General features: G+C 37.6%; 2 protein-coding genes and 1 pseudogene across 2 annotated transcripts in view; 1 reads left to right on the forward strand and 2 right to left on the reverse strand.

The window, feature by feature from the left end:
• Positions 1–21343: 21343 nt before the first annotated feature.
• On the reverse strand, positions 21344–200817 carry LOC138078042 (disintegrin and metalloproteinase domain-containing protein 32-like). The gene is made up of 20 exons (XM_068970509.1): positions 200784–200817; positions 199338–199417; positions 175202–175263; positions 169375–169450; positions 163575–163651; positions 162066–162243; positions 143231–143302; positions 130322–130393; positions 129945–130111; positions 119858–119939; positions 110108–110244; positions 100597–100774; positions 84841–84933; positions 83098–83296; positions 72118–72223; positions 70682–70862; positions 64059–64142; positions 31457–31547; positions 30197–30356; positions 21344–21386 (listed from the first exon to the last, which is right to left on the reverse strand). The coding sequence occupies exons 1-20, from the start codon at positions 200815–200817 to the stop codon at positions 21344–21346; spliced, it is 2172 nt and encodes a 723-aa protein (XP_068826610.1).
• On the forward strand, positions 105210–105844 carry LOC138079192 (pleckstrin homology domain-containing family B member 2-like; annotated as a pseudogene).
• A 14345-nt stretch (positions 200818–215162) lies between the features above and the next one.
• Positions 215163–288358, reverse strand: part of ADAM9 (ADAM metallopeptidase domain 9) — a 98659-nt gene continuing 25463 nt past the window's right edge. Inside the window, exons 5-22 of the mRNA XM_068970690.1 lie at positions 284504–284580; positions 283332–283527; positions 281760–281825; positions 280736–280807; positions 273494–273663; positions 270621–270702; positions 269985–270118; positions 261388–261559; positions 254460–254552; positions 253040–253235; positions 249742–249847; positions 242686–242869; positions 234019–234099; positions 233660–233765; positions 228063–228204; positions 226336–226423; positions 218061–218128; positions 215163–216494 (exon numbers count right to left, since the gene is read on the reverse strand). Of these exons, the coding sequence (XP_068826791.1) occupies positions 216395–216494; positions 218061–218128; positions 226336–226423; positions 228063–228204; positions 233660–233765; positions 234019–234099; positions 242686–242869; positions 249742–249847; positions 253040–253235; positions 254460–254552; positions 261388–261559; positions 269985–270118; positions 270621–270702; positions 273494–273663; positions 280736–280807; positions 281760–281825; positions 283332–283527; positions 284504–284580 (2133 nt within the window). The 3' untranslated portion in view covers positions 215163–216394. The remainder of the gene's footprint in view (positions 216495–218060; positions 218129–226335; positions 226424–228062; positions 228205–233659; positions 233766–234018; positions 234100–242685; positions 242870–249741; positions 249848–253039; positions 253236–254459; positions 254553–261387; positions 261560–269984; positions 270119–270620; positions 270703–273493; positions 273664–280735; positions 280808–281759; positions 281826–283331; positions 283528–284503; positions 284581–288358) is intronic.

A 288358-nucleotide genomic window follows, 5' to 3' on the forward strand; every position in this document is an offset into this window, starting at 1 on the left:
TCGATGGACGTGTGTCTGAGTGAACTCTGGGAGTTGGTGATGGACAGGGAGGCCTGGCGGTCTGCAATTCATGGTGTCACAAAGAGTCGGACACGACTGAGCAACTGAACTGAACTGAACTAATCCAATGTAAGTGGTATGCTTAAAAAAAAGGGAAATTTAGACACACCTACACAATGGGAGAATCTCTGGTCTCTAGAAGCTAATGGCAGAGGCTGGGAACAGATCTGTCCCTCATAGTACTCAAAAAGAACCAATGCTGCCAACGTCTTGATCTTGGACTTTTAGCCTCCAAAACTATGAGACAATAAGTTTCTGTCACTTAAGACACATTGTTTGTGTTTCTTTGTTATAGGGGCCTTATCAAACAAATGCACCAACTTTCCCCTAAAAAAAATAAAAAGATAACAAATGACACACTATCAAATAAACTTGAGAGATTCTTACAGAAAATTCCATCCAAAAGAAGAATACATTCTTTTCAAGGGCACTGAATAGACCACATACTATGCCAAAAACAAGTCTCAGTAAAATTGAGAAAACTGAAATCAAACCACTCATTTTTTCAGACCACAGAGGTCTGAGACTGGAAATCAGAACAACAACAATGAAAAAAAAACTGCAAAAAAACACTAGCATGTGGAATCTGAACAATATGCTACTAAACAACTGATGTATCACTGCAGAAATCAAATAGCAAATCAAAAAGTACCTGGAGACAAATGAAAATGAAAACAAACTGATCCAAAATATATGGGATGTGGCAAAAGCAGTTCTAAGAGGGACATTTTTAGTAATACGTCTTATCTCAGGAAACAAGAAAAATCTCAAATAGATAATCTAACCTTACACCAAACGAACTATATAAAAAGAAGAACAAACAACACCCAAATTTAGTAGAAGGCAAGATATCAAAAAGATCAGAACAGAAATAAATGACATAGAAATTTTAAAATAAATCAATGAAACTAACAGCTAGTTCTTTGAAAAGATAAATAAAAATCACAAAATTTTTAGTAAGACTCATCAAGAAAAACAAGAGCCAAAATAAAATCAGAAATAAAAAAGAAGTTCTAACAAAAGTCCCAGAGCTACAAAAAATCATGAGAGTACTGAGAACAATTATACACCAGTAAAACGGACAGTTCAGAAGAAATGGATAAATTACTAGAAATGTACAATCTCTCAAGACTAAATCTAACAAACACCCCAGAGCTACAAAAAAAATCATGAAAGTACTGAGAACAATTATACACCAGTAAAATGGACAATTCAGAAGAAATGGATAAATTACTAGAAATGTACAATCTCTTAAGACTAAATCAATAAGAAATACAAAATATGAATAGATTGTAATGAACTGAATCAGTAATTTAAATAAACTCCAAACAAACAAAAGTCCAGGGACCAGATGGCTTTATAGGTGAAGCCTACAAAACATTAAAAGAAGAGTTAACACCTATCCTTCCCAAAGCACTCGCAAATATTAAAGAGAAAGGAACACTCTCTTATTCAATGAGATATCAGCCTGATACCAAAACCAGACAAAGACACCACAAAAAAGGAAACTATAGAACAATATCACTGATGAACATAGATGCAAAAATCCTCAACAAAATATTATCAAAACAAATTAAACAATATATTTTTTAAAATCCATACACCAAGATAAAGTAGGATTTATTCCAAAGGTGCAAGGATATTTCAATATCTGTAAGTCAAATATTGTGATATATCATAATAACAAATTCAAGAGTTTAAAAATTGTGAAATACAAAAAAAAACTTTTGACGTCACTATGACACCTTAACATAATAAAGTCCATGTCTGACAAGCCCATAGCTAATATACTCAATCATGAAAATCTGAAAGCTTTTCCTCTAAGATCAGGAACAAAACAAGGATCCTCACTGTCATCACTTTTATTTGACATAGTATTGGAAGTCCTAGTGAAATTGATCAGACAAAAAATAAGTAAAAGGAAATAAAAATGGCAAAAGTTACAACTGTCACTGTTGCATGTAACAGAATATTATAGACTATCCTAAAGAGGTGACTTAGCAGCAGCAGCAGCAAAGAGGCTACCAAAAAACTATTAGAAGTAATAAATGAACTCAGCAAAGTTGCAAGAAAAAAAACTAATATACAGAAATCTGTTGCATTTCTATACACTGACAAACTATCAGAAATAAAAACTAAGAAAACAATCCAATCTACAACTGCATCAAAAAGAATAAAATACCAAGAAATAAATCTAACCAACCTGGTAATAAAACCTCTACTCAGAAAACTATAAGACACTGATGAGAGAAACTAAAGATGATATAAACAGATGGAAAGATGATATAAACAGATGGAAAGAAACTGTGTACATAGATTATAGGAATTAATAGTTAAAATGACCATATTACCCAAAGCAATCTACAGATTTAATGCAATCCCTTATCAAAATACCAATGGCATTTTCCACAGAACTAAAATAAATAATTCTAAAATGTTTATGGAACCACAAAAGAACTGAATAGCCAACAATCTTGAGAAAGAAAAACAAGACAGGTGATATCACACTCCCTGATTTCAAACTATACCACACAACTACAGTAACCAAAACAGTTTGTTACTAGCACAGATACAGACACAGAGATCAAAGAAACAGAACAGCGAGCCTAGTAATAAACCCACACGTACATGGTCAAGTAATGTATGACAAAGAAGGCAGGAATATACAAAAGGAAAAAGACAGCCTCTTCAATAAATTGTGGGAAAAATGGACAACCACATGGAAAAGAATCAAACTGGACCTCTTTCTCACACCATATACAAAAATAAATTGAAAAATCAATTAAAGACTTAAATGTAAGACCTAAAGCTATAAAACTCCCAGAAGAAAACAGAGGCAGTATGCTCATTGACAGTGGTCTTAGCAATATTTTTTAAAATATCTCCTCAGGAAACCAGGGGGGGGGAACAAAATGAACAAACAGGACTATATCAAACTAAAAAGCTTTTCACGGTGCAGGAAACTACAACTAACAAAATGAAAAAGCCTACTGAACAGGAGAAAATATTCACAAAAAATATATATGATAAAGGACCAAGATTCAAAGTAAACAAAGAACTTCTACAATTCAATATCTGAAAAGCAAGCAACACATTTAAAAAATGGGCAGAATATATGAATAGATGTTTCTTCAAAGAAGACATACAGATGGCCAACAGGCACATGAAAAAAACCTCAACATTAATAATCATCAGGAAATGCTAATCAAAACCATGAGCTATCACCTCACACTTATGATAAAAAAAAGACAAGAGATAACAGTGTGAGAGGATGTGGAGAGAAGAGAACCCTCATACAATGTTAGTTGGAATGTAAACTGGTGCAGCCACTATGTAAAATACTACAGAGGGTCCTCAAAAAATTAAAGACAGAACTACCATAGGGTCTAGAAATTTCACTTCTGAGTTTTTTCCTGAAGAAAACAAAAACTCTAATTCAAAAAGATACATGCACCCCATGTTCACTGTAATTATTTACAATTGCCATGATATGGAAGCAATCTAAGTGCCTATCAGTAGATGCATAGATGAAGATATGGTTTTGTACACAAAATAGTATTACTCAAAAAGTGAAAACTTGCCATTTACAACACGGATGGACCTACAGCACAGTACTAAGTTCTTATACGTGGAATATAAAAAACAAAACAAATGAACCAACTGATGCTAAAGCTGAAACTCCAGTACTTTGGCCACCTCATGTGAAGAGCTGACTCATTGGAAAAGACTCTGATACTGGGAGGGATTGAGGGCAGGAGGAGAAGGGGACGACAGAGGATGAGATGGCCAAATGGCATCACCGACTCGATGGACATGAGTTTGAGTGAACTCCGGGTGTTGGTGATGGACAGGGAGGCCTGGCGTGCTGCGATTCATGGGGTCGCAAAGAGTCAGACATGACTGAGAGACTGAACTGAACTGAACTGAAGCTGAGAGACCCACAGATACAGAGAACAGGTAGCTGCCATAGGGAAGAGGGTTTAAGGGGATGAATGAAATAGTTGAGGGAGATAAACAGATACGAACTTTCAGTTAAAAATAAGTGAGTTATAAGGATGAAAGAAGGATTATCATTTGGCCAAAATCTCAAGTTGTGTAACTACCATTAGAGATAATTTTTATCACCATGTACAATCAGAAAAATCAGCCAATTAAAAACAGCCACACTCCAATAACTAGCTTCTGAAAGTTTGCAAATCAATGACAACCCCAAGTTTCTAAAAGTCAGTGAATTAGTGACAGCCACAGCTTCTAGACAGGAGTCAGTAAGTGCTTCAATCCACTGATGAGGATTCTAAAAGTGAGAAGATCAACAAGTAGTCTACCTCAACTAACTACACCAACACAACTGAAAGCCTGTCTACACCTAAACACTCTCCTTTCTGAAAGCGCATGGGTCCCTGAACACTAGGCTTCCTAAAACCTTATATAAGATTAGCTGGCTTTCTTCAGAAAGACTGGGTTTACAACTGGCCCTTACAAGCAAATTGTAAGGTCATCATTTGTTTTGAGTGACATATCAAGTTCAGTTTATAGTTTGTTCACAAGTTCACAATCTTTTCAACAGTTCAGCTCTTTTATGATTAGTTATGAGTTTAGACTTCTGACAGTTTCACTGACACAGCTGCAAGATTTTCAATTCAATATTTTCAATTCTTTAAATGTTTTTAAATGATTATCTACATTTTTATTTGCATATATTTAAATCCCAAACTGCCAAAACACAAGTGTAAATCTTGTAATGAATATTTTGAACAGTAGAAATTTCTCAACTGAGGAAAAGTTCCTTTCTGAAGTTCTTCATGTGGTTTTCAACTGTTCACTAAACATGGTGAAACGTTCACTAAACTTGGTGGAAAGTCAAATATAAACCTGCATATACTAACGGCTAAGCAAAAGAAATAAATGATTTCTTCATACAATACCAAAGAAGGTGATATAACAAATTTGGGGGATTAAGAAAAATTCAGAGGAAGAAGATATAAGAAATTGTAGCAGGCACCATAATAGTTTTTCACACTGTGTATCATCAGTCTTTCTGCCCAAATGACTAAATGCACAACTACCATAAGTATTTATTTCAAAATTGTAAGCAAATTTTCAAGTGCCAGGTTAAAATCCACTGCAACAATTATAGAATGAAACATTTCCCTTTGCAATTACAGAAACATGAAGGATGGGCTTGTGTCACCCTGTTGGAGCACAGCCATAGGTGCAAATAATCACTATGCGGAAAAGAAAAAGTTCCCTTTGTTTTTGCATAGTATTTTTCCAGTGAAACAAAAAAGAGCCTTGCTCACAAGGTTTTGCAAGTAAAATCCCTTCCAGGTGAGACTTAGACAACAGGAAACTTTTGCAGAGATTCTCTTACTGAGTTGAATTAATAAGTAAAATACGTGGCTTTGGGTGGAGAGAATAGTGATGACATGTTTAAGATCATTTAACAATCAAAGTGCAATAACTATGGTTCAGGCATCCCAAATGGAGTCAGGTGTCCACCAGTGGATGGGGTTTCAGACAAATTCTTGCATCACTGAGAATTGGAATTTTCTGAACTGTATCAAACTCAAGGACACCACCAAACATTTTCAAAACTGTATCTGCTAGCAGCTGCTGGATGAAACCCTGTAGTTTCATAGGCCCCCTCTCTTTTTCCCAGCTATGTAATCATTTCAAACTCTAACCCCAATTCTTGTTTAATGGACACCCTTACTTCTTGCCAGCTCCAATCCTAATTGTTAACAATTTATGGAACCTAGTAGCTTTCTTCCACCATTTTGTAGTCTGGTGGAACATATTTCAAGTGCTTCTTGGATCTGTGTCTCCCAGGCTGCAATCCTAACAAACCCCAAATAAATACTTTTTTTTTTTTTTTTTTGCCTCAACACTTCTCATCAAAATGTTCCTCCTTGTGAACCTGGTCTGAGCACTCAGCTCCACCTCCAAGAACTGAATTACTGCCCAACATCAGCAGCTATGGTCTTGATATTAAAAGCAATTTCACACAATTTAAGAAATACAAATATTATTTCCCAATTACATTATTTTCTGGATCTTTGATTGCCTCAGACGTTGAAATCTTTTCAGGAATTGTAGTCTGCACAAACTTTTTATGAAGATCTAAAAGAAAAACAAGCAAAGTTATTCTGATACTTGTAACCTTACATTTTCATTTCTAAATCCAATTCTTCATGTGTTTTTCTACATTACCAACTTTTTGGTGTGTAATATATGCATCTGCTTTCCCTTTCTGCTGTCTTTTGGTCCTTCTTACACATACGTTTCTTAACCCTTTATAATAGGCAGTTTGACTAAGTAACAGTAACAAACTACACTGAGGTAAGAGATAAGGAAATTTAAAAAGTGGAATGCATCAAGAAACTGGGAGTATCTGCAAGGGAAAAAAAGATACAGAATACTGAAGACAAAGGTGATCTGCAACTTTCCAAGGAGAAGGTGGAAGACTGCAGTTACCAAGGAGGAACTCATTGATAAATGCCTTCTTCCTGGCAGTGCAATTATTTCTAGAAGAGCAGAATTCTGAATGTCAAAAAGACCACATCTTTCATTTTTGTCCATTTTACAGACAAGGAAATAAATCACCCAGAGAAATGAAAAGATTTTCTGCGCTGACACTGTCTCTGCCTCCTTGGCTGCAGACCTCGAGGCCGAGGGTCAGACGGGGGTGGGAGGGAGGTCTGGGGCCCGACTCTGGACAGAAAAGGGCAGCCCTTCAACCGGAAGAGACAAGGTTCTGGACTTACTGGGGCCTCCGTGCAGTCCCCTGAGAACGGTGAGAAAGACCAGAAGAAGGAACATGGCTCCGCTGACCTGGAGCCACACTGGCCCAACAGTGACAGTTGAGGCGTTGCGGTGAACAGCGCGGGTGGGAGACGCCGGCAGCGCGCGAGGAGAAGGCTGGGGGTGGCTGCCTCCGGGAGGGCCAGTGGGCGCGCCTAGCCTGCAGCTGGTGGGCAGCTGCAGCTGAAGAGAGAGCATTCGGTTTCTTGTGAAGGAAGGAAAAGCTGCGCAAGTTACAGTTCTCAGATGAGGCTGGTTGGCTTGGTTTTGGTTGTATCTTCAACGTGGATTGACAGTTTTTGAAGTAGTTTCCAATTACAGTGAGGAGAAGGTGCAAAGGTAATCTATCATAAAGCCATTTGCTAAAAATGGCTTTTCCTTACATTACCTGCCGCTGCTGCTGCTAAGTCCCTTCAGTCATGTCCGACTCTGAGCGACCCCATAGATGGCAGCCCACCAGGCTCCGCCCTCCCTGGGATTCTCCAGGCAAGAACACTGGAGTGGGTTGCCAGTTCCTTCTCCAATGCATGAAAGTGAAAAGTGAAAGTGAAGTCGCTCAGTCCTGTCGGACTCTTCGCGACCCCATGGACTGCAGCCTATCAGGCTCCTCCATCCATGGGATTTTTCACACAAGAGTACTGGAGGGGGTTGCCATTGCCTTCTCTGTTACATTACCTGGTGACTAATAAATATCGGATAACCTCAGATATGCAGGTATCACCTTATGGAAGAAAGTGAAAAAGAACTAAAGAGCCTCTTGATGTAAGTGAAAGCCTCTTGATGAGAGTGAAAAAGTTGGCTTACAGCTTAACATTCAGAAAACTAAGATCCTGGCATCCGATCCCATCACTTCATGGCAAATAGGTGGGGAAATAGTGGAAACAGTGTCAGAATTTATTTTGGGGGGCTCCAAAATCACTGCAGATGGTGACTGCAGCCATGAAATTAAAAGACACTTACTTCTTGGAAGGAAAGTTATGACCAACCTAGACAGCATATTAAAAAGCAGAGACATTAGTTTGTCAACAAAGATCCATCTAGTCAAGGCTAAGATTTTTCCAGTGGTCATGTATGGATGTGAGAGTTGTACTATAAAGAAAGCTGAGCACTGAAGCACTGATGCTTTTGAACTGTGGTGTTGGAGAAGACTCTTGAGAGTCCCTTGGACTGCAAGGAGTTCCAACCAGTCCATCCTAAAGGAAATCAGTCCTGGGTGTTCATTGGAGAGACTGATGTTGAAGCTGAAACTCCAATACTTTGGCCACCTAATGCAAAGAGCCAACTCATTTGAAAAGACCCTGATGTTGGGAAAGATTGAAGGCAGGAAGAGAAGGGGATGACAGAGGATGAGATGGTTAGACAGCATCACTGACTCGATGGACATGAGTTTGGGTAAACTCCGGGAGTTGGTGATGGTCAGGGAGGCCTGGTGTGCTGCGGTTCATGGGATCGCAGTGAAACACAACTCACTGACTGAACTGAACTGAATAAATAACAGCACGCTTTTTAAATGCTCAGTTCAGTCCCGCAGGCATGTCAGACACTTTGCGACCCCATGGACTGCAGCACACCAGGCCTCCCTGTCCATCGCCAACTCCTGGAGTTTACTCAAACTGATGTCCATCAAGTCGGTGATGCCATCTAACCATCTCATCATCTGTCGTCCCCTTCTCCTCCTGCTTTCAACCTTTCCCAGCATCAGGGTCTTTTCTAATGAGTCGGCTCTTCACATCAAGTGGCCAAAGTACCAGAGCATCAGCTTCAGCATCAGTTCTTCCAATGAATTTTCAGGACTGATCTCCTTCATTTTCTTTTTGTTTTGTTTTATATTTTTTAAATTTTTTAATATAAATTTAATAGGTTAATTACTTTACAATATTGTTGATGGACTGGTTGGATCTCCTTGCAGCCCAAGGGACTCTCAAGAGTCTTCTCCAACACCACAGTTCAAAAGCATCAATACTTCAACGCTCAGCTTTCTTCACAGTCCAACTCTCACATCCATACATGACCGCTGGAAAAATCGTAGCCTTGACTAGACGGACCTTTGTTGGCAAAGTAATGTCTCTGCTTTTTTAATATGCTGTCTAGGTTGGTCATAGCCCTTCTTCCAAGGAGCAAGCATCTTTTAATTTCATGGCTGCAGTCACCATCTGCAGTGATTTGGGAGTCCCCCCAAAATTAAGTCTGTCACTGTTTCCATTGTTTCCCCATCTCTTTGCCATGAAGTGATTGGACCGGATGCCATGATCTTAGTTTTCTGAATGTTGAATTTTAAGCCAGCTTTTTCACTCTTCTCTTCCACTTTAACCAAGAGGCTTTTCAAATGCTCAAGTTGAGAGCAAGCAAAAGTTTCCTCCTAGTAACAACACTTACCCATCAGCAGGCAAATGTATTTGCAAACACTGGTGCAAACACTGTGACTCTGGTAAATCTCGTGGTTGGATAGCCATTGTGGGTACGTGTGTGTGCTCAGTCTCAGTCCTACAGGACTCTTTGCAACCCCGTGGACTGTAGCCAGCCAGGCTCCTCTGTCCATGGAAATTTTCCAGGCAAGAATACTGCAGTGGGTTGCCTTCTACTAGACAGCTATCAAAGGCAGAAGTCTCCTCCCCTCCACCCATACAATCTTTGTTTGAATACTTTTCAAAAAATCTTCTTTAATATCAAGTTATTATTGCCACACTGTGTAATCCTGTAGCCCCTAGTTTTTACTTTGTTAGCCCCTTTTACAGTTCATTCTGCCTCTATTAGGGACAAGAAGTTTGATCTCTTGAGGTCTATAGGCATCCTTCCTTTCGCAGATCCTTACCCACATCATACTAAATACACTGAAATACAGGCATACTCAATATTGACTATACATTTCCTTTAACAAATGTCAAAATCATGTTTATAAATTCACGTTGAAATTGCTTGGTTGTCCTGAAAAACAAAGAGAAGTTATTAGCAGAATATAACACTTTTGAGGTCCTTTAATGGACCGGAACCTGGTAGTCCAGAGTAGACCAATAAGAAAGTAAAGGAGAGAGAAAGAGGCTGATATTCCTTGGTTTATGCAGAAAGCCAATAAAGCCCCTGACACAGGGCTTGCTCTGTTCACAGAGGCCTCAGGCAACCTCTCGATGGGGTGAAGGTGCAGAGTGCCTTCTCGAGAGGGTCTTAGAAGCCTGGGCAAGAAAGTGAACTCAGAGAGCCTCTGCGCTCCAGGGGATCAGCCTGAAAAAGAGAGAGAGAGAGAGAAAGAAAGACACAGGGACCAAAGCTCTGATGGAGCAAAGGTGTTTTAATCAACATGGTATAGGCATATATACTGTAGTTATTCTCAGCAAAGATAAAGATTAAAATTCCAGACTTACAAAACATAGGTGATCCATATTAAAGGGAGAGAGAGTTGTAATCACTTTTACCATATGGTTCACAAGAAGGAAGTGGGTACTTATCACCATATAGAAAAACTAACGAAGGAAATGCCTGGATTCCCCAGTCCCCGAGAGAGGCTTGCCTCTCCTCTTAATTCCTGAATTAATAAAAAACAGAATTCCTGACAGATCCAAAACAGCACACAGGAAGCCTCCTGTTAAATGCTTCCTGACATAACACTAACAAATAATTCTCTAAAATAACCAAGTGACAAGAAATAAAATCACAAGTGTTAGTATAAATAGTAGCATAGACACTTATTGCTCCAATTGACAAACTCTCCCAGGAAAGAACAAGAAAGGATAAAAAAAAAAATAGAAAAGACAAAACTAAAATTAAGAGATAAGGAGTAGAGAAGTGTTAATAATAGTATTTTCCAGAAGGAGAAAAATTAAAATAATTAGAAGGAAATACTTAAAAGGGATAATGGGAAAACTCTTTCTCTTAATTTGAAAAATAAGAGAGTGGCTTTAGAAAGGACACAAGTATTAAAAAGTTAAGAGAAAACTGAAAGACAAGGAGAGGACATTTGCAAAGTTTAATACCAACCAGGAATTACTATCTAGGATATCCAACATACCTGAGCACCCACCCCTACACACACACACACACACACACACACAAAGGTATGGGAGGAGACAGAAGGAGACAAAAAAAAAATCCAGTAGCAATATAGGAAAACGTTATACTTTTTTTTCATAAAGATGATAAGTAAATGCCTAAAAGGATATAAAGAGATCTTTAGTTTAAATAGTAATCACAAATGAGCAAATTAAAACAACAATGATATATCACTTTCTATCCAATAAATTAATAAAAATTAGGGTGGTGAATTGAAGAAGGCAATGGCACCCTGCTCCAGTACTCTTGCCTGGAAAATCCCCTGGATGGAGGAGCCTGGTAGGCTGCAGTCCATGAGATTGCTTAGAGTAGGACACAACTGAGCGACTTCACTTTCACTTTTCACTTCCAGGCATTGGAGAAGGCAATGGCAACCCACTCCAGTGTTCTTGCCTGGAGAATCCCAGGGATGGGGAGCCTGGTAGGCTGCTGTCTATGGGGTCGCACAGAGTCGGACATGACTGAAGTGACTTAGCAGCTTAGCAGTACAGTGGTGAATAGCATCAAGTGCAGGTAAGAATGAAGAGAAACATAAGACTTGGTTTGTAGGCATGTAAGCAGTAATAACCATTCCAGAGAACAATCTGGCAGTTTTCCAAGAAATATTTTTTTTTATATATTCTGTGATTTACCAAGTGCACCCCTGGGGATGACTTCTGGTAAAGATTACACTAATATGTAGTCTGATTCTTCACACAGAAAACAATTATAAATGCCTGGCAAAATACCTTTAAAAACCCAAAGGACCTGGAAAATGACCAAAGGCAGACACAAACTTGAATAGAGTTTACTCTTGGAAGATTACCTTTACATCTAGCAAGAACTAAGAGTTTGTGTGGCTTTCTTGCCTGGTCATGTTCCACAAGCACAACAGCTCAGGCAGGGAAAAACTGCATGCAGCCTCAACGGGAGCAGATCACACAGCATACGAGAAAATACTAATCTAAAGCAGAAGATGCTGGTTATGGATTCCTTCTTCTTAAATTTAAGACTTGTTTTCTGGCCTGTTTGGGGAATGTTCTATATGTAATCAGAATGTGCATTCTTCTGCTTTGGGTGAAAAGTTCTGTACAGGCCTGTTGGGTCCACATGTCTGTAGTGCTGTTCAGGTCTGCTGTTTATTGATTTTCTGTGTTTTACCTATTATTTAAAATGGAGTTTCACTGAAATCTCCTACTATTATTGCATTGCTGTCAATTTCTTCTTTCAGATTTGTCAATCCTTGTTTTATACACTAAGGTGCTCTGATTTGGGGTGCATGTATACTTACAATTATTATATCTTTCTGTTGAATTTACCCTTTTATCATTGTGTCATGATCTTTTTTTTTTTTTTTTTTTTTGGCTCTAGAGGCAGTTTTTGATGTGAAGTCTGTTTCATCTGATTTAAATATAACCACTCCTTTGTTTTGGTTATCATTTGTGAGAAATATCTTTTTCTTCCTCTTGCTTTCAGCCTATGTATACCTTCAATCTAAAGTGAGTTTCCTATAGATAGCATACAGTGGGAGTTTGCTTTCATTTTTAATCATTCAGACACTGTATCTTTTTATTGAGAAGTTTAACCCACTTTCATTTAAAGTAATTATTGATGGGGAAGGATTTATTATTGCCATTTTATTAACAGTTTTGCATTTGTCTTGTAGTTCTTTTGTCACTCTCTTCTCTCGTTATAGCAAACTAAAAAGCTCTTCACAGCAAAGGATACAGTTAACAAATGAAAAAGCAACCTACGGAATGGGAAAAATACTTGCAAATCATATATTTGAGAAGGGGTTAATAACCAAAGTATATTTGGAATTCATGTAACTCAATAGCAAAAAAAATCACAAATATTCTACTTACAAAATGGGCAAAATGACCTGAATAGACATTTTTCTGAAGAAGACATATAATTACCAACAGATACATGAAAAAGTGTTGAACATCACTAATTATCAGGGAAATACGAATAAAAACCACAACAAGATGAAGTCTTACAACTTTTAAAATGGATATTACCCAAAAGATGAAACGGACAAGTATTATCAAATGTGTGTGTGGAGAAATTGGAACTGCAGTATGCTATGGAAGAGAGAATATAAACTGGTACAGCCATTAGGGAAAGCAGTATGGCAGTTCCTCAAAAATTAAAAATAGAATACCATATGATCCAGCAGTCTTACCTCTGGGCATATATCAGGAGTAAATGAAGTCAGTATCTCAAAGAAATATATGCATACCTATGTTCTTTGCAGCATAATTCACAATAGCCAAGATATGGAAATAATCTGTGTCCATAACAGACAAATGGATAAAGGAAACAGGATACATTTATTCAGCTGTGAAAAAGAAGGAAATCTCACCCTACTCACTCCTGCCCTTTCTCAATCCTGCCATTGTGACAACATGGATAAACACAAAGGACATTTGCTAAGTTAGTTAAGACACAGAAAGATAAATACTGTATAATCTCATTTATATATGAGATTTCAAAAAGAATGTTATTAAGCTTTACTTGACATTTACATATTTGACAACTACAAAACGTACATTTTTAGTGCACATGGAACATTCACCAAAATAGACCAGAGTGGATCATAGCAAAACAATAGTTTCAGAGTATGAGAATTATGCAACTATGTTCTCTGACCATGACTAAATTAAGAAAGATGAAACTGAAAATATCCAAATATTTAGAAATGAAACAACATACTTCTAAGAAATCCATAATTCTGAGATCAAACTAACACATCAGAACTTGTGAGATGTAGCTAAAGAGATTCATAGAGCAAATATATATCTTTAAATGAATTAGAAAAGATTTAAAAACAATGAGCTAAACTTTCATCTCAAAAATCTAGGAAATGAGCAAATTTTAAGACATAAATCAATGAAACAGAAAACAAAGATGCATATAGTATCACTATAGTTAGGAATGAAAGAAGGGACATAACTTTAGCTCCTATAGACACTGTAAGGGATATTATGAACAACTTTATGTCAAAAGATTGACCATTAAATGAAATGAATAAGCTGCTTTAAAATTACCACTTCTGAAAAAAAATCACAATAAATGGAAAGTCTAAACAGTTCTCTGTTAAAGATATTGAATCCATAATTTAAAATCTTCCCACAAAGAAAGTTCTGGTTTCATTGATGAATTTTGCCAAATATTTATTGAAAAACTGAACAATACATAGTTTCAGAAAAAGGAAAATAAAAGATATTTTTCCTAACTCAACTTATTAATCTTCGTATCAAACTCTGATAAGGTATTAATCTTTGCTCCTGAGACCAAAGCCCAAGCTCTCTGGGTCCTTCTGTCTTCTGGGATTCATCCTGTGGGTGACTCAACCAAGGGGCACAGAAAGGTGGCAAGCCGAATGTGAGGCCTGAGCAAGCACAGTTTCCCTTAGCCCTGATTCTGCAGTTGTGGGGAGGGAGAGGGGGCAAATAGCTGTATTAACTGAGGTCTGCATGCAGTCAGCCAAGTCCAGTGAGAAGGACCAGGAGGAGGAACACAGTCCACACGCAGATCCTTCCCTGAGTAACAGCAGTTGAGGCAGATCCCCAGCCGCGAGGGGCCTAGGCAACAAACCCAAGTGGGTGGTGGGGAGAGCTGTGGAGAAGAGCTCAGGGAGTCAATGGGAGTTCAGGTTGACTGTCTTCACTCAAGGGCCCTGACACGGCAAAAGTGTGCCTCGGAGTGGGAGAGGAAATAAAAACAGACGCTCCTGCAAATTGGTCCATCTTGGTTTATTGTTTTTCATCAGCTGTGACCAGGGGAGAAAAGGTCGAATTTTCATTTCTCAGCGAGACCCCAAGTGATATCCATTGCCTTCTGAAGGAATTGTTAGTTACTGTGGAAGAGAACAAAGACACATGTGCTTCAGTTCAGTCAGTCAGTTCAGTCGCTCAGTTGTGTCCGACTCTTTATGACCCCATGAACCGCAACACATCAGCCCTCCCTGTCCATCACCAACTTCCGGAGTTCACCCAAACTCATGTGCATCGAGTCAGTGATGCCATCCAGCCATCTCATCCTCTGTCATCCCTTTCTCCTCCTGCCCCCAATCCCTCCCAGCATCAGGGTCTTTTCCAGTGAATCAACTCTTCGCATGAGTTGGCCAAAGTATTGGAATTTCAGCCTCAGCATCAGTCCTTCCAATGAACACCCAGGACTGGTCTCCTTTAGGATGGACTGGTTGGATCTCCTCGCAGTTCAAGGGACTCGCAAGAGTCTTCTCTGCTTAGGTATTGATAAACAAGTTAATTACCTTCCACTGAAAAACATGCAGTTGGTATACTGCCAAGTGAAAAATTCATATGGCAAAAAAAAAAGAATTCTAGGAAGAAATTTTATAATTTTGCATATGAAATTACTTAACTGTGAGTAGAGAAGGAAATGGCAACCCACTCCAGTGTTCTTACCTGGATAATCCCAGGGATGGGGAAGGCTGGTGGCTACCGTCCATGGGGTCGCACAGAGTCGGACATGACTGAAGCGACTTAGCAGCAGCAGCAGCAGTAGCTTATTAACTAGCAATTGTGATTTCTGGAGAACCATTGTATTTAATGAGAAGTACTTGCAAATGAGAAAATCTAACATTTTTTCCACATGCAATGAAATGTTCTTGAATATAACAAGTTAAATCTTTGCATTGTTTTTAGAAATTTAAATACATATCAATTTTACTTTTTCCATATCTTGGAGACAGTCATTTTTTATTTTTTCATATTGTAAACAGTGTTTTGGTTTTGGCACTTGTAAACTCACAGGCCTTAGCATTTTGCCTATAGTACCTAATGGATAAAGTGAGTGGCTTAATCATGAATTCATTTTATAAACTAATTTACATATCATGTATCTTATTAGCTGCTAAGCTGCTAAGTCACTTCAGTCGTGTTCGACTCTGTGTGACCCCATAGACGGCAGCTCACCAGGCTCCCCTGTCCCTGGGATTCTCCAGGCAAGATCCACAAGAGCAAGTTCCCAACAAACTTATAAGAACTTTAATAAACTGAAGAAAAAAGACTAAAAGTCTTTAAAAAATGATTTAAATACTCAGTAATCAAGGTTAGTAAAAATTAATGCATTATTTTTGGTGAAGTACTTTACCAATTCACCAATAAATATTAAGGAATTAGTTGTGGATTATTAGCTTCATTTTAATTTAAAGCATATTTATTTTAAGAGATAGTTCCTAATATATTTGCCTACTATTAAGTGTTTCACTGCTTTTCTGTGATTTGGATCTAAATAAATTTAAGCTTGAGACAATACACTCTGAAAAAAATAGATTTTTACAGCAGTTTCTTCTTGTTTCCCTTCAAAATTGTAGTAGAATATCTGCTACATTTTTTATACTCATTATTATCAAAAGTCAAAACCAAACTCTTGAGCCTCTTTTCTACTTTTATATCCACAGATTTCTTATTTCTGATCCCCCAACCAAAACAATGAAAGAGTAAAAAAATAAGTTGAAAATAAATTAACTGAGTTGAATTAACAGAGAACATAAAATAGGTAGTAAGATTAGGGAGGGATTTCAGTGATAAGAGTGGCATAAGTTTACCCTTCCTATCCTTTCCTACATCTGCCACTTTACATCTTCAAAACTTAAACGAGGTATTTCTTACTACTCTGACCGCGAAACTGCCCTATTTAACAAAGTAGAAAGTGAAGTGTTAGTCATTCATTCGTGTCTGACTATGCGACCCCGTGGACTGCAGTCCTCCAGGCTCCTCTGTCCATGGGATTCTCCAGGCAAAAAGACTGGAGTAGGTTAATACAGTTAGTTCTCCCTCAAATCAATAAAGGAATTTGTATATCTGGATTTGTCAGACTACTTTATATATAACCCATCTGATTTCTGGCTTAAATTTTTTTTTGTCCTGGTAGTGTTTACCTGAGAAGTTGGTTCTATCAACATCTCCCACTGGTTTTCAAATTTTTTTTAATAGTGAAGAAAGGAAAACATAATGGGTGCTATAACAGTGAGGCAGAGCAAATGTGTCTGCTAGCTTATTAAATTTAACAGAAAGAACAACCCAAGAATGCTTTTTGGTTTATGCTAAACACAGGACTGGATGAAGCACAAGCTGGAATCAAGATTGCTGGGAGAAATATCAATAACCTCAGATATACAGATGATACCACACTTATGGCAGAAAGAGAAGAACTAAAGAGTCTCTTGAAAGAGGAAAGTGAAAAAGTTGGCTTAAAACTCAACATTCAGAAAACCAAGATCATGGCATCTAGTCCTATCACTTCATGTCTAATAGATGGGCAAACAATGAAAACAGTGAAACTTTATTTTGGGGGGCTCCAGAATCACTGCAGATGGTGACTGCAGCCATGAAATTAAAAGATGCTTACTCCTTGGAAGAAAAGTCATGACCAACCTAGACAGCATATTGAAAAGCAGAGACATTACTTCGCCAACAAAGGTCCGTCTAGTCAAAGCTATGGTTTTTCCAGTGGTCATGTATGGATGTGAGAGTTGGACTACAGAGAAAGCTGAGCGCCGAAGAATTGATTAAAAAAAATCAGTCCTGAATATTCATTGGAAGGACTGATGCTGAAGCTGAAACTCCAATACTTTGGCCACCTGATGCAAAGAACTGACTCTCCTGAAAAGACCCTGATGCTGGGAAAGATTGAAGGTGGGAGAAGAAGGGAACGACAGAGGATGAGATGGCTGGATGACCAACTCAATGAACATGAGTTTGAGTAAGCTCTGGGATTTGGTGACAGACAGGGAGGCCTGGCATGCTGCAGTCCATGGGATCACAAAGAGTCAGACATGACTGAGCAACTGAACTGAAACACAAGCTAGACTAATGGGTTAACACTCCAGACCACACACTTCAAATGTGATATATATTGTCCTAGGATGGTGATTATCCCTCAGTCTTGAATACTACTTCCAGTAGAAGATGACTATGCAAATGACATATTCTATCATGAGAGATAATGTGAGGGGACAGTTGGAGTAGTTACAATGTCAATCATGTGTGTATGTAAAGTTCAAGATGTATGTGATATTCATCCACTATGCAAGTATTTTAGTGAGTATTTACTCTGCTAGGTTGGTTAACAAAGTACACACGGTCATTATATTCAAGCAATTTCAGAGCTTAATGGCAAAGTAATGCACTAGAGGAGCATCAGTTTGGAAGTATTAGTGTTTGAGCTGCTGCTGCTGCTACTGCTGCTAAGTCATTTCAGTCGTGTCCGACTCTGTGTGACCCCATAGATGGCAGCCCACCAGGATCCCCCGTCCCTGGGATTCTCCAGGCAACAACACTGGAGTGGATTGCCATTTCCTTCTCTAATGCATGAAAGTGAAAAGTGAAAGTGAAGTCGCTGAGTCATGTCCAACTCTTTGCAACCCCATGGACTGCAGCCTACCAGCCTCCTCCATTCATGGGATTTTCCAGGCAAGAGTACTGGAGTGGGTTGCCATTGCCTTCTCCAAGAAAGTGAAAGTGAAGTCACTCCATCATGTCCGACTCTTTGCGATGCCGTGGGCTGTAGCCCACCAGGCTCCTCTGTCCATGGGATTCTCTAGGCAAGAATACTGGAGTGGGTTGCCAGTTCCTTCTCAGGGAGTGTTTGAGCACTATATCACAAATCCGTTGGTAATGGTGAGAGGAGAGGCAATAAAGAACATCTGCCTTTTTCTTCACACTTAGTTTGTACGAAGCAATGTCTATAAAAGAGTAACTATGTTAGGAGACATTATAAAAAAAAAAAAAGAACAAAATAAAGGAAATAGAAATGTCAACAGCTTCCTGAATGGAGGGAGTGATGTCATCAGGGAGGATAGAAACTATCTAATGTAGTGGTGCAGCCTGAAAACCACCTGTGGGTATAAAGTAGATTTTGGAATATCAGTGGATTGAATGTAACTAAAAGAAGACACTTTAAGGGAAATGCCAAGCAGTACAAGTAAATAAAAACTCTATAAGGGAGAAAAGAAGATTAGCAGATCAGTAAATATTTGATGACTTTGGAAGGATCACAAGGCCACGCAGGAAACTGAAAACTCATGAGAACTCTGTATTAACACAATTGTGGGCTGTTGGATTGGGGTGGGGAGTGTGAAACATGTAGAATTTCAGTTTGTTTATAATAACTGTCTCTTAGATAAACTCCTCTTAAGAGTGGTAATAATTTACTCAGTTGTTCATATTGAGTTTGTGTGTATAAATGTGATCTAAAAAAAAAGAAATATTTCTCTTTGTGTATTTCATCACAAAACATGTACAAAAAAATGCTCTGATTATGTTAATTTCACAAAATAATTATAAATATCTTGCCTCTCATTAGACTTAACTAGTTTTTCCCTATGTATTAAGAGTAGGCAACCAATAAAAATTTAGTAAACTGAAGTAAAGACTAAGTTCATTAATACTCATTCCCAGAGTGGAAAATATTAATAAGTTGTTTTTACTGCAGTACTTCATCGATTGTAGCTGCTCAAAAATATTAAGCAATTATTTGTTTATGTTCAACTTTGACTTACTTATAAGAAACATTTCCTAAGTCACTTACCTGCTGTGATTTGTTTGGGCACTACTTTCTGACCTCGATCTAAATAAAAATAAAAATGTCTAAAAGTTAATACGAAGAAACATGCCTACCTTAAGAATGACAATCAAGCCGTTTTATACCCGAACTACTCTAGTTGAAATGTATATATTCCAGTGGGTTATGCTATCATCCCTCACTCAGTGTAGATGAATTAATATCCTAGAAGAGATGAATTATGTTGACAAGGTTCCAGGATGAGAGATGCTATGAGAGGGAGAAATGGAGGCAGTTAAAGCGTTATATATACATAAGTGTGTGTGTGTGTCTGCGTATTTGTCTTTATACTTTTGTGTTTGTGGATTTTTTTTTTTTGGTCTGGCTGCCTATGTGCATGTCTGTGGAAAATATTAATTAATTAATTTCTTTATTCAACAAACGTTTATTGAGCACTTACCGTAAACCAAGAACTCTGCTACATGCTGGCTATGCAGTGTGGAGCAAGATATATATGGCCTTTATCCTTTATGGTAACAGTGTAATAAGACATACATCCAATGTGAGGAAAAGGTAACTATGTTTAAGGATCATATGATGACTCCCTGACACTGAGAGGATATACTAATGAAAATCAGTTTTTATTTTTAGCTTAGTGAGAGTAACTCATGACTCCATAAGTGTCACTGAAAGGAAAAGATCATAATAATGAAAGAGAGATAAAGGATAAGAAAAGAAGGCATTATAATGGAAGAGGAAGACCTATTCGGAATAAATGAAATGAAACAGCCCTGTTGTACAGCCTAGACATCCTACTCTGTACATTTGGGTGTGTCTGGGACAGCAGTATACTTTGGAGGAAGCTAGGTGGAATCACGAGGGCACAGGAGTGCACTCCACCATTGTGGCCGGGAGAGTCCCATGGACAGAGGAGCCTGGCAGGCTACAGTCCGTAGGGTTGTAACGAGTTGGACACCACTGAAGCAACTGAGCGTGCACACACGCACACACACAGGTGGAATAACACCATCCCAAACTGTTGGATGTGGAAAACTAAACAATTATTGTATTATTACTCAGACATATCCACCTTTCAGGAAATGGAGGGAGACTTAATTAAAACTACTTTGTAACTGTATGTATGGCTGAGTCCCTTTGCTGTTCACTTGAAACTGTCACAACTAATTTTTGGTTAATTAGTTTTACCCCAATACAAAATAAAAAAGTTTTTAAAAAACTACCTTGTAATTCTGAAAGGCTATGTAACACACAGAATTATTATTCCCTTTAAACCTTTTTCTTCAGCAAATTTTTCTCAAGTGACCAGGGTAAGCACTCATTCAGTTGTTAAAGAGCATACATATTGGGTTTCTAGAGTCTCCAAATAAAGAAGTGAACTTCTCCATTTATGAGTTAGGACCATAAACATTTCACCAATCATTTACTCCTTTGCGTCCCCAGAATAAACTCCCAAAATACATTAACAAACTGAAGAAAGCATTTATTTATTTAGACACTCACTCACTGTTATTGGTTAGAAAATACTAAAAGGAATTTGTGTGTGTGTGTGCTGTGCTAAGTCGCTTCAGTTGTGTCCAACTCCACAACCCTATGGACTGTAGCCTCCCAGGCTCCTCTGTCCAAGGAATTCTCCAGGCAAGAATACTGTAGTGGATTGCCATGCTCTCCTCCAGGGGGTCTTCCTGACCCAGGGATCAAATCTGTGTCTTTTATGTCTCTTGCACTGGCAGGCAGGTTCTTTGCTCACTACTAAAAATATTAAGGGGAAAGAGAACCAACCATCTCTTTTAGAAGCTATATGTGTAGTATACCTTATCAATTGTTGCTGTGCAATTAATACTTACCAATTACTTGTTGAATATCAATTTGTTCATCTTACTTTAAGAAATCCTTTCTAATTCACTTACCTTACAGTATCTGATTGGCTGCTACTTTCTGATGTGGACCTAAATGCAAGTGAAAAATAATGCTTCAAAGTTAATACTTTAAAAAAAGTGTGCCTCTGTAACCAATGAATGTCAGGTCATTTTGTAACCTACATTAATTCTTTTATGCTACAAATCACCGCTAATGAATCATTTCAAAAGATTACTAAGTTACAGTCTGCAAATTATAGCATTGCTTTTTATCCATATACCATGTCCATAGAGAACATAAATTTCAAATTCCCAAATAGAGGAGCAAGAAAACTGATTTGTTACTTCTCAGTAAAGAATATACGCTTGATTCTGAATACCTGATTCTGGCCTCTAGGTTCTACCCTGATGTGTTACCCACTAGTAAACAAATTCCTGCAGGTGGTGATTTAACACCCTCACTGACTTCTAAACAATTAGGCAGACTGTATTGAGAGGGTAATCGCCACCTCCTATTTGACGCATAGAGAAATGGTGTAAAAATAACACAAAATCCTAATGAAAATTTAAGGAAAGGAAGTGATATTTCTAATGATAGTTTGAAAAAGTGGAAATAGAAAGCATAAAACGTAAATTTGAAAATACTGGGTCAAGTTCCTGATTTTTTACAAAAAATCTCTACCAGAATACATTATAACAAAATAACAACTCTAAGGCCAATGTATATATGTAGAGGTTATGATAGGCAGAATTCTAACATGGCCCTCTAAGGTTCCCATTCCTTGGTTATTTAAATACTCTTCAAAGTACTGCTCTGAAAAAATTTTGCAAATGTAATTAAAGCTCCAAATCTGTTGGCCTTAAAATACAGAAATCATTTTGGTGGGGCTGACCCAGTCAGGTCAGCCCTTTACAAGGAGAGTTTTCTCTTGCTGGTAGAAGGGAGAAGTTAAGAGACAGTCAAAGCCTTAGGAAGCCTTCTATGCCCTTATTTTTTTAAAGGTGAAGGGAGGTACCTGAGTAGCAATGCAGGTGGCCTCTGAAAGAGAGAGAAGGGCCCCAAGCAGACAGGCAACACAGAAAGATATACCTCAGACTTTGTAAAGCTGCAAGAAATTGGATTTTTCTTACAACTTTTTCCCAGCCTGGCCTTCAGGTCAGCCTTGTGACAACCCAGTCAAATCCACCTGGATTTCCTACTTACAGAACTTCCACACAGGAAATGAATGTGGTTTAAGTTACTAAGTGTGTGGTAATTTGTTACACAGCAACAGAAATACAAAAACTAGGTAAAATTCATATTAGTCTTAAAGGAATAAATGAGTCAACACACTAACAACAGATTTATCATCATCAGTAATAAATGCCACACTATACTTACATACCTTTAAATAGTGGAAACAAAATAACTCTCAACATAGAAGTTCATACTAAGAAACCAACACAACAAGCAATTATCCTCCAATTAAAAATTTTAAAAAATAAAAATAAAACCCAGATGTCAGCACACACACACAAGAAGTCCATACTACCTAAACTCACATTTGAGAATGAAATAAGCACAATTTTAGGTGGATAAGATAAACAGTTTGCTACACAAAGACTCACTGATGGAAATGTTCAGCGATGTACTTCACCAAAAGGGAGACTGAACATCAAAATATGGAATTAAATTCAAAAAAGACGGTACAAGGCACTGAACTGTAAAATTAAAAAATTTTCTTTCCTTTTTATAAAAAAAATAATGAGTAAATAAAGTGACAAAATATAGTGAAATCTTAGTATGTTTTGATTAAATATAATAATGATTAAACATAATAATAATGATAACACTGACTTATTTGTATCAGGTTAAAATTCAGAAGTAACTGAAAACCAAATGACAATACTATGAAAGAGTGAATAAAAGAGTGTAAGGTTTACTGGGCTAATATCCATAAATTGTTAGAAGAAGATTATAAGTACTTTTATATCTATAATTATCACTTTATATTTAAATAATTTAATAAAACAATATAATAACATAATAATTAAAGAAGATCACTAAAAGAATACAATTAGAACACATAATGACCAAATTGACCGAAGGAAAGAAAAAAACATTGAAAGCACAATCAGTGTAATGGAACACGAGAAAGAAAAGAAAATGTTGAAAACGCATGAGAAGTAGAAAAAAACAAAACAAAATGGCAGAATTTACTCTAAACATATCAGCAAACATTATAAGTACATAGGCATACTAAATTCAACTATTGAGACACTTGAGGTTACAGATTTTAAAATATCTTTGGCAGGCTATTTTCAAGAGAACAAATTAAATAAAAGGTTGAAAGTAATGTGACTGAAAAGTTATATCAGATAAACTGAAATGTTGGTATGCTGCTTCTGCTCAGTCGTCTCAGTCATGTCTGACTCTGTACAACCCTATGGATTGCAGCCTGCCAGGCTCCTCTGTCTGTGGGATTCTCTAGGCAAGAGCACTAGAGCGGGTTGCCATGCCCTCTGCCAGGGGTCTTCCTGACCCAAGGATCGAACCTGCATTGCAGACAGATTCTTTACCGCTGAGCCACCAGGGAAACCCTGAATGTTGGGTTGGTTCAGTTCAGTTGAGTTCAGTCACTCAGTCGTGTCCGACTCTTTGCATCCCCACGAAGAGCAGCACGCCAGGCCTCCCTGTCCATCACCAACTCCCAGAGTTCACTCAAACTCACGTCCATCGAGTTGGTGATGCCATCCAGCCATCTCATCCTCTGTCGTCCCCTTCTCCTCCTGCCCCCAATCCCTCCCAGCATCACAGTCTTTTCCAATGAGTCAACTCTTCGCATGAGGTGGCCAAAGTTTTGGAGTTTCAGCTTTAGCATCATTTCTTCCAAAGAACACCCAGGGCTGATTTCCTTTAGAATGGACTGGTTGGATCTCCTTGCAGTCCAAGGGACTCTCAAGAGTCTTCTCCAACACCACAGTTCAAAAGCATCAATTCTTCAGCACTCAACTTTCTTCACAGTCCAACTCTCACATCCATACCTGACTGCTGGAAAAACCATAGCCTTGACAAGACGGACCTTTGTCGGCAAAGTAATGTCTCTGCTTTTCAATATACTATCTAGGTTGGTCATAACTTTCCTTTCCAAGGAGTAAGCATCTTTTAATTTCATGGCTGCAGTCACCATCTGCAGTGATTTTGGAGCCCCCCAAAATAAATTCTGACACTGTTTCCCCATCTAATTCCCATGTTGGTGGACCAGTTATAAATCAGTAAGGACTGAATTTGTTATCTAAGAAATATTAATGGGGACAATACACTATCCATTACTGATTTTAAAAAAACAACACAGGAAGTAGATATAATTAGTTCTTACCAATCCATAACTACCATAGAAATTTATACATAAGTTCAGTCATGTACGGTCTATCAAATATCAAGCATTTGCTTGCTTGTTTACCCAAGCTGTACATGAATATAACCCAAGCTGTGATTTCTTTGGTAGCTCAGTCAGTAAAGAATCTGCCTGCAACGCAGGAGACCTGGGTTCAATCCCTGGGACAGGAAGATGCCCTGGAGAAGGAAAGGGCAACCCACTCCAGTGTTCTTGCCTGGAAAATTTCATGGACAGAGGCACCTGGAGGGCTACAGTCAATGATGTTGCAAGGGTCAGACACAACTGACTAAACCCCATGTACATCCTTTTTTCTTTACTAATTATATATATTCTAAATTTTATTAGAGTCAGCCATTTTATTCCTTGTTTCCTCAGAAAAAAATAGTATTTATTTAAATGAATAGAAGACTAATTTACTAGAAACCAAATTACTATATATTAGTAGCCTGGTTTTCAGAGGATTACTTTACCAACTGTAGCTAGACATTGTGAATTACTAATTCATTCTTAATTTTCAACATGTGTCTTAAGATGCCTAACAGCTTACCTACCTGGTGACATTTCTGTGAGTGTCACCTTCTGACCTGGACATAAAACAAATGGAAAATAGTGTCCAAAATTAGTCATAAGAGAGCTTGTCAACTGCATAAATAAAAATCAGGCCATTTTATAAGCTGTATTCTCTCTTTTACAAGATTAGTTGCCAAAAAAGAAAACAATGTGCAAGGTCACTAAACAGAGATGCAAATATGTAAACATTCTTATCTACCTGCGTACCTCATCCATAAAAAGTATATTTCAAACCTGCAATGAGGAAATTATCAAGAAGGCACAGATTTGATTTTCCTTTATCACTTCTGAACACAGAATAGTTTGGTCCTGAATGCCTGATTCTGACCTTTATACCCCAACTTTTAACTTTTTATTCATTGATAAAGAAACGCTACATTTTATAAGGTAAAATCCATACAGACTTCTAGACAATCTGACATACTGAACTGGTGGGAAAATTTCCCTTTCCATTCCTCATAGAGGAGGTCTGAAAAAAACAGAAGGAACAGTTAACATATAACTGAGGTTAACAAGAAAAGAATTATCTTTAGTATAAATGAAGAAACAGAGAGTTCAAAGGGTAAACACGAGCTAAAAGTGAATGACTGCAGGGGTGTCTAAACCAATGATACAACTTTGGGACTAGAGATTCAATAGTCATTCCTTAGAAGGATATAAGTTATGAGGACTTTGCATGTAGGGAAACTAAGTGAGCTCCTTAACTGGAGCCACTTAACTTGGGAGCCATGAATGGTCATACCACCCATTCAATAGGGCTAGTAAAAATCCTGACCAGGGGCTTTTGGAATGCAGCAGGGAAAATGGGGATATGCAACATGTATGGATAGATGGGGGAAAGTGCATCACTGAGGAGTCCCAAGCCTCCAAAAAAATGCACTTTCAGGATGCCAGTTCACACTCCTACAAAGGCTTGAACACCATGCAGAGCATTTGCTTTAAATATTTTTGCTTTAAAAGAAGCAAAAAGGAAACCACCCACATGTGTGAGTCTTCAACACAAGGCATGCTGAATTTTCATGGGAAAATCATAGATACTGAAGAGAAAAGAGTCTCTGATTACAAAGCCCTAGTAGTTAACATCAGCAGCCATAGCCAAACAGTGAGCTCACACACCAAGAAATACAAATGATTAAAAAAAAAAAAAACCTCTGAGAATACTTAGAATCTCCATAGAGATTTTTGCAAGAATAGAATCCATAAGTCTAGAACAGGACTGAGAAGGAAGAAATGGTGATATGAGAGAATGATCTGAGAAAATCAAACAGAATATGAGATGGAGAGATACCTATGAAAGTGCAGTTACAAACCACAAAGATACAGTTCCAATACTGATCAAAATGGAGTAACAGACAGGCTTTACTCTTCTGCCTGAAACAACTGAAAATCTGGACAAAACATGTTCAACACTGGTTTTCAGATACTGAATATTAGTTAGGCAAGATAGTGATCTATGAGAGAAGGAAATAAAGACCCATGATTGCCCCTTCTTACTGCAGGGAAGATTTTCCATGCTGTAACACAGCAATGTGAAGCCAGGCAGAGAAAGAAGTCTCCCCAAATTGAGGTGATACCATCTGGGAAGACCAAGGCAGGTACAATTCTCTGTTAGCCTTTGCCCTGCTTCATTTTGTACTGCAAGACCAAACTTGCCTACTACTGCTGGTATCTCTTGACTTCCTATTTTTGTATTCCAGTCCTCTGTGATGAAAAGGACACCTTTTTTGGTGTTAGTTCCAGAAGGTCTTGTAGGTCTTCATAAAATCAGTCAATTTCAGCTTCTTCAGCATTAGTGGTTGGGGCATAGACTTGTATTACTGTGAAGGTGAATGGTTTGCCTTGGAAACGAACCAAGATCATACTGTCATTTTTGAGATGGCACCCAAGTACTGCATTTCAGACTCATTCATTGACTACATGAGGACTACTCCAATTCTTCTAAGGGATTCTGGCCCACAATAGTAGATACAATGGTCATCTGAATTAAATTTGCCCATTAACACCCATTTTGGTTCACTGATTCCTAAGATGTCAATGTTCAACCTTGCCATCTTCTGCTCGACCATGTCCAATTTACCTTGATTCAGCGACCTAACAGTCTAGGTTTCTAGGCAATATTGTTCTTTACAGCACTGGACTTTACTTTTACCACCAGACACATCCACACTGAGCAACATTTCCATTTTGACCCAGCCTCTCCATTCTTTCTGGAGCTATTAATAATTGCCCTCCGCTGTTCCCCAGTAGCATATTGGATACCTTCTGACCAGGGGGACTCATCTTCCAGTGTCATATATTTTTGCTTTTTCATATTGTTCACAGGGTTCTCGCACTGAGAACACTGAAGTGGGTTGCATTTCCTCCCCCAGGTGGACCATAATTTAACAGAACTCTACACTATGACCTATCTGTCTTGTGTGGGCTTGAACAGCATTTCATTGAGTTATGCAAGCCCCTTCACCTCAAGGCTGTGATCCATGGGGGAAAAAAATGTATATATACACACACACACATACTCAACAAATAAGTGAGTCTCTCAGTTACGTCTGACTCTTTGTGACCACCCCATCGACTATATAGACGTCTGTAAACACTGGTGAATATGAATAAGGTCTATCAGTTCAGTTCAGTTCAGTCGCTCAGTCATGTCTGACTCTTTGCAACCCCATGAACTGCAGCATGCCAGGCCTCCCTGTCCATCACCAAATCCCAGAGCTTACTCAAACTCATGCCCATCGAGTCAGTGATGCCATCCAACCATATCATCCTCTGTTGTCCCCTTCTTCTCCCGCCTTCAATCTTTCCCAGCATCAGGGTCTTTTCCAATGAGTCAGTTCTTCACATCAGGTGGCCAAAGTACTGGAGTTTCAGCTTCAGCATCAGTCCTTCCAATGAATATTCAGGACTGTTTTCCTTTAGGATGGACTGGTTGGATCTCCTTGCAGTCCAAGAGACTCTCAAGAGTCTTCCCCAACACCACAATTCAAAAGCATCAATTCTTTGGCACTCAGCTTTTTTATAGTCCAACTCTCACATCCATACATGACCACAAGAAAACCATAGCCTTGACTAGACAGACCTTTGTTGGCTAAGTAATGTCTCTGCTTTTGAATATGCTATCTAGGTTGGTCATAACTTTCCTTCCAAGGAGTAAGCATCTTTAAATTTCATGGCTGCAATCACCATCTGCAGTGATTTTGGAGCCCAGAAAAAATAAAGCCAGCCACTGTTTCCACTGTTTCCCCATCTATTTGCCATGAAGTGATGGGACCAGATGCCATGATCTTAGTTTTCTGAATGCTGAGCTTTCAGGTCTATAGTTTAACTGATAAAACTATACCAATGCCAGTCCCCTGGCTGTGAAAATTCGCTGTTAATGTAAGGTGCCATCATTGATAAAACCTAAGTGATAGAGCCAAGAAACTCTATGCCATTTTTGCAACTTTTTATATTTCTTGGTGGTGGTTTAGTTACTAAGTTGTGTCCAACTCTTGAGACCCCATGAACTGTAGCCTGCCAAGCTCCTCTGACAATGGGATTCTCCAGGCAAGAATGTTAGAGTGAGTTGCCATTTCCTTCTCCAGGGGATCTTCCCAACCCAGGGATAGAAGCAGGGTCTCCTGCATTGCAGGCAGATTCTTTACCAACTGAGCTACAAAGGAAGCCTTTTACATTTCTTAAATTATCTCAGAACTAAATTTAAAAGAAAGGAATGGTAAAGCAAAGAATCTGGAAAATGTAACAGGAAATTCTAATAAATGTTAACTAAATATAATAATGATAATTTTTAAAAAACACAAAATTTACTTGGAGGAAACTGAAAAACCAAATGATAAACAGATTGAAAAAGATAGATTAGTGTTACAAGGCTAAGATCCTTGTCTTATTCAGAAGACATATAGTGAGCAAATTAAGACATTGTATATATAGCATTTGCTACAAATACAAGTTAACAAAAACCATTAAAACAATCAAAACAGAATTTAAAATGTACAAAATAGTCAAAGAAAACAGAAAAATCATAATAAAAAAATGGAATTGGGGAAAAGGAAATAATGCCAAAAAAGAGGCCAGTAAGTAGGAAGAAAATAAGATGGTAAACTTCAACATGAATATCTGCGATCATACATTAAGCATATAAATACGAAAACTCTACTACTATATTTTTCATATAAAGGCTGATTATAGGATATCAACTAAAATCTAAGAAAGATTGAAAATAAGGGATGAAAAATATGTAATAGGTAAATCTAACTTGCAGAAAGCAAGCTGGGATACAACAATATATAAGAGTAAAAATAGAATTTAAGATACAATTGTTAATGATGAAAAGAAAATACACCAAGAATATATAACTACACTGAATGTTATATATTTAGTCACTGTCTGGTGGCTCAAATAGTAAAGACTCTGCCTGCAATGTGCAGCAAGACCCAGGTTCGATCCCTGGGTCAAGACTCCCTGGAGAAGGGAATAGCAACCCACTCCAGTATTCCTGCCTGGAGAATCCCATGGACAGAGGAACCTGGCAGGCTACAGTCCACAGGATTGCAAAGAGTAGGACATGACTAAACGACCAACACTTTTCACTTTCGGAGTATATAAAGCAGAAATTTCAACAAAGAGAAAGCCATGATATATCGGAAAAGTTTAGCTTGTATATAGTGGAAATGAGAACCACTGGGCATGCGAAAGCAACAGATGTGGGTGCATTTCCATTCTTCCTGTCTCAATTACTGAGGCAATAACATTGGCAAGTGATTAAACCAGATTCTGAAATTTGTGAAACTTTAAAATAAGGATATCCAAGATGATCTCAAACAATTAAGTGATATATTGATGTAGCATTCGAAATTCCTATAAAATGTGAAGTATTGTTGCTGTTCATAATATTGCCTTACCTCTGACTAGATTTAAATGGTTTAACTTGAGAACACAAATTTAATTTACCCACTACTTCGGGATTCCTCTTTCTTGCTAAACCTCTTTTTCGAAAGCTTCCGTGAAGCAGCTATTATGGTTGCTACAACAAGAACAGGTGAAGCGATGTAGAGAGCCAAAAGCCACTGCTTCTTCCCACCCTTCTCAGAAGTTCTTTCCGTGGGTAAATCTAAAAATAAAAATACATAAAAAATCAGAGGAAAAAATTAAGCTGTGTACTTTTAAGTTACAGCAAACTTATCACAATGTTCTTAATTTTCATCATAATTCAAGTATCAATGAAAATAATAATAGAATCATAATACTTAAGGCTATCTCTATAAACTCTCTCATTCTAAAAGAACAGACACTAAGTTCCAGGAAGTTCTAATGTATTCTACCTTATACAGCAGCTACAGCAAAATCTTACAGGATAACTAGAACCCCATAACTTCAGAGACATATAACCAACAAACGTGCGTTATTACAAGGTGCATTATCTCAGAATTCTACCGTATCTGTGCATATCTTGTTTATCTTTATTAGAGTGATGGCTCTCCAACATTAGGGATCTGTTTTTACCTATGCAGTCACCGCAGTTTTACTAAAATGGCACAAGCATAAAAAAATAGGAGACATGATCCCTAACTCTAATTCTGCAACTAATTAGCACTGGGTGTTCTTTAAGTTCCATGAGGAGTGAGGCTTTGTTTTACTAAGTGTCATATGATAAGCATCTGGCGTATATATTAGGAATTCAAGAAATATTTGCTGAATCAGTGGATAAATGATAAAAATTAAAGTCATGATAAACAGCATACTGTTTTAGCATCCTTCTGTCATCTCTTTAACAGCAATTAATAGATTTTTATCATTTAAACTGAAAACTCCTTTAGACTAAAGGTTTATCTTCTACTTCCCTTATTTCTTCTATAACAGACACATATTAGTGCTAGACACAGGGTGTGTTGCTGATATAGAGCTCAGATCACAGGATCAACCATAAAAGTGGGAAAGGGTTGAAGGATAATTTAAAGGACAAAGTCAGACACAAGTAAATAAAAATTTTAAAAGATACTCAGCTTCAGTCATATTGAAAAGCTAATATTAGGGGGGGAAAAGCAAGATTAAGAAAGCATATTGGTTTCTATTTCTTTTGGAAGCCTAGTTGTTTACCTTTTAATTACAAATATTGGTTTCTTTCTAAGTGGAAAAAACCTAACTATGTCTTTGTGAAAGCAAGCAATTTGACAATTCTATTAACTGGATATATAAGAGAAAGATACTTGCCCTGTTCCTCAGGCGATATTCTGGATTTCACCCTGCAATCTGGAGGGCTGTAGCCACCAGTACAATTGCATATCATCGAGGAGGTGCACACCTAGAATCATTTTTTTTTTTAATTCAGATAGTCATTTAAAAATATTTTCTCATAGAAAGCAAAATTATCTGATGGATCATCAGGCTTACCCTGGTATTTTCATCTAGTGTAATTTTGTTTCTTTGATTTATTTACAGAGATAATTCTACAAATCAAATACTTGGTTTCTTGGCCTAAAGTATGCACAGATGCACACACATGCTAAAAAGGAGCTACAAAGTGAGGCTCACAATATTTGAAATATCTGGAAAACTTAACACCTTCAAATGTTCACCTGAAAACTCAGTGTGCAATTCCAGAACCATCTACTTAAATTCTATTGAAAATGACACCATTCCAGCAGTGTGTTAGAGCCAGCCAGTATCGGCTCGCAAGGAGGACTGTGTACACTTCTTGCCATCTCCATTTTCAGTAACATCATGTGGTGGTCTGAAGTATCTGTATACATAGATGAGGACTTTACACTTCCTCAAGCTACTTGGTAAACATTTAACAGCATAGCACTGCCCTTGACCAGGATCGTTTATTTACTTCATTAGTTTTTGTTTGTTTGATTTTTAAGCAAAAGTTTTTTGTATTCCACGAGGGTATCAGATAATTTTTGTAATTAACTAATTAATGATAGAAACAGCTTTATGGTGCTTGCAATGTGTGAGTCTCCATTCTGAGCACTTTACATTGATTTACTCATTAAATCCTCACAACAGTCCTGTAAGGTTGGGACAATTATCATTCCCACTCTAAAGATGAATAACCTGGAGGCATAGATATTTAACTTGCCAAAAGTCACATGGCTAGTAAGTGGTGGAGACAGAATTTAAACCAAAGAAATCTGGCTTCAGTCTCTGCCCTTGGCTATGCTACTCCTCAAAATGATATAAAACACCTCTCAATTTCTAATATCTCAATTTAAGAATGTGATTCTAATTCCTGTATTCCATGGCTCAGATGTACATGGAAAAAAGTGTTCTGTTTGTGGTTTCCACTGCCCTAGCTTCTGTCATATCACTTTCATGTTGTAATGTGTGTGTGTGTGTGGCTGTGTGTGTTTACTCTGAAATATTGGGTTGGCCAAAAAGTCCATTCATGCTTTTCTAGAACATCTTACAGAAAAACTAGAATGAACTTTTGGGCCAACCCAATATCTCATTGAAATAATACTGCCTTTCTCAGGAGACACATGTTGTCAGTTCAGTTCAGTCACTCAGTCATGTCCGACTCTGTGTGACCCCGTAGACTGCAGCACGCCAAGCTTCCCTGTCCATTACCAACTCTCAGAGCTTACTCAAACTCATGCCCATCGAGTCGGTGATGCCATCCAATCACCTCATCCTCTGTCATCCCCTTCTCCTCGCACTTTCAATCTTTCCCAGCATCAGGGTCTTTTCCAATGAGTCAGTTCTTCACATCAGGTGGCCAAAGTATTGGAGTTTCAGCTTTAGCATCAGTCCTTCCAATGAATATTCAGGACTGGTTTCCTTCAGGATGGACTGGTTGGATCTCCTTGCAGTCCAAGAGATTCTCAAGAGTCTTCCCCAACACAATTCAAAAGCATCAATTTTTCAGCGCTCAGCTTTCTCTATAGTTCAACTCTCACATCCATACATGACTACTGGAAAAACCATAGCTTTGACTAGGCAGACCTTTGTTGGCAAAGTAACGTCTCTGCTTTTGAATATGCTATCTAGGTTGGTCATAATTTTTGTTCCAAGGAGCAAGCATCTTTTAATTTCATGGCTGCAGTCACCATCTGCAGTGATTTTGGAACCCTCCCCCTCAAAAATGAAGTCTCTCACTGTTTCCATGGCTTCACCATCTATTTGCCAAAAGTGATGGGACTGGATGCCATGATCTTAGTTTCCTGAATGCTAAGTTTTAAGCCAGCTTTTTCCCTCTCCTCTTTCACTTTCATCGAGGCTCTTTAGTTCTTCTCTTTCTGCCATAAAGGTGGTGTCATCTGCATATCTGACGTTATTGATATTTCTCCTGGCAATCTTGATTCCAATTTGTGTTTCATCCAGCCTGGTATTTCACATGATGTATTCTGCATATAAGTTAAATAAGCAGGGTGACAATATACAGCCTGGACATACTCCTTTCCTGATTTGGAACTAGTCTGTTGTTCCATGTCCAGTTCTAACTGTTGCTTCCTGACCTGCATATAGATTTCTCAGGAGGCAGGTCAGGTGGTCTGGTATTCCCATCTCTTTAAGAATTTTCAACAGTTTGTTGTGATCCACACAGTCATAGGCTTGGGCGTAGTCAATAACGCAGAAGTACATGTTTTTCTGGAACTCTCTTGCTTTTTCTAGGATCCAACAAATGTTGGCAATTTGATCTCTGGTTCCTCTGCCTTTTCTAAATCCACTTTGAACATGTGGAAGTTCACTGTTCACAAACTGTTGAAGCCTGGCTTGGAGGATTTTGAGCATTACTTTGCTAGCTAAACATGTTGTCAGTTTGTCCTAATATTGTGTTGTTACATTTGGATCACTTTGTTTACATGATGTCTTCCAAGTTTTTTCCACTGTAAGTTACTATGCTTCCATTGGAGGAGGTAACTTGTGTATGTAATATGGACATAAGTAAGTATCTGGGTCCTCATAAGAGTTTCACCCACTAGTTTTAGCATCTGTTGATAATGATTTAACTCCATTATTTCTTCTATATTGTTTATACTATTAAAGAGTTTTCCCATATCCACCTTTTTAGAGCACTATATTTCCTGGTACCCTAGCCGCCAACTCTCCTGAGTACCTGGTGCTGCCAGAACCCCTGCAACCCAAGCAGCTGCACCACTTCCACACCTGGCCCTTACTGGGGCAGACCCAAGTCCTCCAGGGCAGCCTCAGGAGCAAAGCCCAGTGGACGACCCACATGCAGAGGTGGAAATAAAACCACAGTTGAAACCCAGGGGCAGTGTGGCTAAGGAAGAGGACCCAAAACCCTCCCACCAGCTGTACAAGCTGCAGATTAAATCTGCATGATCAATTAGGCAGACTCTGTGTCTAGGGAACATATATAAAAGGACATTGAGAGCTCCCACAAAAGAAAACACACTAGTTCTGAGAGCTGTGGACATCGGAGGCAAGAACACACAGGAGTAGGAGCAGATTAGAGTCTGAGCTGCCCCCACAGCAGGTCCAGGGACCAGCACAGTGTTGGAGGGCATCCTAGGGAGGTGAGGTGGACTGTGACTCCCAGTGAGGGAAAGGATTCTGACAGCAGTGATGCAAGAAAAACATTTATTATTTTTATGTTTTGACTTGTTCTGTAGATTGTTTTGGATTTTTCCTCTTTTTTTCCCTCCCCCTGCCTTGTAGTTGTTGATTTTATTGGCACTTGAAATCTAACTGAGCTTTTGAGCTTTTTTTTTTTTTTCCTCTCATTCACATTTTTTATTGTTGTTATAAACCTCTGCCTCCTTGTTGGGCTTTTGCAGTACTGGGCAGCTTTTTTCTTTCTTTTCTCTTTTTAATTTTAATTTTTTAAACCTATTATTATTTTTTCTAAATTTATTCCTTTGTTTGCTTTTCCTACTGTTCTTTTCCCCTTGCAGTTAATTTCAATATCTATAAATCTTCTTTATCTACCTCTATTTAACTCTGCATATCTATTATTTCTTTCTTTTCTTTCTTTCCTTTAGTCTCAACATATTTTCTAGTTTTATTTTCATTGCTCTATACCCCAGTTGGCACCTTGATTTAGTTTTGTTTTCCAGTTTGTGCTTTAGTTACTTTTGTTCTGGTAGAAATAATTTTTGGTTCCCTTTGTTTGCCAGGTCAAACTCTTGCCCTCTGTTTTTGTTGGACTGTTTTTATCTTGCTTATGGGTGTATATGTATATTGTATATTCAGCCGCACTTTTTATTGTTGTTATTAACCTCTCCCTCTACATTGGGCCTTTGCAGTTCTATGGAGTTTTCCTTTTATTCCATTTTTCTTTCTTCTCCCTTTTTTCCCCTCTTTGTTTTTTAATAATTTTAACTTTTAATTTTTCAATCTATTATATTCTTTCTGCATCTATTCCTCTGTTTGCCTTTTGTACTGCTCTTTTCCCCTTGCAGTTAATCTTTTATACAAATCTTCTTCATCTACCTCTATTTAACTTTGCATTCTATTCTTTCTCTCTTTTCTTTCTTTCCTTTCCTCTCAACACATTTGTTGGTTTTTCTTTTAATTCCTATATTCCCCGCTTGGCACTTTGCTTTAGTTTTGTTTTCCAGTTTGTCCTTTAGTTAGTTTTGTTCTTAATTAGTAAATATAATTTTTTATTTCTGTTATTCACCAAGTCAATCTATTGTACTTTACTGTTGTTGGAATGTTTTGACTTTGCTCATGGGTGTATATGTATATGTGAATATTCCATTATTTCAATTATTATTTGTCTGATTTTGTAACTGCCATTTGTCTGAGGTCCATCTTTGGTTTCTCATTTTTGGATATTTGTTTTAATCTCACTTAATGCCATAACAAACCACTTGTGGAAACTTTGTTCCTGAGATCAAGACCTGAGCCTTTTGAGTGGGAGCACTGACTCCAAGATGCTAGACTACCAGAGAACTAACCCTAAGGGCTATCAAATAGTGAGAATTCACACAAAGGAAACCACTGGAGTACAAGACCCAGCATCACCAAACCACCAATAGCACCCTGTGCAGGACTCCTCATCTAAACAACAAACAAAACAAAAATACTAACAAAATCATCAGAAGACAGGATTACAACCTCTCTCAGCCTTGCCCATCAGAGGAAAAACAACAAACAAAAATTCAGCACAAATCTCACCCTATAAGAAGTTTACACAAACCACTGGATCAATCTTACAGGGCAGACACCAAAAGGAAGAAAGAATTCAACCTTGAAGCCTAGAAGAGGAGACCTCAAACACAACACGTTAAAAAATGAAAAGGCAGAGAACTACTACACAAATGAAGAAACAAACTGAAAACACAGAAGTCCAAATAAATGAAGAGGAAAGAGGCAAGCTACCTGAAAAAGAATTCAGATAACTGATAGTAAACCTTGAAAGCAAAATGGAGAAAATTCAAGAATCAATTAACAAAGACCTAGAAGAATTAAAGAATGAGCATGCAGAGACACACAATGACTGAAATTAAAAATGATCTAGAAGGAATCAACAGCAGAATATCTGAAGCAGAAGAATGAATCAGTGAGCTGGAAGATAAAATGCTGGAAGTAACTTCTGAAGAGAAGAATAAAGTAAAAAGAAAGAAAAGAACTGAAGATAGTCTCAGAGACCTCTGGGGCAACATCAAATGCACCAACATTAGAATTATAGGGGTCCCAAAAGAAGAAGAGAAAAAGAAAGTGTATGAGAAAATTTTTGAAGAGATGAAATTTTCCCAAACATGGAAAGGGAAACAGTCAAGTCCAAGAGGCACAAAGAGTCCTATACAGGATAAACCCAAAGAGAAACATGCCAAGGCACATACTAATCAAACTTACAAAGACTAAACACAAAGAAAGAATATTAAAAGCAGCAATGGAAAAGCAACAAGTAGCATACAAGGGAAACCCCACCCGCTTAACAGCTGATCTTTCAGCAGAAACTCTGCAGGCCAGAAGGGAATGGCAGGATATATTAAAAGTACTGAATGGGAAAAATCTACAACCAAGATTACTGTACCCAGCAAGGATCCCTCATTCAAAACTGATGGAGAAATAAAAAGCTTTTCAGACAAGCGAAAGTTAAGAGAATTCAGTGCAACCACACCAGCCTTACAACAAACACTAAGCAGACTTCTATAGTCAAGAAATACAAGAGAAGAAAAAAGATCTATAAAATCAACCCCAAGCAATTAAGAAAAGGGCAATAGGAATATATATATCAATAATTACTTTAAATGTAAATGGATTAAATGCTCCAACCAAAAGACACAGACTGGTTGAATGGATACAAAAACAAGACCCATATATATGCTGTGTACAAGAAAACCACTTCAGACCTCAAGACACATATAGACTGAAAGTGAGAGGATGGAAAAATATATTCCATGCAAATGTGAAGCAAAAGAAAACAAGAGTAGCAATCCTCACATCAGACAAAACAAACTTTAAAATAAAGATTACAAGAGATAAGGAAGGACGCTACATAGTGATCAAGGAATCAATCCAAGAGGAAGACATAACAATTATAAATATCAATGCACCCAACACAGGAGCACGTCAATACATAAGACAAACACTGACAGACATAAAAGGAGAAACTGACAGTAACACAATAACAGTAGGAGACTTTAACACCCCATTCACACCAATGGACAGATCATCAAAACAGAAAATTAATAAGGAAACACAAGTCTTAAATGATATATTAGATGAGATGGATCTCGTTGACATCTTTAGGACACAGCATCCAAATACAGAAGAATACACGTTCTTCTCAAGTGCACATGGAACATTCTCCAAGATAGACATCTTGGGTCACAAATCAAACCTCAGTAAATTTAAGAAAATTGAAATCATATCAAGCATCTTCTCCAACCACAACACTCTGAGACTAGATATCAATTACAAGAAAAAAACTTTAAGAAACACAAACACATGGAGATGAAACAACACATTTCTAAATAACCAACAGGTTACTGAAGAAATCAAAAGGGAAATTAAAAAAATTCTAGAAACAAATGACAATGAAAAAATGACAACTCAAAACCTATAGGATGCAACAAAAGCAGTCCTCAGAGGGAAGTTTATAGCAACACAATCCTACCTCAAGAAACAAGAAAAACATTGAATAGACAGCCTAACTTTACATCTGAAACAACTGGAAAAAGAAAAACAAAAAGACCCCAAAATTAGTAAAAGAAAAGAAATCACAAAGACCCAAGCACAAATAAATGAAAAAGAAATGCAAGAAACAATATTAAAGACAATAAAACTAAAAGCTGCTTCTTTGAGAAGATAAAATTGACAAACCTTTAGCCAGACTCATCAAGGAAAAAAGAGAAGAATCAAATCAACAAAATGAAAAATGAAAAAGGAGAGGTTACAACAGACAATGCAGAAATACAAAGGTTTATAAGAGACTATTATGAACAACTATATGGCAATAAAGTGGATAACCTGGAAGAAATTGACACGTTCTTAGAAAAGTTCGATCTTCCAAGACTGAGCCAGGAAGAAATAAAAATTATGAACAACCCAATGACAAGCGCTGAAATTGAAGCTGTGATCAAAAGTCTCCCAAAAAACAAAATCCCAGGACCAGATGGCTTCACAGGAGCACTCTATCAAACATTTAGAGAAGAGCTAATGCCTATGCTTCTAAAACTCTTTCCAAAAATTGCAGAGGAAGGAACACTTCCAAACTCATTCTACGAGGCCACCATCTCCCTTATACCAAAACCAGACAAAGACAACACAGAAAAAGAAACTACAGGCCAATATCACTGATGAACATAGATGCAAAAATCCTTAACAAAATTTTAACAAACAGAATTCAGCAACACATCAGAAAGCTCATACACCATGATCAAGTTGGGTTTATTCCAGGAATGTAAGGATTCTTCAATATATGCAAATCAATCAATCTGATACACCATGGTAACAAACTGAAAGATAAAACCATATGATTATCTCAATAGATGTAGAAAAAGCCTTTGACAAAATTCAGGACCTGTTTATGATCAAAACTCTTCAAAAAATGGGCATAGAAGGAACCTACCTCAACATAGTAAAGGCCATATATGATAAGCCTACAGCAAACATTATTCTCAGTGGTGAAAAATGGAAAGCATTCCCACTAAGATCAGGAATAAGACAAGGATGTCCACTTTTGCCACTATCATTCAACATAGTTCTGGAAGTCCTAGCTACAGCAATCAGAGAAGTAAAATAAATGAAAGGAATCCAGATGGGAAAAGAAGTAAAGCTATCACTGTTTGCAGATGACATGATACTGTACATAGAAAACCCTAAAGATAGTATCAGAAAATTACTAGGGCTAATCAGTGAATTTAGCAAACTTAACAAAATCAATACACAGAAATCACTTGCATTTCTATATATCAATGAAAAATCAGAAAGAGAAATTAAGGAATCAACCCCATTCACCATTCCAACAAAAAGAGTTAAATATCTAGGAATAAACTCACCTAAGGAGACAAAAGAACTGTACACAGAAAAGCACTAAGTTTCAAAGCACTAAGTAAAAATATCCTTAATCCTAAATTAACTGAAGTATAGGACTATTTCCTCACCCAAAATAAACCTTTCAGGGACCTTCAGTTTTCTCAAATTCCCTTAATATTTTTGTTCTAGATCATGGTCATTTGTTCAACTACTAGGACAGTCACTCCAGAAGGAATGATAGGAATAAAATGCTTTTCACAGGTAACAGATGAGAAGTTCCATGTGATAAAAAGTCAATCATTCAGTGCATTTATATGCGTTTCCTGAGATTCTATAAACATTTCAAAATAAAAGATTTTTTAAGTAAATCATTACAGGCAGGGATATAAATGTTAGTAGGCTCAGGCAACTGTTATGCTAAGAGCTAAACCATATGCAACTCAACTGAAATTTCTCTGTTACAACTCAGAAACAAAGATCACAGAGAAAAAGAAGTACTTCAGAAAAGATAACTACAAATGAGCAGGCACATATCTAAAGAGCTCTCATGCTGAAACCTGTTAAGGTCAGGACTAATTTCCAGCCAAGACTGAAGCTATGGATTTTTTTTTTACCAAGATTGTTAGCCAAGAATGCAAATCCAAAAAAGGAATATAAGACACATCCTTTCCTCCATACATTTTCAACTACAACTCTTGTTTTGGAAAAAAAAAAAAAAGCAAAATTATTCATTTATCTTTTAAAGGCTTTCACAACTACAACACACCAAAAATAACTTCTGCACATAAGAGCTATCATTCTGTTACTGACTTCTTGGTTTTAAAATCCAAAGATCCACTTTCTGAGTGCCTTAGGAGTTCAAAACATCATGAGAAATGCACATATTGTTGTTATGTCATTCAAAAATAAATATACACTAGTTGTATGAAAACCCTCCTTCCCATATTTTTTCAACACTCCTTTATCACTAGTCTTGGCTTATTTGTATTCTTTTTCCCGTTCATACCTTGCATAGATTTTCCCCAAATTCCTTTTATTCTTTAGTCTTTAATTAGTAGCCCTTTCTCATGGGAATCAAAAGACCAAGTTTCCCATGTCACTGTAAAGGATGTGCATCCACATTATTTGTACTACAAAGCTTCAGTCTCAGCACTTTTGACATTTGGGGCCAGAAAATTCTTTGCTGTGGGTGTTTTTCTGGCCAAACCAGGGTGGTGAGGACCTCTACCCACTCTATCCAGAAGCTCCACTGGTGTGACAACTAGAAAATATCCTCCAGATGCCTTCTAGGGAGCAAAATCAACCTCCCCCCACAAAAAAAAAAAAAAAAAAAAAAGAACCCACTGGTAGAATGGCAACCCACTCCAGCATTCTTGCCTGGAGAATCCCAGGGACAGAGGACCCTGGTGGGTTGCTGTCGATGGGGTCACACAGAGTCAGACACTACTGAAGCGACTTAGCAGCAGCAGCAGCAGCAAAGCATGATTTTTCTGGGATCTCTAGTGAATATCCCAGGTTTTCAAAGAAATAGCTTCACTCTGATTGACTATAACTCAAATAACTCCAGCCTTCTGTAAACACTGATAATTGTTCAGCTTATAGTTTTGTCATTCTTTGCCTGGTCTTGTATGGTTTGATATTCATCAATAAGCCCATAAGGACCTCTATGCAAACTTCTGAAGCTGTTTCTGCATACCAGTGCCTCTTCCCTGGAACTCTGCCTCCAAAATTCTAACCACTTTAATCTCTTAACTCCAATCTCTGTCTCTTCAACCTACTGAGCCCGTGTCTACCCAAGGCACAGCAGTCCAAAATCTGACAACAGGAAGAGAACCAGGGAAATCCCATCTCATTTGTTTCCCGTTTCTCATGGAACAAAGCCCTATCCTGCCTACTACCTAGTATCTGAAAACTGCTGTTTCATACATTTCTTCCCAGCTTTCTAGTTGTTTATGGCAAAAGTGTGATTAAAGATCCATGTATTCTTTCATACCATCCAAAATCCATGAGCCTCTGAGAAAAGGATAATCCTGCTTTTAAAAAACAGGAGATTATAGCCTCAGTGTATCTCTAGTATGTCTTAAGTCCTTACATGAAAAAATAAAGTGTGTACTCTTAGGGATCTAATTATGGTCTTGAATATCATTCCCTTTTCAAAAGTACCAAAGCTTTTCAAAACCTCCAATTAAAATAGATAAATTTATACATATATTTTTTAAAGTGACTGATTACATAAGTGGTACTGAATAACCCAAGGTGTATCTGAGACACACTGTGTCAGAGAGCAAGGATGACTTCCAAGGTACATAGAAAATAACCACTATGATTTTAATTTTTCCTTTAAGATCCCATCAATGTAATAAAGCAATATATATAACTAAAAGTACAGCTACTAGAAATAAAAGGGTAATTTTATCGCTATTTTCAAGAGATAGTTGTCTACCAGAAACTTCAATAATGTTCTGTAGTTTAGTAAGTTGACTGAATAAAAACGAATAGGCAAATATTCTTAACTTTCCTACATAGTAACTGTAATGAAAAAGACCTCTGATCACACCAGTAACAAAACTATGTGATACAAGTAAATAATTAAAACAAGGAGTGTGTAACATCATGTAAAGAAGACATAAAACTATCCTGAAAATAACAAAGGATTTTGAATAAATAATGGAATTTTTGAATAATGGATTTTGAATTTAAAATGGAATAATTAGAAAATTTGACACATATCAATATAAATCTTTGATTTTTACCAACAGCTATAAAATGTAAAACAATATTATAATGGGATGAGAATAGCTGGATCAATAAAATAAAATAGCCATTATATATATTTTTTAAAAATGAATAATATACATGACACCACAGCTTATATACCACATGGAATTAGAAACCCAATGGGTAAAAGACAGAAACAGATAATTCTATGATCAACACACAATATTAAACACATGAATATATGTTCAATCTCAGCAACAGACAAAGGAGACTTAATTAAAAACCATAATGAAGGGGGATGGAAAAAGATAGTTCATGCAAAAGGAAATCAACAGAAAGATGGAGTAGCAATCCTCATATCAGACACAATATATTTTAAAATAAAGGCTACTATAAGAGACAAAGAACAGTACATAATGATCAAGGGATCAAAACAAGAAGACATAACAATTATAAATATTTATGTACCCAACACAGGAGTAACTCAATACAGAAGGCAAATGCTAAGAGATGTAAAAGAGGAAGTTGACATTAACAAAATAATAGTGGGGGAGTTTAACATCCCACTTATACCAGATCATCCAGACAGAACATTAATAAGGAAACACAAACCTTAAATGACACATTAGACCAGATGGACCTAATTGATATTTAGAGAACGTGCATAAGTCATGTTCTACTCTTTGTGACCCTATGGACTGTAGCCCACCAGGCTCCTCTGTCCATGGGATTCTCCATGTAAGAATACTGGAGTGGCTTGCCCTGCCTTCCTCCAGGGGATCTTCCTGACCCAGGGATCAAACCTGTGTCTTACATCCTCTGCACTGGCAGAAGGGTTCTTAAACACTAGTGCCACCTGGGAAGGATATTCTACCCAAAAACATCAGAATGCACTATTTTCTCAAGTGCACATGGAACTTTCTCCAGGATAGATCACATGCATCACATCAAGCATCAGTAAATTTAAGAAAACTGAAATTGTATCAAGTATCTTTTTTGACCAAAATGCTAGGAGATTAGATAACAATTATAGGAAATAAACTGTAAAAAACACAAACACTGAGATTAAACAATACAATTCTAAACAACAAAGTGATCATTGATATCAATGAGGAAATCAAAAAATACCCAGAAATGACAACAAAAACACAATTATCCAAAACCTATGGGATACAACAAAAGCAGTTCTAAGAAAGTTTTATAGCAATACAATCCTACCTCAAGAAATGAGATAAACATCAAATAAACAACCTAACCATATACCTAAAAAAAAAACTAGAAAAAGAACAAAGAACTCCCAAAATTAGTAGAAGAAAATAAATCATAAAGATCAGAGCAGAAATGAAGGGAAAAAATAGCAAAGATCAGTACAACTGAAAGCTGGTTCTTTGAGAAGATAAACAAAATTGACAAACTATTAGCCAGACTCATCAAGAAAAAAGGGAAGACTCAAAACAATAAAATTAGAAATGAAAAAGAAGTTACAATAGAAATGCAGAAATAAAACAAAACAAAACAAAAACATCATATGTGACTTCGATGAGCAACTATATGCCAATAAAATAGATAACCCCAAAGAAATGGACAAATTTTTAGAACAGTACAACCTCCCAAGACTGAACAAGGGGAAAATAGAATATATGAGCAGACCAATCACAAACTGTGAAATTGTGATCAAAATCTTCCAACAAACAAAAGCCCAGGGCCAGATGGTCTCACAGGTGAATTGTACCAAGCATTTAGAAATGCTCAAACTACCCAAAAAATTGCAGAGGGAAGAACACTTCCAACCTCATTCTATGAGGCCACAATCATCCTTACACCAAAAGCAGAAAAAGATATTGCAAAAAAAGAAAATTGTGGGCAGACCAATATCACAGATAAACATTCTCAACAAAATACTAGAAAACTGAATCCAACAATACACTGTTCTATGCACTATGGATCATACACTATGGATCATACACTATGGATCATACACTATGGATCATACACTATGGATCATTCACTATGGATCATATACTATGGATCATTCACTATGGATCATACACTATGGATCATACACTATGATAAAGGGAGGTTTATCCCAAGGATTCAAGAAATCCTCAATATATGCAAATTGATCAATGATACATCACATTAACAGATTGAAAGATAAAAACCATATAACAATCTCAATACATGCAGTGAAAGCTTTTGACAAAATTCAACACCCATTTATGATAAAAACTCCAGAAAGTGGGCAAAGAAGGAACCTATCTCAACATAATAGAAGCAATGTAAAACAAACCCACAGCAAACATTATTCTCAATGGTAAAACCCTGAAAGCACTTCTTCTAAGATCAGGAATAAGAGAAGGGTGCCCATTCTCACCACTATTATGTAATATAGTTCTGGGAATCCTAGCAACTGCAATTAGAAAAGAAAAATATATAAAAGGAATCAAGACTGGAAAACAAGAAGGAAAATTCTCACTGTTTGCAGATAACATGATACTATACATAGAAAACCCTAAAGACACCATCAGAAAATTACTAGAGCTAATCAATGAATTTAGTAAAATATCAGAATATAAAATCAATATTGAAATTTTTTGCATTCCTATACACTAACAATGAAAAATCAGAAAGAAAAATTAAGAAAACAATCCCACTTACCATTTCAATGAAAAGAATAAAATACCTAGGAATAAACCTACCTAAGGAGACAAACACTAGTAAAGTAATGCTCAAAATTCTCCAAGCCGGGCTTCAGCAATACGTGAACTGTGAAGTTCCAGATGTTCAAGCTGATTTTAGAAAAGGCAGAGGAACCAGAGATCAAATTGCCAACATCTGCTGGATCATAAAAAAAAAACAAGAGAATTCCAGAAAAACATCTATTTCTGCATGACTATGCCAAAGTCTTTGACTGTGTGGATCACAATTAACTGTGGAAAATTCTGAAAGAGGTGGGAATACCAGACCACCTGACCTGCCTCTTGAGAAACCTGTATGCAGGTCAGGAAGCAACAGTTAGAACTGGACATGGAAAAACAGACTGGTTCCAAATAGGAAAAGGAATACGTCAAGGCTGTATATTGTCACCCTGCTTATTTAACTTATATGCAGAGTACATCATGAGAAATGCTGGGCTGGAAGCACAAGCTGGAATCAAGATTGCCGGGAGAAATATCAATAACCTCAGATATGCAGATGACACCACCCTTATGGCAGAAAGTGAAGAGAAACTAAAAAGCCCCTTGATGAAAGTGAAAGAGGAGAGTAAAAAAGTTGGCTTGAAGCTCAACATTCAGAAAAGGAAGATCATGGCATCTGGTCCCATCACTTCATGGGAAATAGATGGGGAAACAGTGTCAGACTTTATTTTGGGGGGCTCCAAAATCACTGCAGATGGTGACTGCAGCCATGAAATTAAAAGACACTTACTCCTTGGAAGGAACATTATGACCAACCTAGATAGCATATTCAAAAGCAGAGACATTACTTTGCCGCCTAAGGTCCATCTAGTCAAGGCTATGGTTTTTCCGGTAGTCATGTATGGATGTGAGAGTTGGACTGTGAAGAAGGCTGAGCGCCGAAGAATTGATGCTTTTGAACTGTGGTGTTGGAGAAGGCTCTTGAGAGTCCCTTGGACTGCAAGCAGATCCAACCAGTCCATTCTGAAGGAGATCAGCCCTGGGATTTCTTTGGAAGGAATGATGCTAAAGCTGAAACTCCAGTACTCTGGCCACTTCATGCGAAGAGCTGACTCATTGGAAAAGATCCTGATGCTGGGAGGCTTGGGGGCAGGAGGAAAAGGGGATGACAGGGGATGAGATGGCTGGATGGCACCACTGACTCAATGGATGTGAGTCTGAGTGAACTCCAGGAGTTGGTGATGGACAGGGAGGCCTGGGGTGCTACAATTCATGGGATCACAAAGAGTCGGACATGACTGAGCAATTGAAGTGAACTGAAGGAGTCAAAAGACCTATATGCAGAAACATATAAGATACTGATGAAAGAATCAAAGAACACAAAGAGATGGAGAGATATACTATGTTTTTGCATTAGAAAAATCAATATTGTGACAATGACTATACTACCAAAGAAATCAACAAATTCAATGTGATTCCTATCAAATTACCAAAGTAATTTTTCAGAGAACTAGAACAAAAAATATTTACAATTTGTATAGAAACACAAAAGACCCTGAATAGTCAAAGCAATCCTGAGAAAGAAAAATGGAGTTGGGGGAATCAATCTTCCTGACTTCAAAGACTATATTACAAAGCTACAGTAATCAAGACAGTATGGCACTGGCATAAAAACAGAAATATAAATCAATGGAATAAGATAGAAAGCCCAGCAATAAACCCTCATACCTATGGGCACCTTATCTTTGAAAAAGGAGGCAATAATATACAATGGGGAAAGGATGATGGCCTCTTCAAAAGGTGGTGCTGGGAAAACTGGACAGCATGTAAAAGAAAGGAATTCAAATGCTTCCAAACACCATACACAAAAATAAACTCAAAATGGATTAAAGACCTAATTGTAAGACCAGACACTATAAAACTCGTAGAGGAAAACATAGAGAACTCTTTGATAAAAATCTCAGCAAGATCCTCTTTGACCCACCTCCTAGAGTAATGGAAATAAAAACAAAATAAACCAATGAGATCTAATAAACTTAGAAGCTTTTGTACAGCAAAAGAAACATTAAACAAGATGAAAAGACAATACTCAGAATGGAAGTCATTGCGAATGAAGCAACTGACAAAGGATTAATCTCCAAAATATACAAGCAGCTCATGCAGCTAAATACCAGAAAAACAAACAACCCAATTTAAAAAGTGGGCAGAAGACCTAAACAGACATTTCTCCAAAGAAGACACACAGATGGTCAAAAAACACATGAAAAGATGCTCAACATGCTCATTATTGTTGTTGTTCAGTCGCTTGGTCACGTCCAACTCTCTGTGACCCCATCAACTACAACATACCAGGCTTCCCTGTCCTTCACCACCTCCCTGTGTTTGCTCAAATCCGTATTCATTGAGTTGGTGATGCCATCCAACCATCTCATCCTCTGTCGTCCCCTTCTCCTTCCACCTTCAATCTTTCCCAGCATCAGGGTCTTTTCCAATGAGCTGGCTCTTTGCATCAGGCGGCCAAAGTACTGGAGCTTCAGCTTCAGCATCAGTCCTTCCAATGAATATTCAGAACTGATTTCCTTTAGCATTGACTAGTTTGATCTCCTTGCTTTCCAAGAGACTCTCAAGAGTCTTCTCCAATACTACAGTCCAAAACCATAAATTCTTCAACATTCACCCTTCTTCCTGATCCAATTCTCACATCCATACATGACTATGGTAAAAACCACAGCTTTGATTAAATGGACCTTTGCCAGCAAAGTAATCTCTCTGCTTTTCGATTGCTATCTAGGTTTGTCATAGCTTTTCTTCCAAGGAGTAAGCTCTTTATTAGGGAAATGCAGATCAAAACTGCAATGAGGCATCACTGTACACAAGTCTGAATAGCCATCACCAAATAATCTACAAACATAAATGCTGGAGAGGATGTGGGTAAAAGAGAACCCTCTTGCACTGTTATTGGGAATGTAAATTGATACAGCTACTATGGAAAACAGTATGGAGACGCCTTAAAAATCTAGGGAAAAAAAACCACCATATGACCTAGCAACTCCACTACTGGGCATATACCCTGAAAACACCATAACTCAAAAAGACACATGTACCCCAAAGTTCACTGCACACTATTTACAGTAGCTAAGATGTGGAACCAACCTAGATAGCCATCAATGGATGAATGGATAAAGAAGTTGTAGTACATATATATAAAGGAATATTACTCAGCCATAACGAGAAACAAATTTGAATCCATAGTACTGAGGTGGATGAACCCAGAGCCTGTTATACAGAGTGAAGTAAGTCAAAAGAAAAAAATGAATATTGTATATTAATGCATATATATGGAATCTTGAAAATTGGCACTAATGAACCTGTTTGCAAGGCAGGATAGACACACAGACCGAGAATGAACTTGTAGACACAGTGGGGAAAGAGGAAGGAAGAATTGAGAGAGTAGAATTGACGTACATATACTACCATGTGTAAAACAGATTGCTAGTAGGAAGCAGCTGTATAGCACATGGAACTCAACTTAATGCTTTGTGAAGACCTAGAGGAGTGGGATGGAGGAGCGGAGGGAGGCTCAAGAGGTAAGGGACATATGTATAGTTATAGTTGATTCTTATTGTTGTATAGCAGAAATCAACACAACATTATAAAGCAAGTATCTTTCAATTTAAAAAATAATTCTTACAAATGGTAAAAAATATGTATAGTGAAGAACCTTCCCTTATGTATTAAGTTAGCAAATATTAAAAATAGTGCTTATACTTGAGAAGAAATGAAAGAAGCATTTTTATATGCCTGTTCCTATAGAGGAAATTTATGAAACTTATTGGAAAGCACTTAAAAATTTTAGGTTAATATCATAAAAGGAATTACCCCCTTTCAGTCTATAATTCTACTTTTGGGGATCTATCCTACAGAAAAAGCAAGAATATTTACAAATATTTATATACAAGTTTGTACATCAAAGCAAATTTTGATAATAATGAAGAATCAGATATCACATGACATTTAACATAAGAGAATGATTTAAAAAATTATAGACCTCCTTCAAAATCCAAGGGGAATTGGTTCTATGACCCCTGCAGATATCAAATTCCTTTGCCTAAAGTGCATAGGAGAGCTGATCCGCCATATCTGCAGGTTCCACGGTCAATTGTACATACATTATACATAATTGTACAAATATTGTTTTTATAATGATTTTCAGTTTAGTTCAGTTCAGTCACTCAGTAGTGTCTGACTCTTTGCGACTCCATGAATTGCAGCATGCCAGGCCTCCCTGTCCATCACCACTCTCAGAGTTCACTCAAACTCATGTCCATCGAGTCGGTGATGCCATCCAGCCATCTCATCCTCTGTCGTCCCCTTCTCCTCCTCCCCCCAATCCCTCCCAGCATCAGAGTCTTTTCCAATGAGTCAACTCTTCACATGAGATGGCCAAAGTATTAGAGTTTCAGCCTCAGCATCAGTCCTTCCAATGAACACCCAGGACTGGTCTCCTTTAGGATGGACTGGTTGGATCTCCTTGCAGTCCAAGGGACTCTCAAGACTCTTCTCCAACACCATAGCTCAAAAGCATCAATTCTTCGGCACTCAGCTTTCTTCACAGTCCAACTCTCACATCCATACATGACCACTGGAAAAACCATAGCCTTTGATTTGGTTGGACCTTTGTTGGCAAAGTAATATCTCTGCTTCTTAATATGCTATCTAGGTTGGTCATAATGTTCCTTCCAAGGAGTAAGTATCTTTTAATTTCATGGCTGCAATCACCATCTGCAGTGATTTTGGAGCCCCAAAAAATAAAGTCTGACACTGTTTCCACTGTTTCCCCATCTATTTCCCATGAAGTGATGGGACCAGATGCCATGATCTTAGTTTTCTGAATGTTGAGATTTAAGCCAACTTTTTCACTCTCCTCCTTCACTTTCATCAAGAGGCACTATTTAAAGCATAGAAAAATTTTTAAGAGTGAAAGTATGTGGGATTTAAAAAGCTTGCTAGTTCCCTTTATAGATAGCACCAAGTCTTCTTTGTTGAATCAGTGACTCAATGAATAAATCTGCACATTTACATACATAAACATATTTGAAGAATGAATGAATAAATGAATTTATAAAAAGTTGGCTTGAAGCTGAACATTAAAAAAACTAAGATCGTGACATCCAGTCCAATTATTTCATGGAAACTGGTGCTGCTGCTGCTGCTGCTGCTAAGTCGCTTCGGTTGTGTCCGACTCTGTGCGACCCCATAGACGGCAGCCCACCAGGCTGCCCCGTCCCTGGGATTCTCCAGACAAGAACACTGGATTGGATTGCCATTTCCTTCTCCAATATATGAAAGTGAAAAGTGAAAGTGAAGTCGCTCAATCGTGTCCTGGAGTGGGGTGCGATTGCCTGAAGTACTGGAATGGGGTGCCATTGCCTTCTCCTCATGGAAACTAGAAGGGGAAAAAGTGGAAGCAGTGATAGATTTTATTTTCTTGGGCTCCAAAATCACTGTGGACAGTGACTGCAACCATGAAATAAAAGACACTTGCTCCTTGAAAGAAAAGCTATGACAAACCTGTAAAGTGAATGTATTAGTCGCTTAGTCGTGTCTGACTCTTTGCAACCACATGAACTGTAGCCCTCCAGGCTCCTCTGTCCAAGGGACTCTCCAGACAAGAATACTAGAGTGGGTTGCCATTTCCCTTCTCCAGAGGATGTTCTCAACCCAGGGATTGAACCTGGATCACCTGCATTGCAGGCAGACTCTTTACCATCTGAGCCACCAGGGAAGACAGTGTATTAAAAAGCAGACACATCACTTTGCTGACAGAGGTCCAGTAAGTCAAAACTATGGTTTTTCCAGTAGTCATGTACAGATATGAGAGCTGGACCATAAAACAAGTCTGAGCACTGAAGAACTGATGCTTTTGAACTGTGGTTCTGGAAAAGACTCTTGTGACTCCCCTGGACTGAAAGAAGATGAAATCAGTCAATCCTAAAGGAATTCAACCCTGAATATTCATTGGAAGGACTGATAGTGAAGCTCTGATTCTTTGGTCACTTAAGGCAAAGAGCCTATTCATTGAAAAGGAAAAGACCCTGATGCTGGAAAAGATTGAAGGCAAGAGGAGAAGGGGATGGCAGAGAATGAGAGGGTTAGAAAGCAACACCAACTCAATGGACAAATTTGCACAAACTCCAGGAGATAGTGAAGGACAGAGGAGCCTAGTGTGCTACAGCCCATGGGGCTACAAAGAGTCAGATACGACTTAGCTTAGCTACTGAACAACAACACATGTACATACGTGAACAAAGAAACAAAGCTTGCAGGAGAAGAGATAAGTCTGTATTGTAAAAAATACGGTTAATTTTTTGCTTTCTACTTTAGATTTCTAAATTTAGAAGTACTGCTTATTTAAGCAACATCCATGAATTTGGAGGAGTAAGATTAGATTGTTAGCAGATCAATAATTGTTCTGTTGGACAAATGTAGGCTCCAGATAAGCTTTATCTGACATGGCCAAAGTGTTCAAAGAAATATTCATAGCATTCATTGTTTAAGAAGATTTGGGGTGAAGGAGAAAAATGAAGCAGAGTAGGTTTGCTGCTGCTGCTGCTAAGTCGCTTCAGTCATGTCTGACTCTGTGCTACCCCATAGATGGCAGCCCACCAGGCTCACCCGACCCTGGGATTCTCCAGGCAAGAACACTGGAGTGGGTTGCCATTTCCTTCTCCAATGTATGAAAGTGAAAAGTAAAAGTGAAGTCGCTCAGTCGTGTCCGACTCTTTGCGACCCCATGGACTGCAGCCTTCCAGGCTCCTCCGTCCATGGGATTTTCCAGGCAAGAGTACTGGAGTGGGGTGCCATTGCCTTCTCCGAGAGTAGGTTTTCATATATATTTTCTCGCACCTCGAGAAAATCCAGCAGGTTCTCCCCTCCAGGCGAGGTGAGGCCGATTTCCGCTGAGGCGTCTCGAGGCTAATCACACCTAACCTCTGGAACTTCGAAAGGGGCTTTCACACCCTTGCTGCAACTCAAGAAGTTCCCCGCCATACCAGTCTCCACTCCAGAGGAAGCATGAGGGTCCCGCCAACATCCAGAGGAGCCCCGTTTCCTCCTTGTAGCTCGAGATGAGGTATCCTTTCCCTGCTTCGTCAGGAAAGAATTCCTAGCGTTCCCGTCGTATCTCAAGAGGAGGCACTCTCAATAAGAAAGGGGAGAGGCACTCCAGGGTCGTTCCACCATTCCAAGAGTCCCCCAGATGACTTGCTATATATATATAGCAAGTAAAAATAAAAATGAGAGTTTGAAGTAAGAAACATGATTAAATGAATCCAGAATAAACAATGAAACACTATAAATTGGTAACAACAGAACAGTCAAAACTAATGTGGTAACACTAGTATAATTTATAATTATAAAGTTAACCCTATCAGTGAATTTATGTATATATATATATATATATATATATATATATATACACATATATATATATATATATTCACAAGCACACATATGCATGTATACAAACACACATATGCATGTATACAAACATATATGTGAGTGTGAGAGTCAATTCCTAGGCAGGTTTATAAGAAGTCTGGGATCCCTGAGGAGGAGAAAGAGGGAGTCTGGGGCTCTTGAGGAGAAGATAGGGGTCTGGAATTCTCAAGGAGGAGGAAAGGACAAACATTTTTTTCTACATTCCTTAGTAAGAATTATATAACAATAATGTATCCTGCTTGAGGACAGTTTCTCCTTCCTGAAAACCTTCTGACTAATCCTGTTATCTTAAAATGTAAATTATGGGAGTGGGTCTAGTAAAATTTTTACAACCTTGAGACATTCTTCTGATCTACTGCAATAACTAATTTAAAAAGTATATAACTAAAAAAAATAAATAAATAAAAAGTATATAACTCCCTTGCTTAGACTAAGCAAGGGGGGCACTCTCCATCATCTTTCTGATGTCTGTGTCAGAAGCTTTCTCTGTCCCTTTTTCACTTTAATAAAACTCTGCTAGGCAAAAGCTCTTGAGTGATCAAGCCTGGTCCCTGGTTCTGAAGCTAAATCTTCCTTGGAGATCAAGAATCCAACACTGTTCACCATAAGCTATCACATGCACAGAGATGTTTCAAAAAATAAAGAAAATGGCAACCTACTCCAGAATTCTTGCCTGGGAAATCCCTTGGACAGAGGAGCCTGTCTGTAGCTTAAGACCCCAAGCTACAGTCCATGCGGTTCTAAGAGAATCAGATGAAAGACCTTGCAACTAAATAACAAAGCAATACAACTAGGTATGTGTATCAATGGTAACACAACTAGTTTAATGTCTTTCTTTGAATATCAAATTAACCTCATTCATTGATCCTGTCTGTTGGCATATTTAAATCTGTGACCCCTTAAAGTTATTAATAGAAAGAATATATTTTAATTTGGATAGTGTTTTACATTTGTATTCAAATGTGAGTTTTTTTAACTTACTGTCTTCATACTGCAACCTGCTTTTTATTATTCTAATATTTATTATTTTAATGTTGTGTGATTTTGGGCTTTAAGCTAATTTTCTGAAAGTCAACCCATAGAAAGCTAATTTGCCTTGCCAATTCACTTAATGTCAAACTACTTAACAGTTAATTCATGAAATAGTTATCTAGTATTTGTGAAATGAAATTATCAATCTTATTATTTACTGTTATTTTTTAAGCTCTTAAATTATACAAGATTGAGTGGAGTAGCTATCACTGAATTGAAAGATTTCTGTGAAGTTTTAGTAAAGTACTCTTTATTTCGTCTTCAGAAATGTATCTTACTACAATTCCCATTTATATAAGCCCAATTTATATCTCTCTAGGTATACAAGCTGGAGAAGGCGATGGCACCCCACTCCAGTACTCTTGCCTGGAAAATCCCATGGACAGAGGAGCCTGGTAGGCCGCAGTCCATGGGGTCGCGAAGAGTCGGACATGACTAAGCGACTTCACTTTCACTTTTCATTTTCATGCGTTGGAGAGGGAAATGGCAACCCACTCCAGTGTTCTTGCCTGGAGAATCCCAGGGATGGGGGAGCCTGGTGGGCTGCCGTCTATGGGGTCGCACAGAGTCGGACACAACTGAAGCCACTTAGCAGCAGCAGCAGCAGCAGTTATACTAGCAGAGACAGTTTTTTTAATTTTTGTGAGAACAAAAACAGAACACTGTTTTATGATCTGGCATGTAAGAAGCTTGGAAGTCACCACTCCGTCTTAACAAGTAAAAAAAGAGAACAAACTGAAAATCAACAATTTTTATGTCAGAGAACTAAAGGTCATGGGACAAACTGCTGCCTCCAAAATGGTTGAGGCAGACAGGCAAACACAGAGAACCACAAATCATCAGAGTGGAAACCCAGGAGCAGAAATCCCCATGAGATTCAGTACCAGAATAGGAAACAGATATACTACCAGAGGCTCAGTTTGGTCAAGTCTGAGAGTTAAAAACTCTAAGAGTGTCCAGCACCACCAAACCAGCTCTCCAACAAATGCTAAAGGATACTCTCTAGACAGGAAACACAAAAGGGGGTATAAATCCAAACCCAAAACAATAAAGTAAATGGCAATGGGATCATACTTATCAATAATTACCTTAAATGTAAATGGGTTGAATGCCCCAACCAAAAGGCAAAGACTGGCTGAATGGATACAAAAACAAGACCCCTACATATGCTGCCTACAAGAGACCCACCTCAAAGCAACGGACACATACAGACTGAAAGTGAAGGGCTGGAAAAAGATATTCCATGCAAATAGAGACCGAAAGAAAGCAGGAGTAGCAATACTTATATCCGATAAAATTGACTTTAAAACAAAGGCTGTGAAAAGAGACAAAGAAGGCCACTACATAATGACTAAAGGATCAATCCAAGAAGAAGCTATAACAATTATAAATATATATGCACCCAACATAGGAGCACCACAATATGTAAGACAAATGCTAACAAGCATGAAAGGGAAAATTAACAATAACACAATAATAGTGGGAGACTTTAATACCCCACTCACACCTATGGATAGATCAACTAAACAGAAAATTAACAAAGAAACACAAACTTTAAATGATACAATAGACCAGCTAGACCTAATTGATATCTATAGGACATTTCACCCCAAAACAATGAATTTCACCTTTTTCTCACGTGCTCACGGAACCTTCTCCAGGATAGATCACATCCAGGGCCATAAATCTAACCTTGATAAATTCAAAAAAATCGAAATCATTCCAAGCATCTTTTCTGACCATAATGCATTATAAGATTAGATCTCAATTACAGGAGAAAAACTATTAAAAATTCCAACATATGGAGGCTGAACAACATGCTTCTGAATAATCAACAAATCACAGAAGAAATCAAAAAAGAAATCAAAATATGCCTAGAAATGAATGAAAATGAAAACACAACAACCCAAAACCTGTGGGACACTATAAAAGCAGTGCTAAGAGGAAAGTTCATAGCAATACAGGCATACCTCAAGAAACAAGAAAGAAGTCAAATAACCTAACTCTACACCTAAAGCAACTAGAAAAGGAAGAAATGGAGAACCCCAGAGTTAGTAGAAGGAAAGAAATCTTAAAAATTAGGGCAGAAATAAATGCTAAAGAAACAAAAGAGATCATAGCAAAAATCAACAAAGCCAAAAGCTGGTTCTTTGAAAGGATAAATAAAATTGACAAACCACTAGCCAGACTCATCAAGAAGCAAAGAGAGAAAAATCAAATCGATAAAATTAGAAATGAAAATGGAGAGATCACAACAGACAACACAGAAATACAAAGGATCATAAGAGACTACTATCAGCAGTTGTATGCCAATAAAATGGACAACGTGAAAGAAATGGACAAATTCTTAGAAAAGTACAACTTTCCAAAACTGAACCAGGAAGAAATAGAAAATCTTAACAGACCCATCACAAGCACGGAAGCTGAAACTGTAATCAGAAATCTTCCAGCAAACAAAAGCCCAGGTCCAGACGGCTTCACAGCTGAATTCTACCAAAAATTTAGAGAAGAGCTAACACCTATCCTACTCAAACCCTTCCAGCAAATTGCAGAGGAAGGTAAACTTCCAAACTCATTCTATGAGGCCACCATCACCTAATACCAAAACCTGACAAAGATGCCACAAAAGAAGAAAACTACAGACCAATGTCACTGATGAACATAGATGCAAAAATCCTTAACAAAATTCTAGCAATCAGAATCCAACAACACATTAAAAAGATCATACACCATGACCAAGTGGGCTTTATCCTAGGGATGCAAGGATTCTTCAATATCTGCAAATCAATCAATGTAATTCACCACATTAACAAATTGAAACATAAAAGCCATATGATTATCTCAATAGATGCAGAGAAGGCCTTTGACAAAATTCAACATCCATTTATGATTAAAACTCTCCAGAAAGCAGGAATAGAAGATAACCCTGTATGCGAGACAGCAAAAGAGACACAGATGTTTAGAACAGACTTTTGGACTCTGTGGGAGAGGGAGAGGGTGGGATGATTTGGGAGAATGGCATTGAAACATGTATACTATCATGTAAGAAACAAATCGCCAGTCTATGTTCGATACAGGATACAGGATGCTTGGGGCTGGTGCACAGGGATGATCCAAAGAGATGATATGGGGTGGGAGGTGGGAGGGGGGTTCAGGATTGGGAACTCATGTACACCCGTGGCTGATTCATGCCAATGTATGGCAAAACCAATACAGTATTGTAAAGCAAAAAAAAAAAAAAAAAAAAATCTAAGAGTGTCCAATGGGCCCTATGCTTTTGTGAATTTTACCTCTAGGAGCTGGACCAGATTCTTACAGTAAATATCAGAGAAAAATTCCCTTGCATTTTCAGCAGGGGGAGGGAAAGGAAGAAGTTTTGAAACATACCAGAATACTCTGTTCTTTTTGACAAAGTTTAACCTTAAGAGAAATTACTATATCAGAGCCTAAATTTATTGAGTTTTCTTTTTTTTTCCATGCCTATCTAACATAGGTGAAGGGAAAATTGTAACTTTAGCCTACTTACCAATCATATGCCATCTAAGAAGCGGGGGAAAACTGAGAAACACTCGTGAAGTTCACAGACCAAAAGTATATTAGGTCTAAAAGACAGATCTAATGACAGGACTATAGAATGCTTCCACTCTTCTTCCACAGAGCTTACCACATACTATTAAAGGCTTTCACTAAGGCAGTTCCTTTTACCCAGTCGTCATGTACAGCTATCAGGAAAAAAATTACAGGGTTTAAAAAACAGCAAAACACACAGTTTGAACAGAGCAAGCATCAGAGCATCCTATAATAAGGATGTTGGAATTATCAGACTAGGAATTTACATTAACTATAATTAATATTTTAAGGACTTTAACAAATAAAATAGACTGCAAACAAGTATAGATAGGTAATAGCAGCAGACAGATGGAAATTCTAAGACAGAATCAAAAAGAAATGCTAGAGATAAAAAAACTATAACAGAAATGAAGATGGGATAAGGAGTAGACTTGTCAGAGCTAAGAATCTCTGAGTTTAAGGATTTCTCAATAGAACTTCCAAAATTAAAAGACAAAGAGGAAAAAATACTCGAAAAAAATGCCAGAAGTTCCAAAGACTATGAGACAACAACAAAAGGGATAACTCTTGTGAAATGGCAGTGAAAGTGAAAGCCACTCAGTCATGTCTGACTCTTTGTGATCCCATGGACTATACAATCCATGGAATTCTCCAAGCCAGAAGGCCAGAAGGCCTTTCCCTTCTCCAGGGGATACTAGAAGGCAAAAAAAAAGAAAGATATGAAAGACACTGGAAGTGATAATGATTGAAAATTTTACAAAATTAAGGTTAGATACCAAACTAAAGACCCAAGAAACTCAGAATCCAACAAGCAGGATGAATGCCAAAAGTTTACATGTAGGTATCATATTCAAAGTGTAGAAAATCAAAGATAAAGGAAAACCTTGAAAGATGCCAAAGGACACCAAAAAACCCTTATCTAGAGAGAGACAATGACAAAAATTACATTGGACTACTATTCACAAATAATGCAAGCAAGAAGAGCATGGAGTGAAATATTTATAGTGTTTATAAGAAAAGAATCATCAAGCTAGAATTTTGTATCCTGTAAAATTAACCTTTCAAAAATGAAAAATAGACTTTCTCAGACAAACTAAAATTAAGAAATTTGTCACCAGTAAACCTATTGTGGTAGAAATGATAAAAGAAGATCAAAGATAAGAAAAATCATAAAGGTCAGAAAAATCAGATTTACATAAAGAAAAGAGTATTAGAGATGGAATAAGTAAACAAAAAAAAATTTCTGTTGTTCTTCTTAACTGATCTAATAGAAATCAGATTGTTCAAAAAAATAATAGCAGCTTGGTAATCAATTATGTATGTTTCTGTGTAAGTGAAATGAGTGACAGCATGCTACAAAAGATAGGAGGGAGGATATGGGTTATTTTCTTATTGTAAGATTACTTATACTACAAGCAGTATGGTGTTACTTGAAAGTGGACTTAGGTGAGTTGTAAAATGTATACTGCAAACACTAGGGCAACCCACTAAAGAAGTAAACCAAAAAATATAAATGATGTGTTAAGAAAGAAAATGGCATCATATATTACAAAAGGCTCAACTGGAATGACAAAAAGAAGAGTGGAAGCCAAAAGTAAGAACAAGGCAATAAATAAAAAACAGTAACAAATATGATAGCTCTTATTCCAACTATATCAATCATCACTTTGGATGTTAGTGTTCTAATATGCCAATTAAAAGAAGCTGGAAAAGTATGGCTGAAGATGGTGACATAGGAGGACCTTGAACTCACCTTGTCCCATGGACTCACTGAATCTACAACTACTAGTTTCCTCTAAAAGAAAAAAAGTCCAACACAAGCTAATTGATTCCAACATACCAAGCGAATGAGGAAAAACCCACATGGAAGCAACTAGGAGACACTGAGATACCATCTTGCCGTAAACCCCACACCCAGAGACCCACGACCAGGAGGGCATTCAAAACCCCTAGCTTCTGGCAGAGCAGCAAACAACTTAAACCTCACCTCTGGCATCCCAACTTTTCAGACATGCACCTGAGAAATGAGCCCCACAGAATCCAGCTTTGAAAGCCAACAGGGCTTGCATCTATGAGACCCCCAAGGTTAAAGCAAGGGATAATGCCAGCAATAAGGTGAAGTGAAAAGCAACTTTGTTGTTCCCCTTCAATCTACAACCTGTAAAACATCCACACTGCAACAAAGTTGTCTCTGCGTGACACACCAGCACACTAGAGAATTCTACATATCTTTAAAGCTAAGAGTGGGTAAACTGGAATAGACAGAGAAGGCAGAAAGGAGAGAAAGCAGAGGCTGTACCTACACACTTGGACCTCCAGCCCTGACAGCTAAGTCTGCAACCACAGAGAACCCGGGAGTAGCAGAGCAGGTGGCACGGATGACCCTGGCCTCCTGGCTACAGCCACACCTGCAGCCACAGGTAACTGAGGAGTAGCAGCAGTGGGACGTGGGACACTGTTCCTCCTGCTGCTGAGCCACGACTCCAGCCCCCTGTCCCCTAACCCACAGCAATGGAGCCCACAAACTTTAAAACATCAGACCTGTTACAAGTGGCGGCATGATCCTGGCTCCTGTATCACTCTTCCCCTCCCAACAGTGGTGGTGGAGCCTGAGAATCAGGTGATCCTGGACAGGAGGGAAGAGGCCACCTTCCCAGTGCTCTAGGCAGCAAGGACAGTGATGCTGACAGAATCCCTAAGGCACAAGAAAAGGGATGATGAGGGCACAGGCAACAACTCTTGACAGAGTGCTGGAGGGTGGAATGTGCCGGCTTTAAAGTACAAAATAACCAGAAACAGCGCCTGTAAGAAAACTCCAATACTTATGCTATTCCACCACCTACTGGAAAATAAAAGAAAGCTCTCTAATTTCTAACTCATCGAATCATTAGAATCAAGCAGAAAGGTATTCCCTACTTACAATGCACCAGAAGAGGAAAGACTCATCAAGAGCCATGAAGAACCAATTAACACAATCTCACAAAAAGAAAATGAATTATCCAGAAATTGAACTTTAAGTCAAAAAATACTGCAGCCTAACTGATAGAGAATTCAAAATAGCTATCATGAACAAACTTAAGAAGTTACATGAAAACTCAGAAAGGCAGTTAAATGAGCTCAGGAATAAAATTAATGAACAAAAGGTATACTCTACCCATAAGACTCAGATTCTAAAAAAAGAACCAAATAAAAATTCTGGAGCTGAAAAACTCAATAAATGAGATGAAGAATGCATTAGAAATCTCTAAAAATAGAGGAGACCATATGGAAGAGAGAGCTAACATGGGCATGAAGATAGAAATCTAGAAATGATACAAGTAGAATAGGAAATAGAAATAAGATATTAAAATGACAAAATTCTGTGAGAGCTATCCAACTCTTTTAGGCAAGGCAATCTGGGTAAAGGGTATCCCAGAGAAGAAAGGGAGAAAAGAACAGAGAGCATTTTTAAATAAATAATAGTTGAGAACTTCACAAACATGGGGAAGGAACTTGATACACTAGGACATGAAAATAAAAATCTCCTAATAATCTTAATGCAAAAAGACCTTCAAGACACACTAAAATTATCACAGGTCACTGATAAAAGAATTTTAAAGGTAGCCTTAAAAAAAGGGATGGTAACCTACAAAGGAACCCCCATTAGTCTATCAGCAGAAAAATTCTACAGAGATGGCAGGGGGCAGAGGGGTGACATTCCCAAAATACTCAGGGACAAAAACTGTCACCCAAGAATATTCTATGTGGCAAAAATATCATTCAGATATGAAAGAGAAATAAAGACTTTCCAAAGACAAAAGCTGAGAGTTCATCACCCCTAGACCTGCCTTACAGAAATCTTGAAAGGAGCTCTTCTACCTTAAATGCACATTAAACTTTCAGTAAGGTGATATATCTGGAGGAGGAAATGGTAACCCACTTCAGTATTCTTGCCTGAAAACTCCCATGGATGGAAAAGCGTGACGGGCCACAATGTAAAGGGTTGCAAAGAGTCGGACATTACTGAGCAACTAAGCAAGGAGATATATAGACAGACAAAACTAAAAAAAAAAAAAACCTGCAACTCTGAATCAGAATAGATTTTGTAAAATTTTGTTGTAGCATAAAGATTAAAGGGAAAGAAGTAGAAAAAATAACTAGAGCTATTTCAATTTGGTAACAAATTCACAACATAAAATAATTTGAGAAAACAAAAACACAAAAATGGAAGAGGAAATTGATGGAACTCATATAGGCAAATGACAAGAAGCTATCAGCAGAAAAACAACTATATTATCTATAAGAAAGTTTATTTCACTTTTTATTAATTTTTATTAGAGTATAGTTGCTTTACAAGCTTGTGTTAGTTTCTACTGTACAGCAAAGTGAATTAGCTATACTCATACATACCCCTCTGTTTTGGATTTCCTTCCCATTTAGGTCATCACAGAGCATTGAGTAGAGTTCCCTGGGCTATACAGTACATTCTCATTGTTTATCTATTTCATACATATTACCAATGGTGTGTATACATCAATCCCAATCTCCCAATTCACGCCACCACCACCCCTTCCTCCCTGGGTATCCATATGTTTGATCTCTATCTGTGTCTTTATGCTCTGCAAATAAGTTCATCTGTATCATTTTTCTGGATTCCACATATAAGAGACATCTTTCTCTGACTTACTTCAGTCTGTATGACAGTCTCTAAGCCCCTCCACATCTCTGCAAATGACACGGTTTTGCTTCTTTTTACGGCTGGGTCAAACTCCATTGTACACATGTACTGCGTCTCCTTCATCCATTCCTCTCTGGATGGACATTTACTTTGTTCCCATGTTCTGCTGTCAATAGTGCTGTGATGAACACTGAAATGAAGGATGCTGCTGAATTTTGGTTTTCTCCAGATATATGCCTGGGAGTGGGATTTCTGGGTCATATGGTAGTTCTGTTTTTAGTTTTTCGGGGAACCTTGACACTATTCTCCCTGTGGCGGTACCAGTGTGCATTCGTGTAGGAGGCTTCCCCATAGCAGTTCTGACCAGTGTGAGGTGATCTCATTTTAGCTTTGATTTTCATTTCTCTAACAATTAGTAACACTGAGCCTTTTCTTCATGTGCTTGTTGGCCATCTGTATGTCTTCTTTGGAGAAATGTCTAACTAGGTCTGCCCACTTTTTCATTTTGTCTTTTTCTTTTTTATATTGAGTTGTATGAGCTATTTGTATATTTTGGAGAGTAATCCTTTATCAGTTACATCATTTGCAAATATGCATTAAGTAGGTTGTCTTTTCCAGTTGTTTATGGTTTCCTGTGCTATGCAAAAGCGTTTAAGTATAATTAAGTCCTATTTGTTTATTTTGTTTTTATTTCCATTACTCTAGGAAGTAGGTCCAAAAAGATATCACTGCTACTTTCATATCATAGAGTGTTCTGCCTATGTCTTTCTCTAAGAGTTTTATAGTATCTGGTGTTGTATTTAGGTCCTTAATCCATTTTGAGTTTATTTTTCTGTGTGATATTAGAGACTATTCTAATCTTATTCTTTTACATGTAGCTGTCCAGTTTTTCAGTAAGCATCATTTATTGAAGAGATTGTCTTTTTTCCATGTATTCTTGCCTCCTTTGTTATAGATTAATTGATCATAGGTTGTGGGTTTATTTCTGGGTTTGCTATCCCATTCCATTGATCTATATTTTTATTTCTGTGCCAGTACCATACTGTTTTGATTACTGTAGCTTCGTAGTATAGTCTGAAGTCAAGGAGCCTGATTCTTCCAGTTTTATTTTTCTTTCAAGATTTCAATTTTTCAAGATTGCTTTGGCTATCTGGGGTCTTTTGTGTTTCCTGTGTTCCATGCAAATTTTAAGATCTTTTTTTGTTCTAGATCTGCGAAAAAAGGCATTGGTCCAAAAGTACACATGAACCTCCATGTTCATAGCAGCACTGTTTACAATAGCCAAGACATGGAAGCAAGCTAAATGTCCATTGGCAAAGGAATGGATAAAGAAGGTGTGCTACATATGTACAATGGAAAAAGAACAAAATAATTCCATTTGAAGCAACATGGATGGACCTAGAGATTGTCATACTGAATTAAGTAAGTCAGACAGAGAATGACAAATGTTATATGATATCACTTACATGTGGAATCTGAAAAAAAAGGCTACAAATGAACTTAGCTACAAACCTGAAATAGAGTTACAGATGTAAAAACAAACTTATAGTTACCAAAGGTGAAAGTTGGTGAGGGAAGGATAAATTAGGATCTTGGGATTAACAGGTAAACAATACCATATATAAAACAGAAAACTAATAAGGATTTACTGTATGCACAAGTAACACTACTCAATATTCAGTAATAACCTATATGGGGAAAATCTTAAAAGGAATGGCTATGTATATGTATAACTGATTCATTTTGTTGTACACCTGAAGCTAACACAACACTGTGAATCAACTATATGCCAATAAAAATTTTTAAAGAAGAAATAAAATAAAATAGGTGTGTTCCACTATCACTTGAGATTGACAATCTAACCTTCTATCCACTGCACTCTTACTTTTTTGGTATGGGAAATAAATTGATCTCAATGGGGAGAAAACTCTATTATTAAAAGAGGGATAAAACAGATAGTTTTCCCTCACACTATGTATTCACAGACACACAAATTTTTGCCATAATTACCTTCCTGCAATGAATAGGTTAATGCATTTGTTGGAATATTTAACACCTCTGAAAAGTACGCAACTATAATAATAAATTTGCTACAGGCATCAGCAATTTAATGCTGTAAAATGTTCCCTAATGCAAATGGCAACAAATTTAGTAATCGGATTCAGCCCCATATAGCTAGATACAACAGGTCCTAGCACATGGTAGAAACCCAATAAATGTTAAATAAATTAATGACTGATGCTGAAAAGTATCTAAGAGAGATATAATTTGGGAAAATATGAATCATGTGCTTACTTACTCCATTTCCATTGCACTTTGCTGAACACTGATTTAATTTGTCTATAAACGGCCTTACTTCTAAACATTGACGATTTACACAAATCTAAAGACAAACAAACAAATTTTTTTCCAAGTTAGAGGAGTCCAGTTATCTTAACATTACCATCAGTAATTTTATAACACAGGACAACAGGTATTCAGTGCAGTAAATTTCCATTAAGGTACCGTTTCTGCTGTATCCCACAGACTTTTATGTTACATTCTCACTTTCATTTAATTCAAAGTATTTTTCCTTTTCTTTTGAGATTTCTCCTTTGGCATAAGTGTTATTTAGAAATGTATAGTTTAAGCTACAAATATCTGGGGATTTTTCAGATAAATTTAATGTAAATTATGGACTTTTGGTGTAGCATTGTGGATAGTGGAGTCTGCATTTATGTAGGGGTAACTGGTACATGGAAATTCTCTGCATTTTCTGCAACTTTTGATGTAAAATTAAAACTTTTCTAAAAAATAAAGTATTTTTAAAAATAAATTTTTAAGAAATGATTCAGGTTTATGTTATTACTTCCCCACATAATAAGAAGCTTGGAAGTTGTCACTCCATCCTAAAAACAACGAAAAAGTTGAACAAACTGAAAAAGCAAAAACTCTTTTAGGATTCATAAAAGTGATTTGGTGACAAATACCTGCTCTCAAATTGGAGAGATAGACAAGCAAATACAGGGAGTCACAGCTTACCAGAGCAAAGATTAACAAGCAGAAAGCTCAGATACCAGTGCCAGGGAAGGAAAGTGATGAATTGTGGACAAGGAAATGGCAACCCACTCCAGTGTTCTTGCCTGGAGAATCCTAGGGATGGCGGAGCCTGGTGGGCTGCCATCTATGGGTCGCACAGAGTCGGACACGACTGAAGCCACTTAGCAGCAGCAGCAGCAGCAGCAGCAATAAGACAACGCCAAGACTTAAAAACCCCAGAGGCACCCAGTCATGAGGAACCACCATTGTTTCATGTGATGTATATCCAGGAGCTCAACCAGGTTCTCACAGTAAATATTAGAGAAATTTTTTTCTTGTAATCTTGCAGAAGGAGGGGGAAAGAAACCATTTTGAAATAGCCAGAGCAGTCTGTTCTTAACAAAGCTGGCCCTCAGGAGAAACGAGTTAGTAATAATTATAGCCTAATCTGCATGTGTTCTATCAAAGCCTAATTGATCTGGGAGAAGGGAAATATCCAATATCAGTCTGCTCTTAACCTTCCATATGTGAAAAGAGAAATATCCAACTCCAGTCTGCTCCAGACATACTGTCCCATATAAGGGAAGGAAAAAAAAAAAAAAAAACCTGAAAAACACTTGTGAAGTTCACAATCCAAAGGCACAGGTTCACTGAAAGACACAGCTAATCATAGGACTGAAGAATATTTCCCTGCCACAACACCTCACCACCACATTACTAAAGGTCCATTTACAGCAGGTCCATTTAGTGGGTTGCCATTTACAGCAGTTCTTTTGCCTGGCACATTATGCTCAGCTCTCAAGAAAACAGATAAGGTTATATTAAAAGCCAAAACACACAATTATCAGAACCAGATATTGTCAGGATACTGAAATTATCAGCCTTGGAGTTTAAAACAATTATGAGAAGAAAATGGCAACCCACTCCAGTATTCTTGCCTGAAGAATCCCATGGACAGAGGAGCCTGGTGGGTACAGTCCATGGGGTTGCAAAGAGTTGGACACAACTTAGCGAAGACTCACTCACTCATGATTAACATCTTCAGGGCTCTAACAGACAAAGTAGATAGCACGCAGGAACAGATAGGCAATGGAAGCAGAGAGACAGTAATCCCAAGGGGAAAGAAATAAATGCTGGAATGAAAAAAAGCACTAACAGAAATGAATAATGCCTTTAATGGGCTTATTAGTATACTTCACATATCTGAGGAAGGAATCTCTGAACTAGAGGATATATCAAAAGAATCCTTTAAAACAAAAAAGCAAAAAGAACAAGACAAAAAAAAAAAAGAATATTCAAGGGACAACTACAAAAAAGCATAATGTATATGTAATGGAAATGCCAGAAGAAAAAGAAAAAGAAACAGAAGAAATATTTGAAACAATGTGCATGCTCAGTCGTTTCAGTAGTATCCTACTCTTTGCGATCCCATGGACTGTAGCCTGCCAACTCCTCTGTCCTTGGGGATTCTCCAGGCAAGAATACTGGAATGGTTTGCCATGCCCTCCCACAGCGGATCTTCCCAACCCAGGGATAAAACCCGAGTCTCTTATATCTCCTGCATTGGCAAGTGGGTTCTTACTAATGCCCCCTGGAGAGCCCATTTGAAACAGTAATGACTGTGAATTTTCCCCAAATTAATATCAGATGTGAAACCACAGTTTTAGGAAATTCAGAAAACAATAAGCAGGATAAATACCAAAAAACAAACAAACAAACAAACAAACCACTACACCTAGGCATATCATGTCCAAACAGAAAATCAAAGAATAAATCTTTTAAAAAGCAAGATTGAAAAAAAAAACTTACCTATAGAGAAACAATGATAAGAATTATATCTCACTTCTCCTCAGAAGCCAGGCAGTCAGAAGGGAGTGGAGTAAAATACTGACGGAAAAAAAAAATCCCCAATCTAGAATTCTATATACTGTGAAATTTTCCTTCAAAAGTTGTGGAGAAATAAAGCCTTTCTCAGACATACAGAAATTGAGAGAATTTTTTAAAAGAAGTTCTTTAGAAAGAGGAAAAAGAAGATAGGCCATAAACTAATAGTATGTACAACACCAAGAGTGAAGGCTTATATAAACTATTTCCTTTGTGTAATAAACATGTGTCAATGTAGGCTGATCAGTTGTAACAAATATACCATACTGAATGGAAGAAGTTAATAAAATGGTAACATACGCTTATGTGGGGCCAGAGTATATAAGGGAAAGCTTTATATAATTTCCTCTCAGTTTTGTTGTGAATCTAAAATTATTAATTGTTAAAAAGACAGTCCAAAATATGATTCAGGGCAGGGAGATGGAAGTAACAAATGAAACAAGACTGAAATAAAAAATCAGAACCAAAAGAAAAACCACTTTTTATTACAATAGGCTGAAATCTAACAAAATCATCCTTAAGAGCACAGTTTAAATAATATCATGTATTCCTTGCCTATATAAAAAGTTTACATAGAAAGAAATCAATAAACGGGAGTTTTCATTAAATATGAGCTATTATTCAGTTCAGTTCAGTCGCTCAGTCGTGTTCAACTCTTTGCGACCCCATGAATCGCAGCACGCCAGGCCTCCCTGTCCATTGCCAACTCCTGGAGTTAACCCAAACTCATGTGCATCGAGTTGGTGATGCAATCCAACCATCTCATCCTCTGTCCTCACCTTCTCCTCCTGCCCCCAATCCCTCCCAGCATCCGAGTCTTTTCCAAAGAGTCAACTCTTCGCATGAGGTGACCAAAGTACTGGAGTTTCAGCTTTAGCATCATTCCTTCCAAAGAAATCCCAGGGCTGATCTCCTTAAGAATGGACTGGGTGGATCTCCTTGCAGTCCAAGGGACTCTCAAGAGTCTTCTCCAACACCACAGTTCAAAAGCATCAATTCTTTGGCACTCAGCTTTCTTCACAGTCCAACTCTCACATCCATACATGACTACTGGAAAATCCATAGCCTTGACTAGACAGAGCTTTGTTGGCAAAGTAACGTCTCTGCTTTTGAATATACTATCTAGGTTGGTCATAACTTATCTTCCAAGGAGTAAGCATCTTTTAATTTCATGGCTGCAGTCACCATCTGCAGTGATTTTGGAGACCCAAAAAATAAAGTCTGACACTGTTTCCACTGTCTCCCCATCTATTTCCCATGAAGTGATGGGACCAGATGCCATGATCTTCATTTTCTGAATGTTGAGCTTTAAGCCAACTTTTTCACTCTCCTCTTTCACTTTCATCAATAGGCTTTTTAATTCCTCTTCACTTTCTGCCATAAGGGTGGTGTCATCTGCCTATCTAAGGTTATTGATATTTCTCCTATCTTTTAATTTCATGGCTGCAGTCACCATCTACAGTGATTCTGGAGCCCAAAAAAATAAAGTCTGACACTGTTTCCACTGTTTCCCCATCTGTTTCCCATGAAGTGATGGGACCATATGCCATGATCTTCGTTTTCTGAATGTTGAGCTTTAAGCCAACTTTTTCACTCTCCACTTTCACTTTCATCAAGAGGCTTTTTAGTTACTCTTCACTTTCTACCATAAGGGTGGTGTCATTTGCATATCTGAGGTTATTGATATTTCTCCCGGCAATCTTGATTCCAGCTTGTGCTTCTTTCAGCCCAGCATTTCTTATGATGTACTCTGCATAGAAGTTAAATAAGCAGGGTGACAATATACAGCCTTGATGTACTCCTTTTCCTATTTGGAACCAGTCTGTTGTTCCATGTCCAGTTCTAACTGTTGCTTCCTGACCTGCATATAGGTTTCTCAAGAGGCAAGTCAAGTGGTCTGGTATTCCCATCTCTTTCAGAATTTTCCACAGTTTATTGTGATCCACGCAGTCAAAGGCTTTGGCATAGTCAATAAAGCAGAAATAGATGTTTTTCTGGAACTCTCTTGTTTTTTTGATGATCCAGCGAATGTTGACAATTTGATCTCTGGTTCCTCTGCCTTTTCTAAAACCAGCTTGAACATCAGGAAGTTCACAGTTCATGTCTTGCTGAAGCCTGGCTTGGAGAATTTTGAGCATTACTTTACTAGCGTGTGAGATGAGTGCAATTGTGCAGTAGTTTGAGCATTCTTTGGCATTATTAGAGTCCCCTGAAAAAGATATTTGAAGTTTTCATCTAAATTTACTACAGATATATAACCTTCTATTGCAGAATATTTTAATATGCAGATATTAATTCTTTTAACTATAAAGTATAATAATCAGAGGATTAAGGATATATTCCTAACTTCATTTCTAGCAATATCAACTTCCTAATTTGCAGTTTTCTTAAACAAGTACAATAATACTTTTTCTAAGGCATTCAAGATTTGTTTCAAGGTTAAAATGAAATACTGTGAAAATGATTTCCTTTTAAACATGAAAGTACAACACTCTTCAAAGAAATGACCTCACAAATACTCTCTAAATCCTGACAACCTAACCCTGTAAGCTTTTAATGTGTTCAGTCTTCTCATTAGTTCTTGGCCCCCACGGTGCATCTAACAACTCTTTTTAGAATGTACTATATTTTTTTGTCTGCCTAGTTGAAATTGAGACGAAGTCCTGCTACTTAATGACATTACTGACAGAAACAAAGTTCCCAAGAGTGTTTCACCATATATGATTTATAGTATCATTAAAAGCTACCTGGTAAAATTTGTTTTCATAAGGCATCACTGAGAACTGCCCATGTTATAGAAAAGATTATGTTCTTACTAAATGACACATAATTTCAAAGCATCCATTGACTGTGTCTCATTTTTTAATTGCTTTGACTCCCTGGCATAAATACATCTACTGAGCTTCCTGGCATATCTGTCCTTCAAGGAGATATTCATGACTTCTAGGCATGAAGACGAAATCATTATGAAGACTATATACTTTCTCTGTGGTAAACTTCATTTAAACTATCAGATCACCAAAAATCACCAAAATACATACATTCATTTTACATATTTAATATTTTATTCAAAATCATCTGTAGGGTAAGAAGGAAGAGTCAAAATTCAGATCTCTGTGCTTCTGTCTTTAAAGGCTACACTTTACACTACATGATAGTTCCTCACGAGCAAATTTCTGGCCAGGAACTAAATGAGATTCTGAAGTAAATTTATTCCATGCTTTCTCCATATTTGGCTGTTTGCTCTCACAGATAACCAATTATAACAACAACCAAGAATAATAGCCAACCTATATTTAGTTCTTACTATGTGTTGAGCATTGTACTACACACTTTATAGTATCATTTCATTTGATCTTTGCAATAACTCCATAGAGTAAATATCATTATTATCCCCATTTTACACACAGCTGTGATATCTCAAACTGGTTGGGTAACCTGCAAAATGTCAAAACCCAAGAGGTAAAGATTTATTCCTGTGGCACCATCTAAGTTGTACTCTTATCTACTGGGTCACAAAGAGACATATATAAGTAAGTGGGATTTCTTCTTTCTTCTCCAAGAATAAAAAAGTGAATTCCCAAGTTATGGAATATTTAACTACAAGTATTCCCAAGACCTCTCTCCTCCACACTACTGTCCCCAAACTCTTAGAGCTTCCTTGCTTACAACACTGAAATTCTAAAAAGGGACAAACACCGCCATTTCCCTCAGAGACCAACTGAAGCTTACTCATTTTCTCCTTATCCAAATATTTGAGGTTATTTGGTCACGTGTATGCTTAGTCACTCAGTCATGTCCAACTCTTTGCAACCCCATGGACTGTAGCCCTCCAGGCTTCTCTGTCCATGGAATTCTCCAGGCAAGAATACTGGAGTGGGTTGCCATGTCCTCCTCCAGGGGATCTTCCCAATCCAGGGATCTAACCCAGGTCTCCTGCATTGCAGGCAGATTCTTCACCAACTGAACCACAAGGGAAATTAATAGAATAGATTTTTAAATTGATTTTAAGCTATTTACCCTCTCTTTATCACAAATAGAGCCATTATTGACCACGAGTGGATCTTTTGTACCCGTTGTTTCATAGTGCATTGTTATACATACAGTACTTCGCACAAAAGCATAAATCACAGAAGCATTGTCTCGAAGGAAAGGAGTTTCAAATGGGTAGGTACAGATTAATCTTCCACATATAAGATTCCTACAAACATAATAAAAATATATGATTATTATACATTAGGCATTTATTATGAATGCTTCATATTTTCTTTCTTTGACCAAAAAAATAAAGAATGGTTCTCCACTTATGGCAATATGTCTAAGGAAATGTAACACTTTCCTACTAACAGTTAAAGTAAAATGTAATGCCACTAATATATGCTTATCTTTCAATGATACTAATGATCTTTTTATTCACTGTACAGATTGGTGTCAAATAAACAATTCACTCAAGCATTTTATATCTCTCTGTAGAGGGGCAGAAACTAAGTTGTGACCTCTACCCTCAAAGACCTTACAGTCTAATACTAAATATGACATAAACCTTATTAAATGTGCTGTGAATGAAATAAGCAGATTCTTACAGATATTTAAGATGAAGATATACTCTAACTTAGTAGTCAGGGAAACCTCATACAGAAGATGCCATCTGAGTCCAAGCTTACAAATTAGTAGAATTTCAACAGGCAGAGTAAGGTATTTCAAAACAATCATAGCATAAGCATTACTTATGAAGGAAGTAACATTACAAGAAGCATAAAGTTAGATGATATGTTTGCTGCTGCTGCTGCTGCTAAGTCGCTTCAGTCATGTCCAACTCTGTGAGACCTCATAGACGGCAGCCCACCAGGCTCCTCTGTCCCTGGGATTCTCCAAGCAAGAATACTAGAGCGGGTTGCCATTTCCTTCTTCAGATGATATGTTTACCAGCCTGTAAATTCCATGAGTACAAGGATCATGTATGTTTTGCTAACTTGTATCTAACTAGCTAGTGGCCAGCATATAGTAGGTTCTTTAAAAATATTTGTTAAAAGAAATTCATGACCAAAATATCAAAGAACAGGCTTTTCAGACACAGGAGAAGTTGAACTTCATTTTAGAGACACTGGGCAGTCTTCAGCTTGGGCAAGCATTCAAATGAATGGGGATAGTATTTTCATTTTTAAAATAATGAGTATGTTCAGACAGGAAAGGTGCAATGGTTATCATTAATTTCAATCTTGGATAAGATCTTGGAGCCTAGTAATCATCTACATATAAATATTTAAAAATCAGATTGAAATTTAATAAGCCTGTAGTACAAGAATGATGTCAAGACTAGAGATTTTGATTTCAGATTAACTCCTGAACACACGTGATACCTGAAACCATTGGAATTAATGACATACATAGTGAAAAACTAAAAACAGAATTTTATAGCATATAAGATAGGAATTTTCACTATGTGCATAGCATACCTCCATGGGCAAAATGTATATCTGAGTCCCTCTTGACCACAATTCCCAAATCTATCACTTTGAGACTGTATTTCTTCATAGCAGGCAAACGGAGCATTTTTTGAACCTGTCAAAGTTAGAAATATATTTGGATTAAAACTTCCTTTAAATTAAAACTTAAATATATTTTTTATTTTTATACACAATGGAGTATTACTCAACCATTAAAACTTAAATATATTTAAATTATAACTTCTTCAATTTCCTCATATGTTTCTTTGCTTTTTTTCTCTATCATTGTCATCTATTGAAAAGTTCCCTAGTGAAGTTTTAAGAAGAGAGAAATGAAGTGAAAACTATTGCTCATAATTATTTCTCCTTTTAATTCATTTTGGCCATTTGTAGCTCAAAAGATACTATGAGGGTAGAGGAGAATTGAAAGTGAAAGTGTTAGTTGCTCAACCACGTCCGACTGTTTGCAGCTCCATGAATTGTATCTCACTGGGTTTCTCTTTCAAAGAATTCTCCAGGCAAGAAAACTGGAGTGGGTTACCATTCCCTTCTCCATGGGATCTCTCTGATCCAGGGATCAAACCTGGGTTTCCTGCATTGTAGGTGGATTCTTTACCATCCGAGGAGCCATACTTTTTTATTTTTTTTTTTTAACAACCAGAGTTGTAAAAGTATAAATCTTAAGAGAGCTCTGTGAAAGAAGGCAATAGAGAAAGAATACAAGAAAACTATTCTTGTTCTCCTAGATTCTGAGTAGGAATTTATAAAAAGCCAAGTGTATTAAAAAAAAAAAAACCTCATTAAAGAAAATTCATACCTTCAGAAAGTCTGAAGTGAAGGGACCAAAATTGTCAATCCATACATATTTACCTATTTTTCCTTTGTTATTGTATTAGCTTTCTATCACTGTGTAAAAAATTACCAAAATCTTGACACCTTAAAACAACACCCATGTCACAGTTTCTTAAAAGTCTGGCAAAGCACATTTAGGTTCTCTGTTCAGGGTCTCAAGGCTGAAATAAAGTTCCTGGCCAGAGTTACAGCCTTATTTAAGTCTAGAGTCCTCTTCCAACCTCATTGGCTGTGAAGAATTCATTTTTTTGTAGCCGTTGCTTCATTTTGTCACTATCTGCCAGGGGTTGCTCTTGGCCCTAGGAACTCCTGTTCAGGTCCTAGTGACGTGGCCCTCTCACAAAAATGACTGCTTATTTCTCCCAATAAAGTAGAAGTAAATATTTTTCTAGAACACTCTTGCTTTTTCTATTATCCAACAGATGTTGGAAATCTGGTCTCTGGTTCCTCTGCCTTTTCTAAATCCAGCTTGAACACCTGGAAGTTCACAGTTCACGTACTGTTGAAGCCTGGTGTGGAGAATTTTGAGCATAACTTTTGTGTGTGAGATGAGTGCAATTGTGTGGTCGTCGAACATTCTTTGGCATTGTCTTTCTTTGGGATTGGAATGAAAACTGACCTTTTCCAGTCCTGTGGCCACTGCTGAATTTTCAAATTTCCTGGCATACTGAGTGCAGCACTTTCCAAGCATCATCTGTTAGGATTTGAAATAGCTCAACTGGAATTCCATCACCTCCACTAGCTTTGTTCATAGTGAAGCTTCCTAAGGTCCACTTGACCTTGCATTCCAGGATGTCTGGCTCTAGGTGAGTGATCACACCATGGTGGTTATCTGGGTCATGAAGATCTTTTTTGTACAGTTCTTCTGTGCATTCTTGCCACCTCTTCTTAATATCTTCTGCTTTTGTTAGGTCTTCTGCATGAAATATTCCCTAGGAATATAACTCTAATCTTCTTGAAGAGATCTCTAGTCTTTCCCATTCTATTGTTTTTCTCTATTTCTTTGCCAAAGCCTTTGACTGTGTGTATCACAACAAACTGTGGAAAATTCTTAAAGAGATGCCTCTAGAGAAATCTGTATGCAGGTCAAGAAGCAACAGTTAGAACTGGATATGGAACAGACTGGTTCCAAATTGGGAAAGGAGTACATCAAGGCTGTATACTGTCACCCTGCTTACTTAACTTATATGCAGAGTACATCCTGAGAAATGCTGGGCTGGATGAAGTACAAGCTGGAATCAAGATTGCCAGGAGAAATATCAATAACCTCAGAAATGCAGATGACATCACCCTTAAAGCAGAAAGCAAAGAAGAACTAAAGAGCCTCTTGATGAAAGTGAAAGAGGAGAGGGAAAAAGTTGGCTTAAAACTTAACACTCAGAAAACTAAGGTCATGGCATCTGGTCCCATCACTTCATGGCAAATAGGTGGGGAAACAATGGAAACAGTAAGAGACTTTACTTTCTTGGGCTCCAAAATCACTGCAGATAGTGACTGCAGCCATGAAATTTAAAGATGCTTGTTCCTTGGAAGAAAAGTTATGACCAACCTAGGTAGCATATTAAAAAGCAGAAACATTACTTTGCCAACAAAGGTCCATTTAGTCAAAACTATGGTTTTTCTAGTAGCCATGTGTGGATGTGAGAGTTGGACTATAAAGAAAGCTGAGTGCCAAAGAATTGATGCTTTTGAACTGTGGTGTTGGAGAAGACTCTTGAGTACCTTGGACTGCAAGAAGATCCAACCAGTCCATCCTAAAGGAAATCAGTCCTGAATATTTATTGGAATGACTGATACTGAAGCTGAAATTCCAGTACTTTGGTCACCTGATACAAAGAACTGACTGTTTGGAAAAGACCCTGATGCTGAGGAAGATTGAAGGCGGGAGGAGAAGGGGATGACAGAGGATGAGATGGTTAGATGGTATCACTGACTTGATGGACATGAGTTTGAGTAAGCTCTGGGAGTTGATGATGCACAGGGAAGCCTGGCATGCTGCAGTCCATGGGATTGCAGAGAGTTAGACACGACTTAGCAACTGAACTGAACTGATTTCTCCCAAGCCAGCCAAAGAATCTTCTGACATTTCTCATCTTTTAAGGGCTCATATTATTAGGTGAGGCTCCACTTAGAATGATCTCCTTTGGATTGATTCAAAGTTGACTAATTATGGACCTTAATTAGGTCTTTAAAATCCCTTCATATTTTCTGTATAAACTAATCATAGGGACGATAGTCCACCATATAGTCACTGGTTCTCACCCAACTCAGAGGAGGAATCTCCAAGAAAATACCACAGTAATGATGGGGAAGATCTTAAGAGTTCCACCTAGCAGAGTTACTTTCTCCAGAATGAACCATGCTAAGTCTAACTGACCATCTATAAAATATAAAAGTAGGTAATAATATCTACCTTAGTGGATTATTATTAAAATTAATATGATATTATTTAGTCACTCAATTTTTTGCCTTCTCCTAATTCTATCTCTTTCTACAATTTTTAAACATTAGCCCCTCAAAGGTGATTGTGCACATACTGTGAGGGCAGGTAACATTATTCTGAGTATTGACAGTGTTTAATCAGTTCAGTTGTGAATCTGAGACTACCAGGTTAGGAATATTCTTCATCCAACCCTATCTTTACTAATCCAAATATTAGTAAAATATCCCTTCTAAAGGTGCCAATGTGCCCTATTATTAATTTCTCCCTTGAATACCCTCTCTCATGTTAGGGACTTTCTCTCAGCTCAGTCTGGGTTTTGCACAGCAATATGGAAACACCAAAAGGGCAATATGTTGAAAATGTGAAATCACATGTTAAATATTTCCTTAAGTCCAGTATACTGACCAAGTCTACAAAGTAAGAGAATTTGCCCTTCCATAGTCCAAATGGTGTATTTAGATTCCCTCTACCTTATTATCAAATGCTATGAGGCACAATCCCCTTCATAGGTCACAGCCTTGTTGTGGCAAAGGGGCTTGCTTCACCTTCAATGAAGCTATGAACCATGCTGTGTAGAGCCACCCACGATCGACAGGTTACAGTGAAGAGTTCTGACAAAACATGGTCCACTGGTGGAGGTAATAGCAACCCATTCCAGTATTCTTCCCTGGAAAAAGCCATGAACAGTACAAAAAGGCAAAAAGATATGACACCGGAAGATGAGCCCCCAGGTGAGAAGAGGGGTAGAGCTATTGGGGTAGAGCAGAGGACAGTTATTGATCGCTCCAGTTAGAATAAAGTGGCTGGGCCAAAGCAGAAACAATGCTTAGCTGTGGATAAGCTGGTGGTGAAAATAAAATCTGATCCTGTAAAGAACAATATTGCATCAGTTCAGTTCAGTTCAGCTGCTCAGTCGTGTCCGACTCTTTGCGACCCCATGAATCGCAGCACGCCAGGCCTCCCTGTCCATCACCAACTCCTGGAGTTCACCCAGACTCACGTCCATCGAGTCTGTGATGCCATCCAGCCATCTCATCCTCTGTCGTCCCCTTCTCCTCCTGCCCTCAATCCCTCCCAGCATCCGAGTCTTTTCCAATGAGTCAACTCTTCGCATGAGGTGACCAAAGTACTGGAGTTTCAGCTTTAGCATCATTCCTTCCAAAGAAATCCCAGGGCTGACCTCCTTCAGAATGAACTGGTTGGATCTCTTTGCAGTCCAAGGGACTCTCAAGAGTCTTCTCCAACACCACAGTTCAAAAGCATCAATTCTTCGGCGCTCAGCCTTCTTCACAGTCCAACTCTCACATCCATACATGACCACAGGAAAAACCATAGCCTTCACTAGATGGACCTTAGTCGGCAAAGTAATGTCTCTGCTTTTGAATATGCTATCTAGGTTAGTCATAACTTTTCTTCCAAGGAGTAAGCATCTTTTAATTTCATGGCTGCAGTCACCATCTGCAGTGATTTTGGAGCCCCAAAAAATAAAGTCAGCCACTGTTTCCACTGTTTCCCCATCTATTTCCCATGAAGTGATGGGATGCCATGATCTTCGTTTTCTGAATGTTGAGCTTTAAGCCAACTTTTTCGCTCTCCTCTTTCACTTTCATCAAGAGGCTTTTTAGTTCCTCTTCACTTTCTGCCATAAGGGTGGTGTCATCTGCATATCTGAGGTTATTGATATTTCTCCTGGCAATCTTGATTCCAGCTTGAGTTTCTTCCAGTCCAGCGTTCCTCAATAATGCATAGGAACCTGGAATGTTAGGTCCATGAATCAAGGTAAATTGAACATGGTCAAGCAGGAGACTGCAAGATTGAACATCAACATCTTAGGAATCAGTGAACCAAAATAGATAGGAATAGGCAAATTTAATTAGGATGACCATTATATCTACTACTATTGTCAAGAATCCTTTAGAAGAAATGGAGCAGACCTCACAGTCAACAAAAGTCTGAAATGCAGTACTTGGGTGAAACCTCAAAAAATGACAGAATGACCTCAATTTGTTTCCAAGGCAAACCACTTAACGTCACAGTAAACCAAGTCTATGCCCCAGTGACTGTGCGTAAGAAGTTAAAGTTGACCAGTTCTTTGAAGACATACAACACCTTCTAGAACTAAAACAAAAAAAGATGTGTTTTTCATCATAGGAGATTTGAATGCAAAAGTAGGAATTCAAGAGATACTCGGAATAACAGGCAAGTTTGTCTTGGAATACAAAATGAATCAGGACAAAGGCTAACAGAGTTTTATTCAAAAAAACATGCTGGTCATAAAAAATATCCTTTTCCAACAACCCAAGAGAGGACACTATGCATGAACATCACCAGATGGTCAATACCATAATCAAATTGATTTTATTCTTTTCAGATGAAGATGGAGAAGCTCTACACAATCAGCAAAACAAGACCTGGGTTGATTGTGGCTCAGACCAATAGCTCCTTATTGCAAAATTCAGGTTTAAATTGAAGAAAGTAAGGAAAACCACTAGACCATTCAGGTATGACCCTAATCACATTCCTAATACAGTGTAAGTGATTAATAGATTCAAGGGATTATATCTGGTAGAGTTCCTAAGAAATGTGGGCAGAGATTTGTAACAAACCATCCCAAAGAAAAAGAAATGCAAGAAGGCAAAGAGGTTGTCTGAGGGGGCTTTACAAATAGATGAGAAAAGAAGAGAAGTGAAAAGCAAGGGAGAAAGGGGAAAATATACCCAATTGAATTCAGAGTTCCAGAGAAGAGCAAGGAGAGATAAGAAGGCCTTCTTAAGTGAACAACACAGAGAAGTGGAGGGAAACAATAGAATGGTATAGACTAGAAATCTCTTCAAGAAAACTGGAGATATCAAAGGAATATTTCATGCAAGGGTGGGCACAATAAAAGACAGAAACAGTAAGGACCTAACAGAAGCAAAAGAGATTAAGAAGATGTGGCAAGGATACACAGAATAATTATACAAAAACGTCTTAATGACCCAGATAACTACAATGGTGTGGTCACTTATCTAAAGCCAGACATCCTCGAGTGTGAAGTCAAGTGCGACTTAGGAAGCATTACTACTAACAAAGCTAATGGTGAAAGAAATCCGGCTGAGCTCCTATTTAAAATCATGTATGTGGGGTTCTTATATGTATGAGCTAAAATCTTATTTCTCCAGTTAATCTGTCTTCTGTCATTTTAATTATCTGACCAGGCAAAAGAACCAGAGAAGTTAATGGGGATGGGAAAAAATAAATAAAATAAAGTAGAATCACCTTGGACTTCATCCAAAGCTACGATCAAGCATTTAAAAATAAAAAGAAAGTCAGCATACAGAAATCAATTGAATTTATGCACATTAACAACAACTGAAAAAAAAATTTTTTTTATTTCATTGCAATAGCATCAAAATCAATTTGATATTTTGGAATAAATTTAACCAAGTAAGAGATGTATAGCCTGAAAATTACAAGATCTTCATGAAGGAACTCTAAGAAGACACAAAAAGAAAGATATTCTATTATTACGGGTCAAAAGAATTTACATCATTAAAATATCCATGTAGGGTCTTCCCTGATGGACTAGTGGTTAAGAATCTGTCTTGCAGTGTAGGGTACATGGGTTTGATCCCTGGTCAGGAAGCTAAGATCTCACATGCCACAGAGCAATTAAGTCTGCACATTGCAAGGACTTAGTCTGTGTGCCACAACTAGAGAGTCTCTGTATTGTAACAAAGATCCTGTGTGCCACAGCTAAGACCTGAGAGAGTCAAATAAATATTAAAGAAAAAAAGAACTCCATATCACCCAATGCCATCTACAGATTCAATGTAATCCCTAACAAAATTCCAAAGGTATTTTTGATAGAAATATAAAAAACAATTTGAAAATTTGTATGGAACCATAAGAGATCCTGAATAGCCAAAGCAATCTTGAGAAAGAACAAAACTAGAGGTACACTTTCCTTATTACAATTATATAACAAAGCTATAGAAATTAAAACACTATATTACTAAGAATAGACAAAAAACCAACAGAACATGATAGTATACATGTTTCAATGCCATTCTCCCAAATCATCCCACCCTCTCCCTCTGAGTCCAAAAGTCCGCTATACACATCTGTGTCTTTTTTGCTGTCTTGCATACAGGGTCATCATTGCCATCTTTCTAAATTCCATATATATGTGTTAGTATACTGTATTGGTGTTTTTCTTTCTGGCTTACTTCACTCTGTATAATCGGCTCCAGTTTCATCCATCTCAACAGAACTGATTCAAATGTATTCTTTTTAATGGCTGAGTAATACTCCGTTGTGTATATGTAGCACAGCTTTCTTATCCATTCATCTGCTGATGGACATCTAGGTTGTTTCCATGTCCTGGCTATTATAAACAGTGCTGCGATGAACATTGGGGTACATGTGTCTCTTTCAATTCTGGTTTCCTCGGTGTGTATGCCCAGCAGTGGGATTGCTGGGTCATATGGCAGTTCTATTTGCAATTTTTTAAGGAATCTCCACACTGTTCTCCATAGTGGCTGTACTAGTTTGCATTCCCACCAACAGTGTAGGAGGGTTCCCTTTTCTCCACATCCTCTCCAGCATTCATTGCTTGCAGATTTTTGGATCGCAGACATTCTGACTGGTGTGAAGTGGAATCGAATCGCCAGTCTATGTCCGATGCAGGATACAGCATGCTTGGGGCTGGTGCACAGGGATGACCCAGAGGGATGCTGTGGGGAGGGAGGTAGGAGGGGGGTTCATGTTTGGGATCGCATGTACACCTGTGGTGGATTCATGTCAATGTATGGCAAAACCAATACAGTATTGTAAAGTAAAATAAAGTAAAAACTAAAATTAAAAAAAAAACTATAAAACACTAATGAAAAAATGAAGATACCAAAAAAAAAAAATGATTGAGAGCCCAGAAACAAACCCTGACAATATGCTAAACTAAGATTTGACAAGGGAGTCAAGAATACTCAATGAGGAAAGGAGAATCTCTTCAACAAGTTTTGAGAAAGCTGGACAGCCACATGCAAAAGAATGCAATTGATCCCCAACCTCACACAGCTCAAAAAATAATAATAATAATAATTTATAAAGACTTAAATGCAAAAACAGAAACCTTAAAACACCTAGAAGAAAACACAGTTCAGTTCAGTTCAGTAGCTCAGTCGTGTCCGACTCTTTGGGACCCCATGAATCACAGCACACCAGGCCTCCCTGTCCATCACCAACTCCCGGAGTTCACTCAGACTCACGTCCATTGAGTCAGTGATGCTATCCAGCCATCTCATCCTCTGTCATCCCCTTCTCCTCCTGCCCCTAATCCCTCCCAGCATCACAGTCTTTTCCAATGAGTCAACTCTTCGCATGAGGTGGCCAAAGTACTGGAGTTTCAGCTTCAGCATCATTCCTTCCAAAGAAATCCCAGGGCTGATCTCCTTCAGAATGGACTGGTTTGATCTCCTTCACAAGGGGAAACCTATTTAACAGGGGTCTTGGTAGTGACTTTTTCAATATGACACCAAAAGCATTAGCAACAAAGGCAAAAATAAAAAGTGGGACTTCATCAAGCTGAAAAGTTTTTGCACAGAAAAAGAAACAATTAAAAAATGTACCACTTTGGCATGTGGATTATTTTGAGCTAAAGGCTATCAAAAAGTATATATATATACTACCCTTCCCTTAACTACCCAGAAGAATTTAAATTAGGGACTTTTCCCCCCAGAAAAAGATTTATTATCAAAGATAAATTCTATCTCATTGGCCTGATCTGGATGACAGGGCAAATATATAATTACCAAACGTCTGCTCTTCTTATCATCCTGTGAATGACCTCTGTCCTTAAAAGCCCCAGGACCCTGTCTCATTCCTTAGTGCAGGCCAGCACATACAACTCATTTTATCTTTCTGTCTCTGAACCTCTTCTATGATCTCTGATTCTCTCATGTATGTGGGATTCTCATATGTATGAACTAAAATTTTATTTCTCCAGTTAATCTGTCTTATGTCATTTTAATTATTTGACCAGGCAAAAGAACCAGAGAAGGCAATGAGGATGGGAAATTTCCCCCTTCCTGATAGTGTGAATCAGCAAAGAAAACATGAGATATAAATATTCAGTCCTGAGAAAGAAGGAAATCCTGCCATTTGCAGCAACATGGACTCCGAGGGCATTATGCTAAGTGAAATAAGTCAGAGAAAGACAATACTCTATGATAACACTTATATGTGGAATCTAACTGAATTCAGAGAAACAAAGAGTAGAGCAATAGTTACCACAAGCTGCAAGGTAGGGAAAATGGGGAGGTGTTCAAAGGTTACAAATTTCCAGTTATAACATGAAAAAACTTCTTGGAATCTAACACACAGCATGATGTTTATACTTAGTAATATCAAATTATATACCTGAAAGTTGCTAAGAAAGTAGATCTTAAATGTCCTCACCATGAAAAAGAAATGGTAATTATGTGATATAATGGAAGTTTAGCTAACACTATGGTGGTAATCATTCTGAAATATATAAAAGTACCAAATCAATAGTTGTACAACTTAAACTTACTGTTATATGTCAGTTGTGCATCAATAAAGTTGGTGGTTGAAGAGACTTAAACTTACCTAAAACTATAGATATACTAGAAAAAAAGAGAGAGAAAAAGCTCTTGGATACTAATCTGGGCAATACTTTTTTGGATGACACAAAAGCGCAGGCAACAATAGATAAGTAGGACTGCATCAAAATAAAAAACTTCTCAGCAAAGAAAATAAGCAACAAAGCAAAATTGAAACCTACAGAATGGGAGAAAAAAATAGCAAACCATAGAGCTGATAAGGGATTAATTTCTAAAACATGCTACTCATAATTAAATAAGAAAGATAAAGAGATTTAAAAATAGCAAAGGACCTAAATGGATATTCCTCCAAATAAAAGCCAAACAACCATCAGATACATGAAAAGGGACTCAACATCACTAATCATCAGGGAAATGCAACTCAAAACCACAACTCACGCCTTTTAGGATAGTGTGTTATCAAAGAGAAAAAGATAAAAAGTATTAGCAAGAATGTGGAGAAAGTGAAACTTTTATATACTGTTGATGGGAGTGGAAATTGGCACAGTCATTATGGAAAACAGTAGACAGGCTTCTCAAAAATTTAAGTGCACCACCTTAGGATCTAGCAAGCATATTACTGGGTATATACATGCAATATGTTAAGCAGATGACTGTGGCAATTATTTCATATTGTATATGCATATCAAAATATTAAGTCATACACCTTAAACAAATACTTAAGAAGTTCAAAAACTAAAAAGAGATCGTGTGTGTGTGTTAGTTGCTTAGTCATGTCCGACTCTTTGCAGCCCCACAGACCGCAGCCCCACCAGGCCCCTCCGTCCATGGGATTCTCCAGGCAAGAACACTGGAGTGGGTTGCCATTTCCTTCTCCAAAAGGAACTATAGAAAGAAAGAAAGTGAAGTCACTCAGTCGTGTCCGACTCTTTGCGATTCCATGGACTGTAGCCTACTAGGCTCCCCCATCCATGGAATTTTCCAGGCAAGAGTACTGGAGTGGGTTGCCATTTCCTTCTCTAAAAAAAGAGACTTTAAACAGAATAAATAATTTAAATATATCTAATTGACCACTGCCTTGTAATGTTAATGAAAATATTGAGGACCAACTATATAGATGTTACAAAACAGTACCTTTTCCAAATATACTCTCACAATGTGCATCAATATCTTGGCAGCCTCCATCATAACAAAAAGCTTTTCCTCCTTCACATTGCCGTCCATTGAGTATAGTTATATCAGCCGGACACCTTCCTGAGCTTCCATTACAAACCTCAGGAATATCACATTCAGGATGTGCAATGGGCCTACATGTAGCACCTGCTGCCATAAACTAGTAGAAATTAAAATATAAAAAGTAAAGCATTATATATGATTATTGTGTTTACCAATATTTAATCTTGCTCTGCTTCCATTTATAGCTTGAAGCAGTACTTATTCATTAGTGTCTCTCAGGATATTCCTGTTATAAAAATTATAATAATCATATTGGAAAAAACAATGTTATCAACCAAAACAGGAGGTAAGGAATATGCACAAGGAAAAGTGTATTACAAATATGATACAATGAGAGCCCAAGTTTTGGCTAGAAGGCAGGAAAAGTAGCTTTTAGTTTGGGATAATTATTGCTTTAGGGAAAATTGTGAAATTTAGCCTGGAAAATCCCATGGACAGAGCAGCCTGGTGGGCTGCAGTCCATGGGGTCGCAGAGTCGGACACGATTGAGCGACTTCCCTTTCACTTTTCACTTTCACGCATTGGAGAAGGAAATGGCAACCCACTCCAGTGTTCTTGCCTGGAGAATCCTAGGGACGGCAGAGCCTGGTGGGCTGCCGTCTATGGGGTCACACAGAGTCGGTCACGACTAAAGCGACTTAGCAGCAGCAGGTACTTCCTAAATAAAATATACTTTTTCAAACCATAGTTTTAAAGTATGGAATATCAGTAATTCTATGAAAATGTGAAACCTAAATAACTGAGAATAGAATGCAAAGAATGATTAAAAAGGCAGTTCAACTACTAAACTATTTGGGAAATAAGGAACCCAATAGTAAACTTTCTCCTGACTTATCCTATGGGTCAATAACATTTTCATGTATAGCATTTCTAAAATTTATATAAGGAACATTAATTGGGCATTTATCTCATACTTCTTAGCTGATGGCTTTATAGTTTTTTACTATAAAGATCACAGAGGAAAGTATTAACCATGGTAAGATTCCAGAGGTGGGGGGGGGTACCATATCAGCTAACTAAAGTGAAGAACACAGAACCAGTGGCAGGTCATTCAATAGAGGGGTTCTCATGTGATGAATCTGTCACATATATGTCACACATATATATGAAAAGTAAAACAGGGGACAGGAATGAACATCTTCATCATATAAGCTAAAATATAACCTTTAAGTCAAATGGTCTTTGTATAACAAATCCATAGTTTAAATTTGTGCTGACATGCAGCATTCGAAAAGTGTTATATCTAGTGAGTTCCATTATTTATGCATTTATGGGAAATTGCTTTATCTTTCAATTACATACTCACAAATACCCATCACAACCTAAAAGATCATTTTTATAAAGATATAAATATTGGATAAAATAAATGAAAATAGTCCCTTTCAATGAAGATGTTCTACATCTGTCATAGCTGTCAATCAAGGCTTAAAACCAATAGCATCATTAGGGAAAATAATGGCATTATAAGGAGGGCTCAACATCCAACTATAATTCGTAAAATTAGACACATCACTCTGAACTTATTTTTGTCTTTATACAAAAAGTCATGTATTTTGAGTTACAGCTAAGTGTCTGTATCCAAAAGTAACCAAGACACATTTCATTTTATACTTAGAAGATGGTAATAAACTAAAATCGTACCTTACAGTTGTTGCAGCATAATCCTTTATCGCATTCTGAACCTGGTTTCAGCACACAAGTCTGAGGATTACAACAGTTATCAGGTCCACATTGCTATAAATGAGTGGAATACACAATAAAACTATGTCATAGAAATAATATAAACTTTGGCAAGAGCTATGTTACATAGTTTTTTTAATTTGGGGAGGGAATATGCATGCTGTCGACACTTAAAGATTTTTGCATCTTTAAACAATTAAAATACTATGGTGGAACTTACTCTTAATCAACTAGAAAACTGGGAAGAATATATAAAATAACCTTTTTTTTTTTTCAGAAACTAAATATTATATCAGAGTGGCACCTCCAGTGCCTAAATGGTAAGAGGAAAGGGGAGATACAGATCAAAGGGTACAGACTTTCATTGATAAAATGAGTCTGTTGTCAGCATCTATAGTTAACAATAATCCATTATACAGGTGAAATTTGCTAAGATAGAAATGTTTTTAATGATAACTGTGTGAGATGATGGACATTTCAACTGGTTTGACCATGGGAACCATTTCACAATGTATACATATATGAAAACATCACATTGTATATCTGTAAACCTTAAACCATATACAATTTTTATTTGCTAATGATACCTCAATAAATCAGGGCGGGTTAAGAGGTAGGTATGGGACTTCCCTGGAGGAAGTGGTTAAGACTCCATGCTTCCAATACAAGGCATGCAGGTTAGATCCCCCATGGAAATAAGATCCCACATTCTTTGGGACACAGTCAGAAAATAAATAAAGTTTAAAAAAGTTTAAAAGGGGTGAGTAGAGTTTAGACCCACTGCAAAGTTAGAAAGAACAGTCCCCAAGAGTGTCCTCATTTTCACCAATCACAAGCTCAGTGGATTCCCAAAACCACACTCAGGTTTTATAATTTACTGAAAGAACTCATAGAACACACTGAAAGCTGTTAATACTCACAGTTATGGTTTAGTATATGGAAAGGATACAAATTAAAATCAGTCAAGAGAAAAAGCACTGAGGACAGAATTTAGGAAAAGCACTAAACATGGAGCTTCTACTGCCTTTACCCCATGGAATCACCGACATATTATTCTCCCAGCACTGATATGTGATGCTTCCTAACTAGTTCTATGAGGCCAGTGTTAGCCTAATATCAATAACAAAGACATTTCAAGACATATCAATAAATCCATAGATCTCATAAATAAATCTAATTCAATCAATAAATAGATCTAATAAACATAGATGCAAAAATCCTCAACAAAAAAAATTAGGAAATTGAATCCAACAATGTACAAAAATAACCAAGCAGGATTCATCACAAGCATGAAAGGATGGCTTATTATGCAAATATCCATTAATACAATCAATAATATTGATAGCCTAAAGAAGAGAAATCAATGACCCTCACAATTCCTGTAGAGAAAGCATTTGACAAAATCTAAAATCACTTATAAAAATGTTAGCAAACTAGGAATAGAGGAAACTTCTTCAATTTGGTAACACCATCTAGAAAAAAATCTTATAGGATCTATATGATGAAAACTATAAAACTTGATGAAGAAAATCAAAGAAAGTATAAATAAGTGAAGAGAATGTTCATGTTCATGAATTGTTAAAATGTCAGTTCTTCACAACTTGATGTTCAATGCAATTACAATAAAAATCCAGCAATTGTTTTTTGACATTATCAAACTGATTCTAAGGTTTATACGGAAAGGCAAAAGACAGAGTGGACAACATAATGCTGAGGAAGAGAAAGAAGAAGGAGGAGGAGCAATAGAAGGAAGAAAACGGCAGGACTTAAAATACCCAGTTTCAAAACTCAATAAAAACTTTAATTATGGCACTGTACTTCACTTTCACTTTTCACTTTCATGCATTAGAGAAGGCAATGGCAACCCACTCCAGTATTCTTGCCTGGAGAATCCCAGGGACGGGGGAGCCTGGTGGGCTGCCATCTGTGGGGTCGCACAGAGTCGGACACGACTGAAGCGACTTAGTAGCAGCAGCAGCAGCAGCAGTATATACAAAGGAAATCAGTCCCGAATATTCATTGGAAGGACTGATGCTGAAGCTGAAACTCCAATATTTTGGCCAGCTGATATGAAGTGTTAACTCATTTGAAAAGACCCTGATGCTAGGAAAGATTGAGGGCAGCAGGAGAAGGGGACGACGGAGGAAGAGATGGCTGGATGGCATCACCGACTCAATGGACATAAGTGTGGGTAAACTCCGGGAGTTGGTAATGGACAGGGAGGCCTGGCGTGCTGTGGTTCATGGGGTCGCAGAGAGTCAGACACAACTGAGCAACTGAACTGAACTGAAGACGTACAAAAAAATAGATAAAGAATTTATCAGAACAAAATGGAGACCTTAGAAATTATAAAATCTTTGATAGTGGAACAAATACAAATCAGTGGAGAAAAGCGTTTTCAATAAACGGTGTTGGAACAACTGGGCATTCACATGAAAAACTCTAGATATTGACTCTACACATTTCACACACACACACAATAATTCAAAGGGATCATAAATCTAAAATTAAATTGCAAAACTATAAAACTTCTAGGGGGTTAGATTTAAGAGGGTAAATCTACTGCCGAGTGTTCTTTCACAATAAATAAATAGGAATAATACAAATCTTAAACAAATTATTTCAAAAGGTAGGAGTAGGGAGCATATTCCAACTCTTTTTATGAGCCCATAATTACCCTGATACAAAAACCAAAAGAAAAGATTGTAAAAAAACTACAGACCACAATCCCCTTCTAAAAATAAGTTCCATAATCCTGAACAAAATGGTAAATTAAAATGTTATATATATATAATAACCCAAGTGGGGCTAATCTCAATATTGCATGATAGCTGGGTTAGTACTGAAAAAGCAATGAAGGAAATGCATCATATTAATAGAAGAAAAAAAAACAGAAAAATCATATGATCAGCTCAATAGAAACAGAAATATTTAACAATATTCAACACTAATTTTCAACTGAAAATTCTTAGCTAACTAAGATTACACTTAAATGTAGAGAAATTGAAAGCATTTCCCCTAAGATCAAGAACATGGCAATAATACCCACTCTCAATATGCCTATTCAGTTTTTGGAATTTTATTTCTGAGGTCTCCATTTTGTTCTAATAAACTCTTTGTCTATTTTTTGTGTGTACTATATTGCCATTATTATAGTTTTTATTAAGTTTTGAAACTGGGTATTTTCAGTCCTTCAGTTTTCCTGAAGATCTAGCTAGAGTAATTGGGCAAGACAAAAAAAAAGGAAAGTTAACCAAATAAAAAGAGAAGTAAAACTGTGGTTATTTGCTGATAATATGACCCTATATACAGAAAATCTGAAAGAACCATCAAAAAACTAGAATTACTCAATGATTTCAGTTAAGCGGCAAGATACAAAGTCAGCATACAGAAATCAATCACATTCCTTTACATTAATAATATCAATCACATTCCTTTACATTAATAATGAAGCTTCTAAAACAGAAATTTTAAAAATCCATCCCATTCACAACAGTATTAAAAACAAAATACTTAGGAATAATTTTAACCAAGAAAGTGAAAGATCTGCCTAATGAAAATCACAAAACTTTGCTGAAGAAAATTTTAAAAAAAGACATGAAGACAAGAAGAAATGGAAAGATATCCTATGTTCATAGACTGGAAAAATTAATATTATTCAAATGGCTATATGACACACAAACATCTACAGAGTCAACATAATCCCCATAAAAATATCAAAGGCATTCTTCACAATAATAGAGAAAACAATCCTAAACTTTGCATGGAAGCTCAAAAGACTCCAAATAGGCAAAATGATGCTGAGGAAAAAAAAAAAAAAACCTGGAGGTATCATGCTTCTGAAATTCTAACTAAATTACAAAGCCATAGTAATAAAAACCACAGGTATGTGGAAACACAAAAGATCCCCAACAGCCAAAACAATCTTGAAAAAGAAAAACAAAGCTGGAAGTATCACACTCTGATTTCAAATTATAGCTGCTCCTCCATATGTGTGAGTTATGCACCATGGATTCAACCAATCTTAGATCGAAAATATTCAGAAAAAAGTCCAGAAAGTTCCAAAAAGCAAAACTTAAATTTGCTGCATTCTGGCGATTATTTACATAGCATTTACATTTTATTTACCAATATTTACACAGCATCTACATTGTATTAGGTATTAGAAGTAATCTAGAAATTATTTAAAATAGTAGGCATATATTGGTAGGTTATGTGTCATTTATACTGCCGTCTATGGGGTCGCACAGAGTCGGACACGACTGAAGCGACTTAGCAACAGCAGCAGCAGCAGCAGTGTCATTTATAAAAAAATTTTAACATGCATAGATTTTAGCATCCTTCAAGGGTCCTAGAACCAATCTCCTGTAGATATCAAGGGACAACCATTTCCTATAAAGCTACAGTAAGTGAAACAGTATGTTTTGCTTCCTACAAAGTTACCATAGTCAAAACAAAATGGTACTGGCACAAATACAGACTCACAGATTAATGGAACACAACTGAGAGCACAAAAATAAACCCACACATGCACACACAATAAATTTACAACAAAGAATACACTACAGAGAAAGGAGAGTCTCTTCAATAAATGGTGTCAAGAAAACTGTATGGCCACATGCAAAAGAAAGAAACCAGACTACTACCTCACATCATAAAGAAAAATGAACTCAAAATGGATTGATTTGAATATAAGACACGAATCCGTAAAATTCCTAGAAGAAAACGTAGGCAATAATCTCACTGATACCGATCTCATAAGGGTAAGGTTTTTGTCACTCTGAATTGAAAGGCAAGAGAAACAAAAGCAGAATAAACAAATGGGACTACATCAAACTAAAATGTTTCCTCACAGCAAAGAAAACCATCTCAAAATGAAAAAGCAACTTACTGAATGAAAATATATTTGCAAATCATATATCTGATATGGAGTTAATATCCAAAATACACAAAACACATATACAACTCAATAACAAACAACTTGACTAAAATAATGGACACAGAACCTGAACAGACATTTCCAAAGAAGACACAGAGATGGCCAATAGGCACATGAAAAGATGATCAACATAATTATTAGGAAAATGCAAACCAAACTACAATAAGATATCACCTCACACCTTTTAGAATAACTATTATCAAAAACAAAAAATAACAAATGTTGGAGAGAACACACAGAAAAGGGAACCCTAGTCCACTATTGGTAGGACTAAAAATCGGTGCAGCCACAATGGAAAACATTATGGTGATTACTCAAAAAACTAAGCATCATATTATCATACAATCCGCTATTCCACTTCTGGATATTTATCCAAATAATACAAACACACTAACTAGAAAAATATATATGCACTCTGTTTATTGCAACATTATTTATAACCAAGATGTGGGAACAACTTAAGGGGCTTCCCTGGTGGCTCAGATGGTAAAGAATTCACCTGTAATGCAGGAGATGCAGATTCGATTCCTGGTCAGGAAGATCCCCTGGAGACGGAATTGGCTACCCACTCCAACATTCTTGCAACATTCTTACATGGGAGGATCCCATGTAAGAAGCCTGGCAGGCTTGGGGTCCTTGGGGTCATAAAGAGTCGGACAAGACTGAACGACTAGACATGCACAAGCACGGAAACAAGCTAAGTGTCCACTGATGGAAGAATGGATAAAGAAGCCCCAGTATACCTAAACAATGGAATACTTCATGCTCCATCCCTCGGTAATGTCCGACTCTTTGCAACTCTGCAGACTGTAGCCTGTCAGACACCTCCTCCTCCTTGCTGGGACTTTCCCAGCAAGAATAATGGAGTGAGTTGCCATTTCCTTCTCCAGGGGATCTTCCCAACACAGGGATCAACCAGGGTCTCCTGCATTGCAGGCAGATTCTTTACCACTGAGCCACAGGGGAAGTCAATAGAATACTTATTCATCCATAAAAAGAATGAAACCTTGCTGTTTGCAACAACACGGGTGAACCTTGAAAGTATTACACTAAGAGAAATAACTCAAATGGAGAAAGACACCATATAATTTCATTCATATGTAAAATCTAAAAAACAACAAAGCACTCAAAAAAGCCAACTAAACAAAAGCAAAAAACCTCATAGATACAGAGATCAGATTAGTGGTTAGCAGAAGGAAGTGGTTTAGGAAGTAAGAGAAATGGGTGGAGGGAGTCAACCCTTTGGCATTAGATGGTAAGCAGACTTGCATTGCTGATCACTTTGTAATGCATACAGACGTTTAACTAGAATGCTGTACATCTGAAACTCCTATAATAGAACACACACCAATATGATACTGGGACAAAAATAGACATGTCAATCAGCCAAAGGGAACAGAGAACTCAAAACTAAACTCTGGCATATATGGTATACTAATATTCAACAAGGAAGTCAAGAATCTCCAATGAGGAAAGTACACTCTTTTCAACAACCAGGAAAACTGGAGAAATGTATGCAAAACAATGACACTGACTCCTATCCCACAATACCCAGAGAATGGATCAAAGACTTAAACATAAGGTCTGATACCATGAAACCCCTAGGAGAAAATGTAGGGAAGAACCTCAGATACTGATCTTGGGTATAAATTCTGGAGCATGAGGCCAAACTACAGCATGGACAAACTACAAAAGAAAAAAATCAACAAATGGGACATCAAACTCAAAAACTTTCGCACCTCAAAAGAAACACCAAAATGGAAAAAAAAAAAAACCTACATGATGGGAGAAAAACTCTGCAAAGCATGTATCAGATAAGGGGTCAATATTAAACATATATAAAAAACTTATTCAATCTGATAACAAAAAAAAAACAGTCCAATTTTAAAATGAACAGAAGAACTAGATGTTTTTCTGAAAAGACATACAGATGGCCAATAGGCACATGAAAAAACACTCAGCATCACCAATCATCAAGAAATACAAATCAAAACCACAATGAGACATCCCACTTCCCACCTATTAGAATGGTTATCATTAAGAATACAAGAGACAACGCATACTGGAAAGGATGCGGAGAAAAGGGAAGCTTTATATATTGTTGGTGCAAATGTAAATTGGTCCAACCAATTGGTCCACTATGCAAAATAATATGGAGGTTGCTCAGAAAAATAAAAATAGACCTAACGTATGGTCCAGCAATTCTACTTCTGAGTATATACCCAAAGAAAATGAAAACTTAATTTCAAAGAGATATATGCACTCTATATTTATCACAGTATTATTTATAATACCAAAGATATAGAAACACTCAAAACACCCATCAATGGATTAACAGATAAAAAAAGATGTCCTACACACACACAATGGAATGTTTTTCAGCCAAAAAAATGGACGTGATCCTCCCATTTTCAACAACATGTACAAACCTTGAGCACATTATGCTAATGAGATAAGTCAAACAGAGAAAAGAATTGTGTGATATCACACATATGGGGCATCTAAAAAATTTAAATCTGTGAAAAACAGAGTAAAATACTCATTACCAGAGGTTGTGGAAACAAAGGAATAAGAGTGATGGTATTTAAGGGTACAAACTTCTAACAAATAATAAATAAGCCATAGAAATCTACTGCACAATATAATGAATATAGGCAATATTACTTTACTATAGTGAAATGCAAAGGAGAAAAGAAAAGATATATCCATCTGGATGCAGAGTTCCAGAGAATAGCAAGGAGAGATAAGAAAGCCTTCCTAAGTGATCAATGCAAAGAAACAGAAAAAAATATAATGGGAAAGACTAGCGAGCTCTTCAAGGAAATTAGAGATACCAAGGGAACATTTCAAGCAAAGATGAGTACAATAAGAGACAGAAATGTTATCAATCTAACAGAAGCAGAAAATATTAAGAAGAGGTGGCAACAATACACAGAAGAACTATACAAAAAAATATCTTAGTGAGCCAGATAACCACGATGGTGTGATCATTCATGTAGAGCCAGACATCCTGGAGTGTGAAAACAAGTGGGCCTTAGGAAGCATCATTACAAACAAAGCTAGTGGAGGTGATAGAATTCCAGCTAAGTTTTTTCAAATCCTAAAAGATGATGGTGTGAAAGTGCTGCACTCAATATGCCAGAAAATTTGGAAAACAGCAGTGGCCACAGGACTAGAAAGGTCAGTTTTATTTCCAATCCCAAAGAAAGGTATGGAGAAGGGAATGGCAACCCGCTCCAGTATTCTCACCTGGAAAATCCCATGTACAGAGGAGCCTGGCAGGCTACAGCCTATGGGGTCGCAGAGCTGGACACCATTGAGTGACTAAGCACACAAGAAAGGCAATGCCAAAGAATGTTCAAACTACCAAACAACTGCACTCATTTCACAAGCTAGCAAAGTAATGCTCAAAATTCTCCAGGATAGGCTTCAACAGTATGTGCACTGAGAACTTTCAGATGTTCAAGCTGGATTTTAAAAAGGCAGCAGAACCAGCGATCAAATTGCCAACATCCATTGGGTCATAGAAAAAGCAAGAGAGTTCCAGAAAAACATCTACTTCTGCTTCACTGACAGCACTAAAGATGCTTCAGCTTCATTGACTACACTTTGACTGTGTGGATCACAACTGGAAAATTCTTCAAGAGATGGGAATACCAGACCACCTTACCTACCTTCTGAGAAACCTGTATGCAGATCAAGAAGCAACAGTTAGAACTGGACATGGAACAACAGACTGGTCGCAAATTGGGAAAGGAGTACGTCGAGGTTGTATATTGTCACCTTGCTTATTTAACTTATATGCAGAGTACATCATGTGAAATGCCAGGCTGGATGAAGCACAAGCTGGAATCAAGATTGCCGGGACAAATATCAATAACCTCAGATATGCAGATGACACCACCTTTATGGCAGAAAGCAAAGAGAAACTAAAAGTGCCCCTTGATGAATGTGAAAGAGGAGAGTGAAAAAGCTGACTTAAAAGTCAACATTCAAAAAACTAAGATCATGGCATCTGGTCCCATTACTTCATGGCAAATAGATGCAGAAACAATGGAAACAGTGATAGACTATATTATCTTGGGCTCCAAAATCACTGCAGCCATGAAATTAAAAAACGCTTGCTCTTTGGAAGAAAAGCTCTGACCAACCTAGATACATGTTGAAAAGCAAAGACATTACTTTGTTGATAAAGGTCCATATAGTCAAAGCTATGGTTTTTCCAGTAGTCAAGTATGGGTGTGAGAATTGGACCATAAAGAAAGCTGAACACCAAAGAACCTATGCTTTTGTTTTTGTTTTGTTTTGTTTTTTTTGTAACGTAATTAACCTTCAATTAAAATAAATAAATTTATATTTTAAAAAAAGAACTTATGCTTTTGAACTGTAGTGTTGGAGAAGACTCTTGAGAGTCCCCTGGACTGCAAAGAGATCAAACCAGTCAATCCTAACGGAAACCGTCCTGAATATTCGTTGGAAGGACTGATGCTGAAGCTGAAGCTCCTGTACTTTGGCCACCTGATTCGAAGAGCTGACTCATTAGAAAAGACCCTGATGCTGGGAAAGACTGAAGGCAGGAGGAGAAGGGGACGACAGAGGATGAGATGGTTGGATGGCAACACCAACTCGATGGACATGAGTTCAAGCAATCTCCGAGAGATGGTGAAGCACAGGGAAGCCTGGTGTGCTTCAGTCCATGGGGTCACAAATAGTCGGACATGACAGAGCAATTGAACAACAACAAATGTACTATAATAATGTGTGTGAGTGTATGTGTGTGTGTGTGTATGTGTACATGCTCAGTCACATCCAACTCTTTGAGACCCCATGAACTGTAGCCTGCAAGGCTCCTCTGTCCGTGGGATTCTCCAAGCAAGGATACTGGAGTGGGTTGCCATTTCTTCTCCAAGGGATCTTCCTGACCCAGGGATTGAACTTGCATCTCTTTTGTCTCTTGCATTGGCAGGCAAACCCCAACTGGGAATCCCTATAATTATGTAATGTAGTAAACATCACCACATCAGCAATCAGATAGCAATATATAAACATATATAAATATATCACAGTAACACACTATACAACTTGCTGCTGCTGCTGCTAAGTCGCTTCAGTCGTGTCCGACTCTGTGTGACCCCATAGACAGCAGCCCACCAGGTGCCCCCATCCCTAGGATTCTCCAGGCAAGAACACTGGAGTGGGTTGCCATTTCCTTCTCCAATGCATGAAAGTAAAAAGTGAAAGTGAAAGTGAAGTCGTGTCCGACTCTTTGTGACCCCATGGACTGCAGCCTGCCAGGCTCCTCCATCCATGGGATTTTCCAGGCAAGGGTACTATACAACTTAAACTTACAATATTTTACTTCAATTTTATTCAATTAAAAAAAACGCTCGGAAAGAAATTTACTCAATATGGTAAAGCACATCTGTTTAAAGAAAAGCTTATATCTAATATCATATTTAATGTTAAAGGTCAGAAAACTTTCTCCCTAAAAATAAGAACAAAGGAAAGAAAGCCACTCTCATAACTTCCAATAAAAACTATAATTCAGAAAAGTCCACTGCAATTTTTATACTAGTGATATAATTGCTAAATAAAATTTTTAAATTATCAAAATAAGCAATCTATAGAAGAAATAAATAAAGAAGATCTGAATAAGTTAAGAGATACACAATGTGCACAGATTGGCATAACTAATATTGGTAAGAAGGTAATTCCCCTCAAATTGATATATGAATACAACACAGTTCAAATCAAAGTCCCTACAATTATATGCCAATTCTTCAACTTACATGGAAACAAAGTGGTCCTAGAATAGTAAAAGTATCTTGGAAAAGAAGACCAAAGTTTATTGATTTACACAAAATGTTTTTAAGACTTACTGTAAAAGTACGCTAGTTAAGACTGTGGAATTGGCATAAGGACAGACAAATACACGGAAAAGAATTAAGGGAAAGATACATATGGTTGTTTATTATCATAGGAACAGGTGTTAAGTGTTCTCTAAATGTTTGGTGAATTCACCTGTGAAGGAAGCCATTGATCCTGGATTTTTGTTGTTAATTTTATTACTATTATTACTGATTCAAAGTCATTACTGGCAATTTGTTCATCTTTTCTATTTCTCCCTGATTCAGTATTAGCAGAGTACAAATTTATAAGAATTTGTACATTTCTTCCATTTTGCCCATTTTACTGGCATATAATTATTTGAAATAATCTCTTATGACCCTTTGAATTTATGTGGTGGTGGCTGTAGCTTCTCCTTTTACATTTCTGATTTTATTGATTTGGGCTCTCTCTTTTTCTTGATGAGTCTAGCTAAAGGTTTATCAGTTTCCTTCATCGTTCTCAAAGAATCACCTCTTAGTTTCATTAATCTTTTTAATTTTTTAGCCTCTGTTTCAATTACTTATACTCTGATCTTTATCATTTCTCTTCTTCTACTAACTTTGGTGTTTATTTCTTCTGTTTTTAGTTCCTTTAGGTATAAAATCAGGTTGCTTGATATTTTTCTTATTTCATAAGGTAAGTTTGTATCATTAAAAAATTCCTCCAGAAATGCTTTTTCTTTGCCCCATGGATTTTGGATTATTGTGTTTTGTTTTCATTTGTCTACAGGTATTTTTAAATTTTCTATTTTATTTCTTCCATGATCCATTAGTTGTTTAGCAGTATATTGTTTAGCCTCAACATGTTTCCATTTTTCTTGTAGTTTATTTCTAGTCTCATAGCATTCTAGTCAGAAAAGATGCTGGATATGATTTCAATTTTCTTAAATTTACTGAGACTTGTTTTGTGGCCTACCCTGGAGAATGTTACAAGGCAGCTGAAACAGTGTATTCTGTTGCTTTGATGTGGAATACTCTGTATTTATATCTATAAATTCCATCTGGTCTGATGTGTCACTTAAGACCAGTCTTTCCTTAATGATCTTATGTCTGAATGATCTAAAGATGTCAGTGAGGTGTTAAAGCCCCTTACTAACATCCTGTTTACTGCCAATGTCTCCTCTTATATCTGATGTTTGCTTTATGTAATTAGGTGCACCTGTGTTAGTTCTTGTTGTTTAGTAGCCCAGTCATGGCCGATTCTTTTGTGACCTGCATCTCTTGCATTGGCAGGCAGATTCTTTACCACTGAACCACTTGTCCTATGTTGGATGCATATACATTTACAAACATTACATCTTCTTGAATTGATCCCTTAATCATTATATAATGTCCTTTGTCTAACAGTCTTTGTTTTGAAGTCTGTTTTATCTTATATAATTAAGTATTGCCACCTCAGCTTTCTTTTGATTTCCATTTGCATGGAATACCTTTTCTGATTCCCTCACTTCCAGTCTATGTGTGTCTTTGCAACTGACCATGGGAAGATCTGAAGTGAGTCTCTTGGAAGCAGTATATGTACATATACAGGTCCTATTTTTTATCCATTCAGTCATTCTGTTTCTTTTGATTGCAGCATTTAGTACAATTACATTTACAAGAAGTATTGATAGATATGTACTTACTGCCAGTTTGTTAAATGCAGGATACTAAAGCAATACGAATCTGTTGCATTTCTATACACTAATTATGAATTAACAAAAAAGAAATATAAAAACAATCCCATTTAGAATCACATCAAAAAGAATAAAATATCTAAGAACAAATCTAAGGAGGTAAAACACCCATACTTGGAAAACTGTAAGATATAGATGGAAGAAATTGAAGATGATAAAAGCAAATGGAAAGTCATACAGTGTTCATGGACTGGCAGAATTAATATTCTTAAAAAGGCCATAGTACTCAAAGCAATCTACAGATTCAATGCAATTCTATCAAAATATTAATGGCATTGTTCGCAGAACTAAAACAAATAATTCTAAAATTTGTATGGAAACATAAGACTCCAAACAGCCAAAGCAATCTGAAGAAAGAAGAACAGAGCTGGAAGTATCATACTCCTTGATTTCAAACTAGAGTACAAAGAGACAACATCAAAAAGTATGATATTGGCACAAAAACAGATATACAAATCAATGGAACAGAACAGAGAGCCTAAAAATAAACCCATGCACTTATGATCAATTAATTTTCAACAAAGGAGGCACGAATATAGAATAGAGAAAAGACAATCTCTTTAATAAGCAGTGCTGGGAAATCTGGACAGCTACATTTAAGGAATAAAACTGAAACATTTTTTCACACCATACATTAAAATAAACTCAAAATAGATTAAAAACATAAATGTAAGACCAGAAACCATAAAACTCCAAGAAGAAAACTTAGGCAGAATACTCTGACATTAACTGCAACAACCTTTTTTGGATCTGTCTCTTAAGGCAAAGAAAACAAAAATAAACAAATGAGCTCTAATTAAACTTAAAAGCACAGGAAACTACTGGTTAAAGAAAAAAACAACCTACTGAATGTGAGAAAATGTTTGCAAATAATATGGTTGATAAGGGGTTAATATTGAAAATACATAAACAGGTCATACAACTCAGTATCAAAAACCCAACCTCAGTATCAAAAAAGTGAAAATGAAACTCATGTCCGACTTTTTGCAACCCCATGGACTCTACAGTACATGAAATTCTCCAGGCCAGAATACTGGAGTGGGCAGCCTTTCCCTTCTCCAGGGATCTTCCTAACCCAAGGATCAAACCAAGGTCTCCCACATTGCAGGCGGATTCTTTACCAGCTGAACCATCAGGGAAACTCAAGAATACTGGAGTGGGTAGCCTATCCCTTTCTCCAGTGGATTTTCCCAACTCAGGAATTGAACCGGGGTCTCCTGCATTGCAGGCAGATCCTTTACCAACTGAGCTATCCAGCAAGCCCTAGTATCAAAAAAAAACCAATCTGATTTAAAAATAAGCAAGAGATTTGAATACACATTTTTCTAAAGACATGCCAATAGGTACATGAAAAGATGGCAACATCACTAAACATTAGGGAAATGCAAATCAAAATCATGATTGAGAGATCATCTCACATGTGTCAGAATTACTATCATCAAAAAGACCATAAATAACAAATGCTGGTGAGCATGTGGAGAAAAGAACCACTGTGCACTATGTTTTCCACTACAGAAAACAGTATGGAGATTCCTCAGAAAAACAGAATTAAACTACCATCAGTCAGTCAGTCAGTCAGTTCAGTTGCTCAGTCGTGTCCAACTCTCTGCGACCACATGAATCGCAGCACGCCAGGCCTCCCTGTCCGTCACCAACTCCCAGAGTTCACTCAAACTCATGTCCATCAGGTCGGTGATGCCATCCAGCCATCTCATCCTCTGTCGTCCCCTTCTCCTCCTGCCCCCAATCCCTCCCAGCATCAGAGTCTTTTCCAATGAGTCAACTCCTCGCATGAGGTGGCCAAAGTACTGGAGTTTCAGCTTTAGCATCAGTCCTTCCAGTGAACAGCCAGGATTGGTCTCCTTTAGGATAGACTGGTTGAATCTCCTTGCAGTCCAAGGGACTCTCAAGAGTCTTCTCCAGCACCACAGTTCAAAAGCATCAATTCTTCTGCGCTCAGCTTTCTTCACAGTCCAACTCTCACATCCATACATGACTAGTGGAAAAACCATAGCCTATGATCCAGCAATTCCATTCCTGAATATATATCCAAAGAAAACAGCACTAATTTAAAATTACACATACACTCCAGTGTTCATAGAAGCATTATTTATAATTGCCAAGACGCGGAAGCAACATAAGTGTCTGTCAACAGGCAAATGCATAAAGAAGATGTGGTGTGTGTGTGCATATATATATATATACACATATATGTATATATGTATACACACTATATGTATATACACACATATGTATATAATATATTTATTATTCAGGCATAAAAAAGGAATGAAATTTTGCCATTTATACTACATGAATGGAACCAGAGAGTATTATGTTTAGTGAAGTAAGTCAAACAAAGACAAACACTCTATGTTATCACTTATATGTGGAATATAAATTTTAAAATGCATGAATATGACGAAACAGAAATAGACCCTCAGATATAAAGGCCAAACTAGTGGTTATCAATGGGAAGAGGGAAGAGGATGATATGGGGGAATCAGAATCACCCACTGTTCAGATTATAACATTAACAGTTTTCCCTCCATTGTGATTCCATTGTGAGGCAATACCCCAAAGGATACTTTATGGTCTGCTGCTGCTGCTGCTGCTGCTAAGTCGCTTCAGTAATGTCCAACTCTATGCGACCCCAGAGACGGCAGCCTACCAGGCTCCCCCGTCCCTGGGATTCTTCAGGCAAGAACACTGCAGTGGGTTGCCATTTCCTTCTCCAGTGCATGAAAGTGAAAAGTCAAAGTGAAGTCGCTCAGTCCTGTCTGACTCCTAGCGACCCCATGGACTACAGCCTACCAGGCTCCTCCATCCATGGGATTTTCCAGGCAAGAGTACTGGAGTGGGGTGCCATTGCCTTAATATGGTCTACTCCCATATTAATCTTCAATAAAACACTTATCAAATGTCCAGAGATTAAGCACAGATTTGAAAATACTGTACCTATTTAGTCTGGAACCAAAAACTCATTCTAGACTTCCTTTTCTTATCAGCAATAATTTTAGGGGAATAGTCTTAACATTTGTCCAAAACTCTTCACCCTATTAAATCTAGACAGCATATTCTTGTACGCATTTTAACTTTATTTTATTATTGCCAATATTTTGCATGGCACCCAGTCATATTTGAGATATATAGCATTTATTACAAAGGATGAACAGATACAATAAATTTATCAATTTTCCAATTAATAACTTACTTCCTCAGTACCACAGTCACAGACTTCATTTCCCTCCACTCTGCCATTGCCACAGATTGGTCCCGGATTTCTCTGCATTTGTGGCTTATTCTGAAGACACTGGGCCCTCATGTTTGAAATGAAATTTTCAAAGTCTCTCAAACTGCAATTGCTAAAAGTCTTCATACCACTGGATTGCCTAAACATGGATCCATATAATGTCATTGGCATTATTCTTCTGAAAACACAATTCTATATTATACAAATCAATTTCAAAATGTTAAATTCAAGAGGTAATGATAAATGTTCATAACAAATGCTTAGAGGCCAGTCATTCCTCAAGAGGACATGTGATTTCATTCACTGAACACATATTCTCTTAAAACAAAATCAAGTTCAACAGGAAAAACTAAACAACCCAATTAGAAAATGGGCATAGGATTTGGATACACATTTCTGCAAAGAAGACACATATAAACAAACAATGGGTATATGAAAAGGTCATCAACATCACTAATCGTCAAGGAAGTGCAAATCAAAAGAAAAAACAATGAGCTATCACCTCATACCTGTTAAGATAGCTATGATTCTTTTTTTAATTTATTTCTTTAACTGGAGGAAAATTTCTTTACAATGTTGTGCTGGTTTCTGCCATACAACAACATGAATCAGCTATAATTATATGTATGTACTCTCCCTCTTGATTCCTTTAAAAATAGGTGAACATTGTTGGAAGGACATGGAGAAACTGGAAACTTAGTACATTGTTCATGGAAATGTAAATCCAGTCTCTGCTGAAGACAGTAAAGAGGTTCCTCAAAAAATTAAAAATAGAATACCATATGATCCAGAAATCCTGCTTCTAGGTATATATCCAAAACTATTGAGATTAGAATATGTAAGTGATATCTGTACTCCTATGTTTATTGCAGCAATATTCACAATAGTAAAGATATGGCAGCAACCTAAATGTCATTGAATGATGAATGGATAAGCAAAATGTGGTACACACTTGCAATGGAATATAACTTGCAATGAAATATTATTCAATCTTTAAAAAAAGAAGCAAGTTCTGCCATATGCAACAACAGTACAAAATCTCAAGGACATTATGCTAAGTGAAATAAGCTAGTCACAGAGTATGAAATACTTCATGATTTCATTTATATGAGATATTTAGAAGATTCACACCCACAGATGCAGAGTTGCCAAGAGGCTAGGAGGAGGGGGTAATGGGGAGCTGTAAAATTGGTATAAAGTTTCAGTTATACAAGATGGATAAATGTTAGTGATCTGCTGTTCAACATAGTACCTATATCTAAGTAATAACTTTAAAACTGGTTAAGAGAACTCCTGTTGAGTATTTCCACTATATATATATATATATATATATATATATATATATATATATATATATAAAGAATACAATGAGGTACCATTTCATGCCAATCAGAATGGCTGCTATCCAAAAGTCTACAAGCAATAAATGCTGGAGTGGGTGTGGAGAAAAGAGAACCCTGTTGGTGTGGAGATGGTGTGGAGAAAAGAGAACCAACAAACACTGTTGGTGGGAATGCAAACTAGTACAACCACTATGGAGAACAGTGTGGAGATTCCTTAAAAAATTGCAAATAGAACTGCCATATTACCCAGCAATCCCACTGCTGGGCATACACACCGAGGAAACCAGAATTGAAAGAGACACGTGTACCCCAGTGTTCATCGCAGCACTGTTTATAATAGCCAGGACATGGAAACAACCTAGATGTCCATCAGCAGATGAATGGATAAGAAAGCTGTGGTACATATACACAATGGAGTACTACTCAGCCATTAAAAAGAATATATTTGAATCAATTCTAATGAGGTGGATGAAACTGGAGCCGATTATACAGAGTGAAGTAAGCCAAAAAGAAAAACACCAACACAGTATACTAACGCATATATATGAAATTTAGAAAGATGGTAACAACAACCCTGTATGCAAGACAGCATAAGAGACACAGATGTATAGAACAGTCTTTTGGACTCTGTGGGAGAGGGAGAGGGAGAGGGTGGGATGATTTGGGAGAATGGCATTGAAATGTGGATAATATCATATAAGAAACGAATCGCCAGTCTAGGTTCTATGTAGGATACAGGATGTTTGGGGCTGGTGCCCTGGGATGACCCAAAGGGATGATATCGGGAGGGCGGTGGCAAGGGGGTTCAGGATTGGGAACACGTGTACACCCGTGGTGGATTCATGCTGAAGTATGGCAAAACCAATACAATATTGTAAAGTAAAAATTATAATAATAATAAATAAATAATTTTTAAAAAATTTTAATGTAAAAAAAAAATACACTAGGGTTTCCCTATTGGTCCATTGGTTAAGAATCTGCCTGCCAGTGCAGGAGACATGGGTCCAATCACTGGTCCAGAAAGATCCCGCATGCCTTGGGGCAACTAAGCCCTGCCACCACAGCTTCTGAGTCTGCACTTGGGAGCCCTTGAGATGCAACTGCTGAGGCTACATGCAGCAACTGCTGCTGCTGCTAAGTCGCTTCAGTCATGTCTGACTTTGTGCGACCCCATAGACGGCACCCCACTAGGTTCCTCTGTCCCTGGCATTCTCCAGGCAAGAATACTGGAGTGGGTTGCCATTTCCTTCTCCAATGCATGAAAGTGAAAAGTGAAAGTGAAGTCGCTCAGTTGTGTCCAACTCTTAGTGACCCCATGGACTGCAGCCTACGAGACTCCTCCATCCATGGGATTTTCAAGGCAAGAGTACTGGAGTGGGTTGCCATTGCCTTCTCCCATGCAGCAACTACTGAAGACCAAATACTCAAGAGCCCATGCTCCACAACAAGAGAAGCCACCACAATGTGAAGCCCGTGCACCACAACTAGAGAGTGCCTCCACTCTCCACAACTAGAGAAAGCCCACAGACAACAACTAAGACCCAGGGCAGCCAAAAATAAATAAATACTAAAAAAAAAAAAAAAAAGAAAGAAAAGAACTGAGTAATTTTGGAGAATGACAAGATGGCTTCCAAATGACCAAATGACTTCCAAATAGGAAGACTCTAAGCTAACCTCCTCCCATGTGCACATCAAATCTACAATTTACAGAGCAACTACTGATGAGAAAGATTAGAAGAATAGCAGAAAAGATCTTTTACAACTGAAGATATGAAGAAGGACCCATAAGTAGATGAGTGGGAAGGGTGGAGACGTGGTAAAGTCAAGACTCATACTCCTGGATGGGTGACCCACCAGTGAGTTCAGCTCTAGCCTCCTCAAGAGCAGCCTCCCCCACCGTTCAGCTCTGCCCTCACCACCAGCCTCCCCAACAAGGACGTATCTAACCTAACTTTGGTATCTCTTGAACTCTGACCCCACCAACCAGTGAGCAAACACCAACCTCAGTACCACCAGAGCCCCAGAGCCTGCCATGTCAGGACCCAGTTGACCCACCAGTAGGCAAGCAACAGCCCCAGGAGTTGCTGAGCTCCAGACCTACACATGAGCAGATTAACAGTATTTTTGAGACACCTTGGGCCCCTTATTCGGCCAACCTGGGATTCAGCCCTGCTCACTAGCAGGCTGTCAACAGCTTTGGGACACACTGGACTGTGCAGTAAGCCATTTCAGGAACTGGTCCCACCCAACAGCAGACAGACACTAGGTCCATGCAGGACCCCTGGCCCCAAAGCCACCCATCTCAATCCCAGTTCCAGCAACCACTGAGTAATGGCATTCCACAGCCAGCCTCCTTGTGACACAGCTCCACCCACCAGTGGCTGGTGGCATCTGAACAAGGGAGAGATTGGCAATCAATTGAAGAGGGGCCAACCCAGCCAAGTCAACCGGACAACCCACAGTAGTTAGTCCACGGCAACAGAAGGATACTCATAGCCCTCTCAGGGGGAACCACTAGAGCATATAGCACTGGTGACCAGAGAGGAATGTGCTGCTGGGAGTCCCTACTCCCTTCACTTCTGAACTCATCTGTTGTACAGACTATGTTAAAAGTTACCTACTTTTAAAAAGCAGAAATAAAATTAAGTCATCAAAATAATGTATTAGGAAGATCACTGAAATAAAGAACGAAGTTTGTACAAATATATTTTAATGTTCTTTTGCTACTTGGTTCAAATTAATTCCAATATATTAACTGTCTTCTATATGAGGTCAACATGAAGTAGAGAACATAACAAAGATTTGAGTTAGATAAACTTGCTGACTAGTACCAATCTTGAGACTTAACGAGATTTTAAGCAAAGTGATTAAACTCTCTCTCTGTTTTCTTATCTCCAAATAGGGGTAATATCCATCCACTTCACAGGCTTGTTATGAGGATTACATGTTAATAAGTGCCTAATTAAACTCTCTGGCTTATAGTATGTGACCAATAAATCATTGATGAGATTACTGACATTAGCCACAGCTGTCCACTTATAACCTGTGTGTCTGATGTAGAGTCATTTATGCTCTGTGTACTCAAGGGCATTTAAAAAAAACACATGGAGGACAGTGGACGGCGGCCAGGATGCTAGCATGAGGCAGCCGGAGCCAAGTAACCTGGCAGTTCCTTTTGCTACGGACTTGTTACCGTGAACGGTGGTGGCCAGAGGCTTTGCAGGTGAGAAAATGGCATTTGTGAAGAGTGGATGGTTGCTGTGACAGAGTACCATTTTGAAGCACTGGAAGAATTGGTTTGACCTGTGATCAGATGGCCACCTGATCTGTTATGATGACCAAACTCAGCAGAGTGTAGAAGACAAGGTCCACGTGCCAGTGGGCTGCATCAACATCCGCATGGGACATGAATGCCGGGATATTCAGCTGCCAGATGGGAAGCCAAAAGACTGTATGCTGCAGATTGTTGGCCGAGATGGGAAAACCATCAGTCTTTGTGCAGAAAGCACAGGTGATTGTTTGGCCTGGAAGTTTACATTCCAGGATTATGTTGGCTTATGTTGGCTCAGAAGTCATGTATGATGAGAAAGCTGTGGCTTCCTCCCCACCTTCTTACACAGACTATGCTATACCAACCCTTGAGCAGGCATAGGGCTATGGTCCATACAGTGGTGCATACCCACCAGGAACTCAAGTTGTCTATGCTGCAAATGCTCAGGCTTATGCTGTACCCTATCAGTACCCATATGCAGGACTTTATGGACAGCAGCCTGCCAACCAAGTCATCATTCGTGAGTGGTATTGAAACAATGACAGTGACCTGGCGCTGGGCATGCTGGCTGGAGCAGCCACAGTCATGGCCTTAGGGTCTCTGTTCTGGGTCTTCTAGAGTCCTTGGAACCTAGACATGCATAGCTTCTGATATCCTGTGTGCAATAATATAATTTGCAGGGAATTTCTGTTATAAATGCTTTTAATAATAGGTTTAATAGTTCTTCTGAAAGTAGTGACAAAATACTTATAAGTATATAGAAGTACTGCAGAGAAAGATTTGGACTGCTGTTTAGCTAAAATGTGGACTATATGAGGCCACTGGCTCATTCGAGGAGTTTCCTTATAAAACTCTCTCAATACTTTATTTGAACACACCTGTTTTGAAAGGCCATTTTCTTTTCAGAGTTAAGCCTTAGTTCTTAAGGGATAATTTATTTTAGTGTTTTGCTGGTAACATGGTGATGTAGGAGTGAGTGAATGACTGTGGCAAGAAAAACTGCAGTTTTTTGGTTTAATGTCAGACTTTGAAACCTCAGACCAAAACTGGCTGTATGTTACTTCAGGAGTTATAGGCTGGAACCTTCCTTAGGCAGCAGTGTGATATCTCACAGCCTCTGGGGCTCCAGCAAAGCAAACTGCTCAGGACAATGGGCGGGATGGCAGTTCCCCCCTTGAAAATGATGCTTTTTCATTTTATTCTTATTTGTTTGTTTTTGGTTGTGATACTTGGAAAGCATCCCAAAAAAAGGAGTATACTTGAGTGTCAGCATTTTAGGGCTTTATCATTTAAAACTTGAAGAGGCACAACTCCTCCAAAAAAAGTGTATGGGGGTAGATTTATTTTATTCAGAGGCATCATGTTTTTAGTGTTTGCTCTGAGCATTCTTTATTGCCACTTCAGCCTACTTATAGCTTATTTTTCTACTTGTTGAGAAAGTAATATTAAGAAAATGGTGAGGAAAGTGAAATGAGAGCCTTAGTTGCAGTGTTCCTGTTTCAGGGGATTGGGCTGCACTGACGATGTGCTTCATGTCCTCCTGAAGGCTGTTGATGAGCTCATCTCCTATCCTGTGTAGGGCTGGGCACTGTGGCTGTCCCTGAGCTGTGTTGCATGGTGGGGGAAACTCAGGTTATAGATGGGAATTTTGGCCTAGAGACATGAATGACCTGCTCAAGATACCTCTCTACCTACCTGACTAGGACACCAGTCTTGCTTTTATTTCTGACTTTAGTGAACCACTTAATTTTGAGCCCCAACTTATATGTGAAGCTCTGAAAAACTGAGGGTCCTGCATTTCTCTTATTTCTTATTTCTTTATCTACATAAATTTTAAAACTTCACTTATTCCAGCTTTCTGTCCTGCATGTTTTAAAAAATGTACATTTACAAAGGCACAATGAAGGTCTCTGCCTCTATACTCCATGAGGCCATGTTTCCATAAAATACACTCCTAGTAGCACAAACTCTGTGTATATTTTATGTGGCTAGTTACTGACACAGTTTTTTGTTTCACTTGTCCACTCCACCTCTGAGGCGGATTTAAATAGATCTATCTCTGTCTATCTCTGGAAACTAGACGCCAAATGAACGCTGTGGTGACCGCAGGTCTGTTTCCCAGCCAGTTCCACCATACCTGGTGACACTAGAGAGTCTGCTTCCAGCTGAAAAGAAGGATACTTGGCTGTCATCTCTTTGGATGGGTCATGTGGTGGAAAGTTGCCAGATGCGATGTGTGACAACACTGGTTTTGATGGTTAAAAATGTTACTAATTTTACATCATATGCAATAAGAATAGCTTTGTTCAGATGGTAATCATTATTCAAGCTGTATCCTTCACAAATAAAATACTAAACTCAGTTTTTAATGTTGCACTAGAGTGTTAATTTTGAACTAGGAATTACCGGAACCATAGATACTGAGTTAGGCCACTGAAATGCCCTTGAAGCAGATGGTCTCGCTGTGTTCCCCTGGCTTTCCCCTGACAGACTGGGGGGAGCTGTGGACTGAAGTCCTGACATACATGTGCTTCCCCACCTCCAGTCCCTGTCCCTAGCCGGGCAAGCCACGCTGGGCAACTGTAGTTGAGTCTGGAAGTTCACCGTCCCTAGTGACTTGATCCTGAGAGGAAATGCATGCTCAGCATAAAGACAGGCTGAGACGCTTCATTTCCTTGGCCCCAATTCTCATAGATGCCAATCTTTTGGTCGCCTCACTTAGGTAGTCCTAAATCAAGAAGTGAGGTGAGTTGGAAGGAAATTGTTCACTTTGACTAAAGTGAAATGCTTAGTCAGCATTTTACTTCCATGTGCACTTTAAATAACTGGCCGTTGATATTGAACACATGCCAGTCTGCTTGTTTCTTAGCTCTGTTCATTTAATTTCTTGAGTTAACTTCAGGGTTAGATTTAAAGAGAAGGGAGAGGTGAGCCACTGTGTTTCGGATCAACATTCATGAAATGGGCCTGACCAGGATGCAAGATCTGGATCAGGGGAGAAGTTCCTGCCATTGATACAGAATGACCCACGTTTGTTTTCTACATTAATTGTGATTCTGTGTGATCTTTTTCTCACTCCCAAGTTTACAGACACCGGCATGGAATGCGGTTCCATTTTTTCCCCTAGGGTTGATCTTTTCTTTTCTGTTCCAATTGCTTGCCTGTCTCTAGTATTCTGTGGTGTCTTCAGAACCAGTTTTTCCCTGTATATGCAAATTGTATGTTCATAAGTGAAAATGTTAATACATTAAATGATTGTAAAAGCATAAAAAATTTAAAAAACACATGGAAAAATACAACTGGAAATAATAATATTTCCTTTACCTACACACTTTCTTTGAAAATTACATAATATATGAGAAGTACTGTGGAAATGCAAAAGATACATCTATATATATTTATAGATAGATCTTATATATTCATTTATATACCTTACATATAGATGCAAATAAAATTGTTAAATTTCATAAAAATTAAGATAACACTTGCCCTACACACATCAAAAAAGTTTCCTTAAGAAAATGGAGAATATGTATGAAAGCATTTGATATATCATAAAGCAGTATACAAATCCAAAGGTTTAGTAACACAGATTCTAAAGCCAGAATGACTGGGTTCAAAACTCTGGACTGCCACAACCAACTATCTGACCACAGATAGTTATCCTTTTTATAATTCAGTTTCTCAACCGTAAAGGTGAGAATATTAGGACCTGCCCTAAGGAGATGACACAACATATGTAAAGTGTTTGAAATAGCCTCTAGCACACAGCAAGTACAATGTAAATATTTGTTATTTTTATTATCATTAATACCAGACTCTGGGTGAGCTACACAAAGCATCTTGTCATAAGCATACTTGAAAACAGTTGGCCAAATGGACAACAGGCCCAAGATGGCAATGCTCATATTGTTTATTCAGCTATATAAATGTTATATTTGATTCAGTAAACAGTATTATAATTTATATGTTGAAATTTAATAAAATTAAATACTTTATACATATAAATATTATTTTTACATATAACACACATAGAACTAGTTTATAATGTAATATGGCTGTATATAAAAATATGTATGTGTTTGAGCTATTTTTAGAATGTAAGAACTAACCTTAGGTGGTGCTTAGAACTATAAAAAGAGTATGTTTTCAAAAAGTAATGGTTTGTTTCCACCTTTGACTTTTGTTTGCTTTTCAGTTATGAAGAGGTCATACTTAGCATAGGCCCTTTTTACAAATGGAAAACTTTAGCATACTAATGACACCTGCTATAGCCCTTGTGTGATAGACCATGTGAGGAACACTGGCAAACTTATCAATCACTGTAACTAATCCATCACACACTTGTGGAATTTTACAATTTAAAAAACACTTTTCCATTTTATTTTCTCATTTCGTTCTTATATCACTCTGGAAAACAAAACAATAGGCATAATCATTTCCATTTTAAAGATGAGAAAAATAAATCTAAGCAAGGTCTAGTAATTTATCCAAAGTCACATAAATTATGTCATTTAGATTGAAGCTTTCCCAGAATATTAATATACTCTAAAAGCAAAGGTCACTTGTTTTGAGCTACAGCATATTTTTAAAGATCCTAATTGATTTCATAAAATACAGTCTATGGGAAATTCCTTTGGTAATGTATCTTGCAGACTGGATTTGTTATTTTGTTCTTAATACTAACCTTCCACCAAACTACTCTTAGGCTTAAAATTTCATATTTTGATTTTGTGGTACTTGGTCCATTTATATAGTTAATTTGTACTATAAGCAAATACTAAAAATTTTCACTTGAATTATTTAAACAAATTATTGATAAATTCAACAAATAAAATTTATTTTTGGAAAAACTTACAGGGCTTTTGTACTCATTATGCAGATGGCTCCTGAACATCGACATTTCTTTGGGTCATCATATGATATTCCCAGACTGAGTCCCAGCATCTGGGTGACAATAACTGAAAGTGCCTCCAAAGTCATCTCCTTGGGATACTACATCAACAACAAACAAAATTCAAATAAAAGACAATTCACCGAAGGGTGGTAAAAATGGTATTTTTCTAATTAAAATCATTTTATTGTTTTATCAAATACTTAAGAATATGGAAATACAGTTCCTTAGACAACTAAGAACCTGAAGTTCTTCTTATAAAATTTTATTGAGTATACGCATATGAACCTATGTCTAGTTTTGCCATCATTTAACAATTGAATGCCTAAGATAATCCTTAAATAATTGTCATAACTACATAAATGTGCTATTTTTACATCAGATTTTTGGCTATATGAACCATGATCTTCCATTTGCCTAATTTCTTAGACCAGCTATCATGTTCATTCAGGATAGTCCATAAGATACTCCACTTTCCAGCTCACAAAGTGGCCACACAACCAAATTACTCAGTTATAAGTATGCTATGTGCTTCCAGCCAATATTCTCAAAGATACAGTAACTAGTATCAGGAGAAACCACAGAAAATAGATCCTCAAGAAAGCTTTCTTATGATTGCTGCTGCTAAGTTGCTTCAGTCGTGTCCGACTCTGTGCGACCCCATGGACGGCAGCCCACCAGGCTCCCCCATCCCTGGTATTCTCCAGGCAAGAATACTGGAGTGGGTTGCCATTTCCTTCTCCAATGCATGAAAGTGAAAAGTGAAAGTGAAGTCGCTCAAGTCGCGCCTGACTCTTAGCGACCCCATGGACTACAGCCTACCAGGCTCCTCCGTCCATGGGGTTTTCCAAGCAAGAGTACTGGAGTGGGTTGCCATTGCCTTCTCCAAGCCAGGCCTAATTCCATGGCCCCAGTCCTTGCCCTTGGCAATGGTTCACACCCTGAAGAGTGGCTTCCCTATGGATCCTAACAAATCCACCTCTTATCCCTTTGTCTCTCAATGAATTTTTGCAATGAGACATCAGGGCCTGAGTTTCATTAGTTTTGGCCGAGCTTGAGTGCTGGGAGAGAGCTGAAGGATTAGGCTGTCACAAATATAACAAATGCACAAATATCTTCCCTGACAAGGAGAAATGGGACAATGGTAATTCACGATATGCAATGACATCATAATTTCTCAAATTATTGCCAAATGTGGCACAAGATAAGGTGCAGGTAGAGGCCAAGATGTGAGGCTCATCAAGGCACTTCACTCTTACAAAAACAAGCTATAATAAATATTGTGTGGTCAACTGGCTTCTTATAGTAGTGCTAGAGGAAGCACATTATGAAACAGAAAGGAAAAACTATAAACAAGCAACTGAGAATGTAAATAGGCAATCATAAAGCCTCTACAGCAGCACAGTAGTGACTCATCATCTCCTCTAGTTATTGATTTGAAGACCAAACTCAGGGCCTATTTATAAGTACTGTAGGGTTATAGCAACAATTTAATTATCAAACTTCCCAGATTTGATGCAGGAGTCAGATTCTGAAACTTGAAATGGGAACTAGAGTATCATGGACAAATATCACTGGACTTCTCTTGCCAGTAGAGTAAGCTTCCCTATACACAATGAAAAAGTCCCTACATTTTAAAAATGACACTTTTTAATGACAATACCTGGAACTTTTGTCTCATTACCCTTGCTTATCTCCAGGTCCCTAATCAGAATTAAATTACAACAGAAGTGATATTAACAAGATGACAACATAGGTCTTTCCCAACTTTACTCCTGGTCACAAGAACAACTGCAACTATTCATGGACAAGACACCACTGAGAAAATCCCAGAACATGGAAGTGAGGCTGAAGTACCACTGGCACCAGAGATCAAGACAGATCTCATAAGAAGATTAGCAGGAGCAGTTATGCATGAATGCATTACCTCTCCCCAACACTGGTGCAGCACAACACTGAGAAGTCTTCCCAGGCTATGGTTCCTCAAGTGGGAAATGAGTACAGAGTGGACATCTAGATCCCCCAGTACTGTGGGTCCCTTCTGAGAGCCCTACTCTGGTCTTGCCCCATGAGGATCACAAAGGATGAGTGGGATTTGACCATTGTAAATCTGATCATGACAGAGAAGGTGAGGTAGAGGTGAGGGTTGCAACAGTGAATGCTTAGACCTTGGCAAGCCAACTTCCCATCCACAGCAACTGTAGGTCCCAACTAGTAGATCTGCAGAGCCAGGACAGTGGAAGTATATGACCAGGGAAGTCAATGAGGTGCAGATCTGCCTGATTTGAGTGCTCAAATGAAAAGCCTTGCTAGCCCTGGACCCTCTACCCAGTCAGCATAGCTGTTTATAGCCTTGCCTAATGACTGGTATAGCCCCTGGCTACCCCTAACCAGAAGCCTCATTAGAATACCTGGTAGCTGCATAGTGCAGCAACACTTGAACAGAGAGTATAGCAGGCAGAGTTGAATGTTCACAGAGCAAAGCCAGTGGCACTGTTTGGCCAGGAAACCTGGAGTAATAGATAGCTTGGGTTGAGCCCACAAAGAGCTAAGCTGATTCTCCAATTCCACCTGGGCAAGGAAACAAATTCATAGCCCTGCCATTGCTAAGTATAGCCTTCAGAAAGCTCAACCAATGAATCTAGCCAGAGCACACAGGAAGCTGTGCCATCTATCCAACAATCCTGCTTACAGTGACACTGAACAGAGAGCACAGCTCATGGTTTTCACCATCTTTAGAGCAAAACCCAGTGGTCCCATGTGGCCAAGGAATTAAGGGTACAGTCCACAAATTATTTGGGTCCACAAATAATGAGGCATGCAAGTCATGGGGCCTATTCTGCTGCCTTGTCAGGGGAGGGAAGCTAATTCATTCCTCAGCTACTGCTGAGTAAAGTTCTTTTTCTTTACCTTTTAGGAAGGCTGATCAGTGAATCTAGACAACCACAGAGTATATCCTACTGCCTCATTTGGGCAGGGAACCATGCCAGCAGTCCTATCTGACAGTTAATACCCCTCATCCTTGACTTCAGAGCTTGGACAGTGGCTCTCGCCCCAAAATAGAACTTGTCTGCCCAAGGACATGTCCAAAAACCTAAACTGAGCTGGCTAGTGAAGAACTGTCTGCCAAAATAAGCCTGTAAAGTCTGGAAGAGGAGCACAATTACTCAAATGCACAGATACCAAAGTAAGGAATGAAGAAAGTAAGAAAAATCAGGTGAATGTAACATAATAAAATTAAACTAAAAATGCTGCAAATAAATGACCCAAAAGGAAAGGAGATCTGTCAGAGAAATAATTCAGAATAAACTTCTTAAAGAATTTTAGCGAACTACAAAAGCAAACAGATAACTAAATGAAATTAGAAAATGGTGAATGAAGAAAATAAAGTCAACGAAGAAATAAAAATTAATTTAAAAAAAAGATGTCCTAGGGCTTCAACAGTAGACTTGAACCAGCAGAATAAAGAATCAGTGATCTAGAATGCAAGAATATTTAAAAATTATTCAGTCAGAAGAGCAAAACTTTAAAAAGAATGAAAAAGAGAGGAGAAAGCCTACACAACTATGGGACAAACACACACACACATATACACACACACACACACACATACACACTAATATCCATATCTTAGGAACTTGAAAAGGAAGGGACAGAAAGTACATTTAATGCAAAATGGCTGAAAACTTTCCAAGACTGGGAAAGAAATGGATTTCCAAGTGCATAACACACAAAGGATCCTGAATAGGTTGAACCCAAATAAGGCTACATGAGGACACATTACAATTAAATTATTAAAATAAAGAAAAAGAAATAATTTTGAAAGAAAAAGAAGATATCAGATTATATACAAGGGAACTCCCATAAGACTATCAGCATATTTCTCAACAGAAATATTTCAGGTGAGGAGAGAATGGGATTATATATTCAAAATATCAAAAGAAAAAACTGTCAGCTAAGAATTCTATGCCCAGCAAAGCTGTGCTTCATAAATGAAGAAGAGATCATGATTCTAAAACAAATAAAAGCTAAAGGAGTTTTCATCATCCCTAGAGATGCCTTACAAGAAATACTAAAGGGAGTGAAGTCGAAGTAAAATAATGCTAATTGACATCATTAAAACATGAGAAAATCAGCATAAATGTCACTGTTAATGGCAAGTGTATAGTCAGAATTAGATACTGTGATAGCATAATGATGGTGCATAATTTACTCTAGCTTAAAAGTGGAAAAACAAATATACTAAAACAATTATAGCAAAATACATTATTGGATATATAATATAAAAAGAAATGTAAAAGCACATAAACTATAATTAATAACTACAAAAGAATAAGAACCTGGAGAAGAGAAGTAAAAGCATAAAGTTTAAAAATGCTACTGAGTGGGAGGAGATCAAGATGACAGAATAGAGGCACCTGGAACTCGCCTCCTCCCACAAATACATCAAAAATACATCTACATGCAGAGCACATTTCACAGAAAATCTACTGAAAGCAGGCATAAGATCACATACAACTAAATCTGCAAGAAGGATTCCTAGATAGTGGAGTAGGATGAAGGGACAGGGAAAAGAGGAACTGGAATGGGACCTCTGCCCCTAGGCAGGGAGCTGTGAAAGAAGAAAGGTTCCTTCATTCTAGAAATCTCCTTTACCACCTGAGAGGTCTGGTGGGACAGAGAGGGAGCTTCAGAGACTAAAGGGGAGAATGTGGGAGGTGGATTATGCCCCAGCAGGGCACAGAGAGACCAGCACAGACTGCCTTTGCACGTCAGCAAGCTTCCCACATGCCTACTGGAGTGTGAAGTGGCCAAGTTCTGAATCTCAAAGCTTCAATGGACAGTCTGGGGAAAGGACTCAGTTTGGCTACAGAGAGATAGCTTGAATGGCCTGGAGTATGGTCTGGGTCATGACTGGGAATGTGCACAGAATGACGTGGGAGTCCACCATAAGAGTCCCATTGTCAACACACAAAACAAGGGTCACAGGTGCACCATAGCAGTTTTCTTGTCAGCATGCTCACAACAAAGCACGGTTTCCACCACCGAGGGTTTTGCAAACTTCCAGGGTACCCAAACATGGAGGTGGGGGAGCTGAAATTTAAGCTGATTATCCATGCTCCCAAATCAGGCACAGGAGTATAACTTTGGAAGGAGTATAACTCTGGTCCCAGTGAGTTTTGGGACCAGAACAATGCATTCATGCCTAAGGGACATCTGAGCTAATTATTGGTAGTCCCATGACAGAGATGATTCCAGGTGCCACAATCAGAAAACTTTGTGGGTGCACACATCAAGTGGCGGGCAACATCACGCAATCACACATCTTGGTGGACAGCACCTGGGGAGGAGTTCACAGCAGCTCCTGTCCCAGTAGGAGTGCTCCAGTCCCTCCTACCTCACACAACAGTTTAGAAAAGGATCTGGAAACTTCCATTCCAACAGCTGAAGAGCAGATTCTGTCCCCAACAGGGCTGTGACAACCACAGAGCAAAGAAGAAGCTCCACTCAACATCAAGTGCAGGCTCCAGTCAGCACACCACAAGCACACCCCCTATCAAGGGGACAAGGGCAAGCACACCCTGAGAAAGACATGTCAAGCATTCATATCAAAACAGCCCTTGAACCAAAACTATTGGACTTACACAAACTTACATACAGGGTCAGTTTAGTTAAGTTCAGTCACTCAGTTGTATCCGACTCTTTGCAACCCCATGAACCGCAGCATACCAGGCCTCCCTGTCCATCACCAACTCCCGGAGTTTACCCAAACTCATGTCCATTGAGTCGGTGATGCCATCTAACCATCTCATCCTCTCGTCCCCTTCTCATCCTGCCTTCAATCTTTCCAAACATCAGGGTCTTTTTAAATGAGTCAGCTCTTCACATCAGGTGGCCAAAATACCGTAGTTTTAGCTTCAACATTAGTCCTTCCAATGAACACCCAGAACTAGAACTGATCTCCTTTAGGATAGACTGGTTGGATCTCCTTGCAGTTCAAGATATTCTCAAGAGTCTTCTCCAACACCACAGTTCAAAAGCATCAATTCTGTGCTCAGCTTTCAGTTCCACATAAAAACAGACCTTCAGACGAGAGTAAATAACTGTTTCTTTTAAATTAATAGAGTCAGAGAACTATAAGGAAAAGGCAGAAGAACTACTCCTAATTAAAAAAAGATAAATCCTCTGAAAAAACCAGTGTAACAGACATCCCAGATCTACCAGAATCCAAGTTCAAAGAGCAATTAATAAAAATGCTGAAGGAATTAAGAAAGATTGTCAATAGAAACACACATTACTGAAACAAGGAACTAGAAACTATAAAATGGAACCAAACAAAATCGCCAAGATAAGAACAAAGCTAGGGGAATAGCTCAGGAAAGAATGAAGAGACGGAGCCAAAGCAAAAACAACTCCCAGTTGTGAATGCGACTGGTGATGGAAGTCAAGTCCAGTGCTATAAAAAACAATATTGCATAGCAATCTGGACTATTAGGCCCATGAATCAAGGTAAATCAATGAAGTGGTCAAAGAGGAGATGCCAAGAGTGGGCGTCAACATTTTAGGAATCAGTGAACTAAAATGGACCAGAAAGGGCTAATTTAATTAAGATGACCATTACATCTACTACTGTGAGAAAGAATCCTTCAGAAGAAATGGAATAGCCGTCATAGTAAACAAAAAAGTCTGAAATGCAGTACTTGTGTGCAATCTCAAAAACAACAGAATGATCTCTGTTTGTTTCCAAGGCAAACCATTCAATAGCACAGTAATCCAAGTCTATGCCACCACCACTAATGTCAAAGAAGCTAAAGTTGAACGGTTCTATGAAGACCGACAGGACCTTCTAGAACTAACACCAAAAAGAAGATGTCCTTTTCATCACAGGGGACTGGAATGTACAAGTAGGAAGTCAAGAGATACCTGGAGTAATAGGCAAGTTTGGCTTTGGAGTACAAAATGAAGCAGGGCAAAGGCTAACAGAGTTTTGCCAAGTTTGCTCATACCAAACACCCTCTTCCAACAATACAAAAGATGACTCTACACATGGACATCACCAGATGGTCAATATTAAAATCAGACTGATTTTACTCTTTGCAACAGAAGATGGAGATGTTCTATACAGTCAGAAAAAACAAGACCAGGAGTGATTGTGGCTTAGATCATGAACTCCTTATTGCAAAATTCAGACTTAAATTGAAGAAAGTAGGGAAAACCACTAGACCATTCAGGGATGACCTGAATCAAACTCCTTATGATTATACAGTGGAAGTGAGCAATAGATTCAGGGGATTAGATCTGATAAACAGAGGGCCTGAAGAATTATGGACAGAGGTTTGTGACATTGTACAGGAGGCAGTGATCAAGACCATCCCCAAGAAAAAGAAGGGCAAAAAGGCAAAATGGTTGTCTAAGGAGGCCTTACAAATAGCTAAGAAAAGAAAAGAAGGTAAAGGCAAAGAAGAAAAAAGATATACCCATTCAAATGCAGAGTTCCAAACAATAGCAAGGAGAGATACAAAAGCCTTCCTCTGTGATCAATGCAAAGAAATAGAGGAGAACAATAGAATGGGAAAGACTAGAGATCTCTTCAAGAAAATTAGAGGCACCAAGGGAATATTTCATGCAAAGCTGGGAGATGGGCACAATAAAAAACAGAAATGGTATGGACCTAACAGAAGCAGAAGATATTAAGAAGAGGTGGCAAGAATACACAGAAGAATACTACAAAAAAGATCTTCATAACCCAGATAATCACGATGGTGTGATCACTCACCTAGACATCCTGGAGTGCAAAGTCAAGTGAACCTTAGAAGAATCACTACGAACAAAGCTAGTGAAGGTGATAGAATGCCAGCTGAGCTTTTTCAGATCCTAAAAGATGATGCTTTGAAAGTGCTGCACTCAATAGGCCAGCAAATTTGGAAAACTCAGCAGTGGCCACAGGACTGGAAAAGGTCCATTTTCATTCCAATCCCAAAGACAATGCCAAAGAATGTTCAAACTACCACACAATTGCACTCATCTCACATGCTAGTAAAGTAATGCTCAAAATTCTCCAAGACAGGCTTCAACAGTACGTGAACCATGAACTTCCAGATGTTCAAGCTGGATTTAGAAAAGGCAGAGGAACCAGAGATCAAACTGCCAACATCTGCTGGATCATAGAAAAGGCAAAGAGAATTCCAGAAAAACATCTACTTCTGCTTCATTGACAACATTTAGAGCCTTTGACTGTGTGGATCACAACAAACTGGAAAATTCTTAAAGAGATAGGAATACCGGGCCACCTGACCTGCCTCCTGAGAAACCTGTATGCAGATCAAGAAACAACAGTTAATACCAGACATGGAACAACGGACTGGCTTCAAATTGGGAATGGAGTACATAAAGGCTGTATACTGTTACCCTGCTTATTTAACTTATATGCAGAGTACATCATGAGAAATGCCAAGCTGGGAAAAAGCACAAGCTGGAATTAAGACTGCCAGGAGAAATATCAATAACCTCAGATATGCAGATGACACCACCCTTATGGCAGAAAGTGAAGAGGAACTAAAGAGCCTCTTGATGAAGGTAAAAAAGGAGAGTGGAAAAGCTGGCTTAAAACTCAACATTCAAAAATTGAAGATCATGGCATCTGGTTCCATCACTTCACGGCAAATGATGGGGAAACAATGGAAACAGTGACAGACTTTATTTTTCTGGGCACCAAAATCACTGCTGATGGTGACTGCAGCCGTGAAATTAAAAGATGCCTGCCCCTTGGAAGAAAAGATATAACAAACCTAGACAGCATGTTAAAAAAGAGATGTTACTTTGCCAACAAAGACTCGTATAGTCAAAGCTATGGTTTTTCCAGTAGTCACATATGGATATGAGAACTGGACCATAAAAAAGGCTGAGCGCCAAAGAACTGATGCTTTCAAATTGTGGTGCTGGAGAAGATTCTTGAAAGTCCCATGGACTGCAAGGAGATCCAACCAGTCAATTCTAAAGGAAATAAACACTGAATATTCATTGGAAGGACTAATGCTGAAGTTCCAATACCTTGGCCACTGGATGCAAAGTGCCAACTCATTGTAAAAGACCCTGATGCTGGGAAAGATAGATGGCAAAAGGAGAAAGGGACAGCAGAGGATGAGATGGTTGGATGGAGTCACTGACTCAAACAACATAAGTTTGAACAAACTCCAGGAGACGGTGAAGGACAGGGAAGCCTGGCATGCTGCAGTCCATGGGGTCACAAAGAGTTGGACATGACTGAGCGACTGAACAATAACATAAAAGTTTGAAACATTTTAAAGAATTTTTATCATATTTTTTGGTTGATCACTTATTTTGATTTTAAAATTATTTTATCTGTAAGACTACTTCTCCAATTTTCTACCTACAAGAAAAAAAATCTATTTAGGTTATAGGAATATCTTTGCAGATCTTTTCATGATGCGCTCTTCAATATAGTAAGGAATACAAGTGTATTTGTGATATTTTATTCCACTTTAACTTCCAAATATCTGTAATAAGATATTTTGCACTTCAAAATTCTATTAATTCTATTAATACTACATATTTCAAAGTTTTAACAGTGATGAAAAATATAAATGCAATATCTAAATGTAAATATAAATGTAAAATGTGTAAAATATATGCTGTAATGCTGGGAAATTTTTTAATGTACTTGTTTTCAAATAAGATTAAGTCATTACATACCAGAGCAATTCCCGCAGAATAACCGGTAACACACATCTTTCCAGGAAATGCTGCTCCCACGTAATTTGGATATTCTCTAAAGCTAGATAAATAAGTATTAAATGATAATTAATTTTGACAATCATATATGATATTTCCTGCTGAGAATTTTCCTATAGTTCATAAAATTCTAGTCTGAATCAAATTGAAGTAAAATCTTTATGTCTTTGTTTCACATTTGTAAAGTAGTGTTAATTAAATGAGATTAAGCACTTTGGGTTTCTAAAACATATCCAGTGAAGCCAAATTTTTGATGACTTTACTGTTCTTGTGACATTTGGTTAAGGTTACCAAAGCCTTTACAGGCTTCCCTGTAAAGGGACAGTAAAGAATCTGCCTGCATTGCAGGAGACCAGGGTTTGACCCCTTGGTCAGGAAGATTCCCTGGAAGGTAATGGCAACCCACCCCAGTATTCTTGTCTGGGAAATCCCCTGGACAGAGGAGCCTGGGGGGCCACAGTCCTGGGGTCACAAAGAGCTGGACACGACTTAGCAACTGAACACACACACATGCACCAAAGACTTTGATCAAACATGTCAATCAAAAGCATTTTGCTCAATAACAATGAAAAATAGCTTTAATGTATGGAATAAAACTTTTCACTCAAATATAGGTAAGCTTGCCATTTTCTTACTGTAATGACTATATTGTTCTACAACTTAATTTTCTTCTGCTTTACAATACAGTATTGTAAAGTAAAATAAAGTAAAAAAAAAAAAAAAAGAAAGAAAAAGACTCCATATAGCCTGCCATATAATAATAGCAAAATTCTCAGAGATTTATATAAATTATCCTATTTAATTCTCAAATCTACCCAGTGAAATAGATATTATTTGTCCCCACTGAACAAATCAAATATCAGATGGAAACTACAAATAACTTGCTCAGGGCAGCAGACTTAATAAGTACTGCTGAAGGATATGAACTTAAGACAGTTTGAATCCAGGGCCGTACTTTCAATTACTAAGATATAGATGCTCCAAACATATTCTGCCATCTTTAGAGCCCCAGCCAAAACAAACATTCCAGGATGTATGTAGAAAAGCTTGATACTCAATTCTCAATTTGAAATGTCCCCTCAGTCTCAAGTACAGTTTACTTCACAATTGCACTGTCCCTCCACTGCTCCCTTATTCTGATACTGTACATTCCTACCCTCCAGCACTTGTATCCAAGTACTTGCCCTTAACACCCAAGATTAGTTTTACAGTCCAATATCGAATTATTGCTTAAATCCTTTCTTCATTCAAGACAGTTCTCCCAATAGATAAGACTTTCCCCTAAACTCTATCCATACTCCTGATGAGCTGGATACAATAATAACTTTTTACTTATCACTGCCCATCCAATCTTCACATCAAATCAGTTATCAAGATTTAATGTTTTACTTCTTCAATGTTTCTTGTTTCCCTCTCCTTCTACAGAGGTTTTGCTACAGTTGTAACTATGAATTCCATACTCTGAAAACAATTATTCAGTTCAGCTCAGTCGCTCAGTCATGTCTGACTCTTTGCAACCCCATGAATTGCAGCACACCAGGCCTCCCTGTCCATCACCAACTCCTGGAGTTCACTCAAACTCACATCCATCGAGTCAGTGATGCCATCCAGCCATGTCATCCCCTGTCGTCTCCTTCTTCTCCTGCCCCCAATGCCTCCCAGCATCAGAGTCTTTTCCAATGAGTCAACTCTTCGCATGAGGTGGCCAAAGTACTGGAGTTTCAGCTTTAGCATCATTCCTTCCAAACTTACTTCTATATCTCTAAGTACACTGCTTCAATAACCTGTAATGCCTTCCACCTTCCTTTGAGTTTAAATACGTCTAAATCTGCCTTCACACTTCTAATTTGATGCATTACTTTGGATCTCTCTCTCACTCTTACTCTTGCTCTCACTCTCCCTCTCATTGTTTCTTCCTCCTTTAAACTATAAACAGATAGACATAATGTACTAACATTTATCTTCTGCAATGACATAGCAAGATGGCAGACTTGGAACTTTTAACCCTCATCTCTCTCTCCAGAGACAATTTCGAGAAACACTCACAGATGAGAGTATTTTTGTGGCCTAAGAGTCCAAAGAAGGGTCCCACACCACATTTGAGCAAAAAAATCCAGGAACATTCACATTCTTAGTTGAAAACAGTTTCACTCTGCCCACGCCACCATTCCCCCAATGCAGCACAGCTCAGTGCCAAGAGACATGCCTTCAGCCATTTCTCCCACAAGGAAAAGTGAGAACATAGTGAGTGCCCCTAATCAGGCAAGATGATACCCAAGAGGCCCATTTTTCAAATTAAATTCCATATAGAGATGGATGGATAAAGAAAATACGATGTACATACACAGTGGAATATAATTCAGTCTCAAGAAAAGGAGATCCTGCCATTTGCAACATGGATAAACCTGGAGGACATTATGCTAAGTGAAGTAAGCAAAACATGAAAAGTCAAGTACTGTATGATCTTGTTTATATGTGGAATCTAAAAGGGTCAACTTATAAAAGGAAAGAATTGAATGGTGGTTGCCAGGGTTTGGGAAATGGGGGAAATGGAAAGATGGTCAAAGGTATAAAGTTTCAGTTGCACAGGATGAATATGTCCTAGAGATCTAATGTGCAGTCAGATGACTAAAGTTAATAATACTGTAGTGTATATGAGAAATTCCCTAGAGTAGACTTAAACTTTCTCACCACACACCAAAAAATGGTAACTGTATAAGATGATGGATATGTTAATCAACTTAATTATAATTTTATAATGTATACGTATATCAGAACATCACATTGTGGACATCCCTGGTGGTCAGTGGTTAAGAATCCTCCTGCCAGTGCAAGGAACATGGTTCTGGGAAGAGTCCACATGCCTCGGGGCAATTAAACCCATATGCAGCAACTACTGAGCCTGCATTCCAGAGCCCACAGGCCACAACTACTGAGCCCATGCACCACAACTACTGAAGCCCTATGAGAAGCCTGCACACTGCACCTAGGGAGTAACCTCCACTTGTCACAACTGGAGAAATCCCTCACACAGCAACAAAGACCAGTACAGCCAAAATAAATAAATAATAAACAATCTTTAAATGCTATTAAAAAACCACACTGTACCCCTTAATATATAAAATTTTTACCTATCAATTATAACTCAATAAAGATGGGAAAGAATAACAATAATAAAAGCAAACATAGGGAAATTGAGGCAGAACACATCAATTGCCCTAGGTGACAGACAGGGCTGAACTTAAATGCAGGCAGTTGGCCTCCAGAGCTTAAATTTGAATCACTATGCTATGTTATCCCAACAAACATTTGTTGAATAAAGGAAATATTGTAAAAGGTTTTGAAAAATTAAGCTTGCTATGTTCACTATTCCTCCTTTAGGATTCAGATCATAAATTTCTGGAGTATGGAAACCACAGGAAATTACTGTTAATGATCATAATTTCAAGGTATTTATTCTACTATATTACATTACTCAGGGGCTTCCCAAGTGGCATTAGTTATAAAGAACCCCCCTGCCAATGCAGGAGATGTAAGAGACATGGTTTCAATCCCTGGATCAGAAAGATCCCCTGCAAGAGGAAATGGCAACCCACTCCAGTATTCTTGCCTGAAGAATCCCATGGACAGAGGAGCCTGGCAGGCTACAGTGCATGGGGTCGCAAAGAGTCAGACACAACTGAAGTGAGTTAACATGCAGCACATTACTCATGAAAAATATATTGGTGCTTTAAAATAACATCAAGATATCAAGAAGGATCATTACTTAAGTTTAAGGATGCTGATTGTACCATAATTTCTATATTTCTAATGGGATAAATTCCCTGTAATGCATCAAAGTTCAACATCTTAAAACTGGGAAAGGGTATGTCAAGGCTGCATATTGTCACCCTGCTATTTAACTTATATGCAGAGTACATCATGTGAAATTTTGGGCTGGGTGAAACACAAGCTGAAATCAAGACTGCCAGGAGAAACATCAATAACCTCAGATATGCAGATGACACCACCATTATGGCAGAACTAAACAGCCTCTTGATGAAGGTGAAAGAGTAGAGTGGAAAACCTGGCTTAAAACTCAACATTCAAAAAACTAAGATCATGGCATATGGTCCCATTACTTCATGGCAAATAGGCGGTGAAACAATGGAAACAGTGACAGACTTTATTTTCTTGGGCTCCAAAATCACTGTGAATGGTGATTACAGCCATGAAATTAAAAGATGCTTGCTTCCTGGAAGAAAAGCTATGACAAACCTACACAACATATTAAAAAGAAGAGACATTATTTTGCCTACAAATGTCTGTATAGTTAAAGTTATGGTTTTTCCAGTAGTCATGTATGGATGTGAGAGTTGGACTATAAAGAAAGCTGAGTGCCGAAGAATTGATGCTTTTGAACTGTGGTGTTGGAGAAGACTCTTGTGAGTCCTTTGGACTGCAAGGAGACCCAACCAGTCCATCCTAAAGGAAATCAGTCCTGAATATTCACTGGAAAGACTGATGCTGAAGCTCCAATACTTTGGCCACCTGATGCGAAGAACAGACTCATTGGAAAAGACCCTGATACTGGGGGAAATAGATGGCAAAAGGAGAAAGGGACAACAGAGAAGCAGATGGTTGGATGGAATCACTGACTCAATGGACATGAGTTCGAACAAACTTCAGGGGAGATGGTGAAGGACAGGGTAGCATGGTGTGCTGCAGACCATGGGGTTGCAAAGAGTCAGACGCTACTGAGCAATTCAGTAACAACAATCTTTGTCAGCAATATGATGTCTCTGCTTTTTAGCTTTCCTTCCAAGGGACAAGGATCTTTTAATTTCATGGCTACAGTCCACATTGATTTTGGAGTCCAAGAAAATAAAATCTGTCTTTCTAAAGCAACTTTCAAATATACAGCAGTATTGTTACCTATAGTTACCATACTGTACACTACCATCCCCATGGCTTATTTATTTTATAACTGGAAGTTAAACTTTTCGATCACCTTCACCCATTTCACTCAACCTCATTACCACCTCTGGCAATCACCAATCTGTTCTGTATATGTTCAGGTTTGTTTGCTTGTTTTTGATTACACTTATAACTCAGTCTCAGTGTCAGTCACTCAGTCGTGTCAACTCTTTGCAAACCCATGGACTGCAGCATGGCAGCCCTCGCTGTCCCTCACCAACTCCTGGAGTTTACTCAAACTCATGTCCATTGAGTCAGTGATACCATCCAACCATCTCATCCTCTGTCGTCCGTTCCTCCTCCCGGCTTCAATCTTTCCCAGTATCAGGGTCTTTTCAAATGAGTCAGTTCTTCACATCAGGTGGTCAAAGTATTGGAGTTTCAGCTTCAGCATCAATCCTTCCAATGAACATTTAGGACTGATCACCTTTAGGATGGACTGATTGGATCTCCTTGCAGTCCAAGGGACTCTCAAGAGTCTTCTCCAACACCACAGTTCAAAAGCATCAATTCTTCTGTGCTCAGCCTTCTTCACAGTCCAACTCTCACATCCATACATGACCACTGGAAAAACCATAGCCTTGACTAGACGGACCTCTGTTGGCATAACAAAGGTTGGTCATAACTTTTCTAGGTTGGTCATAACTTTCCTTCCAAGGAGTAAGTGTCTTTTTATTTCATGGCTGCAGTCACCATCTGCAGTGATTTTAGAGCCCAGAAAAATAAAGTCTGACACTGTTTCCACTGTTTCCCCATCTATTTGCCACGAAGTCATGGGACTGGATGCCATGATCTTAGTTTTCTGAATGTTGAGCTTTAAGCCAACTATTTCACTCTTCTCTTTCACTTTCATCAAGAGGCTCTTTAGTTCTTCGTCGCTTTCTGCCATAAGAGTGGTGTCATCTGAATATCTGACGTTATTGTTATTTGTCCCAGCAATCTTGATTCCAGCTTGTGCTTCATCCAGCCCAGCGTTTCTCACGATGTACTCTGGATAAAAGTTAAATAAGCAGGGTGACAATATACAGCCTTGACGTACTCCTTTCCCAATTTGGAACCAGTCCGTTGTTCCATGTCCAGTTCTAACTGTTGCTTCCTGACCTGCATACAGATTTCTCAAGAGGCAGGTCAGGTGGTCTGGTATTCACATCTCTTTCAGAATTTCCCACAGTTTATTGTGATCCACACGGTTAAAGGCTTTGGCATAGTTACTAAAGCAGAAGTAGATGTTTTTCTGGAATTGTCTTGCTTTTTCGATGACCCAACGGATGTTGGCAATTTGATCTCTGGTTCCTCTGCCTTTTCTAAATCCAGCTTGAACATCTGGAAATTTTCCATTCACGTACTGTTGAAGCCTGGCTTGGAAAATTTTGAGCATTACTTTACTAGTGTGTGAGATGAGTACAATTGTGTGGTAGTTTGTGCATTCTTCAGCATTGCCTTTCTTTGGGATTGGAATGAAAACGGACCTTTTCCAGTCCTGTGACCACGGCTGAGTTTTCCAAATCAATGTCATATGCATTAACAAATTAAAGAGTAAAAAAATAGTCATTTGAACCAACACAGAAAAAGCTTTTGACAACATTTACCATGCATTTATGGCAAAAAATTCTCAACAAAATGGGTATAAATGAACATTTTGTTCAGTTGCTAAGGTACATTTTAGTTAACTATCTTGTGGTCCCGTGGCCTGTAGCCCACAAGGCTCCTCTGTCAAGGGGATATCCCAGACAAGAATACTGGAGTGGGTTGCTATTTCCTTTCCAGGGGATCTTCCCAAGGATGGATGGAACGCATGTCCAGAGATGGAACCCATGACCCTGCATTGGCCGGCAGATTCTTTACCACTGAGCCACCAGGGAAGCCCTATAAAAGAATATACTGAACATAACAAAGGTCGTATAAGACAAACCCACAGCACGTAACATCATACCTAGGAACGAAAAACTGGCAGCATTTCCTCTAAGACTAGGAACACATCAAGGATGCCCACTATACTCTCGCCACTATATTCAACATAGTATTGGCAGTCCTAGCCATAGCATTCAAACTGGAAAAAGAAGTAAAAGGAATCCAAACTGGAAAGGATGAAGTAAAACTCACTGTTTGCAGATGACATGATACTATGTATAGGAAATCCTAAAGATGCCACAAAAAACTGTTAGAACTCATCAATGAATTTTGTTAAGTTGCAGGATACAAAATTAATATAATTAGTTTTGCTTCTATACACTAATAAATTTTACCAGAAAGAGAAGTGAAGAAGACAATTTTGGGCTTCCTGGTGACTCAGTGGTAAAGAATCTAACTGCCAGTGTAGTAGGTACAGGCTCGATCCCTAGTCCAGGAATCCCACATGCCACGGAGCAACCAAGCCCATATTCCACAACTATTAAGCCTGTGCTCTAGAGCCGAGGAGCTGCAACTACTGAAGCTAGTGTGCCCTAGAGGCCGTGACACCACAATGCGAAGCCTGTGCACCACAACTAGAGAGGAGCCCCTGCTCGCCACAGTTAGAGAGAAGCACACACAGCAATGAAGAGCCAGCACAGCCAAAAATAAACAAATAAAATCATTTTTAGAAAGAACAATCATTTAAAAAAAATACTTAAACTTCTTTATAAAAACACAATTTATTTACAATCACATCAAAAAAAATTAAAAGACTCAGGAATAAATCTAACCAACATATAAAAGACCTATACTCAGAAAACTAGTGAAACACTGATGAAAGATACTAAAGAGAACACAAACAGAGGGAAAGACATATGTGTTCACGTATTAGGAGAATTATTATGTTAAAATCTCATACAATCTATAGATTCAATGTAATCCTTTATCAAAATATCAACAGCATTTTTCACCAAATTTGAACAAAGAATACTATAATTTTAATGGATCCTCAAAAGACCCCAAATAGGCTAGGCAATTCAGAGGAAAAGAACAAAGCTGGAAATATTTCATTCTTTGATATCAAACTATACTACAAATCTGTATTAATTAAAACAGTGCTGTACTGGCACAAAAAACAGACACATAGATCCATGTAACAGAATAGACAGCCCAGAAATAAATCCAAGTTTATTTGGTTGATAATCTATGATAAAAGAAGTATGAACATACAAGGGGTTAAAGAGAGCCTCTTCAATAAATGGTGATGGGAAAACTGGACAGCCACAATTCTCCATAACATACTCAAAAAAACCTTAAATGGGATTAAGGAATTAAATTTAAGTCCTAAAACCTTAAAATCTTAGAAGAAAAGATAAGAAGTATAATCTTTGATATCAGTCTTGGCAGTATTTTTTTATAATCTGTCTTCCCAGGCAAGGAAAATAAAAATAAAAAATAAACAAATGGGGCTACATGAAACCAAACTGTTCTGCACAGTGAAGGAAGATATCAACTAAATGAAAAAGCAACCTAATGAGTGGAAGAATATATATTTGCAAATGATACATCTGATAATAGATTAATATCTAAAATATATAAAGAACTCATACAACTCAACACTAAAAAATCATATAAGGCATGCATGCTTAGTCATGTCTGACTCTTTGAGACCCCGTGGACTGTAGCTCACCAGGCTCCTCTGTCCATGGAATTTCCCAAGCAAGGCTACTGGAGTGGGCTGCCATTTCCTACTCCAGGGGATCATCACACCCCGGATCAAACCCATGTCTCCTGTGTCTGATTTTAAAATAAACGGAAGACCTGAAAAGACATTTTTCCAAAGACATATAGATAGCCAAGAAATACATGAAAAGATGCTCAGTATCACTAATTATCAAGGAAGTGCAAATCAAAAGCACAACGAGATATCACTTCACACTTGTGAGAATGACTAGTATCAAAAAGTCTACAAATAACACATTGATATATAGATTTACTTTTATCTCTAAACATTTCAAGAGGTTGTTTGTGGGACTTGACAAATGTTTGCCAAAAGTAATAATTTAATTCATGGCAAAATTGGCTATTTAACTGGAAGAAAATAAATTTTTACTTATTTTTTGATACAAATATTAGACTAAAATGCATCAAAAACTCATTTATAAAACACAATAATGTTTATTCTTTAACAAAAATTTGCAGACTAAAATTTAGGGCTGGAGGAGATCTTAATCAAATAGGAAATCCAGAAGCAAAAATAAGATTAACGAACTTGGCCCTAAAAACATTAAAGATTTTATGGAGCAAAAAAAGTATTTAAATATCTATAGAAAAATTACAGACATGGAAAAAGTATTTTTGATATACATAAACAATGGATTAATTTCTAAACATTCAATAAACCCTTACAAATTACAATGAAGTAGTTAAATAACATGAAAAGGCAATTTCAGAAGGACAGATCCAAATGATTAAGGAACATGAAAAGATGCTCAAATCTACTAGTCTTTGGAGAAAGGAAATTTAAAAAATTTCAATTTTATATCCATCAGACTGTCAAAAAAATGAAAAGAAAAATAACCCACCATTCACAGACATAGGGAAAAGATTAATCTTACATATGCAAAAAGAAATATCACCATGCCAAATTCAAAATATGTACATGCAGATTTATTGAAAGACGTGATGATCATAATTGCTAGTAAATTTTATATGGATACAATGATAAAGAATATACTCACAATTGATTGTTAGAAAACTAACATTTAAAATAATGTAGAAAATTCATTAGGATAAAATATTCTATGAAGTACTCTACCAAGCCTTTGATCAAAACTCATTATAATAATATAAACTTCCCAAGACAAATCCCTTCTTTTTATGTGGTGATTAAGATTATTGACTCTGGAGTTACTAAGTGTAGGTCCAAAACCTAGACATGCCACTAGAATCAAAATCCTGAGTTGGTTTTTAGCCTCTTGAAATGTCAATCTCCTCATCAGTAAATGTTGATAAGCATAGAAATAAATTTTAGTAATCTTCTTTTATTGTCTGATAACCAGAAAGAGAGTATGAGGGCTGAATGAGTGCATAAAAAATAACCAAAGTGTGAACAGTCAAAAATGAACAATTCCCTAAATTAAGCTACAACTATATCACAAATCTTTGATTTCTAAGAAAATTGAAACATTATTCTTACATGAATAGATATGCAATATCATGAGGCCTCAGGGTAAGATAGGAATTTTTCCATTCTAAAAATCTATACAGTAATTCATCTGCCTCACCAACTGTAGAGATCTTATTTTTATCAGACCACAATTCCAAAGATGACAGCACAATAGAAATTTTTAATTGGGCAAACATCTAAAAAGAGAAAGATAAATACATGAAAAATTAATTTTTATGCATTAAATTAATTACATTTATAATTAAATTAATTCAATGTTTGATAAATTCATGCTCAATTTATATGGACAAATTAATTCTTCAAAAGTGCCACATCAAGTTAATGCGAATTACAATTTCAAACTTAGTATGAATTTTCCTGACTAGTATGAAAAGGAAAACACTTACCGAATTTACAAGGCCAATAATTTCGATGATTTTATTTGTTACTATCATGCTATCAGAGCCCAGGTAATCAAACTGAAAAACAGAATTAATTTAAAATTTAAATTTAATTTATTATATAATATGTTTGATTTTACTCTCCATCTACTTTCTCAAGTTGAAGCTCTTTCGGGGTGAGAACACTTCAAAATAAGACAGCAACAAAAAATGAATAAAAATTGAATCACTCACATACTAATCATGTAGCCACTCTGGTTGATAGTTTGGCAACTTCTTCCAAAGCAGGTAATGGACCTAGCAATTGCACTCATGGGCATTTATCCTAAAGAAATAAAAATTGATGCTCACAAGAACCCATGCATGTGTGGAAACAACTCATATGTCCTTCACTGGTCAACAGGTTAAACAAACTGGTACATTCTTAACATGCTACTCGGTAAAAATGCTACTTAGTAATAAAAAGAAAAAAAAAAGACGTTACTGAACTGTTGATATATACGGAACATCTTGGGTAAACCTAAAAAAAATTATGCTAAGTATAAACAAATCTCAAAGGATACATACGCCATGATAACATTTATGCAGTATTCCTAAAATCACAGAGAAGAAGTTGATTAGTGATTACCAAAGGTCAAGAAGTAGGGAAGTGGGGAGAGATGGGAATGACTCCAGAGAGATAACATAAGAAAGCCATCTGATGATAGTGCTCTTGAGTGTCTCCATCCCAGGCAGTGGTAGTTATGAAAGGCTACATATGTCAAACTAACACACAAAAGCACACGTAGGAAAAGGAGTACGTCAAGGCTGCATATTGTCACCCTACTTATTTAACTTATATGCAAAGTACATCATGACAAATGCTGGGCTGGAAGAAGCACAAGCTGGAATCAAGATTGCCGGGAGAAATATCAGTACACTCAGATATGCAGATGACACCACCCTTATGGCAGAAAGTGAAGAGCCACTAAAAAGCTTCTTGATGAAAGTGAAAGTGGAGAGTGAAAAAGTTGGCTTAAAGCTCAACATTCAGAAAATGAAGATCATGGCATCCGGTCCCATCACTTCATGGGAAATAGATGGGGAAACAGTGGAAACAGTGTCAGACTTTATTTTGGGGGGCTCCAAAATCACTGCAGATGGTCAGTGCAGCCATGAAATTAAAAGACGCTTACTCCTTTGAAGGAAAGTTGTGACCAACCTAGATACTATATTCAAAAGCAGAGACATTACTTTGCCTACTAAGGTCCGTCTAGTCAAGGCTATGGTTTTTCCAGTGGTCATGTATGGATGTGAGAGTTGTACTGTGAAGAAGGCTGAGCACAGAAGAATTGATGCTTTTGAACTGTGGTGTTGGAGAAGACTCTTGAGAGTCCCTTGAACTACAAGGAAATCCAACTAGTCCATTCTAAAGGAGATCAGCCCTGGGTGTTCTTTGGAAGGAATTATGCTAAAGCTGAAACTCCAGTACTTTGGCCACCTCATGCGAAGAGTTGACTCATTGGAAAAGACTCTGATGCTGGGAGGGATTGGGGGCAGGAGGAGAAGGGGACGACAGAGGATGAGATGGCAGGATGGCATCACCGACTCAATGGACGTGAGTTTGAGTGAACTCCGCGAGTTGGTGATGGACTTGGAGGCCTGGCATGCTGCAATTTATGGGGTCGCAGAGAGCCGGACACGACTGAGTGACTGAATTGAACTGAACTGAAGTCTGAATCAAGCTCTGAAGAATGCACACTATCCTTGGATGTTCCACAGGACCCTCAAGATAAACATATTCAAAACTACACTGAGTATCCTCTCTCAAAAATATGCTCCCCTGCAGATTTCCACTTCCTCATTATCTATTCTTCTATTATCATTTATGACCTCCCACATTTATTATACTACATGTTCTATGACAGCAAAACTTCTTCTGTTTTGTTCTCTACTCTATTCCCAATAAATAAAACAGTTACTGGAGATGTAGGAGATGCTTCATGAAGTTATCCAAAAAATGAATAAATCAAATCAATTTCAGTTCAGTTCAGTTCAGTTCAGTTGCTCAGTCGTGTCCGACTCTTTGCGACCCCATGAATCACAGCACGCCAAGCCTCCCTGTCCATCACCATCTCCCAGAGTTCACTCAGACTCACGTCCATTGAGTCCGTGATGCCATCCAGCCATCTCATCCTTGGTCATCCCCTTCTCCTCCTGCCCCCAATCCCTCCCAGCATCACAGTCGTTTTCAATCAGTCAGCTCTTCACATGAGGTGGCCAAAGTACTGGAGTTTCAGCTTCAGCATCATTCCTTCCAAAGAAATCCCAGGGTTGATCTCCTTCAGAATGGACGGGTTGGAACTCCTTGCAGTCCTAGGGACTCTCAAGAGTGTTCTCCAACACCACAGTTCAAAAGCATCAGTTCTTTGGCGCTCAGCCTTCTTCACAGTCCAACTCTCACATCCATACATGACCACTGGAAAAACCATAGCCTTGACTAGACAGACCTTAGTCGGCAAAGTAATGTCTCTGCTTTTGAATATACTGTCTAGGTTGGTCATAACTTTTCTTCCAGGAGTAAGCGTTTTCTAATTTCATGGCTGCAGTCACCATCTGCAGTGATTTTGGAGACCCAAAAATAAAGTCTGACACTGTTTCCACTGTTTCCCCATCTATTTCCCATGAAGTGATGGGACCAGATGCCATGATCTTCGTTTTCTGAATGCTAAGCTTTAAGCCAACTTTTTCACTCTCCTCTTTCACTTTCATCAAGAGGCTCTTTAGCTCCTCTTCACTTTCTGCCATAAGGGTGATGTCATCTGCATATCTGAGGTTATTGATATTTCTCCCGGCAATCTTGATTCCAGCGTGGGCTTCTTCCAGCCCAGCATTTCTGATGTACTCTGCATAGAAGTTAAATAAGCAGGGTGACAATATACAGCCTTGACGTACTCCTTTTCCTATTTGGAACCAGTCTGTTGTTCCATGTCCAGTTCTAACTGTTGCTTCCTGACCTGCATACAGATTTCTCAAGAGGCAGGTCAGGTGGTCTGGTATTCCCACCTCTTTCAGAATTTTCCACAGTTTATTGTGATCCACACAGTCAAAGGCTTTGGCATAGTCAATAAAGCAGAAGTAGATGTTTTTGTGGAACTCTCTTGCTTTTTCCATGATCCAGCGGATGTTGGCAATTTGATCTCTGGTTCCTCTGCCTTTTCTAAAACCAGCTTGAACATCAAAATTTACAAGTTCTTCTAACTGACCCTCAGTAACTTAAAATTGGCCTTTCCCATCTATTGATTTATAAAAGTTTGTCTTGATTACTGCAACAGTCTCTTAAATGCTTTATCTTTCTTCAGTCTTTTCACCAGCATTCCTGCCCCTACACTGTTTACAAACATGATTCTAAAATGAAAATATCAACACATCATTACTCTGATTAAAATCGTTCATTGACTGTCTATTACCTTTAGGATAAAATCCAAGTATCATGTCAGTTCTTCATTTCTTTCCCTTTCCCCTCTTCAGCCTTGTGTATTAATCATCCTGAACTTCTTTCAGTTATCTGAACAGAACAGTCTTATATGCCCTTGCAAAGAAAGGTTTCCCAATAGGTCTTCCTTTGCACTATCCTCCTCCCACTGCCAAACTAACCAAATCAGAACACAACCTCCAACAGTCTCCTTTATCAGGGTTTGTTGTTGTTGTTGTTGTTGTTGTTGTTGTTGTTGTTTCAGTTTTTCACTTTTACAGGTTAGTGAAAAATGAAAGTGTTAGTTGCTCAGTCATGTCTGACTCTTTGTGACCCCAGGGACTGTAGCCCATCAGGCTTTTCTGTCCATGGGATTCTCCAGGCAAGAATACTGGAGCGGGTAGCCATTCTTCTCCAGAGTATCTTTCAAGCCCAGGGATCTAGCCCAGGTCTCTTGCATCTCTTGCACTGCAGGCAGATTCTTTACAATCTGAGCCACCAGGTTCTCATGCTCCAATTCCCCTGCCCTAATCATCCAAAGGCAAGGTACGAAATACCTTTAAACAACCTCGATTCTCCAGAACCCACTGCAACTTTCCAAACTAGCCGATCCTAAACCTGTTTACCTTACCTTGCTACTTCTTCCTATAGGAACCATAATAAAGGTTCCTGCCATGTTTTCTATGGCTCCTTCTGTCTCTTGACCTACTCTTGGTGATTCCCCGCATGGCATGACGTGGTACGCCCTTTCCTGCTGGGAACTGTGAAACAAAGCGTCTTTCCAATAGCAATCATCTCCCCATCTGTTGTCATCAACATGCCTAAATAATAATAAAATCTACATTTTCAAACACCTACTTACATGTTCTTATAGTATCCCAGGTTACAGCTGTGTCTCTATGTCTTTCTCCAGTAATGCACTGTTTTTCTTTTATTTTTTAAATTATGAAAGTATGATAACACACTTACAAGAGATTTGGGAAATACAGAACAAGGTTACATATAGTTCCACTATGTATTACAATTATTTTTTAAGTAGGTAAATTAAGATTCTTAGTTGGACTTTCAATATCAGATTCTCAAAAATTAATGGAATGAATATACAGAGAAGTAGAAGGATATAGTAAACCTGAAGAGCACTATGAGCTAATTCAATATAATTAAGATTTATACAATTTTCACACAACAGTAGGATAAAAATTCTATTCAAGTTCCCATAGATGTAAACTAGGAGACACTGGAATATATCCAGGGACATAAGTGAAGTGGAAGTCATTCAGTCGTGTCCCACTCTTTGCGACACCATGGCCTATACAGTCCATGGAATTCTCCAGGCTAGAATACTAGAATGGGTAGCCTTTCCCTTCTCCAGGGTCCAGGGACATAAAACAAGGTATAAAAATTTCATGGTATAAAGGTGCTGAAATCATACAGAGTCTGTTCTCTTATCACTCTGGAATTATTTTAGAAATAAATATCAAAAGATATTTGAAAATAACCCACATATTTTCAAGTGCAATGTGGCATTTACCAAGAGTTCTTTGACTTAGCCACTGAAAACCTCAATAAAGTTAGACAACTGAAAAAAACAGAGGGTGACTGCAGAGAAGAAACTATTTTGGTGAGAAATTAATACCCAAATGAGAAATTAATACCCAAGATACTTTTAAAAATCCCATATATGTGGTAATCCAATTTTCAATGATGAATATATCTAAAATGCCCTAAAGAAGGAAAATCACAAAATATCTGCAATAGAATAAAAATGAAGAGAATTTACCAGAACTTGTTGCATGCAGCTGAAGCTTCTCAGTGCAATTAAATACAATGTGGAGTCTTGAATAATGTGTGAAAACAAATAATGGACACTAGCATAAAATTTTGTGAAATGTGAACAAAATCTGCACTTCAGTTAGTAATACTGTATCACATGTTAATTTCCTGGCTTTTTTTAAAAACATAATATTTAAAGTCTCAGAATTGGATTAAAAGTTTCAAGCCTGATTTGAACTTTTTTTAAAAAATCATTAAGATAATAAATTTTCTAGAATTTCAGCAGTAATACTAGATGCCAAAATACATGGAACTATATCAATGTTTTGAGTGAACATAAATTAGAAATCTAGCATTTTATTCATACTGAGTCAAACAAGCGGAATCAAAATGTCATAAATATTTTAGATAGGCAAAATTCATAAATTTTCCAAAATATATATTATACACACTATTTATACATATATATATACACACATATATATACATATATACACACACACACACACACACAAAAGGCTTGAGAAAGAACAACCACATCAAAAAAGAGACAGAGAAATCAGAACACACAAACTAAATGAAATGAGAAGACCGAATACAAAATAGAAAAAGCAAAACGTCATCATATAATCCAGTTGTTTTCAGACATGCCTGCTCCTTAGAAACACATCTGGAGCTTTGGAAAACAAAAACGGTACTTTGGCAATTGTTTTTGTTTTTTTTTAATTTCAAGAAAATTCTGATATACATTTAATTTTTTTAAAGTGATTACAGGATTATCTATTAAATGGTAGCTTTAGTGATTCTATTATTTTCTGTTGATCAACCATGATACAGTCGCATTAAAACAAATAATCATTATATAATCAAAATAGTAAAATATGTTTATCAGTTTTCACAATCAATAGGCAAACAAACATAAAAGATAATTGGAATTTCCAGTCATAATTGAAACATGATGAACCTAACAGTATAAAATAATTACGTACTAATTGGGGGATTAAGTAGAGTGATATGGTAAGTGGAAGAGCATACATGCACATGTTTTCATCCACTCAGCGAGTCTATGTCACTTGGTTCAGTTGAATTCAGTTGAGTCACTCAGTTGTGTCCAACTCTTTGCGACTTCATGAACCACAGCACTCCAGGCCTCCCTGTCCATCACCAACTCCCGGAGTTCATCCAAAACCATATACACTGAGTCAGTGATGCCATCCAACCATCTCATCCTCTGTCGTCCCCTTCTCCTCCTGCCCTCAACCTTTCCCAAAAACAGGGTCTTTTCAAATGAGTCAGCTCTTCACATTAGGTGGCCAAAATATTGGAGTTTCAGCCTCAACATCTGTCCTACCAATGAACACCCAGGACTGGTCTCCTTTAGGATGGACTGGTTGGTTCTCCTTGCAATCCTAGGGACTCTCAAGAGTCATCTCTGACACCACAGTTCAAAAGCATCAATTCTTCAACACTCAGCTTTCTTTAGAGTCCAACTCTCACATCCATACATGACTACTGAAAAAACCATAGCCTTGACTAGATGACCTTTGTTGACAAAGTAATGTCTCTGCTTTTTGACATGCTATCTAGGTTGGTCATAACTTTCCTTCCAAGGAGTAAGCGTCTTTTAATTTCATGGCTGCAATCACCATTTGCAGTGATTTTGGAGCCCAGAAAAATTAAGTCAGTCACTGTTTCCACTGTTTCCCAAAATTTGCCATGAAGTGATGGGACTGGAGGCCATGATCTTAGTTTTCTGAATGTTCAGCTTAAAGCCAAATTTTTCACTCTCCTCTTTCAATTTCATCAAGAGGCTCTTTATTTCTTCTTCACTTTCTGCCATAAGGGTGGTGTCATCTGCATATCTGAGGTTATTGATATTTCTCCAGGCAATCTTGATTCCAGTTTGTGCTTCATCCAGCCCAGCGTTTCTCATGATGTACTCTGCATAGAAGTTAAATAAGCAGGGTGACAATATACAGCCTTGACATAAGTATTCCTTTTCCTGTTTGGAACCAATCTGTTGGTCCATGTCCAGTTCTAACTGTTTTTTTTTTTTTTTTTTTTTTTTTTTTAATTTTAAAATCTTTAATTCTTACATGTGTTCCCAAACATGAGCCCCCCTCCCACCTCCCTCCCCATAACATCTCAGTGGGTCATCCCCCTGACCTGCATACAGGTTTCTCAAGAGGCAGGTCAAGTGGTCTGGTATTTTCATCTCTTTCAGATTTTTCCACAGTTTACTGTGATCCACACAGTCAAAGGCTTTGGCATAGTCAATAAAACAGAAATGTTTTACTGGAACTCTCTTATGTTTTCCATGATCCAGCAGATGTTGGCGATTTGATCTCTGGTTGCCAGTATTCTTGCCTGGAAAATCCCATGGATGGAGGAACCTGGTAGGTTACAGTCCATGGAGTCGCAAAGAGTCAGACACGACTGAGTGACTTCACTTTCACTTTCACTTTCCTCTGCCTTTTCTAAAACCAGCTTGAACATCTTGAAGTTCATGGTTCATGTATTGCTGAAGCCTGGCTTGGAGAATTTTGAGTATTACTTTACTACCATGTAGATGAGTGCAATTGTGCGGTAGTTTGAGCATTCTTTGGCATTGTCTTTCTTTGGGATTGGAATGAAAACTGACCTTTTCCAGTCCTGTATCCACCGCTGAGTTTTCCAAATTTGCTGGCATACTGAGTGCAGCACTTTCACAGCATCATCTTCCAGGATTTGAAATAGCTGAACTGGAATTGTATCACCTCCACTAGCTTTGTTTGTAGTGATGCTTTCTAAGGCCCACTTGACTTCACATTCCGGGGTGTCTGGCTCTAGGTGAGTGTGAGTGACCACACCATCATGATTCTCTGGGTCATGAAGATCTTTTTTGTACAGTTCTTCTGTGTATTCTTGCCACCTCTTCTTAATATCTTCTGCTTCTGTTAGGTCCATACCATTTCTGTCCTTTATTGAGCCCATGTTTGCATGAAATATTCCCTCGCTATCTCTAATTTTCTTGAAGAGATCTCTAGTCTTTCCCATTCTGTTGTTTTCCTCTATTTCTTTGCATTGATCACTGAGGAAGGCTTTCTTTATCTCTCCTTGCTATTCTTTGAAACTCTGCATTCAAATGGGTATATCTTTCTTTCTCTCCTTTCCTTTTCACTTCTCTTCTTTTCAGAGCTATTTGTAAGGCCTCCTCAGACAGCCATTTTGCTTTTCTGTATTTATTTTTCTTGGGGATGGTCTTGATTCCTGTCTCCTGTACAATGTCACGAACCTCCGTCCATAGTTCATCACGCACTCTGTCTGTCAAATCTAGTCCCTTAAATCTACTTCTCACTTCCACTGTATAATCATAAGGGATTTGATTTAGGTCATACCTGAATGGTCTAGTGGTTTTCCCTACTTTCTTCAATTTCAGTTTGAATTTTGCAATAAAGAGTTCATGATCTGAGCCACAGTCAGCTCCCAGGCTTGTTTTTGCTGACTGTATAGAGCTTCTCCATCTTTGGCTGCAAAGAACATAATCAATCTGATTTCGGTATTGACCATCTGGTGATGTCCCTGTGTAGAGTCTTCTCTTGTGTTGTTGGAAGAGGGTGTTTGCTATGACAAGTGCGTTCTCTTGGCAGAACTCTATTATCCTTTGCCCTGCTTCATCCTGTACTCCAAGGTCAAATTTGCCTGCTACTCCATGTAACTCTTGACTTCCTACTTTTGCATTCCAGTCCCCTCTAATGAAAAGGACATCTTTTCTGGGTGTTAGTTCTAGAAGGTCTTGTAGGTCTTTATAAAACCGTTCAACTTCAGCTTCTTCAGCATTACTGGTTTGGGCATAGACTTGGATTACCGTGATAGTGAATGGTTTCCCTTGGAAACGAACAGAGATCATTCTGTTGTTTTTGAGATCGCATCCAAGTACTGCATTTTGGACTCTTTTGATGACCATGATGGCTACTCCATTTCTTCTAAGGGATTCCTGCCAACAGTAGTAGATATAATGGTCATTTGAATTAAATTCTCCCATTCCAGTCCATCTTAGTTCACTGATTTCTAGAATGTCTAGAATGTTCACTTTTGCCATCTCCTGTTGGACCACTTCCAATTTGCCTTGATTCGTGGACCTAACATTCCGGGTTCCTATGCAATACTGCTCTTTACAGCATCATTTGGTTCACATTTACATTTAAGATAAATTATCAGTATGTATGATCTGATACTGTTTTCTTAATTATTTGAGGTTTATTTTGTGTAGGTCTTCTCCTTCTCTTGTGTTTCCTGCCTAGAGAAGTTCCTTTAACATTTGTTGTAACGTTGGTTTCATGGTGAGGAATCCTATTAAACTTTGCTTGTCTGGAAAGCTTTTGATTTCTCCATCAAATATGAACAAGAGTCTTGCTGGGTATTCTTGGTTGTAGGTTTTTTTCCTTTTATCACTTCAAATATATTGTGCCACTCCTTCTGGCTTGTAAAAAAAGCGAGATTTCTGTTGAGAAATCAGCTGATAACTTTATGGGAGTTCCCTTGTATATTATTTGTCCTTTTTCCCTTGTTGCATATTTTATCTTTGTCTTTAATTTTTGTCATTTTGATTACTATGTGTCTCAGTGTGTTCTTCCTTGGGTTTATCTTGCCTGGGACTCTTTGTGCTTCCTGGACTTGGTTGACTATATCCTTTCCCATGTTAGGGAATTTTTCAGCTATTATTCTTCAAATATTTTCTCAGGTCCTTTTTCCCTTCTCCTTCCAGAACCCCTGTAATGTGACTGCTCATGGGTTTAATGTTGTCCCAAGCGTCTCATAGGCTGTCTTCACTTTTTTCATTATTTTTTCTGTATTCTTTTCTGCAGCCGTGATTTCCACCCTTCTGTTCTCCAGATCACTTATCCGTTTCTCTGCCTCAGTCATTCTGCTATTGATTCTTCATCTCTAGTGTACTGTTATCTCTGTTCATTTGTTCTTCAGTTCTTCTAGGCCTTTGGTAAACATTTTTTACATCTTCATTCTTTTTCCAAGACCCTGGATCATCTTCACTATCACCATTCTGAATTCTTTTTCTGGAAGGTTGCCTATCTCCACTTCATTTAGTTGTTTTTCTGGAGTTTTTTCTTGTCCCTTCATCTGAGACATAATGTTCTGCTTTTTCATTCTGAGTAACTTCTGTAATGTGGCTTTTGTTCTAGCCATTGTAGGAGTGTGGTTCTTCTTTCTTTTTCTGTCTTCCTCTGGTAGATGAGGCTAAGAGCCTTGTGGAAGCTTCCTGATGGGAGGGACTGGCAGTGAAAGAAACTGGGTCTTGTTCTGGTGGGCAGGGCCATGCTCATTAAATCTTTAATCCAATTATTTGCTGATGGGTGGAGTTGTGCTTCCTTTCTATTAGTTGTCTGGCTTGTGGCAGCCCAGCCCTGGGGTCTATGAACTCTGTGTGGGGTTAATGGCAACCTCCAGAAGGACTTACACCAAGAGGCATTTTCCAGGACTGCTGCCAGTGCCATCATCCCTGCAGAAGCCACTGCTGACCCACACCTCCACAGGAGACTCTCCAACACTAGCAGGTAGGTCTGATTCGGCCTCCTGTGGGGTCACTGCTCCTTTCCCTTGGGTCTTGGTATATGGAAGATTTTGTTTGTGCCTTCCAAGAGTCAAGTCTCTGTTTCCCTCAGTCCTATGGAAATCCTATAATCAAGTCCTGCTGCCTCCAAAGTCAGGTTCTGTGGGCATTCCCAGTCCCTTTGCCAGATCTCCTAGCTGGGAAGCCTGACGTGAGGCTCAGAATCATCACAACAGGGAAGAAGGAGAACTTCTTTGGTATTATTTTTCTCCAGACTGTGGGTGGCCTAGCTGGCAGGTAGAGGATTTTATCATGTTTGCACCCCTCCTACTGTCTCAATGTGGCTTCTTGTCTTTGGACATGGGGTATCTTTTCTGGGGACATGGGGTTCCATCATCATCCTGTCAATGGCTGTTCAACACCTCATTACGATTTTGGTGCTCTTGCAGGAAGAGATGAGTGCATGTTCTTTTACTCCACCACCTTGAACTGGAAACTTTACACTGTGTTTTTATTGTACCATAGACTCCCTCAATCTGGCACTGAATTCACTAGGCTACAATTGTGGATTTAAAATTTGTGAAGGGACTGAAGATATCACTATTCTTCTTTACATGCCCAATATCTGGTAACACCGATGTCATATTTAGCTCAATATTTGTCTTATTAAAGAATATATAAATATTTGCAAAAACATAGAAAAGAGATGCTTAATCAGCATTTTATAACTGGCAAATCTGGCAATTTGGACAAGAAGCTCTTAAAACAACATAGTCCTGAAACAAGAATTGATGCTTTTGAACTGTGGTGTTGGAGAAGACTCTTGAGAGTCCCTTGGAATGTGAGGAGATCCAACCAGTCCATCCTAAAGGAGATCAGTCCTGGGTGTTGAGTGGAAGGACTGATGCTGAAGCTGAAACTCCAGTACTTTGGCCACTTGATGCGAAGAGCTGACTCACTGGAAAAGACCCTGATGCTGGGAAAGATTGAGGGCAGGAGGAGAAGGGGACGACAGAGGATGAGATGGCTGGATGGCATCACCAACTTGATGGACATGGGTTTGGGTGGACTCCGGGAGTTGGTAATGGACAGGGGGTCCTGGTGTGCTGTGGTTCATGGGGTCACAAAGAGTTGGACACAACTGAGTGGCTGAACTGAACTGAATCCTAAAACAAAATAATTTTCATAAATCAAAATATTTCCTGGAAATTTAGTCATCTTTACCAGAAATATCTCAGCTTTCTCCTAATGTTCCTTTTGCTCTTTTCCCTAATACTCATTTAATAAGTATTTTAATATCCTTCCCTAAATCTCTCCCGTCTCAAACTCTCAACTCACTTCCTGACAAGCTTTACAATCCTACAAATAGAATTGGAAATCAGTATGATTCACATTCTCTGTGGTTTTCCACAGATGTGATAATCAAATATTTCAGAAAAAAAATCTATAAAATATGTTTTATCCCTGTTTTCTGAAATCTTTGAAGTATGGGAGAAATAAAGCAACATTTTACTGAAAACAAACTAAGTTATCACCTCAAGAGTCTGAAGTTCAGAGGTCCTCAAATTGTTTATGGGAATAAGTAATCTAGAGGAGCATTTAGACTAGACTCAATCAGCTGCATGAATAAAACCATTAAAAAATCTTGATACTTTAACGTAAGCTGCTGCTAAGTTGCTTCAGTCATGTCCGACTCTGTGCGACCCCATAGATGGCAGGCCACCAGGCTTATCATAAATGGTTATATCATCATTAATTCTGTGCCAATAAATATCTTATTAGCCAAACATTTTCTAGACTACATGCTGCTCTTCAGGTACCCTAAAACAAGAATTAATGCTTAAAGAATTTCACTTAAAAATATCACCATTAAAAATTTTATGGATTGAGAGAGACTCTAAAGTTGTGAACTATCAGAAAAATAATAATAAAACCATTTTGTTATGCAGGTTTGTCACAAAGAGATTTCAAATAAAATATTTCTGATAGAATTAGTGCAATTTTGAATATTTGGTTCTTCACTGTTCTCTGGGAGTGACATGGAAGTAAGAAGACTGGAATATTTAAGTTCCTTTCTAGCTAGGGATAATCATACATTCGTATCAAATATTCAAGTGCAAAGAAAAAGTAAAACACATACCAAAGCTTTGTCTACCACGATATGCATTTCTAGATAAAGAGGAATTAAATCAGTTGAAACAGTTGATTCTGGCTAGAAAAAAAACAACATTTAAAGACTTGAAAACTTTCACAACTTGTTTATTCTAAACTTTTAGAATATTTACACCTTTATTTAATCATAGTTGAAATATATACATATATACACTTAAATTATAAGCCGATGTTTTGATATACTTATGCAATGTGAAATAACTGCCACAATCATGCTAATTAACATATCAACTCTCATATAGTTACCATTTTCTTTTTTCTTGTATGTGTGCATGTGTGTGTGTGTGGTAAGAGCACATAAGATCAACCCTCTCAGAAAATTTAAATTTTACAATACAATAATTGCTTACTACAGTTATGCTACTGTTTATTAAATTTCCAGAACTTACTTATTTGCATAGATCAAACTTTATAGCCTTTAACCAACACTTCCCTGTTCCTGTTGGCTTGCAGCCTCTGACAAATACCACTGCACTGTGTCTATGGGTTTGACTATTGTAGATTCCACATAAAAGTGAGATGTAGTATTTGTCTTTCTGTGTCTGGCTTATTTTACTAACATAATATCCTCAGTTCAGTTCAGTCATTCAGTCTTGTCTGGCTCTTTGCTACCCCATGGGTTGCAGCATGCCAGGCTTCCCTGTCCATCACCAACTCCCACAGCTTACTCAAATTCATGTCCATTGCATTGGTGATGCCATCCAACTATCTCATCCTCTGTTGTCCCCTTCTCCTGCCTTCAATCTTTTCCAGCATCAGGGTCTTTTCCAATGAGTCTCCTCTTTGCATCAGGTGGCCAAAGTATTGGAGTTTCAGCTTCAAAATCAGTCCTACCAATGAATGTTCAGGATTGATTGCCTTTTAGGATTAACTGGTTTGATCTCCTTGCCATCCAAGGGACTCTCAAGAGTCTTCTCCAACACCACGGTTCAAAGCATCTATTCTTCAGCACTCAGCTTTCTTTATGGTCCAACTCTCACAACCAAACAAGACTACTAGAAAAACCATAGCTTTGACTACATGTACTTTGTCAGCAAAGTAATGTCTCTACTTTTTAATATGCTGCCTAGGTTGGTCATAGCTTTTCTTCCAAGGAGCGTCTTTTAATTTCATGGCTGCAGCCACCATCTGCAGTGATTTTGGAGCCCAAGAAAATAAAGTCTTTCACTGTTTCCATTGTTTCCCCATCTATTTGCCATTTAGTGATGGGACTGGATGCCATGATCTTCGTTTTATCAATGTAGAGTTTTAACATCCTCAAGATTCATCCATATTGCCAAAAATGGCAGCACTTTCTTCTTAAGGCTGAATAACATTCCACTATATTGATAAATGTACATAACAATTTATTTAATCATTAATTTATCCAGATACTCAGATTGGTTCATATTTTTGCTACTGCAAATAATGCTTCAGTGAACACAGGCATGCATATATGTTTTCAAGTTAGTGCATTTGTCTTCTACTAAGAAGAATTATGATTTCGGGTCTTATATTCAAGTCTTTAATCCATTTTGAGTTTATTCTGTGTATTGTATAAAACAGTGATCAATTCATTCTTTTGTATGTCACTGTCCAGTTTTCCTAATACCATTTATTGAAAAGTCTGTCCTTTCTCAATCATATATTTTTGGTTCTTCTGTCATAAATTTATTAACCATATATATTTGGGTTTATTTCTGTCTGTTGGGTTTATTTATAGTCTGTTCCACCAACCTGGGTATATCTTTTCATGTCAGTATAATATTATTTTAATGAATATAGTTTTGTAATATACTCTGAAATCAGAGAATATGAAGACTCCAGCTTTGTTTCCTTTCTCAAGATTGCTTTGTTATTTGGTGATTGTAGTTCCATACAAATTTAAGGATTATTTTCCTGTTTCTTTGAAAAATACCATGGGAATTTTATAGGGATTGCATTGAATATGTAGATTGCTTTGGGTAGTATGGAAATTTTAACAACCTTGATTCTCCCAATCCATGAGCATGGAATATCTTTCCATTTGTTTGTGTCTTCTTCAATTTCTTTCATCTATATCTTGTAATTTTCAATATAGAGTTCTTTCACTTCCTTGGTTAAATTTATTCCTAGGTATCATATTCTTTTTGATGCATTGTAAATGGGTTGTTTATTTCTGCTTTTGACAGTTTATTAGTGGTGTATAGAAACACAACAGATTTCTGTACATTTGTTTTGTATCCTGCAAATTTACTGAATTCGTCTATTAGTTTCAACAGTCTTTCTGTTATGGAGGCCTCTTAGATAATCATCAAGACTGCAGCCTGAGAGGCAGACTTCTAATTACATGCACATCTATTGGTTAAGTGTAATGTTTCCCAGACACTTCAGAGGGTAAGTGCTATCTTTGAGTACTCCATCTGCCCTAGTTTTTAAAAGTATTACCCCAGTTTTTGAAGCTGCCCTCCAGGGAATGCTCCTTGATTGCCTGGCTCTGGTGGCTAGGGGGCTTGCATTTCTGAGACACAAAGGACTGCAACTATTGAAGAGATGGCTCTTGGCAAGCTGCAAATCCCAGAGCACTGTGTAGATAACATACTGAGGAAGGCTTCAGGTTTAGCACACATCTAGTGCAAATGACAGAGCTTCTCTCAAGGAATGCAGTCTGTGGACACCATCTTGGCATACTCCCTTTGCTTCGCTCCAGCTCTCCAATATCTCCCAGAAAAGAGCATATACACTTATTTGGAGCCCCAGGTTTTATGACTTCTGCTGAGGAAACACTGCTAGATATCCTGGAGAACAGTGCGTACACTTGCAATCCCACAGGACTATATACATGTGCATACTTTTGAAAGCAGCTGCCTGAAGATCTAGTTTCCAAACAACCAGAATCTAAGTACTAAGCATCTCCCCTTCAAGACACTAATATGCTACTTCGATAAGCACAAAGTTTTGAGAGATGACAAAGAGCTGGAGCAGGGTTGAACAACAAGTTTCACTCTTACACAAGGACATGCCAAGATTAGGAGCGGTGGTTTTTCATCTACTGTATAAAAACCAACACAGAAAGTCAAGCAAGATGAAAAAACAGAGGACTGTGTTCCAATTGGAAGAACAAGATAGAAAACTCATTAAAAGAAAAAAAACTCAATGAAATGGAGACATGTAATTTACCTGATAAAGAGTTTAAAGTACTTGTCTTAAAGATGCTCACTGAACTGGAGAGATGAGTCAATGAATATAGTGAGAACTTTAACACAGAGAGAGAAAATATAAGAAACTATCAAAGAGTAGTCACAGAACTGTAGAATACAATAACAAGTGAAAAATACAGTAGAAAGAGTCAACGGTGGAGTAGGTGAAGCAGAAGAAAAAAACTCAGTCAACCCAAAGAAAATGCAGTGGAACTCAATCAGAAAAACAAACAGAAGAAAGAATTTAAAATAGGAAAGATAGCATAAGGGGCTACAAAATAATAAACGAACAAACATTTGCATTTACAGAAGTCCTAGGAGAAGAAAAAGGGGTAGAAATTTTGTCTGTAGAGACAATGATTGAAAACTTCCCTAACATGGGTAAGAAAACAGACATTTGGACTAGGGAAGCCCACTATCTTTTTTAAAAATGCAAAGATCCCCACTCCAAAGCACATTATAATTTTAATGTCCAAAGTTAAGTAGAAGGACAATGCTAAGAGCCGCAAGAGAAAATGTTTTACATACAAGAGAATTGCTATAAGACTATTAGCAATTTTTCAGCAAAAAACTCTGCAGGCCAGAAGAGAACAGCACAATATATTCAGAATGCTAGAAAAAAATTCTATCTCTTCTTCAACTCTGAATAATAAAGCTTCCAAGTTTTATAGACAAAGATAAAAGAGTTCATCAATATTAAACCAGTCTGACAAGAAATTTTAAAGGGACTTATTTTAGTTGAAAAGAAAGTGTACTAATTAGTGATAAGAAAATAGCTTTGAAACAATGAAGATAAAAAGTTAACATATCAAAACATTTGAGATACAATTAAAACAGAAGAAAACTTGTAATATAAATGCTTAACTTAACTTTATACCTGAAGAAACTAGATAAACAGAAGCAAACTAAAACCAAATCTACCCAAAGGATGAAATATGAAATAGAAATTAGAGAACAGAGTTTTTATCAAGACGGATGAGTAAATAGATCCTGAGCTCAACCCCTCCCACAACCACATCAAAATCACAACTATCTTCAGAATAACCATGCATGAAAAAGACTGGAACTTACCAGAAAGGATCTCCTACAACTAAAGATATCAAGAAGGAACCAAAGAGACAGGCAGGAGGAGCAAACTCGCAAAATAATGAAACTTCATAACTCCCAGAATGGCAACCTACAAACTGGAAAATAATTATACTACACAGATTATTCCACGGGAATAAGAGTTCTTGAGCCCCAGGTCAAGCTCGCTAGTCTGGGAAGCAGCACTAGAAGTCCAGCACTGGGAAGATGAGCCCCTTCAAAGCATTTTGCTTTCAAGGCCAGTGGAGCTTAATTTCAGGATCTTCACAGGACTAGGGGATAAAGAGACGTCAGTCCCAAGAGCACACACAAAATCTTATGTGCACCAGGACCCAGGGCAAAAGAATATGACAGGTGCCTAAGCTAGACCCACCTACTGATCCTGGAGAGTCTCAATAAGCATGGTACGGCTGCAGCTCACTGTTGGGAGCCAGCGTGAGGAACTCCGCCCATGGCAAAGGTCATGAGGAAGGAAGCTTGGCATACGCAAAGGCGTGATCAAGCCTCAGGAAACCCCCTGTTCCTGAGCATCTACCCCCAAAACCAGAGTACTTTACGGGGAGCTCTCCCCCATAACCATTTCTCTCGGAGAAGGAGTTAACTTGCAGCTCCAAGTTAATAAAAATTCCTGGGCGTGATAAGAGTGTTTCAACTTACGAACTCTGAAGGTTCTCTGGCCTGCCTTATCAGGCTCGTCCGGCCGCATGTGATTGTTTACAGCCTCCCAACTGTGAGAGGCACGGGATGTTTTAAAACTTTCTAAATACAGACTCTTTTGAGAAGTTAGAAGATCATTAGTATAGTATTAGTGGGTTGATTAGGAATTATATTGGTGAAGGGTTTTTTCATTTGTCGTGCCAATAATTACTGCTAATTCTCTGCCCTGGGTGTGACAAGGATGTCTCAGGTCAAACCTCTCTGCTGACAGACTAGCTTGTGTGACAACCTCTCAACCATAAACAGCACAGAGAGTTTGGAGTATTAGCATACGGCTTTTTTCATTGATGAGTCAATGATTGCCATCAGGCCTCCATATCCTTAGGCACCTGGGAATATATTAATCAATGTATTTGGAATATAGAAAAGGAAATATAGTAGTTTTTTGATGTTAGCAATACTAGACTTTTTGAGTTAATGAATTTTCTCTTTTGTTATAGATCACTGTACTTTGTTATAAATCACTATAAATCACTGTGTCCTTGATATGCAAAAATGTAACTTTATCACTATCTTAAGACTAAATAGATCTTAAGGGAAACATTGGTGAAGGGTTTACATTTGTTGAGCCAATATTTGCTGCTAAATCTCCATATTCCTGCCTTTATAATGAATATAACTAGCATATAGGAGAAATAAGTATTAACCTTTAAAATTAATCATGTTAAACCTTAGGTTAAGTAAATTCCTTTCTTGATTGTAACTCACTACACCCTCACCCTATAGGAATGCAACTTTATTTGGAGGGTGGCACCTGATTTAAGAAAAAATCACCCCTGGAAAAATAAGTTTTCTGGTTAACTGACCGGTATCAGAAAGGGCCATAAAATGTCAGCAGACCTCATGGCCAGAAGATGATGAAACTCATAAGACCTTTGTATAATTTTATATGAAGCACCTGATTGTGACAAGGGTCAGGTCTGCTGACCCCCACGTGACTCTGTATTCATCCCTATGTATAACAAAAAGGTATATAAACAAACCTGAAAAATAAAGAAATCGGCTCAGTTTCCGGAAAGACTGATACTCCCATGTCATTCTTTCTTGCTCCTCATTTTTCCGGCTGAATTCCCATCTGGAGCATGGATGCTATTCCACATAATCCAAGTTATTCAGCCTCTTTTTCTCCACTAATCTTCCTACTACACTATCCATTTCTAATCTCTTTATATATCTGTAATTAAATATGTATTTTTCCAAGGACGCCAACTCCGTCCCCACCTTCGAATTACCCTGGATTCACCGGGGCTGGACCCCGGCAGCTCACATTGGTGATATAACCACTGATAGTAGGCATATTTGGAAACATTCAACCATGTGAACACTGCTACTAGTGGCTGCAATCTTGACATATTAACATCAAGACCTACTTAAGACCTGGAATGCACATGACATCTCCTACAGAAGGCCACTTCTCCAAAGTTGAGAAATGTAACTAACCTACCACATACATAAAAACACAAATAGCAATTTAGACTTTTTTTTAAATGAAGCAAAAAAAAAAAAACATTACAGTAGAAGGAATGAGATAAAATTTCAAAAGAACTAAGTGAAGTAGAAATAGACAACCCACCCAAGAAAGAGGGCAGAGGAATGACTATAACGTGACCAAAGAACTAAGGAGGACAAGAGATGCACAGAGCAAGAAGTTAGAAGTTCTTAACAAAGAGGTAGAAAAAATAAAGAAAGAAAGAATGACCAGAGACGAAGAATAACTGAATGTCCAAGGAGCAGTGGCTGTGCAGGCACAGGAGGGCCAAGAGGATCCACTCCATGTTCAAGGTCAGGAGGGGCAGCTGTGAGGAGATTCCCCTCATCCAAGGTAAGGAGCAGCGGCTGCGCTTTGCTGGAGCAGCCATGAAGAGATACCCCACGTCCAAGGTAAGAGAAACCCAAGTAAGACGGTAAGTGTTGCAAGAGGGCATCAGAAGGCAGACAAACTGAAACCATAATCACAGAAAACTAGTCAATCTAATCACACGGACCACAGCCTGGTCTAACTCAATGAAACTAAGCAATGCCCTGTGGGGCCACTCAAAACGGGCGGGTCATGGTGGAGAGGTCTGACAGAATGTGGTCCACTGGAGAAGGGAATGGCAAACCACTTCAGTATTCTTGCCTTGAGAACCCCATGAAAAGGCAAAATGATAGGATACTGAAAGAGGAACTCCCCAGGTCGGTAGGTGCCCAATATACTACTGGAGATCAGTGGAGAAATAACCCCAGAAAGAATGAAGGGATGGAGCCAAAGCAAAAGCAATACCCACCTGTGGATGTGGCTGGTGATAGAGTCAAGGTCTGACGCTGTAAAGAGCAATATTGCATAGGAACCTAGAATGTTAGGTCCATGAATCAAGGCAAATTGGAAGTGGTCAAACAGGAGATGGCAAGAGTGAACATCGACATCCTAGGAATCAGAGAACTAAAGTGCCCTGAAATAGGTGCATTTAACTCAAATGACCATTATATCTACTACTGCAGGCAGGAATCCCTTAAAAGAAATGGAATAGCCAGCATAGTCAACAAAAGAGTCCAAATGCAGTACTTAGATGCAATTTCAAAAACATCAGAATGATCTCTGTTCATTTCCAAGGCAAATCATTCAATATCACAGTAATTCAAGTATATGCCCAAACCAGTAATGCTGAAGAAGCTGAAGTTGAACAGTTCTATGAAGACTAACAAGACCTTTTAGAAATAACACCGAGAAAAGATGTCCTTTTCATTATAGGGGACTGGAATGCAAAAGTAGGAAGTCAAGAGTTACATGGAGTAGCAGGCAAATTTGGCCTTGGAGTACAGAATGAAGCAGGGCGAAGGCTGATAGATTTTACCAAGAGAATGCACTTGTCATAGCAAACACCCTCTTCCAACAACACAAGAGAAGACTCTACACATGGACATCACCAGATGGTCAACACCAAAATCAGATTGATTATATTCTTTGCAGCCAAAGATGGAGAAGCTCTATACAGTCAGCAAAAACAAGACCAGGGGCTGACTGTGGCTCACATCATGAACTCATTATTGTCAAATTCAGACTTAAATTGAAGAAAGTAGGGAAAACACTAGACCATTCAGGTATGACCTAAATCAAATCCCTTATGATTATACAGTGGAAGTGAGAAATAGATTTAAGGGACTAGATCTGATAGAGTGCATGATGAACTATGGATGGAGATTCGTGACATTGTACAGGAGACAGGGATCAAGACCATCCCCATGGAAAAGAAATGCAAAAAAGCAAAACGGCGGTCTGAGGAGGCCTTACAAATAGCTGTGAAAAGGAGAGAAGTGAAAAGCAAAGGAGAAAAGGAAAGATATAAACATCTGAATGCAGAGTTCCAAAGAATAGCAAGAATAGATAAGAAAGCCTTCTTCAGCAATCAATGCAAAGAAATCGAGGAAAACAATACAATGGGAAAGACTAGAGATCTCTTCAAGAAAATGAGAGATACCAAGGGAACATTTCATGCAAAGATGGGCTTGATAAAGGACAGAAATGATATGGACCTAACAGAAGCAGAAGATATTAAGAAGAGGTGGCAGGAATACACAGAAGAACTATACAAAAAAAGATCTTCCCGACCAAGATAATCATGATGATGTGATCACTAATCTAGAGCCAGACATCCTGGAATGTGAAGTCAAGTGGGCCTTGGAAAGCATCACTATGAGCAAAGCTAGTGGAGGTGATACAATTCCAGTTGAGCTATTTCAAATCCTGGAAGATGATGCTGTGAAAGTGCTGCACTCAATAGGTCAACAAATTTGGAAAACTCAGCAGTGGCCACAGGACTGGAAAAGGTCAGTTTGTATTCCAGTCCCAAAGAAAGGCAATGCCAAAGAATGCTCAAACTACCGCACAATTGCACTCATCTCACATTCTAGTAAAGTAATGCTCAAAATTCTCCAAGCCAGCCTTCAGCAATACTTGAACCGTGAAATTCCTGATGTTCAAGCTGGTTTTAGAAAAGGCAGAGGAACCAGAGATCAAATTGCCAACATCCACTGGATCATAAAAAAAGCAGGAGAGTTCCCTAAAACATATATTTCTGCTTTATTGACTATGCCCAAGCCTTTGACTGTGTGGATCACAATAAACTGTGGAAAATTCTGAAAGAGATGGGAATACCAGACCACCTGACCTGCCTCTTGAGAAACCTGTATGCAGGTCAGGAAGCAACAGTTAGAACTGGACATGGAATAACAGACTGGTTCCAAATAGGAAAAGGAGTACGTCAGGCTGTATATTGTCACCCTGCTTATTTAACTTATATGAAGAGGACATCATGAGAAACGCTGGGCTGGAAGAAGCACAAGCTGGAATCAAGATTGCCGGGAGAAATATCAATAACCTCAGATATGCAGATGACATCACCCTTATGGCAGAAAGTGAAGAACTAAAAAGCCTCATGAAGAAAGTGAAAGAGGAGAGTGAAAAAGTTGACTTAAAGCTCAACATTCAGAAAACGAAGATCATGGCATCTGGTCCCATCACTTCATGGGAAATAGATGGAAAAACAATGGAAACAGTGTCAGACTTTATTTTTCTGGGCTCCAAAATCACTGCAGATGGTGATTGCAGCCATGAAATTAAAAGACACTTACTCCTTGGAAGGAAAGTTATGATGAACCTAGACAGCATATTCAAAAGCAGAGACATTACATTGTCAACAAATGTCCATCTAGTCAAGGCTATGGTTTTTCCAGTGGTCATGTATGGATATGAGAGTTGGACTGTGAAGAAAAGTGAGTGCCAAAGAATTGATGCTTTTGAACTGTGGTGCTGGAGAAGACTCTTGAGAGTCCCTTGGACTGCAAGGAGATCCAACCAGTCCATTCTAAAGGACATCAGTCCTGGGTATTCTTGGGAAGGAGTGATGCTAAAGCTGAAACTCCAGTACTTTGGCCACCTCATGCAAAGAGTTGACTCATTGGAAAAGACTGTGATGCTAGGAGGGATTGGGGGCAGGAGGAGAAGGGGACGACAGAGGATGAGATGGCTGGATGGCATCACCAACTCGATGGACATGAGTTTGAGTGAACTCTGGGAGTTGGTGATGGACACGGAGGCCTGGTGTGCTGCAATTCATGGGGTCACAAAGAGTCGGACATGACTGAGTGACTGAACTGAACCGAACTGATAGTAGATAAATGCTACAGAGGAATTGATCAGTGAGCTGGAAGAGAGTAGAGGAACTCACTGGTGATGACCAGAAAGAAAAAAAGAATGAAAAGATATGAGGACAGTTTAAAAGATCTCTGGGGCAATACCAAGAGCACTAATATTCACATTATAGGGGTCCCAGAAGATCACAGAGAGAAAAAGTCTGACAAATATTTGAATAAATAATACCTGAAAACTTCTGAAAGCTGAAGAATGAAACAGTGAAGCACAGAGACTATCGTACAGGATTAACCCAAAAAGGAACAAACCAAGATATATTATAATCAGAATGAAAAAAAAAAATTGAACATAAAGAGAAAACAGTAAAGGCAGCAAGAGAAAAAAAATCAACTAATATAAGAGCATTCCCTTAAGGCTATCTGCTGATTTTTCAGCAGAATCTCTTCAGGCCACGAAAAAATTGACACCATATATTTAATGGGATACAAAAGAAATAGCTAAAACTAAGAGTATGCTACCAAGCAAGACTTTCATTCAGACTTGATTGTGAAATCAAAGGGTTTACAGACAAGTAAAAATGAAAAGAAATCAGCACAATCAAACCAGTTTTACAACAAATGGTAAAGGAACTTTTCTAGACCAAAAAAAATAAATAAATAAACGGCTACAACTAGAAATAAGAAAATTACAAAACAACTTCATCAGCAAAGGCAAACGTACAGTAAAGGTAGGAACTCATACATACACAAAGTAACTGGGAAGGTTAAAAGACAAAAGTTAAATCATCTGCATCAACAATGAGCAGTTAAGAGATACACAAAACAATCAAATGTAAAAATGTGACATTGAAAACAGTAATTGTGAGAAGAGAGAACAAATGCAAGTTTATTTAAATGCATTTAAAATTAAGGTATCAGTAACATGAAATAATCACATATATACACAGACCTCATGTTACCTCTGGAGAAGGCGATGACACCCCACTTCAGTACTCTTGGCTGGAAAATCTCATGGACAGAGGAGCCTGGTAGGCTGCAGTCCATGGGGTCGGTGAGGGTCAGACACGACTCAGCAACTTCACTTTAACTTTTCACTTTCATGCACTGGAGAAGGAAATGGCAACCCACTCCAGTGTTCTTGCCTGGAGAATCCCAGGGATGGGGCAGCCTGTTGGGCTGCCGTCTGTGGGGTCGCACAGAGTTGGACACGACTGAAGGGACTTAGCAGCAGCAGCAGTAGCATGTTACCTCCAACACTTTGGCCACCTGATGCGAAGAACTGACTCATTAGAAAAGACCCTGATGCTGGGAAAGATTGAAGGCAGGCGGGGAAGGGACAACAGAGGATGAGATGCTTGGATGGCATCACCGATGCGATGGACATGAGTTTGAGCAAGCTCTGGGAGTTGGTGATGGACAGGGAAGCCTGGTGTGCTGCAGTCCATGGGGTCACAAAGAGTCAGACACAACTGAGGAACTGAACTAACTGACCCACAGACAAAAATCTACAATAGATATACATACAAAGAAGAAAACAAATTCTAAACATACAACTAAAAATACTCAACAGTCATCAAAACACAAGCAGAGAGTACAAAAGAAGAAAAAGGAACAAAGATTTACGAAACAAATCCAAAGACAATTAACAAAATGGCAACAGGAACATTAATATTGATAATTATCTTAAATGCAAAGAAATTAAGTGTTCTAACCAAAATACATACAGCAATTGAATAGATACAAACACAAGACCTGTATAAGTGCTGTTTACAAGAGTCTTGCTTCAGATCTAGAGAGACACACAAACTGAAATTGAGGGGATTGAAAAACATATTCCACAAATGGAAATCAAAAGAAAGCTCAAACAGCAATACTTATATCAGATGAAATAGACTTATTTAGAAACAGACTTAGAATAAAAACTGTTACAGGGGACCAAAAAAGGACACTACATAATAATCAAGGGATCAATACAGTACAAAGATATAAAATTATAAATATATATGCGCCTAATCAATAACCTCAGATATGCAGATGACACCACCCTTATGGCAGAAAGTGAAGAGGAACTAAAAAGCTTCTTGATGAAAGTGAAAGAGGAGAGTGAAAAAGTTGGCTAAAGCTCAACATTCAGAAAACGAAGATCATGGCATCTGATCCCATCACTTCATGGGAAATAGATGAGGAAACAGTGGAAACAGTGTCGGACTTTATTTTAGGGGGGCTCCAAAATCACTGCAGATGGTGACTGCAACCATGAAATTAAAAGACGCTTACCCCTGGAAGAAAAGTTATGATGAACCTAGACAGCATATTCAAAAGCAGAGACATTAGTTTGCCGACTAAGGTCCGTCTAGTCAAGGCTATGGTTTCTCCTGTGGTCATGTTTGGATGTGAGAGTTGGACTGTGAAGAAGGCTGAGTGCCGAAGAATTGATGCTTTTGAATTGTGGTGTTGGAGAAGACTCTTGAGAGTCCCTTGGAGATCCAACCAGTCCATTCTAAAGGACATCAGCCCTAGGATTTCTTTGGAGGGAATGATGCTGAAGCTGAAACTCCAGTACTTTCGCCACCTCATGCGAAGAGTTGACTCATTAGAAAAGACTGTGATGCTGGGAGGGATTGGGGGCAGGAGGAGAAGGGGACGACAGAGGATGAGATGGCTGGATGGCATCACCGACTCGATGGACGTGAGTCTGAGTGAATTCTGGGAGTTGGTGATGGACAGGGAGGCCTGGCGTGCTGCAATTCATGGGGTCACAAAGAGTCAGACATGACTGAGCAACTGAACTGAACTGAACATAGGAGCACCTCAATATATGATAAATATTAACAGATAGGAAAGGAGAAATCAACTGTAACACAAGAGTAGTAGGGAACTTCAACACCCCACTTATATCAATAGACAGATCATCCAGACAGAAAATCAAAAAGGAAAACATAAGCCTTAAATAACACAACAGACCAAATGAACCTAATTGATATAGAGAGAGCATTCCATCTGAAAGAACATAATACATGTTCTTTTCAAGTGCATATGGAACATTCTGCAGGATAGATCACATGGTATGCCACAAAACAAGCCTCAGTAAATCCAAGTAATAGGCATCTTTTCTGACCACAATTCAATGAGACTAGAAATCAACTACAAGAAAAACACTACAAAAACAAAAACACATAGACGGTAAACAGTATGCTACTAAACAACCAATGGATCACTGAAGAGATCAAAGAGAAAATCAAAATGTATGTAGAGACAAATGAAAACACAAGGATACAGAAAGAGAAATGAAAATGAAAACATAAGGATCCAAAACCTGTAAATGCAGCAAAAGTAGTTCTAAGAAGCCAGTTTATAGCAATGCAAGTTTACCTCAGCAAACAAGAAAAGTCTCAAATAAACAACAGAACTTTACACCTAAAGCAATTAGAGAAAGACCACCATATAAAATCCAAAGTTAGTGTAAGGGAAGAATTCATAAAGATCAGAGCAAAATAAATGAAATAGAAAGTGAAACTAAAAGTTGACTCTTTGAACAGATAAACAAAATTGATAAACCTTTCGCCAAAGTCATCAAGAAAAAAGGGAGAGTGTCCAAATGAATAAAATCAGTAATTAAAAAAGAGAAGTTACAATTGACACCAGAGAAATACAGAGGATCATAAGAGACTACCAAGAGCAATTAAACATCAATAAAATAGAAAGCCTAAAAAAAAATAGATAAATTATTAGAAAGGCACAATCTTCCAAGACCAAACCAGGAAGAAACAGAAAATATAAACCAAACAATCATAAGTATTAAAGTTAAATCAAAAAATAAATAAATAAATAAACTATAAAGTTAAATCAGCAATTTTAAAACTCCAAACAAAGCATAAATGTTCATCAGTGATACTGGCCTGTAATTTTCTTTTACTGTATCTCTGCTTGGTTTTAGTATCAGGGTGATGATGGCCTCATAGAATGAGTTTGGAAGGGTTCTTTCCTTTGCAATTTTTTGGAATAGTTTCAGAAGGATATGTGTTAACTCTTCACTAAATGTTTGGTAGAATTATCCTGTGAAGTCAGCTGATCCTAGACTTCTGTTTTTGGCCACACAGTGCAGCATATGGTATCTTAGTTCCCTGACCAGGGGTTGAACCTGCACCCCCTGCACAGAAAGCAAGGAGTCTTAACCACTAGACCACCATGAAACATTGATGCAAAAATCCTCAACAAAACAGCAGCAAACCAAATCCAATGATATATTAAAAGAATCATACATCATGATCAAGTGAGATTTACTCCAGGGAGACTAACGAGTTTTCAATATTTACAAATCAAGCAGTGTGATATACGACATTAACAAACTGAAGATAAAAACTTATGATCATTTCAATAGATGTAGAAAAGGGTTCTGATAAAATTCAACATGGATTTATCATTTAAAGAAAACTCTCCAGAAATTGAGCATAGAGAATCTTTTCTACCTCAACATAAAGACCATATATGACAAATTTGGCTGAGACAGTAAAGCATCTGCCTACAATGTGGGAGACCTGGGTTCAATCCCTGAGTCAGGAATATCTCCTGAAGAAGGAAATGGCAACCCACTCCAGTATTCTTGCCTGAAAAATCCCATGGACGGAGGAGCCTGGTAGGCTACAGCCTATGGGATCACAAAGAGCTGGACAAAACTGAGCAATTTCACTATGACAAATCCACAGCTAACGTATATTCAGTGGTGAAAAGCTGGACACACTCCCTGTAGGATCAGGAACAAGAGAAAGATGTCCACTCACACCACTTATATTCAACATGATTTTGGAAGTCTTGGTCACAGCAATCAGAGAATAAAAAGAAATAAAAGTAACCTAACTTTGAAGAGAAGAAGTAAAACTGTCACTGTCTGCAGATGACATGTCACTATTCATAGAAAATCCTAAAGACACTACCAGAAAACTATTTGAGCTCATGAATGAATTTAGTAAAATTATAAGATACAAAATTAATACACATAAATCTGTTGCATTTTATATACTAACAACAAAAGATTAGGAAAGAAATTAAGGCAACAGTCCTATTTACCACCACATGAAAAAGAATAAAATACCTAAGAATAAACCTACCTGATAAGTCAAAAGACCTATATTCCAAAATCTTTAAGATGCTAATGAAAGAACTTGAAGACAGAACAAACAGATGGAAAGATATACCATGGTCTTACACTGGGAGAATCAATACTGTCAAAATGAACATATTGCCTGAGGCAATCTACAGATTCAGTGCAATCCCTATGAAATTACCAAGACGTTTTATACAGAATTACAACAAAAAAATTTTAATTCATATGGAAATACAAAAGACCCTGAGTAGACAAAACAATCTAGAGAAAGAAAAAAGGAGCTGGAGGAAATCACATTCTGACCTCAGATTATACTATAAAGTTACATAATCAAAACTGTATGATACTGGCACAAAAATAGACACATAGATTAATGGAACAGAATAGAAAACCCAGAAATAAATCCATGCACTTATGGTCAATTAATCTAGGACAATGGAAGCAAGAATGTAAGACAGAGAGAACACAGTCTCTTCAATAAGTGGTGCCAGGAAAACTGGACAGCTGCATGTAAAACAATGAAATTAGAACATTCTCTAACAACACATACAAAAATAAATTTACAGTGGGTTAAAGACCTAAATGTAAGACTGGGTACTGTAACACTTCTAGAGAAAAACACAGGTATGACACTCTTTGACACAAATTGAAGCAATATCTTTTTGGAGCCATTTATTTGAGTCATGGAAACAAAAACAAAAATAAACCATTGGGACCTAATCAAACTTCTAAGCTTATAAACTTTTGCACAGCAAAGGAAACAATAAACAAAACAAAAAGACAACCTATGAAATGGGAAAAATATTTGTAAACAATGAAACCAACAAGGGATTAATCTCTAAAATGTACAAATAGCTCACAGAGAGTAATATTAACAAAAACAACTCAATCAAAAAAATGGGCAGAAGACCTAAATAGACCTTTCTCCAAAGAAGACATAAAGATCACCAATAGGCACATGAAAAGATGATCAACATCCTAATTGAAATGCAAATCAAAACTGAAAAGAGGTACTACCTCACACTGGTCAGAATGGCCATCATTAAAAAGTCTACAAATAACAAATTCTGGAGAGGGTATGGAGAAAAGAGAACCCTCTTACACTGTTGCTGGGAATGTAAACTGATAGAGCCACTATGGAGAATAAACAGTATGGAGATTCCTTTAAAATGTAAAAACAGAATTACAATATGGTTCAGCAAATTCCACTCCTCAGCATATATCCACAAAAGATAAAAACTCTAATTCAAAAAGATACATGCACCTCAGTGTTCATAGCAGCACTATTTACAATAGCCAAGACATGGAAGCAACTTAAATATCCATAAACAGATGAATGGATAAAGAAGATGTGTTATATGTATATAAAGGAATATTAGTGAGCCCAAAAAAAAGAATGAAATAATGTCATCTGCAACAACATGGATGGATGTAGGGATTATCACGTCAAGTGAAGTAAGTCAGAGAAAGACAAATATCACATGATATCATTTCTATGTGGATCTAAAAAAGTGATATAAATGAACAGGGAAGTATATTCAATTCTTCTAATAACCTATAATGGAAAAGAATCTGAAAAAGAATATATACATACATATGTATAACTGAATCACTTTGCTGTACCCTTGAATCTATTTCAACATTGTAAATGAACTATACTCCAATAAAAAAAATTTTTTTTTTGACTATGTATTTTGGTGGGAGGGGGGTTCATGTTTGGGAACACATATACACCTGTGCTGAATTCATGTCAATGTATGGCAAAACCAATACAGTATTGTAAAGTAAAATAAAGTAAAAATAAAAATTTTTTTTAAAAAATAGAAAAAGAAAAGAAGGAAACCTTGCCATTGCACCAACATGATTAGACCTTGAGAGCATTTTGCTAAAGGAAATGTCAGACAAAGAAAGACAAATACCATATGATCTCACTTATATGTGGAATCTTAAGGAAGAAAACAAATACAAAATACCAGACTCATAGGTACAGCTAAAAGGTTGGTAATTGCCAGAGGTAGGTACTGTGAAGTGGGATAAATGGGTGAAGGTGATCAAAAAGTACAAATTTCCATTATAAGATAAATAAGTTCTGGAAACAGAATACATATCATGGTAATTATAATTAACAATACTTCAATGTATATTTGAAAGTTTATTTGAATGTATATTTGAAAGTACACTATGTGTTGTGATAAATGTTAACTACTTATTGTGGTGATCATTTCACAATAATTTATCAATTTATTATGCTGTATACCTTATACCAACACAATGCCAATTATATCTCAATAAAACTGGAGGAAAATTTTTAAGTAAAAATAGCTTTTAAAATATAGTAACGTATTCTAGATATTTAAAAAGCACAACCAAAGACAAAATGTCCCACTATACCAAAATACAGTGAAAAAGGATCTGACAGAATTTGGCCAGAACACCAACAATTTCCACCATACTGGTTAATCTAAGCCATTATAGATTAACTCCTAAATTCTTAGAATGAAAATAAAATTGTTCACATTTAGTAAATAAAATTTCATTTTAAAATATATATGTGTGTTTGTGATAGCATTGAGTACTTTGGCACTTCAAGTACATTTCAGACCTGTATTATTTTGGATATAGGATTAGAAGCTATAACAGAGACACAAGATAATAATGGATTAAACAAGTTGGAGTTTATTTCTCTCTTATATTAAAAGACTGAAGAGGCATGGTGATTTAGTCTTATAAATTCCTCAGGAGCAAGGTTCATTCTACCTTACTGCTCCGCTATGTACAGTATCATTGCCATCATTGTGGACTAGGATGTACCAATATGTTCACACTGCAACCAGCAGGAAAGGGCAAAAGAGAAGAGGATAAGCTTTCTTCCTTTAGAACTCTATCTAGACGTGACATGTTACATCTGTCACATGTCAGTATCTATAACTTTGTCACAAAATTCTACCAAGGTGCAAGAGAGGTTGAGAAATGTAGTCTTAATTTTTACATGTCTGGCTAAATTCTGATGAGTTTGGTCTATGTTTAAAAAAACTGACAGAAGCCAAGGAGAACATATATTATGAACACTGCCATATACTTCTTGTATAAACTATGCATATTAATGCCACTTTTACTTGGCAAAAATATTTTCTCTTTCATAATTACTTTTGTGAGGACCAAAACATGCAGTTATACAGGTGAACAATTTACATTGGCCATACATGGCAATTCAACTTATGACATTTTAATTATATCTATAATTTAATTAATGCTGATTTCTTGGTTATAAATGCAGATTTCATAAATATTTGATTAATTGATAATTTCCAAGAATATAGAGATAAAAGCAGAAAGTGAGTTTTTAACATTTATATTGAATATGCATTAATATGCACAGTTTATTTAGCCTTCAATTAAAATAAACAAATTTAACTTAAAAAAAAAGTAAATGATTGTTGCAAAGAGAAAAAGGTAATGTATAGTTCAAAGTAAATTGTTAAAGCTAAGAAAAGGTGAGAATGTTAAAGAAAAGTAGCTACAGCTATCTAACGGGTTAATACATTTCTTTTAAAAATAAATAGAAACAATAACTGCCTTGAAACAGTAATAAAACATACACAACTCACTTTTTCACTTATAAAAATGTAATGGTCCATTGGGTTTTGTTCTGTGTCTTGGTTATTTTCAGTAAGAACTGCAAATTCATTCTTTTCATTCCCTAATTTGTAAAGAAGATGCTGAAATTCAAATGCAGATTCCAGAGGCTCAATTCCATAAGAAACATTTTCAAACTGCAATATTCCTCTGTAAAATGAAGGACAAAAATTTACTGCTTTTAATTCTATTTTATAATTCTAATTTTAACTAATTCTATAATTAATTCTATATTATAAAACTCTGACAGAATTCCAAAAAGAGGAGGAGGAGTAGGAAGGAAAGGGGAAGGAGAAGAAAGAAAAGATACAGATGTTTTTGGGCTCTGTATTTTGTCCCACACTCTGTATTTTGGAGATGACTCTGAAGAGACCAAAATAAAAATGTTCCCAATTCTAAAAACAAACTATCCATCTAATTTTCTTTATAGTTATAAACATAGTTGAAATTATTAAATCAGAAATTACATAATCAGTTTCTAAGGTATGCAACAGTACTGTGTATACACATTACTGTGATCAAGTCATTCCCCTGTCCTCCAAGTCAGTGATTTAATGAAAGCAATAGCATATAGAAATCTGTAAAGATTTTGATCTTTTTTGCACTATAATGATTACATTGCTTATATAACAAAAGGATACATAATGAGCAATTTTATCCATAAAAATAAAATTTAGCTGTAATTATACGGCATTTATGAATTTTGTTTATATACATAATCTGAATAAGAAATTTAAAGTAATAAAGAGTAAACAACTTTTATAAGTATTCTTCTCTGAATATAGGTAACTATATAGCGACTATTCTCTAAAAACCAAATTTTAGAATTCCATGTAAAAAGCACCAAGTAAAATTCGTTTGTGAAAACAAGGATCCTACACTACAAAAATGAAGATGAAGAATGTCCTGACAGAATGGAAAGCCCTCCAAGCACTAAGGAGGAAACTTTACAATTCTTAGAGAGTTTAAGACAGTGATATTACTAGAAAAAAATGAGTAAGTACTATAATAATTATTATTTGTTTATACAGAAGTGCTTCCTCTCTCTGCAGATGATTTCCTGTGTGAAAGGGCATGCTTCATTTATGCATTTTTATATCTTCAAACACTAGTCTAGTAACTGGTACAAAAATATTTGCTGAAAAAAAAGCTACCCAGAACTTAGCTCCTCCAATTTGTTATAGTCAAACATGTTCATCTGTCATTTCCCCAATAAAGAAAAAAAGCAAGGACACCAGGAAATCTAAACTTTCAAGGAAGTTGTGACAAGTCTCTGGTCTGTCTGGAAATTGAGGAGAAATAAGAGAAGAAACATATTCAGAGGAATATATCATTCAGTGATATGATGGGAATATCCACATAGGAATAGTCTCCACATGGAAATCCTCCACCAGCTCTACACTTAGAATAAACTAGCCAGTTCACTGCAGCCAAATATCACAACTATGGTGTTTGCATATCAAGGGCAAAAAATACGTAACCTCAGTCCAGAGCACGTGCTCAGTGTGACAAAAGAATTCGGATATCCTTCAATATATCCTTGGTAGTAGCACTGAGCCTAGGAGGGAGAAAGTAAAGTAGTTACCTAGGAGTTGAAGAAACTTTCTAATGACTTCTTAACTTTTTATACTTAGAACTTTCTGAATACTTTTCATAGGCTCTATACTGTTTATATCATTGTGAATAAAAAGACAGTCAGAAAAAAACATCTCCCCAGGTTCGCCACTTTCACTATATTAATGCCGCTTTTCAGATCAATGCTTGGGATTATTAATTTACACTGTTTCCAAAGTTTTATACCATTTTTTAGGTAAAATTATTTTCCAAAATACAAATTGAGGTCATTAATTAAAAGACAAAGATTGTGACTCTGGATATCCTTTAAATTCTGATAGTCTGCTAAAAAGAGATGTCTAAAATTTAAGGTCACAAAAAAGAAAAAAATTGAAGATCTAGAAAAAGATATACCACACCAACACAAACCAAAAGGATAACTCTGAAGCAATACTAATATTGGAAATGTAAACTTTAAGGCAAAAAGCATTACTAGAGATAAAGAGGGATATTTCTTAATGATAAGAGTTTCAATTTACCAGGAAGATATAAATATTCCAAATTTGCATTCACTTAATAACATAAATTCAAACTATAAAAAGTCAAAAATGAAATAATAATAAAAATAAATGTATAATCATACTAAAGATTTTTAAGCAGACATTTCTGTCAGTAATAGGTAAGTCTAGCATTCAGAATCTGTAGAGGACTTGAATAGAATGTTAACCTCATAGAGCTAGAATACTACACTTTAAAACTATATGTAATATACTTTTCTTGCACAGAGTTCTTTTTTAACTACATTTTATTGAAGCATATAGTAAATTTACAGTGTAGTAGTAGCTTCAGGTGTACAACAAAGTGATTCAGTTATACATACATACATATAAATGTACCCTTTTTCAGATCCTTTTCCATTATAAGTTATTACAAGACACTGAATATACTGTGCTATACCAGTATAGATCCTTGTCATTTATCTATTTTATAAATAATCACATGTATATATCAATCCCTAAGTCCTAATTTATCTCCCCCTCCATCTCCTTTCTGGTAATCACAAGTTTTATTTTTATATGTCTGTGAGTCTATTTCCATTTTGTAAATAATTTCACTTATATCATTTTTTAGATTTCACATATAAGTAATATCACATGATATTTGCCTTTCTCCATCTTTTTTCACTTAACATATAAATCCCCAGGTCCATCTTTGTTGCTACAAATGGCATTACATCATTCTTTTTTATGGCTGAGTAACATTACACTTTCTTTTTAAAGAACACATAATATTTACAAAAATGAAACCATATTCTGGGCCATGAAACACAACAAAAAACTTTAAAGGACTGAAATCACACCAAATTCAGTCTCTGACCACAGTGCAATTAACATGGAGACATGGCAAACATCATTACAAACAAAAAAGGAAGATTATATAATTTCTACAATTTCATGGTGCTATATATTTTGGTATAAATCAATGTAATTTTTTTTATTAATGTACTCTTCTATGTTAGAAGTAAGGTGAGCAAGAAGGAGCAATATAAGGAAATTAATGGTCCTTTCCAATTAGAAGTAAAGTAATATACATCAATAATATTCAGCAAAGTTTTATTATATGCTAAGTGATAGGCATTTTTCAAGGCACTAGGGAGGCATCATTGAGTAAAACAGACCAAAAGCTCTGGTCAAATGAAGATTATATTGCACTGAGGGAACAATAAATAAAGTATATGATACATCATATATTTATAACCACTATGGAGAAAAACAAAACAGGAGAGGTAAAAGAGTATGAAGATTAAGAGTGCAATTTAAAATAGGGATTGGACTCCCCTGGTGGTCCAACAGTAAAGAGATCTGCCTGTCAATGAAGGGCACACAGGTCTGATCCCTGGTCCACGTGATTCCAGCAAGATTCCACATGCTGCAGGGCAACTAGGTCCATATGCCACAACCACTTAAGCACCTGCACCCTAGAGCCCAAGCTCAGCAACAAGAGGAACCACCACAATGAGAAGCCTACCCACTGCAACTAGAGAGCAGCCCCAACTAGCTGCAACTAGAGAAAGCCCACTTGTAGCAGTGAAGACCCACCATGGCTAAAAGTATAAATTAAAAAAAAAAAAGTTTTTAAAATTTTAAATCTTAGGACTAATTGGATGGTTTTGAGCAAAGAACTGAAGAAAATGAAAGAGAAAAACATTGTATCTTGCGAAAGAGCAAACATCTGGATCAGAGGAAATAGAGAAAAGTTCTTGAAAGGAGAACATGTCTGGTATGTTTAAAGAATAGCAAGGAAGCCAATGTGACTTGAACAGAATTACCAATGTAAAGAGTAACAGGAAATGAGGTCACAGAGGTAAAGAGGATCAGCCTGTGTAAAGCCTGCAGGATATTAAAACGATTTTCACCATTTCACCCTATTTAAAGGTTTTTTTTTCTTTCCTATTTTTTTGGCTGTGCTGGGGCTTTGTTGCTGCATGTGGGCTTTCTCTTGTTGGTTTTCACTTTGTGGACAATAACTCATCCCATGAAGGCTTCTGAGTAGAGAAGCAACATGATCTGACCAGGTTGGTCTTTTTTCTTTTTTGATCTGAACAGCTTGCCTGGTGGCTCAGAGGTTAAAGCATCTGCCTCCAATATGGGAGACCCAGGTTTGATCCCGGGGTCAGGAAGATCCCCTGGAGAAGGAAATGGCAACCCACTCCAGTATTCTTGCCTGGAGAATCCTATGGACGGAGGAGCCTGGTAGGATACAGTGCACGGGGTTGCAAAGAGTCGACACGACTGAGCGACTTCACTCACTCACTTACTCAGGTTTTATTAATAGGATTCATCTGGTTGTCATGCTGAGACCTGACCCAGGGAATGAGCAGTGTGGTTCAGTTCAGTCACTCAGTCGTGTCTGACTCTTTGCGACCCCATGAATCGCAGCACGCCAGGCATCCCTGTCCATCACCAACTCCCAGAGTTCACTCAGACTCACATCCATCGAGTCCGTGATGACATCCAGCCATCTCATCCTTGGTCGTCCCCTTCTCCTCCTGCCCCCAATCCCTCCCAGCATCACAGTCTTTTCCAATGAGTCAGCTCTTTGCATGAGGTGGCCAAAGTACTGGAGTTTCAGCTTTAGCATCATTCCTTCCAAAGAAATCCCAGGGTTGATCTCCCTTAGAATGGACTGGCTGGATCTCCTTGCAGTCCAAGGGACTCTCAAGAGTCTTCTCCAACACCACAGTTCAAAAGCATCAATTCTTCGGCACTCAGCCTTCTTCACAGTCCAACTCTCATATCCATACATGACCACTGGAAAAACCATAGCCTTGACTAGACAGATCTTAGTTGGCAAAGTAATGTCTCTGCTTTTGAATATACTACCTACGTTGGTCATAACTTTTCTTCCAATGAGTAAGTTCTAATTTCATGGCTGCAATCACCATCTGCAGTGATTTTGGAGCCCCAAAAAATAAAGTCTGACACTGTTTCTACTGTTTTCCCATCTATTTCCCATGAAGTGATGGGACCAGATGCCATGATCTTTGTTTTCTGAATGTTGAGCTTTAAGCCAACTTTTTCACTCTCCTCTTTCACTTTCATCAAGAGGCTTTTTAGCTCCTCTTCACTTTCTGCCATAAGGGTGCTGTCATCTGCATCTCTGAGGTTATTGATATTTCTCCCGGCAATCTTGATTCCAGCTTGTGTTTCTTCCAGTCCAGTGTTTCTCATGATGTACTCTGCATAGAAGTTAAATAAGCAGGGTGACAATATACAGCCTTGACGTACTCCTTTTCCTATTTGGAATCAGTCTGTTGTTCCATGTCCAGTTCTAACTGTTGTTTCCTGACCTGCATATAGATTTCTCAAGAGGCAGGTTAGGTGGTCTGGTATTCCCATCTTTTTCAGAATTTTCCACAGTTTATTGTGATCCACACAGTCAAAGGCTTTGGCATAGTCAGTAAAGCAGAAGTAGATGTTTTTGTGGAACTCTCTTGCTTTTTCCATGATCCAGCAGAGGTTGGCAATTTGATCTCTGGTTCCTCTGCCTTTTCTAAAACCAGCTTGAACATCAGGGAGTTCATGGTTCACGTATTGTTGAAGGCTGCCTTGGAGAATTTTGAGCATTACTTTACTAGCATGTGAGATGAGTGCTATTGTGTGGTAGTCTGAGCATTCTTTGGCATTGCCTTTCTTTGGTATTGGAATGCAAACTGACCTTTTCCAGTCCTGTGGCCACTGCTGAGTTTTCCATATTTTCTGGCATATTGAGTGCAACACTTTCACAGCATCATCTTTCAGGATTTGAAACAGCTCAACTGGAATTTTATCTCCTCCACCAGCTTTGTTCGTAGTGATGCTTTCTGAGGTCCACTTGACTTCACATTCCAAGATATCTGGCTCTAGATTAGTGATCACATCATCATGATTATCTGGGTCGTGAAGATCTTTTTTGTATAGTTATTCCGTGTATTCTTGCCACCTCTTCTTAATATCTTCTGCTTCTGTTATGTCCAGGGCAAAGACTAATAGAATTTTGCCAAGAAAATGCACTGGTCATAGCAAACACCCTCTTCCAACAACACAAAAGAAGACTCTACACATGGACATCACCAGATGGTCAACACTGAAATCAGATTGATTATATTCTTTGCAGCCAAAGATGGAGAAGCTCTATACAGTCAACAAAAACAAGACCAGGAGCTGACTGTGGCTCAGATCATGAACTCCTTATTACCAAATTCAGACTTAAATTGAAGAAAATAGGGAAAACCGCTAGACCATTCAGGTATGACCTAAATCAAATCCCTTATGATTATACAGTGGAAGTGAGAAATAGATTTAAGGGCCTAGATCTGATTGATAGAATGCCTGATGAACTATGGAATGAGGTTTGTGACATTGTACAGGAGACAGGGATCAAGACCATCCCCATGGAAAAGAAATGCAAAAAAGCAAAATGGCTGTCTGGAATGGCCTTACAAATAGCTATGAAAAGAAGAGAGGTGAAAAGCAAAGGAGAAAAGAAAAGATAAAAGCATCTGAATGCAGAGTTCCAAAGAATAGCAAGAAGAGATAAGAAAGCCTTCTTTAGCGGTCAATGCAAAGAAATAGAGGAAAAGAACTGAATGGGAAAGACTAGAGATCTCTTCAAGAAAATTAGAGATACCAAGGGAACATTTCATGCAAAGATGGGCTCAATAAAGGACAGAAATGGTATGGACCTAACAGAAGCAGAGCAATGTGGAAGCAGGGAGATTATTTAGGAAGTTATCACAATAACCCAAACTAGATATGACCTTTACTTGAAAAACAGTGGTATCAGCAGACAGAGCCAGAAGAAGAAGGTAGGTTCTAAGTACATAATTTGAAAGGTTGAATCAATAGGATTCACTGATGGATGAGATGGGGGTAAAACAAAAGAAAAAGATTTCAGTCTATGATTTTGGGTTCACTAATATTTGTGCTTGTTTTTACTATTATTTAATTTCTATTCATTTATTCAACAAAATATAAACTAATTAAATTGTGCTGCAGAGTAGAATATACTGTCAGTCTAGTTCATCTTTAATTTATCAAGACTTCAAGAAACCCTAACAATGGGTGAAATGTGGCATACATAGGTCACTTTACATATATCCTCTGTGAATAAGGTCTTCTATATTAGGAAAATATCCGTATTAAAAAAGTTTTTAAAACTCTTTAAAACATAAAATTTAAATCTTACCTGAATATTTGAAGATTGAGAATTCATAGATCCTTGATTATACATATAAACCATGAAATTATTTGCTAAATAAAAGCTGGATATATAAAAGAGTGAGAGAATTTTAAGTTATTCTTTTTGAAAAAAATGTAAAGCAGCAGTCAGCAAACTTAGCACCCTCAAAGCCGAATCTGACCTATCTCTGTGTTTGTAAATAAAATTTATTCGCATATAGCGATACCCATTCACTTACATACGGTTCATGGCAGCTTTCATGATACAACAGCAAAGATGAGTCATTTTGACAGAGCTATCATGCTCTTCAAACCCTAAAATATTTACTATCCGGGTCTTTAAAGGAAAAGACTGCCAATCCCTGACAAAGGTAGTATTTTCTTTGGACCTGTGTGTAATTTTTGTTTAAAGTAATATGCATTTACTCAAAATAATATTTCCCATTTTATTATACTCCTTTAAAAAATAAGGAAAACAAACTATAAGACAAAAGAAAACCATTTTAAAGTTTACAAAGATTAGAAATGGGTGTAGGATTATAAGGGTTTTTTATTCTTTCATTCTTTCTCAATTTTACTATCATGAATATATATTACTATAATGAAGCAGAAGAGCATTCTGTAACAGTCATAGTTCAGCCTTCTCGGGTATAATTCCTTGTCCCCATTATGCTATTTTACTTATGCTTCCTCACCTGGTGCTCACTTCTCAATCCAATGTAATGTAACTAGACCACCCAGAGTAGCTTCTGCTGAGAATCTGCCATTAAAACTGATGCCATATAATGATCCCCTCATTGTCAAATCCAAAAAGAAAAAGCAGATTGAGTCAAATAAAACTATCTGATGCACTTCACACTACTGACCATACTCCCCTTCTTCAAACCATCTGCTCTTCAACTTCAATCATACCATTTACCCCTGATTTTTCCCTCATATCACCTTGTCTCCTTGTGTAAGTCCCTTCATCTGGATCCTTACTTCACTTAAGTGTTTCCCTGGCATTCATTTTCTGGTTGTTTTTCCCTCTCGTTAATATTTACCCCCACCTCTTTATCTTGTTCATTTCTGGTGCCTCATTTATATCTAATATATATTTTTAAAAGATGGCTCTGCAACCTACACTTCTCTCCCATGACCTAAAATAAATATAACTGGCTATTCAAGGTCATCTGTATTTCATACAAATTTTAGGATTATCTATTATACTTCCTGAAAAATGTGTATTTTGATAGAATTGGACTGAAATAGTAGACTACCCTGATTAGTACAATGGACTTATCAATATTAAGTCTTCCAATGTGTAAGCATGGTGTATATTTCCATTTATTTGCATTCTCTTCTATTTCTTTATCAATGTCTTAGAGTTTTATGAGTACAGGTCTTTCACCTCCATTAAATTTATTCCCAGGTATTTCTTTCTTTCTGATGCAATTGTAACTAGGAGTTTTTAATTTATTTTTCTGATATTTCATTATTAGTGCATCAGTTCAGTTCAGTTCAGTAGCTCAGTTCTGTCCGACTCTTTGTGACCCCATGAATCACAGCACGCCAGGCCTCCCTGTCCATCACCAACTCCCGGAGTTCACTCAGACTCACATCCCTCAAGTTAGTGATGCCATCCAGCCATCTCATCCTCTGTCGTCCCCTTCTCCTCCTGCACCCAATCCCTTCCGCATCAGAGTCTTTTCCAATGAGTCAACTCTTCGCATCAGGTGGCCAAAGTACTGGAGTTTCAGCTTTAGCATCATTCCTTCCAAAGAAATCCCAGGGTTGATCTCCCTCAGAATGGACTGGTTGGATCTCCTTGCAGTCCAAGGGACTCTCAAGAGTCTTCTCCAACACCACAGTTCAAAAGCATCAATTCTTTGGCACTCACCTTTCTTCACTGTCCAACTCTCACAACCATACATGACTACTAGAAAAACCATAGCCTTGACTAGACAGACCTTTGATGGCTAAGTAATGTCTCTGCTTTTTAATATGCTATCTAGGTTGGTCATAACTTTCCTTCCAAGGAGTAAGCATCTTTTAATTTCATGACTGCAATTACCATCTGCAGTGATCTGGAGCCCAAAAACATAAAATCTGACACTGTTTCCACTGTTTCCCCATCTATTTCCCATGAAGTGATGGGACCAGATGCCATGATCTTCGTTTTCTGAATGTTGAGCTTTAAGCCAACTTTTTCACACTCCTTTCACTTTCATCAAGAGGCTCTTTAGTTCTTCACTTTCTGCCCTAAGGGTGGTGTCATCTGCATATCTGAGGTTATTGATATTTCTCCCGGCAATCTTGATTCCAGCGTGGGCTTCTTCCAGCCCAGCATTTCTCATGATGTACTCTGCATAGAAGTTAAATAAGCAGGGTGACAATATACAGCCTTGATGTACTCCTTTTCCTATTTGGAACCAGTCTGTTGTTCCATGTCCAGTTCTAACTGTTGTTTCCTGACCTGCATATTGGTTTCTCAAGGGGCAGGTCAGTTGGTCTGGTATTCCCATCTCTTTCAGAATTTTCCACAGTTTATTGTGATCCACACAGTCAAAGGCTTTGGCATAGTCAATAAAGCAGAAGTAGATATTTTTGTGGAACTCTCTTGCTTTTTCCATGATCCAGCGGATGTTGGCAATTTGATCTTTGGTCCCTCTCTGCCTTTTCTAAAACCAGCTTGAATGTCACAAAGTTCACAGTTCATGTATTGCTGAAACCTCTCATGGAGAATTTTGAGCATTACTTTACTGGCGTCTGAGATGAGTGCAATTGTGCAGTAGTTTGAGCATTCTTTGGCATTGCCTTTCTTTGGGATTGGAATGGATCTTTTCCAGTCCTGTGGCCACTGCTGAGTTTTCCAAATTTGCTGGCCTATTGAGTGCAGCGCTTTCACAGCATCATCTTTCAGGATTTGAAATAGCTCAACTGGAATTCTATCACCTCCACTAGCTTTGCTCATAGTAATGCTTTTTAAGGCCCACTTGACTTCACATTCCAGGATGTCTGGCTCTAGGTGAGTCACACCATAGTGATTCTCTGGGTCATGAAGATCTTTTCTGTACAGTTCTTCTGTATATTCTCTTCTTAATATCTTCTGCTTCTGTTAGGTCCATACAATTGTCCTTTATCAAGCCCATCTTTGCATGAAATGTTCCCTTGGTATCTCTAATTTTCTTGAAGAGATCTCTAGTCTTTCCCATTCTGTTCTTTTCCTCTATTTTTTTGCATTGATTGCTGAGGAAGGCTTTCTTATCTCTTCTTGCTATTCTCTGGAACTCTGCATTCAAATGGGTATATCTTTCCTTTTCTCCTTTGCTTTTCGCTTCTCTCCTTTTTTTGTAAGGCCTCCTCAGACAGCCTTTTTGCTTTATCGCTTTCTTTTCCATGGGGATGGTCTTGATCCCTGTCTCCTGTACAATGTCACGAACCTTATTCCACAGTTCATCAGGCACTCTATCAGATCTAGTCCCTTAAATCTATTTCTCACTTTCACTGTGTAATCATAAGGGATTTGATTTAGGTCATACCTGAATGGTCTAGTGGTTTTCCCCACTTTCTTCAATTTAAGTCTGAGTTTGGCAATAAGGAGTTCATGATCTGAGCCACAGTCAGCTCCCGGTCTTGTTTTTGCTGACTGTATAGAGCTTCTCCATCTTTGGCTGCAAAGAATATAATCAATCTAATTTCGGTGTTGACCATCTGTTGATGTCCATGGGTAGAGTCTTCTCTAGTGTTGTTGGAAGAGGGTGTTCGCTATGACCAGTGCGTTCTCTTGGCAAAACTCTATTAGCCTTTGCCCTGCTTCATTCCGTGTTCCAAGGCCAAATTTGCCTGTTACTCCAGGTGTTTCTTGACTTCCTACTTTTGCATTCCAGTGCATAGTAATAGAATAGATCTATACATTAATTTTGTACCCTGTAGTTTTACTGAATTCATTTATTAGTTCTAATAGTTTTTTGGTGGCATCTCTAGGGTTTTCTGTGGTATCATGCCATTTGCAAATAGTGACTATTATAGTTCTTCCCTTCCGATCTGGATGTATATTGTTGTTGTTCTGTTACTAAGTCACGTCCGACTATTTCCATCCCCATGGACTGCAGCATGCTGGACATCTCTGTCATTCACTATCTCCTGGAGTTTGCTCAAACTTATGTCCATTGAGTTGGTGATGCCACTCAACCATTTCATCTTCTATCACCACCTTCTCCTCCTGCCTTCAATCTTTCCCAGCATCATGGTCTTTTCCAATGAGTTGGCTTTTTGCATTAGGTGGCTAAAGTACTGGAGCTTCAACTTCAGTATCAGTCCTTCCAATGAATACTCATGGTTGATTTCCTTCAGAAAATTATTTCTTTTTAATTGCTATGGTTAGAACTTCCAATACTATGACGAACAAAGGCAGTGAGAGCAGGCATCTTTGTCTTACTCGTAGTCTTAGAGAAAAAAGCTTTTAGCTTTTCATCACTGAGTATGATGTTAGCTGTGGGTTTATAAAAATGGCCTTTAACATATAAGTGAAGGGGATTAAGAGATATGAACTACCAGTTATAATACTATATATAGTTTTTAATCTATAAAAATATATAGTCACTACACTGTACACCTGAAACTAATAAGATATTGTAAGACAACTGTACTTCAAACAATCAATCAATCAGCCTTACTGCCACTGGACACTTATGGATATTCTCTGACACAGACTTGTCCTATTCCTTCACTGCCCCATCAAATCTCTACCATTGTGTCCAATATCTAATTTTTTTCTGCCACCTCAGTTATATCTCAAAAAGAAAACCTCTTACACATTCAAAATTATGCTTCTTATTATATCTCATATAACTTTTGCAATAGCTTCATAATTGTCATACCATCCTAATTATTATGCAGGTAATTTCTAAAAATAGAGTATACACATGCTCAATCCATCTCCCAGGCTCTAATTCCTTTATTTCTTACTACTGCTTATAGTTCTGATAATATATTCAAATGCAATATGCATTCTCTCTTATGTACTTGAAAAGCTCTTTGAGTTGTCATTTACTATTCTTCCCTTCTGTCTAACTCTTTTACTCAATGCCATTTTTTGGCATCTAATAACACAATGAATCATTGTTTATATTTCTCTCTTTAAGAAACTTCCTGTCAGCCAAAATACTTCATTTTTTCTTTTCTTTTTTCTCTGCCAAACATTTCTGGAAAACCCATTTTCACTTAAAAGTTTCAGTTTCTCACAATTCAGCTCTCCTTAATACCACATAATCTAGTTCTACTCCCAAAATTTAACTGAAATCAACCTCTTGAAAGTTACAAATTGCTTCCAAGCCAGCATTTCTCAACTGGTTTTCCATCAAATAATTGAACCCTATATAAAGTTATTTAAATTATTTTCACAATACTCTTAGGGATGGTATGTAGCTGTTACTTTTTTCCATAAACTATTCACCAGCTCCCACAGTACTGTATGATCTAATTTCTATACTAAATCCCTGACTTCATATTCTTGGTGGTGAGCCTGCCTCCCTGATCAAACCTTAACTGATACAGTTACAGACTTACTTCTTTTTTATTACATCCTACCCTGATTATATAGATCCTGCTGGCTCTCCTAACTTAAGATCATACAGATTAATCTTCAGATGAATCCTTATTATTCCTGTTCCTAGCCTCCCTATTCACTAAAGACTACTTGAGGCATTAGGACCAAAAAATTAATTCAAAGGAGCATTTGTTCATCTGAGACAACTAACCAGTTTAATAACTACATGACTTTTAATATTCTATTTTTATCATAAACAAATAAATTCATATAAGTAAAATTAAGTCTAAAAATAAAACGTTACCTTTGCTTAAGGTGCACAGTATACGGTTTCTCATCGATTGAAATACTATAGGAAACCTGTTCCTAGAGAATCCAGAAAAACTGAGAGTAAAGACAAATGTAACAGAAGAGGTAAAACAACAGTTTTATCTTGACTAATCCTTCCAAATAATGCTTTAAAAGTCTCAGATAATGTGCGATTTAAAATCTGCAATAATGCATCAAAACTTTTTACATTTACTACATAATCTATTTCCACAAAACTAGTCCAATAAAAGGAGTCATAAAGCACTAGAAACCTATTTGTAACTGAATTTTAAACTCTTTTAAAAGAAGAGACTATGTGCCATGTCATAACATCTATTCAATTGCATCACTGGGATATTAAGGCACTCTATTTCAGTGAAGCTTAATTTACTCCACTAAGCACAAAAGTCATTTATTTTAACCATTTTCCTGAAATGTATGCCCTATTTCCTATCTTTTTAAGCAGAAGATTCTTAAAATTTGGCATAGATTTTTACTCCAACTCTACTATTCTCAAGTTAAAACATGGCAGTGAGTTGCAATATCAGTTAGTCAGTGAATCTAAGACATGAGACTTTATCTTTCAAAAAGAGAATACGTGAAAAGCAAGAGTTAGAATATCATTAAAAAGAAAACTCAGTAAAAACTAAAAAGACATAAATACCAGAACATAGGATCAGTGAAAATAAGAAACAACCAGAAGAAAATACAAATTTTTTAAAAAATAATAATAAGGCAAGTGGTTAAAAGGTCTAGTAAATGGTCAAAAATGGTTATATAAGATATTAATTTTAGGGGAAACTGAATGAACTTATATGGGAATTCAAGGTAGTATCTTTGCAATTTTTGTAACTCCAAAATCATGTCAAAATTTTGAAACTTTTCTTTTTTAATAAGACCAGAAAGAAGCAAAACATGTGTATGTCAGATAAAAGGCAGAAATACCAAACATAAGATCCTGATACTGAAGTAGCAGCATGTCTTACTTTAAAATTTTAGTCCTGGAGGAATCAACCTGCCTGACTTCAGGCTATACTACAAAGCTGCACTCATCAAGACAGTACAGTACTGGGACAAAGACAGAAATATAGATCAATGGAACAAAATAGAAAGCCCAGCGATAAATCCACACACATATGGACACCTTATCTTTGACAAAGGAGGCAAGAATATACAATGGAAAAAAGACAATCTCTTTAACAAGTGGTGCTGGGAAAACTGGTAAACCACTTGTAAAAGAATGAAACTAGAACACTTTCTAACACCATACACAAAAATAGACTCAAAATGCATTAAAGATCTAAACATAAGACCAGAAACTATAAAACTCCTAGAGGAAAACACAGGCAAAACACTTTCTGGCATAAATCACAGCAGGATCCTCTATGACCCACCTCTCAGAGTAATGGAAATAAAAACAAAAATAAACAAATGGGACCTAATTAAACTTAAAAGCTTTTGCACAGCAAAGGAAACTATAAGCAAGGTGAAAAGACAGCCTTCAGAATGGAAGAAAATAATAGCAAATGAAGCAACTGACAAAGAATTAATCTCAAAAATATACAAGCAACTCCTGCAGCTCAATTCCAGACAAATAAATGACCCAATCAAAAAATGGGCCCAAGAACTAAACAGACATTTCTCCAAAGAAGACATACAGATGGCTAACAAACACATGAAAAGATGCCCAACATCACTCATTATCCAAGAAATACAAATCGAAACCACAATAGGGTACCATTTCACGCCAGTCAGAATTGCTGGAGAGGGTGTGGAGAAAAGGGAATGATCTCTGTTCGTCTCCAAGGCAAACCATTCAATATCATAGTTATCCAAATCTATGCCCCAACCAGTAATGCTGAAGAAATTGAAGTTGAATGGTTTTATGAAGACCTACAAGACCTTTTAGAACTAACACCTAAAAAAGATACCTTTTCATTATACAGGACTGGAATGCAAAAGTAGGAAGTCAAGAAACACCTGGAGTAACAGGCAAATTTGGCCTTGGAATGCAGAATGAGGCAGGGCAAAGACTAATAGAGTTTTGCCAAGAAAATGCACTGGGCATAGCAAACACCCTCTTTCAACAACACAAGAGAAGACTCTACACATGGACATCACCAGATGGTCAACACCAAAATCAGATTGATTATATTCTTTGCAGCCAAAGATGGAGAAGCTCTATACAGTCAACAAAAACAAGACCAGGAGCTGACTGTGGCTCAGATCATGAACTCCTTAATTCAGACTTAAATTAAAGAAAGTAGGGAAAACCACTAGACCATTCAGGTATGACCTAAATCAAATCCCTTATGATTATACAGTGGAAGTGAGAAATAGATTTAAGGGCCTAGATCTGATTGATAGAGTGCCTGATGAACTATGGAATGAGGTTTGTGACATTGTACAGGAGACAGGGATCAAGACTACCCCCATGGAAAAGAAATGCAAAAAAGCAAAATGGCTGTCTGGAGTGGCCTTACAAATAGCTATGAAAAGAAGAGAGGCGAAAAGCAAAGGAGAAAAGGAAAGATAAAAGCATCTGAATGCAGAGTTCCAAAGAATAGCAAGAAGAGATAAGAAAGCCTTCTTTAGCGATCAATGCAAAGAAATAGGGGAAAAGAACAGAATGGGAAAGACTAGAGATCTCTTGAAGAAAATTAGAGATACCAAGGGAACATCTCATGCAAAGATGGGCTTGATAAAGGACAGAAATGGTATGGACCTAACAGAAGCAGAAGATATTAAGAAGAGGTGGCAAGAATACACAGAAGAACTGTACAAAAAAGATCTTCCCGATCCAGATAATCATGATGATGTGATCACTAATCTAGAGCCAGACATCTTGGAATGTGAAGTCAAGTGAGCCTTAGAAAGCATCACTACGAACAAAGCTAGTGGAGGTAATGGAATTCCAGTTGAGCTGTTTCAAATCCTGAAAGATGATGCTGTGAAAGCGCTGCACTCAATAGGCCAGCAAATTTGGAAAACTCAGCAGTGACCACAGGACTGCAAAAGGTCAGTTTTCATTCCAATTCCAAAGAAAGGCAATGCAAAAGAATGCTCAAACTACTGCACAACTGCATTAATCTCACATGCTAGTAAAGCAATGCTCAAAATTCTCCAAGCCAGCCTTCAGCAATACATGAACCGTGAGCTCCCTGATGTTCAAGCTGGTTTTAGAAAAGGCAGAGGAACCAGAGATCAAATTGCCAACATCCGCTGCATCATGGAAAAAGCAAGAGAGTTCCACAAAAACATCTATTTATGCTTAATTGACTATGCCAAAGTCTTTTACTGTGTGGATCACAATAAACTGTGGAAAATTCTGAAAGAGATGGGAATACCAGACTACCTAACCTGCCTCTTCAGAAATCTGTATGCAGTTCAGGAAGCAACAGTTAGAACTGGACATGGAACAACAGACTGATTCCAAATAGGAAAAGGAGTACGTCAGGCTGTATATTGTCACCCTGCTTATTTAACTTCTATGCAGAGTACATCATGAGAAACGCTGGACTGGAAGAAACACAAGCTGGAATCAAGACTGCCAGGAGAAATATCAATAACCTCAGATATGCACATGACAGCACCCTTATGGCAGAAAGTGAGGAGGAGCTAAAAAGCCTCTTGATGAAAGTGAAAGAGGAGAGGGAAAAGTTGGCTTAAAGCTCAACATTCAGAAAATGAAGATCATGACACCCGGTCCCATCGCTTCATGGGAAATAGATGGGGAAACAGTGGAAACAGTGTCAGACTTTATTTTTTTGGGCTCCAAAATCACTGCAGATGTGACTGCAGCCATGAAATTAAGAGACGCTTACTCCTTGAAAGAAAAGTTATGACCAACCTAGATAGCATATTCAAAAGCAGAGACATTACTTTGCCTACTAAGGTCCATCTAGTCAAGGCTATGGCTTTTCCTGTGGTCACGTGTGGATGTGAGAGTTGGACTGTGAAGAAGGCTGAGCGCCGAAGAATTGATGCGTTTGAAGTGTGGTGTTGGAGAAGACTCTTGAGAGTCCCTTGGACTGCAAGGAGATCCAACCAGTCCATTCTGAGGGAGATCAACCCTGGGATTTCTTTGGAAGGAATGATACGAAAGCTGAAACTCCAGTACTTTGGCCACCTCATGCGAAGAGTTGACTCATTGGAAAAGACTCGGATGCTGGGAGGGATTGGGGGCAGGAGGAGAAGGCGACGACCAAGGATGAGATGGCTGGATGGCATCACGGACTCGATGGACGTGAGTCTGAGTGAACTCTGGGAGATGATGATGGATAGGGAGGATTGGCATGCTGCGATTCATGGGGTCGCAGAGAGTCGGACACGACTGAGCGACTGAACTGAACTGAGCTGAACTTACACTGTTGGTGGGAATGCAAACTAGTACAGCCACTATGGAGAACAGTGTGGAGATTCCTTAAAAAACTGCAAATAGAACTGCCTTATGACCCAGCAATCCCACTGCTGGGCATACACACCGAGGAAATCAGAATTGAAAGAGACACATGTACCCCAATGTTCATTGCAACACTGTTACAATAGCCAGGACATGGAAGCAACCTAGACGTCCACTGGCAGACGAATGGAAAAGAAATCTGTGGTACATATACACAATGGAATATTACTCAGCCATTAAAAAGAATACATCTAAAAAAAAAAAAAAGAATACATCTGAATCAGCTTTAATGAGGCGGATGAAACTGGAGCCTATTATACAGAGTGAATTAAGTCAGAACGAAAAACACCAATACAGTATACTAACACATATATATGGAATTTAGAAAGATGGTAATGAAAACCCTATATACAAGACAGTAAAAGAGACACAGATGTATAGAACAGTCTTTTGGACTCTGTGGGGGAAAGCAAGGGTGGTATATCTGAGAAAATAGCATTGAAACATGTATATTATCACATGTGAAACAGATCGCCAGTCCAGGTTCAATGCATGAGACAAGGTGCTCAGGGCAAGGTGCACCTCAGATAAGGTGCACTGGGATGACCCTGAGGGATGCAATGGGGAGAGAGGTGGGAAGGGGGTTCAGTATGGGAAACACATGTACACCCATGGCTGATTCATGTCAATGTGTGGCAAAACCCACTACAATATTGTAAAGTAATTAGCCTCCAATTAAAATAAATAAATTTAAAATAATAATAATAATAAAATTTACATGGGTGAGAAAAAATTCTCAGGGATCTGAATGTAATAACTGAACAGAGATGCGGCAGAATCTTTCTCTCTCTTAAAAGTGGACCTGATGTGCAAGTCTCCCTATGTAGTTCTTAGGTGAATATTTTTCTCAAAACAAAAACATAATAATTATTAAGATGTTGGTATACCAGATATACTTATTTTACTGTACTTTCAGTGTGGGAGTTAGCGTAAAATGCATTCTATTTACAGACTACATATAGAGAATTAGCTAGGTCTTTTAAAAATGTAGAGGGTTTGATTAATGGAGACCAAACAAGAATTTATTGAATAATACCAGCAAATATGTTTTTTAACATTTAATAACAGACTTTCGAAGATTAAGAAATTCAGTCCCTCTGGTACTTTCCAAATAAGTCTACCATAATGTTATTTGCAAAGGGTTACAACAATTTCAACACTTTCAGAAAACGATTTTCCTGTTCATTTGCTCATATGATTCCAAACTCACTTATTTTCAACAGAACAGGATACAAAGTCTGAAGATAAACCCAGACACTTATGGTCATCTAATCTATGACAAAGCAGCGAATATAAATGGAGAAAAGATGGTCTCTTCAAAAAGCGGTGGTGGGAAAACTGGACAGCTACACATAAAAGGATGAAATTAGAACATTCTCTAACACCATACACAAAAATACACTCAAACTGGATTAAAGACATACATACAAGCTGGACACTGTGAAACTCTTAGAGGAAAACATGCATAAAACACTCTTTGGTATAAATCAAAGCAATATCTTTTTCATTTATCTCCTAGAATAATGAAAATAAAAGCAAAAATAAACAAATGGGATCTAATTAAACTTAAAAGTTATGGCATAGCAAGAAACCATAAACAAAATGAAAAGATGGGTGGAAAATATTTGCAAACAAAGTGACCAACAAGGGATTAATCACCAAAATATACAAATAGTTCATGAGCTCTAAATAAAAAAATACAAACAAACAAACCCAATCAAAAAATGGATGGAAGTAAAATAAAGTAAAAATAAAAAATTTTTTTTAAAAATTAAAAAATAGATAAAAGGAAAAAAAATGCATGGAAGATCTAAATAGACCTTCCTCCGAAGAAGACATATAGATGGGCAAGAGGAACATAAAAAGATGCTCAACATCACAAATTATTACAGAATTGCAAATCAAAACTACAATGAGGTATCTTGTCACACTGGTCAGAATGGCCATCATCAAAAAATCTAATAAATAATAAAGTTCGTCAAAAAAAATCTACAGATAATAAATTCTGTAGAGGGACTGGAGAAAAGGGAAACCTCCCCTACACTGTTGGTGGGAATATAAATTGGTACAGCCACTATGGAGAACAGTATGGAAGTTCACTTAAAAAATAAAACCAGAGCTACCATATAATCCAGCAATCCCACTCCTGGACATATACCTAGAGAAAACTATAATTCAAAAAGATACATGCTTCCCAATGTTCACTGCACCACAATTTACAATAACCAGGACATGAAAGCAACCTAAATGTCCATCAGTGGATAAAGATATAAAGACATGGTACATATTTCCAATGGAGTATCACTCATACATATTAAAAAAATAATAATAATAAGGCCATTTGCAGCAAAATGGATAGATCTAGAGATTGCCACAGTGAGTAAAGTAAGTCAGACATAGAAAGACAAATATCATATGATATTGCTTACATGTAGAATCTAAAAAATAATTGGTACATTATTTGCTCTATTTATAAAAGAGTCATAGATATAGAAAACAAACTAATGGTTACCAAGGAGGAAAAGAAGACAGTTAAACTGCGTGATTGGGATTGACATTTACAAACTACTATATATAAAATAGGTAACTAGTAAGAACCTACTATATACAGCACAGAGAACTCTACTCAGTACTCTGCAATAACCTTTGTGGGAATAGAATCTAAAAAAAAAAAGAAGATATATGTGTAATCAATTCACTTTGCTGTGCACCAGAACTAACACATTTTAAATCAACTATACTCTAATAAAAACTAATTTTTTAAAAAAAATCATAAGATGCCAGAAAAAAAAATCACTTCACCTTCACAAAACATATTTAAGTAAAGGTCTAGAAACCATGCAGTTCTTTAAGCATTGGGGGACTTGAAAAAGTACATTCATCTGGATTTACAGTGACCTACATTGAGAATTTATCTTTCTGTTTAATAAAACCTATGGACTAGTAGGATAGTGTCTTAGTTCAGGTTCCCTAAAAACAGGGTCTGAAATGAGGATACTTTTGTCAGCAGTCTATTTAGGAAGCACTCTCTGGAGGAATCTGCAACGAAGACAGAGAAGCAAAATAGGGAGAAAGATAAAGCTAAAGAAAATATGATTATAGGTAAATTCTAGCCTTAGACTGGCTGATTAAGACATTGTGTCTCAAAGTTTCGTTCAACCTGAGACAATAAAGCTAGACTTTTAAACCCATGTAACAATTAGTCCCTGGCTGAAGAGTTACCCTGGGAGGATGTGGTCAACCAGAAACTCGCAGGCAGCTCAATAACTGAAAGGCAATTCTCCAAAGAAGGTTACAAACTCTTGGAGTAGTATCTCAAGAGTCAGGGAACCAACAACCCAAGCTGAAATTATAAAACAATTCTGATCAGGGGCTTGGAGTTAAAAATTATAACTGAAAACTTCCGAAACCTGAAAAGGAAACAGATCTGGGTGCAGAAAGCACAGAAGACCACAAAGAGACATACATCAATACATACATGATAATTAAAATGCAATAATAATAATTAAATAAAAGGAAAATCTGAAAGATAGCAGGAGAAAGATAAAATCATATACAAGAGAACCCTCATAAGACTATCAAATGATTATTCTTCAAAAAACTTGCAGCCCAAAAGGGAATTGTACGATATATTCAAAGTCCTAAAAAGGAAACCCTGCAAACTAGGGTACTCTGGTGAACAAAGTTATCATTTAGAATTGGGGGAGAGACAAAGACATTTTTAGACTAGCTAAACTAAAGAGTTAATCAATATTCAGTTCAGTTCAGTTCATTTGCTCAGTCGTTTCCGACTCTCGACAACCCCAAGAACCGCAGCATGCCAGGCCTCCCTGTCCATCAAGGAGGGAGTTTACCCAAACTCACATCCATTGAGTCGGTGATGCCATCCAACCATCTCATGCTCTGGGATCCCCTTCTCCTCCCACCTTCAATCTTTCCCAACATCAGGGTCTTTTCCAATGAGTCAGGTCTTCGCATCGGGTGGCCAAAATATTCGAGTCTCAGCTTCAACGTCAAGTCCTTCCAATGAAAATTCAGGACTGGTCCCCTTTAGGATGGACTGGTTGGATCTCCTTACAGTCCAAGGGACTCTCAAGAGTCTTCTCCAACACCACACTTCAAAAGCATCAATACTTCGGCACTCAGCTTTCTTTATAGTCCAACTCTCACATCCATACATGACTACTGGAAAAACCATAGCTGTGACTAGACGGACCTTGGTTGGCAAAGTAATATCTCTGGTTTTTAATATGCTGTCTAGGTTGGCCTTAAGTTTCCTTCCAAGGAGTAAGGACCTTTTAATTTCATGGTGGCCATCACCATCTGCAGTGATTTTGGAGCCCCCCAAAATAAAGTCAGTCACTGTTTTCACTGTTTCCCCATCTATTTGCCATGAAGTGATGGGACCGGACGCAATGGTCTTCGTTTTCTGAATGTTGAGCTTTAAGCCAACTTTTTCACTCTCCTCTTTCACTTTCATCAAGAGGCTTTTTAGTTCTTCTTCACTTTCTGCCATAAGGGTGGTATCATCTGCATACCTGATGTTACTGACATTTCTCCCAGCAATCTTGATTCCAGCTAGTGCTTCCTCCAACCCAGTGTTTCTCATGATGTAGTCTGCATATAAGTTAAATAAGCAGGGTGACAATATACAGCCTTGACGTACTCCTTTTCCTATTTGGAACCAGTCTGTTGTTCCATGTCCAGTTTTAACTGTTGCTTCCTGACTTGCATACTGGTTTCTCAAGAGGCAGGTCAGGTGGTCTGGTATTCCCATCTCTTTCAGAATTTTCCACAGTTTACTGTGATCCACACAGTCAAAGGCTTGGGCATAGTCAATAAGGCAGAAATAGAGGTTTTTGTGGAACTCTCTTGCTTTTTTGATGATCCAGTGGATGTTGGCAATTTGATCTCTGCCTTTTCTAAAACCAGCTTGAACATCAGGGAGTTCACAGTTCACATATTGCTGAAGGCTGGCTTGGAGAATTTTGAGCATTACTTTACTAGCATGTGAGATGAGTGCAATTGTGCGGTAGTTTGAGCATTCTTTTGCATTGCCTTTCTTTGGGATTGAAATGAAAACTGACCTCTTCCAGTCCTGTATCCACTGCTGCATTTTCCAAATTTGCTGGCCTGTTGAGTGCAGCACTTTCATAGCATCATCTTTCAGGATCTGAAATAGCTCGACGGGAATTCCATCACCTCCACTAGCTTTGTTCGTAGTGATGCTTTCTAAGGCCCGGTTGACTTCACATTCGAGGATGTCTGGCTCTAGGTGAGTGTGAGTGATCACACCATCATGATTCTCTGGATCGTGAAGATCTTTTTTGTACAGTTCTTCTGTGTATTCTTGCTACCTCTTCTTAATATCTTCTGCTTCTGTTAGGTCCATACCATTTCTGTCCTTTATCGAGCCCATCTTTGCATGAAATGTTCCCTTGGTATCTCTAATTTTCTTGAAGAGATCTCTAGTCTTTCCCATTCTGTTGTTTTCCTCTATTTCTTTGCACTGATTGCTGAGGAAGGCTTTCTTATCTCTCCTTTGTATTCTTTGGAACTCTGCATTCAAATGGGTATATCTTTCCTTTTCTCCTTTGCTTTTCACTTCTCTTCTTTTCAGAGCTATTTGTAAGGCCTCCTCAGCCAGCCATTTTGCTTTTTTGCATTTCTTTTTCTTAGGGATGGTCTTAGTCCATGTCTCCTGTACAATATCATGAACCTCCATCCATAGTTCACGGTGCAGGAGCAGGCAAGAGGAGTCACCCCACATCCAAAGTGGAGAGGCACTGCCCCATGACCAATGTAAGGAGCAGCAGCTGCACTTTGCTGGAGCAGCCATGAAGAGATACCCCACGTCCAAGGTAAAAGAAACCCAAGTAAGATGGTAGGCACTGAGAGAGGGCATCAGAGGGCAAACAGACTGAAACCACAATCACAGACAACTAGCCAATATGATCACACAGACCACAGCTTGTCTAACTCAATGAAAATAAGCCATGCCGTGTGGGGCCATCCAAGACAGATGGGTCATGGTGGAGAGGTTTGACAGAATGTGGTCCACTGGAGAAGGGAACGGCAAACCACTTCAGTATTCTTGCCTTGAGAACCCCATGAACAGTATGAAAAGGCAAAAAGATAGGACACTGAAAGATGAACTCCCCAGGTCAGTAGATGTCCAATATGCTACTGGAGATCAGTGGAGAAATAACTCCAGAAAGAAGGAAGTACTGGAACCAAAGCAAAAACAACACCCAGTTGTGGATGTGACTGGTGATAGAAGCACGGTCTGATGCTGCAAAGAGCAATATTGCATAGGAACCTGGAATGTTAGGTCCATGAATCAAGGCAAATTGGAAGTGGTCAAACAGGAGATGGCAAGAGTGAACATCAACATTTTAAGAATCAGCGAACTAAGATGGACTGGAATGGGTGAATTTAACTCAAATGACCATTATATCTACTAGTGTGGGCAGGAATCCCTTCAAAGAAATGGAGTAACCATCATAGTCAACAAGAGTCTGAAATGCAGTACTTGGATGCAATCTCAAAAATGACAGAATGATCTCTGTTCATTCCCAAGGTAAACCATTCAATATCATGGTAATCCAAGTATATGCCCCGACCACTAATGCTGAAGAAGCTGAAGTTGAACGTTTCTTTGAAGACCTACAAGACCTTTTAGAACTAACACCCAAAAAAGATATCCTTTCCATTATAGGGGACTGGAATGCAAAAGTAGGAATTCAAGAAATACCTGGAGTAACAGGCACATTTGGTCTTGGAGTACAGCATGAAGCAGGGCAAAGGCTAATAGAGTTTTGCCAAGAGAACGCACTGGTCATAGCAAACACCCTCTTCCAACAACACAAGAGAAGACTCTACACAGGGACATCACCAGATGGTCAATAACGAAATCAGATTGATTATATTCTTTGCAGCCAAAGGTGGAGAGGCTCTATACCGTCAGCAAAAACAAGACCGGGAGCTGACTGTGGCTCAGATCATGAACTCCTTATTGCCAAATTCAGACTTAAATTGAAGAAAGCGGGGAAAACCACTAGACCATTCAGGTATGACCTAAATCAAATCCCTTATGATTATTAATATTAAAGATAGTATAACAGGAACATTAAACGGTCTTCTTTAAGAGAAAAAAACAAAGGTTGTAATAAGAAGTAAGAATCTACAAAAAAGGAAAAGTCCCACTAATAAAGGCAAAAATAAAAGCTGAGGATCAACAACTTAAATAAGTTATCATGAAGATTAAATTTAAGAAACTACAAAATCAAGTAAAACTAAAATAATCAGTAACAGGATATACATGAAGACATAAAATATGACAACAATAACAAAAAAATGTGGGAGAGGCGAGTAAAAATATAGCTCTATAAGAATGTGTTTGAACTAAAGAACTACCTGGTTAAAAACAAGCAGGGTTACAGGTCAACATATATGAACCCCCATGGTCACCACAAATCAGAAACCTACAATAGATACACAAAAACTACAGATAAAGGAACATACAAGACAAGAAAATCATCAAACCACAAGCAAAGAAACAAAAAGGAGAAACAGAAGAACTACAAAAACAAGAAGAAAACAAGTAACAAAATGGCAATAAGTACATGTCTCTCAGTAAATTACTTTAAAGGTCAATGTAATTGATTAAATGTCCAGTCAAAAGACATATGGTGGCAAACTATATTTAAAAAAAAAAGATGAGTCTTTATACTGTTTAAAGGAGAATCATTCAGAACGAAAGACATACGTTGACTGAAAATGAAGGGATGAAAAAAGACATTTCTTGAAAACAGCAACAACAAAGGGAGGGATAGCAATTCTCATATCTCATATCTCATAAGACAAAATAGACTTTAAAACAAAGTCTATAGCAAAAGACAAAGAATGGCATTGTAAAATAGTAAACAGATCAACAGAGAAGAAGATATTATACTCATTAACATATGTGCACCTTTCATAGAAGCACTTGTATTAGGTGCATATGTGTTTTTAAAATTTCATATATATTATTATTTTATATTTATATAAATATGTAAAGTAAATGTTAACAGACATAAAGAGAAAAATTAACAATAATACAATGGTAGTAGGGAACTTTAACACCTTATATCAATGGACAGATCATCCAGGCAGAAAATGAATGAGAAAAGTGACCTTAAATAACACAACAACGAGTTGGACTTATTAGATATCTACAGGATATTCTATCCAAAATCATCATAATACATATTGTTTTCAAGCACAAAAGGATAGATCACACACTAGGTCATAAAACAACTTCTAACAATTTAATGATAAAAACTATTAAACATTTTTTTCTGACAACAGTATGAAAATAGAAATCAAATAGAGGAAGAAAAATGAGGAAAGCAAAACACATAGGGACTAATCAATGAGTGCTACTAAAAAATCAATAGGTCAATGAAGAGATCAAAGATAAATAAAAAGTACCCCAATACAAATGAAAATCACAGCTTTCCCAAACCTATGAGATGCAGCAAAAGCAGGTTTAAAAAGAAGTTAAAAAAAAAAAGAACGAACTCAAAAAATATAAAAAATATCAAGTAAACAACCTAACCTATCATCTAAAGAAATGAGAAAAAGGACAAGTAAAGCCCAAAGTCATAACTAATAATGATCAAAGAGGGAATAAGCAGAGATCAAAACAAACAACAAAAAAAAAGATCAAGGAATCCAAAAGCTGGTTTTTGGAAAAGATATAATAGATGAACTTTTAGTTAGGGTCATCAAGAAAACAAGAGGAGACCCTAATAAACAAAAGCAGAAATGAAAGATGTAAATAGAAAGCAATATCACAGAGACACAAAAAAAATCTGGAGAGATAATACTACAGTTATACACCAACTGGAAAGCTAGAAGAAGTACATAAATTTCTAGAAACATACAAGCTTCCAAGATGGAATAAGGAAAATATAGACAATGTGAACAGACAGATGACTGTTAGTGGAACTGCACATGTAATTTTAAAAAACTTACAGCCAGCAAAAGTCAAGGACCAAATGGCTTCATAAAGAAATTCTAACAAACATTTAAAGAAGAGATAATACCTGTCCTTCTCAAACTATTCCAAAATATTGAAGAAGATGGAACATTCACAAATTAATTCTATAAGATCATCACCCTGATACCAAAACAAGATAAAGACACCACAACAAATAAAATTACACTCCAATACTGCTAATGAATATAGTTGCAAAGGTCCTCAATAAAATATAAACAAACCAAACACAATATATAGAAAGGCTCAAACACCATAATCAAGTAGGATTTAGTATAGGAATACAAGGATGCTTCAATATCTGCAAATCAATTTGATACACATGAACAAAAAGAATAAAAATCACATCATTTCAATGAATGTGTAAAATTTACCTGACAAAATTCCACATTGACTCATCATAAAACTCTCAGCAACAAAAAGCCCTTCCTCTAAAATCAGGAATAGAGCAAGAATGACCACTTTCACCACTTCTATTCAACACAGTATTAGAGGTCCTAGCCACAACAGTCAGACAAAAAAGGCATAAAGGCATCCAAATTGGAAGGGGAAGAAGTAAAGCTGTCACTATTTAGAGATGATATGATACCATACAAAGAAAACTCTTAAGTTTCCATCAAAAACCTATTAGAACTAATAAATGAATCCAGTAAAGCTGCAGGATACAAAATTAGTATACAGAATTCCATAGTCTTTTTTATATACTAATAATAAACTAACATAAGGAGAAAGCAAGAAAATAATTGCTTTCAACTACATCAAAAGGAATAAAATATCTCAGAATAAACATAACCAAGGAGGTAAAAGACTTACATTCTGAAAATTATAAAATTTTGATGAAGGAAATTGAAAATGGTAAGAAATGGAAAGTTATCCTGTGTTTTCGGATTAGGAAAATTAATATTAAAATGTAAATACGACTCAAAGAAATCCAGAGATTTTATGCAATCTCTTAACAAAATACCCAAGACATTTTTCACAGAACTAGAACAAAAAAATCCTAAAATTTATTTGGAACCATAAAACACACCAAATATCCAAAGCAATCTTGAGAAAGAAGAGATGGAAGTGTCATGCTTCCTGACTTCAAATTAATTTGAAGCTACTTTACACCACAAAGCTACATTAATCAAAAAAGCATGGTACTGGCACAAAAACTCACACAGAGGTCAATAGGCAAGAATAGCCCATAAATAAACCCATAAACTTACAGTTAATTAATTTACAACAAGGGAGACAAGAAAATAATGGAGAAAAGACAGTCTCTTCAATAAATGGTGCTGGGCAAAGTGAACAGTTACATGTAAAAGAATGAAATTAAAATCTTTCTTTACATCATATAGAAAAGTAAACTCAAAATAGATTAAAGACCTTAATGTAAGACTGGAAACCATAAAACATTTAGAAGAGAACACAGGCAGCACACTCTTCGACATAAATTATAGCAATATTTTTAATATCTGACTCCTAAGGCAAAAGAAAAGCAAAAATAAACAAATGGTTCCTGGTGGTTTAGTCACTAAGTCATGTCCAACTTTTGTGACCCCATGGACTACAACCCACCAGGCTCCTCAGTCCACCAGATTCTCCAAACAAGAATACTGGAGTGAGTTGCCATTTCCTTCTCCAGGGGATCTTCCCAAGCCAAGGATTGAAATGAGGTCTCCTGCACGGCACGCAGATTCTTAACCAACTGAGCTAAAACTTCTGCAAAGGCAAGGGAAAACATTACCAAAATGAATGAACTACTAGTAAATGGGAGAAAGTATTTGCCGAAATGTGGTACTTGAATGCAATCTCAAAAACGACAAAATCATGTGTTTGTTTCCAAAGCAAATCATTCAATATCATGGTAATCCAAGTATATGCCCCGACCAGTAACACTGAAGAAGCTGAAGTTCAACGGTTCTATGAAGACCTACAAGACCTTTTAGAATTAATATCCCCAAAAGATGTCCTTTTCATTATAGGGGACTTAAGTGCAAAAGTAGAAAGTCAAGAAACACCTGGAGTAACAGGCAATTTGGCCTTGGAACACGGAATGAAGCAGGGCAAAGGCTAGTAGAGTTTTGCCAAGAGAACGCACTGGTCACAGCAAACACCCTCTTCCAACAACACTAGAGAAGACTCTACACATGGACATCAACAGATGGTCAACACCGAAATCAGATTGATTATATTCTTTGCAGCCAAAGATAGAGAAGCTCTATACAGTCAGCAAAAACAAGACCAGGAGCTGACTGTGGCTCAGATCATGAACACCTTATTGCCAAATTCAGACTTAAATTGAAGAAAGTGGGGAAAACCACTAGACCATTCAGGTATGACCTAAATCAAATCCATAATGACTATACAGTGGAAGTGAGAAATAGATTTAAGGGACTAGATCTGATAGACAGAGTGCCTGATGAACTATGGACAGAGGTTCATGACATTGTACAGGAGACAGGGATCAAGACCATCCACAAGAAAAAGAAATGCAAAAAACCAAAATACCTGTCTGAGGAGGCCTTACAAATAGCTGTGAAAAGAAGAGAAACAAAATGTGAAAGAGGAAAAGAAAGATATACCCATCTGAATGCAGATTTCCAAAGAACAGCAAGGAGAGATAAGAAAGCCTTCCTCAGTGATCAATGCAAAGAAATAGAGGAAAACAATAGAATGGGAAAGATGAGAGATCTATTTAAGAAAATTAGAGATACCATGGGAACATATCATGCAAAGCTGGGCTCAATAAAGGAGAGATATGGTATGGATCTAACAGAAGCAAAAGATATTAAGACAAGGTGGCAAGAATACACAGAACTATACAAAAAAAGATCTTCATGATCCAGAGAATCATGAGGGTGTGATCACTCACACTCACCTAGAGCCAGACATCCTCGAATGTGAAGTCAAGCGGGCCTTAGGAAGCATCACTACAAACAAAGCTAGTGGAGGTGATGGGAATTCCAGTTGAGCTATTTCAAATCCTGAAAGATGATGCTATGAAAGAGCTCCACTCAATAGGCCAGCAAATTTGGAAAATGCAGCAATGGCCACAGGACTGGAAAAGGTCAGTTTTCATTCCAATCTCAAAGAAAGGCAATGCCAAAGAATGCTCAAACTACCACACATTTGCACTCATCTCACCTGCTAGTAAAGTAATGCTCAAAATTCTACAAGCCAGGCTTCAGCAATACGTGAACCATGAAGTTCCAGATGTTCAAGCTGGTTTTAGAAAAGGCAGAGAAACCAGAGATCAAATTTCCAACATCCACTGGATCATCAAAAAAGCAAGAGAGTTCCAGAAAAACATCTATTTCTGCTTTATTGACTATGCCAAAGCCTTTGACTGTGTGGATCACAATCAACTGTGGAAAATTCTGAAAGAGATGGGAATACCAGACCACCTGACCTGCCTCTTGAGAAACCTGTATGCACGTCAGGAAGCAACAGTTAGAACTGGACATGGAACAGCAGACTGGTTCCAAATAGGAAATGGAATACACTGTGCCTCTATACTATCACCCTGCTTATTTAACTTACGTGCAGAGTACATCATGAGAAACGCTGGGCTGGAGGAAGCACTAGCTGGAATCAAGATTGCTGGGAGAAATATCAATAACCTCAGATATGCAGATGACACCACCCTTATGGCAGAAAGTGAAGAAGAACTAAAGAGCCTCTTGATGAAAGTGAAAGAGGAAAGTGAAAAGTTGGCTTAAAGCTCAACATTCAGAAAACTAAGACCATGGCATCCAGTCCCATCACTTCATGGCAAATAGATGGAAAAACAGTGGAAACAGTGGCTGACTTTATTTTGTGGGGATCCAAAATCACTGCAGATGGTGATGGCCACCATGAAATTAAAAGATGCTTACTCCTTGGAAGGAAACTTATGACCAACCTAGAGAGCATATTAAAAAGCAGAGATATTACTTTGCCGACAAAGGTCCATCTAGTCAAGGCTATGGTTTTTCCAGTAGTCATGTACGGATGTGAGAGTTGGACTATAAAGAAAGCTGAGTGCCGAAGTATTGATGCTTTTGAACTGTGGTGTTGGAGAAGACTCTTGAGAGTCCCTTGGACTGCAAGGAGATCCAACCAGTCCATCCTAAAGGAAATCAATTCTGGATGTTCACTAGAAGGACTGATGTTGAAGCTGAAACTCTAATACTTCGGCCACCTGATGCAAAGAGCTGACTCATTTGAAAGACCTTGATTCTGGGAAACACAGAGGGCAGAAGGAGAAGGGGACGACAGAGGATGAAATGGGTGGATGGCATCACCAATTCAATGGACATGGGTTTGGGTAGACTCTGGCAGCTGGTGATGGATAGGGAGGCCTGGCGTGCTGTGGTTCATGTAGTCACAGAGTCAGACATGACTGAGCGACTGAACTGAACTGAACTGAACTTGCAAACAATACAAGTGATAAGGGATTAATATCCAACATATATAAACAGCTCATACAATTCAAAAAGCAAAAGAAAAAAGAAACAACCCAGGAAAAAAAATGCCAGAAGACCTACACAGACATTTTCCAAAAAAGACCTACAGATGGCCAACTGTCACATTGAAAAATATTCAACATAACTAATCATCAGAAAAATTAAAGTAAAATCTCAGTGAGGGAATTCCCTGGTGGTCCACTTGCTAAGACTCCATGCTCTCAATGCAGAGGGCCTGGGTTCGATTCCTAGTCCAGGAACTAGATCCCACATACCACAATTAAAGTATACACGCTGCAATGAAAAGGTTGCACATCACAACTAATGATCCCTCACATCACTAAGAAGATCCCACCAGCTGCAATATCCAACACAGCCAAATAAATAAATAAATATTTTTTAAAAATATATCATTGTTATACATTCAATGCTATAGACATTTATTCAGTTTTTTATATTCCACATATAAGTGATAAAATAGAGAATTTGTCTTTCCCTGATTAATTTCAGTAAGCATAATACCCTCTAAGTCTACCCACTTTGCCGCAAATGTCAGAATTTCATTCTTTTTATGGCTGAGTAATATTCCATCATAAGTATATGTGTGTCTGTGTGTGTGTTTATGCAATCTTCTGTTAATGGACACAGGTTACTTCCATATCTTGACTACTGTAAATAATGCTGTGAAGAACATTAGGGTGCATGTAAATTTTTGAATTAAGTGTTTTCAGGGGGGGTTGGAATATGTACACAGAAGTGGAACTGCTTTATTATATGGTAGTTCTATTTTCAGTTCTCTAAGGACTCTCCTGGAGAAGGCAATGGCACCCCACTCCAGTACTCTTGCCTGGAAAATCCCATGGACAGAGGAACCTGGAAGGCTGCAATACATGGGGTCGCTGAGGGTCAGACATGACTGAACGACTTCACTTTCACTTTTCACTTACATGCATTGGAGAAGGAAATGGCAACCCATTCCAGTGTTCTTGCCTGGAGACCCCCAGGGAAGAGGGAGCCTGGTGGGCTGCTGTCTACGGGGTCGCACAGAGTCGGACACAACTGAAGTGACTTAGCAGCAGCAGCAGCAAGGACTCTCCAACTGTTTTTCATGGTGGCTGTACCATGTAAACACAAAGAGAAACAGACTCACAGATATAGAGAACAAATGAGTGGTTATCTATGGGAGAGAAAACTGGTGGAGGCAAGTTAGAGGTATAGAATTAAAAGGTACAAAGTACTATGTATGAAATAAGTAAGCAACAAGGTTATATTTGACAGCACAGGTGTATGTGTCCATTAGTTTGAAATCACTTTAAATGGAGTAAAATCCACAAAAATATTGAATCACTATGTGGTACATCTGAAACCAACATAAATCAAACATATTGCAGTTTAAAAATCAATCATCCAGGGAATGTAAGGTACACATAGGGAAGACAGTCAATCAGTTTAGTTCAGTTCAGTTCAGATGCTCAGTCGTGTCCAACTCTCTGCAACCCCATGAACCGCAGCACGGTAGGCCTCCCTATCCATCACCAACTCCCGGAGTCCACTCAAAACCATGTCCATTGAGTCAGTGATGTCATCCAACCATCTTATTCTCTGTCATCCCCTTCTCCTCCTGCCCTCAATTTTTCTCAGCATCAGGGTCTTGCAAATGAGTCAGCTCTTTGCATCATGGGGCCAAAGTATTGGAGTTTCAGCTTCAACATCAGTCCCTCCAATGAACACCCAGGACTGATCTCCTTTAGGATGGACTGGTTGGATCCCCTTGCAGACCAAAGGACTCTCAAGAGTTTTCTCCAACACCACAGTTCAAAAGCATCAATTCTTCGGCGCTCAGCTTCCTTCACAGTTTAACTCTCACAACCATATATGACTACTGGAAAAACCATAGCTTGACTAGATGGATCTTCGTTGACAAAGTAATGTCTCTGCTTTTTAATATGCTGTCTAGGTTGGTCATAAGTTTCCTTCCAAGGAGTAAGCATCTTTTAATTTCATGGTGGCAATCACAATCTGCAGTGATTTTGAGCCCCCCAGAATAAAGTCAGACACTGTTTCCACTGTTTCTCCATCTATTTGCCATGAAATGATGGGACTGGATGCCATGGACTTAGTTTTCTGAATGTTGAGCTTTCAGCCAACTTTTCACTCTCCTCTTTCACTTTCATCAAGAGGCTCTTTAGTTCTTCTTCACTTTCTACCATAAGGGTGGTGTCATCTGCATATCTGACAATCTTGATTCCAGCTAGTGCTTCCTCCAGCCCAGCGTTTCTCATGATGTACTCTGCATGTAAGTTAAATAAGCAGGGTGATAGTATAGAGCCACGGCATATTCCATTTCCTATTTGGAACCAGTCTGCTGTTCCATGTCCAGTTCTAACTGTTGCTTCCTGACGTGCATACAGGTTTCTCAAGAGGCAGGTCAGGTGGTCTGATATTCCCATCTCTTTCAGAATTTTCCACAGTTGATTGTGATCCACACAGTCAAAGGCTTTGGCATAGTCAATAAAGCAGAAATAGATGTTTTTCTGGAACTCTCTTGCTTTTTTGATGATCCAGTGGATGTTGGAAATTTGATCTCTGGTTTCTCTGCCTTTTCTAAAACCAGCTTGAACATCTGGAATTTCACAGTTCCCTTATTGCTGAAGCCTAGCTTGTAGAATTTTGAGCATTACTTTACTAGCATGTGAGATGAGTGCAAATGTGTGGTAGTTTGAGCATTCTTTGGCATTGCCTTTCTTTGAGATTGGAATGAAAACTGACCTTTTCCAGTCCTGTGGCCATTGCTGCATTTTCCAAATTTGCTGGCATATTGAGTGGAGCTCTTTCACAGCATCATCTTTCAGGATTTGAAATAGCTCAACTGGAATCGCATCACCTCCACTAGCTTTGTTTGTAGTGGTGCTTCCTAAGGCCCACTTGACTTCATATTCCAGGATGTCTGGCTCTAAGTGAGTGATCACACCCTCGTGATTCTCTGGGTCGTGAAGATCTTTTTTGTACAGTTCTTCTGTGTATTCTTGCCACCTCTTCTTAATATCTTTTGTTTCTGTTAGGTCTCTATCATTACTGTCCTTTATTTATCCCATCTTTGCATGAAATGTTCCCTCGATATCTCTAATTTTCTTGAAGAGATCTCTAGTCTTTCCCATTCTATTGTTTTCCTCTATTTCTTTGCATTGATCATGGAGGAAGTCTTTCTTATCTCTCCTTTTTCTTTGGAACTCTGCATTCAAATGGGTATATCTTTCCTTTTATCCTTTGCTTAACAAAAATAAGCTATCATCTCACTCTTGACTATAATCAAAAAGTCTGCAAATAACAATTGTTGGCAAGGATGTGGAATAAAGGGAGTCCTTGTTACTGCTGATGGGAAAGTGAATTGGTGCATATACTATGGAACAACAATTGGAGGCTCCTCAAAAAACTAAAAATAAAACTACCATATGATCCAGCAGTTCCACTCTGATGTATATATCTGGGGAAATTAAAAATATTAATTTGAAAGAATACACACACCCCAGTGTTCACAGCAGCAGAATTTACAATAGCCAAGGCATGAAAACAACACAAATGCCCATCAAAAGATAACTGGGTTGAGAAGATGTGGTATATCAGTACAATGGGATATAACCCATCCATAAAAAAGAGATGAATTTCTGCCATTTGCAGCCATAAGGGTGAACCTGGAGAATATTATGCTTATGAGATGTCAGAAAAAGACAAGTACTTATTATATCACTTATATATGAAATCTTTAAAAATACAAATGGATGTACAGGCAAAACAGAAACAGACTCATAAACAGAATCACAAACTTGTGGTTACCAAAGGTAAAGGGAAACAGGGAGGGACAAATCAGGGATATAGGATTAACAGATAAAACAGATAACAACAGAATAAACTGTATAGCATAGGAAATATAGCCATTGTCTTATAATAACCTTATAATGGAAGATAATCTGTGAAAATACTGAATCACTATGCAGTACACTTGAAACTATACAATATTGTAAAACAACTATACTTCAATGAATAAAGAAAATACAACTGAAACTAATACAACATTGTAAAACAATGATACTTCAATAAATAAATATATATCAGGATGAATAAAATTTTAAAAATAATAATAAGTGTATACCAACTTTGTATGGTGACAGATGGTAACCAGACTTACTGTGGTAATCATTTCATAATGTATAAAAATACTGGCCTTCCCTGGTGGCTCAGACAGTAAAGCCTCTGCCTACAACGCGGGAGACCCAGGTTTGATCCCTGGGTCGGGAAGATCCCCTGGAGAAGGAAATGGCAACCCACTCCAGTATTCTTGCCTGAAAAATCCCACAGATGGAGGAGCTTCGTTGGCTACTGTCCATGGGGTTGCAAAGAGTCAGACACGACTGAGCAACTTCACTATCACTATCACTACAGAGTACACCTAAAACTAATAGAATGCTATATATTAATTATACCAATAAACATGCTAAAATAATAGGTTAAAAATTTTAATGGGCAAATAATTTAAAAGACATTTTGCCAAAAATTATGTAGATGGCTAGTAGGTTATGAAACATCATTTTTCATTAGAACAATGCAAATATAAGCTACAATGAGATACCACTACACATCCAATACAATAACTTTAATCAAAACAGATATCAGGTCCTAACAAGCATGGGGGAAAACTGAAATCCTCATATACTGCTGATGAGAAATGTAAAGTAGTAAGTCACTATGGAAAATAGTTTGTCAGATTCTTAAAATGATAACCATAAACTTACCATATGACACAGCAAAGTCACTTTTAAATATCTATTCAAGAGAAAGAAAACTATATGTCCATACAAAAATATTCATGGCAGAATGATTCACAATGGTCAATTTCTAAAAACAGTCTTGAATTAAACCAGTAAATGGATAAACAAATGTATTATAAACATGTATTAATGAGTAAAAATTAAGAAAATATTGATAAATGTTGCAAAATGGATAAACTTAGGTGAAAGAAGCACAATAGAAAGTCCTATAGTATCATATGTTTCATTTTTATGAAATGTTTAGAAAATGCATAACTACAGAAACAGATCAGCAGTTGCCAAGGGCTGGGGATGAAAGCAGAGAAGTACACACAGGCAGGAAGGAACTTAAGGCAACAGACATGTTCTAAAACTGGATTATGGTAATGTTTGCATAATTCATGTACTAATACTCATTGAGTTATACACTTACAATGGGTGAACTCTGTGGTGTCTAAATTATACCTCATTAAAACTGTTAAAAATAAAGTGTTATCAAAAGATTGGCCACTGGACTTCTCTGGGGGGTCCAGTGGTTAGGAATCTGCCTGCCAATGCAGGGGACTAAAGTTCGACCCCTGGTCAGGAGGATCCTACATGCCACAGAACAGCATGTTCCACAACTACTGAGCCACACTCTAGAGTCCACAAGCCACAACTACTGAGCCTGAGTACCTCAACTACTGAAGCCTCTGGAGCCTGGGCTCCACAACAAGAAAAGCCACTGTAATGAGAAGCCCATGTATCACAACAAAGAGTAGCCCCTGCTTGCCACAACTGGAGAAAGTCCACACACAGCAACAAAGACCCAGCACACTCAAAAATAGTTAACTGATTAAATTTTTTGAAAAAAAGATCAGTCACTTGTAAGCAAGGCATGCTGTTTTATTTTTTTTAATCTCCTAAGGCTCTTAGCATATAGCTATGCACACAAGTCCAGAGAAATATCTGTTAAATAAATCAATAGGTAGGATAGAATATCATCTTTTCAATAAAAATAACAGAATAATCAGTTTATACTCTCTGAAAACTGGTAAATGCAAGGGTAGAGATTAAGAAAGAAGATTATACTTAAGACAGATTCTCCTTAGCAATTTTGGAGAAAATTATTCTCTTCATCTGAATCATCTAGATACCACTCAGATAAGACTCTTAATTCTTTTACATTATATTCTCTCTTTGAACTTTTAAAAATTATTTTACCATGAGGAAACGATAAATGCTAGAAAAATTAGAACATTCTGATTTATATATTTCCTTTTACCATCAAAACTTTAAATTCCTTATCAGTAGTGATATTGGCTATTTATACTCTAATGGAATTTATGTATTTCACTGCAATAAAAATAAGAAATTTCATATAACAGCATTAACTATGGAAAATCTCTTACATTTTCTACTTCTGAATTATCACTTGTATTTGCTTGGATTTTCTCTGGAAGTATGATTTGTAGAAATGAATTTTGAAAATCTGGAGAAAGAAAAAAACAGTTAATAACTGTGTCCTAAACTCGACTAAATATTTGTGCATGTTCTTTTATATAAGACTTGCTTTTGAAAATATGAGTTATCACTTGTGTACTCCAATAAAAATATTGAAAACAATTTAAAAACAGGTAAGTTGACTCATCGGAAAAGACTCTGATGCTAGGAGGGATTGGAGGCAGAAGGAGAATTGACGACAGAGGATGAGATGGCTGGATGGCATCACTGACTCGACGGACATGAGTCTGAGTGAACTCGGGGAGTTGGTGATGGACAGGGAGGCCTGGCGTGCTGCGATTCATGGGGTTGCAAAGAGTCGGACATGACTGAGAGACTGAAGTGAACTGAAGAGGAACTTTCCTGGTAGTCCAGTGGCTAAGACTCCATGCTCCCAATACAGCAGGCCCGAGTCTGGTCCCTGGTCAGGGAACTAGATCCCACATGCCTGAACTAAAGACCCTGCTGCTGCTGCTAAGTCGCTTCAGCCATGTCTGACTCTGTGCGACCCCATAGACGGCAGCCCACCATGCTCCTCTGTCCCCGGGATTCTCCAAGCAAGAGTACTGGAGTGGGTTGCCATTGCCTTCTCTGAAAGACCCTGCATGCCACAACAAGATCGAAGATCTCATGTGCTGGAACTAAGACTCAGTGCAGACAAATAAATACATACTACAAACAGATAATCTTACTACCTAAATAAAATTAAATCTATTATATAAAACAGATTATAAATATTCTAAATAAAGAGGGAAAAAGAACATTCAAATACAAGGCATCCAGAAAATAAGTGAAAAAGTCACAGATTTTTATGGTGAAAAACATTTGCCAAAAAAAGGTGGGAAATTGGTAAAGTGCTATCACCAGCTAAGAGGTCTCAACAATTTTTTAGATACGCTAAAGATGAAAGTGTGATAGTTGTTGAGAAATTCTAGAAAAACTCTAAAAATTTTCAGAAATCAGATGTGATAGATAGAACAGAAAGTACTGTCTTCCATGGATATACTTAGGAACTAACTCTAGACTTAGCTAAGTAACTTACTTTGGCCAATTAGACAATAAGAAATTTAAAACAAACAAACCTGAAAAGAGCTTATGCACTGTGGCTTGCCCTCCTACTGCCTTCGAATCCTGAAATCACATGTAAACAAGCCTGAGCAAGCCTACAGGAGGGTGAGAGACTATGTGAAAGGCACCCTAGCTGAACACATTCCAACAGAGAGACCAGTGTGTGAGACCATCCTACACCATTCAGCTGCCAACCAACTCAGGAGCTGATAACAGCTGCAGGAAAGAGTGCAAATGACCTGCAGATTAGCTAACCTGGTCCAAACCAGAACAACAGTCCCACTAACCCATAGAATCATGGGTTATGACAGAATACGTCATAGGTTCATGACAGAATAGCGATTGCTGAAGGTGAGGTTAAACAGGGCTCACTGAGGACATGGCATTTGGACAAAGACCTGAAGAAGGTGAGGAGGGGAACAAATGAATATCTCGGCAGAACACTCCAGGAAGAAAAATATCAAGTATTTAAGACTCTTGGAAGGAAATGTTTGGTGTGTTTGAAAAGCCATAAGGAAGCAACTGTGGTTACAGCAGCATGAGCAACGAGGAAAAGATTAAGAGATGAGGTCAGAGAGGAGGGAGACAAGCTGTTGAGATCCTACAGGGCAAAACAGGTCAGAGTTAGGGCTTTAATTTTTATTCTTGGAGACATAAGAAACCACTGGAAGATTCTGAGCAGAGAGACATGATCTGACTTTCATTTTAACTGAAGGATGATATATTAATTATCTATTGCTGCATAACAAATTATCCCCAAATTGAGCAGCTTAAAACAATAAACATTTATTAACCCCTACGGTCCTTGGGTCAGGCACCTGGGAAAAGCTTAACTGAATGCCTCTGGTTCAGTGTCTCTAGCAAAACTGCAATCAAAGCGTTGGCCAGGGCTGCAACCGTTTCAAGGCTTGACTAGCACAGGATCTACTTCCAAGCTCGTGCACTTAGCTGATGACAGGCCTTGGGTCTTTCCAGGATGTTAATGAGAAATCTCAAAAGACCTCTCCATAAGGATACTCACAATATGACAACTTACTTCCCCCAGAATAAGGAATCGGAAAAAGAGATTGAACATGAGCACCCAGGAAAAAGACACGGTCGTCCTATATTCTAATCTCAGAAAAGACACCCATTGACCACATTTTAATCACTAGAAACAAATCATAAAACATAGCTTACATTTAAGAGGAGGGGACTACACAAGGGCATGAGTCCCAGGATGTGAGAAACATTGGTAATCATCTCATAGGCTGCCTAAAGAGTACAAGAGGAGAAATATAAATTCGGAGTTATCAGTTATCAACATGGTACTAAAAGCCAGGCACTAAATAAAGTGGGGTAGGGAGGAGCCAACTCAGTGAGTGTATATTTTGGATGCTGATTCAAGCAATGTGTGGGCACTATTTCTTGGTGATTACAAACTGTAAGGAAAATTATTACACTCATGAAACACTTGAAAATTTGGACACAGACTGAAAACCACATGATATAAGAAACTGTCATTAATTTCTAAGCCATGATCATGATACTGTGGTTATATTTCAAAATTATATTTTGTCATTTAGAAATATATACTTAAATATTTAGATAATAAAATGATATAATATCTAAAATTTACTTAATAGAGGAAGTGGTAGGGAACATAAAACAAAAGCAGAATTAGCCAAGAGTTAATAATTGTTGAACCTATTCTTAGATATGACACTAAAATCATAAGCAACAAAAGAAAAAATTTATATATACACACATATATTAGATCCTATCATCATGACTTAAAACTTTTGTGAGTCATGGAACACTCACAAGACAGTGAAGACAACCTAAGCATGAGAAAAAAATATCCGAAAATCACTTGACTGAAGGTCTAGTATCAAGAATCTAAGAGGAACTCCTAACTCGACAGCAAAACAAAAACCTAATTTTTTAAATGGGCAAAGAACTTGTGAATACTCATTTCTCCAAAAACGATATACAAATGCCCAATACATATTAAAAGATGTTCAACGTCACTAATCATTCAGTTCAGTTCAGTTCAGTCGCTCAGTCGTGTCTAACTCTTTCCAACCCCATAAACTGCAGCACACCACGCCTCTCTGTCCATCACCAGCTCCGGAAGTTCCCCAAACTCATGTCCATCGAGTCGGTGATGCCATCCTGCCATCTCATCCTCTGTCGTCCCCTTCTCCTCCTGCCCCCAATCCCTCCAAACATCAGAGTCTTTTCCAGTGAGTCAGCTCTTCGCATTAAGTGGCCAAAGTATTGGAGTTTCAGCTTTAGCATCATTCCTTCCAAAGAACACCCAGGACAGATCTCCTTCAGAATGCACTGGTTGGATCTCCTTGCAGGCCAAGGGACTCTCAAGAGTCTTCTCCAACACCACAGTATCAATTCTTCAGTGCTCAGCTTTCTTCACAGTCCAACTCACATCCATACATGACCACTGGGAAAACCACAGCCTTGACTAGATGAAATTTTGTTGGCAAAGTAATGTCTCTGCTTTTTAACATACTGTCTGGGTTGGTCATAAGTTTCCTTCCAAGGAGTAAGCGTCCTTTAATTTCATGGCTGCAATCACCATCTACAGTGATTTTGGAGCCCCCCAAAAATAAAGTCTGACACTCTTTCCACTGTTTCCCCATCTATTTGCCATGAAGTGATGGGACCAGATGCCATGATCTTCGTTTTCTGAATGCTGAGCTTCAAGCTAACTTTTCACTCTCCTCTTTCACTTTCATCAAGCGGCTTTTTAGTTCCTCTTCACTTTCTGCCATAATGGTGGTGTCATCTACATATCTGAGGTTATTGATATTTCTCCCGGCAATCTTGATTCTAGCATGTGCTTCTTCCAGCCCAGTGTTTCTCATGATGTACTATGTATATAAGTTAAATAAGCAGGGTGAAAATATACAGCCTGATGTACTCCTTTTCCTATTTGGAGCCAGTCTGTTGTTCCATGTCCAGTTCTAACTGTTGCTTCCTGACCTGCATATAGGTTTCTCAAGAGGCAGGCCAGGTGGTCTGGTATTCCCATCTCTTTTAGAATTTTCCACAGTTCATTGTGATCCACACAGTCAAAGGTTTGGGCATAGTCAATAAAGCAGAAGTAGATGTTTTTCTGGAACTCCCTTGCTTTTTTGATGATCCAGTGGATGTTGGCAATTTGATCTCTGGTTCCTCTGCCCTTTCTAAAACCAGCTTGAACATCTGACTCTTCACAGTTCACATATTGCTGAAGCCTGGCTTGGAGAATTTTGAGCATTACTTTACTAGCATGTGAGATGAATGCAATTGTGCAGTAGTTTGAGCATTCTTTGGCATTGCCTTTCTTTGGGATTGGAATGAAAACTGACCTTTTCCAGTCCTGTGGCCACTGCTGAGTTTTCCAAATTTGGTGACCTACTGAGTGCGGCACTTTTACAGCATCATCTTTCAGGATTTGAAATAGCTCAACTGGAATTGCATCATCTCCACTAGCTTTGTTCTTAGTGATGTTTTCTAAGGTCCACTTGACTTCACATTCCAGGCTATCTGGCTCTAGGTGAGTGTGAGTGATCATACCATCGTGATTATCTTGGTCGTGAAGATCTTTTTTGTACAGTTCTTCTGTGTATTCTTGCCACTCTTCTTAATATCTTCTGCTTCCTACTTTCTTCTGTCCTTTATCGAGCCCATCTTTGCATGAAATATTCCCTTGGTATCTCTAATTTTCTTCAAGAGATCTCTAGTCTTTCCCATTCTGTTCTTTTCCTCTATTTCTTTGGATTGATTGCTGAGGAAGGCTTTCTTATCTCTTCTTGCTATTCTTTGGAACTCTGCATTCAGATGCTTATATCTTTCCTTTTCTCCTTTGCTTTTCACTTCTCTTCTTTTCAGAGCTATTTGTAAGGCCTCCTCAGGCAGCCATTTTGCATTTTTGCATTTCTTTTCCATGGCAATGGTCTTGATCCCTGTCTCCTGTACAATGTCACGAACCTCCATCCATAGTTCATCAGGCACTCTATCTATCAAATCTAGTCCCTTAAATCTATTTTTCACTTCCACTTTATAATCATAAGGGATTTGATTTAGGTCATACCTGAATGGTCTAGTGGTTTTCCCTACTTTCTTCAATTTAAGTCTGAATTTAGCAATAAGGAGTTCATAGGGGAATACAAATCAAAGCTATGATGAGATACCATGTCATAACCATTAGCAAGACTATAATCATTAAAAATAAAATAACATGTATCAGGAAGAATGTGGAGAAACTGCAACCCTTGTTCACTACTGGAAGAAATGTAAAACTGTGCAGTCAGTACAGAAAAGAATGTAAATTTCAAGTTAAATATAGGGCTTCCCTGGTGGGAATCCACACAGCAATGCAGGGGACACTGGTTTGATCCCTGATCCAGGAAGATTCCACATGCCAAGGGGCAACCAAGCCCCTGCCCTACAATTATTGAGCCAGTACTCTAGAGCCCAGGAACCACAACTAATGAAGCCCACTTGCCCTAGAGCCCATGTTCTGCAACAAGAGAAGCCACTGCCTTAAGAAGCCCACGCACCAAAACAAAGAGTAGTCCCCACTCTCCGAAACTAGAAAAAAAAATCTGCATGCAGCAATGAAGACCCAATGCAGCCAAAAATAAATAAATAAATAATTTTTTTAAGTTAAATATAGAATCACTGCATGATCCAGCAACTCCACTTTTGGATATATAAATCTACATAAAGAATTAAAAGCAGGGACTCAAATGAGTATATAGCATACATGTTCATAATAGCTCTATGCATAATATCCAAAAGGTAGAAGCAACCTAAGTATTCATCAACAGATGAGTGGATAAATAAAATAAAATATATTTTTTTCCATATGTATTTCACACAATGGAAAGTTACCCACACTTTCAAAGTAGAAAATTCTGACACATGCAACAAGCTGGATAAACACTGAGGGCATTATACTAAGTGCAATAAGCAAATCACAAAAAAAGAAAAATACTGCATAACTACACTTACATGACGAAATCATAGCAGACAAATCCATAGAGACAGAAAGTAAAATGGTGGTTGCCAAGAGCCAAAGGAAGCAAAAAATGAGGAATTAGTGTTAAATAGGTACTGAGTTGCAGCTTGGGAAGATTAAAAAAATGTTCTGGAAATGGATGATGGTGATGGCACAAACAGAAAACTAAGATGGCATCTGGTCCCATCATTTCATGGGAAGATGGGGAAACAATGGAAACAGTGGCTGACTTTATTCTTCTGGGCTCCAAAATCACTGCAGATGGTGACTGCAGATGGTGAAATTAAAAGACGCTCATTCCTTGGAAGGAAAGTTACGACCAACCTAGATAGCATATTCAAAAGCAGAGACGTTACTTTGCCAACAAAGGTCCGTCTAGTCAAGGCTGTGGTTTTTCCAGTAGTCGTGTATGGATGTGAGAGTTGGACTGTCAAGAAAGCTGAGCACTGAAGAATTGATGCTTTTGAACTGTGGTGTTGGAGAAGACTCTTGAGAGTCCCTTGGACTGCAAGGAGTTCCAACCAGTCCATTCTAAAGGACATCAGTCCTGGGTGTTCTTTGGAAGAAATGATGCTAAAGCTGAAACTCCAGTACTTTGGCCACCTCATGTGAACAGTTGACCCCTTGGAAAAGAGTCTGATGCTGGGAGGGATTGAGGGCAGGAGGAGAAGGGGACAGCAGAGGATGAGATGGCTGGATGGTATCACCGACTCAATGGACGTGAGTCTGAGTGAACTCCGGAAGTTGATGATAGACAGGGAGGCCTGGCGTGCTGCAGTTCGTGGGGTCGCAAAGATTCGGACACAACTGAGTGACTGAACTGAACTGATGGCACAACAAAGTGAATGTACTTAATGCCACTGGACTGTACACTTAAAAATGATTCAGTTCAGTTCAGTTCAGTCACTCAGTCATGTCTGACTCTTTGCAACCCCATGAACTGCAGCACACCAGGCCTCCCTGTCCATCACCAACTCCCGGAGTTCACCCAAACTCATGTCCATCAAGTCGGTGATGCCATCCAGCCATCTCATCTTCTGTCATCCCCTTCTCCTTCTGCCCCCAATCCCTCCCAGCATCTGAGTCTTTTCCAATGAGTCAACTCTTCGCATCAAGTGGCCAAAGTATTGGAGTTTCAGCTTTAGCATCATTCCTTCCAAAGAACACCTAGGGCTGATGTCCTTTAGAATGGACTGGTTGGATCTCCTTGCAGTCCAACAGACTCTCAACAGTCTTCTCCAACACCACAGATCAAAAGCATCAATTCTTCGGCACTCAGCTTTCTTCACAGTCCAACTCTCACATCCATACACGACCACTGGAAAAACCATAGCCTTGACTAGATGGACCTTTGTTGGCAAAGTAATGTCTCTGCTTTTCAATATGCTGTCTAGGTTGGTCATAACTTTCCTTCCAAGAAGTGAGTGTCTTTTCATTTCACGGCTGCAATCACCATCTGCAGTGATTTTGGAGCCCAAAATAATAAAGTCTGACACCCTTTAGAATAAGTAAAAAATAGAAATCAGAGAGCTGAAGAATACAATAACGGAATTGAAATTTTCAATAGAGGGGTTCAAGAGCAGACTAGATCAAGTGAAAGAAAGGATCAGAAAACCTGTAGACAGATCAAGAGAATTCATCTAATCAGAGGAGCAAATTATTTTTTACAAATGAAAGAAAGAATGAAATGAATGAAAAAGAGTGAAGACAGATTCATGGATATATGGGACACAATCAAGCAGAGCAGTATACACATTATAGAAGTCACAGAAGGAAAAGAAATCAGGGTCGAGGGCAGAACTTATTCAAAGAGGTAATGACTGAAAATTTCTCTCACCTGGGGTAAAAAAAATTGACCTCCAAATCTAGAAAGCCAAAAAAGGAATTCAAAGAGAATTACACTGACATACATTGTAACTGCCCTAAAGTAGAGACAAACAGAGACTCTCAAAAAAGCAGCAAGAGAAACACAAAATATTATGTACAAGCAGACGCCCATAAGACTATCAGTGGATTTTTCAGTGAAACCTTGCAGACCGGAATGGAGTGGGATAATACATTCAATATATAGTACTGAAAGAAAAAAATTCCACGTAAGAATACCATGCCCAGCAAAGCTGTCCTTCAGAACTGAAGGAGAGATAAACAATTTCACAAAAGTTAAAGGAGAATGGCCTCACAAGAAATGTTACAGTTCTCTGTCCTGAAACAAAAGCACATTAATTAGTAACAGAAAAATATATAAAAGTATAAAACTTAAGGTAAAGCCGGGAAAAAATAGAATCTATAAAAATAAAGTGAAAACTGAATACAGATGTTTTAATTAGCTTCTACTTAAAAAAGCAAATATGCAATATCAGTGAAAAAGGGTTACAATGGTAAATTTTATGTTACATATATTTTATCACAATTTTTAATTACTTGTTTAATGGGTATAGGGCTTCAGTTTTGCAAAATGAAAAGGCTCCCAGAAAGATGTTATAGAACAATGTGAATATACTCACCACCACTGAACTATACACTTAAAAATGGTTAAGAAAGCAAATTTGCAGCATAGAAGGTTAATATACAAATGTCATTCACTTTCTATATACCAGAAATGAGCATTGGAATTTGACATTTAAAACACAATGTCATGTACATTAGCATCCCCAAAAGTTAAATACTTAGCTATAAATCTAATGAAATACGAGTAAGATCTCTATGAGGAAAACTACAAAACTTTGATGACAAATAGCAAACAAAAAGTTCAAAATGTCAATCTTTCCCCAACTTGTTCTATAGATTCAGTACAATCCCAATCAAAATCCCACCACAATATTTTGTGGTTATCAATAAACTGACTCTAAAATTTATGAGGCAAAAATTCCAAATAACAAACTCAATACTGAAGAAGAAAATCAAATGACTGTCACTATGTGACTTAAAGACTTATAGTAAAGCTCCAGTAATCAAGGTAGTATAATTTTGGCAAGAGAACACACAAAAAGGTCAATCAAACAGAACAGAGATCCCAGAAAAGTACCTATATAAATACAATCAATTGATCTCTGATATAGGAAAAGACAACATAATGGAGCAAAGATAGTCTTTAAAAAATGATACTATAACAAATGGATCTTGAAATGCAAAACAAATAACCTAGACACAGGCTTTAACACTTCATAGAAATTAACCTAAAATGGATCATAGATCTAAATGTAAAATGCAAAATTATAAAACTCCTAGAAGTAAGAGTGAACCTAGATGACCATTGGTAAGGCAATGACTTCTTAGATATAATACCAAAGACATGATGCATGAGAAAATAATTGATAAACTGGACTTCATTAAAATTAAAAACTTTTGCTCTGTGAAAGACACTGTCAAGAGAATGAGAAGTTACAAACTAGGAGAAAAACATCTTCAAAAGTCACACCTGATAAAAAACTGTTATCCAAAATATACAAGGATCTCTTAAAGCTCAACAATAATAATAAAAAAAAACTTTAAAATGGGCAACATACCTGAACAGACACCTCATCAAAGAAGATATATAGATGGTAAATAAGAAGAGTAGTGTTCTACATCATATGTCACTAGAGACTATGACCATTCTATACCTATTAGAATGGCCAAACTGAAGAACACTGAAAACACAAAATGCTGGCAACGATGTGAAGTAACAGAACTCTCATTCACTGCTGATGAGACTATAAAATAGCAAAATAAATTTATATTTTAAAAAAAATAGCATAGCCACTTTGGAAGATAGTTTACAAAACTAAATATATTCTTATCATATGATCCAACAAAAGTACTCCTTGGTATTTACCCAAAAGGAGTTGAAATCTTATGTCCAAACAAAAACTTGTACACAGATATTTATAGTAGCTTCATTCTTAACTACCAAAACTTAAAAGCAACCAAGATGTCTTTTAGTAGGTAAATGGATAAATACACTGGTATATACAGACAATGGAATATCACTCAGTGTTACAAAGAAACAAGCTACAGAGCCCTAGGAAGACATGAAAGAACAATAAAAGCATATTACTAAGTGAAAGAAGTCAATCTGAAAGGGCAACATACTGTAAGATTTCGACCATATGACATTCTGGAAAAGGTAAAACTGATGGAAATAGTAAAAAGATCAGTCGTTGTCAGGACTTAAGAGGGAAGGGAGAGATGAATCAGTGAAACACATGGGATTTTTAGGGCAGAGAAACTACTCTGGTGGATACATGTCATTATATATATGTCAAAATCCATAGAATGTACATCAAAAGTGAACCCTAAGGTAAACTATAGCTATAGGGTGATAATGATGTGTCAGTGTGGGATCATAAATTGTAACAAATATAGCACTGCGCCCGCAGGATATAGCAGAGACTGTACACATGTGGGGACAGGGAGTATGTGGGGACAGGAAATTTCTGTACCTTTCAGTTTTGCTATGGACCTAAAACACTCTAAAAATAAAGTTCATTCATTTTTTTAAATGGTTGAAGATGGCAAATTTTATGTTTTTTATATTTTATTACAATTTAAAATAATTTAAAAACAAAGATAATACATTTTTTTAAATGGGTAAAATATCCACTAAAGTTCAAAACAAGACCAATGGATCTTAACATATTACCAAAAGTTCATTCCACGTTGTAACTAACCTTTACCATTTACCAAGTGTGTATTTCGTATAGCAGCCAAAGGGGAATAGTGGTAACTATCTGAAAAGGCTCATAAAATACTTTTCCCTTTCCCAACCACATATACTTCAAATAAAACACTTAGCAACAGATCAAATGCAGAAATAGATCTGAGAATCTAGCTGTCATCTATTAAACCAAACCTTTTAAGCAGATTCACACCACCACTCTAAATTCTTTGTTTTGGAAAACAGAGTTTTCATTTTTAAATGTGTTACTTACATTAACATATAATAGGTCTATTACTGTAACTGACCAGGACCCTATGGGTCTTCTCAGGACAGACCTCCCCTCCATGTCTTCTGCCTACCTCTTGTCTACAGAAAAACTGTAGCCAAAGAAGAAATTTAATCAGAGAAGGGGCGGAGGAGGGGCGGGGGTTGGAAATACAAAAGCAAAGTAGTCAGGCAAGAAAAAATAATAATAATTCGGCCATTAAAAAAGGTCAAGGACCTTCAGTTCCTCTTCAAGAGCTAGAGATAATATTCTGAGCTGTAGATAATATTCTTTGAGTGATTTTGTAGCTCCTGAAACTCCGACCAGGTGGGAGAAGTCCATGTGATGACCCGACTGTAGACATGGCATAAGCGGCTCCATCTTGCACAATTCCAAGAACTGACCTTTTTTGCATATGTATACATTTTTTGTATACATTTTTTGCAGGACAAACTATTATTGTATACAGGGCAAGTTATTTTACTGGAGCAGATGATATCTGAGGAAGATCAGTTTTTGGAGTCTGAGTTCATGAAGTTTTTGGAGTGCTTTTGAGTGCAAGAAATTTTGAGGTAGTGCATAACAGAACTACAAAAAGAGGAGGCCCCTCAATTCAGATTTAGAGTCAGGGCATCAGAGATTTGTCCTGGAGCTTATTAAAATCACCTTCCTCTCTCAGGAGTCCCTTCGCTATGCCTACGCAGCGCCTGAAAACGGCCCGGGTTCCCTGGTGGGCAAAAGAAACCAAAAGCGAGGAAAGGGACTTGAGTGTCCAGTTGCCCCGCAGTGTGACCCAAGCAGGTTACGCGTGTAAAGAAGGAAAAGAAAAACCTTCTCACTCCCCGCACCGGAGTCACAGGGCATCCATGGGCTTACCGGGTCTTGACGTTAGCAAGCCACGAAGACCCGCTAGCAACACCATTAAGCGGAACATAGCGTGACTTCTGGGGTGTTTTTTTTTTTTTGAGAGGACACTAAACGCTACGACCGTTGGCCTTCGGTGAGCTGCGTTCTCGCGAGGCTACCTACGAGAGAGCTGGGTACTCAGCGCCCCGCCCACCAGTCGCCTGACGGGCGCACCGGCTCTCCAGTCCTTGCGTTCTGGCCTCTGTCGCGCTCTTTTGCGGACAGCCCGCCCTTCTCGACGGCCCGGTGCCCCCACCCCCAACCCCAGTTATCTGAAGGTACCAGACCACCCCAGCCCTCTCCGTCGCGGTCATCGTCCTTCCACAAACCTTTTGCTTCTTGTGAATGGACCTAAAAGGACTAACACATTTATTGTCCGCTGTTTTGTTATCAAACACCACTTGCTGGATATAAAGGATAGAAAACTGTGCGCATACACACACATGAGTTATGCGTTCATATTTACTAAAATCGGGGCTTTTTAATTTTAAAAAGGGCAGATTTTTCAAAAAAAGGAATTCCAAAAAAGGGGGGAAGTGAGTAGGTTTTGGTATCATCAAAAAGCACCTGCCATGGCACTTTCTATATCCACTGCCCAATTACACCTTGTAACCAGGCTGAGTCTACTTTCCATGTGGTTCACAGACCATTGGCTACAATTCACTTAATGGCCTGCCCTTGTTCAGTTAACTTCTGGGTACAGTGAATACTCAGGTAATGAATGAGATGGACGAGATTCCTGCCCATAATTACAGTACATATGTTCCAGTAGAAAATTCTAACCACATTCCTCAACAGAGTATTCAAAATTTTCTAAATTTGTAGCTCAGGCTGCTGCCTCTTTTCCTCTCATCCCCTGTGCTAGGACCACTTTCGACTTCCGATCTTTCCTGAATGAAAATTGCCTTATTACCTTGGACTGCAAGACCTCCTCCCTCCCAGACTCACTACCCAGTCTTTACCTCTATGCACTATCTTTTAATTCTTTTCAAACCCCAAAGAACGAGTTGTCTCTCACATCAATTAACAGAATGGCAGGTACACAAACAAAAAGGTCCAGTGGTAACAAAAATCTCACTTGGAGAAGCCCCACATCTAAACTCACAGTGGAGATGAGATTCTATGGACGCAAGGGCTTTCAACAACGGAATGAGCAGAAACATGGCAATGAAAACAGTTGGCCTCTCTGTATGCACAGGGAGATTGGTTCCAGCATCCCTGGTGGATGCCAAAATGCCCAGATGCTCAAGTCCCAAAACTGGCCCTCTGGTTTCCATCTCTGCAGATTCAACCAACCATGGATACTGAACTGTTTTGCCACTTGCGGTTAGTTAAATCCACTGACGCAAGCCTGCAGATACAGAGTGTCACTGTATTTTTATTGGGAATAAAAAAATCGCTTGTAAGTCAATCTGTGCAGTTCAAACCCACGTGGTTCAAGGGTCAACAGTATACATCTAGCTTGCACCTCAACAGGAAAACCCAATGCTATACTAACACTTATTTTTGGGTGTCAGTTCAGTTCGCTTAGTCGTGTCCAACTCTTTGCGACCCCATGAATTGCAGGACGCCAGGCCTGTCCATCACCAACTCTCAGAGTTCACTCAAACTCACGTCCATCAAGTCAGTAATGCCATCCAGCCATCTCATCCCCTGTTGTCCCATTCTCCTCCTGCCCCCAATCCCTCCCAGCATCACAGTCTTTTCCAATGAGCCAACTCTTCTCATGAGGTGGCCAAAGTACTGGAGTTTCAGCTTTAGCATAATTCCTTCCAAAGAAATCCCAGGGCTGATCTCCTTTAGAATGGACTGGTTGGATCTCCTTGCAGTCCAAGGGACTCTCAAGAGTCTTCTCCAACACCACAGTTCAAAAGCATCAATTCTTCAGTGCTCAGCTTTCTTTATAGTCCAACTCTCACATCCATACATGACCACTGGAAAAACCATAGCCTTGACTAGACCTTTGTTGGCAAAGTACTGTCTCTGCTTTTCAATATGCTATCTAGGTTGGTCATAACGTTGCTTCCAAGGAGTAAGCGTCTTTTAATTTCATGGCTGCAATCACCATCTGCAGTGATTCTGGAGCCCAGAAAAATGAAGTCTGATGCTGTTTCCACTGTTTCCCCATCTATTTACCATGAAGTGATGGAACCAGATGCCATGATCTTAGTATTTGGGTGTAGTTGAGCCAAAAGCTGGTTTCACCTCGCTTCACAGTATTAGAACTGTTATACTAAATGCTTTGACTTGCTGCTGCTGCTAAGTCGCTTCAGTTGTGTCCGACTCTGTGCGACCCCACAGACCACAGCCCACCAGGCTCCCCCATCCCTGGGAGTCTCCAGGCAAGAACACTGGAGTGGGTTGCCATTTCCTTCTCCAATGCATGAAAGTGAAAAGTGAAAGTGAAGTCACTCAGTTGTGTCCGACTCTTCGCGATCCCATGGACTGCAGCCCACCAGGCTCCTCCATCCATGGGATTTTCCAGGCAAGAGTACTGGAGTGGGGTGCCATTGCCTTCTCCCTTTGACTTGTTAATTGGTGCTAAATATTTTGAATGAATTTTCAGTATCCCATTTGTTTTCCTCTCCTTACTCTTTCCTGTTTAAATCTTTTAAAAAGCAGACTTTATATTATTATTTATGTATATAGCTCTCTCTATAATGGAAGGCATGTCCCATCCAGAATTTATATATCACATGATCTAATATGGTACCTGCAAGATAGTAGTTTCAGTAAACATTTATAGACTTTTATAAAATCTGATTCGTGCTTAAGAAAACCTGGATTGTGCTTAACTATATATTTAGTAAACCCAGGCATTTGTCTGACAGAAAGAGAAAATGTAGTATCTTGAACAATGTAGTAAGTCTGTGAACATAGCCATACAGTGACACCAAACTTACATATAATTTATCCTTGATTATTAAAACATCTTTAGCAGATGGCAAAGAATACCTTTATTATTTTCAAATTTTGAAGTGGCATCTATGACCAAGAAATTTTACAACTTTTAAAATAACAATCCTAGATAAATCAAGGACAAACCTACGTGAAAAAAAAGCATATAAAATGTCAAAATGCATATAAGAGCAAAAGAAGTTCAGGCTGATCAAATAATCTTTTAGAATAGCTTATTCCCTCATGGTCCAGCAATTAAGACTGCATGCTTCCACTGCAGGGGGCATGGGTTCGATTCCTGGTCAGAGAGCTAAGATCCTATCTGACCTGTGGTGCAGCCAGAAAAAAAAGGTCCTAAACATCCAAAGATCCAAGGAATTATTTAATCCTGAGAAAATTTTAAGTTGCAGAGTTAATATTTACTAACTGTAAAATTTCAGTGATATAAATTACAATTACAAAATTTGTGGAACTATATCAGTGACAAACACAAAACTTTTTAGTTGTATATTAATTCATTCAGAGATTAAATTGAAGACTATTTGGGGTTGTTTACAATTTTTATTATATAGCTGATTGTTAAAATAATGTACCATCTTCAGAGGACTAAGATATGTGTCTTCTTTAAAACCAATCTGTTTTCCAAGGCTTTTTCAAACAATAAGCCTTTGTTCACAATTTGCCAGAAGTCTTGAAAATTAGTGAGACAGTATCTGTAAACATTTGACTAGTAGTTTTTTCTAAAACTAATGTGTTTTAATTAATAAGGTAATAAATAGCTGAGTATTTAAGAAGTTCATGGACAACACAAATCAGAATTTCAAGTACTTTATTTATTGTAAATCTTATGTTTGTATGTATATATATATATACACAAACCAAAAATTTTTTAAAAAACTAAAGAAATTCAGTTAATAAACTTATTAATAAACTTTATTATGAAAGGTTGTGAAAAAATTTTAGGTGCTTAAATTTTCATCATTCATACCATTTCTTCCATAGTAAAAATTCACTTTTTATCACAGCTGAGACAATAACTCACAGATACCACAAATTTTCTTGCACTTATCTAAAAAAACTTTTTCTTTATTTCTCCAGCCTAATTTCTTGAAAAATATTAGAATCAACAGAGACATAATCAAGCACACCTTAGTAAATGTAAACATTCAAAAGTATATTAATAGCAATCTTTGAAGTTTCAGATTTTGGACTTAAAGTGCTCATGAGATTCTCAAGTGGTTTTATGATAGCTCAATTGATTGAAGATATTATAATTGCTCCTGCTTTTTATTACAGCTATGAATCAACAGCATATCTGATTAGTTCTATTAAATACTTCGTACCTTAAAGTTTATAATTTATTTAAAATGATGCTATTGTAAAAGGATGCTATGTTTTAACATGACTCATAATAGAAATTCTATTTTTAAATTAACTTGGCTAATATTCATTATCCATAGATAGATCCATGGAATCCATTGTCCAGAATCCATAGAAGCATTTATCCATAGAATGTTCATAAAAATGGAAGATAACAACTGTGTGTATGTATACACATACACACTTATAGTGTGTTTTTGCACTTTTTAAATAGTATTATATCTTAATTGTGTATTTTGTACATTCTTCTGAATACAGAGTATTCCTTTATTCATGAAGTGAATGAGATAAAATTCTAATGTATGATGATTATTAGTCTGTGTAAGATTAAAAATATTACATATTAATTGGCAGCTAATTACTTTTCACAGGTATTAGATTATTACATGTTCAACCAGAAACTACACTAATAACAACTAAGGTCAAAATTCAGAGTTACATTTAAGCACATAATGACAAAACTTGAAACAATATAGTTAATTTGAGAATCATTATAATAACATGTTCAAAATAACATAATTCATGTCAGGTGCATTAACCTCACAGATGACTGAATAAAATGTATTCAGTAATGGAAATGAAAATGTTATTCTAAATTCCCTGGCTTTACTGCATTTCTTCTATTTCTCATTTCCCACTACTCAAGTTCTGTTTTTCTGTATTAATAAAGTCTGTTTTGTGGTATTTTGTTTTCATTCATAATTGCAGCAGGAAGAAAGGCTTTTCAAGAAAATATCAGGAAAAAAAAAAAAGTATTAGCTCAGTTCCCTGAAGATGTCTGCAAAATGAAAGGCTAAAAAAATAATCAAGTGAGGGAACTATATAAAGGAGGTGGAGGCGGAGGAGCAGGACGAGCTGGAACTAAATTTCCCTGAAATGATTCTTTGGGCTGGGGTGGAGGTGGCCTGTGAAGAGGTAAAAAAGACAGTTAATCGTATGTCTCAACTGAATGAAATAAAGCTACATTCATGACACCATTCTTAAAACCATCACTGAATTTTGCCTGGTGAGCAGCTGTTTCACAATTTATATATTCTTCTCCTGATGTTCACTTGGATTTCAGTGCATTCTTATTGCATAATAAAGATTATAATGGAGGACACTACTCAGTGTGCAATTCAATCATAATTTGAAGGACTTTTGGGGGGGTGCGGAGGGGTATGAAGTATTTTATGCAATGCAAAATATTGTAATAAAATCTCCTCCTTTCTTGTTGATGCTAAGCCCATACATTGAGTCCCTCATTTTTCTTGTGCTTTTCAGTTCTAGAATTTCCATTTGATTCTTTTTTTAGGTTTTTAAGTTCAGCACATGTAGTTCTGTGTGAAATTCTCAATCTTGACTATTAATTCTGTGATACAATCATCATAGTTATTTAAAGTCTGTACCTAATAAACTCTATTAACTGGATACCCTCTGAGTGCATTTTCTTGGTTTTAGTCACATTTTCTTTTCTTGTATGTCTAGTTTTTTAAATTGAGATAGTGAAAGTGAAAATTGCTCAGTCATATCCGACTCTGCAACCCATGGACTATAGAGTCCACAGAATTCTCCAGGCCAGAATCCTGGAGTGGGTAGCCTTTCCCTTCTCCAGGGGATCTTCCCAACCCAGGGATCAAACCCAGGTCTCCTGCATTGCAGGCAGATTCTTTACCAGATGAGCCACCAGGGAAGCCCAAGAATACTGGAATGGGTGGCCCATCCCTTCTCCAGCGGATCTTCGTGACCCAGGAATCAAACCAGCGTCTCCTGCACTGCAGGATTTTTTTTACCAATTAAGCGATTTTAAATTGGGGGCAAACAGTGAAAGAAAACAACCAAACCTGTAGGAAATAAATCAAGGGTCTGATTCACCCTTGCCCTTGGGTCCCAACACAAAGCCTGGGATATTTGCTAGGGTACCATCTCCCTGGCAGGGCTCCAGGTTTTGTCCCCTCAGCCCTAGTTTGTTGAAAACTCTCCTCAGCTTTCTATCCTCGCCCATGCAGAATAGGTAGACACAATCTAGGACAGAAAAATGGTCCCCAAAGCTGAGGTCATCTCTGGAATACCTTCCTCTCCTGGACCTTAAAAAATAATCCTTCATTTCTTTAGTAGTTTTCTGATGCCTTCATATTTTCTTATATTGTCTAGCTTTTCTAGCTGTTCCTAATGGGAGGTCTGGCCAAACTTATTTGATTTGCCATTGCTGGTGATTATAAAGATCCTTGCTTCAGAATCTTATGGATACCAGAGGCTACAGCAGCTGTGCAGTGTCTTGTTGGGGCCTCTTTAAAATTTCATTCTGACACTTCATTAATATGACAAAACTTAAATAAAACCTCTTAAAAACTTTTCTGCAAACTGTGCTCTATCTATACTGTTGGCAATAAATACCGTGTCCTAAATTAAATTAAAATACAAGGCAACTATTGTGACATTAACCCTTGGTTGTATCCTGATCAAGTAATCTAAGTGAATTCACTTCAGACCTTGATGGGTACTGCTGAGGCTGCCTGGCTCCATAAGTTGGTACTGGAAATCTGTTTGTTTGTATAGGCTAAAAAGAAAAAAAAAAGTTATTACGACAATGCACTCATCAATATATTTTCTATATAGGTTATCTTCCACATAAAAATAATCTATTTAAAAATCAATGAATAGATGACTTATAATCTTAACATTTAAAATATTTTGCTTATTCAACGTATCTTTGCTACTGAGTGTGGAATATTTAATCCTTTTAAACTATAGTTTTTAAATTCAATAATAACAAAGTATTATCTTGGCCTTGATCAACTCCATTAGTTAAAAGGTAACATATTAATATTTCCTAGGTCAATATATTTTAAATAAAACCTTTTAAAAATGTATTGCCAAACGTATACATAGTACCTAACTAGTACTGTAAACACCATCAATTTTCAAATACCCTTGATTTTGATGTGGAAAACAGGGAACTTTTGTGCACTGTTGATATGAATGTAAATTGGTCCAGTTACAATAGAAAACAGTATGGAGGTTCCTCAAAATATTAAAAACATGACTACCATATGACCCAGTAATTCTGAGTATTTATCCAAAGAAAATGGAACACTAACTTCTATAATTATCTGCACCCCATGTTCATTGCAGCATGAATTATGATAGCCAATATATGGAAGAGTCTAAGGGTCCATCCAATATGCTACTGGAGATCAGTGGAGAAATAACTCCAGAAAGAATGAAGGGATGAAGCCAAAGCAAAAACAATACCCAGCTGTGGATGTGACTGGTGATAGAACCAAGGTCTGATGCTGTAAAGAGCAATGCTGCATAGGAACCTGGAATGTCAGGTCCATGATCAAGGCAAATAGGGAGTGGTCAAACAAGAGATAGTAAGAGTGAATGTCGACATTCTAGGAATCAGCAAACTAAAATGGACTGGAATGGGTGAATTTACCTCAGATGACCATTATATCTACTACTGTGGGCAGGAATCCCTCAGAAGAAATGGTGTAGCCATCATGGCCAACAAAAGGGTCTGAAATGCAGTACTTGGATGCAATCTCAAAAACGACATAATGATCTCTGTTCCTCTCCAAGGCAAACCATTCAATATCACAGTTATCCAAGTCTATGTCCCAACCAGTAACGCTGAAGAAACTGAAGTTGAACGGTTTTATGAAGACCTACAAGACCTTTTAGAACTAACACCCAAAAAAGATGTCCTTTTCATTATAGGGGACTGGAATGCAAAAGTAGGAAGTCAAGAAATACCTGGAGTAACAGGCAAATTTGGCCTTGGAATGCGGAATGAAGCGGGACAAAGACTAATAGAGTTTTGCCAAGAAAAAGCACTGGTCATAGCAAACACCCTCTTCCAACAACACAAGAAAAGACTCTACATAGGGACATCACCAGATGGTCAACACCGAAATCAGACTGATTATATTCTTTGCAGCCAAAGATGGAGAAGCTCTATACAGTCAACAAAAACAAGACCAGGAGCTGTGTGTGGCTCAGATCATGAACTCCTTATTACCAAATTCAGACTCAAATTGAAGAAAGTAGGGAAAACCGCTAGACCATTCAGGTATGACCTAAATCAAATCCCTTATGATTACATAGTGGAAGTGAGAAATAGATTTAAGGGCCTAGATCTGATTGATAGAGTGCCTGATGAACTATGGAATGAGATTTGTGACACTGTACAGGAGACAGGGATCAAGACCATCCCCATGGAAAAGAAATGCAAAATGGCTATCTGGGGAGGCCTTACAAATAGCTGTGAAAAGAAGAGAAGCGAAAAGCAAAGAAGAAAAGGAAAGATATAACCATCTGAATGCAGAGTTCCAGAGAATAGCAAGAAGAGATAAGAAAGCCTTCTTCAGCGATCAATGCAAAGAAATCGAGGAAAACAACAGAATGAGAAAGACTAGAGATCTCTTCAAGAAAATTAGAGATACCAGGGGAACATTTCATGCAAAGATGGGCTCGATAAAGGACAGAAGTGGCCTGGACCTAACAGAAGCAGAAGATATTAAGAAGAGATGGCAAGAATACACGGAAGAACTGTACAAAAAAGATCTTCATGACCCAGATAATCACGATGGTGTGGTCACTCACCTAGAGCCAGACATTCTAGAATCTGAAGTCAAGTGGGCCTTGGAAAGCATCGCTACGAACAAAGCTAGTGGAGTTGATACAATTCCAGTTCAGCTATTTCAAATCCTGGAAGATGATGCTGTGAAAGTGCTGCACTCAATATGCCAGCAAATTTGGAAAACTCAGCAGTGGCCACAGGACTGGAAAAGGTCAGTTTGCATTCCAACTCCAAAGAAAAGCAATGCAAAAGAATGCTCAAACTACTGCACAATTGCATTCATCTCACATGCTAGTAAAGTAATGCTCAAAATTCTCCAAGCCAGGCTTCAGCAATACGTGAACCGTGAACTTCCTGATGTTCAAGCTGGATTTAGAAAAGGGAGAGGACCCAGAGATCAAACTGCCAACATCCGCTGGATCATGGAAAAAGCAAGAGAGTTCCACAAAAACATCTACTTCTGCTTTACTGACTATGCCAAAGCCTTTGACTGTGTGGATCACAATGAACTGTGGAAAATTCTGAAAGAGATGGGAATACCAGACCACCTGACCTGCCTCTTGAGAAATCTGAATGCAGGTCAGGAAGCAACAGTTAGAACTGGACATGGAACAACAGACTGGTTCCAAATAGGAAAAGGAGTACGTCAAGGCTGTATATTGTCACCCTGCTTATTTAACTTCTATGCAGAGTACATCATGAGAAATGCTGGACTGGAAGAAACACAAGCTGGAATCAAGATTGCCGGGAGAAATATCAATAACCTCAGATATGCAGATGACAGCACCCTTATGGCAGAAAGTGAAGAAGAACTAAAAAGTCTCTTGATGAAAGTGAAAGTGGAGAGTGAAAAAGTTGGCTTAAAGCTCAACATTCAGAAAACGAAGATCATGACATCCGGTCCCATCACTTCATGGGAAATAGATGGGGAAACAGTAGAAATAGTGTCAGACTTTATTTTTGGGGGCTCCAAAATCACTGCAGATGGTGATTGCAGCCATGAAATTTAAAGACACTTACTCCTTGGAAGAAAAGCTATGATCAACCTAGATAGTATATTCAAAAGCAGAGACATTACTTTGCCGACTAAGGTCCATCTAGTCATGGTTTTTTCTGTGGTCATGTATGGATGTGAGAGTTGGACTGTGAAGAAGGCTGAGTGCCGAAGAATTGATGCTTTTCAACTGTGGTGTTGGAGAAGACTCTTGAGAGTCCCTTGGACTGCCAGGAGATCCAACCAGTCCGTTCTGAAGGAGATCAGCCCTGGGATTTCTTTGGAAGGAATGATGCTAAAGCTGAAGCTCCAGTACTTTGGCCACCTCATGCGAAGAGTTGACTCATTGGAAAAGACTGTGATGCTGGGAGGGATTTGGGGCAGGAGGAGAAGGGGATGACCAAGGATGAGATGGCTGGATGGCATCACTGACTCAATGGACGTGAGTCAGAGTGAACTCTGGGAGTTAGTGATGGACAGGGAGGCCTGGCGTGCTGCAATTCATGGGGTCGCAAAGAGTCAGACACGACTGAGCGACTGATCTGAACTGAACTGAAGGGTCCATCTGTGGCAAACACACATACATATATACAAATATTATTCAACCACCAAACAAACGATATCTTGCCATTTGTGACAACATGGATGGACTACAGGCATTCAGGCTAAGTGAAATGAGTCAGAAAGAGGACAAATATATGATCTCACTTATATGTGGAATCTAAAAATAAACAAAAAAACACCAAATGGTTAGATACAGAGAACAGATTGGAGACTCACAGAGGGCAGAGAGGGAAATGGATAAAAACAGATGAAGGTGGTTAAAAGATAATAATTTCCAGTTGTAAAATAAGTCATAGGGATGTAAGGTACAGCATGGTGCCTTTGGTAATAATACTTCATTGCATATTTGAAAACTGCTAAGCGTGTAAATCTTAAAAGTTCTCATCACAAGGAAAAAAAATGTATAACTATGTACAACAATGGATGTTAATGAGACTTACTGTGGTGCTCATTTCATACTGTATACAAATATTGAACCACGTTGTACACCTGAAATTTATATAATGTGATATGTCTGAAAGCGAAAGTGAAAGGCACTCAGTTGTGTTCAACCCTTTGCAACCCCCTGGACTATACAGTCCATGGAATTCTCCAGGCCAGAATACTAGAGTGGGTAGGGGATGCACAGAGTTGGACACAACTGAAGCGACGCAGCAGCAGCAGCAGCAGCAGCCTTTCCCTTCTCCAGGGGATCTTCCCATCCCAAGGATCAAGCCCAGGTCTCCCGCATTGCAGGCAGATTCTTTATCAGCTGAGCTACAAAGGAAGCCTGTGATGTGTCTATTTTATCTCAATTTTTAAAAAGTAGAACACCGGAGTCATCAGGGATGGGAAATTACTGCTTCACGGGTTCAGAGTTTCTGTCTGGGGTAAAGAAAAAGTTTTAGAAATAGCAGTGATGATTACACAACACTGTAAATGTAATTAATGCCACTGAACTGTATATTTAAAAATGGTCAAAACGGCAACTTTTATAGCATGTATATTTTACCACAATTGAAAATGAAAGAAAAAGTCAAAGACAAAAAAAATTATATATTACATAATTTCTAACTTGTATATAGGGACTGTGTGATCATCCTATATACGTAGAAATATGGAAAAATCCCCGAGACTTATGGTTAAGGGAAAAGGGCTTAACAATTTGTTTCTTTTTTATAAAAGGAAAGGGAGAAGAACAGAGAGATTGCATACATATCCTTCCATTTCAGAAGCATATCTAATCATTTAACCTCCTTGTAATTGGAAAGACTTTAAAAGTTTGACAGTACCAAATGCTGCCAAAATTTACTTTGACAGGAATGTTCATACACCACTGACAATGCAATCACCCAATGGCATAATCCTTTTGGAAAACAATTTGACATTTTCAAGTAAACATTCAAATATCTTTCAACCCAGCAATTTAACTTTGGTATATTCCTATATCGGAGTTCTCTAATAGAATTTTCTGTAATGATGGAAACATTCTATGCCTATGGTGCCCCTACAATAGTAGCCACAGGTGATCTATTGAGCATCTAAAATGTCAGTGGGGAATACAATTCTTAACTTTATTTAATATAACATAAAATTTAAATGGCCACATGTGGATAGTAACCACTGTAATAGTACCACCCTAGAACTCACACACATGCATGAGTAACATACAGAATGTTCATCTCAGCTTTATTTGTAATAATGAACAACTGGAAACTGGTAAAAGAAAAATGGATTTTTAAACTGTGTGGAATTTATGTAATATAATATCAACAGTGAAAATGAATGCATTAGAGCTACATCTATTGACAGAGATAAACCACAAAGCAATGTTATGGGGGAAAAGCATGATGCAGATACATGTGTAAAACAGCAAACAAAACATTATACAACGTTTAAAAGCAGATCAAGCATTAGTATACTGTATTGGCGTTTTTCTTTCTGGCTTACTTCCCTCTGTATAATCAGCTCCAGTTTCATCTGATGCCGGGAGGCAGCGTGAGGAATTGCACCCGTGACAAGGTCATGCAGCAGAGCTCTGATGGCAAGACTAATCAGACCTCAGGTTTTCCCCCTGGAATTTCCTGAGCATCTACCCCCCAAGAAAATAAGAATCTGCCTGCTTTTCCACTCTTCTGATATTCTCTGGAAAAAGTCAAATCAGGGCTTTAGTCTTCTGCATTTGAAAGGGATGTTTCCGCTCAAACCCCCTCTGATAGCTCTCTAGCTTGCCTAACAGGTTCTCCGGACCTCTTACAGCTTGTGAATTGCTTACAGACCCCCAACCACGAGAGGCACAAAGCTTAAAGCATCAGAGCCTTTTCTAAAGAGTTAAAAATCATATTGGTAGAGGGTTTTCACTGTTGACGCAATGATTGCTGCCAGGCCTCCATATTCTTTATCTTTTAGGCACCTGGGAGGATGTTAATCAATGTAAACTGGATATGGAAAAAGATATATAATAGCTTTGATGTTAGCAACACTAGACTTTTGAGTTAATTACTTTTCTCTTTGTTATATATCACTGCACTCCTCTTGTGTCCTTGCTACGTAAGAATGTAACTTTATTTAGTGCTTTCTGAGAGGGGTACCAGACTTTGGGAAGATCAACACAAATAAGTCTTCTGGTTGACAAACTCTTATCAGAAAAAAGGCTATAAAATGTTAATTGGCCCTTTTGGCCGGAAGATAATGTAAATTACCTAAGACTTGTGTATACAATTAGGTATGCAGACAGAAAAGCCTGGTTTTGATAAGAGTCTGGACTGCTAACGTTGCATAATTTTGTGTTACCCATTGATCTCCATGTTTTATCAAAAGTATAAAAGGCCTTCTGAACAACAGAGGACGGGGCCAGTCACTGGACTGGTTTCCCCCGTGTCTCCTCTTTACTCTAATTTCAGGCTGAATTCCCATCTGGGGCGTGGAGGCTCACCATGTATACTTACTTGCCCCAGCTTTTAAGATCCACGTGAGGGGGAGCCCAAGGTGGGGCACCCCCCAATATTCAAGAGGACACCAGTGGCCTAACGTAGATAGTGCAAGCTCCTTGTCTGGAACTTTATTGGCTTCCCACTTAAACCAAGTTATTCAGCCTTCTTTCTCCACTTAATTTTCCTACTACACTATTTCTTCCTAATCTAATCTTATATTAATAAATAAATAAGTTTTCCTCGCCAAAGCCATCCCCACTTCAAATTCCCTGGATCCACCAGGGCTGGACCCCAGCAATCTACCTCATTAGAGCTGATTCAAATGTATCCTTTTTAATGGCTGAGTAATACTCCATTGTGTATACAGTATACTAACGCATATATACGGAATTTAGAAAGATAATAACGAAAACCCTGTATGTGAGACAGCAAAAGAGACACAGATGTATGGAACAGTCTTTTGGACTCTGTGGGAGAGGGAGAAGGTGGGATGATTTGGGAGAATGGCACTGAAACATGCATAATATAAGAAACGAATCGCCAGTCCAGGTTCGATGCAGGATATAGGATGCTTGGGGCTGGTGCACTGCGATGAACCAGAGAGATGGTATGGGGAGGGAGGTGGGAGGGGAGTTCAGGATTGGGAACACGTGTACACCTGTGGTGGATTCATGTTGATGTATGGCAAAACCAATACAATATTGTAAAGTAAAAATAAATAAATAAATAATAATAAAAATAGAAAGAAGACATTAACACACAAAATAAATAAATAAAAGCAGATAAAGCAACATTTTGTTATTTCGTAGGGATATATGCACATTAGAAAAAGTGGATTACTATCCTAGTACTCCCTAATATACTCCAAAGGACAGTGATTGCTGGTCCTCTTGCTGAGACAACTAGACGTATTACTCCAGGAGCTCAGCATCAGATTTTTAGTTAGATGCCCTGAGGAAGCCAGGTATTGAAAACAAAGATAGCAGACATAGGGAAAAAAAGTGACAGCATAAAACCCAGGACATTTTCTAGGCTTGGTTTCAAGGCAAGACATTCTCAGTGTCTTGAGACAATGTTTTCCTCCCATCTCCTCTCAGCCAGGGACCCTAGTGCTATTCCATTAACTAACCCAGAGGCCATCTGCAGACCACACTCCTAAATTCTTTGGAAAATATCTATGTTTATTCCTATGTGTTCCGTTCAGTCGCTTGTTGAGCATGTTCAGTTGCTCAGTTGTGTCCAACTCCTTGCAATCCCACGGACTGTAACCCTCCAGGCTCTCCAGGCAAGAATACTGAGTGGGTTGCCATCTCCTACTCCAGGAGATCTTCCTGACCCAGGGATCAAACCCAACTCTGTTGTGTCTCCTGCACTGGCAGGGAGATTCTTTACCACTGCACCACCTGGTATATTATGTAATAATTTTTTAAGCTTTAAAAATGTGATGTGCTGCACTCAGTTGCTCAGTCATGTCCGACTCTTTGCAACCCCATGGAATGTAGCCCACCAGGCTCCTCTATCCATGGAGATTCTCCAGGCAAGAATACTGGAGTGGGTTGCCATGCCCTCCTCAAGGGATCTTCCCAACCCAGGGATTAAACCCAGGTCTCCCGCATTGCAGGCAGATTTTTTACCAGCTGAGCTACCAGGGAAGCCCTAAAAGTATGATACCATAGTATAATAAAGGAAAATAATTTTTCATTTAAACTTACAACGTTTCTGGGAGGCGTCACTGAAGAAGCAGGTCCAGGAACACTTGCTGGCTGTCTAGAATCTTTTGCTTGATTTTTGCCACCTGATCTGAAAGATACAAATACTTTTGAGCTAAATTAAGATTAAGACATTTCTACATGACATAGCATTAATATACAGACTTGTATTTTTCCAAATACAGAAGAATGATACTGGTAGTGGCAGTGGATATGATCATGATGACAGCTAAAATTCGTATGGCATTCTTAATAGTTCTCATCCAGTTTTAATCCTTAGAGTACTAGAAAGTTTTCTTAATCTCATTTTACAATTAAATAAACTGAAATACTAAGAAATAATTTAGACAATCAGGCCAGTGTTCTCAAACTCCTCAAGTCTTCCTGAAATCAGAGACTACTAAAATAATATTCTTAGGTCTAAAGTAGTCACTCTGAATATCAGGAAGTCCAAAAAAGCAGAACAAGCTGGCTGGAAAGATGTCAGCTAAGAGTTAGACATTGCCAAAAGGATAGTACAGAAGACAGCTATTGCTATGAAACTAAAATTTCAGAGATGCAGACTGGGGAATTATCTACATGGATTGGTCAGTCTGAAGCATGAAAGAAAGTTAAGAGAAAAAAGGATAGAAAGATAAATCTGGGGAAGTCCCTGGCAATCCAGTGGTTAGGACTTGGTGCTTTCATTGCCAGGGACCCAGGTTCAATCCCTGCTTAGAGAATCAAGATCCTGCCAAACCACTCAGTGTGGTCAAAAAAAAGGGGGTACAGGCATATGTCTCAATAAACTATATTTTAAAATCAAAAAGAAATCTACATCTGTTTTAGAACATATTAAAAAAATAAAACTAACATGAGGATTCTGTAGGAAACTATTATGCAGTTTTTAAGTGAGGTAAGTGAGAAATAGGGCAATGAAGTAAAGGTGAGCATTCCAGGCAAGATATGAACATTTTGGAATCATTACCATAATAAAAACTAGCTATTAAGTAACTGCATTGTGCTATGGATTTTATTTGTTAATATTTCCTTATTTAATCCTCACATGAAGCCCTCCAGAGATAGATAATATTATTATTCTCATTGTAGAGGATGTAAACCAAGGCTCAGATACTTATTATTTCTGTTCATAATTCTAGCAAATGATAGCTTTGCTAGAACTTGAACTTAGGTCTGACTGCAAGGTCCCTGCTAACACATGCTACATTCCAATGCCAACGTATTAGAAATGATTGTTGAGAGACAGCAGTACAAGAGTCCAACATGTAGACTAGAAATGTCAGGTGTCTGAATTATGACAACCCTTTCTTTCATCAAAGATTATTTCTTAAAAGCTGATGATACATAAAATCTGTTTTCAAAACAGACTTGAAGAATACTTCTAGGAGAATTGATACTGGAAATAGACAAGGAAGAAAAAAATTTAATGGCATGCAAATCAGAAGCTGTAGCCCCAAATTCTACTTACCCCACTATCAGAAATGAAAGTCAAGTAAAATGAAGCCTAGGGGCCATTTTCAGTAGTATACAGGTTGGTGTCATCATAACCCTCTTCCCTCACCATTATAAGAGATGGCTGAATCACCACTTACCCTTTAATTCCTGCTCATCATGTCAAAAGAATAGAGACACAAACTAGAATGCTAGTTTTAAACTATCTTCTATGATATGATTATCATCATACATAATTAAATTACTTAGTAAGAATTAAAAAAAAATAATCTAAGTACTCATTTGTCTGTGATCTCTTCCTTCTGCAGTAGCTTCTCCGTAGCTGGTTTCTCTTAATGAAGACAAAAACAGCCAATACAATAAGAGGAACAATTAGGAAGAAGAATACCAGGAGTCCGTCCCTCAGTGCAGCATTGTTTTCTAGAGAGAAGGAGTTTATATTAATGATAATTAAATTAGAAGTTAACTTGTATTAACTAAAACATACTAAATGATGATATATTTTACATTCATTTTCACATTGTTCAAAAGTCACACTGATATCAACTGAAAAACACTGAGAAGTCTTATTGACTCCTCCTGCTTACCCACTTCATTTCTGCCTTCCTAAAGGTAAAGTGAAAGTGAAGTCACTCAGTCATGTCCAACTCTTTGCGACCCCCTACCAGGCTCCTCCCTCCATGGGATTCTCCAGGCAAGAGTACTGGAGTGGGTTGCCATTTCCTTCTCCATCCTAAAGGTAACCACTTTTATTAATTTCTTCTATAATCTTACAGTGTTTCTTCATGCAAAGTTAAGCAAGAACAAAATATGTTTTATTGTGAACCTTTCTTACACAAAAGGTAGCATGGCATAAATGCCATTCCATTTGTTATTTTTTCACTTAGCCATACTACATATCTTCCCAAACCATACACAGAGCACCACCTCTTTTTCTGTATAGCTATACAAAACTGCATTGCAAGGATGCCCTATAGTTTATTCAGTCAGTGAGTACCCACTAATACTTTCATTTTTCCAATCTTTGCTATTACAAAAACATATTACAATGAATAGCCTTGTATACACGTCATATCACATAGATGTACCTATAGAATAATTTCCCAAAAGTAGAACTGACGTATCAGAGGGTAAATGTACTTGCTGTTTTTTAAAGGCATCATCAACTTGTCTACCACAGTGGTAGTTACAAGTTAGCATGCCATATATCCAAACAAAACTATAATTCAAAGAGGTACATGCACCCCTATATTCTTGACAGCTTTATTCACAATAGCCAAGACATGGAAACAACCTAAATGTTCACTGACAGATGAATGGATAAGTAAGATGTGGTACTTAAATACCATGGAATACAACTTAGCTATAAAACAGAATGAAATAATGCCATTTGCAGCAACCTGGATGGACCTAGAGATTATCATACTAACTGAAGTCAGAAAGAGAAAGTCAAATACCATATGGTATCACTTATATATGGAAACTAAAATATAACAGAAATGAACTTATCTACAAAACAGAAACAGACTCACTCACAGACACAGAGAACACACTTCTGGTTGCCAAGAGGGAGAGGAGGAGGGGGAGGAATGGATTGGGAGTTTGGAATTAGCGGACGCAAACTATTATATATACACTGAATAAACAAGGTCCTTCTCTATAACACCAATACTTTGGCCACCTGATGCAAAGAGCTGACAATTAGAAAAGACCCTGATGCTGGGAAAGACTGAGGTAGGAGGAGAAGGGGACGACAGAGGATTAGATGGTTGGGTGGCATCACCAACTCAATAGCCATGAGTTTGAGCAAGCTCCAGGAGCTGGTGATGGACAGGGAAGCCTGGCATGCTGCAGACCATGGGGTTACAACAAGTCGGACACAACTGAGCGACTGAACTGAACTGACTCTATAACACAGGAAACTATATTCAATATCCTGTGATAAATCACAATGGAAAAGAACATAAAAAGAATGCATATATTTATATAAGTGAATCACTTTGTTGTCTAGCAGAAATTAACACAACATTGTAAATCAACTATATTTCAATAAAATAAATTTTCTTAAAAAGTTAGCATGCTAGCCAGCAATGTACAAGAATTCCTCACAACCTCACCCATAGAGTCAAGCTACTGCATTTTTGCCAAACTGGCAGGTGAAAATTTATATCTTATATGATTTTAATTTGGATTTCTCTTTTTGTACCATGATTTGAGCAACTTTTCATGTTTAAGAAAATACTGTATTTCTTTTTCTTCTCAGTTTCTAAAAGTCTTTTATCTATTAGGGAGAAAAGTTTTGTCTATGATAAATTGGCAATATTTTTCCCATTTTGTCATGTCTTATGGTACAATGCTTTTCTCCATGCATAATTTTACTATTTCAAGGTAGCTAAATTTATCAATCTTATTTTTTGTGGCTTATGGACTTTAAGTCTTATAATTTTAAAAATTCATTAGTTAACATTAATTTTGTCTGCTTCATGTTCTTCAGTGAAAGAATATAGCAAATATGAACATAAGTGGTAAACTATGAAATAATCCTAATTTTAAATTTGTAAAAGTACCAAAACTTTGTTTTAAAAGTTATATGAAACTACACAAAATACTCAACACAATTAAAAATAAAAATGAAAACTTAAAGCCAATTTGATATATCATTTTATACCTAATAAGAAAAGGTCAAAATTTAAAGCAACACTGGCCAGGTTATATTAAAATTGGCACCTTCATACTGTCAGTGGCATTACACAAGCTCATTTGGAATTTTTATCAAGAACCATAAAAAGGATTATACCCTTCAATCTAATAATCTCATTATGGCAATTTATGCTTCAGTTGGGAAAAATGTTTAAGTATTAAGATGTACACTACAATGTCATCAGTGCATATCAAGAACTTAGAGACAACCTAAATGTCAAATAATTAGATAACAGCTAAGCCAAGTTATGACACAATCCATCAATGAATTAAAATGTATAGTTCTGACTTCCACTTCTAGCCAAAATGGGGTAACAGGAGCCAGATTTATCCTGCTAGCTATAGCAACCAGAAAACCAGGCAAAATACTTAAAGCAATGGTTTTCACACATTGGACATATGGCAATGAAGAGCAGTGATCCCTTAGAGCTTTACAAAGGGAGCTCTACAATTGCCCCAGTTCGCTGCCTAGGGAAAGTTAACAGATTGTGATGAGGGGTGTGGAAACCTAAGCGAACTCCAGTGGTTTCCTTGAGGTGAGGAATAGACTCTGGCTGAGGAAGAAGTCAAGATAACTAGAGTTCACAAGCAAAGTACCAGAAGGGAGAAAGCTGCACAGACAAAACTTGAAAGATCTGCAGAGGGTTCCCCTCAGATACTCAGTTGAGAACTGATCAATGTATGCATGTAAGGAAATCACCTGAAGCCAGAGACAGAATCACCTGAAAGGATTAGTGGGAACAAACCCCACACACAACTCACACAGAACTAGAAAGCATGCCTTTTCCTACCACTTTTAGAGGAAAACTCCATAGTTAACGGCATTGAATAGAATAAACAGAAAAGGGTTTGCCTCAGTAATGGGGTAAAATCAATCCGAGGCTAAATGCTGCTCAGGTCCTCCCCAACAGAGCTTTAAAAAAGGTTCTAAAGAACCGTACTACATCCAGGTAAATTAAGCCCACTTAAGCTTACATCCAAAGCTCATCAGCAGAAATCCAAAAATACCTAATATCCAACAGGCAAAATTCACAGTTTTTGGAATTCAGTAAAAAAGATACAAGACATACAAAGAAGCAGAAAAAATATGACCCAAATCAGGAGATTAATTCATAAAAACTAATTAAATGATACAGGTGACAGAATTAGTAGATAAAGACATTAGATATTACTATAACTGTATTCTACATGTTCAAGAAGCTAGTGTAAAGATTGAACATGCTACGTAGAGATGAAAAAGGAAGAAAAGAAGAAAGGGAGGAAGGGAGGGCGAGGGAGAAAAGAAAAAAGGAAGGGAAAGAAAGAAAGAGAGCAAGGAAAAGAAAGGGGAGGGAGAAATAGAACTTACAGAGATAAAAACTTCAACATCAAAGATAAAGAATACACTGGATGGATTTAATAGCAGATCAGACATCACAGAAGAGTAAACTTGAAGAAAAATAATAGAAACTATCCAAAATTAAACACAAAGAATAAAGAATTTTTTTTTTAATCAAGTGCCAACAAAGGTCCATCTAGTCAAGGCTATGGTTTTTCCAGTGGTCATGTATGGATGTGAGAGTTGGACTATAAAGAAAGCTGAGCACTGAAGAATTGATGCTTTTGAACTGTGGTGTTGGAGAAGACTCTTGAGAGTTCCTTGGACTGCAAGGAGATCCAACCAGTCCATTCTGAAGGAGATCAGCCCTGGGATTTCTTTGGAAGGAATGATGCTAAAGCTGAAACTCCAGTACTTTGGCCACCTCATGTGAAGAGGTGACTCATTGGAAAAGACTGTGATGCTGGGAGGGATTGGGGGCAGGAGGAGAAGGGGACAACAGAGGATGAGATGGCTGGATGGCATCACCGACTCGATGGACATGAGTTTGGGTGAACTCCGGGAGTTGGTGATGGATAGGTTGCTGAGAATCGGACACGACTGAGCAACTTCACTTTCACTTTTCATTTTCATGCATTGGAGAAGGAAATGGCAACCCACTCCAGTGTTCTTGCCTGGAGAATCCCAGGGACGGGGGAGCTTGGTGGGCTGCCGTCTATGGGGTCACACAGAGTCGGACACAACTGAAGCGATTTAGCAGCAGCAGCAGCAGGGAGGCCTGGTGTGCTGTGATTCATGGGGTCGCAAAGAGTTGGACACGACTGAGCGACTGAACTGACTGACTGAAAACACTGAGAAGTGAAAGAACTGCAAGTAGCCAGATGTACATGTAACTGGAGTCCCTGAGGGATGGAGTAAAAAAAGAAAAAATATTTGAAGAAATAATGACCACACTTTTCCCAAATTTAAAGAAAAAAGCACAAATCTAGAAAGTTTAAGAAACCCCAAGCACACCATAATCAAACACTAAAAATTAGAGATAAAATCTTATTAGCAACCAGAGGGTAAAAAAAAAAAACACACACACACACACACACTACAAACAGAAGACAAAAAAAAAAAAAAAGATTTCTCAGGAAAAACAATGCAAGTCAGAAGACAATGTAGGAACATCTCTGAAGGAGTAAAAGGGGTATAAACTGTCACCTTAGAATTCTTTACCTAGTTATTATTCAAGAAGGAAGGCAAAATGAAGACCTTTTCAGATATAAGAAAGCTAAAAGTCAATTTTTCACTGGCAGAAATGTGAAAAGAAGTCCTTCAAGTGGAAACTGAATGATACCACATGGAAATCTGACTTAACATAAAAAAGAAGAGCACCAGAAATGGTAACTAGGTGGGTAAACATAAAGATCTTTTCTAGTATCTATATTTCTTTTAAAAATAATCAACTGTTTAAAGCAAAAGTGACAACAATGTATTATAGGTTTAAAACATATATAGTATGATAATACAGTACAAAAGCCAGGAGGAGAGAAATGAAAGCATCCTGAAATGGCACAATATCATATGAAGGGAGACTGTGATAGAAAAATATCATTATGTTAGATTTAAACCCAAGCATATCAATAATCAAACAAAATATAATTGGCCAAAACAACTCAATTAAAAGGCAGAAACTGGCCGAGTTAAAAAAAAAAAGCCAAGACCCAGCTAAATGCTGCCTAAGAGAAACCCACTTTAAATATAAAGACACAAACAGATTAACTGATGTGGGAAGTGAGGGGAAGGTACAAGGATGCCCAGTTTCTGACATGGACCACAGAGATCACACTCATTTTCCTCTATACTACTTGCCATTGTACGTAGGTCCACTGTCCACGCTTCCTCCGTATCCTTTAGTCTCACAGTTGGGGGGAGCCCAGCCGTTGTCACAGTGACAATTTTTATTGCTATTACATACCTTCAAAACAATCAAAATACCACTTTCGTTAATTGTGAATGATGTTCTAAATCATGAACGCAAGGATAGAAACCAAGAGAAAAGACTAAATTCATGCAAATCCATAGACATTCTTTTTAAGAATGAAGAATTTATCAGGTATCTAAATTCCCCAATAACTAAAAACCTTAAGAAATCTCACTGAGCATCCCCATGGAGAACTCTCATTATTCAAGCACTACTTTCGTGAACAAACCAAGAGACTATTACCTACCCCATGTCCATGACACTTTTCCTGAATGTCACAGTCATAATTCAGAACAGAAACATTTACACATGCGAAATTTCTGCAGATCTGAAAGAAAAAGAAGTAATGAATAAAGAAAACTTGAACACATTAGTAAACTAGCCAGGGGAAAAAAAGACCTGGGTGTAGATGATTTCATTGGTGAATTCTTTCATACTTTTAAGGAATAGTTAATTCCCATACTGCATATTTGATGATATTAACTAACTGACATAGAACTAACAATCAAAAAGGACAAAGATGACACAAAGGCCTAAAACAAAACTATAATCTATTCTTCTATACAAATATACATGTAAAAATCTAAAGTAAAATATTCACAAATGGATTTTTTCAAATCAGACAGAGATAATCCCACTACTATAGAAAAGGCTCTGAAACTCCACAACTATTCATTCATGTTTTCTTTCTTTAGAGATTTAAATTAGTTGGATTTAAAATCTTTACTTTACCCTTGCAGCCTTTTACTTTTTCTCTCATTTTTCTGTTTCAGTCTTTCTGTTCAGCTTCCTCACAAAATCCTCCAACTTTATATAACAATAAATCTATAGTTCAGTTATATATGCATGAAGATGAACAGTGTACTAGGGTTAGGACAGGGAGACAGACATCTCTTAGGAGGATGACCAACTAAACCAAAAATCTTATCTTCTCATCTCCAACCTGCTCCTAGGGTAACAGGCAACTCGTTGCTTTGTTGACAAGGCAGGAGAAGCAGACAGACAGAAGAAGGACTAGCTTCTCCATCAGTCAACTAAATGTAAGTCCATTTTCAATATCATGTTTTCCCCCACCCCTTTCAGCTATAATCATGGTTTCCAAATCACCAATCTGTTTAGGGTTCTGCCAGGCTAAGATACAGGCTCTTTGTTCACACTCTATCAGTCTGCACTGTGAATTGTAGGTCCTACTACTCTGGCAAACTTTTTTTTTCCTCTTTCAACTTTTCAAAACCTGTTGAAATTTTTATCTACTGATGCAATCTCATATACTTCACACTTCGGAATCTATTCCCTAATTAGTTCCTTTATATTTTGAGAGAAATTGGCAGACAAACAGGATAAATGAATATTGCAATCCAGCATCTTTTATAGGTTTTTTTCCAATTCATATTTTCACTCTGAACTTGCAGTAACTTATTCTAACTGACTGTAATGATTACTTTTATGTGTCTGCCTGTAAAAGACAGAGGTCCAGGAATCAAGGCGTGGAAGTGGAGTGGCACCACTCACTATTTCTCTTCATGACCCACTAGCAAAATGTTTGCTCCCTGCTCCCACGACTTTATGCTCTATAGTTAATCTAGAAGTCTTAATTCTAGAGGGAAGAATGCTTCCATCAGGAAACACTTCAGTGATTCCACTGAACTGGAAGTTAAGACTGCCACCCACTCACTTCAGATTTCTCATGTCTCTAAACGAACAAAGAAGGGAGTTACTGTGAGCTGATGTGACTGATCCATTCCCAAGGGAAAACTGGACTGTTACTCCACAATGGAATAAGGAAGAGTATGTGTGGAATATAGGAGATCCCTTAGGGTGTTTCTTAGTATGACCATTATAAAGACCGGTAGAAAACTACAACCACCCAATCCTAACAGGACTACTAACAGTCCAGAGCCTTCAGGAATGAAGGCTTTACAGCATCCTGCCAAGTAAAAAATCCTAATCAGCTGAAGTCCTTGCTGAAAGCAAAGACAATAAGGAATTAGGGAAGAAGACAGTTAAATAATACCAGCTATAAGGACTTTCCTAGTGGTCCAGTGGTAAAGACTCTGTGCTTCTACTACAGGAAGCATGGGTTTGATCCCTTGGGGAACTAAGATACCATAAGCCACATGGTGCAGCCAAAAATAAGAAAAAAATGAAACATCAGCTATAACTATATTACAGAAATGAAAACTGTAATTATCATGACCATTCCCTCATTTTGTTATAAACATGCTTGTGTGTACGTGTATCAAATACTTTTTTCTTCTCTCTCTTAGTCCCTCAGGTAGCATACAATGTATTACCTTTATATCATAGTATTTAAGTATTGCTAACTTTACATGATAGGATTTAAGTTACAGGCCATCAAGAAAAGTACACAGTAGCCAAAGAATTAATCTCCTCAAGGTAGGATTTAGTGCATTTTTGGTTACACATGAGATACAATGGTTGTACACACTTCTACCATGTTATGCAAAATTATGATCATGCTATTGTCTTCAAGATTATCTCAAAGACTGTTATCATGCTGAAGATTATGTATAATTTAAGGAGATGCATAAGGACCCCAAGCTAACAAGATGTGGACCTGGGATGTTAATTTCATGCATCAACTTGACTGGCTCACAGGGTGCCTAGATATTTGATCAAACATTATTCTAGATGTTTCTGTGGGACGTTTTTGGAAGTGATTAACACATAGTTGATCAAATGTAAAATAAGTTACCCTCCTTATCTTGGTCTTGTCCAATTAGTTAATGGCATGAATAAAATTAAAAGGCTGACCCTCCTCCAAATAAGAGAGAATTTCTGCAGCTGCCTGCCTTCTAACTGGAACACTGTTGTTGTTTTTTTTCCTTGCCTCTGGACTCAGACTGAATCATAACTCTTTCTGGGACTCAAACTCACTAGCCTTTAAACAGGAAGTACACCATCAGGTCTTCTGGGTCTCCAACTTGCCCACTGCAGATCTTGGGATTGTTATCTTTCATAATTGTGTAAGCTAATGCGTTATTTTTTTAAAAAAAAAACCTTATACACACACACATACGCACACGCACACACAACCTAATGGTTCTGTTTCTCTGGAGAACCTTGACCAATTATTTCTCTATTATATTCAAACCAAAAACAACTAAACTGTACACGTGTTGAGGTAAACCACACTTTAGCACACTGAGCACAATGCACAACTCAACAGCAAAAGCTACATAGGCATGAGACAAGAATGAATATTTTTCTACTTCTATTAACTAAAGTCTATTCTAGTGACTGTCTGTTACACTCAATGTTTGGGTTCGCCTCAAAACACCTATGCTGAAGCCCTAATCCATGTGTGGTGATATCTGAAGGTATGTAATTAGGGTGTGTTGATGTCATGATGGTGAAACCCTGGTGCAATAGGATTAGTTCCCTTGTATGAATAGATATCAGAGAGGAGACAGTCATGTCTGTACTTCATGAGATCCTGAACTGGTCAGGCCATGGTCAGGAAGGAGCCCAGCACATCCAAGTACCTCGCTGGGGACATGCATATCCATGCCTCAAGAACCAGGTCTACAGACTTCAGTTTTGGCTGCAAAATGTGAAATGGCTCCTAGGATTTCATTCCAGTCCATTTCAATCACAGTCCACAAACCAGTCCTGCCCATCCAGGGACTCAATTAGTGAACAGACAGTAGCCTTCTTAGGTACCTGATAGGAGTTCCACCCATCCATGCAATTGGTAATAGGCCTGCTGTTTCAGGACCCAACTGTGGACCATGTCTTGGGGGCTACCTCCTGAAAAGCGCAGTTCAGTATACCCAGGGACCAGTTAGCACCCATACCCTACCAAGTTCCTGATAAAAAGTTCACCAACCATAGGTCCCACTGCATATCTAGAGACAGATTTGAAACCAGCTCCAAACCAAGTAGACTAAGATTCCAGAGATAATCCCATCTGCACACAAAACAGACAGGAGGTCTTTACCAGCTGAAACTTTTCTGTAAAGACTGGAAGAGGTGTTTACCCCCTTCAAATACACAAACACCAATGCAAGGCTACATGGAAAAATCAAGCAAATATGACATCACCAAAGGAAACTAATAAAGTTCCAATAAAAGGAAAAAAAAAAAACTTATAGTAGATGCACAAAAGATAAAGAGAAAAGAATTAAAGCATGTACTACAATAAAATATATCAAAAGACAGAAAGGGAGGAACAAAAAAACTACAAAACAGGCAACAAACATTTAACAAAATGACAGTTAAATAAGTCTTTACCTATCAATAGTTACTTTAAACATAAATGAACTAAATTCCTAAAACAAAAGACACAAAGTGATTGAATGTATTAAAAAAAAAGAAAAAAGATCTAACAATATGTTGCCCACAAGAGATTCACTTTAACTTTAACCATATGCACCAGTTGAAAGTAGAGATGGAAAAAGATATTCCATGCAAATAGTAACCAAAAGAGAACAGAAGTAGCAACAATTGTATCACATATAATACACTTTCAGAGAAAATCAATCACAAGAGACAAAGAAGGTTACTATATACTAATAAAGCGGTCAGTTCATCAAGAGTATATAACAATTACATGCACCCTATATTGGAGCATCTAATATTTAATCCAAATAATAACAGAATTGAAGGGAGAAATAGCAATACAATAACAGTATAGGGGACTTCAGTTTCAATATTGGATGGATGATGCACACAGAAATGTAATAAGGAAACAGACCTGAAGAACACTATAGACCAAAAGATATATACAGAATATGTCATACAACAGCAGCAGAATATATATTTTTCTTAAGCACACACAGAACATTCCATGTCATAAACCATATGCTGGGCCACAAAGCAAGGCTTAAGAAGATCAAAATCCTATCTGGTTTCTTTTTCAACCACAGTAGTATAACTAGTGGAAAACTGGAAAATTCACAAAACTGAAAATTAAACAACACACTCCTGAACAACCAGTCCTGCCATTTGCAACAATATGGATGGATCTTCAGAGCATTCAGACTAAGAGAAATAAGTCTGATGGAGAAAGATTAATTCCATATGATCTCACTTATATATGGATTTTTTAAAAAACTGAACTCAGAGAATGGAAGGGTGGTTGCCAGGAAATGGGAGAAATGGAGAGATGTCAGTCAAAAGGTATAAACTTTCAATTATAAGATGAATAAGTTCTGGGGACCTAATATTCAGCATGGTGATTACAGTTAGCAATACTGTATTATATTCTTGAAAGTTGGTAAGAGTAAATCCTAAAATGTTCTCACCCAAAAAAAATGTATGCAAGGTGACAGATGTATTAACTAACTTTACTGTGCTAATTATTTCACAATATATATCAAATCATCACATTGTACAGCTCAAACTTACAAAATGTTACGTATCAGTTGTATTTTAATAAAGCTTGGCTTGGCTGCAGGGGAGGTGGCGAGGGATGACAACAGTGGAAAACAAAGATGAAAGATACAGTAAAAAAAAAAAACCACACGAACATTATCTGAGATTCTGGGGTTCCAAAGCTCTGTATTTGATTCTGTGATTTGAATCAGTAAATTTCCTGCTATGATTTAATTCAGACTTAGCTGAGTTTCTGTGAAATTTAAGAGTACTGACTAAAATTCACAGAGTAAATTTTCATCAGTTAAAAAAGCATAAGTGGACAGCTTCAGAAATATAGAAGTATATTCAAGAGCACAAAGACTGAAAAATAAATCTACATTACCAGTGTTTGCTCCAGGGTTGTAAAGACAATTTAATGTCAAGGAATTTATCAACGTAACTCAGTACATGAACAAGTCAAAGGAAAATATGTAGTGATTATTTAAACAGCTATTGGAAAATACTTATAAAATTTTAAAACTATTTGTTCTTTTCTTCTTACTAATTACAACTAAAAGGATTCTCCATTAAATGAAAAACATTATCTATCCCAAGTCAACAGTCAAAATCACATATAACCCTGAAAGACTGCACATATTCCCAGTCAAGTTAGGGAGAAGACAAAGTACACTATCATGATTATTATTTAAAATTATCCTGCAAGTTTTACCACTGCAATTACACAGGAAAAAAATTCAAATTGTAAGTATCAGAAAGGAAATCAACTTTCTATCATTTACAGATAACAGCTTACCTAAAAAATTCTAATACAATAATATGTAACACTAAGCGTATGGCTGGTGACAAAGTAAATATATACAAATGAATATATTTTTCTGAATATCAATAATAGCCAATAAAAATATAAACAAAATAGCTTCTCTTACCAATAAAAACAAATTGAAAATGTAACATAACAAATTAGAAAACATAATAAATCTGTGTTATTCATAATAGTCATCAAAATATAAAATACCTAGGAATAACAAAAAAATGAAAAGGAGCTTTATAACTAAAGCTTTAAAATACAACCCCCAAGAAATTGAGAGACATACCATGTTCTTCTATGAGAAGACTGAATAATGTAAAGATGTCACTTTTCCCCATTACAAATTTATAAATCTGATTTGATCCCAACCAAAATTCCAAAGCGCTTTTATTTTTAATTTTTTTTTTGGCACCTTGACAAAATGATCTCAAGTTCATCTGTAATAATAAATGAATATTAATAGCGAAGAAAACTATGAAAAAAGAATGAAGGGGCATTTATAAAACCAAATATTAAAAATACATTATAAAACTGATAAAAACTAAAAGAAGTCAATACTGACATATGAGTAGTCAGACCAATCAGTGGACATGATGTGAAAAAGCAGAAACCAAGCCCAAGTATATATAAAAATTTAATAAGCAATTTAAATAAGATTTTAAATTAAAAGAGATTATACTTGAGGTGTAGGCAAATAACAAATCATTCTAAAAAAAGTAACAATAGAAGTCAGCATACAGTCATCATCTCTAAATGAATAAAATGATAAAAAGAAAAAAAGAATGCCAACCTCATACTATACACTCAAACTGGACTAAAGAGATAACCATTTCAAAAAATTTTAATGTCCTAGAAAATAATTCTCTGATACTACACTAAGAAAAGTCTTTAAAATTTGAAAGTAAAGTCAGACTTTCTTTACTTTTCCTTTCTTAAAGGAAAAGAATAATAGATTTGTTTATATGAAAAAGTAAACATGGAAAAAAATACTAAAATCAAAAGAAAGAGGCAAGTAACAAACTGGGCAAATAAATTTTTGAAATGTATTATATTAAGTTTTATATGACATAAGTTATAGCTCTTTAAAAATTGATAAGAAAAACACACCATTTTTTAAATAAGCAAAGAATATTAACAAGCAAATCACAAAAGAAGGAATAAATATATGGAGACTAAAAAATTTAATGTCACTAGTAGTCAAGAAAGAGCAAAATAAAAAGAAAATAACCAATGAAAGTTTAAAAACAATAGTACCTAATCCTGATTACAATATAGAGAATTGAAACACTAACTATTGAAAACTGCTCAGAAAGTAAACAGGGAAAAACTTTTCTAAAGAGAAATTTGGTAAAACTATATATAAAACCTTAAACATATGTACCCCAATAGGTTAGTCTTTAACCTTAGAAAACCACCAGGATGTTGTGAAATTTCTTATAAAGTCCTTTACCTCAACATTGTTTATACTAACCTCAGCAGCTGAGTTAATGGCATGGCAAAGTGAAAGTCACTCAGTCATGTCCGACTCTTTGCCACCCCATGGCTATAGTCCACAGAATTCTCTAGGCCAGAATACTGGAGTGGGTAGCCTTTCTCTTCTGCAGGGGATCTTCCCAACCCAGGGACACAAGCCAGGTCTCCTGCATTGCAGGTGGATTCTTTACCAGCTGAGCCACAAGGGAAGCCCATGGCAAAGGCAGACACAAAAACACAAGGGTCTTTTTGTAAGAATGAGGGACAACAGAATGCAAATTGAAAACTTGGTAGAAACTGAGGTAACCTGAAGGTCTCTGTCTTTTTCATGTGTCCCATGGTCCCATAATCAGTCAATTGTGTTCTCTCTTTCCTCCTCTGTTCTCCTATGAGTTGGTTTCTTCAACTTGTTCAACAATCCTGCACCCTTAGATCTATCCTATATAGCTTAAGCTTGCTATCACCCTTCTAGCCCTACTCCTACATTATGGCATCTCTCAGAGACTTCTCAGTTTCAGCTCTACTCTCAAATGCCTTTCTTTACTTATGTATTCCCCGCACAAATGGAATTAGGCCTAGCTCATCTCATCCAGAACCACTGGTAGTAACTCAGCAGCTAACTCTTGGCTTACATCTGATCCAAACAGCTGTCATCAGAATAGCAGGAAGCGTGGGGAAGACAAGCATTACAACATTTTTAGTACAGTCACATACACACGTACACACGTACATACACACACACACACACTCTCTCCTGAAAATACCCTAAATATCCCAGCAAGTAGTACCCTGGCTAATAAACTACAGCACATTGAAAGGGGGGTAGGGGAGGTGCCCAGTATATTACAACATAGAAACAACAGGTTATAATACCTGACTTTAAGGAAGAAATCAGAATAACAGAATTATAGCTTCTTTTTATAGATATAGAAGTTTCTTTAATGAAATTGTGGAAACTACCATATTAGGTGCAGATAATGAATATTCCAACTCAGTGACCATTATAAAAACTGATCATTTCCATAGTTAAAGAAAGCATTATATGAAACTAACACAACTGTAAATCAACTATATTCCAATAAAAATTTTAAATGAAAAGAAAGCTTTATATGGCTATAAATCATCAGGAGGTATAGCCATTCTTAATTTTATTCTTGGTGGCTTTCTGTTTTTCCAAATCTCCACAATGAGTAGAGATTTCTTTTATAACCAGAAAAGAACCACTCACTTTGTATAATGATTTTATTTTTAATTTTTAAATTTTTTCTTTGTTTTAAAAAACATTTTTATTACCTTTCCAACATCACATCTGGTGCCTTCGTTCACCATGCCAGGATCTGGAACATCGGATCCAAGCTGGAAGTCCACACCCCAGCACTTGGTACCTTTTCCAGGAGTCTGAATGATAGCAGGCACAACTCCGAATACAGGCAATTGTTGTACATTCTCACACTGAAGCTTTCCACACAAAGCATTCCTGGAAAGAAAGAGAAATAATGCAAACTACAATGCATCTGGTGTAGATACAAAAGAAAAATTATATATTTTTGTACAGAGAGTTTATTTCTATTTAGCTGAAGGGAATCTCAACAGAGAAAATGTGTGACAGCAACAGAGATCAAAGTAGCTCTCTTTAAATATGGCAAAGAGAAGAGGTAAGTGCATGTAAAGACGCAAATTCCTAGGGTACCAGGGATGATGATGCTGACACAAGAATCCCTCTTCACTATCTGCTTAGGGCTCAAAAAAGTCTAACTAATGTAGTTGCTTTTAAATGTGATATAATTTTATAAATACTTTTACACTGAAAATAACAGAACTATACAGAAATTCAATGGTGTCTTTTTATTGAGTTATAATAAAGAGGAGTCAGATTTTGTAATGTTAAACAAGCTTGAAGGAACTCAGTTGCTCTTCGCTTGGCTAACTCTTACTTACTGAAAGACTCAATTCATTAGTTCATTAATTCACTAATTCAGTATTAGAACTCTACAAAGACCTCATTGACTATAATTCCTATTACCAAGGGTGTGTGAGTTAATGTTCTTCCTATATCCCTTCATGATACATTAAGTATCCCTAATATCAACTCTTAAGATGCCGCACTGAAATTTCCTTTTTAATTGCCTGTCTTTTGATCTAAGCACCTACCCTATTAAATCTCCCCTATGATATCATGACCAAGTTATTGTAGGATATGATTTTTCAATTCCTCTAATTCATCACCTCCTAAATATTCTCACACTATCATAACATTCTTTTATTTCCTGAGTTAACATCTTTCTCTCTGTAACTTTTCCTCATTGGTCCCAGATGGTCAACATGAGACCACACAGATAATATCTCTTCTTTCCTCTACATGGCAAACTTTTAGGACAATTGTCATGCAGGTCCGAATGACTTACTTCACCAGGGAAATATTCTACAATTATTTCTCATGCAACAAGGAAGCTCCCCTCTTAAGTATGTTCCAGTTTGTCTCACTACCTATCAAGCACAGTGCTCGGAGTGAAACAGGAAACTTCAGTTACAGTCTGATAAACAAAGAACAAGATGAACTGTCATTTACTTCACTGAGATATTATACTTCTATGAAACCGAGGATGACAGTAGCTCTTATGGAAACTACATTATATTACTGATGTCCTTCAATTTATCCTAAGCTAAAACCTCTATTTGCTTTTTGCACATGCTGCTATTAAGCCTGCTCTTCCTTCCATGCTGCACTTAAGAGTTAAGTTCTTCTATCCCAACTTGACATTTATTCTTTTTTTTAATTAATTAATTAATTAATTTGGCTGCACCAGGTCTCAAATGCAGCACTTGGGATCTTTAATTCTGGTATGCAGTATCTAGTCCCTTGACCAAGGATTGAACCCAGGCCCCCTGCATTGACAGCAGAGAGTCTTAGCCACTGGACCACCAGGGAAGTCCCTATATTCATTCCTAAGTCACCATTTACTTACGAGGCAACCTGAGTGAAATGCTTAAACTTTCTGAATTTCAGTTTCTTCATCTGAAAAACAAGAGCTAAATAATGATGTCTATGTCACATGCAAGCATGCATGCTAAGTTGCTTCAGTCGTGCCCAACTCTTTGCAACCCTATGAACTATGTAGCCTGCCAGGCTTCTCAGACCATGAAAGTATCCAGGCAAGAATACTGGAGTGGGTTGCCATGCCCTTCTTCAGGGGATCTTCCCAACCCAGGGATCAAACCCAGGTCTCCTGCACTGGAAGCATATTCTTCACCATCTGAGCCACCAGGGAAGCCCCAATGTCACATAGTTAGTTGAAATTAGTTATGAAAACCTCTAAAACAAAGCATAGAATAAAACAGATCTCGGTTAGCATCTGTTCAGTTCAGTCCAGTTCAGTCGCTCAGTCGTGTCCGACTCTTTGCGACTCCATGAATCGTAGCACGCCAGGCCTCCCTGTCCATCACCAACTCCTGAAGTTCACTCAGACTCACGTCCATCGAGTCAATGATGCCATCCAGCCATCTCATCCTCTGTCATCCCCTTCTCCTCCTGCCCCCAATCCCTCCCAGCATCAAGTCTTTTCCAATGAGTCAACTCTTCACATGAGGTGGCCAAAGTATTGGAGCTTCAGCTTTAGCATCATTCCTTCCAAAGAAATCCCAGGGCTGATCTCCTTCAGAATGGACTGGTTGGATCTATTGGAACCTACCAAAATTCATTTTTCTATAATGTTCTCAATGTCTCATGTATAGTCTTGGTGACATATTAAAAAGAAAATGGCTGATTCATGTTGAGGTTTAGTAAAAAACAACAAAATTCTGTAAAGCAGTTATCCTTCAATAAAAAATAAATGTTTAAAAAAAGAAAAATAAATACTCTTAATATATTTTTAAAAATTGATCACAAATCATTAAAAGGATAGTAACTTCAACAGAAAATAGCAAAGACGCAAATATGCAATTCCCAAAATAAAAAATGCAAACAGCCAATAAAGCTAAGAGATGCTTACTGTTATATTCATTTAAATATTATATCGCAAGCACCAATAAAAAAAGTCTAACGTAGAGACTTTGGTAATAATAAAAGATTCAGTTCCTTCAGAAGACATATAACAATCCTAAATGTGTCTGTACCTAATAATATAAGCACCAAAGAACACACTTTAAAACACATACAAGAGGAATATACAGAACTAAAAGAAGTAGACAACTTCATAATCATAGCTGGAGATCTGCACATATCCCTCTCAGAAACTGAAGGGGAAACAAATAAATACGCACATACACCCAGAATACAGAAGATTTGAATATGACAATTAATTAACTTGACATGTATGGAACAATATATCCAACAGCAGCAGAATACTCTGCTTTTTAATTGACATGGAACATTGACCAAAATAGACCATATGCTGGACAGTAATTCACATCCCAACAAATCGAAAAGAACTGAAATCATACAAAGTATGTTCTCAATGGAAGTAAACTAGAAACCAAAAACAAACAGAAAACCAGAATACTCCCAAATCCTTGGAAATTAGCAATACATTTTTAATAACTCATGAGTCAAAGGAGAAATCAAATGTAACTGAGAAAATATTAAGAAGTGAACAATAAGGAAAACACAATATATCAAATTCAATGAAAAAGAAGCATGCAACTTTTTAACCCAGTCACCCTTCCTTTAACTTTCAAATTGCTACTTTTCTCATTTTGATTTAGACTAATTATGTTAGTCAAGATGGATCAAACTCCCCAAAGTGCAGGAAAGAGTCTTCCTTGGTTTTTCTTAAACAGCATTAAAAAATCTTGAAAGTGCTGTGCTTATGACTGGTTTTGTATCTGACTTCCCCTTTATCTAGAAAATTACCTATTACAGCATCTATTTTATTCTAAAGCAGTATCATTTTTAAAAGATTGTTCTTGCTAAGGCAATAGTAAGGCAATAAAGCCTTCCCATGCAATTTAAATATACAAAAAAATTCCCTAGAAAAAGAGTGCTACAACTAGTTTTGAGACTACTCAAGATAGTCATATACTTTCTTATTTTTCTAACTTCTTTCAACCTACTCTGCTTTTTATATCAAGAAAGATATATTGCAAATACACTATGAATTAGTTTCTATGAATAACTAATTTGTAAAGAATTAGAACAACATAAATTGACTAATTTTTTCTAAAAGCACATGGCAGTAAGCACTTCTATAAGAGGGACATCTGACCCTGTGAAGGAAGTTGAGGAAGTTTTAGTTCAGTTCAGTTCAGTTGCTCAGTCATGTCCGACTCTTTGCAACCCCATGAACCGCAGCATGCCAGGCCTCTCTGGCCATCACCAACTACCAGAGTCCACCGAAAACCATCTCCATTGAGTCGGTGATGCCATCCAACCATCTCATCCTCTGTCATCCCCTTCTCCTGCCTTCAATCTTTCCCAGGATCAGGGTCTTTTCCAACAAGTCAACTCTTTGCATCAGGTGGTCAAAGTATTGGCATTTCAGCTTCAACATCAGTCCTTCCAATGAACACCCAGGACTAATCTCCTTTAGGATGGACTGGTTGGATCTCCTTGCAGTCCAAGGGACTCTCAAGAGTCTTCTCCAACACCACAGTTCAAAAGCATCAGTTCTTCGGCGCTCAGCTTTCTTCACAGTCCAACTCTCACATCGATACATGACCACAGGAAAAAGCATAGCCTTGACTAGACAGACCTTTGTTGGCAAAGTAATGTCTCTGCTTTTTAATATGTTGTCTAGGTTGGTCATAACTTTCCTTTCAAGGAGTAAACGTCTTTTAATTTCATGGCTGCAATCACCATCTACAGTGATTTTGGAGCCCAGAAAAATAAAGTCAGCCACTGTTTCCACTGTTTCCCCATCTATTTCCCATGAAGTGATGGGACCACATGCCATGGTCTTAGTTTTCTGAATGTTAAGCTTTAATCCAACTTTTTCACTCTCCTCTTTCACATTCATCAAGAGATTCTTTAGTTCTTCTTCACTTTCTGCCATAAGGGTGTGTCATCTTCATATCTGAGGTTATTGATTTCTCCCGGCAATCTTGATTCCAGCTTGTGCTTCATCCAGCCCAGTGTTTCTCATGATATACTCTGCATATAAGTTAAATAAGCAGGGTGACAATATAGAGCCTTAACATACTCCTTTTCCTATTTGGAACCAGTCTGTTGTTCCATGTTCAGTTCTAACTGTTGCTTCCTGAACTGCATACAGGTTTCTCAAGAGGCAGGTCAGGTGGTCTGGTATTCCCATCTCTTTCAGAATTTTCCACAGTTTATTGTGATCCACACAGTCAAAGGCTTGGGCATAGTCAATAAAGCAGAAATAGATGTTTTTCTGGAACTCTCTTGCTTTTCCGATGATCCAGCAGATGTTGGCAATTTGATTTCTGGTTCCTCTGCCTTTCTAAATCCAGCTTGAATATCTGGAAGTTCACAGTTCACGTATTGCTGAAGCCTGGCTTGGAGAATTTTAAGCATTACTTTACTAGTGTGTGAGATGAGTACAATTGTGCAGTAGTTTGAGCATTCTTTGGCATTGCCTTTCTTTGGGATTGGGATGAAAACTGATCTTTTCCAGTCCTGCGGCCACTGCTGAGTTTTCCAAATTTGCTGCCATATTGAGTGCAGCACTTTGACAGCATCATCTTTCAGGATTTGAAAAAGCTCAACTGGAATTCCATCACCTCCACTAGCTTTGTTGGTAGTGGTGCTTCCTAAGGCCCACTTGACTTCACATTCCAAGATGTCTGGCTCTAGGTGAGTGATCACATCATCATGAATATGCATCATGAAGACCCTTTTTGTACAGTTCTTCTGTGCATTCTTGCTACCTCTTCTTAATATTTTCTGCTTCTATTAGGTCCATACCATTTCTGTCCTTATTGAGCCCATCTTTGCATGAAATGTTCCCTTAGTATCTCTAATTTTCTTGAAGAGATCTCTAGTCTTTCCCATTCTATTGTTTGCCTCTATTTCTTTGCACGGATCGCTGAGGAAGGCTTTCTTATCTCTCCTTGCTATTCTTCTATCTTAAAGGAGTTAGTTAAAATGAGACCTGGCAGACACAGAAGAGCAAACTATGCAGAAGGCACAGCACATGCCCAGGCCCTGTTGCAAAGGGCCAGATCAGCAGAGTGGGAGTATTTCTCAACATTTAATGGCTCAGTAGAGAAAGATGAGTCTACAAATAAATACATTAAAGAAGCATCGAGAAACAGAGAAAAATACTAGACGAGCATTCCACACAAAAGCCAACGAAAGGGGCTTCTTCAAGGAGAAAACGGTCAACATAGACGAATGCTACTGAAAGAGCCAGAAGCTTGAAGACCTAAAGATACTCTGTTAGATTTAGGAACAAGGAAGTCATGGTTGTTATTTCTTCTTCATCAGCATTGTTTTACCTCAGTGGCTTCACTATTAACTAACAGAGTAGGAGGTGAAGTGGGTAGAAGAGAAGCACAGCGTTATGTATTTAATTTTTTTGGCTTTTTATAACCATTTTTAGAATAAAAATATGAATATTACAAAAAACAAAATAATTGATAGAGAATGTTAGCACTGCAACAGATATAATACAATCTAGTGAGTTTCCAGCTCATTCGCTAGAGCCCCATGGCTTCATGGTCAACGCCTCTGGGTAAACCTCAGCTGGTAGGAATTTCCTGCCCTCACATCCACCAGAAGAGCTCCATTCAGAATGATTTATATGTTTACATACCTACACATATCTATCTGTGTATCTGGAAAGCACAGTATTATAGACTAATTCCAATTTTATAAAATTAACGTTAGTGTGTGTGTGTACAGTGCACAGAATCAAAATAAAGGACGACGTACATACACTGAAATTAGTGGACATACATAGAAAGAGAGATCGTGATAACTTTTCTCTTGTTTATACCTCTACAATATTATTTTTCACAATGTGCAAATGTTATAGAAACAAAAAAGTTTTCTAATTAATCACTTTAAAATTATATAGAGCCAGAAGAAAATTATGAAGTTCTGAATTAATTCTGCAGATACCTTTATATATGGGTTTAGCAGCATAATCTTTCAACAAAAGGGAAAAGAAGAAGAATGTTTATTTGAGGTTCTTACTATAGAACAAGGATAAACAAAAGTGACATTATAAAAAACATTACATTTTAGACAGGTAATGTCAAAAGCTATGAATTATTTTACCATTCATATTCAGTCTCTCTGAAGCCATGTTTTACAAAATTGTAAGTCTGAAAAGTTATATATTTAAGGAGGAGAAAACAGCCACAAGGAGCTATAAAACTTCCTACAGATGACTGATATCACATTCTTTCATGTGCTTTTCTTTTTTTTTTTTTTTTGCCTCCACTTACCCAATGGCACACTTCTTGTATTCATTGCCAGAGAAACCACAATTGCCAAATCTGTCTCCTTTGGAATTCACATCAATGAAACATTCCTTCGGGGCAGCCTTGGCTTCTGTAACATCAAAAAAAAAAAAACTGTTTTTTTTATACCTGAAACTAACACAACATTGTAAATCAACTATACTCCAATAAAATTTTTAAAATTTTTTTAATGTTTTTAAGACTTGGCAATTTAATTCAGAAATAAAAGCATTCGCCGCAACAGTCCATATCCCTGGATGAACTGCCTCGACAACTATGAAAAGATTTCAGAACCTACAGGTGAAACATTTTGCTTCACATTTATAATTAACAACAAAATGTAAAGATAAAGCCTGGTTGGTACTTACATGTTAGCATGGACTCGAACACTCAAGTCCTCAAAGAAGTGTCATTAAAGAAGATGAAATTATACATAAGTCAAAAACCATGCACAGTATGGCAGCACTTTCAGTCTACTTATTCTCACTGTTCTCACAGCTCCACTGCACCCCTGGTTAGATCAGGCTGGGGAGGGTTGGTGAAAACACTGCCAGCTATTATTTTTTCACACAGGGATCAAACCTGCATCTCTCGCATTGGCAAGTGGATTCTTTACCACTGAGCTACCAGGGCAGCCCAATTTACCATATATGGAAGCTTAATTTAGGTATTAATTATACTGACAAACAGCCATGACACTGTCAAAGTATCAATCCATTCTTGTTTTCTTGTATTTTATATATGTATCCTTTGATGCTCAACTTTGCCGCTTATATATATTCCTAAAAATATTTTACTTGGAAATATTTTGCAGCCAAAATGGCAGTACTTTCCAAATAATGATGGAAATTCATGTGTCTATCTTACACACCTGGTACAATATTGTTCAGCTTAAAAGAAAATGGACATGCAGTGAAAGAAGATGGAATAAAAAAGAGGCAGAGGATGAAGTAATCTGAAAATGGATGCAGAATACTTACCCAGGATAAATGTCACATGGCAATAACCCTAGCAAAACACACATGCTCACATTTATATAAGAAAATGCAGCTAAATTAACAACAACCCCCCATCTGTAATTACTTATTTTGGTCTGCAATAACCTGCTCATCAGGGCTTCCCCTGTGACTCAGCAGTAAAGAATTCACCTGCAATTCAGAAGATGCAGAGACACGGGCTCGATCCATGGGTTGAGAAGATTCCCTGGAGGAGGAAATGGCAACCCACCCCAGTATTCTTGCCTAGAGAATCCCATGGACAGAGGAGCCCGCTGGACTACCATCCACGGGGTTGCAAAAGAGTTGGACACAACTGAGTGACTAAACAGCAACAAAACTGCCCATTAGTGCAAAATATTGGTTTGGCCAAAAAGTTTGTTCAGGTTTCTCTGTAACAGAGAAGAACCAATTAACTTTTTGGACAAACCAATATATCAGAGGGCTTCCCTGGTGTTCAGATGGTAAAGAATCCACCTGCAATGCAGGAGACCTGGGTTTGATCCCTGAGTTGGGAAGGTCCCCTGGAGGAGGGCATGGCAACCCACTCCAGTATTCTTGCCTGGAAAATTCCATGGACAGAGGAGCCTGGCGGGCTACAGTCTTTAGGGGCACAAAGAGTTGGACACAACTGAGCAGGTCTCTCCTGAGAGGGTCTCTCCTCAGACTCTATCTGGTCAAAGTTCCCATGATCCCCTCCTTGGATTTAATTTGCTAGAGCAGCTCACAGAACTTAGAGAAACTTTTACTCACTAGATTACTGGTTTATTATCAAAGCATATATCAATAATTCAGAAACAGACAGATGGAAGAGATGCACAGGGCAAGGTATGGAGAAAGGGGCTTAGAGGTTCCAGGCTCTCTTCCTGCCTCTCCACAAGTTTACTAAGTCCCAAGCTCTCCAAACTGTCCTTTCTGGTTTTTACAGAAGCTTCATTATATGGGCAGACTGATTAAACCACTGGCCACTGGAGAGTAACTCCATCTCCAGTCCCTCTCTCCTACCCAGAGGTAAGGGGACTTAAGTTCCAATCACTAACCACAGGGTTTGTTCTCTGGCAACCAGCCTATCCTTACGTTACCAAGGGATTTGCCAAAAAGTCATCTGATTGACGTAACAAAAGACACTTTCAAGGCTCTTATCATTTGGGAAATTCCAAAGCTTTTAGGAGTTCCTGCCAGGAACTGAACAAAGACCAATTTTTTTATTTGTTTGTTATAAATCACAAGATTACGAGAGTCAACACAGCTCTACCTAAAATTATAATTAATCCATATTAAGAAAATGGAGAATGAAAAATGAACATGAGTAGATAAGAGTTAACAAGTGTTGGGAGAAGAGAAGGGAAGAAATTTAATCCTTATCCTCCATAGTGAAAAATTAACATTTAATACCTAGAATGGAAAAATAAAAAAAGTAGCATGACCAAGAAATTATCTAAAGCCCTAGAGCCAGTAACAAAGTAATTAACTAGAAGGGAGGAAGAAAAGGTTAAAGTGGTGGTCTTCAGGGATGAGCTATTAAGTGGGAGTACTTTGATGAGTGTGTGCTCAGTCGTGCAGCCCCATGGTCTGTAGCCTGCCAGGCTCTTCTGTACATGGAATTTTCCAGGAGAGACTGGAGTGGGTGGCCATTCCTACTCCAGGGGATCTTCCAGACCCAGAGATTGAACCCTCATATCTTGCATCTCCTGCACTTTTCAGGTGGGTTCTTTTACCACAGCACCACCTGGGAAGCCTGTAAGTACATTTTACTTTTTCACAAAACCTTGATGAATAATTTGACTCTATAATCTAGTGTATGTGTAACTTTGATTAAAAAAAATTTTTTTTAACACACAAAATAAAAATATATATATATACTACTAGGAAAAGAATGGATTCCGAGTATATAACACAATGCTCTGTGGTCTAAATACAGCAATACAGACAGAATGCAAAAACTTTTTGAGTGAACAATGAAAACAGAAGACCCATGTGTATATCCCCATACTATTTACATGAGTTTATTAAAGCTAAAATACAATACTGTGCATGTATATATACATATAATGTTAATATACAGGACAGGGCGGTGAGAAAGTAAAAGCAAAAATCACCAAATGAACTTGGATGCATCAAATTCATGACCTTGACTGCCTATGGAGAAGGAAAGATGGAGATGTGATAGGAGACAGGAAAATGAACTTCAATTTCAGCAATAATGTTCAATTTTCATTTTTAACAAAAACTAAAACAAAAAATATATAAATAAAAGCAAAGCAATCAATATAAAAAAAATATCTTACTTGAGCCAAAGATGACTTGACACTGAGCATCATAATATTGGCACATGCCATTGTAACAATAGGCTTTGTTATTCTGGCAAGGATACCCATTCTGAATAAAAACATCTGGCTGACAGAACTGAGAAGAACCATTGCAATACTCCGGAACATCACATTCGTTGGTTTTTCCTCGGCACAAAGTGCCTCCTGGACGGAACTAGGATAATAGGATTGAAATTGAACAGGAATATCAGGAAAATTCCCACAAATTAACCAAATCTGAAACCACAGTAATTATATCTATAAGAAGGTTTAACAAAAACAGAAGATTAAATAACCCAATAGAACAGTGAACAAAGGCCAGTAACAGGCAATTTATAAAAGTCATGAAATATGGAAAATGAAAAAAGCAGAGCATCTTAGATGACCAAAAGCAATGCAAATTAAACGAAGATAAAAAGCACTTTACACCTATCAAACTAACCTGGATTATAACACTGGCTAACAACAAATGTTAATAAGTGAAGTCAAAATGTTAGTCGCTGAATTGTGTCTACCTCTTTGTAACCCCATGGACTGCAGCCCACCAGGCTCCTCTGTCCATGGGATTCTCCAGGCAAGAATACTGGAGAGGGTTGCCATTTCCTTCTCCAGGGGATCTTCCCAACTTCAGGATCGAACCTGGGTCTCCTACATTGCAAGCAGACTCTTTACCGTCTGAGCCACCAAGGAAGACATGTTAGTAAGAGAAAACAAGAATAATGATTATATGGTATAATCAGTACTGTACACTGCACAGTTATCAGTGCATTGATTACACTGGCAAATACAGACTGGCACATCTGTAGACAGTATAGAAACGTGTATCAAAATGTTCACATGCATACTCCAGCAATTCTACTTATAAGCAAAAATTGGAAGCAATCTAAATGTCCATCATTAGTTGACCAGATAAAGAAATTATGGTACAGCCATATAAAGGAACACTAACTATATAAACCTATAGAACTAAATGAATGGAAGAAAATCAATAGTATATTACTGAAAAAAGGACATAGTAAAAATATGTATACCCATGTTTATCTACTTACACACACACACACATATTCATATTTACATAGGAAAAAGTGACTAAATTAATAAATTATCAACAATGGCTAAATGAAGGGGGTAAAATGATAGTCTTTCAGTGTCAACTTTCTATTATTGAATTTCTAATGAAAAACATAGGTCACTCATAAATCAGAAAAAAAATCTCTTTGGACTATTTGCCATAAAAGAAGATGATATAAAACTGCAAACAAGTATCATAAAATTTTCCATCTATTCATGTAATAAAAATAGTGCTCTCTTACAAATCAGAGAAACCCAATTTTGATACAGGCACATTTTTCCTTTTCCTAGTTTCCCCCCCCCCCCCAAATAGGGAGGAATTCCCTACCCGACAGTCTTGACAACAGGCACCATATGCACATTCAGCAAATGATTTAAGTTTACAGGTCTTTCCTTCACAGCAAGGGTCCGATTCACATTCCTGAGAAGAGAAAATGACTGTCAATAAAGAAAGAAATTATTGCCATCAAGGCTCGTTAACAAAATTCTTCCTTTCAACCTATGCTTCTTTCTAACCTGGCTGTAAGAGGTACTCCCTGGAGACAGTCACTTACTATCCTTCTGAATTTACCAGAGACTCTTCCGCTATTATCTAGGTCTCAACATATTTCAAAGGACTGAGAGTATGTGTTTTAGTCTGCTGGGATTACCAGAACAAGATACCATAGACTAATGGCTTAAACAAACGAAATTTATTATGTCACAGCTCTGGAGGCTAGAGACCCAAGATCAAAGTCCTAGCCAATTCACTTTCTGGCACAGACTCTCACCCTGGCTTGCAGACAGATGCCTCCTCGCTGTGTGCTCATATGGCCTTTCTTCAGAGCATGTGTCAAGAGACAGGAGCAAGCAAGCTCTTTTTCATAAGAACATTAATCCTATCAGATCAAGACCCACCCTTATGACCTCATTTAATCTTAATTACTTTCCTGGAGGTCCCTTCTCCAAATACAGATATACTTGGGGGTTAGGGTTTCAACACATGGATTTGGGGAACACAAACATTCAGTCTATAACAGTAGTTTAATGATCACAAGAAATTGTGAAAGTCGCTCAGTCGTGTCTAACTCTTTGCGACCCCATGGACTATATGGGCCATGGAATTCTCCAGATTAGAATACTGGAGTGGGTAGCCCGTTCCTTCTCCAATTTCCACAGGAAATTAGGCATCCATAAATGCATTTCTCTTCATGCTCAGGGTCTGGCTTCTCTGCAGGGTAGGTTTTTACCCATGTGGACATTATACTGCTTGACTTCTCTCACCCCACTTAGGGCCACCATGGCTCTCCATTCCCACCCTCCAACCTCTCACCCAGACACAGCTACTCTCCTGTGTTGAAACTAATGTCTTGAGGTCTGAATTGTTTGTGAAAGGAAGGAGAAAGGAGGAGGAGGAGGACAAGAAAACAAGAAGGAGGTAGGGGAAATAAGCTTTAATTATTGATGAGTATTTATTTTCCTATGTTACAGAATTCTAGGATGATGGGTTTTTTTCCTTTCAGAACCATAAATCTGCTGTTCTATTGTATTCTGGCCCCAAAATCAGCCACTATTGATCTATTTGTTTCAGATTTTCTTCTGACTTCTTGCCTTATTTTCTGTTTATCTCAGCACTTTGATTATAATGTACCCACAATCATTCTTTGTAATGATTCTGATTTGGCTTTACTTAGTGTTTTGGAATTGTAACTCAATGTTTTCTGTTAAATATGGGAAATTTTCAGCCATTACTTCTTTGAATACTTTTCTTCTCTCCTTCTTCCTCTCCTCTTGAGATTCCACTTATAAGTCCATTAAGCTAGCTGATATTGCTTACATGTCCCTGATATTCTGTTCATTTTTTTTTAATCTTTTCTCTTTTTCCTTTAGATGTGGATTATTTCTTTTGTTCTACTTTATGTTCATTGACTCTTTTTCTGCCATCTTACTCTGCTGTTAATTATATCCATGAATCTCACTTATTAAACTTTTTGGTAAGTTCTATAATTTCCATTTGGTTCTCTATTATACATTTCTCTGATGAGATTCATCTCTTTACTCATGAAAACCATATTTTCCTTTAATTCTCTGATGATAAAGAATAAAATATAATTCATGGAAGCTTTATTCATAATAGCAAAATACTAGAAAGAAGCTAGATGTCTTTTAATGGATGAATAGTTTAACAAACTTCAGATAGGCCCTTTGTGCTAGTGGAAATACCAGCCTAAAAATTATTCCAAATCTCTGAAGTAACATTCATACAATGGACTGTTACTCCCCAATAAAAAGTAATGAAACAACAATACAGACTGACCTCAAAAGCATTATGCTTAGTGAGAAGAGTTGTATGTTGTATGATTCCATTATTACTGCAGTGACAAACATTACTGAAATGGCAAAACCACAGATGGAAGCCACGGGCAGGGATAAGGGCCAGAGTCAGGGTGGATGTGATTACAGTGAGGTAGCAGGAGGGAGTCCTTTTGTGTTGATGGAATAGTTCTGTATTTTAATTGAGGTGGTGGTTACATAAGTCTCTATATGGCAGGCTGCTGCTGCTAAGTCGCTTCAGTCGTGTCTGACTCTGTGCGACCCCATAGATGGTAGCCCACCAGACTCCCCCGTCCCTGGGATTCTCCAGGCAAGAACACTGGAGTGGGTTGCCATTTCCTTCTCCTATGTGTGAAAGTGAAAAGTGAAAGTGAAGTCACTCAGTCGTGTCCGACTCCTAGCGACCCCATGGACCACAGCCCACCAGGCTCCTCCATCCATGGGATTTTCCAGGCAAGAGGACTGGCTCTATCAATACACAATTTGTCATCCTTTGTGGGAAAGTGGGTGAAAAATACATAGGACTCGTCAGACTGTTTTTGCAACATTCTGTCAGTTTGGAATTACTTCATAATAAAAATCTGAAAATTTGGAAAATTATCTAAAACCATGCACCATACAAAGAAAATCAATCATAAACCTAAGTAAGTATATAACCTAAAATGATAAAGCTTCCAGGATAAAACATTTGCAATCTTGGATTAGGCAAAGATTTCTTAGATACAACACCAAAAGCACAACCCATTAGGCACAAACTGGCTTCATCAAAATATAAAACTTCTACTCATCAAAAGATACTGTTAAAGTACTTAAAAGAAAAGAATGGGAGAATATACTTGCAAATTATATATCTGATTAAGTATTTGTTTCTAGAATGTAAGAAGTACTCTCAAAATTCAATAATGAGAAAACAACCCAATTTTTAAAGGCAGGAAGGAGTTTATAAGAGACATGTCATCAAAAAAGAGATAGAGATGGCAAATAAGCACATGAAAACATGTTCAACATCACTAGTCATCAGGGAAAAGGAAATTAAAACCTCAATAAGGCACCACTTCACATCTAACAGAAAAGCCAAAATTGAAAAGACTGACCATATGAGGTGGAAGAAATGACTTAAAAAGAACCAGAACTCAGGTACACGGATTGCAAGAATGTGAAATGGGAAAACCACTCTGGAAAACAGTTTGAAAGTTCCTTGGAAAGTCAAATACACACCCACCATATGTCCCAGTCATTTCACTCCAAGGTATTTACCCAAGAGAAGTGAAAACATAAATCCCATACAAAGACTTGACCGTGAATGCTCACAGCAGCTTTTGGTGTGGAAACAACCCAAATACCTATCAACAGATGGATAAACAGTAGGTAGTATCTCCATACTACTCGATGATGAGCAACAATAAAAAGGAATGAACCACTGACACAGTAGCATTCAACTAGGATGAATCTCAAAATAACTATGCTGAGTGAATGAACCTAGATAAAAAAGAATCATTCCATTTACATGAAATTCTAGGAAACACACACTAATGACAGCAATATCAGTAGTACAATGATAGCAGATCAGTGATGGCATAAGGAGGACTGGGAAATAATAAGGGGTGCCAAGCGTCACAAAGAACTTTCTGAGATGATGATATGTGCATTATCTTGATTGTGGTGACAGTTTCACATATGAAAACAGGTATCAAAGCTTAACTTGTATGCTTTAGTACTTTTAGTTGAGACTTCCCAGGCAGTCCAGTGGTTAAGACTCTGTTCCCACTGCAGGGTGTGTGGGTTTGATCCCTGGTTAAGAAACAGAGTCCACATGCCATGCAGTGTGGCAAAAAGAGAAAGAAAAACTTTTACAAATTTAAAAATTAAAACAAATAAAATAATAAAAATAAATAAAAATAACAGCAATAATAAATGTTTTAAGGGAGACTTTCCTGGAGATCCAGTGGTTAAGATTTTCAACACAGGTAGCATGGGTTCCATCCCTGGTCAGGAAACTGAGATTCCACATGCCATGCAGTAAGACAAGAAAATCAAAATAAAGGTAAAAAATGATAATAGTAATTTTTAAAAAGAACTTCTGTGTTTTAAACAGGTGCAGTTCATTGTTGACAAGTGTTCATAATTGCTGGTTTCTTACTCTTGCTTTGTCTTGACCAAACTTTAGTGAGGCTTCTTTCTTTCCTGTAGACCCTCGAACTCTACTTGTCTGCACAATAATAGATACTTGGGGATACTTGCCCCTCCCCCAAGTACTTGAGGGCAAGTATCCCCACCCCTTATCAGCTTCTCCTGGAAATCACCAGACCACAGGACAACTTCCTATGAGAACTCACTGGGCATTTGCCCCTGCTTATCCACCTTCCCCGTAAAAGATTCTGCTTACCTACATTTGCCCCAGCTTTACCCTATAAAAGAAAACTCTTTTTGTTTGATTTTGAGACGCTTCCAGATTTCTGAGATCAGCGTATTCCTGTTACAACAGTCTTTCTTCTGAATAAAGCCTTTTCTTATCTAAGTCCGAATCCTGGGTATTGTATTCAATTATACTTCAGCAAAGTTGTTAATTTTTTTTCAAAAATACTATGTAAGACAGACAGATGGCTTCATAAAAGAAAAGAGAATCAGGAAACAGACTATGTGTACAGGAATTTTATTTATGGTGAAAGTACCATTTTAAATGGTTTTGTAGCTCACTCTCCACATGACACCCCCCTCCCCCAATTATAGAGCTTATATAAAAAATTTAAATTACAAAAATGCTAGGAAAAAATAATAGAACATAGAGGGGGCTATATGATGAAAATCTTGAAATAGGAGTAAAATGTGTACCTTGATCAGTTACAAAATTATGGGGGGGAGGGCAGGGCACACTAAATGCCATGACATTCTTTTGACAAAAGTACAAACTGACACACCCTTCTTCAGGAAACTTGATAGTCTCTAATAAAATAAAAACCACATGCTTTTCAATTCAATAATTCTACCTTTATATAATTATCTTAAACTTCTGTGTGTGTGTATATATATATATGAACATACACACACATACACAGGGGATATACAAGGATGTACTGTTCACTACAAAAAAAAAAACTAACTACAGTGAGTGACTGTCTTTAATAAGAGTATGGTAAAATAAATCATAATATATTCCTTATACTGAAATATTAGTCAACAGATCAAAGGATTATGTCCAAATAACAATGACATGGAAAAAAATCTCCAGGATATATTAATACAAAAAAATTATATATAACATACTAAGTCAGATTTTATTTATGTAAAAAAAATAAAATCCTAAAACAAACCCAACTATGATACAAATATACATACTGTACATAAGACTATAAACACAGAATAAAATCTATAGAGAAACACACTAAACTTCTAAGAATAATTACCACAGCAGAAGGAAGTTAAAAAAATATATGGAAGAAATAAAAGTATGAAGGGAATTTTGCTTGTGCTTACTATTTGAAATTTCAATACCAAGAAAAATAACTATGATATTTGAAGGGGAAGAGGTACTTTTTTCTAGAGTAATTTGTAGTACAAAAGTTCAAGAAGCAAATACAGACTATTTCAGTTAGTTTGATAATGAAGTAAACAGGAGAAATCAAAACATATAAGATAATTAAGGAGAATGCCTAGAAAGAAGAGCTTAGTCATCCTAACAGTGTAACATTAATTTAGAGATTAAACATAACCTCGTTAGCCTTTATTTTCCTCACTTGAAAATGAGGGTATAAAGAAATAATGAATTTCCAAAGGTTACTGAGAGGATTGTACCATGTAAAACATTAAGGAGAAGTTGCTAACATGCAGGAATAGTGCAATGACGGCCCATCACAATTTCATCATAAAATATATACTGCCTGGGAATTCCTTGGCAGTCTAGAGGTTAGGACCCTGTGCTTTTACTACCAAGGGCCCAGGTTTGATTCCTGGTCAGGGAACTAAGATCCTGCATGCCATGCAGCATGGCCCCAAAATAAAACAGAACACACAAAGAAAAACATACTGCCTTTCTAGAATGTGAAGTCTTCTGGCAAAAGCCAGGCACTGTGTGATCAGACAAGGAAAAAGAAATTCCACTTGTGGAAAAAATTGAGAATATAGTAAAGTTTACATACAACTGAACCAACTCCTTTAAATTTAAATTTTTTAATTTTTTAAATGTAATTAAAAATTGTTTTCCTCCTAAGCCTTGTCTAGGTGGTGTTAAGTAGGCCATTTTGACGGGAAAATGGTTGAGATGCAGAACACTAATAATAAAGATGGGTCCAGACTTACGGCTCTAGGTGTGGTTAACAGGTATGAGAAAGCCAGACAGCAGCAGGTGAACTGAAGGTTAATTAACAGAGGGAGAATGCTAACTTGAGTAGCAAGAACTCTGTTAACCAAGAATTCTGCAGAATGGGTCGGCTTTAATTTATTATTGAAATGAGGTCAACTAAATAAATGTTTCTGACAGTGACAGAATAGTGAACACTTACAAGTAAAGAGCCAAGTGAAAAACTGAGCTGTTCTTTAAAATAAATAAATGACTCAATAACCATAACAGAAATGGCAGAAGGTAGCAAAAATAGAAAAATAAACACGGTACTTTCCTGGACACCAGAACAGATGACACCATTGGTTATGTTCTAGGAAGGAAGGGATAATCAACCCCCCAGGAACATAGTCCCACAAGCAAAATACCAATCTTCATTTTGCCACTAAATTTTACTTTACCTCTTATACTCAGTTCAGTTCAGTTCAGTCGCTCAGTCACGTCTGACTCTTTACGACCCTATGAATCACAGCACGCCAGGCCTCCCTGTCCATCACCAACTCCTGGAGTTTATCCAAACTATGCTAGAGTCATGCAAAGTGAGCTATTTTATTTTTTGCAAATCCCAAGGTAACTTTGCAAAGTGAACATCACATGTTAAACTGACCTTTGGCGTCCCACAGTCACATTCTTCCCCGGGATCCACCAACCTATTACCACAGGAAGGAGCACTGTAGGCTTCATCACGCTTTGGAATATTGAGAAGGCAGTTTCCACCTTTATTTAAAGTTAACTTCTCAAAGTCATCTGCACTGCAAGAACTGAAGTTTTTGGAACCTCTGTAATAAACACAAAGAAAAAGATCTTAAGTCATAGCAATTAAACACTTTGAAAATCTTAAGTCATGTCTTCAACCAACAGGAAATGAATATTTAAAATGGCAGAGGGGGGCTTCCCTGGTGGCTCTGTGGTAAAGAATCTGCCTGCCGATGCACCGGACACAGGTTCGATCCCTGATCTGAGAAGATCCCACATACTATGGAGCAACTAAGCCCGTGCACCACAACCACTGAGCTTGTGCTCTAGTACCAGGAGGCCGAAACTGCCGAGCCCATGTGCCACAACTAATGAGGCCCGCAGGCCTTAAAGCTCGTGCTCCACAACAAGAGAAGCCACCTCAATGAGAAGCGTATGCACTGGAACTAGAGAACTCATCTCTGCTCACTACAACCAGAGAAAAGCCCCCACAACAACAAAGGCCCAGCACAGCCAAAAATAAACAAATAAATAAAAATTATAAAAAAGAAAGAAACTGACTACTTGCAAAAATAGAAGTAAATAAAATGGCAGATGGAATTCCCTGAAAGTCCAGTGTTTAGGACTTAACCCTTTCACTTAACACTTTCACTGTCGAGTGCTCAGTTTCAATCCCTGGTGAAGGAACCAAGATCCTGCAAGCTATGTACTGTGACCAAAAAAAATAAATAAAATGGCAGAAGATACAGAAAATACAAAATCATAAATCTCATCAGCAGAAGAGACCTCAAAAATTGTTGATGTTGTTCAGTCACTAAGTCGTGTCCAGCTCTATTTGACCCCATGAACTGCAGCACTCCAGGCTTCCCTGTCCTTCACTATCTCCCAGAGTTTGCTCAAAAATTATCTAGTCCTATCTAGAATTAAGTTTATCTTCTACAGTAAAAGTTCCTTCAAAAATGCAAAGCGAGTTCTGTTTCCCCACCCTCTTGTCACTCCACTGAATGACATTCCTGTGCACCCCTTGTAACACCAGGAGCTATGTGGCAACAATGTGAGCACCCAGTGAGGAGGCACACACTGTCACAGAGAAGCAGCAGGCGCTGGCGCAGAATGTCAGCCACAGTTTGAGGTTTAATTGCCTCTGATGGTAATTCCTAAGAATTGTAGTTAATACTCTGAAGGCTAGACAGGCTTCTAGAAATGGTCCAATTTGAACTATATTATTTGAACTATATTATTTTGTTGCTGTTTAGTTACTAAGTTGTGTCTTACTCTTTTGCAAGCCCATGGACTCTAGCCCACCAGAATCCTCTGTCCATGGACTTTCCAGGCAAGAATACTGGAGTGGCTTGTCATTTCCTCCTCCAGGGTATCTTCCCGACCCAGGGACTGAACCTGCATCTCCTGCATTGTTTGCAGGCAGATTCTTTCCACTGAGCCACCAGGGAAGCCCCATTATATAAATACAATTTTGATATGTTTCTATGTGTTGCTGGAGTTCTTTTAGTTATTGTTTTATTCAATAACAGTATTTTCAGATAGTCCCATTGGCTATTTTCACTTTGAACACTAGTGGGAAACACACTCATCTATAACAAGAACCTTTGAGAAATCCAAGTCATATTAAAAGTTTATCAGAGGCATTTGGTGCCCTAAAAGAATCTCCTTTTCATTGGTTTGAGCAACGGTGCCAAAAGCAGCCGTGGGGAAGAGAACCGTGTTACATGGTAACGACTGAGAAGGCATTCTATTGATTCCATGTCTTCTGTACATCAGGGAATCAAAGAAACAGATCCTTTCTTGGGAGACCTTGTCCTCTTGGAAAACTCTTCCCTTGCTAACCAGACCAGAGCCTCCCAGGAAGTATTCAGTCCTGCCTCTTGGCTCTTAGGACTGGAAAGCAGTCACACAGTAAGTAAAGACCTAGCACAAGATTTCCCACAATAATGAAAACACTTGTTTTCCATATTCTTCTTTTTCTTGCTACTCTGCTTAAGAACATTGTGAGGAGGAGGAGTCCTTTTGAACAATATCTGTTCCTTCAACAAATATTTGTGGAACATCTATTATGTACAAGACACTCTTCTTTGTGCAAGGGAGAAAACAGTAAACAAAGCAGACCAAAAATAAAATCCCCACCCCTGTGAAGGTGACATTCTACTGAGTGAGACAGACTATAAACACAATGGATAAATAAATTCAATAATACATTAGAAGATATATGCCACCGGGGGAAAAGGTGAGGAGGTAAAGGGGGTGACTTTTGTTGGGGGCAGAGTGATCAGAATAGAGTTTTTCAAAGAGCTGTCAGGACAAGTGCTTCAAACACTGGGACAACTGAATGAAAACTGGCTTTGGGGGTGAAGAACATTAGAGGGAGAAGAAATAGCAAGTGCAAAAGCCCTAAGGGAGAAGTCTGCCTGCTATGCTCAAGGATCAAATAAGGAAGCCAGTAGAGTTGGTGTGGACTAAGGCAGTGAGGGTACAATCAGAAAGGTGGGACGAGGCCATTGCATGAATCTGACATTTTACAATGAGTGAAATAAGGCAGGGGAGTGACACAATGAAAAGCATGAAACAGGAAACACATGATCTGATTTATGTCTTAATAAGATCACCAGGTTGGCTATACTAGGCAGGAAAATCTCACAGGAGGCAACAACTAGAAAGAAGGCATTATTACTAATTGACACAGAGAAGATGGGGACGGAGCAGGTTTTAGAAGCAACAAGATTTTGAGTCTAACAGATGTCAAGTGGAAATGTCAAACTAGAGCATAAGATAATTATCTGATAAACAAGCAAGACTTCAATTTAAAGTCATTTTTTTATTTCTTATTATTTTTATTTCCTATTATTGTTCTTTATATGGTTAACACAAGTGCCTGCAACAATGTATATTCTTACATTCTTCAATAATGTAAGAATATATTAATTAGCTAATAGTCACAGACATGTGTATATTTCCTACACTTGAGTCCCTAATTTTAATCTAGAGTGCACCACTTCTAAACAGATTATTCTTGAAATAAACTTGTTATTCAGTCCTTGGGACACATTTTCTCATAGAAACAATGTTTTATTTGTGTGATTCTAAAGCAATCTACAAAAGAATCTGTTTCATACACAAGGAAGTTGACTATAGTACTGAGAAGGATCACAAAATCTTCACCACTTCTTATGCAGTTTAGTAAATCAAGATAACAACAAACATCTCCATGTTGGCCTTCATAAACACTCTGGATGATAAAACAAAGATATTCTTTTCCCTAGTCATCCTTGGCCATCACCAACAGTATTAAGAAGGATGAGCTTCCTCTTTTCTTGGCTTGAATATCAATTAAAGCATTCCTACTCTCCATCTATCACCTCTGGGTACTAAGATATTAATCTAAAGCATATCTACATCTCTTCCATCACATCAAGGTGAGTTTTATAAAACTGATGCAAAAGAAGGTAGAAGGGATGGAAGTGGTCTATCAGGATATGACCCACAAAAATCAACTATCATTTAGAATATTCTCTCTATGACTAATCTGGAAAAAAACCAGAACACAATTCCACCACTACCGTCCTAATCCTCATAGCCTAGGAATAGGAAGTCCTAAGAAAGGATTCTAAGTGATGGCACTCAGGTTTTTTTTTTTTTTTGCAGAGCAATCTGGAGACTTCCTTGTCAGTCTAGTGGTTAAGACTTTGCATTTCCAGTGCAGGGGACATGGTCTGATCCCTGGTCAGGAAACTAAGATCTCAAATGTCACACAGTGTGGACAGAAAAAAACAAATTTGTTTTAATTAAAAAAAAAAAGAGCACTCTGATTATGGAGGCTTTCTGATAATACTGAAGGGCAGAGTTAAGAAAGACCTGTCTCTAGGAAAGACACCTCCCAGGAAGATCACCACTCATATGACCAGGCATCTAAGAACAGTGTAAGGAGAATACTACCAGGTCCCTCAAATATCTTAAATATAAAAATTACATTACAAAGTTAGATTATCTACCTTTTAAACAGAGGTGGCTTCAACTGATTATCTGGGAAAACTCTAGCATCAAAAATAAAGCCCTATGTTAGACAACTGTATTCCAACATAAAATAAATATATATTTTAAAATTTTTTAAATAAAAAAAATTTTTAAGGCTTAACTTCTAACAGTCAACTAATGTTCACTAAATAGCATAGGAAGTAGAAGGTGGGATATCTGTCCTCAAAAAGGAGATTTAATACACTAAGGATAACATAATCTTACTTCTCAAATTATTCTTACAAAAATCTGTTCAAATACAATGTCTAATACATTATCAAAACATAACATGAAGACACAAGATATTACGAAAACTATAAAAAAAATGAAGACACTATGAGAAAAAAAACAGATAAACTCAATAAAGTCTCCAGATACTAGAATTATCAAACAATAACCACCCAAAAAGAAAATCTCTGCATGCTTTGGTCAGAGACAAAAATGAGAAGCTTGAAAATTTGGGCAGGGAACAAATCCACAGTCATTAACACAGCAAATTTGATGTGTTTTTCTAAAATATATTCTTTAAACATTTAAAACACTCTGAATTCATCTTACAATTTGTATTAATTTAATTGGCATTTTTCATTCTAAGTGGTATGCTGTAAGGGTATCATAATCAATGGCATCTACATTTGCATAATACAGTATATTAGTAATCATATTAAATATAAGCAGATTAAATGATTCAATTAAGAGACAAATATTTCCAGGCTGGTTTATAAAAAAAAAAACCTAAATGTAGGTTGTTTAGAAGGATATATCTAAAACATAAGAATAAAGAAAAGTTCAAAGTAAAGGAATAGAAAATATATACTGTTAACCAAAAAAGAACATCTGTGGAAGGTAGATTAGTATCAGGCAAAATTGACAGTCCTATCTAATGCAATAAAAAAGGAAATGAAAGACATACAAATTAGGAAAGAAACAGAACTGCCTTTGTTTGTGAATCTCTGTGGTTGGATTGCCACAGCTCATGCCCAGACCCATGCCAAGTGTCCACACCAGCCCCTCTTGCCCAAATACTACTCCCCTCTGGGGAGAGGGTACTTGTACTGAGAGGGGGATACCACACATGTAAAGGGAACAGAGCACGCTAAGACCCAACCCTCAGAGCTTGTACTCTGGCAACTTGGGACCAAACCCCACCTCCAATAAGGCAATATTGGCCACTGAGCAGCGAGGAAGTGCCATCAAATAAATACCCAGCTCTAGCTCCAGAACCCCCATCTCCAGTCCCATCCCCTACCGAGGTGATAGCTGTCAGCATACCCTGAGGAATACAAATACATGATTTGTATTCACGACAAATCCAGCTCTCCCACAAAAATACAGATGATCCAATTTTTTTAAATGGGTCACACATCACATTAACAAATTGAAGAATAAAAACCATATGATCATCTCCATAGATGCAGGAAAAGCTTTTGATAAAATTCAATATCCATTTATGACAAAAACTCTTCAGAGAGTGGGCAAAGAGGGAATATATTTCAACATAATAAAGGCCATATTATGATAAGTCCACAGCTAACATCCCAATAGTGAAAAGTTGAAAGCATTTTCTGTAAGCTCAGGAACAAAACAAGGATGACCACTCTCACCACTTTCACTCAACATAGTTTTGGAAATCCTAGCCATAGCAATCAGAGAAGAAAAAGAAGTAAAAGGAATTCAAATTGAAAAAGAAGTAAAACTCTTTGCAGATGACATGATTCTATAAACAGAAAATCCTAAAGACACTACCAGAAAATTACAAGAGCTCATCAATGAATTTGGTAAAGTTGCTAGATACAAAATCAATGCACATAAATCTGTTGCATTTCTATACACTAACAACAAAATATCAGAAAGTGAAATTAAGTGAACAATCTCACTTACCATCTCATCAAAAACAATAAAATATCTAGGAATAAGTCTACCTAAAAAGGCAAAAGACCTGTACCCTGAAAATAAGACACTGATGAAAGAAATTGAAGATGACACAAACAAATGGAAAGATATAACACGTTCTTGGATTGGAAGAATCAGTATTGTTAAAAATGACCATACTCCCCAAAGCAATCTACAGATTCAACGCAATTCCTATCAAACGATTTTTCACAGAACTGGAACAAAAAAAAATTTAATTTGTATGAAAACACAAAGACCCCAAATAGCCAAAACAATCTTGAGAAAGAAGGATAGACCTGGAGGAATCACACACCCTGGCTTCAGACTATGCTACAAGGCTACAGTCATCAAAACAGTATGGTACTGACAAAAAAACAGACATATAGATCAGTGGAAGAGGATAGAAAGGCACAAAAATAAGCCCACACAGTTATGGTCAATTAATGTATGATAAAGGAGGCAAGAATATACAATGGATAAAAGATAGTCTTTTCAATAAATGGTGCTGGAAAAACTAGACAGCTATATGTAAAAGAATGAAATTAGAACATTCTCTAACACCAAAAATAAAGTCAAAATGGATTAAAAGCCTAAATGTAAAACCAGATACTATTAAACCAGATGCTCTTAGTGGAAAACAGAACAGAACACTTGTTGACATAAATTACAGCAATATTTTTTGGTTTCCTCTTCTAGGGTTATGGAATAAAAACAAAAAATAAACAAAAGTGGGACTTAATAAACTTTAAAGTTTCTGCACAGCAAAGGAATCCATAAACAAAACAAAAAGACAACCTACAGACTGGAAGAAAATATTTGCAAATGATGCAACCAACAAAGGATTACTTTCCAAAACATGCAAAGAGCCCATACAGCTTAACATTTTTAAAAAACTGCCTACTCAAAAAATGAGCAGAGGACTTAAATAGATATTTCCCCAAAGAAGACACACAGATCACCAACAGGCACATGGAAAGATGCTATATTGCAAAATACTAGAGAGATACAAATCAAAACTACAATGAGTCATACCAGTCAGAATGGCAATCATTAAAAAGCCTACAAATAATAAACACTGGAGAGGGTGTGAACAAAAAGAAACTCTCTTATACTGTTGATGGGAATGTAAATTTGTGCAACCATTATGAAAAACAATGTGAGGATTCCTTAGAAACCTAAAAATAGAGCTCCCATATGATCCTGCAATCAACCCCACTCCTGGATGTATATCTGGAGAAAACTCTTAATTCGAAAAGATACTTGCATTCCAATGTTCATAGCAACACTATTTACAACAGCCAAGACATAGAAGCAATCTAAATACTCACCAACAGATAAATGGATAAAGAAGATGTGCCATGTATTTATGTGATATGTGTATATGTATATTGGAGAAGGCAACGGCACCCCACTCCAGTACTCTTGCCTGGAAAATCCCATGAACGGAGGAGCCTGGTGGGCTGTAGTCCATGAGATCGCTAAGAGTCGGACATGGCTGAGCGACTTCACTTTGACTTTTCACTTTCATGCATTGGAGAAGGAAATGGCAGCACACTCCAGTGTTCTTGCCTGGAGAATCCCAAGGATGGGGGAGCCTGGTGGGCTGCCATCTATGGGGTCGCAGAGTTGGACACGACTGAAGTGACTTAGCAGCATATATGTATATAATGGAATTCCATGAGCCCATAAGAAAAAATGAAATAATGCCATTTGCTGCAACATGGATGGACCTAGAGATTATCACATTCAGTGATGTAAGTTAGACAGAGAGAGACAAATATATCACATCTGTGTGAAATCTAAAAAAATGATACAAATGAACTTATTTATAAAACAGAAACAGATTCACAGACAGAAAGCAAATTTATGGTTACCAAAGGGGAAAGGCAGGGGGAGGAATAAATTAGGAATTTGGAATTAACATATACACACTATTATATATAACACAGGTAAACAACAAAGACCTAGTGTATAGCACAGGGAGCTATATTCAGTACCTTGCAATAATTCATAATGGAAAAGAATCAGAAAAAGAATATGTGTGTGTTTATGTGTGTGTGTGTACATAGAGCTTCATAGGTGGTTCAGTAGTAAAAGAATTCGCCTGCCAGTGCAGGTAAACACAGGAAATGTGGGTTAGATCCCTAACTCAGGAAGATCCCTGAGAAGGAAATGGTAACTCACTCCAGTATTCTTGCCTGGAAATCTCATGGACAGAGGAGCCTACTGGGCTAAATCCAGGGGGTCGCAGAGTTGGCCACTGCTGAGGAACTGAGCACACACACATATATGCATGTATCTACAAGTGAATCACTCTGCTGTTCTCTTGAAATTAACACATTATATTAACTATAATAAATTAAATTAATTTAAATGAGATGAATTAATCAATAATTAGAGTTCTTATACCATTCAGATGAAAGAAAATTTATACTGATGCTTTATAGTACATGGCAAATAATTTCTTCCCAGAAATTTGACTACTGATGAGGGATACATTCATTGTTTATTTTTAGCATTAAACAAATGTTCAATAAATGGTTTTAAAAAAGAAAAAGGAAGAAGAATAAAAAGAATTCAGTTACTCACGATGCTCCCGAATTCATGATGCAGCTCTTTACAGGACAGTGACAACCTCTCCCATCATCATGACTCATTCCAAGGTTATGACCCAACTCATGAGCAACAATGGATGCAAATGTCTCCACTGGGATCTGCCCAAACTGTCCAAACACAGGAAGGTATTAATTAAGTTTCTGAACAAAAAGGATTATTCTTTTTTTCTAAAATTACTTTTTCACAAAAGGAGATTCACCACCACAATGTTGGCAGCTGACATGATAAAGCAAGCAACCAACATCAAGATTGTGAACACTGCAGTCTAGTAAGAAACTGGAGTGACTTAACATATTGATGATGGAGGTAGACCATTTAAGCAACAGATCAGGAGCACCAACAGATTATTCATGGTGGTTGATGGGAAAACAAGCTCATGGTTCTAACTTAATTTCCTCGGACGGAGTCTCTGTTTCTTAATTCATAAAAAGTGAGGCATTAATGATCACATAATAAGTACTAGAAAACTTAAATCCAGTCTCTAGGGCAAGAACAGATCTTCTATGGCCCTTGTAACACTCAAAATATTGTTGTAAGGACTAGGAGAGGAAATAAACGATTGCTGGACATTTCATAATGCAAACATGCAAAGATGTCAAGAAAACATACCACGTTAATCCCACCCGCATGGCTCCTTGAACAGACTGTCCCCACAAACGCCATTCCCGCAGTCCCACCAAACCCTCTTTTCCTAAATGAAGAGAACAGGGAAAAGTTATAAAATGTACTTGAGGAGAAAAAGGTACACGTTGCTCCTATTTCTTTGGGTAATCTTAAACTAATTGGTAAACCTATAAAAACTGGGGGAAAAATGACAAAGATAAATAGCACTTTAAAAATCAGAGTTCAATTAAAGCCTTATCTCTTTTTTATCTTCAGAGAGTGAAAGTTAACATTACAAGTTCATTTTTCAGACAAATGAAGATATACATTAGATATATCAAACCAACTTGTTTTCTACCTTTTAGATGAAAAACCTTCCTAAAATGCATTATATTTATTTATTCAAAAATTCTAGTGAAAAGAGACAGATAACAAACTCAATGGCATATTCATACAGGAGGCTGCAAGCAGGAAGCACAGAGAACAGAAGAATCAGAATGGTCTCCAGGTTGCTCCTTGAACATAAGGAACACACCTGATCTCAGGACCTGGTCCCTGTGCCTTCCCCAATATACACCCATATCACTCCCTCATCTCCTTCAGGTCTTTACACAAAGGTCATCTCTTCACTGAGGGCTTCCTCATCATGTTATTTAAAATTTCAACCTCACTCCTTCAATATTTCTACCTCTACCCTCTCAGCTTTATTTTTCCTCCTTACCATTTATGGTTATTTAGCACACTATAAGCTGTTAGGGTAAAACCCAAACAAAGTTTTTGGCTGACCCAATACATATACTTATTTATCTTACAAGATAACTCTCCTTCAACACAGTATGAATTCCATGAGAGTAAGAATTGTCTCTTTTGTTCACTGCCATAACCAAGGGCCTAGGCTATATACATAACAAACATTTTTTAAATCAATGAATAAAACATTCTCTGGGACACCTGACCAGCCAGGATAAGAGTCTGCTACTGACATAAGGGGATTGCCATGGAAACATTTTAGCCAGATCACCCCGTAGTGAGCCACTTTTATGTCCTCAATGCTTCAAGAAAGGCTTTTTAGTATCCCATTCTCAACTACAACCGATCAGGGATTATCAGATATCTGAGAAACACCTCTAACATGGCAGTCGAAGACCAAACAGAGAGAGACGGCTTGGTAGGTGTGGCTGGGCAAAGCACAGGGAGTGCTTGTTGCCCGTTCCTTTTGGTCTTTTGTGAACAAGAAGGCATACTCACTGTTGGGGTACGAGGACACTTCTGGGTACGGTTTTACTAAAAATTCATTGAAATGTCAGGATCAAGCTTTTGTGGTTATGGGGTCATAAAAATCCATGTAGGCATTCTCAGTGCCTTACTCTAAATTAACTCATATGACCAAAAAAAAAAAAACAAGGGAAATTTCACCTCAGAAAAAATTATTTTAGGTACCATTCAACATTGAAGGAGGGAAAAATTATTACATAAAATATTTTTTGGCAAAAAGCCAGCCTATCAACCAGAAAATTTCTAAGAAGAATAAAATTTTTTTATATTTTAAGTGAGGGTCTTGCTATAAGCTTTTGGAATATATCTGTATTAACTAATCACATAAGCTTAAGTTTTATTATAGTACCATGAAAATGCTATGCAGAAAAAAGAAAAATGTTTAAAATATATCAGAAGGACGGCAAAGAGACTTTAAAAACACTATTGTACCCATGAAATAAGAATTTGACTACATAAAAATTTTGAGGGAAACAAAAATAGCTATTAAACATTAAAAATAAGATAGCTGAAATGAGAAACACAATAAAAACTTTAGAAGGTAAATTTAAGGAAATATCCCAGAAAATAGAACAAAAAGACAATGAGAAGAAAGGAAACAAAAGATTAAAAAAATTAGAGGACAACCACAAGAAACTCAACAGCTGAGTAAAAGGAATCCCTGAAGGAATGAAGAATAAAAATAAAGAGGATGAAATCACATACAAAATAATTTGAGAAAAATTCCTAGAACTACAATTTCAAGACTGAAATTACCCACTAAGAACACAGCACAATGAATGATAGAAGACCTACACCAAAGCATATCATCAAGACAATTTAGAGGTCTGGGAACCTCTAGAGAAGATCCTACAAGTTCTCAAAGAAGGAAGGGAAAAAAAAAAAGGCATATACTAAAAAACAGGAAACAGAATGCATTGAAGTTTCTCAGTGAAGCTGTACTGAGATAGAATTTATGTACAAAAAAATTCACCCATTCTAAAGTGAATTTTTTTTAAAAAAATGAATTAAGGCTTCTCAACAGTAATTTGGAAGTCAAAAGACCAATGGCCATGCCTTCAAAATTCTGAAGGAAAAAGATTTCATGCCAAAAATGTTAGACCTGACAAAATAACCTAAAATGTACAAAACAAATGAAAAAGCACACCCCTGAAACAATGAATTACTTCAGCACTAGGATAATCAGAGGTCAAATTGAGATAATTTTCTTTAATTAAAGTATAGTTGATTTATATTTTGTTTCTGGTGTACCAGAGATAATTTTTAAATTCTGTTTTGAGATTGTAAAGCACATTTTCTGACATGAAAGAGGTCAGAACTTTTTTCTTTCAATATATCCTTTCACAAGAAGAAACTAGAAAACATGCCATACTAAAATAAGGAAGTATACCCAGGAAAGAGGAAGAGGATATGGGATAAAGGTCACAAGAGATCCAACAAAAACAGGTCTTATTAGCACACTGCACTCATTCTACAAATCAAACTTTTTCCTCATTTAAATGAATGCTCAAAAACGTTAAGAGGATACGACTGCAAAAAAAGAAAAAAGCAAAAATTATTATTCTCACCATATCATAAAGAGTACCTTTAAAAACATCACTTACAGAATTAGCTGTGCACTGTCATGCCTCCGACGTGTTATAAGAAACTTTTCCCGCCACTGTACAAAGTTCGACAACACATCACCAGCACCTCCAGCCATACTGATCAGATTTTCATTTGTCCAAATCTCAAGCCCAACTAGCACAATTCGAATATTTAACATAATGTACATCTGGGAAGAAAACAAAAATATACAAAATTTATTAAAGAATATGAGAACAATTCCTAGGTATATATCTGAGAAAAAAAAAAAACACTAATTTGAAAAGATATGTTTAACCCAATGTTCACAGCAACAGTATTTACAATAGCCAGGATTTGGAAGCAACTTAAGTGTCTGTCAACAGGTGACTGGGTTCACACACACACACACACACAAATGGACTATTACTCAACCATAAAAAATGAACATTTGCCATTTACAACAGCATAGATGGACTTGGAGGGTATTATGCTTAGTGCAGTAAGTCAGACAGAGAAAGACAAATACAGTATGGTATCACTTATAGGAGGGCTTCCCTGGTGGCTCAGTGATAAAGAATCTCCCTACCACTGTAGGAGATGTGGGCCAGGGAGATCCCCTGAAGAAGGATACGGCAACCCACTCCAGTACTCTTGCCTGGGAAATCCCATGGACAGGGAAGCCAGTTCATGGGGTCACAAAGAGGCAAATACAACTTAGCAACTAAATAACATCATCACTTCTTGGTGGAATCTTAAAAAAATACAACAAACTAGTGAGTGTAACAAAAGAGAAATAATTCATAGATATAGAGAACAAACTAGTGCTTACCAGTGGGGAGAAGGAAGGGAGGGTGTACAGGGTTAAGAAATACAAACTATTAGTTACAAGGAAATACAAGCATATACTGTACAACACAGGGAATAATAGCCAATATTTTATTGGGTTGGCCAAAAAGTTCTGTCAGGCATTTCATAAACAGGTATGAAAAAACCCAACTGAACCTTTTGGCCAACTCAATATAATAACTATAAATGGAGTTTAACCTTTAAAAATTGTGAATCACTATATTGTACCCCTGTAATATATATAAAACTGTATTATCAACTACACTTCAATAAAAGTAATATAATAAAATAAAGAATATGAGAATATCTTTGAACTTATAATTAAGTAACATAACCACTTAAAAACAGGATTCCTCTTTATCAAAAATGTTTCCTTCAATATAATGGAACTCTAACTTTCCAAGGGTCTGAGTTTCTTCATTGATAAAACAAAAGTAACAAAGGTTTGAAATCCTTTTTATCTTCCATTCCAAAATCTGACAAACTCTGGATCTTTAAAGTTATTGGTATTTTGGTTTCAAACCTTTCCCTAAACTAATGAAAGCCTATTTACTGTTCACCTTTAGTTCACTTAATATAAATATTCATATATAAAGCGCCTGTCTACAATGCAGGAGACCCGGATTCAACCCCTGGGTCGGGAAGATCCCCTGAAGGAAATGGCAATCCACTCCAGTACTATTGCCTGGAGAATCCCATGGACAGAGGAGCCTGGTAAGCTACAGTCCATGGGGTCACCAAGAGTCAGACACGACTGAGTGACTTCACTTCACTTTAGTTCACTTAATATAAATATGCATATATTTCACTATAGAAATATCAGTGAGTTAGATTACAAGGTGCTACCCCAGGATCCTTTTGGAGGTATAAATAAGATCCAACATAGTGAACTACATGTTATACATATACTGTATAGTGAACAATATTACCTTTCTAAACTCTTGTCTAAAATTCTAATGACATGTACCCCAAAGGTTTCAGATAAAGGCTTATAGAACTCATCTCTACTTCACAGAGATACTGTGAGCAATAAATGAGTTATAAATATAAGTCACTTGACTCAGTTTTTAGTACATTATCAGTTCAGTTCAGTTCAGTCGTTCAGTTGCGTCCAACTCTTTGCGACCCCATGAATCGCAGCACGCCAGCCCTCCCTGTTCACCATCTCCCAGAGTTCACTCAGACTCACGTCCATTGAGTCCGTGATGCCATCCAGCCATCTAATCCTCTGTCGTCCCCTTCTCCTCCTGCCCCCAATCCCTCCCAGCATCAGAGTTTTTTCCAATGAGTCAACTCTTCTCATGAGGTAGCCAAAGTACTGGAGCTTCAGCTTTAGCATCATTCCTTCCAAAGAACACCCAGGACTGATCTCCTTCAGAATGGACTGGTTGGATCTCCTTGCAGGCCAAGGGACTCTCAAGAGTCTTCTCCAACACCACAGTTCAAAAGCATCAATTCTTTGGCACTCAGCCTTCTTCACAGTCCATCTCTCACATCCATACATGACCACTGGAAAAACCACAGCCTTGACTAGACGGACCTTAGTCGGCAGAGTAATGTCTCTGCTTTTGAATATGCTATCTAGGTTGGTCATAACTTTTCTTCCAAGGAGTAAGCATCTTTTAATTGGCTGCAGTCACCATCTGCAGTGATTTTGGAGCCCAAAATAATAAAGTCTGACACTGTTTCCATTGTTTCCCCATTTATTTCCCATGAAGTGATGGGACTGGATGCCATGATCTTCATTTTCTGAATGTTGACCTTTAGGCCAACTTTTTTGCTCTCCTCTTTCACTTTCATCAAGAGGCTTTTTAGCTCCTCTTCACTTTCTGCCATAAGGGTGGTGTCATCTACATATCTGAGGTTATTGATATTTCTCCTGGCAATCCTGATTCCAGCTTGTGTTTCTTCCAGTCCAGCATTTCTCATGATGTAGTCTGCATAGAAGTTAAATAAGCAGGGTGACAATATACAGCCTTGACGTACTCCTTTTCCTATTTGGAACCAGTCTGTTGTTCCATGTCCAGTTCTAACTGTTGCTTCCTGACCTGCATTCAGATTTCTCAAGAGGCAGGTCAGGTGGTCTGGTATTCCCATCTCTTTCAGAATTTTCCACAGTTTATTGTGATCCACACAGTCAAAGGCTTTGGCATAGTCAATAAAGCAGAAATTAGTACATAATAAACATTCAAAATCACTATCATCATCATTATGTTTGGTATTCATATTCATATTAGAGATTAAATTTTTCCACATACAAGTGATACTGTATGACATTTGTCTTTCTGTGTCTGACTTCACTCAGTATGATACACACTCTTATATGTGGACTCTAAAAAAAAGAGGGTACAAATCAACTTATTTACAAAACAGAAGTTGAGTAAGGTGGGGGAAATCAACTTATGGTTACCAAGGGATAAGGAGGGGAGGGATAAATTAGGAAATTGGGACTGACATATACACTGCATATAAAACTAACGAGGACCTATTGTATAGTATAGGAAACTCTACTTTATACTCTGTAAAGGCCTATATGGGAAAACAATCTGAAAAAGAAAGAGTGGATATATATATAATTGATTTACTTTGCTGTATACCTGAAATTAACACAACATTATAAATCAACTGTATTCCAATAAAAACTTTTTTTTTTTTTTACTTTATTTTAGTTTACAATACTGTATTGGTTTTGTCATACATTGACATGAATCCACCATGGGTGTACATGCGTTCCCAAACATGAACCCCCCTCTCACCTCCCTCCCCATAACATCTCTCTGGGTCATCCCCGTGCACCAGCCCCAAGCATCCTGTATCCTGCATCGGACATAGACTGGCGATTCGATTCTTACATGATAGTATACATGTTTCAATGCCATTCTCCCAAATCATCCCACCCTCTCCCTCTCCCTCACAGTCCAAAAGTCCGCTATACACATCTGTGTCTTTTTTGCTGTCTTGCATACAGGGTCATCATTGCCATCTTTCTAAATTCCATATATATGTGTTAGCATACTGTATTGGTATTTTTCTTTCTGGCTTACTTCACTCTGTATAATCGGCTCCAGTTTCATCCATCTCATCAGAACTGATTCAAATGTATTCTTTTTAATGGCTGAGTAATACTCCATTGTGTATATGTACCACAGCTTTCTTATCCATTCATCTGCTGATGGACATCTAGGTTGTTTCCATGTCCTGACTATCATAAACAGTGCTGCGATGAACATTGGGGTACATGTGTCTCTTTCAATTCTGGTTTCCTCGGTGTGTATGCCCAGCAGTGGGATTGCTGGGTCATAAGGCAGTTCTATTTGCAATTTTTTAAGGAATCTCCACACTGTTCTCCATAGTGGCTGTACTAGTTTGCATTCCCACCAACAGTGTAGGAGGGTTCCCTTTTCTCCACACCCTCTCCAGCATTTATTGCTTGCAGATTTTTGGATCACATTCTGACTGGTGTGAAGTGGTACCTCATTGTGGTTTTGATTTGCATTTCTCTAATAATGAGTGATGTTGAGCATCTTTTCATGTGTTTGTTAGCCATCCGTATGTCTTCTTTGGAGAAATGTCTGTTTAGTTCTTTGGTTCATTTTTTTATTGGGTCGTTTATTTTTCTGGAATTGAGCTGCATAAGTTGCTTGTATATTTTTGAGATTAGTTGTTTGTCAGTTGCTTCATTTGCTATTATTTTCTCCCATTCAGAAGGCTGTCTTTTCACCTTGCTTATAGTTTCCTTTGTTGTGCAGAAGCTTTTAATTTTAATTAGATCCCATTTGTTTATTTTTGCTTTTATTTCTAGAATTCTGGGAGGTGGATCATAGAGGATCCTGCTGTGATTTATGTCTGAGAGTGTTTTGCCTATGTTCTCCTCTAGGAGTTTTATAGTTTCTGGTCTTACATTTAGATCTTTAATCCATTTTGAGTTTATTTTTGTGTGAGGTGTTAGAAAGTGATCTAGTTTCATTCTTTTACAAGTGGTTGACCAGTTTCCCAGCACCACTTGTTAAAGAGATTGTCTTTACTCCATTGTATATTCTTGCCTCCTTTATCAAAGATAAGGTGACCATATGTGTGTGGATTTATCTCTGGGCTTTCTGTTTTGTTCCATTGATCTATATTTCTGTCTTTGTGCCAGTACCATACTGTCTTGATGACTGTGGCTTTGTAGTAGAGCCTGAAGTCAGACAGGTTGATTCCTCCAGTTCCATTCTTCTTTCTCAAGATTGCTTTGGCTATTTGAGGTTTTTTGTATTTCCATACAAATCTTGAAATTATTTGTTCTAGTTCTGTGAAAAATATGGCTGGTAGCTTGATAGGGATTGCATTGAATTTGTAAATTGCTTTGGGTAGTATACTCATTTTCACTATATTGATTCTTCTGATCCATGAACATGGTATGTTTCTCCATCTATTAGTGCCCTCTTGATTTCTTTCATCAGTGTTTTATAGTTTTTAATATATAGGTCTTTAGTTTCTTTAGGTAGATATATTCCTAATAAAAACTTTAAAAAGGAATATGTATCTAATTCTTCAATATCTCCCACTAGATGAATAAACTCTAAAATCTCAAACCAAATCCTTCCCTCTGTCTATCTCTCTCTCACACACAGAGTCATATATGGTTTCAGAGCAGGAGACAGCCTTATTTAAAATAAGTTTTATTGAGATTAGTTGTTTGTCAGTTGCCTCATTTGCTATTGTTTTCTCCCATTCAGAAGGCTGTCTTTTCACCTTACTTATAGTTTCCTTTGTTGTGCAGAAGCTTTTAATTTTAATTAGATCCCATTTGTTTATTTTTGCTTTTATTTCCAGTATTCTGGGAGGTGGATCATAGAGGATCCTGCTGTGATTTATGTCAGAGAGTGTTTTGCCTATGTTCTCCTCTAGGAGTTTTATAGTTTCTGGTCTTACGTTTAGATCTTTAATCCATTTTGAGTTTATTTTTGTGTGCGGTGTTAGAAAGTGATCTAGTTTCATTCTTTTACAAGTGGTTGACCAGCTTTCCCAGCACCACTTGTTAAAGAGATTGTCTTTACTCCATTGTATATTCTTGCCTCAAAGAGACACAAGTACCCCAATGTTCACTGCAGCATTGTTTATGATAGCCAGGACATGGAAACAACCAAGATGTCCATCAGCAGATGAATGGATAAGAAAGCTGTGGTACATATATACAATGGAGTATTACTCAGCCATTAAAAAGAATACATTTGAATCAGTTCTGATGAGATGGATGAAACTGGAGCCGATTATACAGAGTGAAGTAAGCCAGAAAGAAAAATACCAATACAGTATACTGACACATATATATGGAATTTAGAAAGATGGTAATGATGACCCTGTATGCGAGACAGCAAAAGAGACACAGATATATAGAATGGACTTTTGGACTATGAGGGAGAGGGAAAGGGTGGGATGATTTGGGAGAATGGCATTGAAACATATATACTATCATGTAAGAAACGAAGCACCAGTCTATGTTCGATACATGATACAGGATGCTTGGGGCTGGTGCACGGGGATGATCCAGAGAGATGATATGGGGTGGGAGGTGGGAGGGGGATTCAGGATTCGGAGCTCATATACACCCGTGGCAGATTCATGTCAATGTATGGCAAAACCAATACAGTATTGTAAAGTAAAATAAAGTAAAAATAAAATTTAAAAAAATAAAATAAAATGTTTCTCAGCAAAAATTCAAAGATCTCTGCATAAGTGCCAGAGAACCTCAGTCTATCTACTGTAAAATAAAAGTCATATTTTATGGCAAGACAAGAAAAATTTACACAGAAAAATTTTTCTCTGCCCTTTGGCCTCCTCTCTTACCCCACTGTGCATTTCTGTATCCGCATAAGGCATCAACCAAACCTCCCCATCGGCAGAAATACCTGCTCAACCATAAAGAGCAACATTCTCCTAACATCAAAAAGGCAACTCCTTAAAGATAACATTCCTTCTTAACCTTGCTAGGGCCATGATGATGCTTAGGTCTAGATTGTGTAAACTGTCAATAATACCTCATTGAATGCACATTTCTCTGTCTCAAAAAAACTTACATAACTGTGCCTTGACTTCTAATGGGAAAAACAGTTCTCAGAGCTTTCTGAGATGCTCTTCCTGGGTTATAATCCTCAAATTTGGCTTGAATAAACTTCTCATTTCTTTCTTAGATCAACTGATGAATTTCTCCTCAACACTAAAGATAAAGTAGATGCTAATTTGAAATCTCATTTGTCTCACTCTCTCTAAAATTATACTTTCCTTATAAACATAGAAAAGTTACAAAACAAATTCAAGAGCAAACCCCAGAAAGACTGATTATTCTATCCTCTAGAATAATCACAGCTCCAAATCAGACAATTTTAAAATTCTATTCAGAGGCTGTGAGAGGAAAGGACAGAATAATCCCAGCTGATAGAAAATAAACTTACACTATCCAAGTAGTTGGCTAAACTTATCATCTCTTCTCGCACTGCAGTCTGGTTTTTTCCCATGTTATCATACTGAAAAGCAAAGAAGAAAACTCATGATCACCAAAGCAATATAAGAAAAAAAATTCTACAATCTCAAGATAAGAATCCAAATATTTTATTTAAACCATTTTCTACCTATGTGGAGAAAGTAATGAGAAAAAATATTTCAAGTCTCCTTTTTTTATCACTTGTCCATCATATTCTACTGGAACCTTTAATACATTATCTGGGACAGAGTTCATGCTTATTCACATTCCCTTATGCTTCTTTCTACACTTGAGGATAATGAACCTATAACAAACAAATAAGAATACATTTCTATCTCCTAAAAGTATGGCTTATTATTTTCCAGTCTACATACAATAAGGGTTTTTTTAAAAAACCATAAAGATTCTCAAAACTGACTCTGCAGATTACAAAAGGACTTGTCAGTTGTGTTAAGTTTCTGCAAACAATTTGGTTCACAGCAACAGCAAAGCTGGCAGAAGTCAGATAAAACATTTCAAATAATCTATAGGTTAAAATATATAGCAGTTATATCTAAAATTAATAATCTTGCAAATGCTGAAATAAATACATAACTTTTCTTAGTTGAGTAAAGCACAATCTTAAGTATAAATAAGGAAAATGTCCTGTGTTATTCTGTATAATGAAATAAATAGTAAATGCTAAGCTGACCCATTCTCCTCTGCTCCCTTCTAAACTTATCATCTTAACTCTGCTCCCTCCTAAGAAGGGAGAAGTTTAACATTTGCAAATTACCCAAAACAAACAGTGGAAAAACATCACCAGTAAAAATAAAGATAGAGGTAACGTTAATGCTACATTCAGTTCTGGACATATTACGAATATCATGTATAAATATTACAGGGAAAAGTCATTTAACAAAAATCAATACAAATATATTTCATATTTCCTTCATGGGATCCTCACTTCTCATCTTCTTTTCATGAAAAAGGAGAAAAACTGTCACCAATCCTACCTTTTCCTTCTCTACAACAATGAACAACTCTACATAGCGGGTCTGTGGCAAGATGTCTCTTTTTCTCTGTCAAAAAAAACACAAACACCATAAAGGAAAGCAAAAAGTTAAAAGACTACATTCTTCAGATTACATATAAGACGACTACATATAAGACTCCTATTTTTAACACACAATGATCTTATCCTAACTTCTAGTCACGTGTTTCATGTCTGCTAAGAATTTCATAAAATGATTTTTAACACACCCTACATCAATAAGGCCAAAAGACATGTGTTTTTAAAAATGATATATGCCATCTGTAGCACTCTGAAAAAAATTCTAGTTAAAGATAACATGAGTTATTCAAGTTTCCAAAGGTGAATTATTGATTCTCTAATATCAAAACTATACACACATACACATATTTTAATTGGATGCCCTACTACTCTGTCAAGAGTGGAAAAAAGAATATCTGCTAATAACCCAAGGAAAAGGAAGGACAAGGTCTGCACTTTATTTTCTTGTCCTTTATTTTTTTCCTTCCAGTCTTATTGAGTTACAATTTGCACTGACATACAAGGTTGCTACTTTTAAAAAATGACTAGTTTTGTGATTTTCAAAAACTTACATAAACTGTCCATATATGCTCAGCCACTCAATTGTGTCCAACTCTTTGCAACCCCATGGACTGTAGCCCGTCAGGCTCCTCTGCCCATGTGATTCCCCAGGCAATAATAGTGGAGTGGGCTGACATGCCCTCCTCCATAGGATGTTCCTGACACAGGGATTAAACCCACGTTCTCCTGCATCTCCTGCATTGGCAGGAAAATTCTGTACCACTGCGCCACCTGGGAAGCCCCCATGTAAAGTACAGAATGAGCTAAAATTTAAGTGTTTTCCAATGACTAAACTTAAAAAGAACCATCCAAGAATCAAATGACTGGCAGAACAGATGATGAAAACAATGCCATAAATTCGTATGAGTTAATTAAAATACTCTAGAAGAGGCACAAGCCTCTTGTAGAGGCACAGTGACATCATCTCTATTTATAGAGAAAGCTGCCTTTGTCTGCAACTGAGGTTCCTCTGGTCCCAGAAACAGCTCAGGTTAAGAGACCCCTCTTAAGAGGAAGCTAAGGAATCCTAAAGAAGTCTCAAAACAGGGATACCACGAGTGCCCCAGGAAAACATCTGAGATCATTTAAGTCCTAAAACTCAATCTCTCTCTTTCCCTCTCTGTCTCTCTCTCTCTCTCACTTTAGAGCTCCAGTCTGTGTAAAGGGTATTCACATTAAAAAGTCCACTGCTCTCTCAAAGTCACGGTAATGGATTATTAGAGGGCAATGACAAAAAGAAATATAGTTACTGTTTAAGACTTAAGCCCTCGTTTCCAAAACACAGAAGTCTGACTGTATTCAACTTTGTGGCAGGAACTACATATTACTCATCTTTTTATCCCCTGGTACCCATCACAATGTCTGGCACAAAGCTGGCAAAAACACAGTAATAATAGGTATTGGTTTAATGCACAAATAGATGATTGTTTTTAAACCTGAGTCAGAGCCATGAAGAAATACATTAGCTCCTTACTCGAAGCAGCTGAGTGATGCTAGGATGCTCCTCTTCTTCATCCTTTGTGGTTTCTTCTTCCATAACTTTGTTGGAAACCCCACATTTCAGAGGCTCTTGGTGGACATCATCCATTCGATAAAAGATGTGCTCAAAATGAGAGCTGTTCTGCAGGGGTTCAATCCCATAACTCACATTTTCTATATGCAGCAAGCCTCTAAGTGTTGTATTACACATACACAGTTTTTTAGGATGGAAAAAAAAAATACACAGGAAAAGGAATTAAGAAACATGAATTCAAGTCCTAGTTCTTAACATATGTAAGAAGGGATAACATGGTGTTGAGAAAAATAGAGAGGTTTTAGAGTTGGGCAGCCCTAAATTAAAAGCTCAAGACAACTATTAACTGGCCTGAAAGTTACTTAACCCCTCTGTGAGATCACTGTATAAAGGCAATTCAGAATAGTGCCTTAAAGTGTGAAGTCTGGAGGCCAGAGGACCAAAGTTTGAATCCTAAATGTTTCCTACTAGCCGTAGTAGACATTCTCCCTAGAGTTGTCCTGAAAACTATTTAATGAGCACAAAAAATACTTAGGACACTGCCTGGTACACAGTAATTGTTCTACAAGTGTCATAGCTTAGATGGAGATAGTACTCATCGCCATCTCATACAGTTTGCTTGAGAATTTAAAGAAATATTTATTAGTTCAATTAATCATGTAACCAATCAACCAGTCCAGTGTGATATTGCCAGGCCCTTCATAAATTTAATATTATTATCACTTCACTTGACACATGGTATGATTTCTCTGAACCTCAGCTTGCTCACCTAAATATGGAAGCAATCAACCCCTTCTCACAGTCATTATGAGACTTAGATGAAAGAACAGAAGTAAAAGTTATATAAACCTAAAAGGTAACAAATTTAAAGTATGCTTTATTTTAAAATAGCAAAATTTATTTAGTGGTCTCAAAAAAATGAAATTTTTTATTTAGGTACTAAAATTCATCACCTGTAATACTGTCCTAAATAAACATGCCAAGAATGACATCTGAAACACAGAAAGACCTTCAGCAACATCAAAGTAAAATCTAAATTTAAGTACCCTAAAATGACTTGTGCTGGAGACAGAGATAAGTAAAGGGAAAAGAATTAAGGGAATGAAAAACTGCTGATAAAGAAAGTTCCTTACCTGAGTCCGAAACAGTCGCTGAGTGCAATGGATGAATCGTAAGTGCCCTCCACATATCCCCGATAATGACAATGATTCTAAATGATTTTTAAAAAAAGTGTCATCTTCAAAATACTATTACCTTGCTGAAAATCATCATAGAGAGTGCAGAACTAAAAGTTATTTGAGGCCAATCAACTAAACTTTTTATTCTATTATTGGTTTAATCACTAAATCATGTCTGACTCTTGACACGCCATGCACTGTAGCCCACCAGGCTCCTCTGTCCGTGGGATTCTGCAGGCAAGGATACTGGAGTGAGTTGCCATTTCCTTCTCCAATTCTATTACTGGCATCCCATAATTATCACATGGCAGTCTTTGGACTATCTTCAGACTGTCTATCACCCTATGGGTACAAAGAATTTGAATTTCTGCCAAATTTTTAAGGCAGAAGTCCAGAGGATACTAAGTACAAACAACTCTACCCCAATAACCTTTAAACCTAGAAGCAGAACAAGGCAGCATAATGTTATGTTTAACATTTTCAATCACAGGTAAGAAGACACCACAGCAGCCAACTGAAATCCAGTACAGAAGAGGATCTTGTGACAGACTAATGACACCAAGGGGGAAAACAATTCAGTACACGGCAAAAACAGTGACTTGGACTTTCTTTTTCTGCCTAAGCATATTGATTATATTATTATTGTTAGTTATACATTTAGCCATCTTGATAAGTTAAAGACCATTTATTCTTCATTTTGAGCAAGAAATTGACCAGTGGAAATATAAGCATATCACTTATTAATACCAGATTTTTTTAGTACACAAGGAGTTTTTTTTTCTCTTTAAAACAATTGTAAAGCACTGGGGGAAAAAAAAAAAAACAGCCAAGGGGAAGAGGAGAAGGAGGAGGAGGACTAAACTTGCCAGATATTATGACATATCACCAGCCCTTAATAATTAAAATAGTAGGGTCCTCCTATTATACAGAGTGAAGTAAGCCAGAAAGAAAAACACCAATACAGTATATATGGAACTACTAACGCATATATATGGAATTTAGAAAGATGGTAACGATAACCCTATATGCGAGACAGCAAAAGAGACACAGATGTATAGAACAGTCTTTTGGACTCTGTGGGAGAGGGCAAGGGTGGGATGATTTGGGAGAATGGCACTGAAACATGTATAATATCATATATGAAACGAGTCTCCAGCCCAGGTTCAATGCGTGATACTGGATGCTTGGGGCTGGTGCACTGGGACGACCCAGAGGGATGGTACGGGGAGGGAGGAGGGAGGGAGGTTCAGGATGGGGAACACGTGTATACCTGTGGCAGATACATGTTGATGTATAGCAAAACCAATGCAATACTGTAAAGTAATTAGCCTCCAATTAAAATAAATAAATTTATATTTTAAAAAAATACAACAAAACAGTAGGGTCCTGGTGGTGCATTAACTGAGAGACCAACCAGTGGAGCAGAACATAGTCTCAAAACAGATCAAAATACATGTGGAACCTTATATGATAAAAGTGGCTCATCTCAAATCACCAAGGAAAAGATGCACTTGTAATAACTGGTGCTCAGCCCACGGATTAGACATTTGAGAAAGGATAAAAGTAGATCCATACTTCACATTATACATAAGAATAAGCTCCAGGATGGGGTGGGGACGGAGGTTCAGGACGGGGAGATACATGTGAACTCATATGGAAGAAAACAAATTAAAAGAAGAAAAAGATCCAAATGGATCAAGAATCGAAACACTAAAAAAGACGAACCTATGCAAGAACTAAAAGAAAACGTAGCTGAATTCCTCTTTAACCTGGGGTAGAGAAAGACTTTCTATCACTCAAAATCTTGCTGTAACAGGAGGAAAGACCGATTGTTTTTACTGCATTAAAAAAATAAAAAAGATTTTAAAACTTCTACATTAAAAGAAACACCAAGAAAAAGTAAAAAGACAACTCACAGACTAGAGGGAATAATTTGTAACTTTTATCATAGCTAAAACTATACTATAGTATAATACAAAGAACTTTGAAACTTTAAAGGGGAAAGATTAAATCCAACAGAAGATGGTGCAAAACGATACAGGATGCTTGGGGCTGGTGCACTGGGATGACCCAGAGAGATGGTATGCGGAGGGAGGTGGGAGGAGGGTTCAGGATTGGGAACTCATGTATACCAGTGGCGGATTCATGTTGATGTATGGCAAAACCAATACAGTACTGTAAAGTAAAATAAAGTAAAAGTAAAAAAAAAAAAAAGAGTTGAACAGACAATTTACAAAAGGTATAAAAATGCCCTTATATAAATGAAAAGACTTCAGTTTCACTCATGATAAAGTAAGAACCCGTGCATCAATGCTGATGTAAACAAATAAGCAGGAAAAACTCTTCTTGACAGGAGAAACAAATACAACAGTGCATATAGAGGCACTGATGAAGTTAGGAAATCACCATTTTAACAACCACCATAACAACTGAGGCAAATATTAAATACTGAAGCCAGTGAGTACAAATTTGAGAAGTAATGGGATAGTTACAAAGCCTCAGAATATCTAGCCAAAAGATTAACTAAAAGAGCAAAAACAGTAACTTCACAGAGAAGAAACTAAGCAGACAACTCCTTAATAATCAACGTTAACACTGTCAGTGATAAACTAATTACAAGACATGCTCATGATACGATACAGGGAACCCTTCAAGGTGGATCCCTGCCAAAGGTGCATAACCTGAATCTGATTGTGAGTAAACATCACACAAACTCAAACTGCAGGACATTCTACAAGACGTCAGCCTGTACTTCTCAAAAGTGCCCATGTCATGAAATACAAGGGAAGACCAAGGATTTCCAGACTAAAAGAGATGGAAGACTGCTTGGTGCAACACATGAACTTGAATTTCCTTTCACTATACAGTACATCATTAGGGTAATGGACTAAAACAAACATCAATAAGGTCTGTAATTGAGTGACAGTATTGCTTCAATGTTAACTTCCTAATTCTGAGAACTATACTATGGTGACTTCTTTTGAAGTTCTTGTTTTTAGGATATTTACACTGAAATATTTAAAGGGTAAAGGGACACCAGGTGTACAACATACTCTTCGGGGGAAAAAAATAGAGAGAAAAGGATAAAGTACGTATGATAAATGTTAACACTCAGAGAATCTAGGTGAAGGGTACACATGACTGTTTTCTATTATTCCTGCAACTAATGTGAGAATTTCTGAAAAAATTAAAAAATTATGCACTAAACAACACAGGCTAAATTTCAACATTTTACAGCATTTTCCAGTGTGGGGTTATTTACAACCACTGCTTTTCTTTCTAGCACTTTGAAGTTAAAGTCTAGCTTTGAGTTTGTCTTCTCACCAGAGGGAAAGAAATATCTCTTCTATTACAGATAGGGTAGCACTTATGAAATAGTAACACAGTAACTCACAAAATTAAATTTGTGTGTTCAATTTGTTAGGGAAGCTTCTCACTTCAATTACTATAGAAGGGCTCATCATTTGACATGACTGAAATTTAGCACTTGATCACTTAATCTACCAGCTTGATGGTATTTCTTTAATAACTTGGTTTTATTAAATCTTTAGTTTTTAAAAAAACAACAAATCCTATTTTGCAAGTTTGCAAAACACCTAATTGCATCCGATGATTATAGTAAAGGTAAAATGGCATAAAGCCAGAGAGCTTGAGACAGTCTTTTCAGAGCAAAGAAGGAGCATTCATTAATAGAGGGAGTAAGTTAAAGCACTTTCTAATGCATTTGCAAGGTACCCAAAGGTCTAAGACTAATGCTAATTTGGAGTTTCGACTTCACATAGCAACTTATATCAAGTGGTTATTAAAACT

This window comes from Capricornis sumatraensis, chromosome 4 (assembly GCF_032405125.1).
Source record: "Capricornis sumatraensis isolate serow.1 chromosome 4, serow.2, whole genome shotgun sequence".
NCBI lineage: Eukaryota > Metazoa > Chordata > Mammalia > Artiodactyla > Bovidae > Capricornis > Capricornis sumatraensis.

Excerpts from the sequence above, each read along its gene's own strand:
- LOC138078042 (XM_068970509.1), bottom strand. The coding sequence starts at position 200,817 with ATGACGTATTCTGTCATAACCCATGATTCTATGG. Across the intron at positions 169,451-175,201 it reads ACTGTGCACCTTAAGCAAAG|CTTTTATTTAGCAAATAATT; the intron begins GTAACGTTTTAT and ends TTATATATCCAG. Across the intron at positions 31,548-64,058 it reads CAAAGTGCAATGGAAATGGA|GTGTGCACCTCCTCGATGAT; the intron begins GTAAGTAAGCAC and ends AAATGATTCTAG.